At 47.0% G+C, this 284,278-nt stretch overlaps 9 protein-coding genes and 1 long non-coding RNA gene across 30 annotated transcripts; 3 read left to right on the top strand and 7 right to left on the bottom strand.

Annotated features, from left to right (window-relative positions):
* The first annotated feature begins 21,218 nt into the window (after positions 1–21,218).
* LOC133208002 (zinc finger protein 501-like) lies at positions 21,219–51,931 on the top strand. Of its 2 annotated transcripts, XM_061345557.1 has the most exons (5): positions 21,219–21,453; positions 23,189–24,454; positions 34,571–34,706; positions 36,167–36,291; positions 51,337–51,931. In XM_061345557.1, the coding sequence occupies exons 2-3, from the start codon at positions 23,335–23,337 to the stop codon at positions 34,636–34,638; spliced, it is 1,188 nt and encodes a 395-aa protein (XP_061201541.1). In that variant the 5' UTR covers positions 21,219–21,453; positions 23,189–23,334; the 3' UTR covers positions 34,639–34,706; positions 36,167–36,291; positions 51,337–51,931. The 2 variants fall into 2 exon arrangements, with proteins under 2 accessions (XP_061201541.1, XP_061201542.1); XM_061345558.1 differs by lacking the exons at positions 34,571–34,706; positions 36,167–36,291; positions 51,337–51,931 and having other exon boundaries at positions 23,225–25,323.
* Positions 51,932–96,082: 44,151 nt separating this feature from the next.
* Positions 96,083–102,197, bottom strand: GLUL (glutamate-ammonia ligase). Its single transcript, XM_061345555.1, has 7 exons — positions 102,081–102,197; positions 100,791–100,981; positions 99,372–99,533; positions 98,992–99,138; positions 98,394–98,521; positions 98,022–98,221; positions 96,083–97,079 (listed from the first exon to the last, which is right to left on the bottom strand). Exons 2-7 carry the CDS (start codon positions 100,954–100,956, stop codon positions 96,761–96,763), a joined length of 1,122 nt encoding a protein of 373 aa, XP_061201539.1. The 5' UTR covers positions 100,957–100,981; positions 102,081–102,197; the 3' UTR covers positions 96,083–96,760.
* Positions 102,198–130,280: 28,083 nt separating this feature from the next.
* RNASEL (ribonuclease L) lies at positions 130,281–136,447 on the bottom strand. The gene is given in 16 exon segments (XM_061345769.1): positions 130,281–130,620; positions 131,735–131,856; positions 132,617–132,734; positions 132,838–132,991; positions 132,994–133,027; positions 133,439–133,527; positions 133,739–133,743; positions 133,892–133,975; positions 133,977–134,026; positions 134,028–134,263; positions 134,266–134,640; positions 134,643–135,042; positions 135,044–135,260; positions 135,262–135,388; positions 135,783–135,907; positions 136,359–136,447. Coding segments are annotated over 16 exon segments (2,361 nt in total). The 3' UTR covers positions 130,281–130,484.
* Positions 136,448–142,382: 5,935 nt separating this feature from the next.
* Positions 142,383–150,891, bottom strand: LOC133207998 (regulator of G-protein signaling 16-like). 3 transcript variants are annotated; one of them, XM_061345552.1, is made up of 5 exons: positions 149,125–150,891; positions 147,755–147,856; positions 147,006–147,067; positions 145,503–145,669; positions 142,383–145,222 (listed from the first exon to the last, which is right to left on the bottom strand). In XM_061345552.1, the coding sequence occupies exons 1-5, from the start codon at positions 149,202–149,204 to the stop codon at positions 145,022–145,024; spliced, it is 612 nt and encodes a 203-aa protein (XP_061201536.1). In that variant the 5' UTR covers positions 149,205–150,891; the 3' UTR covers positions 142,383–145,021. The 3 variants fall into 3 exon arrangements, with proteins under 3 accessions (XP_061201536.1, XP_061201537.1, XP_061201538.1); XM_061345553.1 differs by lacking the exon at positions 149,125–150,891 and adding an exon at positions 148,429–148,612; XM_061345554.1 differs by lacking the exons at positions 147,755–147,856; positions 149,125–150,891 and adding an exon at positions 147,240–147,621.
* Positions 150,892–159,860: 8,969 nt separating this feature from the next.
* On the bottom strand, positions 159,861–188,715 carry LOC133207997 (regulator of G-protein signaling 8). 14 transcript variants are annotated; one of them, XM_061345538.1, is made up of 8 exons: positions 188,161–188,715; positions 185,862–185,973; positions 184,306–184,518; positions 177,558–177,616; positions 173,458–173,559; positions 172,458–172,522; positions 163,446–163,612; positions 159,861–161,173 (listed from the first exon to the last, which is right to left on the bottom strand). In XM_061345538.1, exons 3-8 carry the CDS (start codon positions 184,408–184,410, stop codon positions 160,991–160,993), a joined length of 681 nt encoding a protein of 226 aa, XP_061201522.1. In that variant the 5' UTR covers positions 184,411–184,518; positions 185,862–185,973; positions 188,161–188,715; the 3' UTR covers positions 159,861–160,990. The 14 variants fall into 14 exon arrangements, with proteins under 14 accessions (XP_061201522.1, XP_061201523.1, XP_061201531.1 ...); XM_061345539.1 differs by having other exon boundaries at positions 184,306–184,493; positions 188,161–188,714; XM_061345547.1 differs by lacking the exons at positions 184,306–184,518; positions 185,862–185,973; positions 188,161–188,715 and adding exons at positions 175,478–175,640; positions 175,884–176,013; positions 177,706–177,870.
* Positions 188,716–202,309: 13,594 nt separating this feature from the next.
* On the bottom strand, positions 202,310–218,560 carry DARS2 (aspartyl-tRNA synthetase 2, mitochondrial). Its single transcript, XM_061345556.1, has 17 exons — positions 218,297–218,560; positions 217,229–217,328; positions 214,332–214,398; positions 213,935–214,036; positions 212,689–212,784; positions 211,563–211,686; positions 210,879–210,925; positions 210,043–210,149; positions 209,159–209,228; positions 208,376–208,555; positions 207,485–207,592; positions 206,225–206,287; positions 205,897–206,049; positions 204,794–205,012; positions 204,248–204,358; positions 203,961–204,036; positions 202,310–202,800 (listed from the first exon to the last, which is right to left on the bottom strand). The coding sequence occupies exons 1-17, from the start codon at positions 218,412–218,414 to the stop codon at positions 202,613–202,615; spliced, it is 1,929 nt and encodes a 642-aa protein (XP_061201540.1). The 5' UTR covers positions 218,415–218,560; the 3' UTR covers positions 202,310–202,612.
* Positions 218,561–218,744: 184 nt separating this feature from the next.
* Positions 218,745–222,508, top strand: CENPL (centromere protein L). Its single transcript, XM_061345535.1, has 4 exons — positions 218,745–218,941; positions 219,261–219,512; positions 220,264–220,806; positions 222,168–222,508. Exons 1-4 carry the CDS (start codon positions 218,819–218,821, stop codon positions 222,237–222,239), a joined length of 990 nt encoding a protein of 329 aa, XP_061201519.1. The 5' UTR covers positions 218,745–218,818; the 3' UTR covers positions 222,240–222,508.
* A 495-nt stretch (positions 222,509–223,003) lies between these two features.
* On the bottom strand, positions 223,004–253,184 carry KLHL20 (kelch like family member 20). 5 transcript variants are annotated; one of them, XM_061345532.1, is made up of 13 exons: positions 253,116–253,184; positions 250,914–250,974; positions 242,213–242,786; positions 237,792–237,950; positions 233,908–234,002; positions 233,370–233,485; positions 232,812–232,995; positions 231,444–231,587; positions 231,116–231,249; positions 230,298–230,506; positions 228,328–228,434; positions 226,251–226,331; positions 223,004–224,307 (listed from the first exon to the last, which is right to left on the bottom strand). In XM_061345532.1, the coding sequence occupies exons 2-13, from the start codon at positions 250,934–250,936 to the stop codon at positions 224,292–224,294; spliced, it is 1,842 nt and encodes a 613-aa protein (XP_061201516.1). In that variant the 5' UTR covers positions 250,937–250,974; positions 253,116–253,184; the 3' UTR covers positions 223,004–224,291. The 5 variants fall into 5 exon arrangements, with proteins under 5 accessions (XP_061201516.1, XP_061201515.1, XP_061201517.1 ...); XM_061345531.1 differs by lacking the exon at positions 223,004–224,307 and adding an exon at positions 224,400–226,166; XM_061345533.1 differs by lacking the exon at positions 223,004–224,307 and having other exon boundaries at positions 224,400–226,331.
* Positions 226,313–230,812, top strand: LOC133207996 (uncharacterized). The gene is made up of 2 exons (XR_009724206.1): positions 226,313–226,498; positions 230,680–230,812. It is a non-coding gene; the product is annotated as an uncharacterized LOC133207996 (long non-coding RNA).
* A 6,005-nt stretch (positions 253,185–259,189) lies between the features above and the next one.
* On the bottom strand, positions 259,190–280,050 carry UCK2 (uridine-cytidine kinase 2). Its single transcript, XM_061345529.1, has 7 exons — positions 279,824–280,050; positions 269,487–269,646; positions 268,452–268,548; positions 267,447–267,589; positions 262,169–262,266; positions 260,123–260,171; positions 259,190–259,608 (listed from the first exon to the last, which is right to left on the bottom strand). Exons 1-7 carry the CDS (start codon positions 279,920–279,922, stop codon positions 259,469–259,471), a joined length of 786 nt encoding a protein of 261 aa, XP_061201513.1. The 5' UTR covers positions 279,923–280,050; the 3' UTR covers positions 259,190–259,468.
* Positions 280,051–284,278: the final 4,228 nt, after the last annotated feature.

Genomic DNA, 284,278 nt, shown 5'->3' with positions numbered 1-284,278 from the left:
GTCCTTTCTTAGCCTGAGGAAAGCAGGAATTCATGAGATGAGGTAAGTACGTGGTGTGATTCATTTCACATCCAAGCTAATCACATCACCTTGGATGTGATACAGTCAATCACGACTTTCATGGTAGGCATTGGAGCCTGTCAAACCCCACGGTGATACCAGCAAGGCAGGGTGGTTCAGCCTGCTGGGAAACAGGTTGAAAGGAGGTCCTGCAGCACTGACCACCTTTCTGAGTCTTCTTAAGTTTACTTATCTGGGGCTTTTGGTGTCAGGGAGTACAGGTAAGAGAGTTTGTGCTCAGGGAGAGGGGCCAGGCTTCACTCAGCCCCATTTCTACATGCTGCCTCTGTGCCACATCTAATTTCCTGCCCACAGGAACGTGCATGTCAGTGTTTCCCCATACAAGTGCCTGTTTGCACACACAACACATTTGTACATCTGGCTTGGCAGATTGGTGCACATGCAAAAATGGGCAAGAAAATGCTGAGGCCTGAATGGCAAACTGGATCTGATTTTTCTCTCATTTTTTGTGAAGGTGCTGCTCACTGTTACCTGGTTAAAGCTGCATTGAAGTGGGCCCTTCAGGAGAGCTTTGGCTTCCAGATATTGCACTGCGACAGTCTAAATTTTGTCCCCATGTTTGGTGCAGTAAGTCACCTAACCTATTAGCCTCTTACCCAGAGAGCTTTCTCATGACCCTTCCCTGAACCTTGTGTCTGAAGCTACATACCTCCTGCAAAGCCTTTAGTTCCTTCCCCGTGCTACCCCAAAGCAAGCTGGTCTGTCAGCATGAGATGTACAGTCTGAGGAAAGATACTGACTGAGGTTCTAGATCCAAACCCTGCATGTTCACATGATGATGCCCTAAGGGTTAGTGATTTAAAGCAAGCTGCTCAGCACACTGCAGGCTCAACCTGCCCATACAGATAGCTTAAAGCTGCTAATAACTTGTTTGTGTGTCTGGACCCGAAGATGTGTGTAAGAACAGGCAATAAGGAACCAGAGTATCTTCTGCAGCCTCACCAAGTGCCAGTGGCTTTTGTGGTGTCCGCGACAGAGGCCAGGCAGGGCCAGCACTGGCTGAAAGGTGAGTGTTTCTGGACATGGCTTTCTTCACTTACTCCATCTCTCATTTCCCTCTCTTTGAAGCAGAGGTCCATGGGTGACTGTCTGCAATAGCTGAGACAATATATGGATATCCAGTGCAGCTCTCCGTCCAATTTCTCATCTCAGCAAAGACATGCTTGAGAGATTACCCCAGCGCGGGTGATGTTTTTTAACGACAATGGCCATGAAAGTCTCTATTATTTATCTCCAAGCTGCTTAGTGATAAAGTGGGTGGAGAAGGAAGCCACATTTCCTTCTCAAAGAGTGTGTGGGAATATCTTTTCAAATGTTAATTTCTCATGTTTTTCAAAAAGCTGCCCAAAGGCAGTGGTCCGAGCAAACTGAGCATATTCAAACCAACTGGCTTTTTAAAAGTCTGAAAAGATATTTGGGGTGAGAAGGGGGAATCAGAAGGAGCTCCAGGAAAAAATCTGCCACCATTTCCCCCACTTCAAAGTTAAGATTTTACGTGCACATCTCCTTCTTCTCTGATGCACCTCCCTCCAGGGAAATAGGTGATGCATGCAGAAGCCTGGAGGGAGCAGGATCAGCCAAGGGTTCTCATCTAGCAATGCTAATGAATGTCCTTCTCAGGTCCTTCACCCCACAGGGACCCATCATCAAACCCCAACTGACTGCTAAACAGTAAAACCACCAGGCAGGGCTCATGTGGGCTGGTTTTGGAAAAGTGCCAGAGAAACACAAAAAGCCACACATCCTCACTTCTGTTTTGCATCCAGAGCAGTCTGGTTCCCCAATATCAAATTGTCCCACTGCAAAATTCATCAGCTTCCACGAATTCATTATTGATAAAACCCCTTTCTACAAGAGCCATCCAGGCAATATGCAGCTAATTGGCTGTTGTTAATACACATCCTAGGGTTTCCTCTTGTAGCTTTCACTTTAAAAACAAAAAAAAGTCATGTGTGATTTTAATGCAGATTTGAAAGAAAAAAACATCTCTTGGGTCTGTACCCACCACAAGTTTTAAAGTGCAGAATCTGTGTCTGTTATTGAATAAGAAATGTACGCTGACTGCCAAGTTTCATCTTGAAAGCAGCCAGAAGCTATCTGGGAAGAAAAAAAGTGTTTTGCAAATACCTTTTATAATTGTAAAAATAGAATAAAATAAAAAATAAAAAATTAATAAATAAACCAACTAGAAAGAATTTACCAGCTATTAAACATTGAAAAATATGGGATATTGTAAAATTCAGAGCCCAAAAAAGATAAGCTGAACAAACACTTGAAAACATGAATTTATAGCTGCATCTTATTCCTCATAGCCAAGCAGTTTTATAATCAAAATCTCTTCATCCCAAGTGCTCAAGCAAGAACAGAAAATGCCTCCATCCTGGCAGTAAGTGCAGTGAGGGTATATAGATCCTACTCTCCCTAGTACAAATTTCCTCATTTGTAAAGGTTTTCTTAACTTTCATTTTGCCCATACATGAAACAATAATGTCTTTTCTTGGTGAGCTATGCTGCAGGTGTGCTTGCAGCTAGGCGAGCATCCCTTTGGACCTTGGTGAGCAAGCATTTGTGTCAGGCAACATGGTTCAGGAACCACAGGGCCCTGTCATGGTCAATTGACCATGTGTATCTGCAATAGCTCCTGAATTCAGAGCCAATAAAGGTAAGAGTTCAACAGGTACATCTCTTCCCCATCAGAGCACTCTGAGTGGAGGCCACACAGCTGATGCTGATATGCTTCTTTTCATCCTTGCTGTCCTTGGGAGCCCCTTCTGACTTAGTCTGTGTTTGCAATCCACACCCTGCTATCAAGTCACTTCGTACACAAGAACATTAGTCTTCATGATACACAAAGCCAAGTAAATCATGGGGAAAAGCTCTTCAAAACACACATTTTTTTATAGATCAAGAATTTCACGACCTAGGGAAAATCACAAGTAATACTGGACCAGGAATTCATATCATTTGGTGCTTAGTTTGTATAGATACTGCAGCTACTATCACCAAATAAATACTTCCGTGACTAATCCCTTGGAAAGAAAAACACAAAGAAAGAAGCTGTCACATGAAACAAGATGCTTTTGATGTTTGTTTTGTATTTATAAACCCAAATTTTACCTCTTGGGCTGTGTAATATGCTTCATCTGAAAACCTTCTCAGTCTCTCACCAGGTAAATATGTGTTTGCTTTCTGTCCTCGTCCCATCCCTCTATCCTTCCCAAAAAGCCAGCCAAGAAGTCCTTATCCTCCTCTGTGGACTCAGGCAAACCTCCACATATTTTGCGGAGGATCTAGAGGTACAAAGTCTTAAATTCCAGAAATAATTGCAATTTCATTCAATGTGATTAAACTATGGAAATTTTCTCCTTGGGATTTTTTTTTGCATAACAGCAACAATAAAACCCCATGAAGAAGAAAACAAAACCTGTTGGCGTCATCAGAATCTAAAAATAACGGGAAGATGACTGCTGGTGCCAAAATGATATCAAACTAAATCTATTATTGAATTAGATTCTTTTCAATTGTTGTTCTTAGGAATATATTTTCCTTTTCCCCTCCGGGTTTGTTTGGAGCCAAGGTATTCTGCCTGCCAGTGTCATTCCACCACTCAAATTAACAAGAAGTGATGTCTTTTACAGTAAAACCCAATATCTATTAAAATATTGATGAAGGCAAATAAGCTAAGGACTTTGCAGTGTCTGGTTTCTAGCTGGCAGTCGGGGAATAACTTTGAAGGGAGGAGAGAGCTGCACAGCCTCACCCCACTGCCACGGCCAGGATGACCCTCCTGTTCTCGAAGGATAGACCTTATGTTCCCAGGAGCAAGCAGCAGGGGAGGCCTGACTCCAGGTACTGATGTAGCTCAGTGTGTCTGGAGCACCTGGCATTCTTTCCTCTGTTTTTCCTCCACTGCCAGAGCAGCAGCATCTGTTTTCTCTCTGGTGTAGGTTTAGAGGCCTTGCTTGCTGGGGTTTGCTGTCCATTCATTTAAAAGATTTCACCTTTTATTTATTTTCCTCATCCATCATTCTAATTAAGTGCCTATCAAACCTGTTTCATTGTAGCTGAACATCTTGGTAACCGTGGGACTTTCTTTTATGATGGAGAAGGGACTTGATCCAACAGGTCAGCTTTTATAGCTTAATCTACACCTCTTTCCTGCTCTAGTATCTTAGCATTATTTTAAGGGACTTATGAAATCATCTGTCACCACTTCTCAGAGTATTTCTTGCTTGCTGGCATTGCTGCTCCACTATCACCATTATCTTGACCAGCAAAAATGAGCTGATGGCTCACTGAGGCCCTCTTGAAATGAGGGCTGCGCTTTCATTAGCTTAGTGGAATGCATTTCATCTGCAGTACCACCATGAATTTATCTAACCATCTTCATCTTCATCTGTAAGGATTCCCTGACAATTATGTTAATGGTGCTGGCATCCTTTGCTCTGCCATGGCTTCTGATTTTCTCACGGCACATTTCAGGCCTTCCACCAGACTGGAGCTCACCCTTTGCGTCTCCACTGTTACCAGTGAACTTCACCCAGCAGACATGGTAATGCTGAACAGACCTACCACGAGGGCTGGAGGAGTCCTCGCTTCCACCCAGGATCAGAAAAAAGTCCCCCATCCATATTAGACGTATTACACAGCTTCCTGTCTTGGGCATTCCTGCACTGATGAGAGGCACATGAGGTGACAAAAAGCTGGTGCAGTCCAGCAGTGCAGCCAGGGTGACCCACTGTTAGCACTAACATCACTGACTTGCCTTACCCCAGATATTTTTTCGACAGCCAAGGACCATGTTGTATTTGATGCCTTCATCTCTGCCATCCAGACAAGCACTAAATGACACAATCCGGGCTGGAAGGAGCCATGTGTTTTCTTCTGTGTTCAGCTACTGCTGTGCTTCCAAACATGTCTCTCCTCTTCCCTTTTTTTGTACAGTAACTTTGCACACAGAAATGTCAAACAGCAGCTGTTTGGCCAGCATTTTGAAAAGCAACTAGTGATTTTAGCTGCCTTAATTTCGAAGCTAGGGTTTCCACTCTACACATTAAAAAGACTTCTTTTTCTTCTCCAGTAGCTGTAGATATTACCTGTTTCATCTGTAAATGTGAACCGTGGAAACAGTCAGACCTTACAAGGCATGAGAGTCTCTGAGGTTTCCCCTTGCAGAAAGAAAAGGTCAGGGTGCCTGTCAGAGCTAAGTTACAAAGGGCTTCTCCTACTTCAGTTGAGCATGAGCAAACCTATAATGTGTCAGAGCCTGCACTAGGTAAACAATGTGCTGGATAATTCTGGAGGTTGCTTCAGTGCTGGGTTTGAAAACTTGAGCAGGAAGCTGTGCTGAGAAGGCTTCCTTGGAAAGTCTTTCACTCCAGTCTGAGCCATCCAACCCCAGAGCCTTTGGCCCCTTTTGTGTTGGGCTGGAGCCTGCCTTAAAAAGGACATGTGCGGTTTTTGGAAAAGCAGAGTTAAGCCAGATCAAAGCTTTGAGTCCTCCAAAATGTCCAAAGGAAGCCTGAAAAATGCAGCTGAAGGAATTGGTTTTTAGGGTACAGTTTTCATCTGGTGTAGCTGAAAGGCCACTTGTTTGGATTTGGTTTGGATTTTTTGCTGTGGGCCCAGAACAGAGCTCTAAGCTTACCTTGCAGGGCTGCTGCTTTTCCAGTAAGTGGTTAAGAGCAGAAGGGAATCAAATTCAACAGGTGTGCCCTCAGGACTGAACCAGGAGCACTTGGTGAATGAACTGCTATTCAGTGGGGAAAAAGCTACGGGATAGTGATTTTCATTTATGTGTGTGTGTGTGTCTTTATTTGAAGACACAGGAATGAAACCCATTTTCTTCACCTGTGATGGGAAAGCATTAAAATACAAGTCCTACCTGCAGAGATGGAATTGCTGCACCAAGTTAGCTGTGGACAGCCATGCTGGAGTGCTCCCACAAAAAAGGCGTGGAAGAAGAGACAAGCCTGTGTGCTTCCCAAGGTCAGGATAAAGCCAAGTGTCCCACCTCAGAGCACCGTCAAGGGGTTTTGTTGATATTCCAAAGCATAAAGGAAAGCCTGGTAATGTTGTTAACCTTCTGACTAGAATTGGCACCAGAACTAAGCTCACCAGAGATCACTACTGTGTTAGTCAGCCTCCCATGGATGGTGGCCGGGCAGTGACTGTGCAGTGTGCAGGTTTGCCTGTAAATTCCATTTGTCACACAACACTTCTGTCTAATCATCTTTTTTTCCATGCATGGCTAAATGATTTCATTGCAAGGCAGTTGTTCCCGATAACATGATGGGAGGCAACTGCCTGACTGGCTTACATCAGACCTCAGAAAAATGCATTTTAAAGTGTTGATATTAATTTACCTACTTCTCATGAAATTCATCTTGCTAATCCTCACTTCTCAGATACCTTTTTTTGGTGGGATTGACTTCATCCCAAACCTAAGTTGCTCAGAGGGTGCATTGCCTGCCCTCTGCCACTTCTCTATGGCCCAGGTTAGCAGCCAAGGAAAGGAATAAATGGGGATATCTGATAACAGACTGCACGTTTATAAAAATCACACTCACCACACATGGGCTGGGTGGGAGAAAAAGTAGTAGGCCTAAACAACAGCAAAGCAGATGCAGTTTGAATACAACAGAGGAGAGAAAGAAAAGATGGACATGACAGGTACAGGGTAAATGCTAAAGCAGATTGTGGGGAAAGATTACAGAGACTGCATCTAAAATTTTGTGTGTGTAGCCTGTTAAAATTCTATCTTTGGATTGGATTTAGGTGATGACCATGATCTTGTGTTAGAGAGGTGAAATGACAGATCTCTGCAGTTCATTTCATCTCTATTTCTTATGATTTTTGTAGTACTCCTGCTGGAGATCAGGAAGAATAAAAAGGAAAGTCTGTCTCATCCTATAAAAGTAGAAGTAAATGCATAACACAGCTTAACTGCAATTACTGACTTCCCAAGAGAAGCTGAATGTAACTAGATCAACAGTGATCTGGTTAATACAGAAAAACAATTTGCCATACCTAGTGCTCACAGATTAGAGGTGGAGGCACAGATAGTGAATCTCCATGGGGAAAGAAGACCATGTAGATTTGCAGCTGACACAGCAAGGATAACTTGGCCAAAAGCAAAGTCCAGTAGTTCAATCCTAGAGTAGGAAAAGGAGAGGGTGAGGAATTGGCTTTAATAGCACCAACCCTAGGGTTTTGGTTCTTTGTTGAGTTTCTTGAGCAGTTCCCTGCTGTTCTGGCCCTCAGTTGAAGCTGTAGGCTCAGTATGATCTGTAAAGCTGTAGAAAAAATGAAGCTGTCTAACAACATAATTTGAAAATTCAACAAATCCACTGAACTGAACTGAGTGCTTTGTGCTTGAGATTAGCTGGAAAAACTTAACATTCGAGGGACACACTAGAGGAAAAGAGGACTATTTAAAGAGCATCTGGAGAGATGGGTTTTAGATGCCCTTTTCCCTATTTATGCTTATTAGAGATGCAATTGAAGTGCAGCATGATAACATTATGCATATAAAGAAGAGCTTCTACAAACAAGAAAACATAAGCAATGTGGGAAGGAACAGAACTGCAAAGAGAACGAGAGGAGCGAAACCAAACAGGATGCCAAACTGCAAAAGACATTTCAACAGCACTTAATTAAAACTGTTAGCATTTGCAACAGACAGAAGGTAAAGACATTTACTAGGAAACAGAAGGGGGGGAGGGGGGGAAGGAAAGCCCCAATCATTAAAAAGAGTCAACTACAGGGGATTCTGGAAAAATAGCAAGCTTCAGCAAAGGCCAGTTGCAGAATGGAACTGCACCTAGAGTCGGGGCCGGGAAGGAGGGAGGGAATATGTGTGTGTGTTATTTCTATCTGTGCTATAGCAGAACTGATTCCAGCTTGTAGTACTGGAAAACACAATGTGCAGCAGCCCCTGCCTGCATTGCCTGCAGCCTATGGAGAGCTGTCACTACCAATGTTTTGCACCTATCTCCATCCAATGATTTGAATAAGACCACACAGCAACCAGTCCAGGGCTGAGAAATCAACCCAGTTCTCCAAGGCCCTACTCCAATAACTTATCACAAGATTATCTGCCAGCTTCTTTTGTTAATTAAGGAGTCTTCATCTTTTGGCTTCAGAAACCATAGACACAGCAGTAACGGTGAGCCTGAAAATTCAGCATAATACCTTTGTTGGCAGGATGAACTAATAATGTTTTTTCTCCTGTGACACCTTTCAAAACCTGACATGCTCACCACTGGATTCATCTGATTTCAAATGCGTAGCAGAGCAGCAACAGTTTAAAAGTGGAATAATCGTTACAAATGAGTCCTTAACCATCTTTCAAAGTGACCAAATCAAATCCTCACTTGTGTGACAAAAGCATGAAAGATGAAAAAAACCCCAGAAAACTACATTGTACTTTGCCTGTCTCTGCCTAAGCAAAATAATTTAATAATTGGTGAACACGGAATGAAAAGGAGTCAATAACATTTGAAAGGCAGAAGACTGTCATGTATCATATCTGAGAATGAAAAGAGGAAGGTATTTTTCTTTCTTGTGGCAGAGTCTCTGCTTTCAGAGCTGGCTAGGTGAAAACAGCTTTCTTGCTAGAGAGACACTGATTTATGTGTACACAAGAAATCTCAGTATTCAGTGATAAGACACCTAAGTGGTTTGTTAATGATGGATGAAATGGCAGTCAGAGATGTAAGAAGGAGCTCTTTGTTAAGTAAATCAGGAGCTGTTAGAGACCCTTGGCAACCTACAAGTCTAGATGCTGCCTGAGATCCAGCCACTCTACTCATCCATCCATGATGCTACACAGAGATGTTATAAATCACTTGTACACTCCATGAACAATTGTCATCTGACCAAAGGTGCGTGTTAAACAATCCCATGCTGGGATGTTTGTGTTTTCCTTCTGCCTCTATAGGTCTCAAATAATTAGCCCTGTGTCAGTAGATGACAACCAGCAGGGATGTCTTGTCCCTCCTAACCCCCAGAGCAGGAGGGTGCCCAAGGGGCTGAATTCCTGCTCAGGCCAGTCCATTTACCCTCTTGCCTTTGCCATGCTTGTGATTTGGCTGTGAGAGCTAAGGCCAGGCAGCAATGCTCTTCCTAACCCTGCCACAGAGAAATGAGCAGTGTCACAGAGAGACAAGTGGCACTGGATTGTGGCTGTATTCATTGTTGCCTCAATAACGTCACTTTTATAGGGCAATAGGAGCAGGGAGAGGAGAATCCCCTCTGGTCCGCCTCCTTCTCAGGGAAATGACTGATGAGCCTGGCAGCCTCTGAACAAATATTTCTGATGCAGAGATTTCACTTGTCAACTTGGAGGAGCCCCGAGAGAAAACTTCCAAAGCATATCTGTCGGAGATAATGACACTGCACACGGAAGCCCTCCTTAGGAGGGATGTATTCAGAAGATATGGAGTATTTGAAAATACAATGATTCTGTGTGTTCCTGTCGATGCGTTAAAATTCTGGCAACCGTGGCTGATTTTTTTTATCTGTGAGCTGTAACAGGTGAAGCACAAGGAGGCAGTGATTCATTTTTTCACCGCCTCCGATGCTTCCTTGGTCAGTTAGACCTTTTCCAGACCAGAAATCTCTCTTTAGGCGCAATATAGCTCACTGTGTTCTGCATCATTCAGATTACAAACCAGGGAATTTTTGTGCATCTGGATGTTTGTGTAATTGCCTAACACTGTGAAAAACCCATCTAGCTGAAACCTCTTAGCTCCACTGCTAGATAAAAAGCAATTAACAGTAACCATAACCAGAAACACATTTAGTGGTAGGACAGGCAGCAAATGGCAAATAGATACAACAGCAAATCTGTTTTTCCCTTGTACTTTGCTGTTTGCAGCTAATGGGTCATTAATTTTTATCTGGGTATCACATACTTATAAGCAATTTGGGAATCTTGAAGTTATTACCTATGAGAGTGGCTTTGACTATGTTGGCTTGTCTGCATTGCCCATGATCATTTGGTTTAAAAGTCATTCAAAAGGATACAACAGCCAGAATCTCACCCCAAGGCAGTCCTGGGTACCCAAAGGCACCCAGGCTGTACCCTCATTATTCCTCATGCTTCTTGAATCTCTCAAATGTTTCCTCAAAATGGGCCTGGGTTTGTAAAGGTATTTCCCCTCTGAAAGCTTATCAGCATTCACACTTTGCAGGTGTTGTTCAGCTAACTTTTCTAAGTAGTGGTATTTCATCCTGTCAAATATGAACTTGGCTCAGGTCAGTAATTTTGTGCTGAGCTAGCCAATCTTTGTGGTTTTCCCTAATTAAATCTAAGACAGATAACCAATAGATTCCTCAGCTGAACAAAAATAATATTTATTTATCCCCTTTTTCCAGGAGGTTTCTGATCATTTTACATTTTTTGATTCATTACCTCAAGTTTCAGTTCTCTGAGGGAAAAGAAAAAAAAAATAGGACAATATATATTTTACTTAGCAAGTTGATAATTTTATACAAAATCAGGTATAGTTTCTATGCAAACTCACAGAGGCAGTTGTGGAGTATCTGTGTGCAAAATGGTGTGAATAATGCTAACTGGATTCATGCGAGTCATGTTTTTTAACCTGAATAACTCTTGAGTTTCTAAGAAAGCAAATACAGAGGTGTCAAGAACAAGATTGGCTGTTACCACATGCCACACTGGAGCTCTGCTTTGGATTATCGGCAATTTTTTAGCTCTCTCTCCTGGTTGGTTTGGTGTCAACCTGTGCTTCCAGATAATCTATCAGCAATTACCTGTTTAGTTTTAGTACGTTCTGTTCCTTTATGCACTCATTCAGGACTTCATTTGTTTCCATTTGCAGCGTGTTTTAAATGTTAAGCTTGTTTTCCTACCAGATGGAGAACTGACGCCTCTATTTCAGGTAAGGGCTTTGTGGTATCTCCCCAGTGTAAGAATATGATACTGTGCTTGTTATACTACATGTCAGGAAAGCTGCAACATGCAAATCAAACAAGACCTTTTGTGCCTCATGGGTTAGAGGGGTTTTGCTGGGTTATTTGTGTATTTAATGTAAGTTGGGTGTCCTTCTTGCATAGTCACGAGGGCAGTGCAAAGAGATTTTGCTGGAGCGATTCATCCTGGAAAGCTATGGTGCTGGCAAAAGGCTTGCCGCTATTGACATGGCCACCCATACACGTGGGGCAGTACAGATTCAGCTCCCTGTCAAAGAACAGCTCTTATGAAGTGTTTACAGTGCTGAAAACAAAGCTCTGCGGCCCCAAGTGTGCCTAGTCCCACATGATCATATTCACTCCAAGTTTCTCTTCATAGAATAGTTCATAGAATAGTTAGGGTTGGAAAAGACCTTGAGATCATCAAGTTCCAACCCCCTGCCATGGGCAGGGACACCTCACTCTAAACCATATTACCCAAGGCCTCGTCCAACCTGGCCTTGAACACTGCCAGGGATGGAGCATTCACAACCTCCCTGGGCAACACATTCCAGTGCCTCACCACTCTAACAGGAAAGAATTTCTTCCTTATATCCAATCTAAACTTACCCTGTTTAAGTTTTAACCCATTACCCTTTGTCCTATCACTACAGTCCCTAATGAAGAGTCCCTCTCCAACATCCCTACATGCCCCCTTCAGATACTGGAAGGCTGCTATGAGGTCTCCAAGCAGCCTTCTCTTCTCCAGCCCCAACTTTCTCAGCCTCATACAGGAGGTGCTCCAGTCCCCTGATCATCCTCATGGCCCTCCTCTGGACTTGTTCCAACAATTCCATGTCCTTGTTATGTTGATGACACCAGAACTGCACACAATACTCCAGGTGAGGTCTCACAAGAGCAGAGCAGAGGGGCAGGATCACCTCCTTCGACCTGCTGGTCACGCTCCTTTTGATGCAGCCCAGGATACGGTTGGCTTTCTGGGCTGCAAGCGCACACTGCAGCTGGCTCATGTTCATTTTCTCATTGACCAGCACCCCCAAGTCCTTCTCTGCAGGGCTGCTCTGAATGTCTTCTCTGCCCAGCCTGTAGCTGTGCTTGGGATTGCTCTGACCCAGGTGTAGGATCTTGCACTTGGCATGGTTAAACTTCATGAGGTTGGCATCAGCCCACCTCAAGGGAGACAACAGCCTGCAGCAGCTAAAAAATGGCCAGTCTGGGTTCAATAGCTGCCTACTGGCAAGGGATTTTTATGTCTTCACTTTTCCTGAGTATTATGACAAAAAAAAACAAACTAAAAACCAGAGAAATGAAAAGGAATTCATACAAATGTGCACAGATGGCCACCTTGGTCATCCCAGCAATGACCAAAATGTTCAGGGCAGAGCATTTCTCCCCCTTGAGCAATTTGACCTTCATGAATACAGTTCCCAACATAGTCTTGCAACTGGAAGACTGTGAGAGGGATCTCTTCTAGTGGCAAAGTACTGTTTCCACTGTGGTCCAGTAGTTCATCTAAAGAGAGTTTGCACACATAGGAGAGAATGGAAAGCAGGTGTTTCTATAGTTTTTCTTCACACCCCCCCCCCCCCTTCTCTTCTAAAGGGTAAGTGTGTGCTGTGCAAGTTTCCCAACAGCTGAATGCAATCAGATTGCTTGTCTTATCTCCATTTGCCCCCTTCTGTGCAAATGTTTCAGTCACTTCCATGCAATTTTAATGCTTTTTCAGCTACTGACACGCTCCTGTCTCCATTCTGCAATTATGAACTGATGTGCTGATATTTTAAGTAAAACGTTTTGTTTTAAAATGTGCAACATCCAAATTTACAAAAAACACCCAAACAAAAACAACAAACCCAGGCTAAAAGAGACAGCTCCCTCCGAAATTCTGTCTGATGCTAATTATAGAAATCTCAGCTCTCCAGCAGCAGCATCAGTCAACAGAGGGTTTGGCTCTTTTCAGAAGCTGAAGCTTTGGAAAAATATACTGAAAATGGTGCATACAACTGGGAGATGTGGCAGGTACGTACGGAAGGTGAATGCTGAGAGTCTGGAAATGCAGACTTCGGGGTTTGCCAGTCCCCTTCCTCCAGCAACACCTAGAATATTGCATTGTTGGTTGGTCTTCGGTTTTAAATTATCCAGGATTATTCTGTCAAGACACGTGCGTTCTTTTCATAGAGTTGGCACCAGAAGTTTTGTTTGGGTGTTTTTTCAGCTCAGTTCAGAGAAGGGTGACAAATATTCTGGGTTTGCTCTGGAATCATTACATGAGGAGTTCCTGTACTACACAGTGAGGTTGCACCTGCAATGAAAGTGTAGCTCTTCTGTCAGAGTTTCAGCTCGATGGTGCTTCTGGCTGTTAGGATAAAACCCCAGACTCTGTCCCCACCCCAAGAGAGGATTAGAAATACTCTTGCAGAGTCATTCCAGTGCTGATTTTTATTAGGGAACCTTATTTGCATACTGCATTCTCTTCTTGCAGAGGAAAGCTGGAGGCATTTTAGAGGTGATCTGACATTTTCTAATGGCTCTCAGGTATATATAATTCATCCCATTCCATGCCTGCATTTTCCAAAATAACACTGGAAAATTATTTGGGTTCCTGCTTTTTTTGCACAATCATTACTCTCTCTTTTTCCAGGTTGACCTATAAATGTCCATATGCTGCAGGATAATTGCAGTAGGTGTAGGTTCCTTTGGAGATGGTCTTGTGTGGGAGACAATATGACAGCTCATCTGCATAGCACAAGCATCATACCCCTGGCTTGATTTAGCAGTCCTGTATCTGGAGGCTTCTCCCATATAGCCAGTATATTTAGGGGATGTCTCATATATATTGTGCACTCACGCTCTCTCATGCCGTCATTTCACCGTTATCTGTGGGCATCTTAGCTGGTCTCAGAATAAATCACAGCACGCAACAGGCATGGCAAACCTTGGCTTGGGGGCATGGCTGCTGTTGTTGGATCTCCACACTGTATCCGGACGTTCTGTGTTGTTAAAAAATGTGTGTTAATGTACAGCCAGAAGACTTCGTGTGAAAAGCTTTGCACTGACAGTGTGTAAACAGCAGTGACAAAGGCTGTGCTGATAAACTGGCAGAACTGATGTTCTGTGATAGTATTCAATCTCCTAAATGCCATGACTTCTGATTAGGAATTACAGACAACTTGTCCTTACTTGTTGAACCCATAAAAGACTCTTGGGAGGGGGAAAAATCTTGAGCAGCTAGGATGCACACTGTCAGCAGGAAACTAGGATAAGGTGAAAGAAAAAGAGCAGTGTCACACCATGCCTCAGCATCCCTGACCCTGTTACAGTTGTATGTCAATGATTTTCACCTGGCAGCCTGGAATTTATGGGCATGTGTTTATTTTAAAGATCTCCAGAAGACAAATATCCTTCTTGCCCAGTGGGTGTGTTCTGAAGAAGGATTGAGCAGGCGGACTTGAACACATAATGGAGATAGAGCACTTTTATTCATTTTGGAGGCCTTTGTGCCCTGATGACGTGTTTCCATTGCTAAGCACCCTACAGAACAGTGTGCACGGTGGTGCCATCTCCTGTTGTGTTTTTTGATGTCTAGTGAGACTCCCTGTGAGCTGAGGCTGCTCTCCGGCTTTCTTGGCCCCATGGAGGGACGTGGCCTGGGCTCACCAGCTGTGTGAGAAGAGGGGACATGACAGCCATGAGGAGCTGCAACAGGTGACTAATCCCTGTCAGGCAATCTGGTGGAGTGGCAGACGCACTAGTGATGTTTGCTGCCAGGTTTTTGGGGCCTGCATACAGGGTGCTGATGGGGTGGTTGCTCTGGGTGTCAGTCAGGCTACAGCTGTGGGAAGGTCTGCCACCCAGCCATGCTGACGGGTGGTAGTGGGAGCTGGGCTTCTGGCTGGATCAGCCCTACTCGGGGAGGGGTGACAAAGGCTGGGTTTTGAGTAACAGTCTCACTGGGGGTGGTTATGTCAGCGTCATGGGACTGTGATGCATAAGGGGAGCGTGACAGTCACGTTGATGGTTGGAGCAGGAGTTGGTGTCTGGCTGTGTCGGTCACGTAGGTGTATCTGACAGCAGGACAGCCTCAGGGTCTCAGACACGCTGGGACAGTGACAAGATGGTCACTGATTGTGTCAGTCACACTGGTGGGGGTGACAGGGGTGGTCCCTGACAGTGTCAGTCACGCTGGGGGTGTGACAGAGGCAGTCTTGCCGGTGTCAGTCACATTTGGGGTGTAACAGGGGCAGTCCCTGCTGATGTCAGTCACATTTAGCGTGTGACAAGGGGTGGTCCCCAGCTATGTCAGTCACACTGGGGGTGTGACAGAGGTGGTCCCTGACACTGTCAGTCACGTTTGCAGTGTAACAGGGGCGGTCCCTGCCTGTGTCAGTCATACTGTGGGTGTAACAGGGGCGGTCCCTGTCAGTGTCAGTCACACTGGGGCGTGACAGATGCAGTCCCTGCCGGTGTCAGTCACATTTAGCGTGTAACAAGGGGCGGTCCCCAGCTACGTTGGTCACACTGGGGATGTGATGGGAGCTGTTTCTCGCTGTATTAGTCAAATTGGGAGAATAGCAGAGACTTGCGTCTGGGTGTCAGTCAGACTGGGGGAGTGACGGGGGCTGGTGTGTGGCTGTGTCAGGCCCGTTGGGGGATGAGATGGGCCGGTCCCTGGCGGCATCTGTCACATTGGAGGTGTGACAGGGGAGGCCCCTAGTGGTGTCAGTCACATTGGACGTGTGACATGGGAGGTCCCTGGCGGTATCAATCCCACTGGGGCTGTGACAGGAGCAGGTCACTCACACAAAGGGTTGTGAGAGGGCCTGGCCTCGGGCTGTGTCCGTCACACTGGAGTGTCCGAGTGTCAGTGCCACGGGGGTGTGACGGGGCAGTTCTCTGGCTGTGTCGGTCCCTGGCGGAGTCACGGGGCCAGTCTCCGGTTGCAGCGCCCACCGACAGCTTTGGAGGAGCGGCTCCGGCGCCGCGGTCCCCTGTGCGCGGCAGTGTGTTGCACCGGGCAGTCCTTCGCGTCGGTTGGTGGCGAGAGCTGTCCGTCAAGCCGGGCGGGGCCACAGCCCCATCATCCAGGGGACGGCTGGCGTGCTCGCTCCCTACTCAGGGAGCCGGCGTAACTGGCTTGCAGCCACCCACGCCGGATCGGGAGTGCCGCTGCCCTCGCAGTCGGTCGCCGTGGTCGCGCCGCTGCTGCAGGAAGGGCAGCTCCCGGCTGCGGGCACTGTGAGCTTCCAGCCTCCCCATCACCCTTCTGCCCTGGGAGGAGCGAGGGGAGAGGGCTGGGAAGTTCCCTTCGCGGGGTGCTGGGGTGGCCCGGGTGAAGTGCCGTGTTTCGGTGAGAGCTGCTCGTTCCGTGTCCTTAGTCAAAACAGATCTTGGAGAGAGTTTATGCTTTACTGGGGCACTACTAAAACCGTCCCGCTTAGGCTTAATCAGGTACTCTAGTAAAATGATTGAGTAAGTTATCAAATGCTTTTCTGAGTCAGCCTACTAATCCAAAAGTTACAGTAAGAACCACTGGTTACACATCAGGTGTACTGAGAGAACTGCTCAGTAGGTAGAGATTTCTCCTTTAACTCTTATGTACTCAATTTGAGGGTTTCCAAAGCTGTGTAAGGTGCATGTGCTGGTAACAGGCTTATCTGAAACTTCAGCCATTGCCGGCAGCCACAGAGTGTGGTTGGTTGTGCATATGCACCGTCTTGCACCAGAAGGGTCAGGTACTCCTTTGCAGATTCCTCTGCAGTGTTGCATGTCCAGCACTTGAACTGAGCTGTCAGAGTTGGGCTGGAGATGTTTGTAAAATCAGATGTTTGCAACAGTTTTGCACAGAAATTTTCTGACAGTCTAGATCAACGCGTATAAAGGAAAATTCAAGTTTGAGAAACTAAAGCATGCCAGAAAGTTGTTACTTGACTAGCCAGCTTTTTGCAGTCCTTGCTTAGTTTCTCTCCGTTAATTGTTCCATGTTCTTTACAGCTAGATTCTAGATTTTGTAAAGGTATTTGACTTTTACTGTAGTTAGGACTTGTTTTCTCAATGTGTTAGTTTTTTCCAGATGCCTTGCTCATGAGATGCCAGTTGAATGACAGATGACAGTTCCCAAAGACCTTGGCAAGATTCACAGAAGAATCATGTTATGATAGCAGGCTGGAGGCGGCTAGGGATAGCGTGACAGTTCCTTGTTTTGAGAGAGGACCCATCAGAGATCCTTAACCTTCTCTTAGTTGTGCTTTCAGCAGGGTACTGTTGGAGTGCTGACTGCTGCTCTCTCTCTGGCTTGTAGCAGGTTGCACGTGGTGTAATCAGCTTTGATAAGACAACAGTTGCTGTCAGGTGCTGTGATGATGTTCTTGCAAAAGCAAAGAACAACAGCTATTGTTACTCTTTCACCACAGTTCAGTGTGCTAAGGGGAGCCCACTTTCCCCATGGGCGTTAGAAGTTCAGTAAAATGTTAAGACCCTTTGAATTCAGCTCCTACTTAGAAAAAAACCCTGGGGGATTTGTTTATGTAGAAGAGTGTGAAGCTTTCAAATGTTTGAAGTTTCAGGGGAGAAAACTATATGACTAATAAAACATAAATGTTGATAGAATGTAATTTCAAGCCTTTAATAAAATATATTAAGCTCCCACTGTGACAGTGAGCGAGTTTGTGCATTTTAGCAAATTTAATGGAAACATGGGAGTGTGGCGTCTTTTTTTTTTTTAATAAAAAATTAAAGATGACTCCAAAGCAGATCAAACTGACAAATACAGGTGCTCATGTGGCCTGACAGACTCCTCATATTTTAAGGCCATAAAAGTAAGGTAGCATAAATAAAAACGATTTGGCATCCATATATGTGTGTTGGGAATATAAATGTAGGATGGGTACAAAGCACCAATAAAATAACTCATAATGGTCATTATTATAATCATCATAATTGCCATTATTATTATTATTATTCAGTAAGGAATCATATACTGTAAATAGATGCGTGTTTCACTTATTTTTCTGCCTCCTTCTCCCTGAGGGTTGCAGCTTGTTTTTTTGTGTGTGCTGGAATAATTCATCAAGGTTGATGGGAAAGGTTTAGAATGTAGTAAAATTGTATGCTTATAAATGCAACATATGAATCAGAAGGCAGAGCACATTTTAAATACCTTAGTATTAGGAGGAAAAAAAAATATGAAACTCGGTAGAACTAAGTATATCTGTCTAAAGACCAATGAACAGGAAATAAGAACTCCGAATTTCCTTTTTTTTTTATTTTAGGTTAAAAGGGAAACTTTAGTAGATTGGCCTGTTCTTCATTAGTGAAAGCAAGAGGCTGGTTTTGGGACTGTGCTCATGCATTTTATGAGTGTGTTGGCAGTTTTGTCAGTGTTAAGTGCTGGAGTGTGTACGTGCTGCTTTTATCACCTTGTCATAGAAGCCCTTTTCTGTCTCAGCTTGGATCAGTAACAGAGGACACAGTGCACCGAACAGAGTTGCTTTGGGTTCTTGATCTAACCCATGAGACACCAAATGGAGTCTTCCGTGTTATTTATTACCACTAAAGTATTTTCAGTTAGCCTGACAGCTTAAATGCTAGCTTTGTCTGGCAAATATTGAAATTCTTGTTTATTTTCCAAGGAAGCTGAGATGAAAGAAGCCAACCACTAGAGGTCACAGGAATTTGTACTGCCCATCTCCACAATTACTAACAAGTAAGCACTATATGATATTATAGGATGGAGATGAACTTGGTCTTTCTTTGTTAATGACAGTTGTCACACAGCTGAGGAATACTTATGTGATTTCCATAAGAGGAAACCTTTGAAACATTACCAGATGCATAATTCAACCAATGCCACAACCGTGCCTGCAGTGTGAAGGTGAACATTTAGAATGCCTTTCCTCTGAACACAGTGAGGAACCTCAAAAAAGGGTAAGGGAGGATGATGAAAGCATCATTCTTACTGATGCTTTCCAGGATGAGGAGGATCTAGAGCATCTGGAGATACTTTCATCATTCCTCCATTATCCTTATGAGGAAGACTATTGATTGCTGGTATTGCTTGGCAGCTGCAAGAGGAAATGTTGCTGTTGTATGGGATTGAAGTCAAGAAAGTTGTGTAGCCATTGGATACAATTAGGACTGTCTGGACTCTTCTGGACATGGGTGCTTTTGAGATGTATGTGTTACAATAGAGCTTTGGTGTGCAAGTGGTCTGTTAAGTTACAGTGTTACTGTCTAGATCATCACCACCCTCTGGGGCTGGGTTTCAGAAGAGTGGCTGTCAGGCTGCACAGCCCAGGTGGCCAGAACAATGAATCCATTTCTTCTCTCCGTACATCCTTTCATGTTGTTTGAATGAATAGGCCTGATAAAGCATGGTTTGTTCAGTTTCTTTTTAAATAGCCGTTCATCATCTGCATGCACACAGGCATGCTTGGCTGTGGAGATATCAGTGCTGTATGTGCTTATGTATCACTAGAGCTTTCCTTGTGAGAACTGAAGAGCGAGGGGAGGGTTGTATGCTTGTCTTCCATAAGCGAAGTGGGAGGGGTATGTGATTCCATGCATCTTAGGTCCAGGTGGAAGAAAGCATTTATCTTGTCCAGCTATTGCATTGCAGTAAGAAATGTTTAAGAATTTTAAAATTAAAAAAAATTATAATAAAAGTAAGGAAAATTATTTGAAGTCTTTTTCCTAGTTTCTGAGAGTTGGAGTGGTGGTTCTTTCTCTGCAAGGTTTGCCATACTAAGCAGCATGTGGGTTTCTCATGCATTCGAGGACTGTCATTAAAGGAACGTTGCTTATTTTTTTAACTGCCTAGTCTGAAGGAACTGAACTGCCACTTACTCTGCTCTCAGAAGTAGCTCACTTTTCTGTGTGAAGGGAGTAGGTACGTTTCTTTTCCTCACCCTTGATTCTCAGCAGAGTAGTTTCTTTTTTCCTGCCTATTTTTAGAAAGAGCTGCAAGATCAAAAAGATGTAGAACTTGAAGTATTCTTATATACCATATTTGCATCTAATAATATACACTCCTGTTCAATATTAATTTTAGTTCTGTATTTGCTGTTAATTGTAGAAGCCCATATCAAAAACTTGTAGGAGTTTTATTAAGACAGCAAGATAGGTGTCCAGTGTGCAGTGTTAGAAATGGAAGCAGTCTTTGCAAGATTACAAGGTGATGTTGGAGAACAGTTTCAACTGCAGGAAGCATAGAACTGGTCAGTACAATAATGGGGGAACAAATGCAGAGTGCTGAGGGGAGTGGGTCAAGGACCACTGGCTGTAATTGAACAGAAGCTGTTGGGAGCTTCCCAGTGGTGCTTCTCCCTGCTGACAAGGAGTGTGAATGGGGGGGGAGGGGGGGCTGCAGAACCACGGAAGAATGAGAAGTCTTCCAAAAACGGCAGTAGAGAAATGGGGACAATTTCTGCTCCATACTGGTGGGTTATCAGCTATAAGGGAAGGAGAGAAGTAGCCTGGGAAGGCCAAAGGAATGTGGCTGTACTGTGGCTTTGGAAAAGGCAAATGGGTTCCTATTTTGTCTCTGGCAAAGGACCTCCCCTAGGAAAAAGGAAATAATGCTGCTGTGAAAGACCCTGGTGAGATAGGAGATACGGAGTGCAGTTCTGGGCACTCGGGGTGAAGAAATAGTTATTCGAGTTGGAAATGAGAGGCAGCAGTTGGGGATATGGACAGAGCCTTATTTGTATGAGCAGAGCCTCTTTCGTCTGCCGAAGCAAAGCTTGAAAGTGAATCCAGTCCCCGCCAGACTTCTGCGGGAAGACGCTGTTACTGCCGTAGTGAAACGGGGAAGAGGGGGCACAACTGCCCTGTGACTTGCGGCCGGCTGGAGCTGGGGAGGGGGCTCCAGCCCGCGGAGTTCGAGCGCGCCTTTCTGCAGAGACAGGCGCGAAGGGCACCTGCTCGCGTGGAGCCAACGCTTGTCCCACCCGGACGTTTCTGCGGCCCCGCCGGCCGCTCCCGCTGCAGTCTGAGTCGGGCACCTTGGCTGGGAGGGGGTTCCCGGCCCTCCCGGGTCCCGCCCCGCTGCTGGCAGCGGCGGCCGCTGCGGGCTTCTCAGCGCTGCCATTGCGCCGCCGCCGCCGCCTTAGCCGGGGGCCTGCGCGCCGGCGCGAGGGGTTGCGCGGTAGCGGCGAGGCCGGGGAGCGGGGGAACCGGCGGCGTGAGCGGCCCCCGGCTGGGGTTCGTTCTGCCGGGACCCAAATCCACCTTTTCAGTTTTAAATTACTGCTGTTATTTTTAACCCTACATCATGATTTACATACCCCCCCGTGACAACCGGACTGGCCTTTGTCCGGGAGTTTTCATAAGCCAAGCAATGCCAGTCTGCCTTGAAAAGTTTTTCTTCGACAAAGAAAATAGCAGATCAGTTACCGAGCTGGCGGTGCGCTGCGGGAGATGCTCAGCACCTTGCAGGAGGTGAGGAACAGTTCCTGTTCTCATGCACTTGTTAGTAAATTAACGGGAATGGTTGAAGCTGGGGGGTGACTCGAACCATCCCGTCAGGCAGTGACTAGTGAAGAAGACTAATTCAGCATGTTTTCTGTATCAGAGCAGAAGAAAGCGCAGCTTGTGTCTCATGAAGCTGGCCTTTCTGAGCTGTGAACAAGACTTACCTCTTTATGCACACTGCTGTTACCCTTTATAACTATTTAAACCCACTGAACCTGAACAGACAAGCTTTATATTCATGTACACATAGAAAAACAGAAATGTACATTTTTACATATATGTGTTTATATATATATAGTTTTGTATTCAGAAATGTCTTACCTACACAAAAGCAGTTAAGAGGAAATGAAGAAAGTGGGAGTAAAGGGAATATGAAAAGTAGGTGTGAAGAAGATGGGGGCTGTCAAGGTATCCATCCATCAGGATGGGAAAAATGCAATTTCTAATCTTAGATTAGCAATTTAGTGTTTAAAAAAGGTGAGTGAAAGCTCCCTGTGGAGTTGCTGTCAACAGAGGCTGCTGGGACAAATCTAGAAAACCCCTTGTGAATCCATGCTTTAGTATGGCATAAACAATAGCATCTTCTTCACAAGGAAGTCTGAGTCAGCTATTTCTGACCAGTTACCATTGCTTATATTTTCTGCTAGCAAGGCTGGTCTGGAAAGGGAGTCTACCCAGAGAATCTGAAGCTGTAAGTTGTTCCAGTGGGCCAGCTCTGGAGGATTACTAGCTGTACTTTGAATCATAGAATACCCCTTGTGCTATCACTGCTGTCCCCAATGAAGAGTCCCTCTCCAGCATCCTTACAGGCCCCCTTCAGATACTGGAAGGCTGCTATGAGGTCTCCACGCAACCTTCTCTTCTCCAGGCTGAACAGCCCCAACTTTCTCAGCCTGTCTTCATATGGGAGGTGCTCCATTCCCCTGATCATCCTCGTGGCCCTCCTCTGGACTTGTTCCAGCAGTTCCATGTCCTTTTTATGTTGAGGACACCAGAACTGCACACAATACTCCAAGTGAGGTCTCACGAGAGCAAAGGGGCAGGATCACCTCCTTCGACCTGCTGGTCATGCTCCTTTTGGTGCAGCCCAGGATACGGTTGGCTTTCTGGACATTTCTTTCATGCCTTTCCTTGTATTATGTCTTTTTTGCATAATGCTAACTGGAAGTGCCACAGGGACCCCAAATATCTTCAAGACAATTATAATAATGCTAGTTAGGATGGGAGGCCGAAGGCACTCCTGAGCTCTCCAGACACCCCTTCCATACATTACTTCTAGTTTTGGCTTTTTGACACAGTTTCTGGGTCTCAACAAGTTTCTAAAAGAAAAACCTTGTGACTGGTGCTCCTAGTTAATATTTAGCAAGCTAAAAACAAGGATTAAGCGTGAATCCTCAGAAAAAATAGATGTGATGGAGGCAGCTATGGTGTAGGACTTTGTCAAAAGTCTTGAATCCCAGAGTTCTGAAGTTTTCTCATCTTTAGGTGAATTTTGAATGGAAATGATCAATTTACATTTGTAGTGAAGGCTGGATTATGATAGAGGATTTAAATGTGGTCTGTTTCTGTTTTGTATGCTGAATGTATATTTTCTAAATATATAATAGTAGATGATTCTGTGTCTCCTACTGTGTAACTAATAGTCTGCCCCATTCTTTTAATCAGGAGAAAATCTTCACTGTGATAACTTTATTTTAACCAGAAAAATCACTGATTAAATGTGTGTTTTATTTTGTAGACAGGACGGTAAAGAGAGCTGAGAATGAGATGAGTTTCCCGTGAAAGACTTGAAGCTCTTGGCATACATATCATTGATGAGCTGCAGATGAACAGTGTGTGCCTCAGAGGATGGATATGCATGTGGACTGGGACTCTGAGAATAACATTTGTGACACAGGTGCGAAGCATACGAATTATTCCCAGAAGACCTCTAAGCAGGTGGGCCACACATCTAACCTCCAGAAGGAGGCAGACATGAATTACTCGGAGACATGCACTCCTTGTTGCAACTCTGCTGGACCTCCAGGTAAGCAGGAGCTTCCCGCAGAGCTGCAGTATGAAGACAAAGAATCCTATGAGACCTACTACCAGAAACGAGGTGAGAGTACAGCTGGGATATTTGTTCCCTCCAGTACCAACTCTGACCTGCAGTATGAAGATAAAGATTTAGAGCACTGTTCCCCTGAGCAGTCTGAGAAGCCACGGAGAAGACTATGTGCTGATAACAAAAATACCATTCTTGTGGATGTGTTTGATGAAGACCTGGAGCCTGTCCCTGAGGAAGCTTTGCCATATGGTTGCAAGAAATGTGGTTCCACTTTCCAGGGTATGAGTGAGCTGCAGGAACATAAGCGAACTCACCTTGTGGAAACCTCGTACCAATGTCCTGTCTGTGCCAAAGAGTTCTTCCGTGCAGCAAACTTGCGAATGCACAAGCTCATTCATTCTAGTGACAGGCCACACAAATGTCCAGAGTGTGACAAGGGTTTCATTCGCACCGCTGATGTCTGGAGGCACCTGCACAATGTGCACAAGATAGAGCGCTCTATGGTGATCTTGGCAAATGGCATGGCTAGGAACCCGTGGTCAATAGCGCACCGTAACCAACACACTGTTGAATACACTGATCAGCCTTGTGCAGAGAACCACAAGCCTGAGGAGGATGACTATAAACCTTATTCCTGTCCAACATGCGGCAAAGGTTTTGATAAGCCCAACCTGCTTTCCAAACACAAGGTGATTCACCGACAAGACAAACCCTATAAGTGTCAGGAGTGTGGCATGGCATTTGTCCAGTTGCTAAGGCTGAAAAGACACCAGCAGACTCACTCTGGGGAGCGCCCCTTCTATTGTGAGGAGTGTGGAGGGACGTTCACACGGCTGGCATCGCTCCAGCGCCATCACCGCATCCATACTGGAGAGAAACCCTACTCTTGCAATTACTGTGGTCATTCCTTCACCGAGTCAGGTACCCTACGGAGGCATGAGCGCACACACAAATTGGAGAAATCATAATTCTTTGTTCATTTGTGATTGTGGTCTCCTTGGTTGCTTCTTCCCTAAATGAGGCTTGCTCAGTTGGGCTGGAGAAAGCACTCCACTGCATGCACTCTGGCCAGTACAGACCCACTTCCCAGCAGTGGCTGACAGGCAACACTGCATCATGGGGATCTCTGGAACTTGTACTTGGTAGAGATTGCACTTACTGGCTTTAAACTAGCTCTGTATGAAAAAAAAATAACCTAATTACCACTGAGTAATGAAATGTGAGACTTGAGAAGACTGAAATCATTCGCAAGTGCTAGTGCTATCTCAATTCACTGAACTGATGATGCATCAGCTTGTGCTTTTTGCAAGGGTGCATGAGCTATGAGACTTCTCTCTGCAGTCTTGGTCACTGGATAAATTTGCCCTACCTTCTTAAGTGTGATGGCTCTTTGGCACTGGGTTTAGAGATCTGTTGTTTCAGGTCTTTGTTAAGTTAGAACAGCCCAGAGTTGTCGTTCTATCCCTTCTCTCCTTGCAGTCTCGAGTTTTAATTTCTGTTACTTTTTTTTTTCTTTTAATTTGGAGGGGAAGTATTGTGTTGGTTATTAAACAAACCCACCAAATCCAAACAAACCAAAACCCACAAACAACCACAGAGCAGTTCCTTAATAAACTCAAGGTACCGACTGTATGTCACAGATGGTTCTACCTAAGGGAGTACTGATCCGTTATGCAGTTTTGTGTGATTAGTGAATGTCTGTTAAAAATGGAAAAAGCTCTATTTTTGCTATGACAGTGGATGTTCTTGTGGTGAGGGATCTGAATACATTTCTGTCTGGTGGAACTGTGCACTCTGAATCTGTCCAGCCGAGTATTACAGTAGGAAATGTTTGAGAACCCATTTAAAGAGCAGAAGAACAAGTTTAAGCCACTCATTTACTACTCATTGCATAGAAATCTTCTTCATTTAAGCATTTTCACACACATGGAAGGTTCTCATAACAAAAGCATGTTTTGTGTTCTGTGATGTGTCTGAGTACTACCCAAAGTGTCTGCTAGACTCTTCACTTTGGTTTAGATTCTACTGGTTAGTGAAGAAAAACTTCCATGGAAACTAGCTGAGCAGACTCAGCAGGTGCTGCCAAATATCCTAGGGCTCTAAATTCCAAAGGGGTATGTATTGCCTCAGTTATAGAAGTGGGTTTTTTAACTTTGAAACTTAATAGTGACACTTAATCTTCTGTTAATCACTGTGGTGGATGCATCCAGTTTGTCCTTAAGTTGCAAGCTTAATTTCCTTTCCATGTCAGAAAGCTTTTCTTCATTTCCTCTGCCAGCTGCCATAATTTCACTAATTTCTTTCTAATGCATTCTTCCTTTTCAGCAGGCAATTGTACAGCAGAGTGAAAGTAGAGCTTCAGGGTAATGTACCTTTGCATTTACTGTTAGGCTGTTTAGTGTAAAGTATTGATTGTGTCATTTGTTTGCATGTTTCATAGAGTAAAAAATGGCAGTGGCTGCTCAGCACCTTCCACCCATGCAACAGCTGAGCAGGGGATCTGCAGCTGTGAGTACTGTTGTGTTTGATGTGAGGTCCTTGGCTCAGACCAAGCTGAACCACCGTGCAGGAACACTTTAGCATGATAATGAATGGGAGACTATTTCTCCCAGCCTCACTAAGGGGTCAGTTTAATTCCTCAAAGAAGTCTCCAGATTATGGAACTGATCAGAACCCCAGTTCCTGGGGATGTGTTCTGTTGTCTCTGAAGTTATGTCCTTTTGTAATGCAGGTACTTCTGCTGGGAAGGCTGAACCCTGCATGCCATGTGCATTCACTACAGCTGTGAGTGAGACTTCTCCAAACTTCCTTCTACAGGTAGTTCCAGTACAGTTTTAGGTTTCTTGAAGGGCTTTTGATGGGGCTCCTTAGCAAAGGGTCAGTCTTATCTGAGGGCTGCTTAGCCTCTCTTAAGAGAAAATATCTTTGTGTGTAAAAAGTGGTTAAATAATCTGCAGAAAGAGGTCATCAGTGCCCTTTCTGTGGGGACCATGCTGTTCAACACAATCTGAAGTGACCTAGAGAGAGGGCAGGTATCAAGGTGACAAAGCCATTCCAGAGGCTATCATGCATTAAGTTTCCACCCTCACCTAAACCCATTTTGAAGTTGTTGGCTACAATCTCCCTTTTTCAGGATCTCGCTTTTTCCCTCGGGTATGCAGTGCTCTTTCTGTAGTGGGTTTTAATATCCAATTGAACTGCACCAATATATGTACTTCTATGTTGTGTGACTGTTCTGCTTACACAGTTGTAATTGGGAACATCTAGTTGTTCTGCTTTTTGGTGTAAGCAGCTGGTGAAATTTGTATCAGTAAGAGCATAATGGTGAAAGTGTTTTGAAGAAAGGTCTGTTTAATGGGAAGAGTAAATGGTTGGTGAAATGAAAACTACTATGCTTAACTAAAAGGTTGTTAAAAAGATACTTGCCTGGAAGGTTGACTTGCTTGGATGTGTGAAAGGAGTAATTAAAATGTGATGGTTTCTGGGAAAAGCGTGTTGCCTCTTCAAAGAAACTTCCACTAACTCCGTGTAAGATGCAGGAAATCCATTGGAGCTTAATTTAACCCAGAGACTGTCACTTCTGTCACTTAATATAAAGGTTTAGAAATGGCCCTGACACTCTTAACAGTGTCAGACTGAGATGCTGATAGTCTACATCAGACATAGCTAGTCACAGTATCTAGCTGAAACATGAAGAGAAATAGTGAGCAAATACACCTGCTCCACAGCATTGCTTCATTAGAGAGGTTTTGAAGTGTGTGGTTTCAGCAGAAGTAACTTTTCTTTGTTCAGAGTAGCCAGTGTAGCTGGTAGCTCATTTGTATCTGTAAAGGCCATGGAAGAAGTGGTTCCCTTTGATGCTGTGCTGTCCAAAGGACTCCTTCACAGGCCACCATTGCCAGAGCATTACGGCAAGCACTTGGACACAAGCGTAGGGATGGAGCTCTGAGCTAGGCAGGGGATCCTGATTGTGCAAGTACTTTTGATTGCTACATGGTGTTTATGAACAGTGGAATTGCTTTTTGCTAATTTTCCTGTCTCCTTACTACATTCCTTCTGCCCAACTTATTTCCATCACAGAGGGTCAGAAAGGCTGTAGAGCAGTAGCTTTTCCGTTGTGCTGTGTTCCACATGCGCAGGCATATTTGCCATGCAATACCTTTGTTAATAAGGTAAGAAAACAGTACTGTAGCTGCCAAGAACTAGCTGGTGATTCCAGATCAGTGAGGGCCAGGAGTCTGCAGCACTGGAACTATTTCTTCACTTGGGTGGAGGTACAGGAAGACGTCTGCGAGTAGTTGCAAGACCTCATGTCTTGCATTACTTCTGAACATGTGTGGATGTACAGTCCTTGCATGCAGTAGTAGACACTGAAACACACTATCCATCTATACAAATACCTGGATTTGCTTGAGACCACAGTAGCATACATGAGCTTAAAATCACAGGAGATTTTCTTGTTCGTGGCATACATGAGTAGGTAGCATTTATTTCCAGTGTATTCACTTTAGATACAAGAGCAGCTTTAGAATACCTTCAGGACAGGGAAGTTCATGTAAACAAAAAGAATATCCCCAATTTTAACTGCATTATTTCCTTCTCTGTTTGCATACTATGACACAGCATCAAGTTCGTAATGATCAGACAGTAATCACTGCAAGACTGAAAAATAAGGCTAGGCTCCCCCCCATGCTTGGCAGCTACAGTACTATTACAATACAAGCATATTTATTATAAGCACATTTATATATCATCAGTTAAAGATATATTTGCATGTCTTCAGTAGCACTGCATGGCCAAGTGATCTGGGACCAGGGCTCAGCTCTTCAGCAGGTTTTTATCTCTGTGAAGGGCAGAATAAGAAATCCAGAAGCAACATCCCAGCAATGCAGGATGGACATCCTTCTAAAGTGCAGAGTAGTGCTGCCAGCGATGTTGCTGTGAAGGTGAGACCCACTAAGGTATAAGGGTGAAGGACCTCTGCTCCTCTCCAAACGGGAAACAAGGACAGCTGTCTTTCTGAGTATGCTTCCTCAAATTGATGCGATTTCTTGTGATACAGAAGATAGCCAGCTCTGAGCAGGGAAGGGCCCAGCTTGATCTGTTTTGTTCATACTCGAAATGGGGAAGCAAATCTGGTGGGCTTTTAGCAATTTCCAGTCCAGAGCCTTGCTGAGTGTGTTGTGTACCTGTCTTGACCTGACTTCCTTTCTGTTTCACAGTTTGCTGTAACTGGTTTGGTTTTTTTTTGCTTCTTTCATCAGGAAATTTGAGGAAGAGTTTTAAATTACTTTTCTGACCTACTTTGTAAAGATTTTGCTGGCTGTGTACAGACCTATAAGACATGACCAGCGTTCCTGGTAGTGGAAATGATGGAGTCAGCATAGCATGCATCTTCCTTAGTCTTCCAGACTGGTCCCCAAACCCTTCCTGGAAGAGCTTGCATATGGCAGGTTGGACAGGCTGAATCAGAGTGATGTAGACTCTGGAGCAGCACACACCTGCTACATTTCTGGGCTTCATCCCTTACCTGCTTATCCTTGTGGGGAAAGGGGATGCTGGTCCTGAAACTACGCAGAACCCTGTTGTTGTCTCTTCCAGAAGGTCAGTGCTAAACACCAGCCCAGGGTAACACTAAGCCTTGTTCTGCATGAGAGAGACTAAAATTTGGGGATACTCTGACTTAGGAAACATCAGAAACTTTCTGATGCTACTGTTGCCTTCTGCAAATGAATCCAGCATCAGGCTGCCATAGCAGGAAGGGTGGAAGAAAGGGCCAGAAGAGGGGTGCCTGTGGGTGATGGGCTACAGTGTAAGCCAAGCATGGCTGCTGGAGGTAATGATAAAGGCAGGGATGACTTGGGGTTCTGTCAAGAAGTATGAGGTTCATGCGAAGAGCATTCTGGGACTTGGATCCTGACCATACTGGCATCTGGTCAGCAGGCACTTAATAAATATCACTCTTCTTTTAGCTGATGAAAAAGGTGGAAGGGGCTTTCTGTTTTCTTGCACATGTGAGGCCACTCACTGCAATAAAGAGGTTGGCAAAGCGTATCTGCTGTGTCCCCTGGCCATTCCTTGTCTTTCAGGTCTTACAGGACACTCAGATAGGGGGTGAATCTTCCTTCCTGACCACTGTGTTTCATGGAGTTGTGAAAAACAGCTGGGAAGTCCCTTTGCACGGGTGGCCAGCTCAGCTCTTGGGAGGAACTGGCAGTGTGATCCTATCTGCATGAGGATGATGCAAGGTGGGTCTTCCCATCCAGAGAATTCCCCCTGTATGAGAGCCTGAGATACAGTTGGTACATCAGTGTATTGGATGGGGAAGCAAATGATGCTGGACAGTAAGAGACAGCAAGGGATGGGAGTACATCTTCATCATGGAGCTGCCCCAGGCAGCTGATGGAAAGATCCTTCAGGCAAGTGCTATAGACCAAAAAATGAAGACTTGAGCCCTTCATGTGAATAATTTGAGCAGGAGGATCTGGCTGGTAAAATGTTGTTCATCACCAAGTGAGGCTGGACCATGTACCAATCACAAATATGTCTGCTAACATTTGGTAAACCGTTCACTTCTAGCATTTGGGGATGCAGCAATAGTAGCAATTATCAAGGAAGAAAGAAGAAAGAAAACAAAAAAAAAAAAGGCCAAAAATACATCTTACCCTTTTGTTCTTTGCAACAGATGGGTGAAAACAGTATGTTCCCAGCAGTAACTTTTAATTATTTCACCACTGCACATCTCTTACACTGCAAGTTAGAAATGTCAGTTTAATTTTCTTTTAATTGCCTCAGCTATCAGGTACCTGAGAGAAACCATTTTTACCAACTGTCTAGTCCCTGTTCTTGGTCTCAGAAAGCAGCTTATTGCTGTAGAAACACTCAGTGCTTCAGGAAGGGGCTCTCCCAAGAGGAGAGCAAGGGGTCCAAATATTTTGGCTGTAATTACCCTATCCAGCATACTCTGTGTGAAAGGGTTGTGTTCTGCAGTGTTCATCTCATTGACAGAAAAGGTGGGTTCAGGCTTCAGTTTGGTTTTCCTTGCCCATTTCCATAGGGAATTTAAACTCTGTGTGTATCTGCTTAACCGGTAAGGGTGATGGGTTTTCACCACCCCGTAAAATATATGTGGCACCTTTGCACAGGCAGGGCAGGGTGCTCAGCCTTGCCAGGGGGATAGATACCATGCTGGCCAAGCTGGGATCTTCTTTTCCTGGAGGGAGAGGGATCAGAAATAAATAATGCATGAGTGACTGAGCTCGCCCTCTTTCCCTTGTGCTTGATCAGCCTGCATTTTGCTGACCACCTCCTCTTTCTCTGCAAACTCTGTTGGAGGCTCCCTGGGGTACAGAGGAACTTGCAACCTGGTTTTCCTCTGGCTGTGCAGCTCTCCCTCAACTGCTCGTCCTTAGGATGAGTCAGGGTTCTTCCATGCCGTGCCAGGAGATACGTGGTCTTTACAGTGGGGAAGGTGAAATGGACACCTCTAAGGCTCTTATATCCCCAGGACCATTGCAGTAGGGGACCTGGATTTTGGAGCAGAAAGGAACAACAGGCAGGAGGAGGAGAAAGCACCCAGGCAGCCGTTTCTTAATGTAGCTGATTTTGTCTTTAGTCACATTGATTTATGCTTGTATCTGATGTCCTTTTCCTTTTTCCTCATGGCTACAATGCTTATTTGAAAGCGTGGATTTTTATATTCTGCACTTTTACCCTATTTTCCTGCTTTTCTAAATAGAGAACCATCAGGAAACAAAATTCAGACATTATTAATTACGGAGGCCTTGATGCTCTTCCAGGTTTCAGATCCAGTGACTGTTTCTCTTGACAGCTAATGAGCTCACATGTTACAATGCCAAGCGAGCAGTAGCTGCTTCTTCCATTCCTGGAGGGCCCAGCAGAGAGCTCCACATTAATGCAGAATCACGCAGTATTAAAAAACGTGGTTTTAATAAAGGTCACCTGGACGGACAGAGAATTTCTAGAGAAATAAAAATAGCAAGAGGGTGAGAGTGATGGTTTGGAGCTGTGATGGTGAAGCTGTCCAGCAGCCCACCCAACTAGCTCATCAGAGCAGATGTCCTGCTGGCAGGGATATGGGCAAGCCAAGCTCCTTCTTACCCCCAGGCATGGAAGCAGCAGTGCAACCACATTTCTACTCCCCTTTTTCATGTGGAACTTTTAAAGACAATTAGAATCAGACCCTGACAATGAGCCAGAGGCAGCCAGCAACCCGTGGGTTTGCTGTTTGTGGGACATGCAGTGCTCAGGCCCTCCAGTGCTCTTGCAAAGCAGGTCAGAGAGCTCTGCCCTGCTCTCACGGGCATGTGTAAAATGTTCCAAGGAGCAAATAGTGCATGAGGTGTCTGAAGAGCAAGATGTTCCTCGTGCTGTTGCAAGGCTGGGGAGGTGGGAGGATGAGGGCATACTTCTCAGGAAGACAAAGCCTGTTGCAAACCCCAGCAGAGAAAGGGAGAAGCCCCATTCCTCTCACTGGCAGGAGGTGCAGTGTAACACTCTTTGAATGCTGAATTCCCCTTTGGATGCAGCTTTAGTAGCATCCCCCAACACCCTTGTTCAGAGGCTGCTGAATAGTTTGGAGCCAGCTGGCTGAGCCTGAGCAAGCCTGCTGCTGACAGAAGACAGCACTTGTGAGCATTGGGAAATGCCAGTGCTGCTTTTATCTATTTCCTTGCTCCCCAGGAGGAAAGCTATGGGCAATGGTGTATGGCCTGTCCAGCCTGCTTCACTCCACTGCTGTGGAGAGGCAGGAGAGCACCTGCAGGAAAGCTGCTCATGCACACGTCAGAAGAGTTAACCTGTTTCCCGAAGCCACTTTCCAAAGACAGTCATCTACCCTCAGTCTGCACGGTGATGCCAGGGGCATCTGGAGGTCTCACTGCAGAAGGGGACAGTCACCAGTGGCCTCTTGCCTATTCCTTCTCTGGGTCCCCCCCCACCAACATTGCTCCCCATCACCCTCAAGCCTGCGTGCCTCCCGCAAACTCCACCTGGCGGAGCCTTACCTTGATGGGGCAGCCAGCCCAGCAGGAGCAGCCCACAGGGACCCTGCATAGGAGATGAGAGCATCCCATGCAAATCTACCAGTGTCTGGCTTGCCCTTTAGTGTGCAGTGGGAGCAGCTGGAGAGCTTCTGGAGGTGCAGCCTCTCTCCTCGCCCCAGCCTTGATGCCTGCATTGAGAAAGCAGCCTAGGAAATGCAGCAAGGCTGCCCTACCTGCCTGCCCTGCCTGCTCAAGTTATGCCTCCTGGTGCACCCACCTGGAGAGTTTTGCCTGCTCCTGGCTTTTAGATACTATTTCCACTTCTGCCAGGGAGAGCACCAGTAGAGCTCACTGGGTGCTTCTCCTCCCAGGACTTCATGCTGTGACCTTCAATTTGTCCCCAGTGCACTGTGCTTAACCCCTGTTTTTCTTCCTCTTCAAGATGTATTTCTCACGATCTAGTTGTTCTTGACCACTATGCAAGTGGTTTCTCCCTCCCTCCAAGTCCACTGTGTGTTTCTGTCTCTGGTGTGGGAGCCTTCCCACAGGGATATTTCTTCCCCTTTTCTCTTATTGCCTGTCTCACACACACTGCTTAGCTTTCACTTCCTCACACTGAGTATTTCTGTGTCCTCCCCGGCATCAAAATCAAACCTTTCACTTTGTTTTGAGCTGCTCACTTTGTGGGCAGTCTCAGCACTGAGGACTCTCTGCCTACAGTTGTTTTATTTGGAATTAGCAGAAATTAAATCCCCCAAAGTCCTGGCAATGTTTCAACAAAAATGCTACAGAGCAGCCTTCAGACTTGTACTGCTGATCAGGGCTTTGCACGTGCAAATACGGGAATATGATCCTGTTGTCAGGAACTGGGGGAGCATGTGGGAAGGGGTGCTTACCCCTAGGCTGCACTTGGAGCATCTTGAAAATAATTCCTGGCGCAGTACCACTAGCAAGGTGGATGCATGACAAAGCCATCGCCATCCCACTGTCTGCTCCCCGGGTGCTTATTTCCTCTGTTTTTCATCTTTTGGACTTCGTGTGTGCAGTAAATGAGAGCATGTGTCTTGGAGACAGCTCTAGATCCAGTAACTCAAAGGAATTAATGTTGTGGTGCCCACAGGAAACCAGAGACATAGAAACCCATTTCCTTCTGGAGTCATAGCCAACTGGGCCATGAGGTTGCTGCTGTGTGATTGTGTATGTGAGCACCCCTAAGCAGGCTGCCCCAGCAGGGCACCATTGCTTGTCTAGGGGCTGAAACTATTATTTATTGTGGGGATGTGATATAAATTAACTGGCTTCCCAAACAGTATTCTCTATATGCTAGCATCCCTGCACCCAGTAGTCTGAAATACTCCTCCCAACAGTTTGTTTTCCTATGGTACTTCCCATGTAGCCTCTTTTTGCACTGAAACAAACCACACCATACCAGCAAAAAGCATTTGCCATGTCTTGGCAGCATCTCTGTGAAGTAGAGAGGTTTAGCTTGGGTTGGGAAACAGAGGTAGGATTTGAACTTGCAGGGAAGCTGTCACTGCATGCAAATGAGGGATGGTTTAAAGACCACAGGGCAGGAGAAAGTCATGGAAAGAGATCTGCAGAGGTTGGAGGCAGGTTCAGCTCATAATGGTGAGAGGAGCATCATCAATGGGCTCATTCAAAAGCTACAAAGAGAGCAGGGACCAGGGCTGGAGCTCCCTCTCTAATCCAGGTTGCTGAAAGTAGTGCTGGGCTGGTATGGTCCTATGGTGACTCTGGCATTGCTGGTTTCCCTCCAGCTGTGGTGGAGTGAGGGGAGAGGGGGGTGGCCTTCCCCATGCACAGCACTTTCCCTGCCCAGGGCAGGCATGCTGCTGTGGCCAGCCTGAAAGAAAAATACATCCTGCAGAAGAAAAAGGTAATTTTGATGAATATCAGCCTCCCCTTCAGACTCTTGAACTAGGGCATAAATGTTGTCAGGGAAAAATACAAACTGTCGTCCCTGCTCAGGTCTGTGAGTAACATGTTCTTCTGGACTGGTTTTTCACCGCAGCAGAGCTCTGTGCTGAAGACGCAGCCAAGAAAAAGCCTTATGAGATGCCATATACTAAGAAAGTTTAGTGATATGACCTGGGTGAGAAAATGGTGATTTAAGAAGAAAAAGATGACACAAAATCTACAGCATGCAGGTAAGTGCATTTTTTTAAATTAATTTTTCTTTGTGAAGAGCTCCCTTTATCCTTGCAGTCCCTGGACTGATCTGATCCACCCAGTATTTTCCTTGGTTACCAGCATTAGGTTAAGGGATAAATACCATGTTGCCTGCCCACAGAGAAGCAATGGTGCCAGCAACTGGGGAGATTGGGTTCTGGGGGCAGCTACTGAGCAGGCTCTGTGTCTGATGCCACATGGGTGTAAAACGTAGGAAATAATACTGCAGGAAATAATACTGCAGCAACAGCATAGCAAATCTCAGTGCCATACCTGACAGGAGGGGAAAGTGATTCTGCTCTCAGACAAGCCTGACTTAATTCATTCACATTGTCCCTCATAAACAGCTGCATGGTGTGTGGTCAAGTGTCTTGTCCAGCAGACAGTGTGTGTCTGGTGGTCTGTCCAGGATAGGGTAAGGGACACTGGCTCCCAGCTTCCCTCAAGTCACCCAGGCCACAGTTAGGTTGGTGATCCTGTGCTGCTTTTGGCTGTGCATTTCTGCACCCGTTAGGAGCCAACAGCAATGTGACCTCAGGTACCTCAGTTAATCTCAGCATTCTGGAGCGTGAATGTTAACGATCTCTTGTGGTAACTCCCTGCAGCCTGAAGTGGAGGTGACAGATGCACTTGTTAGATTTGTGCTCACTGTTGATAATAAGAGACATATTTATCCCCATGGAGGAAAGCATTTTCTCTTGTCTGGAGATGGAGAACGCTTTAAAATTAGATTTTCTTTTTAATTCAGGACTATTTTAGTACTGACACGCCTGCTCTGTCCAAGGTTCTCTCTTGTTTCCAACTTCTGCCATGGCAGCCAGCCTACAAAGCAAGAACCCTCAGTCCAGCAGCTGGGTCCCACATCTTGGATAACTTTTCTTTTTTGAGTGTATTGTTCAGCACTTGATTGTCTTAGATCCAGCCAATGAATTTCAAAGCAGAGACATCAGCTTTCTGGACCTGCTGGACTTGGCTCGTCCTCAGGCACACTCTGTATTTTGGCAGGTGACACCTTAGTGGATCCAACTGCTGTTCAAATATAAAGGAGGAATCAATAACAAGGATCTCCTCTGTTCACACTTGAGCTCTCCTCAGCCCTTGCTGCTTTCGGAGTAAAGATTAATGACTCCTCACATGCAACCACTTTCCACCTCCTACAACATCAATTACACAGATCTCCTTCCCCCTCTTGCATCAATGCTGGTAGCTGTTCACCCCGAACATTCTCCACCAGTTAATGCAAGAAACTGGTGTATGCTGTTTCCTACAGAAGCACTGCTGTGTTTATAAGCTCCTGTAAGAAGTCATCTAGACCCCTACGGAGGTCTCATGGTGTGATGCTCTTATTAAATTTCAGCCAGGCTTTGGGGACAGTCCCCAACATCATGTAAGTAACTGGGAAGGGGAATCCACATTTCTCCTGGTTTTTTGCCTGCAGTGACTCCAGCACTGTGTTACTGTGCCATCTGCTGTGACCTTGTCCCTCTCAAAGATCACAGCAACCATCAACCCTAGTCTGTGTTGGTGACCTATAAGCCCAGGCCTGCTTGTGGCAAACCTCAGGTGGGTAATTTCAATTATAAACTGCATGGCCCCTTTGAAAAGATCATTTAAAAGCATTTAATAAGTATAGCTGGAAGCCCAATTCCTTCTCTAAAGATTAAAGTGCAGATAATTACTACTCTTCTCCCTTTGGTGGCATCTTCTGCTTTAGGCTGTAGAAACAATGTGTAGGTGCTTCAAAGTTTAAAATAAGCAAATGTGTCTCGGTGTGGCTGTGAATTAAAAAAATCTTCATGTTTCCAGATGAAGAACCCAAGACAGAAGAGGTGGAGGTGTGTGTTCCTGCTCCTCAGGTGAGTCACCAGTAGAGCTGAGGGCAGCACTCTGTGGCAGGACCTTGCTACACAGCAGCTGAATGATGAGGCTGGTACTTGCAAAGCTTGGCTGTCAGTAAGGGACGTGGCTCTAGTCTGGGACACTGCTCTGCCATCCCTGTGCTGCTGTGCAGTTGCATGTTCATTGGCTGTAAACCAGTGTACCAGCCACGTACACAGCCCCTGAGTAGGGTAGACCTGGAGATACTGAAGTGCAGCTGCCTTGCGCTCCTTGCTGCTGGGCTGGAGCTGTGAGCTCTGTGCTGCCCACAGGATTTGGTGCCAGTGGGGCATCTGAGCAAGGCAGCTCTCTGTGGGGATGGTGGCATGGGTGCTGCCCCAGTACCCCTGGCACTCAGTGCTGGAGGGTCCCCGCAGGGACAGTCGCCTGCAAGTGGAGATGGAGGAGGGCCAGGCCTGGGTGGCAGAGGCAGGCTGGCATGTCCTGCTGAGCAGCAGGCAGCAGATGGCAATGTCGCCTTGCAAGAGCCGCAGGCAGAGAAGCAGGCAGGCAGGGATGCAAGTAGATGCTGGCTGTGCTGACGGCTTGGAGACAGTGAACAAAGTGACTCCCTTTGGAGTGGGTCCAGCTTCGTTAGCAGAAGCTGGAGAGTTTCAAACAGCATTGGGTACCTGGTAGAGGTGCTCCTTGGCTCCAAGCTAGCTCAGCTGGCTGCTTTCTGTGACCACCCAGGTGGAAGAGGTTAGTAAGGGAGCAAGCAGGGGCATCCTTTCTGCCTGCTGCCCACCTATCCTGCCCGGCAGAGACCAAGTGGTCACAGTTGGAGTAGCCACAAAATGTGAAATAGCCCAGGCTGGCTCTTGCCAGGCCTTGAGGGGGGGGTATCCTTTTGACAGCTGGAGGAACTGAGGCACGGAGCGTGCTTGTGAACAGGTACTGGGGACACTGGAACTGGTCAGCAGTGGGGTGAAGCTGCTCCCACAGCTGAGCCTTGGTAAAACCTTGGCACGGCTGGGACATGAGCTTCAACAGAGTGTTGTGCCTCCTCTCCTCAACTCTTCTGGTGCCAGTGGTTATCTTCTGGGTGCAGCAGGGTGGGAGGTTTGGATGGCTGCATCTCCTCCCTGAACTCAAGGATTGGTCCTGTGCCCCACAGAACCCTGGCGGGTTGGACAGTTTGGGCTGTTTCCTGTAGCTGTTGCTGACTGGCTTGACTATGTCATGGGACCATGGGGCCATCCCAGACCTGTACCCTGGGGACTTTGTGCAGCTGTGTACTCTCTGTCTGATGGGAGGAGAGCCAGTGCTGAAAGTGTTTTCTTCTCCTTTTCTCTGGGCGGCTCCTTCTCATCCTTTATCAGGTAGGGCTGCTGAGCTCAGGGAAATGGGAGTTTGCCTGCTCAGGGCAGGCTCCTGAGGAGTGGCTGTGGGTTTTGCTGCCTTCCCAAGGCTAACAACATGCTGGTGGTACAAAACATCGGTGGTACAGAACATGGGGCTGGCATTAGGGTTGGAAGCTTAACCCTAATCAGGTGGGAGCTCCTGGTTGTTGCCGCTGCAAGTAACATCCGTGGCCAGGGTACCTCATTGCAGGCCTATGAATGAGAGGCCAGAAGGTACTAGGAAAGTCTGAGTTGTCAAAAGGTGTGCTGTGGGTCCCCTAGGCCTCTCCACTGCCTGGCTCCAGCACATATCATCTAGGTTTGGACCAAGCTATTCCCCAGGGAGCAAGGCACTGAACTGCACTTACTGGGTCCATTTTCCTCTCCCCAAGCAGGAATGCTTCAGATCCGCATGGGGCTGTGCTGGTGCTAAAATCCCAACCAATTTCTTCCAGCTGAGCACTCCTGATCCAGCATTTCTCCTGCCAGCACTTTACAGTGGGTGTGAGATAACAAGAAGATACTGTGCTCAGAGGGGTGGTGGTTGTCCCAGCCGGGTAATCAGGGTATATCCTGATTAGGTGCTGTCAGAGATACCAGCTGTGCTCTTTCAGCATGCCAGGGCCAGAGGTTGAATTTGGCAAAAGGGTATGTGGGTCATGGGATCAGGGGTAGGTCCTTGTGGTGCCTCTGCCACCGACCCTCAGCTGTATCCCTGGTTCCGTGCTAAATGATGTGAGCACCTTGCAAAAGGATGGTTTTGCAATGCTCCTTACGGAAATCAAGGCTTTATGCCAGAAGGCGTCAGGCATGTGTAGCCTGACCCTAATTTCTTCCTCTTAGGAGAATTTGTGTGGCTGTGTGTTCTCTTTTTTGCTTTACATAAAGCATGGCACTGTTGTGATCCGTTAGAGGCCAGGCTTTGTTGCAGTAGTGGCTGTGTTTTGGGGAAGGAGGAGTGTTCTGGTCTGATACATCCATGAAATACTGCCAGCAGTGCTCATAAGGGAAAGATCAGACTAAATGAGAGGTCTTGAGAGAGGCACTGAGGTTTTCAGGCTGGGCCCTCTGTCAGTGCTGTGTGTGGTTTCATGCGCTCCTCCCCTCTGAAATTATGCTTTGGTTTACAGGACAGACTTGACTTTTCTCTGTGACATTTTTCTCAGCTGGAAGATTAAGGAGACTGAGGCATAGTATGAAGGTGCAGAGGTATTTTCTGTCCAAGAAGATGGTATGCTATATGTGGGACTGATGGTGGAGAGGGGGCATGGATACCCAGAGAAGGGGACTGACAGCATTAGAAAAGCCATGGCTAGAAATGAGGAGGAAGTAAGGCCTGCCTTGGAATCAGGTGCACTACTAAGGCAGATTTGTCTCCACTTGCTTTGTGTCCTGATCACCTAGAAGTCCTGGAAAAATTAATGGAGAGGGAAAAGCAATTAAAACTTGAATGCATTGCATGTTGGTGGTGAGATAAGCAGAGATAAGGAATATGCAGTCTTTGCAGTCAGGGCAAGGAGCTGATTCCAGTCCGGGACTAGGAGATGACTATCTAGCTGGACATTGCTTGTGCCACGTAAACCTGCTGGGGGTCAGACTGCTGCCAACGTTATAAACGTCTATCATTCTCCATGTGCTAATAGGCTTTTATCTCTTAAAGTGAATTATATTAACTAGAGTAGACTTTGCTGCCTGTATTGTGGCCTATAAATCTCACTTGAGGTTCTTCACCTTCAAATGAATCAGAGAGGGTTTGACAGGGTGGAGGAAAATTAAAACAAAGTGGTTTCTTCCAGTGCGAGCTACCGTGAGCTGTGGGTGTCCTGCCAGCCCCATGCCTGGGCACGGCTTCAGGAACAACTCCAGGTTTGTTCCAGTGTGATGGTGAGGACCAGAGGGATCTGGGAGCTCTGCCAAGCTCTTGTCTTCTGGACTGGAGCAACCCAGGTGCATCATACCTGGAGGGCCTCAGTAGGGCTCAACCAACTCCAGCCAAACAAGTCCCCCATGCTGACTTTTTGTCCCTTAATGCTCTGCTGGTCTTGCAAGGCTGCCCCCCTCCCCACTGCATAGGAATTTACTGCTCAGGCCTAGAGGGACTGCAGAGGATAGTGAAGATGTCCCAGTTTCCTTGGGTAGCTATAATCTGCAGGTGTGGAGTTGGCTGATGGGACAACCTGGGCCTCTTCTACCAGCTTGGCTTTTCAAACAGCTGCTCCCAGAGCTGTCAATGGCAATTTCTCATCAGAGAGAAATGTACTGTCTCTGCCTTGCCAGCAAAATGCTAGCAGGGAGGCTGGAGGCTTGGCTGCTCATTCAGAAGTCTCCAAAGATATCGAGCCCTGCCTGCTGCTCCTTCCTGCATCTCCCTCGGTGGCCAGATCAGCAGAGGGCACTGCATGTCCATGCTTGATCCACCTGGGAAGGGAAGGAAGATTCTCTCCAGCTCCCGGGCCAGAGGAGGTATGGACCTGCGGCATTTGCTCTCTGACTACCAGGCCTCTCCTTTAACTCCCTACCAAAGAGCCCTGGGCTGCAGGGCCACTTCCCTCATGGAAAGATTGGGTTTGATGAAGGAAATCATTAAGCACTCAGTGAAACGACAGGCAAATTTAGATCAAACAGCAGGAAATTTGCTCTCCAGCAGCACAGAGGAGCCGTGCTGTGGAAAGCTCTGGTCTGGCAGGAGGTCATCCAAGACAAACAGGCAGCTGCCTTCTGGGGTGGACTGGCCAACTGGCAGGATGGGCGAGAGCTAGGGATCTGGGCAGGTGAAGCTGTACAAGCAGTTTGGCTTTGTGCTCCACTGAGTTCACCACAGGCGGTCAGGGAGGAGTTCCCACCCTGCCCACAGTCTGAAGGACACTAACCCCAGCCCACGCAGGGAGCAGAAGGAGCCTTTCCCACCATAGCCTGAGGCAGTCTGGTGGATTTTTTTTTCCTCAGCAGAAGAGGATATTTATCAGCCTGAGTGTCATCAGCATGGTCCCAGCCAGGTTTGGTGCAGATCATGTCCTCCTTGGTGAGGTGGCCTGGGGCCCAGTGTTCACAGACAGGCTTTGGGCTCTTTCATTAAGAGTATTTGTGTACAGACATAGAGATAAATGCTCCAAAGGTGATGTTCCTATGATACCCATGTGAGTGCCTTCTTGCTGGAGTGAACAGGGAGACAGATGCTGCCTTCTGCATTGCTATAGCACTGCAGGTTTTGATGCAGCAGTGACTTCTCAGTGGAGGTCTCTGGCTGAAGAGTCAGCAGTAAAGATTGAAGGCTCATAGACTTTTTCAGATGACATGTCCTGCTCTCTTTCGTGGGGCAGGAAGAGAGAGTGATTGAATTGTGGTGTGTTTCCTCTCCAGTTTCTTCACTGTTTGAAATCTGTGTTGTGTGAGAGCTCTTGCCCTTGGAGAGTGATTTGGCAGCACTTGGGTGACCACTCCATAAACCCCACCTGTCTGACTGGTTTCTGCAAAGCAGAAGTTACAGCTGAAACAGTGGTGAACCTTAATAGGAGAGAAGGTTTGTGCCTCTCCAAGCAATACCTGTGGTATGAGCAAGACAAAGGCTTCACTCAAGTGTAAGCTGATATATTTCTAGCAAGTACAGGTGATGGCTTCCTGAGAACCTGCCTGGGAGTTCCTTTGTTCACTGAAATCTTTATCAAGAGAGTGAAGGTGATTTTCCAGACTTGTTGATGTCCTCAAGAAACAGCCTGCATGGAGGCTTTCCAGGATGCTGCAATCTCAGCTACTGCCCTTTGACAGCAGCAAAGATAAAGATACACGAACCTTCTGCTCAAGGAAGCTCCTTCCTCCTCTTGCACCACTTCCTTGAGATTAGCACGCAGTCTGCTGTTTTATGGCCTGAGGCTCTATCAGAAGAAGCAACTGGGATTTCACATACAGCCCTAACCGCCTGTGAGAGTACTCTGACTTGTTTCTCCTCAACCACTTGGAGCAAGAGCTTGTGTGAAGGTGTTTGAGCTCCACATAAGTGTGAGAAAGCATGGGGGTGGAGCTGGCTGATCTGCTCTGACTCTGCAAGGAAGAGGGATGGATCTCGTTTAGGCAACCTAAGCAAGTAGCTGTTGCTTAGAGTTAAAGAAAGAAAGATGAGTTAAAACCATGTTCCCTGGCATGATAATGCCTGGAACAACAGCATGTTTATGTAAGACTAAAAACAGCCATGAAAGTCTGCCAGCCTAGCCATGAATGTCCTGGTGAACCTCCCAGAGCTCACAGCCATGGTGTCAGCTAGCTCCATTTGGCAAGATTGGACACAAAAGGGAGAGAGATCTGTAAGTGGGACCAGCTGGGGGGTTTGAGGTTGCACAGACCTGACATGAGAAGGGCCTATGGCAATGCTAATCAGCAAAAAGGGAAGGGGAGGTGAACTTCCTCCTATTTTTCCTAACTGAACCTAGGAGGTTCCTAATCTGAACCTCCCTGGTGCTATTTGAGGCCATTTCCTCTCATTCTATCACTTGTTACTTGGGAGGAGAGTCTAACTCTTCTCCGTAACAATATGTAACTCACCTTATTACAGCCTCCTTTCAGGTAGGTGTAGAGAGCAGTAAGTTCTTTCCTGAGCATCCTTTTTTTACAGACTAAACAACCCCACTTCTCTCAGCTGTTCCTCATCAGACTTGGGCTCTAAGCCCTTCACCAGCTTAGTTGCCCTTCCCTGAACACGCTCCAGCACTTCAGTATCTCTCTTGTAGGGAGGGGCCCAGAACTGAACATACGATTGAATGCGTGGCCTTACCAGTGCTCAGTACAGGGCGATCATCACTGCCCTGGCCCTGCTGGCCACACTATTGCTGATACAGGCCAGGATGCTGTTGGCCTTCTTGGTTGCCTCGGCACAAGCTGCTCATGTGCAGCCGGCTGTTGACCAACATCCCCTGGTCCTTTTCCTCCCAGCACCTTTCCAGCCACTCTTCTCCAAGCCTATAGCATTGCATGGGGTTGTTGTGGCCCAAAGTGCAGTATCCAGCCCTGAGCCTTGTTGAACTTCATACAATTAGCCTCAGCCTATAGATCTAGCCTGTCCAGATCCCTCTATAGAGCCTTCCTTACCCTCATGCTGACTGACACTCCCATCCAATTTAGTGTCATCTGCAGCCTTACTGAGGGTGCACTTGATCCCCTCATCCAGATCATTGATGAAGATACCAAACAGAACTGGAACTAGTACTGAGCCCTGGAGAGTACCACTTGAGACTGGTCACCAGCTGGGTTTAAATTCATTCACCACCACTCTTTGAGCTTGGCCATCCACAGCTCATTCCCCACAGTTCCTCCTGGGAGAGGAAGCTGGGCTCGCTAGCTTGCTGTCAGGATGCAGTTTCAGAGGCTTTCCTCAGATGAAGTGTTAGGAAGACCCTGGGCTGTTGGGCTTAAGAGTCCTCAGGCTGATGAATGCAGATGAAACCTCTGCTCATCACGGGCCATCCACTGGTACAAGTGCTTCCAGAAACCAGTCGTGCTTTGTCTTGGAAACAGGTTGAGTTTGGGCTGTTTTGTGTCCAATGGTCCTCTTAGGAGACTGCCTTGGGGACCTTCCCTCTCAACGTTTAGGATCTTCTATGGATTGCCAGCACAAATGTATTTGTGGCCAGCTTCTTCATCTGTTCTTGAGCCAGAGGACAGTGCTGGCACAAACAGCCCTTCTCCCTGCCTGTACTCTGGTTCAAAATAGTCTTTCTTTGGCCTTGGGCTTCAGAGGGATGCGTTTCAAAACCAGAAATAAATGGGCTTGAAATATTTCCTATAATTTGTAAAATCTTGACCCTCTGATAGCAAGATTAGAAGAAAAATAAAAAAAATTAATCATTCAGACTGGAGAAGCTGTTGTTGAATAGGCAGCACTGTAAAGCCAGTACCTCTTGCTTACAATCGAACTCATGGATTTTTAGATATTGATGTACGAGGGATTGAGTAAACAGCCATTGTGCCTCTAAGGAATGCGTCCCAGGCTGTCCTGAGCTGGAATACTTTGTACTTTCCTGATTGCCTTCCAAGAATTTCAAATTACTTTGTAACAGAAAAACAAGCCTGCTTCACGAGATGTTTGCGAGGTTCTTGGGACAGCCTTTATTCCTCCACACTGTGATGTGGCTGGTTTTGGGGCAGAGCTCTGCAACTTAGGAACTGTGGGATGCTGCGCGCATGCATGTTCATAAAGAGGTGGGAATTAACATGTGAAGAATAAACTGATCAGGAAAGTCAGCCTGGATGCATTAAAACCCTGCTGTAGCGCACAGGTATGCAAGCAGTGTGCAGCCTTGTCAGTCCCTGTTCCTAGTCTGCTGGCCATCTAAGTGCCATTTGGCTAGTTTTGACCTGAGACCAAAGGGCAGAAATGAAGACAACTTTCCACTGGGGCTGGGGGCTTGCAGTTAGAACATGCAACAAAGGCAGCTTTGAGGTGGTGTTCTCAGCCGGTGGGGGCAGTCCTGTTTTGGGCATCATGGCCGGAACTTTGGTAAAAGAGGCAGGAGGGTCCCTTGCTACCTGGGTTGTTCTTGGGTTTGGTTTCTAAGCCATCAGCCTGGAGGTATGGAAAGAGTCATGAATTTGGGTTACCAAACCATCTGCTGGCTTCATTTTATAAACCAATTAAAGCAAAATTGTTTCCAGCCCTTCTGTTTGCAAGATGTAGTCTAAAGAGAGAGAGCCAAGCCAGGATTTGCCTGATCCTGACACAGCTCCAAGTATGAATTAATTTGATCTAAACCCTCTGCTGTGCGTGCTAGAAAGTGAGGAGTTCCCTTCTGAGGGCTCAGGGAGCATGCAGGTAAATAGGGCTGCCATGCTGTTAGGTTTGAAAGGTGATGAAGCCCAGGAAAATGCATTTTGACACTTCTTATTACTGCTTTTAATCAGAAATTATTAAACAGAGTAAAAAAATAGTAGAAAGTAAGAACACTTTTGCATGGTAGCAGATAATAGTGTGTTGCTGAAGACTGATGGATGACAGGTCTAGGTGTGTTGGAAGGAGTTGCTGAAGCAATGGTCTGGGGAGCTCTTCCTACAGCACCCCACAGAGCTGGGGGGCTAATGTGACTGCATGGGTAGATGGGGGCATGGGACCCTTGAGCACTGGCTCCTTGTCACCTCTCAAAGCATGAAACTTTGATTTCTTCCTTCTTCCCCAGTGAAAGGCAGGCAAAGAGAGCAAGAAAAGGGGTAGAGATGAAAAGAGAAGGTAGGATGAGATTGTTCTTCCTTGTCCTCCTTTGGCAGCTGTCACCTTTCAAAACTGAAGAATAATCTTTTGTTGGAAGGGAAGGTGAGGCCATGACTGCTGGTGAGGGGTATATACATAGAGGATTCAGTATTCTTTCCTGCGTGTTTTTATGTCTGTAGGGTTTTCCTTCCTGTTCTGTAGAGATGTCATGCCCAGGAGAGATGGGAAAATGAGTCCTCGTAAGCCTGCAGGGCATGTTTTTGGGGATGCCCTTATGTCTAGGGACTGCTTGACAGCTAAAGATGATAGGCTCAGGATTCCCTTATGAAAGCAGGGACAGGTTGCCTTGGTGCTCCAGTATGTGCTTGCTGGAGAGGACACACATCCACACCACTGGTGCCAAACCTCTTGTGACTGCCTCTGAGATGCCCTGGGTGTGAAATGGAGAGAAATGACGTCTGATGTTACAGAGGTAGATTTGAGTTAAAGCATCTCCTTTCTCAAGTAGGAGAAGAAAACTTGCCCCAGTGCTGAGTGTTGAAGAGGATGGGATGGGACGAGATGATGAAATGAGATGATAAGATGGGGGTGGCTATGGTGTTGGGCTTGCAGGATGCTGTGGGGATAGCCCTGCCATGCCAACAACCAGCTGAATGTAGCATAGTTGTGTATGGAGGGGCTGCCCATGTCTCACACCTTACTTACAGGGAGGAGAAAAGAAAACAACAGGCTGGCAGGAAGGCAGGAGAAGGGTCTTCCCCAATAAGCAAAGGGGGTAGCACAGCTGCAGGGTTCTGGACTGGCTCTGCTGTGGCAGCTACTTGGTTTACCAGAAGAAAGCCCTGAGCACAGCACCGGGCCGAGCCGGCGGCTTATGTAAGAGCTGGCAGAGGGGCCGGTGGTGCGGAAACCCAACGGGGTGCAATCGCCTTTGATTTTCTCCTGTTTGCTCAGCAGCTTTCATGCGGCAGGGGAGCGAGGAGAGGGCACGAGATTCCTGCACACTGAACTCCTCTGTTTCTCTCGGCAGGATAAACAGGACATAAAACAAAGCCCTGAGCCAGCCCTCGCCTCCAAGGCAGCATGCTGCCAAACTCCCCACAGGGCAGCCTGTCCCACCATGTGCTCCCTGGGGAACAGCCATCCCATCCAGGGTGACACGGCCTGGGATGCAGGGAGGTTATGGGAGCCCACCCAGGGCGGTTTATGGGCACTGTAGCCGTTTTTGCATCAAGGTGATGGTTGCCCCATGCGTTGGTGAGGGGTGGGCAGGAAAAAGGTGTCAAAGGTCCCTGGCAGGGCTCAGACATCAAGTCCAATGCCCTTGGAGAACTGAGGATGGGTGCTCCAGAAGTGACACCAAGCTGGGCACAGTGTGGACATCAGCTGGACTGGATGTCCCCTGCAAGGGTTTTGCTGTGACCCAACTGCCCCACAAGGCACAGTCCCAGGCGGTGGGACCAAGCCCTGTCTGATGCACCATGGGATGTGGTGGGGTGAGTTCTCTCTCCAATAGGCTCTTTCTGTGGGTTTCAATGCTCCCTTAAAGCTGGGCTGCTTTATTTATAACTTCCCCTAAGGAGTAATTTCTTGGCTCTCTTACCCTCATGTCAGTGACAGGGGGTGATGGGGCTGACCTCAGCCCTTTCACAACACAGTATTAGCTAAGCTGGGTCCCCAGAGATGTGCCAGGCCAAGCCCATGCCAGCTCCCTTGAATTTCCACATGGCCATGACTTCACCACTGTCAGCCTGCTGCAGGGCAAGGTGAGAAGATAGGGAGCAAATGCTTGCTGCTGAGGTTAGAAACACGTCCAAGAATTTAAAGTGGGGTTTGCTCTGGAGCAAAGTGTTCTTGAAGTCACTTGCTTGGGGAAAAGCATTCGCAAAAGTGAGGGTGCAGCAAAACTCCTAGGAAATGAAATCACTGCTAAAGCAACACAAAGGCAGAATGCTTTGGGGCTGCACCTCTATCCTGGTTGTCTGTCCTTCGAGCAAGGTCCCTTCTCCTCCAAGCTACTGCTGGTGAGTTCACAGAATAGTTTGGGTTGGAAGAGACCTTCAAAGGTCATCTAGTTTCAACCCCCTGCCACAGGCAGAGACATCTTCAAGTAGAACAGGTTGCCCAGAATCACATCCAGCCTGGCTTTGTTGTCTCCAGGGATGGTGCATTCATTACCTCTCTGGGCAACCTGAGGGTTTACCACCACCCTCGTTATAAAATACTGTTTCCTCACATCCAGCCTGAATCTCCCCTCCTAGTTTTAAACCATTATCCCTCATCCTATTGCAACAGACCATGCTAGAAATTCTATCTCATCTTATACAGACCCCTTTCAAGAACTGAAAAGTCACAATAAGGTCTCCTGCCCCAGCTATGCCACACTCCATGTGCCATGTGCAATAGTGTTGCCAACTTCTGCTCTCAAAAGAAAGAGCTTTGGCAGGGAAAAAGCTGCCTGGGCAGAGAACTGTTTTCCTGGCTGGGATGTGGGAGCTCTGAGCTGCACATATTGGAAATGCAGAGGTAGGAAAGGCAGGTGCTGCCTGCTGCCGTGCTGAGCCAGAAAAGCCGGGCTGGGGTGGCCTTCAGGTTCCCTTTCTTGTGCCCAGATGGGAAGACCAAACTGGTGGCTGCAGCTGTATGAGGGCTGGGGTCATCAAAGGCTGTGGATGTACGTGGGGCTGCCTCCCCCTGTAGCCACACCAGCTTTGGTCATAGGAGGCTTGAGAAGCAGCATGCCTGGGTGCTGATCCAGTTGCCTGCTTGTGGATGCTGAGTACCTCTGCAAGTGCCAGTGGCCAGCAGAACCAAAGCTGTGCTCCTCCAAAGCCATCATGATCTTGGTGGTGGGATACACAACCCCTGGGACCACTTGCCCAAGCCTCTTGGCTTGGGGTTCTGCAAGAGCTGGCCTTCTCATAGGATTCCCACTTTGTGCTCAATGGGTTGGAAATACTGTAAGAGCAGCCCTTTTTCTGTTTTGCTTTAGTTTTTTTTCCCCTGATGTTTGTGTCTTTCCACTTCCGCCTCTGGCCAAGGCAAGCGGTGCCAAGGCACAAGGGCCAGGCACACCCAGAGGGAGAGGGAAGCAAAGCACCCACAACATGCAGGAAAACAGGGACAGAAAGCAAACACAGCGGCTCGGAGTGAGGAGGAGGATTTGCTTGCTGGATCCGGCCAAGGGATGGCTTTCCTCAGGGGCTCCATGGACTCAAAGTCGGTATCGTTGCTCCAATCCAGCACCCTGTCGTCCGCTCTTGCACTGATGCTGGTTTGTCACAGGAGAATCTGCACATGGGGTGCACACAGGGTTCAACACCCTCCCGCTTTCCAGCCATGTAGTCAGGTCTCCTTGGCCGCACTTTGAGCAGCAATATGGGCTCAAGCTGCACAACTTGAAAAGGCTCAAGCTCTCAAAAAGCAATGAGGGATCAAAGCTTTCTAAACACTCAGGGCATTTGGCCCAGGAGGTTTTGTTCCAACTATTTATAGCAGTTGGGGCCAAGCGAGTTCAGAGTTGGAGGCAAACTTTTCCAAAGCTGGGGGCCATTTGGATTAGGGAGGGGGAAAGGGAGTTCAGCCAGGCCTGTTTCCAGCAAACGTTGACTCCTTCCCTTAGGTATGTGTTGCTATCCATGACACACTAACAACAGCTCTGCACAGAAGTTCCTGGCTGGGGCTGTAAAGATTGAAACAAAAATGTGACTCGGCTGGAAAGGAGAACATGAAATAGAGGAAGTTGCCAAACAGCAAAGCTGTAGCATTTGAAAGTGAAAACTTTCCTTACCAGCTTGTTTTCATCTTCTGGTCAATGTCCTTCAATTGCAAACACATTCATATTGTTTTCAAGGGGAGAGATGGTGATGACTTTACAGCAGAAAGACCAAGATACGGCTTCCTGAAGCATATGCCGTGCTTAGAAATGGAGAGGAGGGGTCTGTTTATCTTCAAGGTGGGGATTAAAAGTGCTGTCACTAAAGAACATGTCCTTTTTCTGCACTACCCTCTGTAGGCAAAGCCAGGCTTAAAATCTGAGCAAACAAACCAACCATGACACCCTTGAAATCATGTCACATTTGAAGCTACAGCCATTGCAGAGCTTGACAGCAGAAGCTGGGGTTTTCCTGTCTGCCAAGAGAATTGTGCTAATGGTGGTGTTTAATCATGAGGAGCATGAGCAGCATGCTTTAGTTACACACATCTTTTTGCATGCCTAGATCTACTCTCTTGATTTCAGGCACCCAGTGTAGGTTAGAAAAGTATCCCTCTGATTACCAGTAGCTTCCCTGGCTCTGTAGGAATAGCATCTCTGAGCTTACTTCTCCCCAGAAGAAGTGGGTTTGGCAGCTTGGTGGTGTCCAGCCCAGGTAGGCTCTTACAGGGAGTGACGTTATGCTCTTTCCTAGCAAGGGCGGTTTGGGTTTTCTGCAAGCTGCTCCATGCTATTGGAGCTGGCTGCTGCATCAACAAACACAGCCCAAGTCTATCACATGTGTGCCTTGGGTTCTTTTCAGAGAGAGAGATGCCATAGCTGGAAGATTTCCTTTCATCGCCGATATTCCCACCAAAGCCAATCCTCTGATGCAGAGGCTGCCCATCCTTGCTGTGAACAATTGGACTGCACTAGAGAAGCCAAACTGTTCTACTTCAGGAAAAAGTACAAGATCTCAAATGGATTTTGAAGAACAAAATTGTCTGTATGTGGTTGGACAGTGGGATGCGAGTGGGCCTGGGCTGACTACACATCAGGGGGCCATGGCTGGTGTTGAAAGGGAATGACTTAGGCAGAAGGGAAGGCTTCCTCTGAAGCTACCCAGGTATCAGCCTCAGGGCTTGTCTTGTTTCGTATGTCCATGAATGACCCAAAAAAGTAGAAAAGCAACATTCAGATGTGTGAATGAGGCAGAGCTGAGGGGGTATCAACAGTATAAGAAGTTATCTCGTAGGGAGCTGTGGCTGCCCCATTCCCAGAAGTGTTCAAGGCCAGGCTGCATGGGGCTTTGTGCAGCCTAGTCTAGCGGAAAGTGTCCCTGCCTGTGGCAGGGGGATTGGAACGAGATGATCTCTAAGGTCCCTTCCAAGACAAACAGTTCTATGATTATAGGTGTCATAAAAATATAATTGGCTGACCTGGAAGACAAACAAAAACATCAATATGAAGCTCAGCAGTACAAAACACAAAGTCTTTGAGCTTGAGGAGCAACAACGTAAGATAGGACTTCACATTTTCCAGAGGTAACAGAGAAGGGCTTCCAACTATCCACTGGTATCATAGTGCCTGTGAGCCACCATGTTAATGCTCATGCAAACAGCAGATGCACCCTCAGTGGACTCTCATGACAAGGCCTCTCTATTGACTCACGGCAAGAGACACCAAGACATTCACTGGAACAGCAGGTACAAATCTGATCATCCTTTCCCTAGAAAAAGGTAGAATAGAGCAAGTGCAAAGAAAATCAGTTGTCTGGGTTGCTGCAAGGGTATAATAGGTGTGAGGGTCAGATGTGGTTGTTCTTCTCCCATCTTGTTTTTTCAACATGGGAGAGACAGGCTCTGAGCCCAGTTTCCACCCCTAGCCAGCAGAAGAAAATGTTCTTCTCATTTTTGCCTCCTAATGATAATGATGACCATTCACCTCTTGTTTTGTACATGTCCTTAATATGAAAATCCATTCTTGTGCTTGGTGCTAATGTTCTCAGTTCTTGGTTTGGAAAGGTTACGCTGGCCAACTGGACAGTCATGCGGTTCTCTGAGAGGCTGTCTGTTTTGCAATTAACAGACAAAATGCCTACCACTGTGGTTGGAAAGAAGCTTTAATTAAAATCCTTTGGTATTGGCCTTGGCCAGACTGCGGAGTGAATGGGAAGAGGCCAAAAGGCCTGGGCCAGTGTCTTGGGTCACCCTAGGAGGGTGCCCACTTAGCTGAGACTGAACACAAGGAAGAACTTGGTTTATAATTGCATGGGCTTTTTTTTCTTTTTCCCCTCAAGTGACCTGCCCAGTGGATGATGACAAGCTGACAGGAGCGCAGATACTGCCAGCCAAAAGTTGGGATAGGTTCACAGGTCGTTTGAATCCTAATGAGGAGCCATGAATAAAAGCTCACATCACACAAATATAAAACACCTCACTGTCTTCTCTAATGAGCATGGCTCTTCAAATGCTTTGTCATAGGCTTTGCGTGACTTTAAGAGCTGCCCAGGGCTGCATCTTTCAGGCTGGACTCCAAGTTGCTGTCATCTACCCCATCTTCTCTCAGATGGCCACCAGTAAGGTACCTCACTCTGCTGGGTGGCCAAGGCAGACCTGCAGCAGCCCTGCGTGTTTATGATGGTGGCACGGATAAGCAAAGTCCTTGGAGGGTGAGATACCCCCTTGTGGGGATGTGTTGGGCCCTGGTCATCCTCACCTGAGTGGACGTTGCCCTCCAGGTGCTTGTCTGTGATGTGCTGGGCTCTGGACAAATGGGCATGTTGTTTAGAGTGTAGTGTTCCCCGCCAATGCTGTAACTGCAGGTGCTACTCTAATGAGCAAGTGCCTGCTCCTCCCAATGTCAAAGTGAATTAACTAATGCAGAAGTCACTTACTAAGCACCAGGAAGCTGGAACCAGGGTAGGTTATGTTGTCCTTTACATGGAGAGAGTCCTGCTAGCTTTCATGGTAGCCAGCACTGTGGGCCTATTTATACTCCCTCTGCTCAGGACAAAGTGATGGACTTTCTTGTTTGCAAGCTAATGAGCAAGCAAAATTAAGAAATCTTAAAAGCTGAATGGTCACTAGCCCCAGAATTTGTTCAAGGCCAGCTTGGACGAAGCCGTGGGTGAGATGGTTTAGTGTGAGGAGTCCCTGCCCATGGCAGGGGGGTTGGAACTTCATGATCTTAAGGTCCTTTCCAACCCTAACTATTCTATGATTCTATGAGGGTGCTACCAGCCCATGTTTACCCTTAACAAGATACCAGGGCCCTGAAGCAATGGAGATGTTTTTCAAAGCATTATTCAAAAATCTCTTTTATTTTTTTCTAAGATTATTAAAGTCACTTTTGCTGGCCCTTGGTTCTATGCACCAAGCCTTGACGTAAATTGGCTTTCACATGGCTTAAGGTTAAAATAAATAAATAAATAAATCCTTTCCTGCTGCCATTTAAGGTGTTGTCTCCTGCTTTCAGGTTTAATTTTGTGCTGTCAAGCTGTGTGGGAGCACTGAGCAGCTTTGGTGTTTTTCAGCCCGTGCTGGTGATGGAGGATGCTTCGTCCGGGTGACCCCAGGCTCTTCAGCTCAGATACACTTGCATATAGCTAGGTAAGTGTAGGTGCCTACTGTCTGGCACCCATCCTGCAGGCAAGAAGGGAGAGGGGGAAGCTTGGGTGGCTGGTAGTGGGAAATGGGTGCCACAGTGATTAAGCACAGGGGCGGTTCCAGGGACTGGTCATCAGTGGGCTTTGGGGCTGGGTGAAACATCCTTCAGGAATCAGTTTAGCCCTTTGCTGGGCCAGCCACCTGTGCAAACCTAGCTTTTGGGATAAAATTAGTATTCTGAGGCAGTGGCAGGGGATTTTTTTTTACTGTTCCCCAAGAAAAATGCCATTTTTAATGCCCAAGTGTAGCAGACAAAAGGGTTGGTGGTGTTTTTCCCTTTCCTTTCAATTCCCTTTCTGCGTGGTGACATTTTCTACTTCCAAAACCAGTTCTTTTTTATTTCTTTTTCCCCTCTTCTTTTTCTCCCTCTTATTTCCCATCCCATCCCCCCCCCCAAGTAACCCTCTGGGGCCATGGCCCCATCCACTTTCCTGGGGTCCCCAATTCTGGCAGGGTGCCGAGGAAGTGCCAAAGCACAGAGGGGTAATGCCAGCACTTCCTGCTCCCTCGCTGGCAGCACAATGGGGACATTCAGGCGGGCACCATGCAGCCCAGCACCAACCCATAGCTAGAGACCTCCCCCCCCGCCCCGCCATCCCCATCCCCCTTATTGCTGTCTCCCAAATAGCAGTGTGAGACAGAAAGCAGCTGACGCCGTGTCCCAGCGCGCCGGCGGAGGCGAATTGGAATCCAGCATCACAAAACAAGCCCTGTGCATGTTCCCCTCCTGACGCAGGCGCGTGTGTGTGTCCTCCTCCCTCTATCCCCCCTAATTCTCCAAGTCTGCCCGGTAACACCAAACTGGGCTCCCTTTCCCACCCCCCCCCCCCAATCCGCGCACTGCCAACACCCAGGGCCTCTGCTGCTGAGCTGCGAGGAGCTGGTGGAGCTGCAGGGAACGGCATGTTTTCCTTCTCCCTTTCTTCCTGCGGAGTCGCTTGTTTTTTAATCAGGGCTGGCAGGGAGGCGTGGGTCAGGGCTTGGAGGCAGACCCCCTCCTCGCCCGGTAACAGCCTACCCGAAAAAAACACGAGGAGATTTCACTGGTGCTCAAGGGAGCCTTGTTTTCAATCACAGGCAGATCAGCGTGTTTTTGAGGGGTGGGATGAAGGAGGGGGGGCACAGCAAGGAAAGCGGGGCTTCCTTCTCACTGGGTCCACCCAGATCTTTTCAGGCTTTCCTGCCTGCTCCAGAGTGGGCTTTTCCCCCTCTCAACTGTGCTTTGCTGTTTTTTCGCTTCTCTGACTGCTTGCAGCAGTTGCTGGGTTTGCAGAAGGTGAGGCAGGGCTGGTGTAAATCCAGAGGTCCTGGACTGCTGGCTGCAGGTTGGGCTTCGGCCTGCTGCCCTCTGGAACTCCCTGGGAAGCAGGGTAGATGCAGGGATGAAAATGATGAAATATGCTGGGTTTCAGGGGGTTTAATTGATGGGTGTCAGCTGCCTGTGCCTCCTCCCTGTGCCTCCTCCCTGCATAAAGAGCTTTTGCAGGTCCCTTGGGCTGAACAGCCACAGGACATGAGCTGATGATTACTGGGTTCAAAATAATAAATCCATTTGGACTTTTCTGGCATGTTCACAACACCTCAGGATGAGTTTGCCAAGGTGTGAGCCATGCTTAGAGCACAGAGGTATCAGGGATATCCAGTGCGCATGCCTGATGTAAGGGATGGGTGTTTGGACCCACAGTTGTGCTGACATACAACAGGGCCTGATGAAAGGTGGAAGCAAGCACCTCCAGAGGAGTGTCATGCTCCCCTGGTCATTTTGGGTGCTGTGTCACAGCACTGGCTGAAGGGAGGATGGAATAAACATCTTCCTGGCTCCAGGGGCCCCAAATGGCTAGGGAGAAAATAGAGTGCCGTAAGCTGGTGCCCTGGGGTGCAAATGAAGAGCAGGCATGCCAGATCCTGCAGGCACTGTGTGCAGTCATTGAGTAAACTGCAGGAACAGAGATTGGGCAGACTGTAGACAGCCAGGGGTATGGCAGGATAATTGGCAGGGCCAATATTTGGGGGTGGCTGGGAGAGGCTGGGGAGGGCACCATGTCCGTGTGCGTGCTGGTGGGGCTCTACCCCAGGGAGAGGCTGAGCCCAGGGCTTCTTGCACAAACTGTTTGTGTAGGGTGAGGAATGCCAGGGCCTGGGGGCATGGAGCAGCTCAGGACGGTCCTGTGGCACCCGTCCTGCAACAGCTGCCTGAAGGAAACATGGATTATAGCTCCCAGGGGACGAGGGCATTGCTGGGCAAGCAGGGTCAGCTCCGCTCTGAAGGATCTTCCCTCCAAAGGGATGGGCAGGCAGCACAGGCATGGGCTGTGTCAATAAAGATTTTTTCTTCGTAAGACTTCAGGATCTTTTTCTCCTGTGCCCTGCTTCCCTCCTCTGTTCCTCAGCATCCGCCCTTCTCATTGACTCCATTAAATTATGTCAGGTCATAGAATCATAGAACAGTTAGGGTTGGAAAGGACCTTAAGATCATCAAGTTCCAACCCCCCTAGCATGGGCAGGGACACCTCGCACTAAACCAGCTCACCCGAGGCTTCCTCCAACCTGGCCTTGAACACTGCCAGGGATGGAGCATTCACAACCTCCCCAGGCAACCTATTCCAGTGCCTCACCACCCTAACAGGAAAGAATTTCTTCCTTATATCCAGTCTAAACTTCCCCTGTTTAAGTTTGAACCCATTACCCCTTGTCCTATCGCTACAGTCCCTAATGAAGAGTCCCTCCCCAGCATCCCTATAGGCCCCCTTCAGGTACTGGAAGGCTGCTATGAGGTCTCCACGCAGCCTTCTCTTCTCCAGGCTGAACAGCCCCAACTTTCTCAGCCTATCTTCATACAGGAGGTGCTCCAGTCCCCTGATCATCCTCGTGGCCCTCCTCTGGACTTGTTCCAACAGTTCCATGTCCTTTTTATGCTAAGAACACCAGAACTGCACACAATACTCCAGGTGAGGCCTCACAAGAGCAGAGTAGAGGGGCAGGATCACCTCCTTCGACCTGCTGGTCACGCTCCTTTTGATGCAGCCCAGGATACGGTTGGCTTTCTGGGCTGCAAGCGCACACTGCAGCCGGCTCATGTTCATTTTCTCATTGACCAACACCCCCAAGTCCTTCCCTGCAGGGCTGCTCTGAATCTCTTCTCTGCCCAGCCTGTAGCTGGTGCCTGGGATTGCTCCGAGCCAGGTGTAGGACCTTGCACTTGTCATGGTTAAACTTCATGAGGTTGGCATCAGCCCACCTCACAAGCGTGTCAAGGTCCCTCTGGATGGCATTCCTTCCCTCCAGCATATCAACCGAACCACACAGCTTGGTGTCATCAGCAAACACAGAATATCTAGCCTGAAAAGCACACATCTTGCAAGAATAACCAGCACCACCATCGCTTCCTGGCCTTGCATGCCTCCAGCACACAGCCAGGTGTGAAGAGGAGGAGCCCTGGAAGATCCAAAACCCCAAGCTTTAACCTTTATAGCCCTTCTGAATTATACCCTTGGAGATGAGCAGCCAGGGCCCCACCACTGAGGACACGTTGGAAAGTGAAGTCAGGTAAAGACAGATGCAGTCTTCAGGTAGACTTGACTGTAGGCAGGATAGAGGTTCATTCAGCAAACTCATTGCTCTGTTCACCCATGGGTGCAGAGCCAGGAAGAGGGCAGGTGCTGGTTTTCCCTGGGCTGGTCATGGTGTTCACTGGACAAACTGGTCCTCCTGGTCACCTGCTCATTGAGATTCTTACTGAGTGCGAAATAGGATGCAGGTACAATATATAGGATAGCCTGTATGGTATCATGGCATAGGATACAGACGTAGCCTACAGCTTGCTGTGGCAAACAAAGTAACAGCTCAAGACCTGGATTTCATATTGGATGTTGGAAGAGCTGCAGTGTTAGGAAATGGGCTGGGTTTGTCCAAGTCCAAAGAAAAGAGAGGGGAGGAGTTTCATTCCATCCCAAACCATAAGCCCAGTCATATCCCTCCCCATCTTAGGTTCAGGTTAGGGATGTAGTAGGGCTTAGTAGTAGGATGAGGGTCTCTCTCTACTGGGCAGCCCCACGTCCATGAGGCAATTGGGGTAGGGCTTGAGCTCAGCCTTTTGTTACAGGAGGACTGTCAGGGAGTGAGCAAGGGGGACGCACCCAGTTTCTCATCAAGGTTATGGGATGGAAAACATGTTTAGGAGGGTGTTAGCTATGTCATGGCCCTGGAGTTATGATAATCCTCCCCACTGCCAGTGATTTGAGCTGTACCTATTGCAGGGCAGTGGCCTTGTGGCAGGGCCTGCCACGCTGGGTTGAAGCATCAAGGGCAACCTTCCCATCGGTTTTCAAATCCCAAGAGATTTCCTTGGCAGAGCAATTCAGTTTTCTTTGGAGCAAAGAGAATCTTCCCCTCCTCCACCACTGCTGAATACTCTGGCATTGCACCAAATAGCAAAGTCAACAAAAAATATACCCTTGTTTCCTGGGCCTTCTCTCCCAGTCATCCTCCAGTAAAGAGGAGTGATATAGCATCTGCTCTTCTAGCCACAGCCTTCTTCCAGGGCCGAGTCTTTGCGTCTCTTCAGAAGTGGTGCCAAGAGCTTTGAAATCCATTCAAGGCATAAAACAGGGCAGCAGCAAGGAGCAAGCAGCAAAAGCAGAACTGCCTGCCCGCTGCCAGTAGTGCCTTGAAGGGTCTTTGGGTTGCTCAGGCTTTTAAAGGGCAGTGCTGAGGCCATCACCATCCTGCAGTGTTGCACAACCTGTTCAGTGCACATGGGGAAAGAGCCGCTCACACCTCTTCCCTTCCAAAGAAAGGTTGGAATAAGGCTGTCAGTTCTGCCCTATTGGCCAGGAAACCACTGTCCACAGCTATGACATTGAATCTTATTTATGGGCCAAGAACGATCAGGAGAAGCTGATCCACAGAGCACGATCCTGTCAGTGTCTGCTACAGTATTTGCTTCCAGGAACTGGAAGCGAGATGTGTTCAAAGATGCATTATGGTATCCATGATGCCTTCATTGGACCAGCTTCTCATCTCCATCCCAGTTCTCTTGCAATGCAACTCAGAAGCCAGACAAATGGCTCTTGCCATCTCCATCCCCTTGCCTTGCTTCAGTGACCTTCCTGGGACGTTGCTCCCATGTTCCTTCTTTGCTAATGGAGTGACAGACCCACCAGGACGACCATGGGACCAGCTCCCATCCATTTGCTGTGGATTGTGGAGGACACGTTGTAGGGACTCACTTTCCACACAGGAGTGTCTGGTTTGGGGGGATGGGGAAAGCAGGGGACTTACTAAATCCTTTGGAAGAATTTAGAATTTGGAAGAATTTGGAAGATTTAGAGACTGCAGGACATTCCTAGGCAAAGGAAAATTATTTAGTAGGTTGATATTTTTTCCTAGCTTCAATGTCTCATGCTGCCCATTCCTTTGCACTTATTAAGCTGCCCTTACAGTCAATATCTTCAGCTCAGAACCAGGGCAATGTGAGCTATAAACTACTGCTTTGAGTCCTGTGATTCCCATGGCCTCCTGATTGCTCTTGCCCTGGACACTCAGACAGGAAGCAGCCTGGGCAGGGCAGGAGGATCAGAGAAGGACATAAAATTAACTAGAGGGTGGACTTTGGGAATGACATGCTGGACAGGGATCATGTGGAGCCTCTGGTAATGGGGCAGAATCTATCCGATAGGTCAGACACCATGTCTGAGTGTCAAAGTGGAAAGAGGTGAGAAAGTTAGCTTGTGTGTGCTCATGCAAACATATTTATTGCCTCTTCAGGGTTGCCTTACATTCAAAATTCATGGCACAGCCTCTCTCCCAGCAGCGTTTCTGGAATCCAGTATTTGTTTCCAGGGTGCAAATGGCGTGTGGGGAGTACCTCCCCAGCTCTTGCACTGTTCTGCCTGAGGTGCGGTTTTCTTCTGCTCTGCCTATTCTTCCCTGCTGCTCCCATCCTTCCTGCTTGTTTTCCACATTCTGCAGCCAGGCAACGTGCTGTGATACTTTCTTCCAAATGAAATTTCCTACAGTAGTAAAAAAGGGAAAATGTGGTTTGTGCTGCAACTTAGAAATGCCCTATGACTCTACCTCACACACTCCTCCCTGAAAGGATGTGGTTGGTTACCTCTGCACGAAGGTCTGGCAAAGCCCAGGTGTCAACGTTACAGGGATGTGGAGTCTGAGGGTCTCTAATTCCTTCTCAGATGAAGAGTGACATTTCTTCACAGGCTGTCAAAGCCTTAGCACCAACTAATCCAACAGAAAGGGGCAAGCGGGGGTATTAAGAGGGAAATCAGTGACAGAGGGGTAATTCTAGCGGGGAAAGAGCCACTGATGGAGTTTTCTCTGCTGCTTCACTCTGCCTGTAGCTGCAAGCCTCCTGTTTCTTGCAGAAAAAAAGGAGGCTTTGAAACATCTGTTTGCAACCCCTTTGTCCTCCTCCTAGTATCATCTGATCCCTGCTATAGGAATCTGTGCTTAGGTGGGTTATATAAAGGGAAGAAGCAGCTTCCCAGTATAAAACCCACAGGATGGATGGATTGTGCCAGGGAAGCACCAGCTGAACAATTTGTGCAGCTCCTAGGCAGCTAACAAGCCTTTATCTGATAACGTGGCAGGGCACAATGGCTTCAGGGGGAGGTCAGAATGCCAGGCACAGATCATGCTCCTAACAGAGAGCAACCTCTGTGCCACAGTGGGAGCTGACTCCATTCCCAAAGGATGCATAGCAAATTCCTCATGAACCTCCCTAGGAACTGGACTGTTGTATGGCCATATGCGATCTTCACCACTGCAAAACTGTTAATTCTTGGTGTGTTTTCACACCAGCAAAGACCTGGCTGGCGTTCCTCCTTGCCCACTGTGCACTTGGCACTGGGCAGAGACTCCTGCTGTGGTCCTTATGACTCCCTATGTGTTCTTGGCTAAATTGATGCATTATAGTCATTATATTTAACTGGATTAGATGACTGTTACTGCAGTTACTGTTACTGTTTTCACTGGTCATATTTATAGGGCTACAGAATCAAGGTACAACTTTTAAGGTCTGCAGCCCTGGACCTTGTAGGTCAAAGTAATCCTGGATAAAGCAGAGCATCACTCATCGGTACCAGTGCTTCCAGGGGACCATACTGGTGTCTCCCTGCAGGGCAGCATTTGGCATGGCAAATAGAAACCCCACCTCCCTGCAACTCAAATTGTGTTTGGCAGCAGTGTAGTGTACCAAAAATAATCTGATTTAGGGGAACAGGGCCAGGGAGAAGATCCTAAACTCTTCTGCCTGAAGAGGGGGCAGTTCACACAGCTGTCAGTTCCTGCAAGCCTAGGAGCGGAGAAAAGAAATGTTTAAACCCTGTGTGTTCAGTGACTGGAGGATGTCATTTGTCACAGCCTGGGCTGCTGACCCTGCTAGATGCCTGCATCACTGGGCTTTCCACTCATCCAGCAAGGTGGGCACTCTGCACTTCTGGTGATGCCGGGGCACACACTGGTGCTATCCCAGTGCATGTAAGCCGTGTTCAAGAACTGAGACAAACTTTGCCACACATCCCAGCTTTGAAAAAGCAAGTGCAAAAGCCTGTCCATGCACACCCTAGCCCCACTGCAAGCACAGCTCCATGCCCCAGTGCCCTGAGGGCACCCTGCCAGCCTCCCCAAAGCTGCATCTCCACCTTCCCCATGGCAGCCTCTGCCCATGGGGGTCCCTGTTTCCCCAGCAGCCTGGCAGGCAGGGGGGGTGCTGGCTCTGAGGAAAGCTGCCAGCAGTTTAGCTGCTGTTATTATGGCATCAGTAAACACCTTCCCATAGCTGGCCAAAGTCCAGTGCTGGCATCAACTCCAGGGCTGTGACACAGCCTGCGCCCCAGGACTATCCTGTTCACGCCAGGTGCCACCCTCACTGCCCACAGAGGGAGCCAGGCAATCCCTCTGCTCATCCTGATCTAGCTTTGAGGTATTTGTGTGGACCCAGAGAGTAGTCCCCCTGTGATGCTGATTCAGCCACAGTGAGCAGCACAAGGCATAGGCCAACACTCTCCACTTTGCACAGGTCTTGCTTATCAAGACACTGCCTTCTCTGTGCCCCTCTTCTTTGAGTCCAGAGGATGTCTCTGAGGATGCACACACAAAGCACCTTGTTAGCCGGACTTAAGGAGGATGAATATTGAAAAATGTTAAGAAATTGAGCCCTTCCATCAGAATCTCTTCAACTGCAGCTGGTCTCAGATGTGCAGTCATGCTGTACGCTCAGATCAGCTAAAATTAACTGTGTTCCTATGCAAAGGCTGTGGTGGAGCTGTGCTTGGAGCAATGCAGCATTAACTGCTGCTGCGGGTTGTTAAGTGTTAGTGCATGGCCAAAGCTAACGCCTAACAGCCCTTGTCCCAAATGTGAACCTTTTCAAAAGAAACTTTTTTGGAGGCAAAAACAGGCAAAATCAATCTCCTGAAGACTCAGGCTGTGCAGTGGCTGAGGTAAAGACTATGCTTGCACAGTCATGTGTAACTTCTCCCTTTTTGTGCAGCCCCAGGATGTGTGGGAAGGCTCGCAAAGCCCCCACTGACTCAGCCCCCACCATACTGCCCCGAAAACACAATCCCAGCAAAGGAAAAATACAAGTCTTTGCTTGGTGTCTGGCTGCTTACAGATGCCAGATGGATGAACAAAGATATTTATATTGCTTGGAGACCCTGGGCATCCTCCAGCCCCTCTGCAAGGTGCACAGCAGGGACCAGCTTGCCCCGCAAGGCTATAAGCACGGGTACAGGGAGTTCCAAGTAAGCTCTTTGGAAGTAATGAGGAACTCCAGCACATGCACTAAAAATAAGGAAACAGCAGGTGAAAAATAAATCACTTGCAGGGGCCCCCAGCTGGGAGGCTGAGCCGGGAGGCTCCTGCACGCCCTGGTTTACTGAGCCCTGATTTGTGGTCTGTCCTCAGCCACACTCATTGAACTCCTCGGGCCCCAGCTTGCCTGGCTGGAAAACTGAGTAGGATGAAAAGCGGGATGTCAGGGCTGAGCTTAGGTTTTCCTTCTGCAGATAAATCACTGGGGATTGAGGAAATTGGCTGTGTTTGCAAACAGCTCGCTTTCAGCATGCCAAGCCTGCCTCAACAGGGCAACTCTGCCAGGCAGGTTGCATGGATGTAGTGGGAGCATGAGCAAATCCCCTACACTGGCCTTGGCCTGGGAGGAAGATGATAGCCCAAAGAGCCAGTCCACAGCAGTGAGGTGGCAGCAGGGAGAGGGAGCAGAGCATAAGCCAGTGATGTGCAAAGGTAAGAGTGGAGGGACCCTCCAGCTTCTGCTTCTGCAGTATTTGCCATGTCCTTGGCACCTGGGTTGCACCAATGCTCTCCATCAGGTACTAGGGGAACTATGTAAATCAACTAAAAAGAAAAAATACAAGTTTTTTCTTCAAGCATTTTCCAGTCACTGGTGCAAGAAGTGTTGGGTTTGGGGGGTTGGTTTTTTTTGTTTTTCTTTCCTTTCCATGTAAGAAATCTTTTGCTTTGTGCTTCTGCATGCTGTGCCATCCCAGTCTGTTTTGGGTGAGTGGGGTTGGTGTCCAACAGCCTCACCAATGCTCCCAGGATGTTTGGGAGTACAGTGCTCTGTGTAAAGGCAAATGCAGCTTATTTTCCCTTCTCCAGGTGCTGGGAAGTTGAGAGGGGTGATCTATTTTAGCTGGTAAAGTAAATGAGCCAGAGAAGCAAGCTGAGCTTGTGGATATTCAGATCATAGCAAATGTCTGTGTTTTCCATGGTAAAAGAGTTTATCTAGAAGCACCTTTGCTATTTGACATTCATTAGTCTTGACTTGGAGTATCTCGGTTACTAACTGCTTAACAGAAAAAGCTCAAGGGGACAGAGTAGTAACTGCACCCTCCTCATCTCCATTTTTCTTGCAGATCCCAGCAGCAGGAGCAGAGCTTACTGTAGTTTCTGTTCCCATCTATTCTGGAAGTGAAGCCGTAAAAACAAATGGAGGATGATTACACCACGCACTTGCAAGCACTGAGGAATGGTGTGGATGCGAGAAGCAGAAGTAAAATTGCTCATTTAGTGTTTTTCTGACTGCCTGCCAGAGCTGCATCTGCTCTTCAGCCAACGCAGTGTAAGACCGCTAACTGGCTATTATATGAGAAGAATTCAAGTAATTTTTGTCACGTGGAGGAAAAGGAAGCAGAGACCAACCCCAACAGCTTTTCTGAGCTGAAAACTCATTTTCAGGTCCATTGGCTGCTGTGTCAAAGATACTAATGCATGGATTTAAAAAAATACATGTATTTTTTTAGAGAAGTGCTTTCTAAAGCTTTTATAATTTGAGAAGTTAACCAGCATGGCCAAAGCGAGCAAGCAGCAAGACAGGCAGCTGTTGTCATGAGGTGAGCGCTTGTCCTCGATCTTACGCTTCTTCAGTGAACCTCTGCAAACATGACCAGTTTGCTTTCATGTGGACAAAACTTCCATGGACCAAATAGTCTATTGCCAAGTGTTCAGGCAGGCAGTACATGAAGCTGTGTAAGACCTGCTATTTAATCCCTACTCTAGGAACATACATGTAGGGGTTTTCACTGTGGTTTCCCGAGGGGTTCTTCACTGCGGAAAGCAAAGCTCAGAAGGACTTTGGAGCTGTGCACAAAACAACATAAAAAGCCTTTTAGAAGCCTGTAGTCCTGGATTGAACAGATCCTAAAATCCTGTTCCTGGTGCCCCACAGCACCATTGTCCACAGCATGAATGTAAATCAAATCCCCCCCTGCCTTCACTCTCACTTATGTACTCCAAATCCCCTTATCCTCTGTGTTTATAGAATAGTTAGGGTTGGAAAAGACCTTAAGATCATCAAGTTCCAACCCCCTGCTGTGGACAGGGACACCTCACACTAAACCATATCACCCAAGGCTCTGTCCAACCTGGCCTTGAACACTGCCAGGGATGGAGCATTCACAACCTCCCTGGGCAACCTATTCCAGTGCCTCACCACCCTAACAGGAAAGAATTTCCTCCTTATATCCAATCTAAACTTCCCCTGTTTAAGTTTTAACCCATTACCCCTTGTCCTGTCACTACAGTCCCTAATGAAGAGTCCATCCCCAGCATCCCTGTAGGCCCCCTTCAGATACTGGAAGGCTGCTATGAGGTCTCCAGGCAGCCTTCTCTTCTCCAGGCTGAACAGTCCCAACTTTCTTAGCCTATCTTCATACAGGAGGTGCTCCAGTCCCCTGATCATCCTTGTGGCCCTCCTCTGGACTTGTTCCAACAGTTCTATGTGCTTTTTATGCTAAGGATACCAGAACTGCACACAATACTCCAAGTGAGGTCTCATGGGAGCAGAGCAGAGGGGCAGGATCACCTCCTTCGACCTGCTGGTCACTCTCCTTTTGATGCAGCCCAGGATACAGTTGGCTTTCTGGGCTGCGAGCGCACACTGTCAGCTCATGTTAAGTTTCTCATTGACCAAATATATATTACCCAAATTATACTACCAGAATTATACTACCCAAATGAACTGAGTACTGGGCCACATAAAGGGCAAAAATATTCGTTAAAACCAGATCTGTTAAAATGAAATAAAGCAAGAAAGTGACGAGCAGAACAGCCACAGCACAGCTGCTGTTGCTGATGCCAAAAAGATGTTTGCAGAAGAGCACGAACAGCTGATGAGAAATTTTGTCCAGTCCCACCTCCCTGACTTCAGCAGATCTTCTTGCTGCTGGCCCATCATGGAGGTGGGAAGGACAGAAAAGCATGAGTGAACATGGTCCCTTGCAGCATCTTGGAGACACCTGGGTTCCTGGTGAAACTGCTCAGGAGGCCCTCAGGACCTTCCAAACACTGGCCTGGGGGAGCCTTCTACTGCCCTTTCCCCTCCTTTCTTCCCATCTCTCAGCATCACCTCTTCAGAGAGCTAGGACCAGTTTAAACCCGCTTATTTGAAGCCAGGAAGGGAGGAAGGAGTTGAAACACAATTACTGGGTCAGAGATTGATCTCCTGCAAGGTGCCTGGCATGCAGAGTGTCTGCTGAAACAAAAATCACCATTCATCTAGTCCAGATAATTTCATAAATGGCTCTGGATGCAGGGATGAAATATGGCCATTCCCAAGGAGGTGCCTGCATTTTGACGGATGCCACAGACAGCTGCTCTGTCTGGTATGAGCAGGGCTCTTCTCTGCCCAGAGCTGTAGGGCAGACCCCAACAGCTCCAGACACAGCCCAAAACGGGCACTTCCAATATACCCATCCCGGGTGGTGGTATGGGGGATGGATCCGTCATGAGCCTGGTGGCAGTTGTCCCCTTGGGCTTGTCACTTGGTGTCTAATCCCAAGGGACACACTGGGTGGTTTTGGAGGCTGGGAGAAACACAGATGTGGGTCTCTGAGCTGAGCTATGTTTCTGTGTCATGTGTTTTAAATTGCAATGTGAAAAAACACTAATACCGTTTAATTAGGAGGATCCCAAGGCCTGCTGTGCTCTGGTTTGGCCTGGACTAGGGAACTAAGCTAGAGGGACACACAAGCAGTAAAACATAATTTTGGGATTACAGGCGTCAATCAGCACTGTAGGTATGTTCATGTGCGCCCTGCCTGTGGGCTTGGGGGTACAATACAGGGACCAGACTGTGTCTCCTACCCAAACTCACCCCATGCTGCAGTCATGGGGTTTGGGCTAAGGCGCATGTCTTTGCACCATGCTGTAGTGCCTGCAACATGTTGGCATATCAGTTTCTTAGGGAAAGTAGCACCGGCAGAGCATGGAAGGCTCCAAGGAGTGCTGGCCTGGACCTGTGGGCAGGGGAGAGCTGTTGGAGGCAGCAGGAGGTGCGGAAGACATGCTCCAGGGCAGCAGGATGGAAGCAGGAGCTGAAGCCAAGGCTGCGCTGGGCAAGGATGAGCTCCCCAAGTACCAGCGTGTGCCAGGTGGCCTGTGCCCACCTGCACAGCTCAGCCTACACTGGGAGGGGGCAGACAGCACCAGGCACGTCCTGGGCTTCTTTCCAGACCTGTGACTTACAGTTGTGTAATCCTTCACAGAGCAAGTCACATCCACCCTGGCTTTCCAGGTAATCCTCCACAGCATGAATGAGGAGCTAGGGGCTGCAGCACTGGGTCTGCTGGCAGCAAGGCTTAAAACATAGCCTTGCTCTGCTTTGTACTGGCCATCCCCTCTGAGATGGAATGTGCAGCTGGAAGATATGACATGGCAGACTGTGGCCATTTCTTCCTGGTCTGGAAAATGGTCCCCATGAAAAACAAGGGAAATTCCGGGAGCCACCAGTGCTCACTTGCCAAGGAGGCATCAGGACATACCAAATGATGCATCCCGGCCATGCTTCTCCTTATGAACCCAGCCTGAATTTTCACAGCCGCCTCAGTAAACAGGCCCACTGCTTGCTTTATTTACAGATAACACCATCAGCCATCAAAATCCAAATGAAATGCCAGGCAAAACCAGCCTTAGTCCCAAAGCATGGTAGGACAGCAGTCACCTCGCCATGGCTCCCTGCAGCGCTGTGCCAGCACCACTCGCTCCTCTCTGCTGCCCAGAGAGGTAACCAGAGGGGTTACGCCAATTCAGCTGGTCCCATGCTCCCCCCGCGGCCGTGTCCCACTGCTGCAAGACCTCATCCCCACTGTGGTCCCCACTGTGCATCTTGCAGGCCTCCTCCACATGCTCCCTCTCTCTTGGGGCTTCCCTGTGCCTCAGTCTTGGTTGGCAGATGGCATTTTCACATTTCCTCCTTGTTTATCCAAGGAGCATGTCTCACATCTTAAACTCACTCCAAGACAGCACCACCTCCCTGGCCCAGCATGCCTGTGGGAGCTCACACAGATAAGGATGCATTTCTCAGGCGAATGTTCCCAAAAGGCTGCCAGTGAGCCAGTGTCCAGGAGAGGGCAGGGTTACCCGCCCCGCACTGCAGCACAGCACCGGCATTTCAGATCTCAGCGAGCCAGCCACTGCCATTATTTCCAGTTCAGAGAGAGCTTTGCCTTTTCCACAGCTCTTCCTTTTCTGTGAGCTTAAACCCCACTTACAGCTGTGTGGTTTGTGCAGGTTTTGGTTTGTGCGGTTTTTTGCCTTTCCAGTCCCAGGCTGTCCCTGCAGAGCCAGGGGCCGGCGGGCACCTTGCTCACCCTCTGTTCCTGCTGCTGAGCCATCACATCACTGAGGCTGTTCTTTCCAGAGGCAACGTGTGCCCCGGTGGGGCAGAGAAAATGCCTTATGTTAATTGAGGGATTGGTTGCAAATAGTGTTGCCCTTCCAGGAAATATGGTCAACTGTGGTTGCCTTCCAGCCAGTGAGCCCTGGGCGCTGTGGACAACAGGGTTTGCAATGAACATTGCAAGGATGTCGGAATGGTACCAGCGGGGCCAGCAGTGGAGCTGGCATCACCCCAAGAGGCGTAGCACACACCCCAGCAGCATCTCGTTGGCCAGGTCAGCCTTAGGTGTTGCGTGAAATGACTCTGCCTATGGAGTGATTGCTGGGCAGCTCAGCAAGCCCCTGCTTAACCAGACTGAGAGATGGCAAGAGAAGATTCGGAGACACGATGGTTGAGGAAGGCTTTCAGTGAACATGAATGGTGGAGCAGCCAGATGGGAGAGGGTCCCTGAGCAACACAGTGGAAGGCTCTTTCTTAGCACTCCTGATACTCATCTGGCCTTGCACTAGCCCCAGCCCATTAATGTTTAACTCACTGGACAGGGACAGCATGTCGGAGCCAGCACATGGGAGGCGGTGTCAGCATGCAGGAACGGCATCGGGTAGCTGAGCACACGTGAGGTCACCTCCCTGCACTGGTGGAGCCTGCGTCGCCCGGTGTCGTCAGCGCACCCAGTTCCCATGCTGTTTTCATAAGCACTAGGACATAGTGGGGGTGAAGTGGTTTTGTGGGGGTAATGCCAGTTCACTTGGTAAAGGGCCTGCTGGGGCTGTGCAACCCCAGGGGACCAGCTGAAAGGTAAAAGGGGGGTATGCTGTCTTCATACTCCTCCATAAAGCATAAAACCTGGAAGGCAGAGACATGGGGTGAGGTACAGCGTGAGCCTGGTGTGTTTGCACACATAAAGCCCCTTTTCCTCCAGAGACGTCGTCTCCAGGAGCTCAAGCAGGCCCAAGTCTTACAGGGGTGATTGGTGCCATGTTTTCAGGTGAGCTCTAGTTGTCTAATAAGGGGAAAAACTACAGTTTCTTTGTAAGCAAACAAAGCTTGACTTTATTGCCTTTAAAGTGCAACTAGCACAAACAGTGGCAAAAGTGCAAACACTGATAATGCTCAGAACATTTTGAGCTGTGCAAACAAGCCAGAGGTGGAGGTGTGTGTTGAAATGAAGGGTGAGGGGACCAGGGGGAGGAGATCTCTCTGCCTCAGCAGCCCCGCAAGCACTGCCAGAGCTGCCCAGGGCAGTGATGTTGAGTCTGGGTTGTGGGGTAGGGGCAGCCTCTGGATGAGCAGGGCTGAATGGGAGCCCTGCAGAGCACGAAATCCCCACAGAGGTGGAATCCAGATGTTATTACAGCATTTTCAGCTTCACCCTGAGGCTATGCCCTACCCCAGCAGTAGGAAGAGCTCCAGAGCCACACAGCAGAGCCACCAGGACAAAGCCGAGCATCCCTTGCCCTGTCACAGCCCACACGGAGCATTCCACCAATATCTCAGATGCTGTGTGGCAGACAGCACGCTACCCCTGCCTTGCTTTTTCCCCATCTTCCCCCCCCCACCTCCTTTTTCCTAGGCATACAGCTGCATTGCACATGCCTCATACTCCTTTTGTGCATTGTACAGCATTTTCTGTTGCATACAGCTCTCTGAAGTCTCCTCCATCTGACAATCCATAGATGGCTGCTTGTGTATCCCAGCCCTGCCCTGCTGACTTCCTGCCTGGAGACCTCAAAACCTCATTCCCCACCACCCCGAGCCTATTTTGGTCTGGGTAGGGGAAGGTAATGTACAGGAGACTCAGTTCTTGAGACAGTTTATAGAGAGCCAGAGCACCAGTGGTAGGTAGGGATTAAGGTCTAACTCCTCGAGAGGTTCAGGCACCTGCCTCGTATTAGGATTACCAACCAGGTTGGGAAAAGCAGGCCACTGAACACTGGGCCAGAAGAAAGTGAGAGTCTTTGGTTGGATCACTGGAGAATCAGGCAGGACCCCAGCCTTTATCTTGGCTCCATCCCTCTTAATGTACCAGATGCACCAGACAGTCTCTCCAGGCTGTTTCTGCTGCCAGGCTGGGAGGGAAAGCGATATGTGCAATCAGGGCAGCCCCTTCCTGCACACATCCCCTTGGTCTTTCAGTACAGCCTGCCTCACCCTGACATGAAGGGATTACCAGGTTTTGTGTCTTTTCTGATGAGCTCTTCCCTAATACAGTCCCAGGTGGGGACAAGGGGGAGCTTTTCTCATTAAATCCATTGCCTGCCCCAGTCCTGCATGGGGTATCCTGGATTGCTGCCCTTCCCATCCAGGATGCTGCCTGCCGATTTGGTCACTTCCCCAGCTGTCAGATGCTCCAGCTAATGGGGTCACTGCCAGCCATGAGTTTTCAGGAAAGTGGGGACCCCACAAGCCTTTCCCTCTCTTCAAGAGACCAGCCAGGCTTCTAGTACAGGCACCTATTTTCATACAGCCAGAAATACCTGAATACTGGGGAGGAATTAATGCCTTTGCCAGATCTGTGCAAAATCAGCCAGTTCAGCACGTTACTGAGGGAAGGGACAGGCAAACAGAATGACGATACACTCACTTCTGTAAAGCTTGAGAAAACAGGCTGGAGTACAGTACATAACATAACAGAAAATAGACATATTTGGGTAAGTTCAGTCACTTTAGGACAGTGATTTTTTTTCCCTTTTCAAGCCAAAGCATCCTCTACTTTTGCTTCTAATTCTGCCAAGTCGCTTCTGAGTTAAATTGTAGGGATTTTCCCAGCTGGACTCCATTTTCTGGTAGGAGAGGCAAGGGCAGAAGCGCCTGCAGAGCCCAGACTTGGAACAGAGAGGCAATGCACATTGGACGTGACATCTGGGGTAGTTTTACCGAGGCTGGGGGCCAAAGGCAATAAAGGATTAAATCAGGTCAGTCAAGTAAGCAAGGGGGCTTTCTCAGCAGTGTCTTTACTGGATGATGTGGGTGATGCTGCCATGAGAGCTGCATCACTGGAATGCACCTGGGTATGCAGATGTACAGCAACAGAGCCCAGGACTTACATCCATCACAGGCATGCTGTCCCATGGTGGTACCTTTGACATTCAAGGAAGAAGCCAGACAAAACGGGTGCTTGGTGCTGTCTGGATTTCGGAGCAAGCAGTAGTTTTCAAATGGGGTCTTTCATCACTGCTCACCCCAAACACTCACTTTTTCTCAGAAAAATCACATCACGTGAGCCAGTGAGCCCCATAAGCCCCATTTCCCCCCAGCCCTGCCCCACAAGGGGCTTCTCTGCCATGAGCAGCTGTACCTCACCTGCAGGGTGCTGGAAGCTGTCAAGCTTGAAAATTCACAGCTCCCTAGGGACCAGGAAAGCTATTTCAGTCTTCAGAATTGCAGCAGCCTAAATGATTTCCTGAAGCCTGCATTAAGTTATTCAGGAATCTGGCTGCACAGGTATAAAGAAGCTTGCTCATAATAATGGTCCTCCCTGATAATTTTCTTGAGTTTTCCCACAGTCATGTTTTTTCCCTGTACTACCGTTATGTGGGGAAATAACCTTGTTCAGGATGGAGCAGGAGGAGATGTTTGTGTACATACACACTCACATCTGTATGCATGCCCATCCTTGGCTTGATCCTGACACCACCTTGTCCATGGTGGCAGCTGCATTCACCTGACCTTGGGCAGAAAGGCAACCTGAGTCCTCTAAGAGGTAAAATTTACCCAGGCATGGCTAGCAGGGCAGATGGGAGTGGGGAGAGCCCTGGAAAGCAAAACTACCATGTCTCTGGAGCACTCAGCATATCACAAGAATGCTTGGGTTTCCTGTGCAGGGCCCCAGGGACAAGAAGCAGGTCAGTGCCCTCCCCACTGGGCAGCCTGTGTCCCAGCCTTACACCAGGGTCAGGCGCCCACATCATGCGCCAAAGCATCGCCACCAACTGGCACTTCACAGCTGCTTTGAGGTGCTGCCAGGGACTGTAGCTCTCCACTGCCAACAAATCAGAGCCATTGTGCTCCATCACTCCCCCCTCTTTCTCCCCATTAATAGCCCCTTTCTGTACCCAGGGAACATGATTCTGCATTATCCCATTCCTCTGTAAACCCCAGCTCTGCTCCAGCCTGCCTGTGCCCACCATAGACGATGTCCCAGCTGGGGTTCTCCATGCTGGCTCCACAGGAAGCATGCACACATCCAGCCCTGCAAGCTGCCCTCACACCCCTCCTCTCCTCCCCCAAGTGCTTTTATTTTGTATCAGTGTGTTGGTATTGGAATGGTGCACTCAGAAAATCATTGTCACTGCAGTATCCATAAGCCCTTCCACCAAAAATGGGTCTTATTCTCTTATTGTTGCAGAAATGTCTTCCCCATGCACACCACGGCTGGTACCTGGAGCAGCAATGTACAGCAGTGGGCACCCCAACACAAGGGCTCAAGCAGGTGGGTTGTTTGGATGGTCTCCAGGAACACGAGTCACCTAGCCAAGCTGTTGTTGTCATCTGTTATTCAGTGTTAAGGAAATCTGTACCATTCCCCCATCAGCCTCCCCACCCCGGAGGATAATTGATGCTAACGTCATTTAATATTGGTCCAGCTGCTGGGCTCACGAACAGATGTTTTATTGTTCAAAATGAACACACAAAACCAGAAAGAAAAAAAGAAAACACAACCAGAAAACAAAACAACCAAAACCCCAACCCAGAAAGCAACAAAACCCCCAAGTAATTCGTGTTTGTGATGAGGTTGGCCACAGCTTCCTTTCCCCAGAAATACAAGGAGACAGAGCAGCAGCCGCAGGGAAGACTGAAGCCTCAAAGAAAGGCAAGATGCATACATCCAACTTAGTGTCAACCTCCAACATAAGATGCAATGTGGCCTCCAAAAGCCTGCCATGTCCAACAGGCAGGCATTTCCAGCACAGAGCCATTTCCTTGACACTGACAGCCATTTCAGGAGGGATGTGCTGCATCCTTCACATCCTCCCAGGAGCAGAGATCCACACTGGTATTTGCAAGGAGGAGTGCAGCACTTGCTTAAGAGCAAGGATACGTATCTCCTCCAAAAAGCAAACAAAAATAGGTGCAAAAGTGTGCCAGCAACATTTGCACCTTCAGTGCACAGGCAATGAGCTCACCCCCTTTTTACAGCTCATGAAAGCAGCCTGTGCATTTGATGCTTCAGCACAAGAGTGCTGCAGCACCACACTTACACACACATTTCTTCAAGGGCATGGGATAGAGGGAGAAGGCCCATCACTTGCTCTGCAGCAGGAACAGGACAATACCTGGAAATCACAGGCTGGTACAGTCCCAGTCCAGCCAAGCACTCCACTGCATCCTTAAGTGTTTCAGTAAAGCTACCACCAGGCAAGCTATGGAGCAAGTGGAAAACACTTCCCTGGCTACCAGAGAGATATTTAAAATAAAAATAAAACCCCAAAAAAAACACACAAACCCACCAAAAAGATCACCTTGCTAAAAAGGCAAAAGAAAGAACCCCTAAAGCCACAAAGGTTAATAGATGTCAAATACTCATTTTCAATTTAGTCATAATAACCCTATACGTAAGAACAGAACTTCTCTCATGAAGAACTGAGAAACACTAGTATATCTTACACAAACTGGGGAGGAGCTACCAGAAGGACAAGCACAGCTGTGCTCCTTCACTCGCAGAGGCACTTGTGCTGTAGGTGAGACCTGGCCCCAGAATTAACAGCCTCTGAAACACCTACAGCAAATTGCTTGGGTAATTTTCCCTACGTGGCCAATGCAGAAGGGACAGGGCTGCTTGTGAGGCCAACATGAGCATTTTTTGACACCTCCTGGTGTGTGTGGTATGCTTGACATTATTTGCAGCATATTGTGTTTTCTCCCTGTTCCACAGGAGGGGGGTGATAGCGGTCCTATATACAACATTCCTAGCCAGTCCTATATACAACAGCATGAAATACCCCAGTCCCACCTGGGAGACCATTCTGGGCCTGGAAAGTAGTGCATGGTTTCAAAAGCCCCAGCAGGAGAGTGACCAGAGCATCTCCTCTTAGCAAACCAATGGTGGGGCTTTCTGTGTTTGCAAATAGACCTCAACCATGAAGAGTCCTGGCTTCTGCAGTATGTATCTGCATTGTAAATCCAGCTGCCAAGACGTGCTCAGGATCACTGCCAGATGTGACTGACCCCATGAGAAGAATGCTGTTGGGGGAAGGAATCTGCAAGGGAAAACCAAAATATGATCAGTGAGAACCTGGAGGTGGAAAATACCGTTGGATCATTCACCCCTTCTCATTCAGCTGGGCAAGCAGCAAGAATACAAAGTCAATATGCATCCGCCCTTTGCTTGGCAACAAGTTGCTCCTAGTTCAACACAACCTCCCTGCATCCCACCTCTGGCCCATGGATGCTTCGCCCCTGCTCTAAGGCTGCTGCCTGCAGCATCCCAGATGGCTTGACAGCAGCCCACAGCCACAGGCTTTTCATAGCTGCAAGCGGGCAAGGGGAGGTGTTGGAGAAACCATCACAACAAAGCCACCAGGGTTTGGTGTCTACAGGGAGCAGTGCTGGCCCACAGGCCACCTCATTTGCAAGCAGAGTCCCTGGAGGGGGATCCAAAGAGGGCACTGAAACCTTCAGGCAGTGATATTATATAGGGACATGCAGGGAGGCAAGGAGAGGGCAGAATCCAGCCCCATTCGCCACACAAGTGGAGCCAGGGCAGGCTAGCTGCAAACCCAGAGCTGGGTCAGCTATAGGTAGAGAGCCTGAAAGGAGATGTTGGAAGGAGATGTCATGGAAAATATTTACTCTGTGAGGTCAGTGTACCCTTGGCTTCTCTTTGGAGAGGACTTTGAACACAGGAGGGCAGACGTTTCCCGCATGCTTCTGCAGATGAGAGACTGTGGAAAGCAGGCGCTTCCCTTGGCTGGAAAGAGGAAAACCACAAGTGGAAAGTTCCGTGCATTAGGCAAAGCAACTGAGCCTTCAGCTGCTGGTTCATGGGTGCTTGCTATTAGTGGAACAGCCTGCTTTGGGAAAAAAAAGGAATGAATCTTTGACAACAAGGCCTAGAAAAACAGAGGATGCCTCAGAGCAGAGCCATGGACCAGCAGCAGTTTGACACCCTGGAGGTGCAGGCAGGCACTGGGTTCTGTACCAGAGGGAAAAACATCACCCCCAAACTGTAGAGTGTTGGAGGTGAGGTGTGAGCACAGGGTGAGGGGAGCCCTTGCTCTCAGCACAGACAGGCAGAAAGGACTCAGCATGCCAGTGGGGCATCCCCTGCCTGTTCTGCTGCCCTATGGAGGCAGCCATCCTCTCCCCATCACATCATCCTGTGCCACCACACCAGGGAAGGGTGGCTCAGAAAAGAGATCCCAGTCCCCAGGTCTGAGATGAAACAACAGGCCATGCATAACACGGTACCTATTCCCTCATGCTAGCCCACACAGCAGCCCTGGCAGCCACAGCTTGTGCCCTGTTTCTAGCAATACCAGCAGGGCTTTGCATCCCCTTCTCCTGGGGTTTGGCTCCCTGGCACAGAGATCCTCATCCCTACCTTTGAGGTTCAAGCTGTGGTTTGAATATTGATCCTATTGACTCTCATCAGTGTATGTATCTCTGAATGATAACAACTGGCTCCATGCAGATGTGATCACCACTGGATGCTCAGGCCACCTGAACCAGATGTGCCAAACATTTGAGTAGCTTAAGCAGGGAAAACCATCTCCTAAAGATCATAAGGAAAAGCAGAAGAAAACATTTCACACCTCCTGAGTAGCAGCTTCAAACAACAGCTCTCAGCACATCCTGCTTGTCCTAATTGCCGGGCAATCTGCTTGCCTTAAAGCAAGCAAAGCAATGATCTGACACTCTTCGCTCTTGCTATACTTTGCAGTTGAGTAAGCATCCAAGGGGACAATTTCTCTCTTTATTTCAGGTTGAACTTACAAAGTGGCGATTTTGCTGTGGGGAGCTGTGGCTCCATCACCCCTTGCAAGTGAAAGCAGCCAGTGGAAGCTCCCAGAGCTGAGGCCCAGTCCAGCAGCACTGCCAGCGATGATTCAAAAGGTGGGACTTCCACCCGCCTGACTCACTTGCTGTCATGTCCCAGTCCTAGTGAGATACTTCCTTTGCATCATTTGTTGCTGGAGATGATGAGGAGATCTGAGGTATGTTCTCCAGAAGATGTGCTGTACCATTTTAAGCCCCCACACATTCCTGTTTGCTAGATTTCTTCCCCCTCCTCAGCTTTGACTCACTACGTTGCTCATCACTCCATTCAGCAAGCATGGTACACCTCAGCCTCCTCTTAGATGTGTCTGAGCTCCTCACTCCTCCCCAGCTTGTCCCAGTCTCATCTCAGCATCCCCACAACGCAGCTCCCTTGGGGCGGGGGGGGGAGGGGAGGGGGAAGGGGAGCAGAGTGGAAAAGGGAGAGGACATTTTCCTACCAAAACAAAATTCGCCTCTGATATCATTTGCACCAAGAGCCCTTTGGCACCCTGTGCCAGCCTGGGACAGGGTCCTCAACAACCTGACTTCCAGGGTGCTCTTCTAGGAGCAGTAACAGCAGGAGGGCTGTCCTCTGCTCACCACCTTGCTGCTCCCCAGCTCTTCCACACAGAGCCATGGCACCCACCCACCCTGCTGCCCCTCACTTTAGCTGGGCACCACCATGGCTCAGATACTTGAGCTCTGGCTCAGCTGGTGACTCCAGCTTACCCCCGAGGAGAAGGATGGGGAGCAGGAGCTACTCCAGGCTCCAGGGTGGAATTTCACTCTCTTCAGGGACCTCGTGCCTGCAGCACACTCTAAAAATACAAATAAACCAATGGGCAGCAGGAAACCCACCCTGATTCCCACAGAGGGTGGCTCAGGCAGGCCCTCCCTGCCCTGCCTGCTTCCTCCTTTGGGAAGGAAACTGAAATGGGGGGGAATAAAAGGAAAAATGAAAGGCCAGATCCTGTCCTTCCCTGCTCTAAGCTGAGAAATATATTTAGAAATTGATTTGGGCCAATTTGCTGAATACCTGGACATGGGGTCAGGAGAAGGCAGGCTCCATGTCCTCCTCATACTCCTTGCTGTGCTAAGCCAGACTAGTCAAACTCTTCCTATCTCACTTGGGCCCTCCTGTCCCTCTGACTGCCCTGGTGTCCCTCTCATCCAAAGGTCTCTGCTGCAGATAGTCCAGGCCGGGTGCAGCAGCCCCCTATGCCATGGGAAAACCATCCCTACCCACCAAGAGCACCTCACCCTCATAGTGTCCTTGCCTTCAGACATCTCCTGCCACTTCAGCAAGACCTTTTCTTCCCCATCTTCACCTAAGCAGCTTCATGCTCTGTGTTAACTAATTTCATCCCCACTCCTACCTTCCCAGGTCTGCCCAGCTACCACACTTAGGCTCATCAATACTCAGTCCCCACTTGGAGGTTGTTACCAGAAACCATCCATAAGCCCCACACTGCTCTAATTAATATAACTTCTTGTGGCTGAGAAATCTTCTTCCCACCCTCCTCCTCTTGCATCCAGGAACACAGCAAAATCAGGAGGGAGGTGCTGTGCCCTGCCCTGCCTTTGCCCCTGCACAGCAGCACATGTCCCCTTGCATGTCCCCAGCCAGCATGCCACCACTCTCAAGGATAGGCAACTGAAGGGGACAGCAGGCAGCGGAGGTCATGGTTTCCCTTGAGCCCAGCAGTAAATAAGCCCTCCAGAGTAGCAGGGGAGGGAGGAGGGCAAAAAGCCCAAGCAAGATGTATTTTTGCAACCAGGCAGATTAGGAGCTGGCAGCAGGCACAGCAGAGCTGGTGTTATCTGTGAATGGGTGCAGGCTCTTACCCGCAGCTCCGGCTGCTGCCAGAACAGGGAGGTGGGAATGGGAGGTTGGGCGGCTCCTCTGCCAATGGCTATTTCTGACTTTGAGAGCCTTCAGCTGAGACCAGAGGGGGTTTACAATCAGCACCTGGATGCTTACAACTCCAGGAATATCCACCCACCCTGGGCTGAAGAAGCTGCCCTGTCTTCAGAACCTTGGTGCAAACTCCCCTCACCCTTCCCATCACTCCTGAACCCCTGCTGGCAATGCCCCGTGCCATGGGACATGCTGTTCCATGCACTGACACCCCAGGGAGCCACCAGCCTAGTGAGGTCCCCAGGCAGGCAGCAGCAAATGCAGGGAGCTGATTGAGTTACAGGCCAGCAGTTGTATCAAGTTTACCAGCTCCGTGCTGCGTATCCTGTACTGGGAGGATTCCTGGAAGCAGGAGCTGATTTCACACACCCTCCTCATGCTGCACAAACACACAGGCTATGCCAAAGGCTGATCTCTGCACGTGACCACTGCTGCTATTACCCAAGTGGCTGGCATGGAGCAGCCACCCCGTTCTTGCTCTCCTCGTCCTCCCCTGGCTCTACGCCTCCCATCTGCAGCACAGGGCTGGCCACATGCCTTTTTTTATCCTTCTTCCCCCCCTCTTAACACTGTTTAACTTTTCCCATCTCTCAACTTATAGCAGAGGTGGTGGCCCTGCCAAAGATGCTGGAGGTCTCCAAACCTTTGATGGGGTGGTTAAATCCCGGGTTTTCTCCACCCTGTTGTGCCATCAGACTGCTCAGGTGACAGCAGAGCATCAGCCAGCCACTCTGGGAATGAATAAAGTCCTGGAGTCCAGGCTCTCTAAGTCATGTATAAACACTTTACCTGTGCAGGGAAACAGGGTGTGAGTGTTGAGAAATGAGTGGTTTAGAGTCACTCAAAGAATCACCATCATAGGCATTAGCAAATCAGTTTTAAATTAATTAAAAGTATGACTTAAGTTTGATGGCAAGGTTCACTCTATTACTTAGTATGTGGGTGAAACATACAAAGGAAAACTGACAAGCTGAAAGAGTTGGGCTTCTTCAGCCTGGAGAAGAGAAGGCTCTGGGGAGACCCTATAGAAGCCTTCCAATACCTAAAGGGGGCCTAAGAGGAAAGCTGGAGATGAATTTTTTACAAGAGCATGTAGTGACAGTGACAGGACAAGGGGGAATGGCCTTTAACTGAAAGAGGAGGGATTTAGATTAAATACTAGGGAAAAGTTCTTTACTGTAAGGGTGTTGAGAGATGGGAACAGGTTGCCCAGAGAAGGTATGGCTGCCCCATCCCTGGAAGTGTTCAAGTTCAGGCTTTGAGCAACCTACTCTAGTGGAAGATGTCTCTGCCTGTGGTGGGGATTGGAACTAGATGATCTTTAATGTCCCTTCCAAGCCAACCATTCTATGATTCTATGAAAATCGAGTTAAAATTGAGCTAAAATGATTGATACAGAGACCAAATACACAAAAGGGTAAGGGAGACCATCCATTGAGTCATTAGGTTCAGAATAGACCTGGGTGAAGTTTAGGTGTGGCTAGGTATAATCTTAGTCTCAGACTTGGCCAACAGTTTATATCTAAAGGGTTACATATGTTATCAATTAGGATCGCATAAAGAATCATTGTATCAGTCCAACACAGAGACACACACACACCCACCCACACACACACAAACCCCTACCTGTTAAAAATTCCCCTTGAGTTCACTGAAATACCCACGTCAAATGCTTTTGCATTACTCAACAGGAGAAGGTTGAGCCTTTAGAAGAGGAGAGTCTTCAGCCCAGGTGCCATCAACAGCTTTTGGGAACAGTCCTCTCATTATTGCAGACTGGAGAGTCTGCAGGCTCCGAGAGGCATCCCACTCAGAGGGAGGTGCTGGCCGCAGCCCACTGCAGTCCAGAAGAGCTCGAAGGGTCTCACTTATGACCACTATTTATATGGTTGCAAGATGATTTGTTTTAGTTATTAGTAAATGTCCATCCTAGCCACAGCCTGAGTTGGTAATTACTGAAACTGTTTCAAAACTCCAATGAGAATGGTACCAGTCCTCTTGGACTACGATCAAGGGAAGGAATGCTCCAAGGCTGTCAGGGGATGACTGATTATCCCGTTCTCGTTTATCACCTTAACCAGGCAACTGGAGTCCTGGTGTGGTCCGTGCCACTTCCCACCTTAACCATGCAAGAGCTCCCAGTAGGCCACCAAACTCATTACACAAGGCAAAGGACTGACAGGAATTCCTGAGATCATAGAGCAGCCCAGAAGAAGCAGAGGGAAATGCACCACCACAGTGAGTCAGTTGCAAGAGTATTGCTTGCAAACCCAGGCACTAGGACAGCCGTTTCCAGCCCCAGGGCACTGGGGTCTAAGGTTGCTGCAACACCTTCCCTTCATCTGGCAGGTAGGGATGGAGACAGAGCAGGAAGATTTTCCTGGCTCCCCTGGGCTATGCATTGACACACTACACATCTCTGATGCTGCACTCTCCTACTCAGAAACTCACCCTGGAAATCTTCCATGCACAACCCCCAAAGGCATCCTCTCATATAGAGTTCAGGCTCTTTCTGCAGCCCTACCAACATGTCTTCTCCCTGCCAGCAGATTTTGGGGTGACAGTTGCTGGGTCAGTAGGGCTACCTCTGTCTTTCATATCTGGGCCAGCTGACTCAGTGAGATGGCAGGGTGCCCAATGACTACCACCCATTCTTGGTGATAACACTGCACAGGGGATCTTCTTCTGCCTAGTGTGACAGTGGGCAGAAGGGCTGGGAATGGGCAGACACATCACTGATGGGGAGCCTGGAAAAAGGCTTGGATTTCTCCTAGCCAGCCTCTCCTGCAACCCCATCAACATCCCAGGAACACCCCTAAGAAATGGAAAAGGTTGGCCCAGCCAGGAACTGTGCCCCTGCTCTGAGATCCAGCTTCTTTAGCCTCAGTGCTCATAGGCATGCAGAAGACACAGCTTGCCACAAGCTTGCTTGCATTGCCCCTTCCCTGATCCCCTCCATGCCTCCGATCCCAGCAGTGCAGGGCAGAGGGAGATGAATGCTTGCAGATGCCCTTGTACCCTGTTTGCACAAGTGAGCTGTTCTGGATGGGGATCACATAACTAGCATCAAGCAATATGCAAGTCCATGGCCAGGCACAATGCAGCCCTGGCTTTACAACCCAGTATAAAACGTTTATTCTTCTTCCTTTTTTGGAGCAGCATCATCTGCAGCTGGTCTTTGCTGGGTATCCCGCCTGAATTACCCTCATTTGTGTGATGTCTTCCGGCATGAGATTTCAGGTGTCCAGCATCCTCTTAGGGGTCCTGCTATTAGAATCATAGAATAGTTTGGGTTGGAAAGGACCGACAAAGGTCACCTAGAGCAACTCCACCTCCCACCTGCATTACTTGCTCTCTGATTTGCTTTAAATACATCACTTCTTAAGATATATTGTTTATATCTTTCAGAGGGGTTTGTGAGTCTAAATCTTTCTATTTTTATCCAAGATTTCTTTCTGAGATAGGAAAACTAGGAATCTATCCTGAGTTGCTACCAGGGCAAAGGTTTCCCTCGGATGTATTTACACATTCCGGAAGACAATAAGGAAGATTTACTCTTGCAAAGACTCATGCATGTATTTGACTTGAGACACCTACACCATTCCTTCATGGCAAGTGAAACAGCTTCAAGCTGAAAGTTTACCTACACCTAAGGTTTGGGTTTGGTTTTTTTTGTTAGTTTGTTTGGTTTGGGTTGGATGTTTTTTATTTGTGGTGTGTGTGTGTGCATTTTTCCCTTGTAAACAAAGAACTTTGGAAATAAATGGTTGGATTTGCAAAGAGTCAGCACAGCATTCAGCTCAACTGAGTGGGCTGTAGGAACACAGCTAGTGAGTACTGCTGCATAAAAACAAGGGAAAAAGAGAAAGGGAAGGATGTGAAAAAGAAGAGTAGGAAGCCTATGCAGCACTGCAGAGAAATTCCATGAGCACCCCACTTTTGAGGTGAAGTCTCCCAATGCTCAGCTCTGTTGCCACATGGGATGGATCAGTTCTACTACCATGTTGGGTCTGGATCCCTATCCCACATGCATGAACACCCTGTCCCCAGCACACCAATGACGTGGGAGGGAATCCACACTGAATGTCATGGATGAGTAATCTCAACGCTGACTTCTAGTGTAAGCATCCTTTCCTGTGACCTCTCCAGAGAGCCTCAGCTCCTCTGCAGGCTCTGTCTCTCCCATCATATCTGTGTGCTTTTTGCCCCCTTCCTCATCACACCCCCCCCTCCACCTTCTTTTAAGTACAAACATCACGTAAGCCCAGGCAAAACCCCAGTTAGCAGCCAGGTTCCTGTCAGCACCCATTATCTCCGTGTGTAGCTGCGTCCTTAGTGAACTGCTTAAAAATAAAGGCAGAAGGCCATTGCTCATGGACAGGAATTTTCCACCAGGTAGGTACAGCCAAGCTGGGTCACACGATGTGGTGCCCTGGCTTGCGCTGTGTGCCATCACCATGAGAGGCAGCTGTGCCCATGGGCAGCCCCTTCCTGCGCTGCCTAAATCCCACTGCCCAAAACAGGCACTTTTCATGGGCCAGTTGAACCTGAAACACCCATGACCTCGTCTGAGGGGGACAGTCACCAATCTCCAAACTCATCCTGCAGGGCCACTAGCTCACTTGAGACTCAGAATGACTTTGGCACAAGGCCTCATGCATGAAAGGGTTTAATGCTGACCTTTGTCCTTGCAACAATAGGACTAAGAAGAGGGATGGCTTTCTCAGTGATGGGTGTCTCTGTTCCGTCAAGTTGCCTACAAGAGCTTTACTAGAGTCCAGCCCAGTGGTGTTGCTCAGGAGGAGAAGATGGGGACTGTGGGCTCTTTGAGGCTAAAGACATATCTGGGCGGGAAAGCATCCTCAACTTTTCTGGAGGGGCACTTCCTCTGCAGCACAGAAGCAGCCCACTCAAGCTGTTGGAAACCAGCTGAATAGCTTCCAGGGCAGCCTAAACTGCTTCCCCTGACCATGAGTACTGAGATCAGAGGGTTTCCAGAGGAAAACTCCACTGCCTTCTCCCCAGCCCACTTTCCAACCAGCAGGACTGCTTCTGGCTCCCTGCCACTCCACATCTGGAAGGGAAGCACCAGAAACAGACATGCTGGGTACTTCCATCCTGCAAATCTGGGAACTGAGAACGCTGTTTCATTGCACTGGAGCAGGGAGGGTTTCGCTGGTATTATTATTCCAAGCTGGCTTCAAGTCCTAAGAAAACAAAAGCTTCTTCCTTGCCAAAGGGAGGGCTGGCTAGAGGCAGCCACTGGAGAGGAGGGCTGGGATTCTAAATGCTACATTTTGGTGCTTAAATTTAGCCCTAGATTGAAATTCTGCAGACAAGGTTTTTTTGGCTGTCTGGTCTGCGTTGAGACAAAGGCAGATGACCAGCTTGACCAAAGAGAACCTTCCAGAAGCAACAGAGATGTCAGATATTGATAGCTATGGCTGTGCCCTGTGCCACCTGCTTTTTTCCTGGGGTACAGAAAGTCATTAGGCTTTTGGCCTCTTGTATCCAGCCTTTAAGCTTTAGAATGCCAGTCTTTAAGCCTTAGGATGCTAGTCCTTGCCTGGGAAGGGAACCAAGCCCACACTTCTATTTTATCACTATTACTGCTGTTCATTTCTCCCACCTTACTCCAGAGCATGGTCAATGGCTTCAAGTTAAAAAAGCCTTGTTCACAGCAGGTCTCCCCTCTGCGTTTAGGCCCGCTAAAGATGTGTTAGATGCTCTTTTTTTTCTCTCCCAAGTACATAATTTAAAGGCTCCAACCAGAAGTTTTTTCATAGTGCTTGATCATACCACCTGGGAAGCTGGGAAGTCCAATACTTGCCAAATGCTGTCACCTACCCATGGCCAAGCTCTGTGGCCTCTGCTTGGGTTGGCCAATGCAGTAAAAGCCAGCAAATAAGGAATCAGGAGAAATTCTGTTTATTTGCTGGAGTTCTGCAGACAATTAATATGGCCTTGTCCTTTGGATGAACCTGGTTTGATAAGGATCCTATTCATACTCCAATGATGCCCTAAGAACAGAAAGTTGACCAGCTCTTGTCTGTTCTATGCCTGCAAGGGAAACGCACCTCCAGGCTTGTACCCCTGGGAAAAGAGAGATGCTCCAAGCTTTCAAGGCTTTGCTGCACAAATCCAGTGCTACATGAGATGTACCCTATAAATGAGGCAGAAGGAACAGGGAAAGGGGGGGAATCACTCCAATATAACATGACACAAGGTCACTTCATACAGCAGCTCTCCTGCAACTGCTTTCCCCAAAAAGCTATTCAGCCCCAAATCCAGACCTCTGGATTTGTTCAGAGCTGCTGTATGTGACCACTGGCTGGCTGATAAGCATGGGAAGTAGTGTGTGCCTGGAAAAACAACCTTACTTTAAAGGACACCTAAGAACAAAAATATCACGGTAGATCTTTAAGATGAATGGACTACAAATTGCAGATTCTTTTTATACACAGAGTACTAGAATAATGCAAGCAGCCAAACACCCAGTTTCATGGCTTATTAAAATCCAGGGGAAGCCGATCCTCTTTGCACACAGCTCCCTAGGGTTGACCTGTCTTGCTGTGGAAGGGATAAAATGCTACAGGGATGCACAGAAAGCTTTTGAGCACAGCAAGTCTTCAGCAAACAGAAAGGTAGCTTTGTCTGGAGTATATCTACTTTCTTTTTTCTTAAATACTAATTCTGGCTTAAAGGTAAATGTATAACATGCACAGAAATATGTGCTCTTGTCTAGGAAAAGAACTGCAGACACACACTGCCATGCACAATCTAGGAAGAGCAGAAACATAATCAGCTTCATGTTGAAAAACTTTTCCCTGCTGCCTGCATAAGGAGAATGAAGTGGATTCAGTGAGTTGCTTAAGCATATGCTTTGCTAAACCTGTGGCTCACTGAGAAAGAAGGATCAAGGAAAGGTGCTGCCCACTGCACGAGAACTGTAATACAGATGAAATCAACCTTAGCTGTTCTGCTAAAGCTTTGAGTGATCCTGAAGATATGGGGAATAAAGATTAGCTCTATTTAAATCAACTCAATTGCTCCTACAATCGCCATATTCTTCCTAGCAAGTGCTTTTTGGTTTTAACCGCTTTTATTGCTTCCTTTCCCTGAGCAGTCACTGCCATGCCAGGATCAGCACTGTCAGAAATGCTCACATCTTCAGATTAAAATCCGATTCTGCTCTGAGGGGCAGCTGTAGAAGTGTTGAAGGGGATTTGATTTCAATGACCTGCAGAAATTGGTCATACAGAGCATCAGCTTTGCAGCCCTACCAAGGAGTAGAAGGGGATGGTGCCACCAAAGCAAGAGGTTGCTGCTCAGAAGACTCATGGGCAGCACATCCAAATATCATCAGGTCTTTTCTCCATAGAGACTCTGTGATGTTTCTTCAGGATGGGCTCCACTTGTAAATAGTTGAACCATCCTAATGAATCCTAAAAGAGAATTAGAAAGCTGTAGGCATAACAAGAACATTTTGTAGTTTTTATTGCCCAAAGTCACACCTTTGCTTTTGGTTTGCATGAATCCCTGGTATTTTGCAAAGGCTTATTTGACCATGGTAAAAGGAACGTATCACTGGACTCAAGCTCCTTCAGACCAAATTTTTCCTTGCAATTTTTTTTGGCCAAATTTTTCCTTTGCCTGCAAGAGCCACCCCCTCTTGCTTCTACGTGGTTATACAAATATACATGAGAACTCTGAGTTTTTACCATCCTGTTAATTTCTAGCAGGTCTTCCTGAAAACAACCCTTCCTGGATGCCCTCTGAGTTCACAAGTACCAAGACCTTTTTAAACAACCCACAGAAACTAGGGAAAACAAACTTGAAACAAGCAAAGGCAATCAGCTGAAAAAAAGCACAACCACATGCCTCAAGCTCATCCCACGGAGTGGACCAGGGGAAGGGGAGGCAGAAAGCCAACAGTGGCCTCGATGCCGGCTGCATCCCACCCGCAACGATGCTGGGTGGGAGGGCAGCCGGGCACAGCCTGCTGCCTCCAATCACACCGCCAGCAGCTCCTGTTGCTATGGCCCTCAGGTCTGAAACTCTGGAAATTAGGTAAAAGGTCTAAACAAGAAGCTTTTTTTTCCGCCTCCCCCTATGAAATGCTGCCCCTTGCCTAGCACAATCCCTCTTCCTGCTGAGCTCTAGGAGGAAAGCAGCTGGGATGAAGAATTAACTCTCGTGGTCCCAGGGGCTTTCCAAAACAGGAGCAACAACATGGAGAAGGGGGAATGTACAAGCAGATCTTGCTTCCTACCTGCCATGCACTGATGAACAGGAGAAAAAAAAACACATGTGTGAGGATAGATGCATTCTCTCCTACCCCCAGAAAGGAGATGGATTTTAAATGGGTTTCATGCTGGTGGGACAAGCTGCCTGGAGATCCCAGGGAATGGGAATTTTCCATCCTCTGGGTACAATTTGGCATTTCTGAGGCTGCATCCTAGACCTGGAGGGACTTGTCTTCCATCCTAGAGCAAAAGATAGTCCTGACACCAGTGCATGTAGGTCCCCAAGCTCTCCCTTCAGCCCAGCAAGGGGATGGCTCTGCTTAGCAGAGGTCAGTTTGGTCCAGGCCAAACCAAGGGCATCTCTGGCTGAGGCTGGAGTGCTGGTGATTAGAGACAGTGCTAAACTGGCAATGCACCTGCCTGCCACAGACCCATGAACTGACCTGATGCATGTCCTGTCCCAGAGGCAGCCTGCAGGCACCCACACGTGCTCTGTGCTACATGGCATGCCTGCACCCCCGTGCCCACCAGGGCCACCCCAGGCATTGCAGAGATGTTCCTCGAGAGGCCAGCCATCCCACTATAAACATCTCTGTCACATCAAGGTGGGCTGGCAGGGAAGGTGCTGGCCCCATCAGCAGTTTTAGGGGTTACCCCATCCAAGCCCCATTACACTGCTGCTTTCTCCAGGTGAGAGAGCAATTGCCAGCAAATTTCAGCTGAGAAGCTGTTGGCTACTCAGCCAGCCTTTGCAAGACCTCTTGTCTCAATAGCGACCCAGGCACCCTCATGGCACAGGGCCAGGCAGGTCCACAGGGCACAGGAACTATGACAAAGGCATCTTTGTTTCCCTTGTCTGCTTGCTACTTCATTGCAGCACTGGGTGACACCTAGGAGGTGGAGCCATCTTTCCACGGAAAGCCTCCAGCAGTGTTTCCCGGATGCTGCATCAACACAGCAGGATAGGGTTCCTCATCCCCGCCTTCCCCTGACACCAACCCAGGAGCAATCAAGGCAGGATTTGTCCACTGTCTGCTTGACCACTTGTTTGTATTAATTCTTCCTGGAGCAGACTCCTCTCCCCATCTCTGCCTGTCTCCCTGAGAGCTAGGCTCATCTCCCACCCGGTACACATATTCCCCGGCACCGTGGGGTGGGGGGGCCATATGCATTTTACCTTCTCTCTTTCAGCCTTGTTATGTAGGGAAGTTAAGATGGATAAACTACAGGTGTCAAGTCCTTAAAGTCTGTAGGGAAAGCAATTATCTTCTAGCAAGAGAAAATCCCAGAGGGATGCTGGCGCAAAACTATCATAGGTCTGAGACGGAGCAAGAAGTCTTCAAAGCAAGGACAGACCAGGAGCAGAGCTAGTTCGCATACCTAGTTTGAAGCTGGCCATGTCTCTGCTTACACGTTTGTTTTCTTCCTCTTGTGCCAGCACGTAACCTGTTTTTCTTCCAGCAGTCAGGTCTGTCTAACAGAAGTATTACCTTTCCTGACAGTCACTGTCTTTGCCATCACCCGAAACCTGCCCAGCAGCCACAACAATGCTACTACTGCTTGGAAAGCATGGTCTGCTTTCTTGCAGACGATCTCACTGAGAAATAAATCTCCATTTGGCACAACAGCTAGGCTTAGCTACAGCAAAATACGATCACTTTCAGAACATCATCATGATCTTTGGTCACACTCTCACCTCCCTGCTTAGAAAAAGCCCACCTAGAAAAAAAAAATTGCCCTTGGATATTAAACATCTGCAGCTCTTACAAACCATCAGCTGGGGGGTACTCAAAAGGAAAGTAGATGCAAATCAGTGGAGAACTTTGCTGCCTGAATCTTGCTTGGCTGCTCTCAGCACTGTCAGGCAGTTTGGAAACGGTGAGCTAGGCTAGCGTGGAAGCTCATGCCTCTCCCACCAGAATAAGCTCCCAGGGCAGCCCAGATCCTGGCCATCCCCATCGCTGTCCCACACTCAGGAGAGCAGCAGGAGGCAAGCTGGGACCCAGCGAGGTTGTGTACAATGTGGCTGTTCAGATCCCAGGTTGCACTGGCGCTCTGGGGGGTAGCAATATCCATCATTTTCCTTGCAAACTGCTTTTGATCTCAGTATAATTGGGATGCTGAAAACATGCGTCCTATGCCGCACTTTTCCTTTTAAATACAGAGCTGCGCTGCAGAGCGGTGTCTGTCTGCTACACCATCTGAGAAACAGCACCAGACTCAAAAAGAAACCAAAAGCAAACAAAACCCAGAACTTCCCCCAAAACCCCAAACTAACCAAAACCCCCAAAGGAGATGGCCTTGCTAGGCACAGTTGATCCTGCAGATCCACAGCAGGGCTGTGCCTTGGGTCTCAGCCTGCCTCACACGCAGCTGGTTGCGGCTGACTTGGTGATGTGTGGGTAGGAGGAGCCAAAGCTGGGCTTGGACGGTGTGTGCCCTCCCGGGTTAAAAGCACAGCGTACAGCTGGTTGCTCACAAGCTCTAGCTCCAGCAGTTGGTGAGAGGCTTCTTTCAGGCAGTGCACTTCCCGTCCCGTCCCCCCCCCCCCCAAGTTAATCATTTCGTTGCTCCCGCTGACAACAGACTGCAGAAACAGAAATGAGCTCGTCCTTTGCCCGGCCTTGTTAACTCAGCAGTTCCTGGCCCTTCTCCTCTGGGAACTTCCCTGTACCCAGCTGCCACTGCAGGGGCCCACAGACTGGGCGAGTATCCTGCAAGCCACAGGAACCAAGGCAGGCAAGAGGTTAAAGTGGGAGCCTGCCCGGGAGGCAGGTTAGATCAGTCTGGTGGCCCTGGCCTAGTAAAGGCGGAAACAGGAGCTGTGTCCAACTCCAGGGACTCACGGCAGTAATCCAGGAAGCAAGGAAGAGCACACCTTGCCCAAATCCCAATCCGCTTCAATCAGAGCAGCAGCCTCGACACAGTCTGAACTGGAGTCCATGAAGCACCATCCTGCCTGAAGTGCCATGCAGTGACAGCCAAGTACAACATCCTTTAGCCCCTGTCTCCAGCAGCCATGTTATGTGGTGGTAGGCAATTAAATAGCATCTCATTTCCCCCTAGGGCAAGCAAAACAATATTCCTCTCTGTCTCTGCAAGAGGAAAGAGATGGGAAGGATACAGGGTGGAGTAAAAATGAATGAGGTGCCTTCCCCTTTTTAAATTCTCTCTTGCCACATAGGGTTTAATGGTTGGAAAGCAATCTGAAATGAGCAGATGTCAACAGCACTGTGCACCCATGCAAATGAGTCATGAGCCCAGCACACCCAACTGATCCTACAGAGAGAGCAGAAATGTGCAAGACAATAAACCCTGTGCGGCTCCTAGCAAAGGGAAACCAAGTCAGGCAGAAAAGGCCATCCATGTGCGTAGTTTATTCAGTGCCTTCCCCTCACCCCCACTGCTCCCATCACTGCTGTTTTCCACTTGCCACTGTGTTGAGAGGATATCCACGTTGTTCTGGAGCAGCCACCTTGGTCGCTGTGGACATGGCAAGCTGGAGCCAGCCAGCACAGGTACTGGGGACAGCACGACCAGGACAGAAGCATTTGTTTATTCAGCAAGGGGCAGAGGGATGTGCAAAGCAGAGGAAAATCTCCCAATAGTAGCAAGATGATGGACACAGTGCCTCTGACAGCAAAGTTCCATTCAGCTCCTCAGGACTAAGAACCAAATCCACAGGGTGAGGGGAACAAACAAAACACCTAAAACAAAATAAACAAAACCAACCAAACAAAAAATCAGTGTTTTCTTATGGAGGAAGATTGCATGTTTCCTCGTTATCAAAATACAACAATTGGACCAAAGAAAGAAAAAAAACAACACAAAAACCAACCAAACAAAAAAGAAAAAAAAACCCCAACAACAACAACAAAAACCACCCCAAAACCCCAAATGCAGAACTTAACCAGACAAAAATCCTCACATCTGAACATGTTCCTTCCACTTCAACTCCTCTCAGCTTTCTCCAATCTTCCATATCCTTCTCATCCCACACTGAGCTAACCATTAGTGCATTAGTGGACAGACAAAGCAGAGGGATGGGAAAGTTGAGCTGAGCATTGAGAGGAGTCACTGGTTTAACTAATTCATCACACAGAGCTGCTTTGCTCTGACCTGTCCTTTCTTCTGTGCAGAGGACAGGTCTGAATGAGAGTATGGGGTAGTGCTGATATGGGGGGGTCCAGCATGGCCTGGGGGTCCAGCAGCAGAGGGGCAGGTGTCTGCAGGCATCAGAGCCAGAGGGATGACTCCTGCTGTGCTGGGGAGATGGACCGGTGGTGCCCAGAGGGACATCTGCTCCTGCTTTCTACTTTCCATGACACTGATGTTCAAAACAAGCTGTTCCAGAGCCCAGAAGAAGGGCTGGTGCCTGCCTCCTGGTACCTGGCAGAGGGAGGCACAGTGCATCCTGTGGGACAAGCACATGGTGCTGTGGATACTTTCCAGAAGGGCTGGATGCTTTGGCAGGGCTGGTGCTCTGACCTTGCAGCATGCAATACACACATAACACAGCTCCAGCTGACGCAGAAGTGTCTCATACTTGTTTTTGCATGCTTCAGAAGAGGACTATCCAACAGCAAGTGCTTAGAGACCTCCCTACATAACCAAAATCCTGTCCAGCAGCAGCTGCTGCCTGACTGCACAGGGGAGCTCCTCACTTTCCTGCTCCAGCAGACACCACTAGCAGCGTGCACGACTGTTTCAGCTCTACAAAGGCCACTTCTTCTCCCCTCCAAATCCCCCTGAGCCTCAGTCTGGGAGCCTGGTTCAAACTTGGTATAAAGCAGATCAGCACTGAGGTCAACCAGAATCACACCAGTTTCCACCAGCCATAATCTGCCCCAACTTTGCTAAGAACACTTGATTTCCTCCCAGAGCACTGCCAGATGGTTGAAATACAGCTGCTGCTTCAATAGTGCATGCAGACAAAAAGGCCTGACATTATTCACAACAAAAAGACAAGTACTGCAGCATTTGCTCTAGATTTTATGTGAACAGTTTCCGCTGGCTGGATGGGAGGGGGAGATGAACAGGGTGAACCACTGGGTGTTAAGAGAGCAGTTTGGGCTAAGGTGTCACTGGCTCCCACCCAAGACATCCCATGACACCAGGGTCACACTCTGTTTGCACAGGCACCTTGGAGAGTGATGTGGCTCAGCCCATTAGAAACCCATTCACCCTGGTCTTGCAGGTGTTGTACAGAACCCATGTGGCACCACTGCCTTCCCCCCATCCCAATCTCTGCATGGAGATTTATGCTTTACTGAGACCGGATCTTGCAGATGAAGCTCCCATTTTATGAGCTTTATGACCTTCTCCAGCAGAAGCTCCCCAGCAAGCTCCAGCTGCCTCTTTGCAAGGCATGGAGAAGGGCTGGCTTTTATTTCAAGAGGAACCATGTAGACTTATGCCTACACATGCACAGGCTCAAACTGCATGGCTGACTCCTTCCCAGGTGCTTTGAAGCACAATGGGTGGCTCACAGGAGTGACTCAGAGCTCTTCTGCTCCTCGCATGCCAAAGCCCAGATGAAACACCTCACTCTGACCAGGACATTTCCATGGCACAGACTGCTAGCATGCCACAAACTTTAGGATGCTCTTTAGTGCCAAACCACCACCCCTGGAGTGTTCCTGGCTCCTGGTACACGGGACACACCTCCAAATCTGTGCACACCCACAAAACAGTGCAGAGGACAGCCCTGCTAGAGACTACCTCCTTTCCCAGCCAGCTTCACAAGCAGCTTTCTTCATCCTAGAGAGACTACAGATAAAAACCTTCCAGGCCAAAGCAGTTCCATCTCTTAATGAAATGCTTCCTCACAGGTCTACAGCTCACATTGACAGTGTCAACCACTGATCACTGCCAGAGTTGTTTGCCAGAAGGGAAGGCATCCATGTTACAGTGAAAACATTTTAAAGAGCGGATGGAGATCTTGCCAGGAGAGCCAGCCGCAAGGGGAGGTGATAAAAATGGAGCCAGTTAATCACCCTGCATGTGTTATCTGTCTGGGTGGAAAATAGTCTGAAAATATCTGGTATTACAGAGCAAGCGCATAGTTTTCAATGATTCAGCCAGCTGAAGCCATGGCCTCCAACTTTCAGAGACAGGCTAAGCCCATGTCTAAGCCCAGCTGTTCCCAGGCAGCTTTCTAAATGGAAACAGCATTCAGACAACATAGCCCTGAGCAGAGCTATGCCCACCTTGAACCTGGTGGCTTGCTTAAGATCCCCTTAAAACAGAGAAGACATTGAGTAGATTGATCTTGTGGTTGACGCAAATGCTGATCCTAGCATTTTACCAAATACCTGCTGGCCAGCGTGCTTTCCAGAATCCTATGGGTTCAGCTCCGTATGAGAGGAGGATCCTTTTCAGTTGCTTTCCCAGTATTTTAGGCATTTTGGCCAAGCTCTGTCTCAGGACTTCATTGCCCAGAAGTAGCCGGGCAATACAGCCAGCTGCCCAGCATCTCCATAAGCAATTCAGATGGGCTTGAGCCACCAGCTTTGTGATGAGAAAAAGCAGCCTAAACCTGGACCTTATTAATGATTTTCATTTTAACAGTGTGTTTGGCACTGGGGAAAGCTGCCAGCAAAAACTGTGGAGTCTAATATCCACCCACAGGACATAAGAACACACATCAAGGCATTGCTGCTATCAGCTTCATCTAAACCCCAAGTTTCCTTCTGAACCCACACAGCCCATGCCCAATCATATTGGGTCCTGAAGGTCATCAGTCCTGAGCTCAGGAGCTACAGGCAGTGGGCTCAGGTTCCTGGGGAGCCAACAAATACCCTGACAAGCAGCCACTGCTGTCCTGCACCCTGCACCCAAACAGGCTGGTGCCTCAGGGACCTGTGGGTGCAGGATCTCCAGGGCTCCCCCAGCTCCTGGGTGGAGAAGGGTCACATCCTGCAGCTGTGGCACTCTGGAGGGCAGTCAGTGGTGGGACAGATGGAGAAGCTGCTTGCACAAATGTGGTCTTCTCCAGGCTCTGCAACCTGCCTGCTTTCCACGCCAGCATGGCAACCCACCTTTGACACTGTTTTTCAAGCTAGAATAGTTGAAATCTCCACTTCCATTTTTCTCCCCAACAGCCTTTCTGAGAAAGTGCAATCAAACCACAGAGCACAGAGAATTCAACAAACAAGGGGAGGAGAGGAAGGTCTCTCAAGTCGTGGTGTGTATGTCTGGGCCAACCCTCGTAGCAGCCAAGGAAAGGGCTTGCTGAGAGGAGCCATGAGCATAACCTGTTCACAAAGGAAAGCAGGGCTGCCGTGGCAACTAGCTGGCTCCACCTGGGGCAAGGGATTAGAAACCTTGGCACAGCCCTTCTGTTCCTCCCAGCAAACAAACTGTGGCTGGAGGCAGGGATTAAACCCACCGGCAGAGGAATGCAGCTCCTTCCCCCTGCAGAGTCCAAGTTGGCACCACATTCCCACTTAAGACATGGCTTACATAACGCAGCTTATGAAAGCAAATAGCCCAGCCGTGCCAGCCTGTGGGCAGACTAGGATGGAGAGGAAAAAAGGGTAATATTTTGGCTGAGGTAAAGCCTCGCTACACCCCTGCACTGCTACCCATGCAGCAGTGTTGTGCCATCTCACCAGGGGGAGGAGGAGAGGAGCATTGAGGGAGAAGGCTTAAGAGAGGCAAAGGCCCTAGTCCTACAAGACTGTGAAGAGCTGCAGCCCTAGTGCTCATTCAGAATATGGATTTTCCTCCTGATTTCCCCCGCTGACCCTGGGTTTCTCCACAGTCAGGCAGGTTCCCATTGAGGTCAACCTATGTATGCTCTGCGTACAAGGCCACTTCAAGTTTCTGGGGCTAACCCACAAGAAGCACCCAGCCCCAGATCTCTTTTCTGTCAATCACAAGCCAGACACTTCCAGGAGCAGCTGGAAGAGGTCTTGATCCACATCACCTCCCACTGGGGCTGGAGGCCCTGGAAACGCTTCAGTGTGGAGAGCAGCAGGGTTGGGTCTGCTCAGAGCTCTTCTCTGTATGTTCTCATCAAAGATCATTGCACAAGAGAGGGGGACAGTCCCAAAACACCCCACAGCACTAGCTCATAGCAGAGTCACAAGGTCTGTGAAATGAGATCACCATTTCTTCATGAACTAGGCAATTAATAAGAAACACCTTTAAGATTCCAGATGGGTCATTACTCAGTGACTGATGTCCCCCACAATCTACATGACCTCAGGAAAAGCTATTTGTCTCCAATATTGCAAGTTCTACAGATGCACTTATCCCTTTATCAGAAAACAAAGAGAGTCAGGATTCAATTTAAAAGCCATGAGAGCTAGCATAGTGAAACCAGACACTGCACATAGATGGGCAGTCCCAGTAGCAGAGCCAGGAGAGCCACTTGTGCATGGAGGACCTACTCACGAGCCACCCTAGGTCTGTCTGGCTTTTCCAGTCAGCTGGGGATGCAGGGTCAGACCTGAGGAGATCTCTCCTTTCAAGAGCTGCCACTTGTTTCCTAAGCAGCTGTCCTCAGTTTAATCAGTAACTGTACAAGTGGCACGAAATCCCGGCCCAGCTGAAGCCAAATTACTGACATCCATGATGGCAGGATTCCCCTCCTGCTCTACCACCTTCCTCATCTGGGTCACAAACTTACCAACCCACCACACCTGACCTGTTCCCCATGGGCTGGGCTACAGCACCTTTACAGAGCATGCCCTGGCCTCCTTCGAAAGGCCAAAAGACCTCCAGCTCCTCTTCTATGGCTCCACACTAATGCCGATGAACAGTGAGCGTAGATCTCAGCCACGACTTTCCTGAACATTGTATTGGAGGGGCTGCCTCCAGGAGGCATTTCAAGAGAGCAAAGTAGGACTACTCTCATAACATGAAGTTCAAGCATAAACAGTCTCTTGCAGAGCTATGCAAATCACCCCTTCGGTAGCCTGTGTCTGGCTCCCTTCCTGGGGCCATCCCTTCCCATCCTCCACTGCAGAAGGAGATGCAGGACAGTCACATGGGCCAATAACAACATCCCAGGAAAAGAGAAAAACAGAGACTTAGAGAAATAAAAACTATTTTCTCTAGCAACAAGAAGTGCCTTTCTTCCCTTCCAGGTAACAGCATCCAAAAGACAGCTCAGCAAAATCTTACCCACCTACCACTAGCTGATTTCTCCTCTAGAAGCTGTGTTCAGGAAGAGAGGTGGTCAGACCCAGAGTTTGCATAAGATGAAAAGGCTGATCTACAACAAAGATGAAATAGTGCTAAAATTATTAAAAGGGGGGGAAAAAAGGAAAAAGAAAAAAGGGAAGCAGTATATGGATACTGGAGCAGCATCAGGGCACTCTGAGACTGTGTAAAGGTAGAAGAAACCCAACGAGACACACCCGATTCATCAGGCTTTTCAGAAAGAGAAAAGCCCTCATATCCTCATGGTAATTGGGCTGGCACAGTTCAGTGTTAAAAGATGCTGCAAGTAAGATCTTGATTAGCTCATTTGCTGCAGGCTATATTTGAAGGAAGCTGTGGCTAATCTTATTTTGATTGCCTTAAAATTCAGTTATGAGGAAAAGTCTGGTGTGTGAGCAGATATATTAATCGTCTTGGAGCAGCCTTGTCTCCTGAGCTGGTGTTTGGTTGAAAGGGAACAAAACCAACATGCACTTCAAAAAGCTGGTGCTTTTTGATTCCTTGATTCACAGCAGTTCCTCATGCTCCAATGTGCCTAGCAAACCCTTTGGGGCCAATATGTGCATTTTCTTGTATTCAGTGAACCTTTCTATACCATTGTTCACATTTTAAGGATGTGTGATTAAACAGGAAAAAGGGATTCTCTTCCTCATGAAAAACTAAGATTAAAAGTAAAACTGTTTAATATAAATACAAAAGCAACAAATTCAGTTTCTGAAAGTGTCAGGCTCAATTTAGCAAGAGTTCCACAGCCTTAAGAGGGAGCCTCTCTACCCTGTATAGCTGGGAAATGGTGTTTAGGTAACTGCAAAGCAGACTCAACAGGAGGCTTTAGGCAAAAAAAAAAAAAACAAAAGAAATCAGAAAACAATGTCTAGAAAAAAAATTATTTTTTCTCCTTCTAATTCATTATAACTTTTTTTACATATTTTTGTTTATTAACTAGAAAGTCTTTTTGCAGCACAATGTTGCTTATGGAGCAGTATTTTCTCCATAGGGAGAGCAGGAAAGGGTCCTCTTCCACAAACCCTTTTTTTTGTGGTTTGCTGGGATTTTGTTTTCTATAGGATTTCTAAATCCTGTAGAACTGTATGGAGGATGGAAAGATCCACAAACACCCATACTTATCCCGTAACCATCTCTATGGATGGTCACAAGCTCAGTCCCTTTCCCACACCAAGAAAAGCCCACTCCAGTTTCTCCAGCTGGAGAAACAACCATCACCTACAAACCCCCATTTTCTGGGGAACACACATGGATTGCAAGACCACTGCCCAGAAACCCACCCCACAAACGAAAGCCAAAGCCTACCCACTATCAGGGTCAAATTCCCTTCAAACAGTGAAGGCAACATGCGTACAAAGGCAGCTGCCAGGCTGAATCACAAGAATAATGCACAAGTCAGAATTAAGATTTTGTTCTTTTTTTATTGTAAAAAAAAAAAAAAACAACCAAAAAAACCAACAACTATTCAGCAGAAGTCCAAATGCAACAGAATATAACTGGCACCGTCTAAGATACCCGAATGTAAAATCCTGGGACGTTTGAGCTCACCAGCATGAGCTGGGAGGTGCCAGGGCTGGCCAGGAGGGACGGGTGGCCTCTCTCTTCTCCTAGCCCCCATCATAGCTGGAAAGCAGGCAGCCCAGCAGCCAGGACACAACAGTGACATTAATGGTCTTGGTAAAACCACCTAGTTTTAGAAACGAAGAACCTTGGGAAAGAAAAAAAAAGGAAAAAAAAAAAAAAGGGGGTATCTGAAACATTTTTTTCCTTTATCAAAAGCCCTGCTTTAGTGACATGCTAACCCTGCCGGAAAGGTAAAACATCCACAGCCCTGACCAGAATGCAGCCAAGCAGACTGGTCAGCTCTCAGTTTAAGACCCTTTCCTCCTGTTGATCTACACGCTAATGAGCACGCTGCAGCTGCTCTAGGTATGGGCTTCCAGAGTCTGGGAACTACCTCCTGCAAATTCCAGTCCATGCTGAAACAAACCTCATCCAAGTCTCATCCACTGAGCCCTCAAGCTCACCCTCAGTCCCACCAGGTGGCCCTCTGACCACATCCACAGCAGCTCTGCCTGCTCCAACTGGGTAAGCCATCTATTTTATTTTTTTTTAAGAAACACTTATATATAATTTTTTTGTCGTTTTTATATTTAAATATAAAAATACTACTTCACTCTGTGTTATGAGACAGAGATCAGGTGACTTGCAGTGACAGAACCACTCCTGTGCGTAGCTCAATGTGCCAAACAATTACCAGGAACCTCAGAGCAACTAGAGGGTGAAGATCTCCCCATCACACAATACAGCTAGGAGCACATGGGGCTACATCACAGCTCCTGTCTTCCCTTCTCTACAGAATGGAACCAACCTTAGAGAACCATTAGTCTGCAGAGAGCCAGCAATGGAGGCAACAAGCCAAATTTGATCCTTGGGGAAGTCAACTGTAGTTTTAAGCTTTCCACTCACCTACCAGCTTTTTGCCTGTGTAGTCTGTTCCTGGAAGCCACTGGATCTCATAAGATGTTCACATGAATTAGACAAAAAATAAAACAGTGGTTAAAAGTTCTCTAATATCCTCTCCTTTTCTTGTCTTCTGAAGAGTCAATGACAACCAGAAATTGACAGAACTAAATTTGCCCTCCTCCCTACCTCAAGACAACAAGAGTTACTGAGACACAAAATGTGTTATCCTGTACCCTTGGGATTACACCTAGAAGGGAAGTTTAGGGGTGTGGGAAGCGTGGGGGGGAGGTGATGCCTATGGGCGCAGTCTGCTTAGTTTTTGTACTCAAAAGGCTCATCTCCAGTTTCGTTGAGGAGACATGTGCGGATGAGGGCCTCTGTCACAGCGTAAGGATCACAGTTGGCAGAGGGTCGACGGTCCTCGAAGTAGCCCTTCTTCTCCTGGCCCACATTCCTGGGGATACGGATGCTGGCACCGCGATTGGCCACGCCAGCAGAGAACTCATGGATGTTGGATGTCTCGTGGAAACCAGTCAGGCGCCTAGCATTGTCGAGCCCCCCTTTGGGGTCGTAGGCACGGATGTGGTACTGGTGACGCTTGCTCAGCTTCTCAATGGCCTCTTCAATGTACCTGCAAAGGAAGCAAGGAAGAGGGGAAGACACAGTGAGTGTCTGATGGATGGTACACTGAGCCACTTGACTTGTGTCAAAGTGATAAGAGAGTCATTGCTGTCCCCAAGCCACTTTACGATGAAGCCTTAAGCTCTACAATCTCAACACAGGGCTTCTCTCCACTCCTCCCACTGACCCAGGCTGGTTCTCGGAAAAGAATCCCCATGGCCAAATTTCACAGGGTCCTTCAATAGTGCTGTGTGTGAGACAAGACCAGCTCAATCCCTTGCTAAATCCCACACGCACACTGCCACTGGAGAACTTGCTCTCAGAGCAGAGGCTGCTTAACAGGCAAGTTTCTATTCAGGAAGCTCATGAGCCAACCTGGTCATAGGCTGGCTCATTATCTCAAGACATCACTATGATTAACTCAAGAAAATAACTGCTAGAAGGAATCCCTTCATAGAACTCTACTGCAACCCAGTGCAGTAAGGTCCCTGCCTGCAGTCAGTACATCAGTCTCATACAGGAACTCGGGTTTTACATTTCCAGGATCATCATGTTTAAGAAAACTCGCATTTGCTTCCACAGCCTGGCCCAGGCAGAAACAAACGGTCCTTCTCTTTCATCATGGTTATTAAAAAGAGGAAAAGAAACCCAAAACAAAAAAAGCAAACAAACAAAAAAACCCAAACTATGCTGAGTTTGTTTGTCTGTTCCCAGCACTGGCAGATCAAGAGCTGGACAGCCGGTTGTGAATAGCTGCACCCTGTCCACCTGTGCTTCTGTCAGAAGCACACAAAACCCACAAAAAAACCCTGAAACAAACCACCAAAAAACAAGCATCCAGAAGGAAGTCTCAAACATGCCAAACTGACATCTTCCATGTCATCAAAAGCTCTGCAAAAAGCTCACTGCAGCCTAGTGAAAAGATGCTACCAGCCCAGCTCAAAACACTTACTTGAGACCTCCTTCTTCCCTCATGCTCTTGGTGCTGAAGTTGGTATGACAGCCAGCACCGTTCCAGTTCCCAGGGATGGGTTTGGGATCGAAAGACACAACAACACCGAAGTCTTCACACACCCGATGGAGGATGAAGCGTGCAATCCAGAGGTGATCCCCCATCTCAATCCCTTCACATGGTCCCACCTGGAACTCCCACTACAAGGAGGAGGAGTCACAGACTTAGTGGTGCAGTCACTTGCTGTGAGGCATTTCCCACCCCCTTATGCTCTGATCATTGATAAAACAAAACAAATCAGAGCACGCAGCAATCTGCTGCCTGGAATTTTTCTGTACTAGCTGATTATCTGAGGCATCTGAAACAATTTACCTGGGCTGGCATCACTTCTGCATTGGTTCCTCCGATTTTCACACCAGCATAAAGGCACGCTCGGTAGTGGGCCTCCACAATGTCTCTGCCATAGGCTTTATCTGCCCCTACACCACAGTAGTATGGACCTGCAACAGCACAGGTGAACAGCAAGGGGAATGTGAGTTTCTAGAAAGAAAAAAGCTTAAAGTCAGTGAAGACTGAGAACAGAGGGAAAAACTCTCCAAATGCTTCAGATGTGTAGAAAAGTCCCAAAATCTGTTTTTCATGGAAGTACTAATAAAGCAGAGCACTGATGACAGTGAGTCCCTCTGAGAGTCTTGGCTTGTGCTCTGTAGTGCTGGACATGAGTTTAAGTCACCTGCAGACTATCAAACCAAGCAGCAAATCTGGTTGTGGACAGTCACCATCTTAGCTTTTCCGTAACAACCTTAATGTCATGGTTTAGTTCTTGCTAATATCCTATTTGCTATTGTCCATCTTCAGCTCAGGAAACCCCCACAAATCTTTCAGTTTGCCTGAACCACTTAAGCCATGTTGTACTGATCAGAATTCAAGCACTCCTGAGTTGATCCACCGCAGACTTCATGAAGATTACCTTGGGGTCCAGGGAAGCCGTTGGAGGGCCAGCCAAATGGATGTCCATCTGTCCCCAGAAGAGTGTACTCTTGCTCCATCCCAAACCAGGGATGCTGGTTAGATACCATATCCATAATTCGTCTGCAGGTATGTCGGAGATTTGACTCTAGAATGAAAAAGCAACGTAAGCCTTATTAGTATCTTCACCTCCAATCCCCATTTCCACAATATTCACAGTTTGACTCCCAGCAACACCACTATCACTTCATTTGCCTTTTACCTTCAGGGCAGGGATTATTACTGTGTCATGCGTAACGCTAAGGACATGACCAACATTTAGACATGTCTCCCTCTCCCCTTCCCAGAAACACCACCTCCAGCAGGAAAAGGTGCATTCACCTGCAGACTGACGGTTGTACTTGAAGACCTCACAGAGAACTAGTTTATTTGGATCCTTGCGAAAAGGGTCCCGGAACATGGCAGCAGGCCGCAGGTACATGTCACTGTTGGAGCCTTCAGCCTGGAAGGTGCTGGAGCCATCAAAATTCCACTCAGGGAGATCTGGAGCAGAGAAGAAGAAGCCACAGTGACCTAAGGTCCCCAGGCACCAAGAAGATGGTCCCCCTGCTGCCCTTCAGTAGTACAAGGGTGAAGATGTTTATAGGGAGCAGGCCTATGATAGGTTTAATTCCAGCTCAGCTGTTTTAGTTCCAAAGGGGGGGAAGCAAAACAAACCAACAATCAACTCACAAAAACACAGAACACCAAAACAAGAGAAAAACAAGGGAGTGCAACTTCCCAGCCACCCAGGAAAACACGATGAGCTGGGCTGCTGGCCAAGCCCAAGCAAACCGAGCAGCACTGAGAATGTTTCCCATGTCGCAATAACCATGGGGATGAGCAGAACACCCAGTCTCCTCACAGAGGTAGCTGGGCAAGCTGGAAAAGGGCAGAGCATGAGACATGTTCAAGCTGTATAAAGGAGAGGAGCCATTAAATATCCCATATTCATGCTGCATGGTCTGAAGAAGGTGGGACAACAAATCACATGTAGGTGGAATCTCATATGGAGGAGAACTATGGCCAGCTTTGCCCCCTCAGCCATCCATCCAGGCTGGGCACTGCCCTCCAGGTCAAAGCACAGCAGGGGCAGTGAACTCCACTAGGCAATGTTATCTCCTTCATATCCTGGGGGGAAAGTGGGAGGATGGGAAACACAAAGATTTCAAAGGAGCTGTGCCAACGACTGCCTTAGAGGGAGAAGGTAAGGGAGAGAAGGGAAAAAAAGGAGGCAAAAAAAAAAGAAAAAAGAAAGATAGTTCTGCTCAGTCACACACAGCATTTTCATTTCATAACCGTCTCCTGCCAGCACCATGGCAACCTGGGGAAAATCCTAATGCTATTATTGTGTAAGCTGGGACTGTTTGTTCTGAGGGACACAAGCTCTTAATTACACCGGATAGCTCCATTCTTTCCCCTCCACTTTCTTCTGCCAAACTACTTCCGGCCAAAACGAGTACTCAAGAGTCAATGGGGCGCCGAGCCCCTGCCAACAGCCCCCTCCACAGCAGGACAGTGCCAGGGGCTGGCTCCCAGTCCCAGGCATCTCACTGAAATGCCACATCTGGAGAGCTGGGAACATTCCCCTGGGGGATCTGGGGGAAGAGGTAACTGGATGGGGGTGAGGAGCAGTGTTTTCCTCAAGTGCCATTCTTCCACCATGAAAAGAGAAAAATGGCAACCCTTCTCTGGAACAGCCAAGCACAGCTGCTTTCTCCATGCAGCAAGGGGCTGTGAATCCTACACCTGCCCTCTCACCTTCAAGGCTCTTGGGCTCATGGTCCAGTGTGCGGGTTTTGCAGCGGAGGTGCTCCCCTGTCCCATCAATCCAGATGTACATGGCTTGGACCTTCTCTCCCTGCGGCAGTTTCATGTACATATGCTTAATGGCTTTGCTGAGTTGGGAGCTTGCCGAGGTGGCCATGGTTGTGGTCTGGATGAGGGGGTTCCTGCAGGGATGATACAAAACACAACCCCAAAGGTGAGCCCTTCCCCATCCTCCCAGACTTTTGATCCTCCAGCCAGGGAGGATCATGAGACAGCCTGGCCACAGGGCTCACTGCCATCTCCAGCAGTTTCATGCCATTCTGCAGACAGAAAACAGCAGCCCAGACAGATGCAGGCAGCTAGAGCACTGTTCCAGAAGTGATGCCTTCAGAGTACCATTAATACTCAAAACTCCTGCTCACGTTTGCCAATAAACTAATATCACTTATCCACCAAGTGACAGCCTGCAAAAGTGCTCCTCAGCCCTGTATGAACTTTTCACCTCCACACTCACCAGGCTCCAAAGCCAGGCTACTGAACAGGAAAGCTTAGCTGGAGCTTTCTTAACATTCAGCGAGGAGGACCTGCCAGCCTCAGCTGCCTTCTCAGATCAGCTGCTCTGAAGTTAAACAAGCCTCGTCTAGAAAAAAGGAGGAAGTGCAAATACAAGCAACAGGCAGCGCAAGCAACCTCTGAACAACCCAGGCAGCAGCCTCCAGACAGCGATGGGAAGGAGACTGAAGGGGCTCTGCATCTCTGGAAGCCCGGCACAGCCTGGAGCGGGGATCCCGGGGACAGCCAGCTGGGACAGCCAGCTCATGCGTGTCAGGACCAAAGCAGCAGTGTCTGCAGGAACTTAGAAATGCCATCGACTTGTAAATGTGAAATGACTCGAAAAGTCGCTCCAATGCGCAGGCACATCTCTGCAGGGAGGCTCGGCTGCCCGGGCCAGCCCCCGCCACCCCCCCGCTACGGTGGCGCTCGCTGCCCGCCCGGGGTAGGTCCCCACTAGCCCTACTCCCCTGCGAGCAGCGTCACCCACACACGTTCGTTCCCCGGCAGGGAGGCAATTTACGCAAGCAGCCCAATAGCCTCGTGAAGACAGAAACCTGCGGAAAGCATCTGTTCTCAAGAGAAAACTGGGGCTGCCTCTTCCCACACACAACAAACAAGCGAAGCAGCAGTATCCCCCTTAAAGCTCTGCCCCCGGCAGCGCGGCACAAGGCGGCGCTACCAACCCCCCACCCCGAGGGGCCCTCTCCCACCCCGCGGAGCCGTTACCTGCGCTCGGCGGCAGCGGGCGCGAGTCTCCCACGCTCAACTCACAGGGCCGCACCCGCCGCCGCTTTATGGCGCCGCAGCGCCGGCCCCGCCGCACTGATTGGGCAGCGGCGGCGGCGGCCTGGCCGGGGGGACGAGGGGCCACCCCCCCGCCCCTCTCCTCCTCCTCCTGAGGCGGCTGGGCTGACCGTGCCCCCCGTCCCCGGGAGACGGGGCAGCCTCTCGCCTCGCCCCGCACGGGCAGAGGGGGAGGGGGGGGGGGGAGCGCTGGGTCGTCTTTGCAAACCTCTCGGCCCGAAAAAACAACCCCTCATCTCACATAGTTTAGAGAAAGCGGCGGCGGGAGCAGATCCAGGGCTTTCCGCGGGGTTTACATTAGCAGCTGCCTTTGCATAACTCTTAGGGATGGAAATCAGCCGCTGACGGTAAACAGGGCAGCGGGGAAGAAAGAGGGGGAGGAACCGGAGCCCCTTCTAAACCGTGGCCAGGCTTGGTGCATAATGTTTGGGGGTGGGGGAACAGGCAGTGCCCCCTCAATCCCCCCTTGCCCCTTGGAGCAAGTAACAGGCTCCGGCACCTGAATCCTCTGGATCCGAGCTAAGACCCTTGCTCCAGGAGACGGGATTGGTCCCTGTCACACGAGGGAGAAGAAATCTGCAAGCCCCACCGTGGGTGCAGGAGCACCCACTACAGAGGCACCCGGGTGGCAGGGGGCATCCTGCAAACTGCAGGCACTGCCCAGTATTTTTCCACCCCAGCAGCTTGCTCTTGCTGTCCCATCCCGCTCCTGTTCAGCTCTCTGCACCTCCCAACCCCGGCCCAAGCGGTGGGAGAAGAGCAATGCCAACACTGGCAGAATGAGCTGCCACCCATGGGCACATACCTGCATGCACACACAGGTATCAGGCCAAGTACACACCACCCACACACCTGCCTCGGGGTGACAGGATGCTGGGCTGCCCCATGCCAGCCTCGGGGGTTGGCACTCAAACTGCTATCCCTGGAGCTGGACCCTCCTGTCACAATCACCTTACTGAAGAGACAGCCTCTCAACAGCCAGGGTCTGGGAGAAAAGAGGACAGGTACGGCTAGATCCTCAGCCAGGAGGTGGAAGTGCTGGCTAAAGCTTCACCTTGATTTATTGCCCATCTCAAGAACCAGGTCCGCACCCTCCCTCTGGGGACAACCCTTCTTATTCTTTACCACCACCTTGGATCAGCCGCAGTGTGTGTTAAACCCCCGAGGCTGTCCAGAACCCAGATAAAGTGCTTTTCACCTCCTGGCATTGATTGTGCAAGGCAGAGCTACCAAGCATGACAGAAACTGCCTCCCCCAGTACCTCCTGTGTATAAAGATGTCAACACAGAAACAAATGCTGGGTTTTACCCATAGAAATTAGCTCGGGATCTTACATTCAGGCCAGGTTACCTGAATATGGTTACCTGAATTCAGCAGCTCAGCTGACGCAAAAGGGAGGCAGGAGCTGGTGCTGAGACCCAGTCGGGCCAGGAGAGATCCCAAATAGCTCCCATAAAAGGGGGCTGTCAAACCACAATGCAAAGCTGTGCCCAGCCCTTTTCCCTAGGTTTGCTGGGAGAGTTTGTTTAATCGGTACACTGGCAGCTCCAATAGCTCCAGATTCTTAGAAATGTACTTGATAGCTGCAAATTTCCCAGAAACTTTGGCACCAGTTAACAAGCCCAGGGTGTTCCCAGGTGGAAGTGTCTCCAGTGCAGGGTGACCCTCTGAACCTTGGGGCTGAGCAGCGCCTCTTTTCACTTGCTGAGCTCCGAATCACCCCGAGGAGCAGCAAAGAGGCAGAGACAGCTTTGCAATGTAAACATCTCGTCTCCATCCGATAAATACATCCCGGCCAGCAAGCCACTGCCTGGGAGGGCCCCGCAGCGTGGACAAAGTCTTTCCTGGTTGGGGTTGGGAGCATGTCTCTCCCTGCCCCGGGGGAGGTTTGGTGGCAGGCCCCTGCCCTCTCCTTGTACGTGTTTACGAGCCTGCGGAGAAAAGCCGGGCGCCGGCGCCGCGGGGCCAGCGCCCTCTCCCGGGAGGCCGGCGGGGAAGAAACGTACCCTTGCCACCCCGCTGGGCTCCCGGCAGCTTGTTTACCGCCTGCCGTCCCCTCCTCCCCCCCGGGCTGTCGGGGTTTTTTTGGGAAACACGGCTTAACCTGCGCCTTCTGCCAGCTGCGTGCTCCAGTGACCCTTATTGTCGGCAGCGTTCAACGAGACAAAAACCTCATCGGGGAGCTGTGGAAGGCACGGTGCCAACAGGTGACACCTCCCAGGACTGGACTTAAATCAGCCTTCAAAGGGCCCCGCTCTAAACACGCAGCGAGCCGGCCAAAGAAATGCGCCGCTCCAGGGGCGAGCCCAAACTGGCTCATGTTTTTCTTTCTTCCTCCTATTAATTCGTGGGAACACCTTTATTCGCCTGCCCCAGCACTTCCCTCCGGCACAGTTTATATCCTGCGACAATTGCCAGGGTTGGAAAGCACCTGGTGAGCTGCGTGTGTGGGTCAGGGCTGGACTGGCCAGGCTTCTGCCTCCAAGGCAGCAATGCAAACACGGAAGGGACAACACACAGCTGGGACAGAGGCCTCCGGTCTCTCCAGGAGAGGTCTGGGGACCAGGACTGGTGGGTCTCTCACAGTTGGTGTGAGATGTGCCTGCTCTTACGTGTGCTCATTCCATTACTACCCCAGCATCTCTTTTTCCAACCCCAGCTAGGAGCCAAGCAGCAAGGGATCATGTGCTCTGCCTTGCTGGGGCTGCTGTCCATGTCCGTCCCCATCCATGGGACCCCCCCCATCCCTGACCTCATATTCTCCCCCAGCTGCTCTGGGTAGCCCTGGCTGCCTGTCACCCTCCCCCCCTGCCCCTGCCGCCCCTCATAAATTTGGGAGTGCCTTAAAATGCAGAAATGTCACACCATGAGGAGGACAGGATGCAATTCAACGTCAAAAGGCAGGACAGTAAACTTCCCTGTGGCTCAGGCCTTGGGGCAGGTGGCTGCTGTCTTTGCTGCTTCCGTGCTAGGACTCTTTCCCAGTACCCTGGGGCCATCTCAAAGGGTGGCCAGACCCTGCAGCTGAGGAGCTTGTCAACTCTGGGATCAGATTGTGGATGTGTCCTGCAAAGCTCAGGTACCCATTTGCTTTTCGCCATCAGTAACAAACAAAAAAAAAAACCCAACCAAATCAAAGAAACAACAAAATCTCAAACAGAAATGAATGTTTTTCTTCTTTTTCTTTTTTTTTTTAAATAGAAATGTCACAAGAAGGAGGAATAGTCCATTTTTTGTGACTGGTTAGATTGCAGGAGGAAGTGTGATGCACTGAAAATGCCCCTGCTACCAGCAATGGCACAGCTGGGAGGAGGGATGAACACAGGATCATAGAATCATAGAATATTTGGGGTTGGAAAGGACCTTTAAAGGTCAGCAGGGACACCTTTAGCATCTCTCCTCTCCCCATGCCCAACAGCTAAGGCATTCCTGAATTCAGATACACCATTTTCAGGCCCATCTGGGAAAGCACTTTGGGCTTCAAGGTCCTGCATAAAGACATAGGCTGGATGTCCTGATGCTGCACCACCTCCATCTCTGCTTACTGCTGAGCACAGTTGCCTCTGCTTGGACCCATCCCAGTATGCCCACTGCTACTGAGACCTCAGCTCCAAAGTGGGCTCATGGGGCTGGAGATACTAAAGATGCAGCCCCATTTACCAGCAAGGTGTGGAAAAATAAACCTAATGCCTCATCAAGACAAGCAGGCGCTTCATTTACAAGTTGCCCAGGTAAGACTGGAGCAGCAGTCACTAACTGAGGACAGGGAGCTCACCATGGGCTGAGGAAACATCTGCACCAGGGAGGTGAGGGGGGACTGACCTTGTGCAAACAGCAGCAGCTGATGGGTGTCCCCTGGAGCGCTTCAGGAGGCTGACGAAACCCCCCAAGGCAGGGAGGCGGTAGCTGCTTGCCCGATAAGAGAACAAACATTGCACACTCCGTAGCAGGCTCATGCTCTCTTTGAAGATGCTGCTAGGGTCAAGGGTAGCTGAGGTCTGGTGACCCGGGGGGCTTTTGGAGGCAGAGCAGGTTACCTGGGCTGCACAGAAGGGCAATTGAAGAAATAAAATTAATAAATAAAACCATGCAGGAGCATATGCAAAGGAAACAAAAAAAATCTCCCTCCCCATACAGTTCAGGACCCATGACACATTTAGGGAACAGGGGCCCCGAAATGCAGCAACCAGGAAAGCCTTGCCCAACCTCCTCCTCTCCTATTGTTTGCACCTCCCTCTTCACCCCTTTCTTAGCCACCTTGGTGACGGTCGCTGTGCTAGATGCCCACCTTGCCACCCCTCACAGGAAACCATGGCATTGTTTCATCCTGCAGCAGTCCCCCTCCCTTGCCTCCCCCAGGAGGGCTCTTTACAGGAGGGGCATTGCAGCTGCCAGCTTCAAGCTGGTTTGGCAGCCACCCTAGCAGGCACTACTCACCTCTTGCTGGCTCTGCTCCGCACACATGCAGACCTTGCGCAGAGGCCGAGCGTCTTCAGTGAGCAGGGTCTGCCACCAGGAAGCACGTGCTTGCCTTCAAAAGCAACCAGGGGAAGCTGGAAGATGAGAACGTCAGGGCAGGCGGGATTTGAGACCTAGAAATTGCTTGGCTCGCTTTGCTCTGTACAAGGGTGGAGAATATCCCAGGGAGCACTCAGCACATGCCTTTCCCTGCAGTTGGAAGTCAGTCACAGTGTGCAGGGTTGTTTTTGTTGGGTTTTTTAGTCCTTTTTTATTAGTGCTGTTCACACTGCTGAATGCACTCCCAGCTAGGTGGTCAGGGCCGTGTTAGCTGGGGCTGGCAGATAATTTCAGCCTAATATCCTTCACATCTCTGTAAGTGAGAGTGCAGAAATCCTCACATTGCTGCCCAAGTGGATTAAGTGGTAGGATCCAGGCCCGACATTGTAAATTATAAAACAGAACTGCAAAGTGCTGTTGTCCATATCCCTTCCTTATGACTGAACTAGGTCCCCATCCTGCCTCAACACATATTTAACCTGGACCCGTAAAGTCAACACAGCCGGACACTGGTGTAAGGTTACACAAGTGATTTTTGCCTTGGCTGGAGAAGAGGGAGGCAAACACAGAGCATGCTGCAGGGGCTGTCAGGTGTAACAGGTCAGAGCCCAGACTTCATGGTCTGCCCCAAGCAAGGAAACTACAGACAGATGGAAATAGGCTCAAAAATACCTCTAATTAATATAAGGAAATACCAGAGATGCCCTTGCTAAGCAAACAAGTCTACACACCCAGGGGACTGAGCATGAAAATCATACATTAAAAATAATTCTAGTATGTTCAAGAAGGGAATTCATATTTAAAGTTGAACTGTGATTCCTGAAACCTCAGACAGTTCCTTAAAAACTTTAAACTTTAAGGTGCTATGGGCCAAAAAGTAATACACCCATTGCTAACAGTCTTTAAGGTGTCCTGAACTGTTTATATGAGAACAGGCTGAGGCTGTATGGAGAGAAACAAAAAAACCCAAACAATCTTCCCCCGAAGGATCACTTTGAGCATGTAATACCTATGCTAGACAGAGAGCAGGTTTGTGCAGCAAGGTGCTTGCACCACTCCCTTGTGGTGGGGCTTTTCAGGTTGCAAAGATTGTAGACCATCAGCTGAGACCAAAAGCAATGTCGAGGTATTCAGGATTGCCATGGGTCGATGGGTACCAACTGGAGCTGTGGGGGAAATAGCCCCACCATCTCTTCCACCCCAAAAGGTGCAGGTTGGCCTGCCTGGGGAGGCTGCAAGCAGCCAGTGACTGCAGGCAGTGAGCCTGACCCTGTGGTCAGGCAGCCTTGGACTTTGCCATACTGGTTTATGTTAGGCAAGGATAAGAAACCCAGCCCCATCCCCTCTGCCACCCCAGAAGTGTGATGCTCTGCCCTGGCAGAGGCAGCCTCAGGTCTGCCAAGGGTGGGCTGCTTTGCATGCTAAGGGATCATAGAATCATAGAATGGTTTGGGTTGGAAAGGACCTTAAGATCATCAAGTTCCAACCCCCCTGCCATGGGCAGGGACACCTCCCACTAAATCATGTCACCCAAGGCTCTGTCCAACCTGGCCTTGAACACCACCATGGATGGAGCATTCACAGCTTCCTTGGGCAACCCATTCCAGTGCCTCACCACCCTCACAGTAGATGCAGGATGCAGGTAATCTGGACTCGGACAGAGGGGGAGTGAGGCCCTTCTGACGTGTTTGGTGTTGCAACTCTACCCTTATCTATGCATAAATAGGATCCAACCACTCTGCACTCTTTTCTGAGATCTCTTCGCAGGAAGCAGCTCCCCTGGTCTGTACTCATGTGTCCACCTATTTTTAAAGCCCTTTTTCTTTTCCTGCAGGTTAGGCTGAGTGGAGCTCCATCCTGCCAGACCTCTTGGGGTCTCCTCTTGGGGAGAGACTGTGGGGGTTGGAATGTATCGAAACTGTCAGAGACCATGGGAAGGAAGAACCACAGCAGGAACCGCAAGGGAAACACAGATGTGCTTGGCTAATTGCTTGGAAGCATATAAATATCGTGTAATCTTTGCAATAAATGATCCAGCTTGCACTCTATCTCTGGGTCCATGCCTCCATCCTCACAAGAGACTCCATGGAAATTGCTCTGTATGCTCCCAGAGTAACTGTGTTGGCCTGTTTCTGCTCACAACCTTGGTCCTTTCCCAGCAGAAACCGTAACAGCCCCAGTGAGGTCAGTTCAGAGCTGAACAAGCATCAGCAGAGCTGCATCAGTCTCTGAGTGTCTCACTGGACATCTGTTCAGTTTCCAACTGGAAAATGTACTTTTTTGACAGTTACAACTTTTTCCTGCGGGCTTTTGAGTCTTTCGTGTGTGTGACAGCCACACCAGCTCATCCCTACTGCTATTCTCATCTCTCGGACTCTAGCATCGCAAATCGGTTTGAATTTGTGAACAGAGCAGCACCTCCCCAGGGTCTCACAGAACTCCTTCTGCCTAGCACCACTAGGTCAAGCAGATGTTTTAAGGCTCATGGCTGCTGCTTCCCCATGTTAGTTTAAGGTATGGCATAGTGACCAGCTCATATCCCCAGGCTGTGATGGAAGGAAGGTGAGTGATACATCCCCAAGGGGTTGTGCTCACCCCCATCCTAGAGCTGTTCCTGCTCAGCAGCTGATGCAGGGCAGGCATTGCCAAGCTATCCTGCAGCAGTGCACAAGTCAGTCATCGCCCTCACCTCCCAAACCCAAAACATCATCCAAAGGAGAACAGCCCTTCGTTGTCACCACCAGAACGTGCATCTCACGTGAACCCTGAGGACATGCACACCACTTACTGCTGCTAAACCAAACAGCTTTAACCATGTGGACTAATACAGTATAGCCAGTGCCTTGCAGTGTGGCAGAACATGACCTCCCCAAGTCACACGTGTGCACAGGCAGTTCAGGCATGATCTCTAACATGCTTTCACAAGTCCGTCATGTCCCTTCTGGCTTGGTATAGCACAGGTTATGCTCTTTGCACAGAACAGCACAGCGATGTGCAAAGGAATGAGCTGACTTACTCAGGGTTAGAGAGCAAGTGAGTGCCAGTAGCCCAAGACTGTCACCCTGGGGTCCCCAGCACCAGCCCCACAATTAATTATTGGCCCTGTACTGATGGCGGCTGCGGAGTCCCCAGTCTGAAACGCAGACTTCTCCTTGCCGAGGACAGCCTCACGTTCCTGGTTTGACAGCGCCACCTGGTGACGGGTCCTCGCTTCGGGGGACGCTGCGGGGTGCGCCAGGGAGTCTGCACACTGCTATGGGTGTTTTATGCCCATGCTGGGGACAGGCATAGGGACTGCAGGCACAGCGACAGAAGGGGACGTGATGCTCAACATAATGCAACTGCGTTTTGTTAATGGCTAGAGCAAGGAAGCTCAGGGCTGAAAGGTTGGCAGAATCTGTCCTGCAGCCAACCTCTTAGAGAAGCACAGATATGTCCAGTACAGGAAAGGCCACTAAACATCTGCTCCACACTCCAGGCCACAGACCCCTTCCCATTCCCACCAACAGCACAGGGCCACAGACAAGCACACCCACCTCTCTGCTGCAAGGCACATCAAAGACTCCAGGCACAATGGTGCCCAAAACCTGACAGCACAGCATTACAGATACCCACCTGGGGAGCAGATTCCTCCTCAGGCCATGGAAACAGGTCACTGCTGCTTCAAGAAAGACACAGCTTGTTCTTTCTTTCTCTTCTTCCCACTGGAAGGTCTTAAAGATTAGGTCTCCGGCCCAGCTCTGATGAAGCAGGATGACTAGTAAGAAATCCGCAGTTGCTCTGTCTGGGGCAGACACAGCGGGGTCTCGTGAAATTTCCGTCACTACCTGAGCAGATGCTCTGGCAGCAACCACACACAGTGCTGAGGTACTACCCAGAACCTGGTTTGAAGTCAGGAAGTGGAAATAGGGGAAGGGTTTCATTCCAGGACTGTCTAAGTGCATTTGCAGTGCTGGGGATTACAAAAGCAATATTTCCCTGAAGGGCAACAAAGAGGGAGGTGCAGAGAGCTCTATGGTTGTCGAGAGTCCTCTGAGAGTCCTCAATAATCCCACTGAGAACTCACTAGGTAAGCGTGGAATTCTAAAACACATCCCTGGGACACGGCATCATAATGGCCACTGGTGAGTTACCTCTGCTGAAGGCTTCAGCCTCTCTAAGCATGCCCCAAAGGGAACAGCAGGGAAAAAGCAGTGTTAGCCTTCCCTGTGCCACATCTGTGCCTTCACATAAGTGGACATTTTCAAGGACACCCACCCGTCAGTAGGCTGATGCCAGCTCACCCCTCCTTTGCACCCAGATCTTTCAGACATGAGTAAAACTTCACAGGATAGCAGGAGGTGTTGGGTGCTACTGACACACTGCCTTGGTGTCCTGGGTGGAGGGGGTGGGTGTCTGCAGTGGTTGTCACTCTACCCAGAGGCATAACCTGATCCCAGCCTCATGGTGCCTGCTAATTTGGGGTGATCTGCTACAAAAACCTGAACAGGAGTTCTCAGGGCACCAAGGCAGTGGGAATGAAACAGCAGCACCAGAGCACAGTTTCTCTGCATGATAGCAGTTATGCCTAGTGTCTGGATAAGGTGGAGGAGTAGAGTTTGTCACCTCCCACCACAGCAACCCCTTTCTCCTGTCCTACAGGTGCTATTGCATTTGTGCCCATCCATGAATCATGAACCTTTGCTATTCAAGAAGCTGCCATTTGAACTTTCCAGCTCCTGCATGCAGCTGAACCTGGTGTTTTCCAAAACCCTGTGTCACCCCCCCCCCCCCCCCCCCAGAGCAGATGGATGCACTAAGATCCAATCTTCAAGGACTGTCCCAGGTCCAAATCCTCTGTGTGCATACGACGAACCCATAGTGTACATTCCCTAGAGCTGTCCCTGTCAAAACTCATCCTTGGGTTCGTATTTATATCACACTTGGCAATACAAAGCCCAGGTAACTTTCTCTTCTCCCACTTGTAGCAACCATAGCATCCATGGACATGAGGCTTCTGCTGAGAGATGATGTTTTTGTCGACTTTTTCAACACATTTCTGAACCTTCCTGTAAGTCCACTCTGAAGCCCTTTTGAGCTCTTCTCATGGGGACTTCCAGCTTCTGTGGTGGTAAAGGCCCCAGGAAAATTGTGAATACACCACGTTCAGGCTGGAAAATGAGGGAAACCTAAGCACCTCAGCTTGGAGATAGAGGTCTGAAAGGGAAGGTCATGCCCTTCCCTGTAGTAAGGGCTAACTAGAACAGCTGGGCTATGGGCTCCCATGCCACCCTCCATCTCTTTCAGCTCTCCTCTTTCCTTTCGATGCAGGTTTTTGGCCAGACACCCATTTACATCAGCAGTACAGGCCAGTGGAACCTCTGGCCAGAGCTGCCAAGCCATCTGGTGAGAAAATGCCTCTTTGTGAGGAGGGAAGAAGGGTGAAGGGCAGAGAGCAAGGGAACGAAAGAGCTGTCTTCTCATTACAAAGGCCACTCACTGGCTCTCCTGTTCATGCAGTGGGGGATTATTTCAGCCGCAGGCATCAGTTTGCCTTTAAGCCTTGGGAGAAGCAAAAGCCATTTAAAATCCTGGTGCAGCTTATGGGGTCTGTAAAGCCCTCCATATACACTGATAGCTGGAGTTGAGAACATACGTGGTGGCAGAGGACAACACAAACATCATCCTTTGCACCCTATATCCCTCCTGAATTCATCAGGAGTGAAGTCCCATTGATTCTCAGACCTGCTCAGCCCTCTCCATGGACATCCCACTTCCCCACAGCCATAAGCACCATTTGTAGTACTCAGATCCTGTAGCAAAAGGGAACCTGCTCCTCTTGGTGCTGCTGGGAAGCTGCCGTGCCTTCTTGTCTGGGCTCTGGGAAGGTGCAGGCTGCACTCAGCCCCAAGTTTCCCTGGTCTGCAGGCAGAGCTCATGGAGATGAGGGCAGGGACTACAGCTTGAGTATCCCCATTCTTTCTCAGCAGGGGGGTGGCTTGCATCACTCACCATCTAACAACAGGGCACCTTCCCCTGCCTCCTGCCATAGCAGCAGCCCTTTACTTACCGTAATCCCCACGCAAGAGATGACTCCTTGCTCACAGCCTAATCCTCTCCTTGGGTGTGGGGATTGCAATGCAGGGTCCCAGCCCCCCGGCTTTCCTGGCCTGGCTGGAAAAGCACCGGCTGCCTCACTTCTGCAAATCCAGCCTTTGCCTTCACCTCGTCCTCTGCCAGAAGCTCCTGGGTTTCGTTCGGTCGGGGGAAGCAGGTGAGTCATCGCGGCACAGAGGAAATCGGATTGGCTTCACCACAGCTGGGCTTCCTCTCACTGGGGCTGTCACCATCTGGTGCCTGCCTAGCGGGTCCTGCCTCTGCTCTGGGTTAAAAAGCCATTGCAGGGCCCAGGGTTCCCACAAGACAAATGGGGCTTTACCCTGCAGCACTGTTAGTACTGGCTCTCTTCCTTTGTGAAGCTGAGCTGAGGTAGCTGCTTAGCAGGGTTCACCATGCAGTTCATGGGGGGAGGAGGGCTGGAGAGCATGGGCGTGGGAAACTGAGGTGCTGACATTTCAGGTTTGCTGCTATGGGGGTGCCCAGGGCTCTCACACTGTGCTGCAATACGCTTCTTGTCTGATGCATGCTGCACTGCGAAAACAGGCCTATGCCATGGTTTGTCTTACCAGTAGCAAGTCTGATTGTACTCAGTTTACCCCTAAAATGAGCCATCTCAGCCCAGTCAACTACTTTGCCAGCTTACATGTCAACACGGGGGAAGGCCACTGGAAAGCAAGTGTGCAGGTATGCAGATTTTCATTTGAAGAAAAGACACCCAAGTAAGGAATTGAAGCTTGCTCCTCTGCTGTTTCTGAGTGAATTGCTGCTCCTTCTCCAGTTGGGTAGAACATCAAGCTGAAGAAAGTTGAGAGCAAGCCCCAAACTCAAGCAAAAAAGATGGATGTTTGCAAGGGGGAGAGGCATGAGAGCTGGGCAGGCTATCACTGACATAAGCAGGTTGCCCTTGCAAACATCACACATGCGCCCCACAACCTGCCTGAAACTCACATTTCAGTGCGATTTGCTGGTATCCTCCCTCACAGCACTGCTGCCCTACAGCAGCCTCTGTCAGGGAGGCTCTCTGGGGGCTGCTGATGAGACCTGGAGGGCTTTCTTGAGCATTGCTTCTTTCTTTGCATGTAGCACTTGATGCTGTGCTCTGCACTCTCTCTGACAGCAAAGCTGCTGAACTGGCAAAGCGCTGACCAGTGGCTACTGGAAAAGTGCATCAGTGGGAGCCAGGCCATTGTGGCACTTTCGGGCCTTCATCCGAGGAATGGCAGGTGGGTACAGGATGCTCCACAGCCCCTCCTCACCCACTGTTGGCAAGCTGCTCAATGGGACACAGGCACAGAGCTGGGGGCAATGGGTAAGGACCAGTGGGACAGGGGACACTGCAAACCCAGGTAAAGCTGTTGAAGATGTGCCAGCAACAGAGCTCCAGCATGGGCTGTGTACACTAGGGAAATATAACCATGGTGCTTCTCTACACTGTTCCCTTGTGTCAGCCAGGCAATCTTTCCTTCTTTTTTTTTTTTTTTAAGACACAAGGTGCTTCACTCATCAGTGGAGCTTTCAGGGACTCCCTCCAAATCCTGTCCCTTATCTGATCCATAGGAGAAGAACTGACCAACTTCTGGCTCACCACTGAAAGGCTCCTGGGGCTTGATGAGTCAGATGTAAGGCAGAGGGATCTCTATCTGTCCTTGCTCCACAGGCTGAAAGCCACTCACCTGCGTGAAGGCTCCAGTGTCATCGCTCTCTGCAGGACCATCACTGGTATGAAGCATGGGAGCTGGGGATGAGCAGTGCTGCCCTTCCAGAGAGGTGACCTTTCCTGGATGCTCCCATGGAGATGGGATACCATCACCAGTTTTCTTTAGCTGGAGAGCGGTCTGAATGGAGCCATCTCCCCATCATAATCCCCTGTATCTATTTCAGGATCACCACCGAAAGCCAGGCACATTCAATCCATCAGCACCAGGAGAGAGATCCTAAGCAAGATGCAGGAACAGGCCCTTTTTATGATTCAGAGTTACTGGCTCCCTAAATTCTTCATCCACTGCAAGATGGGCATGAGGGAAGAGAAATTGTGCTGGCCTTTGCTGCAGGAATATCAGGAGCGTTTATTATGGGCCAAATCAGAGGAGCCCTCAGGCTTTTCAGAAAATCTCTTTATAATGCATATTAAAAGGAGTCAGGGTTTGTCGGGGCCCTACTGCAGCAAGAAGGCCAAAGTGGAGATATGGGCTCTAGTCAGGGAAGTAAGAGACATCCAAGAAATGAAGATGCCCAGTTTTCAGGTGCAAGCAGAAAGGCAACCAGGGCCAGCTGGGAGCACAAAGGAATCTCCTCTGGATAAGAATGCTTTGGAATCAATTCCACAGCAGTCAGAACATCCCGCAAACCCTGCCTTTGGAGGCAAAGGAGGAGTAACCTGTCACGAACGACCCAGACCTAACGCAGAGCAGATTCATCACCTGAAAGTCCTCTCTAACCTGTGTTCCTCTGCACCCGTTACCCAGCTGCTATCCCTGGAAAAGCCAGTCAAGACCTTGGGTCTTCTTCCTTGGGCCCTTAGCGCTGAGACCTGTGCAGGACAGCCCTTTAGGGATTTCTTGAAATGCCAGGACCAGCCCGTGGAGACTCTTCTCCTGGACCTGTGGCATGACCTGGAGGAATTTCTGTCTGCGGTGCTGGACCCCAGCAGACAAAATAGTTTCTTCCTGCGTCATTTGACTGGGGAGAAGATATGCAAGACCTACCTGGAGGAGGACACTGTTCAGCAGCTTCCCTTGGAAACCAGGACCCTCAGGAGGTTGCGGAACCATCTGATATCTGGAGAATTCTCCCCCTGGATATTCAGAGCCCAGGAGGAGATTTGCAAGGTACAGAGCAGTGCTGGTAGTGGTCAGGCTGGGAGGGAGATCTAGCATTGGCACCCCTGGGCTGGTGTGAGGGCTCTGGGCATTCATAAGAATAGAGGTATTTGAGGGGGAAAAAAAAGATTAGGAAAGGAAAAAACTTACAGACACAAGCCATCCTGCACTAGAACCAGTGAGCAGGATGCACAAGGTCAGTGGAAAGGAGCATCCTCACTGGCTTGCTGGACAGTAGAGCAGAGATGAGCAAGTCATTTAGCAGCTGGTGACCTTAGCTGTTAGATGCATACACTAAGGATGAGGGGGATGGCAGGGCAGAGGCTGTCCTTTAACATCTGAGCTAGGTTCCAGCACAACACAAGTAAAACACATTTAAAACCCAAGCCCTTCTGGGCAGCCTCTGAGCAGCCCAATGGACTCCTCTGGATGTACAGCTCCTGGCTGAGCTGTCCTGGGCACCTAAGTGAGGTGTAGCCTGCCCACAGCATCACCACTACAACTCAGTGTACAGTAGACAATTGCTGCTGCAGCACTGACTGAGGATAGCCCACCTTTGCTTCTCCACAGGTGCTCTACGGCTTCTATGAGGAATTTCTGGCTGATGATGACAGGACGTTCCTTCAGTTTATGGTAAAGGCGATGCACAGGGGACATGGGCACCCTCACGGGGCGAGCAGGCACCAGTGGGGAGATGAAAAGTGGGAGAGAGGGAAGGAGGAGAAACCAAGAATTAGCTGCAATGCTCTAGCACCCCACAGTGTCCCTAGCTGTTGCAGGGTAATACAGCAAAACCTGCCTTGCCCAGGCTGCCTGGAGCAGTGATTCTCAGCTCTTCCACCACAGCATCCTGTAAGTCAACAGCACTTTGGGAACACCCTGCAAAAGCTCCCCTGAGATAGACCATGACCTGGCCCAAAAGCAGGGAGAAACTTAAATGCAGTCTTTCAGGATAGGCAGGAGTGAGACCAGCAGCAGGCAATGCACTCAGATTCTCACTTCTGGGAATTAACTCTTCCCCTTTTTTCCTTGCCCACAGCAAATACTGCTATTAATGTGACTCATGCAAACACACCTGTGTATGCCCCTGTCCACACACCAGTGCCTGGCCAACAGGAAGAGGTCATGCAGCCTGTTAGCCTATGATTCAACTACATTCAAGTTTTCCACGTATTTTTTTCCACTGTGCAAAGGGATAATTTAAGAAAGCAGTCACACAAGCACCCATCTTCGTGGACTATAACCCCTCCTGGCAATGGAAATCCCACTAATACCTCAAGTTTATTAACAGCCCAAATACCAGCCTTACACCCATAAGCCTCCTTGCAGACAGAAACCCCCAAGCATCCCACCTGCTTGGGTCCCTGCATAACCCACACAGGCAATCTTGCTCACTGCAGATGGTGTTCTTCAAACTATTAGACCTTTCACCAAACTGCAACATAAAATCACCAGATGATCCTGGAAATGGTAAGGAGAGGCTGTCAGGGCTAGTGCCCCTAAAGACCTGGCTCTCAGCAATGCTAGTGTCCCAGTCAGCAAGAGCTGAGCATTTTAGAAGTCAGCTGGCAGCTGCTGACCCTGATTCATTAAATGCTCTGGGTTGTAAGTTAATCAGCTGCCCAGGTTTTTAAGCGGCTCTTGTCAAGGAAATCACTGCTCAGAGCACAGGGCTGGTCTGGGAGTGCAATTAGCACTTCAGCAGGTGTCAAGGCCATGCTCTCTGCAGGCACTATTCCCTAAGCCAAACTCCTCCTGGGTGTCACCACAGTGATGTCAGGGATACTGCTCAGGGGTTTAGCAAGGTTATTTTTGGTGCTTGCTCTCAGCTGCATGTATCTTGGTCAAAAAACAGCCACTCTGACCTTGCTGCTTGGTGAGTCATGCAAACTGCTTACCAGTGGGGAGGGCCAAAACCTGCAGGAGGGTCTCAGTGGTGGGCAATGGAGGCACTCCCATGGCACTGGCCAGAGCCAGACACAGCAGCCAAACAAAAAAGCAGATGAGGTTATCTGTCTGCCCAGGGTTGTTTTCAGCCCTCCTGGGTGGACACTGATCTCTTCAAGAAAGCTGCTACCTTAACTGTCAAGCTGTTGTCTGGATTACCTGGAGGACCTACTGCATGTCCACAGGCAGATGTGAGCCAGCTTTAAGCAGCTGCACAGATATGGTTAAGATCTGTGCTGAGCTTTAAAATCCTGAGAGTTTAAAGCTAGAACAGAGATCTAACTTGGGTAGCTTTGTACTCTAAAGCACAGTAAACCACGCAGCTAGCCCCTGAGGCACAGTGCAGGAGCAGCTCCTCAGGTGGGGTATGTCCTCTGTGCAATCAGCCTCTGCTCTTCTCCCTCTAGTCTCTGCAGAGCAATGTCCCGATGCCCGAGATGCAAGACCCCACTGTTGGGAAAGAAGAATGTTTCCTCCTGTCCCAGCGGATAAACCAGTCCTTGAAGCTGAGCCAGGCCTTGCACGGCACAAGGAATTTGGAAGGTCTCTCCTCCAAGCACTGGCAATTAATTGCCACTCGGGACCTCCGGAATGGGGGCTCCATCCAGGCAGAGGTGGAACCTCTCCTGTGCAATACCAGTAAGAGGGGGCTCTGAATTGCTGCTGTGGCTCATGTTGACTTGGGCTCATAAAGCATACTTTGTGCACCCGTGGTGACAAATGCCTGTATCACACAGATGCATTACTGTATTGCTGACAGGGCATGGACATCATGGAGCAGGTTGGGACAGAGTATATAGGAGCTGTCAGCTGTAATCCAAGCTTTGGCAGTGACCTATGGGCCAAATTCCCTCCTGCCAGTACCAGAGGTACCAAATACTACATCCCTGCTCTAGCCTGTGTCACCAGATCAAATGAAATCTGCAGCAAAGCAACTGAAATCCAAAGCCACTGACAGCCATTGTCACCCCATTTCTACATCTTTACGCTCTCCTGTGGTCATGCTGGTGGGACACCTCAGTTTTGTCTTCTCAAATTATCTTTTGAGAATGACATCAAGTTTCTACGCACCTATCAGTGCACTGAGAGTGATAGCAGTCACCTGTAGCAACCCTTAGTTAGCTTGTGGGGCCTCAATCATACCTGAGAAATGCAGTGTCACAGATAGATCATAGGAACAAGACACACAGGGGGAAAGAAAAGGTGGGTAATGATCACAATACATCACTAAAAACAAGTTCTGAAGGGCTGTTAAAGCCAGAAGGAATGAACACGGGATCTTTCCCCTCTTCTCTATCTGATGCAGACTCCCAGAAGATGATGTCAAATGAGCTGGCTGTTCAGAAACCTTCACTGACTTTGGATAGCCCAAGCAAGGAAAATGAGCTTTTAAGTCTCAAAAGCCCATCAGTTGTTCAGTCCAGCCTTGAGCAGGCTAGTAGCAGGGTGGGCTGCAACCATTATGCCCTTGCAGGTGCTCCAGCATACCCTTAGGGGACTGGACAAGCAGGGGTCTTCCCTGCTTGTATCCCATCATCTAGTAGAACATCTCCAGAAGGAGAGGCCTAGCCACCCTTGAAAGGTATCTGTTTTGGGGTGTTAATCCACCCAGAGAAAGTGTGAGGGCTTCTCTGAAGCAGATGATGAGGAGGTCAAACCGTGCGAGGTGAATAGTTCCCACAACACCCAGTGTCTCTGCACTGGGTTCACCATGCCAACAACAGCATGGTGGCTCTGGGGTCCTTTGCCCTGTGGCCAGTTGTGAGCAGGCTCTGGCTGTCATTTGAGGAAGGGGCTAACCCTGTTCTGTCCACACAGCTATTGAACACCAGATCAAAAAGAAGAGGACTCTTCCTGTGAGAAAAAACAAATCAAACATAATGAAGTCTGCTTCTGCTGTAGTAGATAACCTGTCTAGAAGATTCAGGTCTGGCACTCTGCAGCACAGGGCTTTACTGGTTTTTGCTACTTCCACCCTTTCAGGAAGCAGATTTTTCCCAGTGCTTTCTTGTAGTGTCACTGCTCCCTTGCCTCCTCATTGGGCCTTCTCAGATGTAGGCACAAGTGGCCCATGGGTCTGAACTGTAGTTACCAAGGAAAGAAGAAATCTATTTTAACACACCCCCCACACACTGTAGTTCAGATTTATTTCTCACATCTTCTGCCTGCCTCATGCAATTCATCCTCAATCACACCCTGGCATGCTACCTGTACTACAGCTGGGCAGCTCTCAGATTCCCAGAAAAATCATTTAGAATCATCCTGTGACCACACTTAAATCTCCATACTCACCACATGAATGTCCATATGGCTCATGTTTCACCTCCTGGGAATACTCCAGGCATGAGTCCTTGCAGTTCCACACTGGGATATAAGTGGTAACTAGGACACAAATCCCAAGTAAGAGCAGCTCTTATTGTTACTTGTGAAAGTCAGTCTCAGGAGCCATGCTTAAAGCAAATATTTGACCCAATCCAGTGAACTTCAAAGAAGGTCTTTCTAACCTCATAAATGACCTGAAATCCCAGTCCACTCTCAGCTCTGGTTTTCCAAAGCTCCGCTGAATCTTTTCAATGTTGCCATCCTCTGGCTTTGCATCTATCGATAATCTCCTGATACACCAGCTGCAAGAGGTGAAGGTTTTCCACTCCAGAACACCCCCTTCATGGCCAAATGCATGAAGCCCTCTGCCATTCAGAGGCAAACTGTTGTTTATTCTCAGTGAGAAGAGCACAGGCTCCTTCTCCCACTAGTCCTTCCAGATGCCCCCTCCTTACCTTCCTCCCTCCCCTGGTCTCTGTGGGGCTGCTCAGTTCATTTACAGATTCTGAGGTCTCCATCACAGTCCTGCCTTCTGCTTGACTGCCTGAAGCCTCATCCTCCTCTTCAAACTGAGACCAGTTCCTGTGGATATATGGCAAGCAAAGCTGTTCAACAGGTGCACCTATGGCAGAAAAGAATCAGCTTGTCAGAAGAATTCCCTCCCTGGATTCCCAGTGGCTCAGTGGATGATGACCTTTAAAGTCTTTTCAAACCTAAACAATTCTATGGGTAAGACAGACAAGGGAGGCTGTGCTCTACTGGTACCTTTGCTGGCCCATCTGTTTACAGATCCCACACACCACTTATCCACATATTTCTAGCTCTTCTTCAGATGTCTCTTCCTTGTTGGAAAAGCAAGCACAGAGGTCCTGGGTATTTTCCAGGTCACCGGTGGCACAGAGATCACATTTCCTGGTGTTTCCTCCTCTACAGGCACTTAATGAAAATACTGCACAACCCTGACCACCTGCAGTTCTTCAAGCAGTTCCTTGAGGAACACAACACAGATAAGCTACTGCATTTCTGGATGGCTGTGGAGAAGCTAGCCAGAGACCAACCCAGAGATAAAGAGCTTCATTATTAACAGCATTGTCAGAAATCACTTTCATGCTGAAACCCCAGCTGGTAGGCACCCTCCCATCCCATACTTTACCCCTTTCATCATAAAATCCTCCTTCCTGAGCTAGATGCTAGTTGCAGATTTTATATCCTCTTGCAGGGACTTACCAATTCCCCTTTCCCATCCAGTGGAGCATTTATTTGCTGAGGCCTTTCACTGCCACTTACAGTTGTAGAAAGGTGGCTTATTTGTTGGCAGGATCTACAGATCAACAACTGCGACATGCAATTCCTGTGGCGGCAGCATTAGCTCTTCCCTATCTTGTCTCCTTTGGATGCTCTTGGAGTCACAGCTTCACTCCCAAAGTATGCAATTAGCACAGTACAGAAAAGAAAAAGGATGACAACCAAAGTCAGCAAACAGCAGACAGGGCAGGTAATGGTGGGAGAGGGTGAGGGTAGAAAGAGATGTCATGGTGGCTCATGGGTGGCAGTCAGGGGCAGGCAGTGACCACACTTCTCTTCCAGAAGAGGAGCTGAACTGCCACACATCTACCACCAAAGAAATAAATGAGGCTGAAGCAGTCAGCCCCCTCATGTTGATGACAGCACAGATCTTTGTCCAGAAAACAATGGTAAAATGATTGTGAGCCCCCAGGTCAAGCTGGGTCCTTAAGCAATTGCTACAAACATATTTCCCAATGAACTGTCAGCTGGTCCATCAAGATCACAGCCAGGCCCTCACCCCAGCAAAACTGCTGCTGAAGCTGCTCATGCATTTACCTGAGCAAGGCCAGCAAGCCTTGTTCTATGGGGACAAAATCACTGTTTGGCTTGAAGGATGCTGGTCTGGAGGAGGAAACATGCTGCAGATAAGCAGGACAGGCACTCCCAAGCCTGCTATGTGCAAGAACAGAGCCCATGGAGGAGATTTACCCTTTCCCCCCACCATGTTCTATTCTCCAACCTTTTCCAAGCATAGGAGTCCAGTGGGACCCCAACCTCAGAGCTACCCCTGTCAGCTGCTCCCCCAGCTTAGCCACCATCCCATGAAAGTTCTGCCCTCATGCATCTGGCTGCCAGCAACATGCTGTCAGAAAAGGAAGTTCCTTTTCTCAAAAGGAAAGTCACCATCATCAGCAAACTCTTCTTGACCTCTGACATTCTACCCAAATTGTCGGTAAGATCCTGGGACCCACCCAGGAAAGCTGGAGGCTGCTGTCTGCTCATTGCTCAAGACCATTGCATCACAGCTGTGAGTGACTGGAGGGAAAGGGGAACCAGGCAGAGGTCTGGATCTGCTCCAGCAAAGTATGCTGTGAATCTTCAGAGCACGCTCTGAAGCGTGGGACCTCCACAGGATGGGAAGCAATCCATCACCAGACCCACACTAGCGCTTGACCCAGGTAGACTGAGAACAAGTGTGTGGACAAGGAGATGGTAAAATCCCCTACCTGCCAGAGAAATGCCAGAGCTGAAGCACCAGGATGGGTGCTGCATGCCACCTATTCAGTCCTCTCACTCTCCAGAGGAAAAGGTCACCATCATCCCCTCCCCACTGCAGCCACCTCTTCCCCTTGCCGTAGCCATGGCTGTATCTTTCCCTTTGAAAAGCACAGCACAGTGCTTTCCACAGAAATCCAGAGGGGATCCTGCCCTTTTATCTGGGACAGTCAGCTAGGATGTAACTAGTCTCTCTTCTGAGAGACTGCTGAAATGCAAAGTGGGGTCAGGGAGAGAAACATATTTCCAGGGCCCATCAGAGGTGCCACAAACTCCTTTGGTCAAGCAGGGTCTCTTCTGTGGCCAGGTAAACATCTCTGAACACGAGAGATTTTATCTGGAGTTTATCTTCCAAGGAGCTACCAAACTGTGCCGTCTACCTCTGAACCTAGAGAGTCCTGATACACTCCTGGAGAAGGTAGACACCATCCCCTCTCTCCCAGAGTGGGGTTGGTTCTGTGGATGCCAGCCTTTTTCTCCAGTCACCTGTTTCTCTGATATGGTGAAATGCAGATGAGACACTCCCCAGGAGCTCAGCTGCAGATGTCTGCTTGGATTTGCTGTTTTCATGGTTTCTCATACAGGCTCTACACATGGAAGGTGATGAGGAGCTTTCAAGTCTCCAAGAAGGACAGGGTGCAAATCTCTTTACTTAGGACAAAAACCTCCTCCAAATCATGGTATCTACAGTCCAAGTAACCTAAGCACCTGTCTCCCTGCTCCACACCTGTCCTTAGGCTTGTTATTCTAATGCAGAAATATCCAGACCTGGGTTTTTGGTGTCCCACAGGGTGCACTTTAAAAGAGCCGAAGTTTTTCCTTCACGCAGCCATGAGGATGCATGTGGTGCAAACCTATTGGAAAATGAAGCGTCTTCAAAATAATTCCTTTCCAGCAGGTTCAGTCAAAATTTCCCAGTGGGTTTTTAGAAATTTTTTCAGGAATAGGGAAGTGGGTGCAGAGACTTCGTGAGCAGAGAACTGTTGCATAACTCCTGTTTGCATTGATAACCCGTTAAAAAATATTCTCACCTCCTAAAATAGAAACAAAGCAACTAATCTTCTGGGTTGCAAGTCAAATGAAAGTAAGAAAAGGAGAACCATGCAGCCACACACCAGGCTCAGTGGCGTTACAGGGGGAATGCTCTGAGCATCCTAAATGGAAAATAAGCTTCAGCAGGATTTGAGGTGACACTCACTGGGAAAGATACTTTTCCTTCCTCATCCACTTGTTTAGTTTCAGTACACTGAGTAACTCTAAACTGAAAAGCACAAAGAAAGTGGTGCTAAGCGCTGTCAGTCTGCCTGACAACCCAGCTCCCTGACTGAATATTCATTTGGAAATTGTCTAATTGATTTTTGATTAAAGGGGAAACCAAAATAGGCACATACTAATTTTGCTTTGACGGTCGAGTGGGTGTCATCAAGCTGTCTTTCAGCTCCCTGTCATTTATTGCTGTCAAGTCCTGGTTAAAAATCAGGTTTATACAATTTTGATACCTCCAGTCAGGTGCTTGAGCTGCTGCTCCAGAGCCACGCTGGGGTAAAACCCCTGTGCTTGCATTCTCCAAGACTGCCAAGCCACATCAATTAACTTAACCCCAAAACCTTAGGTATTTCCACTGGATAATATGCAGTGTTCAGCTTGAGTGTCCACTTTACAGAGCCTCACTGCAATTCTAGGGCCTTCTCAAACACAGTTGTTTTAATTGCCCCCAGAAAAAGCAAACAAAACCCATCACAGATCTATTCTCAGCTAGCAGTAAACCAGGAGTATCATGTTACACAGGAGATGTGTTATCTGGTACAAAGACACGTTTGCCAAGGTTTTCAGGAAACCAGTGGGGAGAGAGACATGGTTTCCATCCCCACTGCTGCCTGAGCAATGCAGCCCATATTTAGCTCACAGAGCCCCACTAAGATACTGCTCTGGAGAGATGGCCATGGATGTGTAAAAAAAGACTGAATTTTCTCACATGGACATTAATCCTGCAGTGACTGTTCCTGGGATAATTTTCCCTGAGCCACAGCTTCTAGCAGCGCCTGTCAGGAGCAAATAACCAGAGCCAGGCAGATAAAAATCACTCAGCTCGAGTGGTGTGTCTTGGGAATAGATGTGTGACCTCTCAGACCCGTCTCATTTCCCCTGTCCTAGCCTGCGTGGCTGGCATATTCAGCCTGGTGGAGTAGGAAGGGTAGACACCATTGGGCAGCTCTGTACCTGCAAGGTGCAGCACGGGCTGCCTCCTGCTCTGCATCACCTGTCAGCCCACAGGCAGCCCTGACTGCAGCACCCTGTCAGAGGAGCAAACCAAATCAGCATGCAACCCCAAAATAGCTGCAGGTTCTGAATGCACTAATGCCCGTGGCACCTTTTGCTTGGCACACTTTTCTGCACCTTATCACAGTTTCACCAATGACCTTTATCTGTGAGTCTTGCTTTTCTGACCTTTAGATAAAAAGCTTGCTTTTCAGCTGAGAAATATGGTTGTCTGTTAAAGGCACCAAAATTGTTAGGGAAAATACCTGTAACTCCAGAGAAAACCTCTTATCGTCCACACCTTGCTTTTTGCTGATTTTGAGGGTTGCTGCTCTGTGCAGATGCGGTGTGTGCACACTGGGAATGTGGCAGACTTAAATCCATCTCTATCACCAGGCGTCACTGTGGTGCTGCCTGTGCCTTTACGCAGAGCGGAGGGGCCGGTCCTGCTGAGGTGGGCATACTACTTGCACCCCAGCAAGGAGCATGGAGCTCCTCGTGGGAGAAGCTGCCCACACCGGCACAAAGCTGGGAGCACGTCTGTGTGTGGGGGCAGCTGTGCAAATGTGTGTCCCCATTTTTCCAAGTGCCATTTCCTCGCAAGCCTCTCATCTGCCACCCAGGACCCCCCAACACTGCAACAGAGCCAGGGTGGGACATATCACCCCTGCCCTGCAGCCCCCAGACTGCTCCACAGTCAAGATTTGGGTAACGCCAGTGCTTGCTCGGCTACCCTTCTTTAACCTTTGTATAAGCTCCATAGGATTCAAAGAAGCATCCTGGTGTCCTCCCTGATTTGCTGTCAGAGCACTTGCCACACAGTACTGCCTCATCTCCCTCACCAGGCAATCATGCCATCATTGTCTTATCATTCACAAAAGGCATCCAGATCCTGCTGCCACAACCCCAGATGACAATGGAACAACAGAAGGAGCAAAAAGGTGCTGAAAGGACTGCTCCTGCTCTCAAGTAGAGCTCCAGCTGTCCAGGACCAGAGCTGGGGTTTAGGGCTTCCTGCACTGGTCCATGATAGGAAGTTTGTATGTGTTGTTTTCCCCAGATTCAGATTAAAGTCTTGAGAAAAGGCTCTACCTTCAGAGCAGGTAGGCGGTCACAGAAGCGGTCTACCTCCCCCGAGACCAAACCAGTATAAGCACCTGGAGCATCAGAGCCACAACACCCCTTAAAACCTAAAGGCCAACTGTGTGGGTCACTGCAGTATGCTGGTCACCCCCACCATGTCCAGTAACAATCACAGAAAATGCCCAGTTCCTGCATCTCTCCATACCCTGAGCACCTTCCCAGGAGCACACAGCCATGTTGCTTATCTCTTATCACCTGCACCCTGCCTCCATCAGCAGTTGCATCGTGGCCACTCATGCAACATCTCTCCCTTCCCTGGCAGACATCAGGGGAAGGACAGACCTCCAAGGAAGAACAGAACTCCCAACATAGTGTGCACACTGAGCAGGACAGGGGTGTGCTCCAAGAAAGCTCTGCACAGCCCAATCACACTGCATAGTTTGCACTTAATCAGCAGTAAGACCTAAAAATATTCACAGCATCCTCCAGCTTGCCTGGTAACAGCATAGCAGCTTGCACCTCTGGAACTACATCAGGAACATGCCACAGCATGTATTTCCACCTGAGCTGATACCCTTACCCACACAACAGTCTCCTTCCTTACATGTACCTGTAAAAGACTGCATTGCACATAGCTAGGACCCACCAACAGTGTAAACAAATTACACCGAGCCCAAGCACACCAGCACCTTTGAGGTCTTTCCCAGTCTGGAAGGTGCTTAAAGCCAGAAAGCAGTCACAATAAACACTTTGCCTAAGAAAGGGGCTCCTCAAAGATCACCCACCCCTAGAAGCTGCTCCAGCCCTGCTATGCAAGGAGCCACATTTCCCACAGGAGACTGGGGATGCTCTGCTCTGATATGCATGGCTCACAACCTCATCTCAGCTCTTCACTCTTAAATACCTCCTGTGGGTGGATATGCTAAGAGAGCCCACCTGGCTTACTACTCAGCTGTCCCTGAGTGGTGAGATGGTGCCTGCCTTGCCACAGCCTTTCTGATTTTCCAATCAAAATCAACTCATGCCTGACTCAAGGCCTCAGAATGTTATTTTTAACAGCTAGTATGTTTACGAAGCACTAACAGAATCATATCATATCCATTTTCCCAGGTGAAATTGAGTCAGAGTGGCTTTGCCTAGTCACCAGGAAGCTGCAGAAATCCCAAATGTTCTTTGGACCTCATGAAGAAAAGACCATGATTTTTATTGCACCTTGACTCTGACAGCTCCCTAGCAAGCTCCCAGCTTTGTAACTTTGAGCTATTTTTAGCCACTTTTTAACCCTTAGATCCTAGAAGACTGCATCCTGGGAATAACACAGGTGTATTTAAGGCAGATAATGACATGTTTCATATTTGTGAGTTATGATTATCAACACTTTGCTTCTGGAGGATCAGAAAACCTGAACAAATCTAAGCAGATTTCTATAAATGAAGGACTTAGGAAGCTGATGCCACTATTACAACCTAAACAGATCCTCAGAATTGCCCTTGTGGTGTAACTTGATTTTGCTCCAAAAACCTTCATCCCCAAAAGCTAGCTGCATTTTTATGTGCTTCTCACTAACACTTCAGGCTCTGCAGCCTAAGCCCAGCTGAGCCCACTCCCTAGAAGGCTTCATGGATGTGCCTGGAGCTCAACACAGCAAAACCACAGCCAAAATGATCTTCACTCCACTGCATCTGCAGACTGGATTTTTTTCCCAGTGTATCACATGAATCACATTGACCTGGGACCATGCCTCTGCACAAGCATATCCTCAGCACGAAAGTGACAGGATGGGGAGCACCTGATCCCATCACATGGGGTTAAGCCAGCTGCCTGCAGGAGCAGAGGAAAAAGGCAGAGGCACAGCAAATAGACAATGCACAGGCATGACAGCAGGGGAATGAAGCATGTAGGGCCAAATCAGCATGCCCTTAGGCACCAAGCATAGTCTGCAAGCCTGCCTGTAAAAGGCAAAGGCAGGCAGCACCTCCCAGGTGGGCACTGATGCTGGGAGCCATCAGCACATCAAGCAGCATTAACTGTGGCAGCTGGCTCTACCCCCAGCTCCCCAGGACACCTTTATCCCTAGGCTGCACCCTCAGACACTGCCTTACTACCCAGTTTCAATACTTTCCAGCTGACCTTGCCACTGGATTTCCATCCTGCCTGGCCTCTGACTGAGCACTCACCCATCCTCCCTGATCCTGCAAGGAGGAGAGGCAGCCTTCCATGGCTTGGTGCTCTCCCTGGCATTGGTCCAGTCCCACATGCCCCCCTTGTTCATGCGGGCTGACACCCTGTGAGCAAGCTTTGCAGATACTATGCATGGATCAAGTTTCCCCTCTGACAGCAGCCTCCCAGCACACCTCTGGCTTCTCGGAAAGCAAGACACAGCCCTGCAGACCACACAAGCCTTTCCTGGACATTCTTCCCAGCAGCCTGATTTCCCCAGAGAGACGGGTCACAGCCTCCACGGGTTTGATCATTGCTCTGGTTTGGACACCCTTGAGAGGTCTCCACTTTCAGGAAGGCTTTTCCACAGCCTTTTAAAGCTGCCAAGTCACAGCCCTTTAGCAAAACAGCAGGAGCAATGCAAGAACACGCAAAGGTCAAAGCAAGCCAGGAATGTGGTGCTTTACAGCAGGCTGAAGGAGCCCAGCCCATTGCCTCACCTCTCCTTATGCAAGAGCAGAAACATGCTGCTGTGGCATTGAGCCACATTTGCATGGTGACATGGTGCTCCATATGTTATCCCTGCTCCCAATGCTGCTGAGGCCTGGACATATACCTCCCTGTGTCCTCCTGCTTTCTGACCATGAGAAGAGACAATGAGCAAGAAAAAATGAGCAAGAAGGAATGGAAAAGAAAAAAATATTGACATAAGAGGAGTCAGTACTCCTGGTTGCATTTCCTCTATTAGCATCTCATCAGTGGCACAGTCAAGCTTTCTTGTTACATTCACATATTTTTGACAAGGTTCCCAAGACCCATCAGAAGGACCTTTTGCTCTGAGCCAGGACCACTGATGCAGGCTGGCACATGGACCTTACCAGCCATGAGCATATGTATGGCAGTCTGCAACCCAATTCATGCACAGCAATGCCTCCTAGTTTGCAGGTAAATATATCTATAATCATACACAGCTAAACCAGATGTGTAGGCTCGATACATTCTGGACACCCATTCATTTGTAGAGATGGATTAAACACATCCACTCCCAGACTTTTACATGTATGCAAACACATATATGCAAGCATTGATGCTAATCTTCACACCTCAACTCATCCATGAAATCCTCACCCTCACTCCACAAAAACAATGCAAAACCCCCCACCATTCAGCCTGTTATTTCACAAGAGACAGCTTGCTTCTGAGGACAGGAAGCCTTCAGTACTTCCCATCATCTTTTCCCATCAAATACCCATATAGGCCAGAAGGAATTCATCTGAACAGTGACAAAACCATCCACCACCTTACCTAAGCAACCAAAAGGCACCTCCACAGGGAGGCCAAAAATCCCAGCCTTTTGAGCATTTTACAGTGCTGCAGACTATCTCTTTCTGTGCAGAGAGGATGCAGGAACCTCATGCATAAATGAGTGTACGGTCAGTTTTCCAGGCAAGTTTATTCCAAGTTTGGGTCTCCACAGGCTAATTGAAAGAATAACAATCTCAGTTTGAAAAAAATTAAAAATCTTTTCAACAGCTGAGAAATATTTCCATACGCAACATGTAATCATTGTGCAAACCAGAGCATTAGTGGAGAAACAAGCAAGCCCTTGGACAATCAGACAAACATTGCATGCTGTAGGATTTCAGAAATGGGTTTGTGCTACAAGCCTCCACTCTGAGCTGGCTGCATGCTGCAGCTGTATGGGCACCAGTGCTGTGCAACTGAGCCACATCTGGCAGGACATTAATACCCCAACAGTGGCACTGGTTTGGAGACAGGAAGTGCTGAAGCCTTGCAGATGCAGCCTGCCACAACAGACCTTGTCATTTCCAGGAGGAGCCAGTTCCTGCAGTCCCTTTGATGTCAGTGACCTTCTTCAGCTGAGTCAGGAACAGTAGCAGTTTCGTGGAATTGTGCTCCTTGCACCCCTTCCTTGTGGAAACATCTCCTGTGCTCCTCAAAAGAAGTCCTTCAGGTCCCAGCAGGCTGGCCTGAGTGTGCCTTTAACGATCAGATGAATAATGAGTCATTGCCTAGGCATCTTATTTTCTGGCTGCTGTGTTTCAGAAAGACTGAAAAGAGGATTCTTGTCTTTCTAGGGTTAGATGAGCAGCTCATTAGTACAAGCTGTAGGGAGTATTTGCCCTAGCAAGGAGCTTGAACTCTTTTTCCTTTAGCAGAGTCCAATGTCATCTGGCAATGCCTGAGCTCTTCTCTTGCCTCCCAGACATATCAGGTTTATGGGGACTGTCCCACATCTCCCTGCTCTCCATAAGGATCAGAGCCTTGATCTGTACCTTACAGATGCAGATAAGGCCAGATAGAGTAGTCAAGGCAGACCTGAGTTCACTCAACTTGGTTCCTCTCCAAAACCTGTTACACCAAACACTTAAAAGCATCTTCAGTTTCTCAGCTTAAGTCCTCCACACTCTGTCCCTGCATCTACTCTCTCCCATCTCCTTACCCACTTTCTTCAACTCTTTTGCAGACGAAGAAATAGGGCATAAAATGAGGCAGTGATGGTGGGACTGGACATGGGACAGGAGGCAATGACATCCTACAGAAAAGAGTACTGAATGCCTGCAAAGTGACTATATTCAGGATTCTGGCACAAACTGTTGTACACATAAATGGTAAGTGCTGGAAAAAGCTTCAAGAAGTATTCAGCATGGTTTGCTATTTTGTTGCTGATCCTGAAAGAACAAGCCCAAACCAGGTTTTTAAGGCTTGCCTAAAGACTCAAATATCCAGGATACCCTGGTTCCTCCCTTGCAGAGAAAACAAAAACAGAAACAAAAACACCAACGATGTGTCCCCCCCCGTAAAAAAACCCACCAACCCAAAACCCCAAAACATTCCAGAGGCTTTCTGATAACACAGGAAGGTTTCCTATAAATACTTGAGCTGAAACTTTTCTATACCTTCCCTGAGCTATTAAATTAATTTTTTTCACTATTTCTCCATCACCTCTATCTGCCTAATCCTACCTGCATCTTCACTGAAGAGCAGTGCTGGCTACCAGCCTCAGTGAAACCATCACTAGGAGCAAACTCCACCTCTAACCTCACGCTTAAGCACCCATGACTATAGGGGGTTAGAGATTAGCAGCTTTTTAGGAGTCAAGACCTCCTAACAGGATCTTCTAACAGGACCTGTGCTGTTACATGATCCATATCTCAATGCACTTCAGCACAATAAACATCAGCACTTTGGAAATACTAGAAAGGTAGATAAGAAGGCTTTTCACAAGTATAAAGGAAAATACTAATATTTAAGAGGGATCTAAAAACCCTTCCGGAGTTATGGCAAGAAACACCATTCTGCAGCAAAAATAACAGCCGAGAAGACACATTCATGCTGTCCTCTGCTGCAGAGCCATGACCTGCCTTAGTTGTCATGGACACCTCTCCACCCCACAGCCTGCTCTGCAAGGGCTAAGATGCAGAGGGAATGCCATCAACTCTCTGAAGCTGCTGCCATCCTCTGGAACAGAAGGCTCTGGTTGAGGATGGTCATCTGTGGGAGATGATCTAAGTTCCTTTTCTTACCCTCTGGAAGGTGATACCTAGGACTGACTCCAGATGGCTTGCAGCCATGACACACGATCTTTCACACACTATTTTGCTGCCAGAAGAGATGACCCCTCTAATGATATGAGCTCTAATGGACTTTCTCCCACATCCCAGTTGTGTTCTCCCTTCTGGAAAACCATCTGAAGATATTTTTCCTCAAACTCCCTGACATTTCCAGATACCCAGATGCTCCCTGCAATGCAGCTGTGGCAGGGGCAAGGATGTGAACGTGTACCTGATATCTGGATGTTCATTCAGGTTTCTGATGAACCTCAGTAGGTCAGTGACGTTGTTGCTATATTTGAATGATCTTCCTTTCTTGGGATTTTCCATGATGTTCAGAACATCTTTGTTAACCTGAAAAAAAAAAAAAAAGCACATAGATGATTCTCTGCCTTTCACACACCACAAAAGCAGCACATCTACCTCCACTCACCACACCTACTGCCTTTCTGCAGAGACATCATCTTGCATGAGCAAATCTTGTGACTCTTAAAAGCATATTCCCCAGCATGAGCAGAAGAGTTCACTCTGCAAGGCAGGTACCACACAGACCCCCTGATTTTGCTGTTTCCTATCTAGGATGTCAACATAGAACAGGAGATTTTTCATGCATGCCTCTAGGGCAGGGGGAGACTTGGAAGTCTTGATCCAGTTGTGCCACTGGTGAAAGGACCACATGGGCTGCTGTATTGAGCCAAGACTGTCATCTCTCAAACACGTGCAGCATGTCTTTCCAAGATGCTCCCTGCAAAAAGAAGCCTGGTCTCACTGCTTTTGAGCCAATCTAACAAAACATATTTGCCAAGAATTTGCTGGCAGCAAGGGCCAGAGGTCACCAAAAAACACCCTTGAAGGTTGCCAGATAATTCTATCATGAGCATCCCCTACTAACACCCCAGTCAACAGAGCTCCCTTTACCACCAATGCTTTTAGTCTTGGGTACTCCTATTACATCGCTTAAATTCAGTTGTTTCCCTCAGTTATCTGTATTTGCTACTTTTGAAGCTACTTTTTTCCAGTTAAAGTTTTAAATGGTGCTTTTTCCTAAATAGGAAAAGCTTCTGCCTAAATGTTTCACTCAAACCTTGTACTGATTCAAAGAGAAGAGGATTACTTCCTTGGCCCACCATGGACAAGGAAAACTTTCAGTAACATTAGGAGCTTGAAAGGCAGGTTTCCGATTGTGGAGATCTTTGACTTTATTCCATATATTCTTCAGGAAATTGAACCTGCTGTGGAATTAGATGATTCATTAGCTTCAACAGGACATTGCTGTTCCCAGCACTACAGGCAAATTCCTACCAAAAACTTTCCCTTTGCACTCCCAGGACTTACATCTGTTTGCTCCAGAAATACAGATGTTTGCTAAAACCTTCCAAGCCTCATTCATCATGAGACACCAGGCTGCTTACAAGATCCAGAGCCTCTTTGTAATCTGGGGAATCAGCAACTAAATCTTTAGCATTGACTTGCTGAAGGGGCTTCCTAACCCCGTTAAAACATAGAGCACAAGACTGCTGAGGGCCTGCAAAGAAACACATCACTGTTCACATGCCAGATGCATGAAACTTCTTACCGAGTGGAAAAGGACTGTTATTCCTAAATAAGCTAACTGTGTATGTGAACACGCACATGCACCTATAGATGTGCATAAGTCTGAAAATACATGGAAACACAAACTTGGAAGCTGTATGCACAAAGACAGAGGAGACATGTGCCATAATCATGTTCACAGGGTTCTCTGGATATCCCATCACCAGCTATAGCCTTGCATGCTAGCCACTATCATCCTGAGGCAGTGCTTTGGGCTTTCCCAGAAATCAAAGTGGTTTCTAATTGAGGATGCAGAAAGGCTTCCCCCTAGGATTCCCAGCTACAGAAAATACTGGAGAATACCTGACACTTTAAACCATTCATTGATTTGCAGAGAAGTTACCTCTAAATCTGAGTTTACAAGAACTTGTTTACCTTCAATCAACTTCCTTTTATTATTGAAGTCCACAAGGTAAATTTTGCCATCTAAATCTGAGGAAATAATAAACAAAGTTTATGGGGGAAATGTTAATGGTGGAAAATGTAACAGTCTGTCACTGACTTCTGGGTGGCCCCTTCTTTAGAAAACAGTTCTCTGAAGAGATCTGATGTGGGTTAATCTGACTGCAAAGGTCTGGAAAGGAAGAGAGATCCATTGAGACTTGTAAAGTTCTGTTCATTCTTTGGCTATCCAGAAACGTACCTATACTCACTCGAAGAGGAGATCTAATGCCACAGACACCCAATTCTGCATAAAGACATCTGTTTCTTTACAGACAGCTATGAAACATCTTCTCTAAACTACAGACATCAAGAAAGCAAAATCAAAATGCTGAGAAAGCAAAGGATAACCTACCAAAAGTTGCTGGGATGCAGATCCTGACGAGCAAATCCAAGGGAGTGCAGCTCTCTCACTGCCAGGAAGACCATCCTCAGAGCACCTGCAATCCATTTGGCCTTCTGGTTCCTGCAGATGTTGTTCAAGATTTTTTCTCCCAGAGGGGGAAGCATAAGTACACATAGCCTTTTGCTTTCTCAAACTGGAAGACCTTCAGTAGATGTTCACAGTTATTACATTGTTCACTTAACCTTTTCTCTTTGTCACCCTCTGTACTGCAGCTTATTCTTACTGCCACCTCTGTCCCACTACGGATCCCAAGGTAGATGCCACCTTGAGAAGTGTTCTGAATTCTCTGCTGGATATATTGAAATGTCTTCAGTTTGCCATATATATTTTATATAGCTTTTTCAGCTGATCCCTCCAGCATTTGCTCTTTGGCTCCCAGTCTTTGAAGGCTTGTGGAACAAAGTTGGCATTATACTGGTGAAGAGAACGCGCCACGTTAGGAGCACAGCTTCTATTTGCAACAGCTGTAAGGTCCCAAGTATCAGTTCTTGCTCCTTTTTCACACAGCAACTCTGCTATATTGTAACCATTTTTCGCTACAGCCACCATCAGTGCTGTGTTGCCCTCCTCATCTGCATCATCCATATCTATTTCACCTTTCTTCAGTAAGGCTTTCACCAAATCTGGGTTCTGCATTTCAACAGCTAGGATGAGGGCAGTTTTCCCACATTCATCTTTGCTGTTCACATCAACACCATGGTGAGCAGGAAATGGCCAATGGAGATTCCTGACTCTTATCTTTCCTTGGCACAAACCTCCTTGAGGGCATGGATGAAGGCATTCCTATCTTTGTTGTCACAAATGTTCATGTCAGCCCCCATTTCTTGGACAAGAGTTTTTACAACTGAGAAGTGGCCGTTCCTACAAGCATGCGTCAGTGCTGTCACTCCTTTATGCACTTTCTCTTCACTAACTACCCTTCTCAAATTCACATTTGCTCCTTTGCTATACAGGAATTTCAAAGCTTCTTCCTTCCCATACCATACAGCCTCCATGAAAGCTGTAAAGCCATTGTCACCATCGTCATTAATATTTAACCCACGATCAAGGAGTAGCTCCAGTATATTCACATTTCCTACTATTGCTCCCTCAGTAAATGCAAGTGCTGCCATTGTCCTTCCTGGCATGTGGACAAGCACCCTTGCACAGCAGAAGCCAGACCAGGTCCTGTTCATTAGCTTGCACGGCACTCTGCAGTGGTGTCCAGCCACTTTGTACTTTGGAGTTCACATCTGCCCCTTTCTCCAGCAGCTCCAGCACATCTTTTTTATTACTGTCCCTCACAGCAGCATTTAACCTGAAGGCAAGGTCTTCTGCTGGAAGGGATCGATGCCTCCTGCTGGCTGTGAGCTGTAGGCTCTACGGTGGTCAGAGGGACGGCTCTGTACCTCTGACGTTCATCACCTGAGCCCAGGCATCCCACTGAAGGATGGGACTGGTTCAGTGCTCAGCACTTTCATCGTGGTGGATGCTCTGTGTCTGGCTGAAGCATACTGCATAGGATAGGCTGCTATTTCAAGGGCTTCGTGGACTCAAACTAATTAGTAAACAGAAAAGTTTATTAGACTGTGAAATCTCACATTTACGTTTGATGTCTTGAAGGTCTATGTGAGAAGCAACTAAGAACAGCAATGCTAAGTGCCAGCCAAGACAGCTATGTCTTGCTGAGAATCACCACTTTAGCACTAACCCAGACATAAGTAATCATCAAGTTTTCTTGCCTGGTCTCAGCATTAATTACACCCCAAGCAGACATCCCTCGGGATGCCTGGGTGAAGGGATGGGGGAGAACCCACTGTTTTGTTGTTATAAATGCTATTTCAGACTTATTACAGGTTACCTAAGAAGTCATCCCTCAGCGATGTTTTAAGGTGGAAAACGCAGCAGACAGGCAGAGACGGGCATTCCCCTTCAGTTTTGGATGGCAGACACACACAGAGTCCTGGAGAGTCCCCAGTCTGATACCTGGAATGAGACAGAAAGCCAGCATTAATCCCCCCTGCTTCCGTAGGCAATTAGGAGACCCTACCTGAGTAGAAGGCCTTCCTAAGCTTTTCATGACATTAAGAGGTTAGTCAGCTAGAACCTGATTTTTTTCTATCTATCTAGTACCTAGAAGAGCTGGAACTCCAATACCCATTCTCCTGACTGCAAAGGCTGGTCCAAGTGATCAGCACTTCCAGGAGTCACTGTTTGACAAGTTGAGCTGGAAATAAATTATCTAAGCTGATCAAAAAAGGGACAGAGAAGTCCAAAGTTTTAAAGCAATGTATAAATTCACAAGGATTAACCCTCAGGAAAGCCAAGGCCAGCGGGAAATAAATACCCTATTTAATTGATGTAGATGAATTTCATTTCCATGAAGTAACTTCTATGCCTTTTGCCACATACAAAAAACAGAAAAAATAAAGGTTACTTTCCTGGCTGGAAAAACAGCACAACATCCCCTGGGCACAGCGGGGTTCCAACTCCTTGCTTCTTTTGGGAAGTCAGGCGCCTGGGCATGCGGAAGGCAGGAGCTGCGCGCTTTCCCTCTCTGCCGAGCCGCAGAGCCACAGCACGCACTATGCTAGGAAGCGTTTAAACGTTTCTATCCCGCCCCACTGACTTTTGGCCAGGAGCTGTTTGCGTCTGTGCACCACGGGCACCAGCTGACATGCAGGGTCGCACAATGCTGCCTAGCATCACACGCCACCACCCACCACGGGAAGGTGAGAAAAGCATTCTGGCCAAACGGAACCCCAGACATTGCTTAAAATGCCTGCAAAGCTAAGGAGCAGATTTCCTCAGCAGCCGCTGTTCACTGCTGTTTCGTAGCAGTTATCTCCAGATAGTATTTGCTTCCCAGCAAAGTCTGTAAGTATATGCTGTCCCTTCCCCCAGCAGGGAGTATTTTATCCACTTACAAGGGGGTGCTGCAGTTTTGAAGGGTGTTTACCAACAATTTTCAACACACAGCAGAGTGGTCATGAGCAAATGCTCTCCAGGAACAGTCCCACACACATAGATCCTGTTGACAAATGTATGCTCGGCAGTGGTTCAGGAGCTGAAGGTTCAGACATTAAATGAGACAGTTCTGGGGGAGGGAAGGTGTCCTGGGTTCAGCTGTAACAGTCATTTTTCTCCTTCTCTGCAGCTGGTGCAGTGCTGTGTTTTCTGCTTTGCTCTGAGAACAGTGCTGACAGCACACCAGCATTTTAGTTGTTGCTAAGTAATGTTTACCCCTATTAAGGACTTTTGAGTCCTTAATGCTGTGAGAGTGAGGGGCACAAGGAGCTGGGAGGAAGAAGAGACAGGACACCTGACCCAAACTAGCCAAAGGGGTATTCCATACCACAGCATATCATGCCCAATACATAAACTGGAGGGAGTTACCCGGAAAGCCCAGATCACTGCTCAGGTTGGGCTGGGTATCAGTTGGCAGCAAGTGGTGAGCAGTTGTATTGTGCATCCCTCGTGTTTGTTTTCCCCTTTTATATTCTGTCCTCTTGTTAATTCCCTTATCGTTATTAGTGGTAGCAGTAGTAGTAGTTTTGTATTATACTTTAGTTATTGGGCTGTTCTTATCTCAACCAGTGGGATTTACATTCTTTTGATTCTCTGCCCTATCCCTCCTGGAGCAGGAGTTTTGGGGTTTTCTTTGGGGTGCAGGAAATTGGGTTGGGGTTTATATTTTAAGCATTTCCTCATCTTTTGGTAAATCCATCCACATGAGGGAACTTGCCATGCTGCTAAATTTCATCCAGGGAACCACTGAGCTCCAGGTCCATTTATAACTCAGCTGATGCGTTCCAACCGTACCCACACTGGCAAGTAGGCAGTTCCCTGCTGCCCAGGCACTGTCCTTCTTGTAGGCAGCTCTGCGTAAGCACAGTACTGCCTGAGGAAGTCCAGCCTTCCAGCCCTGCATGCAAAGCCTGTGCAGGAAACACATAACAGAGCCCAGGCTGTGACATGCCACCCACTTTCGCCCACTGACTTCTAATGTGAAATAAGTTCACCAGCATGCAGAGCTCATGCAGCCTCCTCCACCCAACTGTGCCAGCTGCAAGCTTCATACCACACTTGAAACAGGGCTGAAATCACACCAATGAATTCATGCCTGGCTTTTCATGATAACACTGATGATATTGGTTGTGTTTGAAGGAACAAAGGAGAACAATCAAAGCACTAAAGGATGAGTTATCTGGCAGCTTGGCAAAGTGACCATTTGGTTACCTAACTTGGCAAAAGAGCTAACTTCTAAGCTGTCCTAAAGTGAGCTACCTTCATTATAATACTTAAAATCACAACAAAGGTCAAAAAGACCCTGGGCCAGTTTAAGACCCCCTCCTCTGAGCATAGGTGGTGATTAGAAGGAATGACACAGCAGATATTATGATTATATGTAGATTACAACCAATCACTGTAACTGGGAGTGTACTACCTTGTAACATTTGTGTATAAATGTAACAAAGAGGGTCTGCATTCATGGACTTGATTTGTGTAACAGTCCACCAAGCACCCCAGCCTGAATCACCTCGGTATCACTTCCAAGAGTGTGGAATTGTTCTACTGCACACTGGGCGTGAATCTGCTTTTTGGACAATATTAGTGCATGCACAAACTGGTATCCACATATGTACACAGAGAGATGGATGGATACAAGCACAAGGGCATGAATGCGGAAACATACCCTAAAAGGGTACAGGGATGCAAGTTTTATAAGCATATCCTAATCTTCATGTACACCTACATTGCTTGCTCACATCTGCATGCCAGCTTTCACAAAAGCTCTACCTATGCATGAGTCACATAGTCTTTGTACCTAACCATCATATTGTATAACCTGCTTTCCACAGCATGCAGAGCATCAGCAAGGTCTAGGAATATCCCACAGCTTCTGGATGGAACTTCTTAAGGTTCGTATTACTACAGGAGACCTTGACACAGCCGCACAGGGACAAAGACCATGAAAACTCAGGGAACAATCTCAAATCACTCTCAAGGCTGTCAGGCTGCCATTTTAATTCACAGAAATTTGCTGAACTCAATAGCATCTCTCCCGGTTCAACCAGAGCTGGGGCTTAGGCTGCCAGTGTTTAATCATCCACCACTCTCCACAGGCTGTAAAAGAGATAAACCAGCAGAGCAGGGGCACATCACAGGTTCAGAGCCAACAATAAAGTTGTAAAAAAAACCCCAAACCCACAGCGTTATGATACACAACAATAAGATGTCACCCAGCCACAAAAGTACAAAAGCCTTCTTCAGCTTGCTGATTTAGTTTAAGTAGGTCATTATGGTGGGAAGATAAGAAACCCTAGGATGGTAGGAACCCAAACTCTAGGATTCTAGGAACAAGGTTTTTGCAACAGACAGAAGTGTCCTGTGCCTGTACCACAGCAAAGAAGGATTTGGTGGCAGCGCTTTCCCTCTCTCTCATGCCTGATCCAAATTGCTTTCCACAGAGTCATCAGTTTAAACTCTTTGTCCCTGTGACAGACAACTTACGGGGAACAGAAGGGCCTCAGAGGGTTTCCAGAGCACAGGAGTCACAGAGCTCCTCTCTACAATGGTTCCAGTAGTCTCTGGGCTGTGTAGATCCTGCTGTATTTGCCCTTCTGCAGAGTCCTTATTTACCACCCCATTCACAGGGAGCCAGAAGCGAAGCTGCTGAAACACAGTCATCAGCGACATCAGGAGTGCAATTAAGCATTTTTTTTCCTTCATCCTGATGGACCTACACCCATTTTGCAACCTTTTCCCAGAGATAATATCTCTGAGCATCAGTGCCCTGACCAACAGCTACAATTAAACATGAGGTAAAACACAGCCACAAAAACTGCCTGCCAAAGTCAAAATCATTTTTAAAGTATCTAGGAATAGTAGCATGGCTTTTTAATTCATGCTCCCTGTACTTGCTTTCTTACTTTATTTCCAAAAGGGAATGTCCCAGGGTTTATATGCTTGGCCACACTGATGTGACTTCCAGTGCTGGAACACAGCCCTGAAAAATAGTCCACAGAGAGATGCAATTTAAACACTGACAGGTGATGTGGTCCACACAGGAGCATCAAACACATTTCACTTTACCATGGAGTATTTTTACAGTTTTAATCTGCATTTGCTAGGTTTTTTAGACTGCTATTCAGTCCTCATCACCACAAATAAAAAAGACCAGGAGGAGTGGGCTGGGAAGAAGAGGTTAGGACCTTACCATGTAGGGCACTGTGTACCAGTACCTGAGCAAGAAGAGCAGACAGGGGTCCATCAGAAACATCCCAGATCAGCCAGAATAGGTCAAACAAGGAACCAGGCTGAGGACCTGAGCTTAAATGCATTTCCTAAACAGCAGAGGTGGCTCTACAGCAGCATTGCTCCCAGCTGTTGCTCATCCCCTGCTTCTCCCCACAGGCTGAGACCAGGTTGCAGCTGCACTGTATCAGAGCAGCCTCCAGCACAGGCAGCCCAGCCCTAGGGAGGCAGGAGGGCTGCAGAGCCCAGCACTGCCCTCAGCACCCCAGCACTGGCAGAAAGCATAAGTATTATCAATCTTTTCTCAGTTCCCAAAGCACTGTGTGGATAAGAATCCCTGCATACAGCTGAGCCTGATTGGTAACCTTGACATTTTGCTGCATGTGTACTGGGAGGGAGGGTGAGCCGTATGGAAACACATCACACATGATTTCTACACTTTATTCAGGCTAAGGCCTTGAAGCGAGAGCTGTGAAGTGGGAAGCAGTGTGATACAGCTGCTCCCTTCCTGCCAGCTGGCACAGAGGCCGCTGAGCACTGCAGACCACTGGATAAGGTGTTTGTGGTATTTGAAATAGCTCAGTGCATCCCATTTGCTGGCAAGCTTCCTTCAAAAATATATTTAAATGACATTTGAGAGCATTTATTTGAATATTGATTGTATTTAAAATTTGCCTGCATGTGTATTGTTATACATGTGTACCCATTGCTGTGCATGCACACCAAAAGTTCAGCATCCATACACCTGCTCAAATGCTTCTCTTCATGGGGCCACTCTTGCACTTATGCATATGCCCTAAGGCCACACCAAAGGCTGCTCAGTCCTGCCTGAGTAGTGACCCTGGCCATAGGAGGAGACAGGATGCCTGAGGGACAGTGTCACCTCACCAAGCTGCTACTGGGAACACACTGGGTCCCAGGGCAGAGGGAAACGTGTGGTTTTTTCCACCAAATAAATCCACCCCCCCGCCTAGCTCATGGAAACCTGGCCCTGGAGCAAGTATGTGTCATGCCTGGGGGAGGCAGCCCCAGCCCCCACATTTGCTCTCTGGAGCTCAGATCTCTGCTGCTTCCAAATTTGCAGCCTCCACCCTGGGAAACTTCAGCCGTGGTTTATTGGAAGCAACCGCAGCCAGCTGTGCCCAAAGGAAGTCATGGGAAGCTTCAGCTCCTCTTTTTCAATGAGATTTTGTGAGTTGGGGTTTTTTATCCCCCCAAAGCTTTAAAGGTTTTGTTGTATTACGAACGGGTTTTGCCAGCAATCACGGAGGATATGCCAGATGCAAGCATGGTTTTATTGGCTGAGTTTTCTCTTTGGGAAGCATCTCAGACTTGCAGACGTGAAACTGTGCTGCAAATGGAATACTCCAGTAGCACCTGTGAAGTCTGAGTGCTGCCGCCAAGGTTGAGACTTGGCCTGGGCCATCCATCTCTATGCATGGAGCATCAAGAATGGACATAACCCCAGATTTCCATCTAAAGAAAGCTCAAAATATTTTAATTCTGATTTTTTCTTTTTTTTTTTCTTTTTTTTTTTTTTGTTGGTCAACTTAAATATTTTTTCAGTTGAGAACTGGCTTTAAATGAGCTTCAAGATATGCAAGACAAAATATTCATTTTTTTCAGCTAGCAGCTGCATTTAGAAAAAAAACCAACCAAACCACTATTTTTTCTTTCTAGATGCTTCTAGATTGTTTTACTACTCTAAGTGTTTCTTGCCAGATAAATTAAATGCTTCCTGGACACCTTTCATCTTATTTCTTTCCTCTGACAGGCACTAAGATCAGGTATACATACAGACTGCTGCAATTACAAATCACCTGTCTTGTAAGACAGGGCCATGTCTAATGAATAGTGAATAAAGGGTAAGAGAAAGTTTATACTGCCTTCCTCCAGTTGGGTGGATGACAACTACAGGGAATGGGGATGGAGATGAGACACTGTATCTTACAGTGAATGATGAACCTTGGACTCTGCATGGCTGCATTAGAAGAGACATAAGGCTTCATTATAGATGCAGTTGCTTGTAAAATGGCTTTTTAATGGCAGAGGCTGGCTTGTGCTAGCAGTCATACCTTGTGACCTAAGTGCTCCTGAATTACAGACACCTGTGATGCTAGCTCTTCCCACTCTCCTCCTCCACTGACACAGGCTAGTTAATGCTGGCTTTCAAAACACACAATAAGAAGATAACATAAAAATATGTTCTGTTTTTATTCAGAGCATTAGCATCTCTGAGCCACACTTGAATGCTCCCCTCTCTGCAATGCTCTTGCCACAGGAAGCCCTGCAGTGATCCCGCAGTCCCTGGAGTTCCGCATACCATGCACCCCTCTCCCCTCCCTAAAGCTCCCATAGGGACACAGGGGACTGCTCAGACCTCAGGAGCAGCACTGCAATAGAGGTAAGATGTCTTCTAATAACCACTTCAATACCAGATACTTTGTCCCTTGTAAATGAATTCAGTCATCAGCTGAGTTATTGATAAAAATCAAATATTATTTATGACACTGACCCAAAAGCAGTTTTTGCAGATAGCAGCCCTCATTTGAATCCTCCTATGCTTTTCAGACAATGGTGTCTTACTGATACTAAATAGGTATTAGGATCTGCAGTCCTGTAAAGTGCTCAGAAAATGGTGAGCAAAACGAACAGTACTGAACACCCTAGCGATTAATATACTAAAAACTTAATCTCTGCTTCCATTCTTGCTGTGAGCTGTTCAGTTCTCTTAAGTAAGCCAAATACCTTGAAGCTTTACTCTTCACAAGTCTTCCCCTTTCTTTCCTGTTCCTGACACTGCAACTTCTAAAGCGACTGTGAATGCACCTTGAGCCATCCAACACAATCAGCTTTCCTTAGCATTCTTTGCAAGTCATCCAAAATTACAATGTAAAAATTAATTGAAAACCTACTACCAAATAAAATAAAGTGTGTTGTCACAGTATTTTCCTTTTTATATTTTATTTTATAATGACAATATTATGTCAGTAATGAAAATGGACCATTGTGCGTCTTTCATTTCAGTAACACAACAAAGCTGGTTCCAGTTGTAAAAATAAATAATAAATAAGAAAGCAGCTAAAAACTCCCTGTAAACCCAGTCAGGACCCACTGAAGCTCAGAGGTAGAACCAGAATGGGGAAAGTGGAAAAGGACTCAGAATAACATCCCAAACTGGTCCTCCGTCCCTTGCTCTGCTCAAACAGCTGTGAAAAGCCAGAGTTATCCTGTGCTCCAGCGAAAGTTTGAAGGGGTGGGTGAAAGATGGTTTCCTTGGCAAGTAGTGAGTACCAGCAAGATAAGGGCCTCCAGGTTTGGTCTTTAAAGATAAATGGAGGCACATGTGGCAGCCCCAGGCTGTCTCAGTTTGAAACTATGCTGGTAGCATGTTCCTCATGACCCAGCATGGGATACTGGTGAGCTCCCCATCACCCACCCAAGTCTCTTTCTGGCACCATTGCTGGCAAATGGGATCAACAGCTTTCCAGAGCAGCTGCAGAACCCAGAAATCCCTGCTTAGAAGGGCTTTCTGAAAAGCTCACCCCACAAGTCTGAGCTGCTAAAATATCCTGCAGTGCCCTGAGACACTAAATTCACAGCATGCATTGCTGTTTCACTTGGCTCCCTGGGTTTCTGGTAAAGTGCTGTGGCTGCAGAATGGTTTCACTGGCAAGGGAACACCAAGCTGAATTTTAAACCAGGGGAAAAATGTGTAAAAAAAAATAAAAATATAAGTTTTCAGTAGGATCACTCACCAAAGTGCCTGTTTTACATTGCTAATCTGTCCAGGACAAGCTGAGAGGAGAAAGGAAACAACACTGATTGCAAAGCATCCTTTTACTGCCATCAGTTGTCCTTCATACTCACAGGATACCTGCCACCTTAGACTCCTCTAGCAGCCTCGCTGGACTGCAACTCTTGCTGCTGCTGTTTGTGTCCCTAGTTCCACGGTCATGTTACATATCTGTCTGGTCATCAATCTTAAGTTATTATACAGAAGTAATGAGAGACATGCTAAGTACTACAATATCTAATATAATTTCATTTAGAAACTCCTCAGAGCAAGGGACATGTATGCTTTCAGCAGTGCTCTTCTAACAAATATATATATATAATAATAATGATAAAATAAATAACAATAATAGTAGTAAAAACTTCTGCATGTGACCTAAGATTTGTGCAACCTAAAGGTCACACAGCTTAAGCGAAGGATTAAAACATCACCGCTAGGGATATGCTGTATGGAAGAAGGTGTAAAGCTTTGATGCAGAGCATGCATAGGAAACGGCAGAAGGATCCCAGGATCAGGAGAAGGGCTCCCTCCAGCTGAAAATGCCATGTAGTCTTTGGATTTTTATTCTGGCCCTTCCCTCACAGGGTGAGCCCTGTGAGCAGGTCTGGGGTGGTTGTCCCGAGCACTGCAAGAGCTGCAGGCTTCTGTGCTGGCCCTGCAGCCAGCAGCTGGTGCTGCAGATCAGAATCAGGGTGCTGAGAAAAGGTGGGAGCTCGCTGGTTACAGATGCTACAGGGAATCCCATGTCCTTTTCCTGGGCTTGCAACTCAAATCTGATTTCTGTCTGATCCTGTGGTGGTGCCAGTCTCCAGCCATGCTGCAAGCAGGGACATGGGGTTCCCACCCACTCTGCTGCTTCAGGGAGGGAGGACCAGTTTTCCCAGGAGTTCAGTGGGAAGCAGAGAGCGCTTGAGGTCTTGGGGTTCCTGCTAAATTGACAGGACTTCAGCCAAAACACCACTGCACAGACCTCAGCCCTCACAAACTGTCTCTCAGTCTCTGCCTGGTCCCCCAGCTTGTCCCCCCACGGCAAATTTGGGCACGGGTCAGGTATGTGACCGCTTGCTGATGCCACGGCTGGTGGCCTGCTTGGTCATGTCCTGGTAAGAGGCGGACTTCAGGAATCGGGGGTAGGAGTCCTTCTCCATCAAAGTGCGGGTCTTAGCCTGGGCTTCGTTAAAGCAAGCGGAGGTGGCACCTGAGAGGTTCTTGCGGGTGATCTCTCTGGTTTCATGGTCAATATTGACCTGCAAAGAAGCAGTGTCCACAAATATTAACTCGGTGTTAATTTCCCTCCCATGGGGGGACAAAAACTGTTTTCTCCATCCTCAGATGAGGGTGAAGGTGCTCCCAAGCTTTTGTATCCTTTCACATTGGTAGACTACATGATATTAAAAACAAAAGCTCTCATGAATGTAAGCACATATTCCCACTGAAAAGAGAGCACTTTAACAAAACCCACCAGGATATTTCATTCCTTTCCCACTCTATTTGATGCCACAGAGCAAAGGCAGGAAATGCCCTCACCTCCCTGGGTGCCTCATTTTGAACAAACTCCTCAAAGATCCTGTTGGCCTTGGAAGCCAGTTTGGTTTTCGATCGGGTCTTTTTGAAGTCCTCGCATGCCAGCCAGAAGTCAAGGTTCTCCTCGCTGAACTCCGTCTTCAGGAAGGTGTGGAAGGCAGTCACTCCACCTGTGGAGGGACAGAAGAGCAGTTAATGGGGCAGCAGGGGGTAGGAAGAGGACAGCCAGACTCCACACTGCCTGTGAGCATCCCCCTGGGAGCTCAGACCTTGACATCCACAGATTTCTTCCTTTCCCTCCAGGCAAATTCCACCCTCTGAGATGCTGCTAATTGGCCTCTAGACTCCAATAAAATACTTTCCCACACACAAGTAATCCTCTGGTTTTATTTATCTGACCTTTCTGTAATGAGGCTTCAGAGTATTTTCTTTACAGCTTCGGAAAAGAGCTAATTCTACCTATGGAGAAATCCACTGACGTATCAGCATGCCTGCACAAACCAAGCAGCAATGGCTTTATTTTTGTTTCTCAGCTGAAATCTAGGGGGAACAAGATGCTGAGGAGTACGGCAGAGTGATTGCAGCAAGGATTTCAGAGCCAGGCTGGGGGGGAAGTGTTAAGTTACAAAGCTGGAGGTGCTGGTAAGCCATCACAGCACATGAGGAAAACTGGAAAAAACCCAACAGTGAAACCCCAAACTAGCACCGTGGAAGGTCTTTCTCTTGCCGTGAAATAGCTTTTAAGCTAGGCAACTTATTTGTATTAAAATTTGGCACTTCTACCATTGTGTAGCTGCTGTACAGCCCAGCGTAAGGAAAGGATTACGTGTGGGACTCAAAAAGAAGTCCCGTCTCTGGATCTGGAGATGCTGTCTGCATGGGGGAGAGAGAGACAGCACCTTACAGGAACCCTGTGTATCACCATGCTTATAGCAAATATTGGAGGGGAAAATGGCTACGTGTAACTCAGTAAAGCAGCTGAATTCCTTCTCCCTTTGGAAAAGCCATCCCCAGAGGCATAGGATGGACAGACAGACAGACAGAGGGCAGCAGTGTAGTTTTCTGAGGAACAAAAGCCTGTGGGGAGGTGGCTGCATTGCTGTGCAAAGGAGGACTCCGGAAAGCAGACACATTTCCTTCTCCTAAGTGTGGGGAAAGGAACTATCAGGCATGGTACAACATTTCCCCTGAAGGACTGCTGTACATGGTATGCCCACAATGATGCTCTTGTCCTGAGGCAGCAGCGAGGGGCTGTGAGACAGCGCTTGTGCCCTCCCAAAAGCACCCAGCCAGAAGAAAAGAGTACAGCTTCACAAGCCAGGCACTGACCCCTATACATCAGCTCTGTCAGGGCAAGAAAAGGGCTTCTTTCTAAACTACCTTCTCTGAGGAAGAGACAAGATTTCCTCACACACTGGCTCCAGGCGTAGAGCCACCCCACGGCTCACTAGGAACATATTTGTCCTATTGGCTCTCACCAAGAGAAGAACACAAGATCCTACTTACTTTTACTCTTCAGGAGTTGGTCGAAGGACTCCCTCCATTCAAGTACTTCTCGTGAAGAATCTCTGAAAAAGACAAAATGATGTAAGGCTCACTGTGCCGCCAACAACACATCTTCTGCCCCATGGTGAAGGATGAGAGGAGTTCAGTCAAGCAGCCCAGTTAATAGGAGACAGTGCAAGAAGGGAGGCAGCAGCACTCAGTAGGAAACCAAAGTGAGAATCCAGCATCCATTACCTGTGGGCTCTCTTTCCTTTCTCCCTTTCTTTTAACTTCCCTGATGGCTCACCAGACCTCAGCTCCATAGTGCAGCTGTGGCCAAATATCTTCTCTAAAGGATATGCAGAAGAGCTCTTTTCTGCTGGCACAGCAGAGCCTCCTCTGCAAGATGATACCCCGCCTTCAACAGCAATATTTAGTATTTTGTTTTTAATGCTGCCTTCATTCCTCAGGGGTCCCAGGCACTAGTATGAGATGCCAGAAAATGTGGGAGCCCTCCAGGTTTCTTGCCTATTGCTGAGGCCCTGCTCTCCTGTGCCTAATGCAGGAGCATCAGTTCCCCTGTCTGATTTTATAACTGGTGAAGCTCGGAAACGATCCGCCTTCCCTGCCTGCCAGGGTGGGACTGTGGGGAGGGCGAGCTGTGCTTTCTTCTCTCCATTGCGCAGATGGGCAGGAGCATCCCCCAGCACAGCCTGGTCCACAGAGACCTCTCGCAGGCTGAAGCTAGGACATGGCACTGCTTGGCTTACCTCTGCCTGGAGCCCAGCTGCAGCTTGCTGGAGGTGCCAGTCCTGTGTCCCAGGTCTGATTTATGAAGCAGGATCCCTAAGCGGGTCTTCAGGTCCTTGGCTCTGGAAGGAAGAGGAGAAGTAGGATTGTTGGACTACCCGACACTGCTGCCCAGCTCCTGCTTTGCAGGGGCTGAACACCACAAACCCAACACAGCTCAGACGGGCAGCCCTCACTCCTTAGTTTCAGCTGCTTTTTTGCCTTGTGATGTATGAAATAAAAGCTTCTCCCATTGCTTTTCTGCTCCCTGGCAACCACACTCAGCAGTGCATACAGCCCAGGGGACTGTTTCCTGCTGCTCTCTTCTCAGGTAGTGTCGCATGCATTTATAAAGCACATTGAGCTTTTTCCTCTGGGACAGGAGCAGCTGCTGAGTAACCAGCTGGACCCCCTCATCCTCCTGGAGCTAACCTGGCCCCTTTTCCCACCCCCCTCTCCGAGCAGTGCTATGCTGCTCTCAAAACACTGGGAAAACACGGTGATTGCTTTCTGCGTAGCAGAATAGGAGCATCTCCCTGCTGAAAGGCTGCTGCAGCAGGGCTGATGATCCCCTGCTTTTCTGGGGGGGTGCCCCTGCATCACTAGGAGCTTGCCATGGGGATGTCTGTGCTCCCCAGTGGTACCATCCACCTACCCCATGCCTTTGAGACCCAGCGAGGCCAGTAGCAGCACGATGCTCCTGTGCCAGAGCTCCTTTGTAAGAGGCTGGGATGCTACTGCCTGTTACTGCAGCTCTGTGGTAGTGGCACAGAAGCACCTCCCTACCGGGAGGTCTTTACAGCAATACAGTAGGAGCTGCTGCTAAATCGACTCCTCTCCCTTGGGTCCCTCCCCAGGCAGCACAGGGCCCTGCTGCTATTTGTGTGCCGCAGCTCATTCAGGCATCCCAAGGCGTTCATAAAGTCAAGCCGGCAGCATGGGGCTTCGTAGCCATGTTTGGCAGGAGGAGCAGCTTGTCACTTAACGTTTCGACTGTGTTCATGAAAATAGTCCTGCTGCTGTCACCTTGAAGCAAGTTCTGCAGGAATCCAGCCAGAGAAACAACCCTTGTGTGCTTGTACACCTGGACACAAACAGGGCAGCCCCATCCAGCCTCCTCTCCCTCTTCGTGTTTTACCTCTATATTCCCCTCCTGGGAAGCAGAACAGATACAGCCAAACCAAATCTGTCAGGCCTTCCTTCACTGCGTTTCCTTGCAGTCTGCACCCCAGTTTCTGCCAAAACGTCATGGCCACAGCAGCAGATGCTGGTCCAGCCACTTCTAAGTTAGGTGCATCTTTTCCAAGTAACCCTCTGCATCCCAGAATTGCAGCGTGGTGAAGGCCCTTACCTTTCCAGGCAAGTGATGGGGAGCGCAGCTAACCCCTGGCACATGCTGAAAGCTGGGCACCCAGGCATCCAGCAACTCATTGGGTCCTTATGGTGGTGGCAGTGGTGTGCAACAGGCAGCTGTGGCACCACCTGCGCCCAGTCATGTGCTGTCGGCTGGAAAAGCAGCAGTGAGCTGTGCTTTATATCAGGTTGGAGGTGGGAGAGCTGGGAGGGGGGCCCAGCATCGCTCCAGCCTCCAGCCAACCAAAACCTGCTATAGCAGAGCCCAGTGAAGATAACAGCTTAGGTAGGTTTCTTTTGTGCTGTTAAGGGAGGGGGAGTGGGAGGCCCAGGCTTGTCCTTGAGCATCACAGTCATAACTGCTTCCTCGATAACAGGAAAAAACAGGCTGGTTTCCACCGACATGTGGAGCCTGCTGAGTAACTGCCAGCGGGTGAGTACGCAGATGGGGAGAGTGAGAGGGACAGGACAGATGCTGTAATTCACACCAGTTCGTCAGCTCCGTTCTGTGGCACGAGGACTTCCGATCCTCCCAGCGCTGCAAGGGCTGGCGTTGGTGGCACTGCAGCAGCATGCTTTTCCCCAGCTGGTGTAAGCGGGGGATGCTGGTCCCCATCAGAGTCAGGCTGCTTTACAGCATCCCAAGGGCATGTGCAAAGCCTGGTGGAAGGGTTTGCACTCCCCAGGGTAATGCAGTACACCTGCCATTGAACTGCTGATAGAGCACAAGGGTGTAGTGTTTCCTGTCCCCCCAGATTACACTGCTGGTCCACAGCTGGAATACATAAGGACTGATGTCTGATCCCATGTACTGGCAGAAGTTGCAGTTCGTCACAAACTCTCTGCTTGGTCTGGGGTGGGAAGAAATAAAGGGAGGGGATGCACATCAAAGACAGTTAGAGCCAAGCATGGGAAAGCATCTGATAAAGGTGGATCCTAATGAGAACTAAGGATGGAAAAAAGAGGCTAAAAACAAGGGAGAGGAAAAAATTGGAAGGGAAAGACTGGAATGGCAGAACAGAAGGATGAAGAGAAAGAGTTAAGCCCGTGTGAGACAGTGCACACCAACAAACCACAAGGTGTGGTGCAACAAGCAGAGAGCTCCATGACAGCCAAGAAGTCCCCCATGCCAACATCAGGCTTGCACCATGGACATCACTTGGTCTAACATGGGTTTTGGAAGTGCTTGGCCACATAAGACTGGTGGTGTATCCCAGCTCACTGCCATGCTGGGAGCACTGGTGTCACAGCAGCAGCGCCATGCTGACATGGGTACAGGCTCCTGATATCCACAGGAAAGGTTCACACTCAGCTATTTTGGCACTGGCCATACACACATACCCTTTGCACTCATCTCCCAGCTGTGGCGTTTGGCTACCTGGGGTGGTAACATCCCTTCTCCTCCATCACTTGAATCTCCACCACCCACCCATTCTGCACAGATGCAGTGCTCAGTGATGCCCTCGTGTTGTTTTGTCTCATCATTTTGGGGCATGCCTGGTGTTAAGCAGGACTCCATGTGTGTCCTTTTTGCCTTTAAAATCGTGCTCACACGCTGAAGTCCATTCTCCCACTTATAGACAGCAAAGTCACAGGATGCTGTGGTGATTCTCCCCAATGTCTGAGGCATCCCCCAAGAAACTTATACTGAGAGGAAAACCTTCAGGAGGCTGGGCACATGTTACAGATACACAGGACAGACAACTTCTAGCAGCTGGGATGGCAGCAACAGCTGGAGCCAATGAAAGAGGAGCATGGGTGATGTGAGCCAGAGTGGAGAAACTCTGAACACTTCTGCCTTGGCATTAAAGTCTGCTGAAGCCTCTATTTCAGATCTTGTCTCCCCACTGCTTTATTCCATATCAATAAAGCATGTTGGGCAAGTGCATATATGATTTTACCTTGTCCCATCTGCAACAGCTTTTGAAGCACTTGGCTCAGGTGAAGCAATGCTGCTGGTAAGGCACAAGTGAGGAAAAGTCTGTGGTGCAAGCTTGGTCCCTGCAACCTCCCATTTTATAGACACCCCTGTAAAACCTCAGTGAGAGGGAGTCAAGGGCACTGCATCTACTCAGCCAGAGATACACAAAGCCATAGGAAAAGATGGAGTCCCACACTTAGATGTTCAAACTGGTGTGTGGCTCTGGGACATGACACAGTGCTAGTACCATGCGTACAGGTCTGAGCCTAGGTGCAGGAATGAGATCAGGCTGTTCAGCAATATCCTCTATGCCAAGGCCAGGACAGACCCTGTGACAGCTCTCCTACAGCCACCAGCTCCCTGTACAACCTCTGCTCTCTTGGGCAGGTTGTTTAACTTTCCCCTTTGGTAGGGTGGAAGATGCTGTTCAAGGATAAGCATCTTGCCAGCACGAGATGCAGTAGGTACAGCATTTTGTAACACAGAGCTCTTCAGTAGGGTTATGCAATAGCCTCTGAGCCCAACAGTGTATGTGTACTCAGATGTCTTTATGCCACTCTATATCTAATTTAATTACGTGCTTCCTGTCTCATTTAGCGTAGCAGCCTCCTGCAGCCCCAGCTCAGTTGCCTGTATTATCAGTCCTTGTTTTGGAACATGAAACCTCATCAGTGTCGCAACGCCTGGGACACGGCTCCTTTCCTGTAACCATGCTGCAGCTGTGCCAGCATGAAGCCCACCTCCCATCCATGGGGACCAGTCCTCTCAGAGTTTCATTTCCACCAGGGAAACTGGGCAGGTACACCAATGTTTGCAGAGGTACAGCTATGGCTTCCACATCAGAAGCAAAACACAAAACCTCTCAGCATCAGGTATTGTTGCTGTGAGTGGGCAACCTTGAAAAATGAGAAAATAAAATTTTCAGCCCCAAAAGCTAAACAAATGAGGCAGTAGCAGGGAAACAAGGAGGGACAGGTGTCAGGGTGAAAAGTGCCCTTGCAGATGTGCCCCAATGCACAGCCACGCATTGAGAGGAGTTTCTAGTACCAGGTATTTTTGTATGTTTACATAGTTTGAGTGGAATAGGAAGGGGAAGGTACAGCAATGGATGGGAAGAGAAGAGGGGCAGGGAGCTAGGCCAAACGATGGTGCTGTCATCTTGCTGCATCACAGATGTGGGCCAGGCAAGCTCACTGTGAAGCCTGACACCTGATTTATCCTAAACTGGTGGGGAACCTCATGGGTAAAACCTGAAGGCATCATTGTGTGCTCCCTGTATTGCTTCAGTGGAGAATGCCAGAAGCTGACAAGTCCCCTGGGGCTGTCTGCAGGAAATCAGTTTGCTGCTGAATGTGAAGTAGTAGAAAAGACAAATCTAAAGGCTCTGCTCATGCAGCAGCCTGTTGTTAAGCTCTACTTGTGTAAGGAGAGGTGTAGGCAAAAGAGATGGGGAAAGGGGTGTTGGCAAGGGATTACCTGTGATGAGAGGTTATTGCTGTGCAGGCAGGACTGCGGCATTGCTTGGAAGCTGGCAATAGTGCCTGAGAGTAGTGGGGAAACTGCTGAGACTGTGACAGCAGCAGAGTGTTTGCAAGGGTTCCCCAGGGAGCCACACTGCAGCTGGGTCTTGGCTACGGACACAGCTTGTGAGACAGGGACAGTCAGGGGCTGCTGTGGGATGCCAATGTCCATGTGGTTGCAGGCAAGCATTGCTCCATCTGCGTCTCCCCACCCTGGATAACACCCGTGCATTGCAGGACAGGCAGCAGCGCTTGTTGCTCGGCAGCTCCTGTGCAACAACAAGCCCTCACCCTACCCCATGGGGCTTTTAATTGATTCCCAGCAAAAGCACACGCTGTGTTCACATGAAGCATGAGAGGAAATAACTGCTCGGGAAATCTGTAGCAGTGCGGAAAGAGATTACTGAAATAAAAAAGAATTAGAATTACAAATGAGCTTTTCAAGGGGCAGCTGTTATCCACTCTGCTCACGTGCTCGCTTTGCACAGCACCAGAGCACATCTGCGTAGGGAGAGGTATCTGACAGCAGGTATTTTTAATCTTCTTTTTCTGTTCCCAGCACCTGCTCTTTAAAGGCACTGAACAGCAAAAAAAAAAACAACCCCAAACCAAAATCAAACAAGAAAGGCGATAGCTAAATATATCCTAACTAAGAGGAGAGACAGAGCAGCACTAATGGCAGATCCTTCCCTGGATGCATGCAAATTGCTTTGGCTCAGGGACAGGCTTAGAGAGAAGAAGCAGCAGATGAAAAGAAAAAGCAATAAAAGAAAGGAAGGGAATTAGGGCAAAAAGAAGGGGGGTAGAAAGAAGACAAAGGTACTGATAAATTCCACTGCACCAATTTCCAGAGAAAAGCAAGCACATTTGAATTTTGCTATTAAACACAACCCTGTGCAGATCATGCAGTGAACACTCACCTTTTGGCAAGGACAGTGGGCTGTGCACCAAATGAGGAGTACTGTTGTTGTACCCAGGGCCAGGCAAGATCCACGTTACTGCTTGCCTTCACTTACCAGACCTGCTCGGAAGATGTTCTGTGTGGCCCAACCCTCCCTCACTGATGCCCTCTCTCCAGGTGGGCAGCAGCCTCCATGGAGTTTTTGCAGCCTCACTCAACAGCAAATCTCCCTCTACACGATTTTCTAACACACAACCAACCTCCCCAGCTGTCCTCACTCCAATCTCTGCCCCTGCTAACGCCTCCCCTTCCTGCTCTAGCACCCAGGATTGCTCTCAGCTGCTGCCTACCCCTTCCCCTGCAAGCCCAGGCTCCTCCAGACTCCCTCAATTGGCCCTTGGGACTCACTGAGTTGCTCTGACTTCTGCAGCTCATGTGTGCTCTGGTCCCCATTTGCACTCTCACTGCTTGCTGAGCTGGCCCTTGCCTTTCCCATTCCTTGTTTGCCCCCATCCCACTGCCAGCCCTCACCCCGGTCTTTACTGCTGGCTGACTCACAGGCCTGAAGTCTGTTCAGATTTCTCTTCCTTGTAGTGGTCTATATCCTATTGACAATAGTTTGGACTTACCTCCCTAAACCATACATTTAGGGAGACGTAAATTGCTTCAACAGAGAACGCTGACTGCTTAGGGTTAACACATCCCTTCACTGCCCCATCCAGAATGTCTGCACGGGTGAAACCAGCACACAGAAAGATGAGGGCAGGGTCCAAGGAGACACAAAGTTCTCCCATCCTTTTCCTCCTCAACAATTCTCCTAGGAGACAGCTCTCCATCCCTAGGCTTGCAGTTCCCACTTTCCTCTTCAGACACGAAAATGTGCTCAGACACTGAGGCACAGAGCAAGTAGTCTCAGGCTGTTTTATTACGTCCTCGTGGTCTCTATACAGTACAGGTGAATAACACTTTACAATGTGGTGACAAGACTCAGTGGAAATGTCATGGCCAGTTGGACATCTGGTATGGCTGAGGAGCTTCTCCAGCCTTGTAGGGGAAGGTGAGCCTAGAAACAAGCAGCTAATGCAGAGGGAAGGTCAAACTGAACCCAAGCCAGTGCCTTTTCCCTGAATGGGAAGGAATCAGATTAAACAGCCCACATGTCCTGCTCAAACAGCTCCTGCTGTTATCTACCAGTACCAGCAGCACTCAGACACTTTGGAGGCAATTACAGCATCAGGACCTAATTAAAATTAAAATGTGGTTTAGAGGTCTTAAAAAAGCTGGTCTTTTTACTCAGGTACCTGGTGGTTCTCCTCTGAGTTTACTCTATGGAGTAATGCCCTCCTAAATCTCTTCTGAACCACCCACAAGCATGTTTCCTAAGAAAAAAGACATCTTTATTATCTTAGACACCCTTATTTGATGCTGTTGGGTTTGGAGTCTGGGCCTGAGGGCCCCTTCTGGCCGATGGGACACTGCCAGCCCACTAAAGATGGAGGTGCCTGAGAGCTTAAAGAAAAGTCTGAACTGTGCATGTCTGATTTGGGTTGCTTGTAGAAGAAGCGGGAGAGAGGGTATAGGAAGACAAGATACTTCAATCATGGTTTTTGAGGAAGGGGGATCTACCCAAGGGTGTACTTGTACCCTGATCTCTTCATTACAGAGGTCTGCGTAAATAAACATGACACAAGATGCCTCCTTCCCCTTGCTGTTTTTTAGCTGGTGACTGCAGGCACTGATAGAACAATGTGAAGACATTTATCTTAGGATGAACACCATTATCTATGCTGTAAATGCAAAGATGAGCAGCTCTCATCTGTCACGTTTTACACCCAGCCTGGGGCATGTAGCACAAGATGCAAACTAGGAGTTGGGGGGACAAATAGTTCATGCTGCACTTGGTCCCCATACCTTTCTGACATGCCAGGTCCCTCCAGGGGCAGGCACTGCCTTTTCTTCTTCTGTGCCTTTTTACCAGAAATGTTGATTTTATTTTTTTTCAATTATAAGCTCATCCCCTTTTGCTATGCCCTCAGTTCCCTGAACGCCAGTTGAGTTTACTGCAGTGTCAGATTAGAGATACAGCCCTCCAGTAAAACCAAGAGGAGGCACAGAGCAGAACGACTGACTTTACTAAGTAAATACAACACACACCCCTTTATTTACACTCTTTTTTACATCAGAAAGCCAAGAGGAAGCACAGCATTGACCTTGTTGAAGCAGCTGCTGTCTCAACTAGTCAGCCCCTGCCACAAGTGCAACACATGGAGCATAGCTGGAAGACACCATTCCAGGGACAAGACAAGCCTCTGCAAAGCCCAAGGGGTGTGTGGTAGAGAAAAGCATTCTGGTCTAGCAGCAAAACGTACTTTAATTCCAGTTCTGTGATATAATGCTTTGATGCCAGAGAAAACAGTATCAAGGAAGAAGACAGCAGCCCCAGGAATGAAAGATAATGTAGAAACTGTGTGAAGCAATTTCTTCTTATATAATGGGAAAGGAATAGTTATTAGGAGCTTCATAGTGACAGCAGGAGGTATGTAGGAGAGAGATGGCAAGATCAGAGACAAGTGTCTCGGGAAGTAAAAGGCAAAGGAGAGTGGAGGGATAGATGGGGATGGAGGGTATGCAAACAGGGAGGCATGGGAGGAGGTTATGTGAGATTCAAGCTCAGATGAATGGAGGCAAACAGTGCTGGCGGAGAGAAAGGTTTGCATGAACAGGAGTGCTTCAGGGAGTAAACTCTAAGAGGAAGGAAGAAGGAAGACCATGTAGACAGGACTGAAAGGGAGAGAAGAGTCTGGAGGGAGAAGCAAGAGGCCCCCAGGGAAGGGAAAGCTTGCACTAGCGGGTGAGAGGCACTCCAGGACTGGCATGAGGTATGGTTTGCTATTGCTCTGAATGCTGTAAACATTTTGGTTTTGTGTCTATCAGTGAACATTCAGTTCAGTTTGATACATGTGCTCTTATGGGTAACTGGAAGCCTAACAGAGTTTTACATCTCTTATTACTAGTCAAACATACACACAAGGCAAACACAACACTGGGCTAAAAATCTTCTTTTGTGTTATTTATGCCTAATTGTCCTATTTTAACATGCACATCTATGTCTTGGAAAAGCTTCTCTAGTAGGAGACACTAAATAACATACACTTGAAGTCACATGCACTCTCACCCACCCACACCTGCAGACACACACACTTATGTCCACCTCCTGCTTAGACTAGCAGAACTTTGCCCTTCACACCTTCCCAGCGTGGAAGGCAGGAACCCATTGGTACATTAACAAGTCCAGTAAAAGCGATGGAAATTGTCCCAAACCTGGCTGGTGGACCGAAGTAGGAGAAAGTCAAAGCAGACTGGGGTTCTGCATCTGCTTCTGGAATTAAGAACACCTGAAGCTTATAGACAATCTCTAAACACTTCTTCCCTTTTGCTGTCAAAGGACTTGGGAACTGACTGGATACATGCCAGCAAACACACAGAATAAAAAGAGCTGAGCAAAACAATTATTTTTCCTCTCTTCATGTGATGGCATACACTGACATGACTTGGAACAGGAAGAAAATGTTGGAGGTGTGTGCTTGTGGAGAGGGGAAATAGGGTTTGTAAGTCATGAATATCCCGTTCACATCAGTTAAGAGATGAATCAAAGATAGGATATTTGTCCTTGAAGGGAATTAGTCATCACTCAGTGCTTTCTGAAGCTTTGGCTCAGTCATTATTTCCTTAATTTCTCCTGGTTTAAGGGGAAGAGCTATAGCTGCCTATTTTAATTCACTTCAGACTGACATTTGGCATGAAAGAAGCAGCTGGTGCCAATTTCTTGGTTTAAAAAAAAAAACACCCAACCAAACCAACTTTAAATAACTAGTTTGCTTTCCTTCAAGAAATACAAACTGTAAGAGAAGCAACAAAAATAACGACGATAGACTCATGTGCATCAGACAATCCGTTTGGTCTACTCTATGCTTATAGGAAATTTGCCATGGAGGATATTATCTGGCACCAATTTAATGGGAAAAACACTTCTATCAGCCAGCATGATAGAGTTCCTGTCTCTCAGCAACTGCATCTCTGAATAAACCTGCTCAAAGCTATTCCTCTGGTGGATGGGGAGAGAGGGGAGCTTGGTTTTTATAGGATGTTGGTTACTTTAAAGTTTTTCCACAAGTTCAGTCATTAACTGAAAGGATGACAGCACCAACACTGGAGGAGCTTGCTGAGAAATGTTACCTCCTGGGCTTCTGAAGTCACACTCTGAACAGAACCAGCCTTTGTAGCCATCAGGGAAGCCTCACTTCTGAGTTTCTGTTCCTCATTCCTTGACACAAATATCTTATTTCTGCTGTTTCCTCATCACCTTCTTTTTCTGTGACCCTCACCATCATGGGTGGCTCAAGCCCACGTTGCTGAAAAACCTCTTCTGGGATGCATCAGCTGGCACTAGAGGTCAGCAACGTCAAAGCCCACCCAGAAGACGTATCAGTGGCTTTAAGAATGCCATAAAGCACTTAACATGATGTTTCTGCCTTCTCTTTAAAAGCAGTGACTTGCATAAGCCTGCTGCAGCTGTCCCCTACATCCAGGGCAGCACTGGAATGCTTTTTGCATTCTCTGCAATCAAGAGGAGGCTGAAATGGAGGAAAGCAGGGCCTTTCCTTCATCCCTTGCAACACAACTTGTTTGACACCACAGCATTGGGAAGCTGAGCTGCTGTGTTGCAGTGGTTGGATCACCAGTCACTGTGCCATTTCGTGGTCACACTGACACTGGTTACAACTGGCACCAGGAGGTATCTCAGGGGGAAATATTTCAGCCAAAGCAACCTGTACCCCTGAGAGATCCCAGTACAGCCTGTGTTATACAGGTGTAGCAGACATAGTGTTCCTTGGTGAGTTCTTCTAGTCCCTCCTCACATTCAGTGGCTTTGCATCCTCTCTTGCATGTCAAGCATTGTTTCACCTCAATGTGGGGTGGTTTGCCCACCTCTTTTCCTTTCACCTGTAACAGGAGGTTATATGTATAAATGATGTGACTCTGTTCCACCTCCTATAGTCCAGATATCATCAGGGACAGCCGCTGGATGCTTGCCTCTATATCCTTTGCTTCTGCCTTTGACTTCTTCCAAAGCATTGCACAGGTTTCCCCAGACACCTGTACCACTAGACCTGTTTGCAAGGTACCTTGTTTGCCATAAAGCTATGGGCCTGTGAACAGGTGGCCAGTTGAGCTGCTGCATGATGTAGACCCCTTGAATGAATCATGGCAAATCTGGGGCATTTTCCAGACCTTGCTCATTGCCTGCAAAGAAGTTTGCATGGAGCCGCCACAGTGAAATTTTCAAAGTAATGTCCAGATCTGGAGCTTTGTCTCTCTGAACACACGGCATTATGGACCTCACGTACCTCAACAGTTTCAGTTGTGCCATTGAGCATGGCTGCAGAATGCTACATCTCTCAACATGCTTCAGACCCTGCTTCTCAGGTTACCTTGCAGGGGCAGAGGACAGCCAGGAACACTGGCTCAGGATGCCAGAGCCTGCTGTTCTTTCTGGCCAGTCCTCAGAACAAGGTAACTGGAGATGGTATTTGCCTACCAAAGAACTGGAGAATTCTAGAGATGGCCAAGCAGGTACTGAAAAGCAGGTTTCCCTACTGACATAAATCTTGCACTTGCACTGAACTTAGACTTTAGTGTCATAGAAACCACAGGAATACACCTCCAAAATAAACAAGTATGTTTACCACCTCTATCTTGTTTCTAAACTTATTTGTCCTAATGTCCTGCACAGTATCATTACAAAAAGCCTCAAAACCTGTTTCCTACCTAAAGCAGGCTTTAATATCCTATCCAAGCAGGTTTTTGTATCTTCTTCCATACACATTATGCTTAACTTCAGAATTCATTCTACCTTGTTTACACCACATTACACTAAGTATCACCAGCTTTCTGATGTATCAAACCTACCCACCACCCTCAACTAGAGCAGGTCTACAGCCTCTGATCTGTGGATGCTTGAGAAGGAAAAGATCCAAGGGGTCACTCTCCAGGCCTTCATAAAACTAAGTAAATAAACCTCTGGTCTGTAGGCTCAAATGCACGGACAGGCTGTCTGCTTCTCCACTAGAAAATATTGCAAGAATCTGGCATCTGATAAGCTAGAACAGCAATGCCGTAGAAATGGGGCCTTCAGATGGTATTATTGCACAGCACAGAGGAGGTGCTACACAACTGGCATCTGCACATAGCCTTCTCCCACAGCTGTCTATCCAGGCTATGGGAGAAGGGCCAAAGAACACTTCACACATCACTTCACACACAGACACTCATCCTGCTCACTGCATGTTTCCCTGTGTCCTGTTTTTAAGCAAGCACCATGCAGAGAAGTCTCTGTTTCAGCAGATCTTTACATGGTATTGAACCCACAGTGGACAACTGGTAGGTAACAACTACAGTCAATGATCAGCAAATGACAAAAATGTAATTGTGATTTTTCATGTTATCTCTCCCTGCTATGCAGATGTAGTATCTCCCTACAGATACTACATGAACAATGCTATCTGCCATAGAAGACAGGTCTTGTGCTCTTTGTACATCTCAGCATGGGGCAGATGGGACAGTCCTTCTCTCAACTCTTTCCTAATGGCAGGTCATTCTTGAGAACCCACCAAGCCTGTTAATGTAATGGTGGCTAGGAACCTCTTTGTCTTAGGTTTTGGGGCAGTGCCTAGCACAATACAGTCTGAATGATGACAGGGGTCCTGAGGCTGAACTACAGCACAAATAAATGCTATTAATGAAAACCAGTCATTTTCCCTAGAAGACTTGCCTGACCAGGTCTAGTGAGAGCTTTTGGGATACATTCCTCATGAAAAAAAAAAAATAGCTCCTTGACAGTTGTATGGAAAATAACTCTTAATCTCCATCCCTGGGAGATAAGGGGCTGTGACAGGATAGCAGCTGGTGTTACAAGGTGTGCAATCAAAATGGGAAGGTGAGCTGAGTTCATTGATGGTTTCCACTCTGGGAAGCAGCATGAATCATGTGCCTTTGTCTTCTCTCCCCCTCCTCATGGTCCCTGGATTCAGACCCCAGCAGCCAGCGTGGGAGACAATGCTTCAGACTGGACTTGGCTTCACACATTTCGCAACTGCCCTTAGGGCCCTTCCAAACACAGGGGAGAGGTGAGAGCCAGGGAGAGGTCTGGAAGGATGGAAAGGTGCAATGGCATTATTTACACACAAACCAGCATAGTAATTTCAAAGGAAACTTCCCAACAGATGACCCCATGACTAGAAAGGTTTATGGGTTTGTGCTAGAGGGGCAACAACTGCAAGGTGCTACCACTAACCAAAAAAAAAGCACAGAAAGAGTCCTAATACCACATCTGGATCACACTCTGGAATCTCTTCTTCCCTTTCTCCCTCTTTTCTCATTCCCACACCAAAAAGTTTCACATTTAGACATGGTTTCTCGCTGTTGTGGGAAGCACATGGTTTCTCAGGGCCCCATCGCTGCTTTAACTGAGCCTCCTCTGGGTTTGAGACAGCAGGTCTGTGTAAATTTTGGACCTCAGGAACCTGGGGTAAGAGTCTTTCTCCATCAGGCTGTGCACCTTCCCCTGGGCTTGGTCAAAGCAAGAGAGGGAGGGCTCCTGCATATTTCTTCTTGTCAGCTCCCGTGTCTGGAAGTCTATGTTCACCTGGGAAAAGTAGCAGAAGAGAGTTTGGTACCGAGTGACCGGTTTGCCTCCTTCAAATGGCACATTTGTCTCATCTATGGCTGTAAAAGCAGTAACAGAACTAACGTCCTCTCTCATCCATGCCTAAACAGCCTGCTGAACTCTGAGGGGTTTAGCAGTCCAACATATAAATCCTGCCCCAAATTTGGAAAAGCTGAATGAGATTTACAGTGACCTGAGGACTTCTGAAATCAAATTACTTTTATTCAGGCTCTTAAGCAGGCCCCTTTATTCTGCTCTCGTGAGACCTCACCTGGAGTATTTTGTACAGTTCTGGTGTCCTCAACATAAAAAGGACATGGAACTGTTGGAACAAGTCCAGAGGAGGGCCACGAGGATGATCAGGGGACTGGAGCACCTCCCGTATGAAGATCAGCTGAGAAAGTTGGGGCTGTTCAGCCTGGAGAAGAGAAGGCTGCATGGAGACCTCACAGCAGCCTTCCAGTATCTGAAGGGGGCCTATAGGAATGCTGGGGAGGGACTCTTCATTAGGGACTGTAGTGATAGGACAAGGGGTAATGGGTTCAAACTTAAACAGGGGAAGTTTAGATTGGCTATAAGGAGGAAATTCTTTCCTGTTAGGGTGGTGAGGCACTGGAATGGGTTGCCCAAGGAGGTTGTGAATGCTCCATCCCTGGCAGTGTTCAAGACCAGGTTGGACGAGGCCTTGGGTGACATGATTTAGTGCGAGGTGTCCCTGCCCATGGCAGGGGGGTTGGAACTTGATGATCTTAAGGTCCTTTCCAACCCTAACTATTCTATGATTCTATGATTCTATTCTATGTAGCAGATCTTCTAAAAATGCTGACTCAGCCTAACCTCTCTCCTGTTGATCAAGATTTCTCTGGTCCCTTTATTCTTCAGTACAGCCCAATATAAGGGTGGCTGAACTTTTAGGTGGGTTTATACTATTACTACATTCTTACTAAATAATTTTAAACTTCATTGTTATGGATTGTTTGATTTTTCCTGTAACAGCTTCATGTTACAATATCTCAAGTGAGGACTTGGTAAAATAAACCGCCCTCATGTTATGACTGCTGTTTGTTTGCAAAGCCAACAATGTCAGTTTTCCTGTTTTCTTTCCCTGTTGAAGCAGTCAGCATTTGTTATGGTTATGGTATAAAACTTGGGTGAAAATATGTTATTTGTTGTTATTAACCCAGTGTCCAGTCTTCAAGGCGTCTAAAAAGTAAAGCTGTCTGTCTTAGCTCAGATCACATCTATATAGATTAACTCTCTGTATCACTTAAGGGTCATTTCACATTCCAGCATGCCAAAATAATGAAAACAGGACCAAATTTTAGGAAAGACCTCATCCAACCTGCACTCACATTTCTAATCCAGATTCAGCCCTGCAATCCTGAAAATCTCACCCAGCTTCAGGAGTAACAGCAGGAAGATGCTCACTGAGGGTGATGGGGATTGAAGCGTGTCCCTAGACACCCACATCCCCTTGCTGTGGGTGCTTCTCCATGGCCTTGCAATAGCCTTTCTAGTTCAAAGATGGAGTAAAGAGAGCCCTTATACAGGGATCCCCTCACAGGCATGTGTGCTGTGACAAGCACCCATGCAGTCTACCAGAGGACCACCGTGAGAGAGCAGGTGCAGTAATCACCCTCCTGGCTGTGTTATGAATACAGTAACACAGCCCAACATCACGATGCAGGATCTGACAGTCACATAGACTGACAGTACTTGAAAGAGGACTTAACTCCAACCTTCGGGCTGTTACTGCACTTTTTGTTCAGCTGAGTTACTGATCCATCTTTTAGGAGGTCTAGTTGAGTTGGGAGTTAGTCAGCAGGTAAGTACCCTTCCCCAGAGAGTCAACAAGTTAGTCATTTGTGGGATGCTTCTGTGCAAAATGTCCTGCAAGAAATGAGCCCAATAGCCTGCTCAGGGATTGATAGTAAATGAGAGGAGCAAGGTGAAATACTCCTAGGAAGCTCATAGAGGTTATGAAATGTAGGTTGCGGTTGCCAGTGAACTCACTGGCTGTGACTAATTTAGCATCATCAGAGTGGCTGCCCTCACCATGGGATGAGTCATGGTGAGCAGAGGCAGTTATAGCAGAAGGATGGCATTCCCATCCTTCTTATCCTTTCCTCACCATCACCTCTGGGAGGAGAGGGAGAGCTCCCCGGCACCCTGCAAGTCCCTGTTGGGGGAAGTGAACCTGCTTCTTGTGCCACAGGGATGCTGTGCCTGCCCAGGGTGCTGGCATACCCACCTCTCGAGGAGCCTGCACATCAATGAACTCCTCAAAGATCCGCTGAGCCTTTGAGGCCAGCTTGGCTGCTGAGCGGGTCTTCTTGAAGTCCTCACAGGCAAGCCAGAACTCCAAGTTTTCCTCACTGAACTCCGTCTTCAAGAAAGCACGGAAAGCAGCCAGCCCATCTGCAAGAGAGACGTGGGAATTACAGCAGGAGAAGAAAGAGGGTGGGGAGCAGTCTCTTTAATAGACATTGCTGTGGTTTAGCCCAGACAGTAACTCAAAACTGCACAGCCGTTCGCTCACCTTCCTCTTTCCCCCCCTGCTCCTGGCAGGATGGGGAGGAGAATTGAAAGAATGTAAATCCCACTAGTTGAGATAAGAACAGTCCAGTAACTAAGGTATAATACAAACCCACTACTACTAATAAGGGAAATAAAGAACTAAGAGAATATAAAACTAAGAAGGGAAAGGAAAAAAACAACAAACACAGGTGATGCACAATACAACTGCTCACCACCCGCTGCCTACTGATATCCAGCCCAACCTGAGCAGTGATCTGGGCCCTCCAGGTGACTCCCCCGCATTATATAGTGGGCATGACATGCTGTGGTATGGAATACCCCTTTGGCTAGTTTGGGTCAGGTGTTCTGTCTCTACTTCCTCCCAGCTTCTTGTGCCCCTCCTCACTGGCACAGCATGAGAGACGGAAAAGTCCTTGGTGAGGGTATGCATTACTTAGCAACAACCAAAAAAGTCAGTGTGTTGTCAGCATTGTTCTCAGACTAAAGCTGAAACACAGTACTGCACCAGCTACTAGGAAGGAGAAAAATAACTGTTAAGCTGAACTCAGGACAGACATCTTTCCATCCAACCCTGCCTAGTAAGGACCGTTTGATTTTTCTCCCCAGGTCTGTGATCCCAGAATGTGTTCATAACTTACACTGTCACATCAGCTGGACTCTTGTGAGCTGCCACAAAGACAAACATCCTTTGCTGTCACTCTGAAAAAGTGGTTTACTAGCTACCAGAGCAAAAGGCTATTTTTTAAGACTGGGGCATCTAACCTTTGTAAAGTTCTTCTTGAAAACATCAGGCTTCAATGATACAGTCTCTTTGCCACAGCATCTTGTGCATGTTAACGCAACACTCTGTGATGTCTTATCTGTCATTAAGAAAAACCTTTAATAAAACATCTGTAGACTTGTCTCCTATGTTTTCTGTCACTTTGCTTTATTGCCTTGTGACATATTTTTAGTTCAGATTTAAAAAGAGGAAGGATCTTGAAGAGTCTGTTACAGCTACAATAAAGGGAAGAGGGAAAAGGACATGGCATAATTACTACTTGTCTAGTAGGGGGTAAAAGTGTTCTTACCGGTTGCTAATGCTTAGCAATTGTGACATTGCAGTAATGTAATCTGAGTCAGCCAGGACAGATTAGAAATAAGGAAAGATTTATTAGGCAATCTGTGTCCTCTTAAACCCCTGCCTGGCTGTATTTATGGACACAGCTATTGTATTTTATTTCCTTTCCCTGAATGGCACCAGTAGAGTTGAAGTAGCTGAAGGATTCACACATTCCCTTTTCTTTCCTTTAGCCTTGGGATAAATTTGGCTCCTAAATTTTGGTTTGTTGTTTTGCTTTGGTGGTTTTGTTGTTTGTGGTTTTGTTTTTTTCTTTCCCAGTAATATATTTCTAACTTTTCCTGGTCTTTTTCTATAGGGTCTGAGTATTTGTACATCATGACTGGAAACCTCTTGAGTCAACACTGGTTATTTCCAAGCAAGTGTCTAAAAATACTGATGGAATTGGGAATGCACTTGGCAAGATCAGACTCCCCAGAAGGATGAGAGGAGCAAGCACATGTGTGCCTGGCAGGGATGGAGAAAGGCTAACAGGGGGTTGCAGGACCTGAACTGCTGCAATGCTGTGGGTTGGAGGCTCCATGTGTCTTCTTTGCTGTGAGAGATCTCGGCAGAGCTGCTGTCCTCCTGTCTCTCCTGGCAGGGGGCATGGGAGCTGAGACAGACCCCAAGGAGCAACAGTAGATGCTTGGTGCAGGTCATTTTCACACATTCACAGCAAGCTCAAGCCCAAACCCACTAGAGACAGGGGCTGACCATGTCACAGGACCCATCATAAACTCCCTAGAAGCTTTGTTCTTGCCTACACTAAATATGGGAGGAGAAGCAGTAATGTAACACTGCCCTTTTTCTCCCTTGTATGTCCTAATCTTGTTCCTGCTTCTCTTGTTTGTGGTAATAACTTGGAATATGGAGATATTTTTCAGCTGTATGTCCTGAGCCTCAAGCCCTAAGAAAAGGCCCTGGGTGTTGAACAGCAACTAACAATGCTATTTCTGGCTGCGCATAAGTCAGCGGAGATGTCCAACTGCCCAGATTCTCAAAGTGAAAGGCAGAGAAGATATTAGGTCAGACAGGACCAAACTGAAGGCTAAACCTCTCCATACTATGTTTCTCAAGGCTCCTTTGTTAATGGGGTCTGCACTGCTAACTAGTCCATGGGCAGTCCATGTTACAAAGAGCACAGCAATCGGTGACTAAAATAGGTGCATCCCATCTCAGCTATGCTTGCTGCTTCTGTCAGCTCCAGTAGGGCAAGAAATAGCTGTATCATACCAACTTGTCCTGCCACTTCTTAATTAATGCCCTTTTAGGAGATCAGGTTTTCAGACTGCTGCTGTGGACAAAACCAGGGCTCTTGTCCATGAGCACTGCAGAACAATTAACAGTGCAAATTGTGGGTTCAAGCCTGGGGCAATAAGTGACATTAGCCCTGGCAAAGCCGGCAGAGCAGAGTGCCAAAGGCATTGAGCATCTCAGTGCCAAAGGCTTTGAGCATCTCAGTGAGTAGACAAATGCAGTGAATGAGAGATATTTTAGGGCTGTTCCCCTTCCTGTATCCTAGAAGACAGAAAAATATTTCAAAACCTGTGTCCTCCTTAATACCTACATAATTCACGGGGTCTGTGGCGGGAGCAAGTGGAGGACTTGGGAGCAAGGAGCAGGAATTCTTTGCAGGAGGAAAAGGAGAAGACATAGCAGCAGACTGACACGTTTGAGAAAGAAGAAAGCACAAAAGTGAGAAAGCTGCAGTTCCCCGAGAGGTATGTCATTTTATCTATCACATCCTAGGGAGTTTGACAAATATTCCAGCACCCAAGCTCACTGCTGTGACTATACATGCTCTACTGTGTGTCCCTGTAGAGGTCTTGCTCCCCTTTTTCTGTCCTGGTCTTTTTTCTTCCCTCCCCTTTCCCTGACAACATCCCCTGAGCACCAGGACTGACAAAGGATCAGCAGGAACGGTAGCTTTGCATGGCAAATATAATATCTGCAAAACATACCACCTGTAAAATATGATACTGGCTAAAAGAAGGGGACATTACAATTGATGCAGTGAGGAAGGAGTTTGCTTCAGCCCTGCACTGGAGAGCAGCCGAAGCAGGTCTCCCCTGGGAACAGGAGGTTTCTGTATGCTCTGCCTCATGTCCTCATGTCAATCAGCTCCTTTTTATCTTAAAGTAAGTTTAAGCAGCGGATAGATTAATAGTGTCTGGCAGTTCTCCTCTTTATATAGTCCTGTTGTGCCCTTCTCACAGCCTTTGGGGAGACAGAAATTATAAGCCTGGACCTGGGAATTCCTTGCTGGAATTTGACCTTGCTGGATGTTGATTTTAATCTCCTCCTGCCCATGAAGGCTATCAAGGAAGCATTGCTCATGAATGATCAGTATTTTAAGGCTCATCTCACCCATCTGGGCAGTGTTTTTACTGAGGCAACCAGAACAGAATTGCAGTGTGGTATTGAGCATCACCTACTGAGGCAGCCTCTTGAAATATCCTGGAAGATGATCCAAGCACCCAAAAATATGACTCCACAGGGATGTTGTACAGAAAAAGCACAAAAATGAAAAGCAGGATTAGAGATCTTCAGATGCAGCAGCATAAGATATCCTTAACATGTGTAGCCTAAAGGTATGTCCATTTGAGAAGACAGAGATATACTAGTATATACTAATATAGATCCACAGCCCTTCAAGGCAACTATTGACCTATTATTCAGGAATTTGACTCAACACTGGTGAGCCTTGTGTGAAGCCAAAGAAGTATATCAGTACTGATGGAGTAGATAGGATGAATGCAAAGAAATGAGCTCTTCTGTTGAGTGTCTAAAGCCTGAAAGAGAAGTGAAAGACATTTGCTTTTTTACTTTTGCAGTGCAAATGTAAGCTTGAAGTGCCTACTCTCCATTCAGATAAACCAAGGGAATGCACAAGAGGACTGACAGGAAGGATTGAGCAAGTTCTTGTACATTACCCTATCCCACGATACTGCAGTGCACTGTACAGCTATAATCCTGCAGGTCACCTGTGAATTGAACAATGACAGGAATTCTTGGTTTATAGATGATGACTGCCAGGCAGATCAATGACTATGTCATTGGATAGGGACTCAACTCAGATGCTCCTGACATCCCATTCAAATGGTGTTCTTCGGGCCATGGAGAATGGGTCTTTCCAGCAAAAAGGGCTGTGGAGGAAGGGACTGAAGTGGCTAGTACAAAACACAACAGAGGTCTTAACTAACACAAGCTTCCCCAACATGACGAAGAGCTGAGATTAGTGGCTTAAATCATTCAGGCAGACAGTTTAATAACCAAATATTAGCCACTGTCAGAGTGAGAAAGGGATCGGCAGTAATTTATTTAATGCATGCATTTCACACCATCAGGGCAATCAACACTTCATGTAGGGAATAACAGTAGAGTCATTATGGCTGGTAGATGGAGTAGTTCTATGGAGCATATTTGGTCCAGGCCTGAAGAGGCAAGGCTGCAATGCTCTGTATAGCATATGTTCATACTCTCAATGATGCTTAGCATTGCTTCATTGAACGTTAGATGCCTGTCACCAGCACAATGCTAATGCTAATGCTGTTCTGGCTTAGAAAGAACTAAGAGTAGGCTGGGATATTCCTGTGCTGCGTAGGAAGAGGAGCAATGTGTAGACAACAGAAGGAGGAGGACAACAATAAAGTTTGGTCAGAAGAGTACAGAGATCACAAAAAATGGGGGAAGGGGGATTGAGATTAAAAAATGTAAATTCAGGGCAAAAGTTTTCTGTGTTGTATGCTTCATTGAAAAGTGACGAAGGGTTGAGGACGGACTGTCCTGCTGGATTCTGGACAAATGTCAAGCCATGTGTGTCCAGCCTGCAAGGGATGCAAAACGAGACATGCTATTGCTTGTATTTCCCTCCAGCAGCCTGTCAAAAGACATCTCCATCTGGCTGACCAGCCTGTACCTCCTGGGCATGGGTACAGAGAGGGGACTACTCTGCAGTTACTCACATGAACGCACACAGACTCTGCAGACCACACTGAGCTCCAAGTCCCTGGGAGCTTTCGCTAATCTGCACTGGCACAAAATGGGAAAAGATGCCAAAATCTAGCATTTAAAAAACACTGGTTTTGCTCCCTGGACACCCAAGGAAGCATGCTGCATACGATCTGTCTCTTACTCTCCCAATTTCCTGCTGTAAGTAAAATCAAACTCCTCTCTCCTGTTGCTCACCGCGCTCAGAAGCCTTGACCCCAGGGAACACTGCTACGCTGTGCTTGTGTCTCTTGCAGTGAACTCAGACAAGGCTCCTGCTGTAAAAAGGGGACTGACTGGCAGACCAGTCAGCCAGTTTCAAGTTGATTTGCTTCACCCATTAGCAAAAACAAGTAGGATATCATTGTATTGACCTATTCATCCAGAGGTATCAATGAAACGGAACTGAGCTGCATCCTACCATTCAACACTGGTTATTCTACAACAGCTAGGCTGTGATGTTTAAGTCCCAATGCCAGTGCAAAGAGAAGGTGGGGGTTTAACAGAGAGAGCCTTTCTGCCTTCCCTACTCACAATCTCTTGCTAATGTCAACACAAATTATTCCTTAAATGACCAGGGAATTAATTCAAATCAGATTACTCTATACAGAGGGACATTGCCCAGACTGAGAATCTCTGGAGACATGGAACTGCTTCAAAACCTGAGAGTTTTCAAACCTCTGCTCAAGATACTGCCAGGCAGCAGTATGTCAGGATCAAGCCTTACCTACACAGGTAATTTATTAAAACAACAATGTGGGGAGAGAGGAGGGGCAGGAGGGCTCCAGAGAGCCATCACACTTCAAAGGATATTTGACAAAAATTAGCATAATGACACTCTCCATAGAGTCTGTTAATGCATGGTACCTACTCTGGTACCTTCCATTGGGAAATCTTTTGGAGACTCATGAAAATAGGAAGTGGAAGAGTACAGTTTGCCTTTCCCATAAAGAGTACAGCAGCCCCATGAACCTCCTCCATATACAAGGGCAGCCTGCTCATCCTGGCACTTCAGAGAGTCTTTTAAGGGAGCTCTGACCCACTTTCTTGTTCCTTGGAATTCTTTTCTGCACTGTGCAACCCCTTGCAATATTACCCGTAACAATTGCTTCATTTTCAGCTGCTACATCCATCTCCTGTGTGCTACTTGCGCACTCTGGATTTTTTCCCCCAAAGAACAGGTTGGCTGGAGGGGACCCTAAACCGCTTTAACATCTGACCACAGCAGAAAGCACCACTCAAACCCCTGAAAGCAGCATCACAATCTCCCTTCCAAAATAGATGAATTGTCCATCTAGTAAAGAAAGATTTTATCACAAGTATGTCAATCAGAAGAGGTCTACCTGCTGATGCTGTGAGCCCCAGGCAAAATTCTCCCTGAGCCCAGCTGCTGCTTAGCCCATGCCCCCAAGCATGAATTCAGCTTTTCCCTGGCTAATATTGTTCACCTGGGCAGTCACAGGGAAATTGCACTGCGACAGTTCTGTCCTCCTCTCACCACTTAAAGTACAGTATTAGCCAGAAGCTTCACTAGAGGCAGATGCAGCCAGGCCAGGCACTGCTTTTCTTACTCTCACATTTTGGTCAGATAAAGCAAAAGACACCCTTACTTGTCTAACATCAGCACATCTCTAACAGCAAAAATGCTATTCTCTTGTTCTGCTTTCATAGCAGATCTCTGTCAATGCTCTTTGGTTTTGATACAAGTATACCTAAGTAAAACCACAATGACTTTACAATATAACTCAATGTATGGATACACGCTTTGCTTTCCTTTAAACCAGTGTAACTAAAACAACACTACTGTTTCAACAGAGCTTTCTGCATTTGCATCATTATAACCCTTGACTGCCAGGCTTGCAATTCCAGAAACTTCAGGTGCAGAACAGTTGTAATATATTCCTTTAGAAAGTAGTTTATTAAACAACATCTTTTTTCACCAATCACCAGGCAATGTCACTGTCACTGCTGATGGAAAAAAAGGAAGGAAGGGAGGGAGGGAGGGAGGAAGGGAAAAAGACTAATTTAAATTTTAAAGATCACCTTCTATTGTTATTGGGAACTGAATATTTTTCATTAGGTACCAGAGTTATCACAGATACTTTCCACTCTAGAGACAAGAAAAATTCTGATCATTCATCACTCTATAAGGCTAATCTATTAATAAACCCAGAAACTCTTGTGGAGGCTGCTGGACAAAATAATTGAAATAAGGTTTGATTTAGCATTTGCAGCAGTCAGCTGAAGAGGGAACAATCTGTATAGTGTCAGTACACAGATGTGCAAATTCACTGGCTTTTGTAACAAAAGAACTTTTGCTGCAGTCTCTATCTAAGAAGGAAAATTTCAGCTTTTACAATGGTGAAGGTGGAACAGGGGCTGGAGTACAGAACTGCAATGCTGATGTGAACATCCTGTCCTCCCCCCTCCTCATTCCCCAGGCACCCAATAGTCAAACTGGTACAATTTTCCCTTCTTGTTTTGAATTTCCATAGAATAAACATTCCCTCTTAGCCATACCCAGCAACACCATGTATTTTTTTTTCCCTATTGGATACAAGAGCAATAATCTCAACAAGATACTGCTGCTAAAATTATATATTGCTTTTTCTGCCTTGGTCAGCCAGCCTGTTTAAAGTTGTCACTTAACTGCCTGCCAAAAACGGTTGTCATATCAGTGGAAATCCAGCAAAATTACACTTTATATAAAAAAAAATAATATTACTCTACACTTATATTTTAAAAATTAAGTGCAGAAAAATCCGAATCTCTTTGAAAGCCAGACAGCTCCTTGTTGCAATAAAATAGTTCACCACCCACATTGACTTTTCTCCAACCCTGACTCTCTCGTTTTATTCTCCAATAGAAACACATCAGTGAACTTATACTGTGAGCTTTTCTGTCTTGTTTATAATTTCCCAGTGTGAAAATGTTGAAGTTGAGTAATGTTTTCTGAACAGAACTGATATGATCGATTGAATGGATTGGGGTGCACTGATTATTCATTTGCATAACTTTCTGGATGTGAAATTTTCAAGTTTGCACTGGCAACTGTAAATTGGATTCTGCTAAGGGCTACCACGCATGATTTCTCTTTTACAGAGCAAGTTGTTCAAGGTTACTGAACCACGTACACTGTTGTGTTGTAGAAAAGGCTGCACTTCAGCACAGCATAGCCACACAGCAGCTCAGAAGAGCAGCTGGAGGGAGAGAGAAACAAGATGGTGTCACAGATCTCAGGGGGCTTTAGAGAGCTGAGAACCTGCCATTTGCTTGTGTGGAAAGACTGGATCCAGGGGTACATTCCAAAGGATGGTACACATGGCTACAGCCTTGGGATCCTCCCTCTAGCACATCCCCATGAGCTGGAGAAGGCTAGACCTTGGGCTAATGACTTTATCAATTGTGATCACTCAGTGAAGAGCAAAGCCAGGAAGGAAACCCACATAAATCCATTCCTTTTAACCAGAGGACAAGTCCTGCCTATAAATGATTGCGAGCATTGCCTAGTGGGTAGTAAGGAGCTATCTGAAGGACCATTTCTGCTGTGTGCAATGCATATTTTGTTTGCTCTAGCTACAACCAGTATCAAGGGTACGAGGGTAAAAAAGGTAGAATTTGATCTCTACTCACATTTATGGGACAAAAGGACATCAAAAGAGTCTGCCCATCTTGATGCTTCTTCTGTTGACAGCCTTCTGTAAAGAAAGGAAGGGGTAAGTTACAGACAACCCATGGCCACTGGTTACCTCTACGGCTGTTTGACAAGGACATCAAGGAAGGCTGGAATTCTCACTTAACATTGGAGGTCTACAATGTCAAAGTCTCCAGGTGAGCAAGTCACCCTTGGCTCCCTTTAGAATCAGTGAGGAAACAGAGGGACGTGCAGGGACTTGGCTCTCTTCAGCTCACATCCACAGGTAAGTGGGTAAAACAGACCAGATGAACCACACCCAAAAAGGGACTAATTTTTCCTCACTGACTCTAAGCAGAGGCCCAGAGAACAAGTTCAGATGTAGATATTTACATTGTAAAAGCCAAAAGTCAAGCAAAATTAAACCCATCCCTGCAGGATTGTTTATCTCTCTTTCTTGACTTCCAGGGGAAAATTAAAGTCTTAGCTCAGGTGTAAGCAGTGACTTGTGATCACATGAATCCCACCCCACTCATCTCAAATCAGGACTCTGGATTGTCTGAAGCATCTACCTTAAGTGTTGTGCAAACTAACAGAGAACTTTCTGGGTAGTGCTTAATAGCAAGGCTTAGCTAAAGCAGACAGCGACCTGAAATTGCTGGTCACCTCTTACACCAAGTCAACTGTTCAGACTTTGATTTGTGATGACAGAAGGGTAAATTACATCCTCAAATATGTGCAGGCATGTTCCACGTAGAGCAGTGGGGACAGTGCGCATGTCCTGTCACACAGGAGAACTCATACCAACGATCAGGGTATTTTCTGAAAAAGCTGTTCCTACTGTATCAGCAGTTTTGTTTTCCTTCTTCCTTGTGGCTAAAAGAACCAGTCAAAGCTCATACGAAGTACAATAAAAGGAAGATAACACTGGAAGAGGTGGTGGGCAGGGAGGGGAAGGACAGAAATGGGGTTGGGGTGAGATGCTGCAGCTATACTCACTTCAAAGCCCGGTTGGGCTTGTCCGGAAGAATAGCTGTGAAATCATTATATGAGTCTGATTTGTGAGACAGGCAGCCCAGGCGAGTCCTCATCCCTCTGTTCCTATGGTCGATATGGGGGAGCAGGGGAGTAAGCAGGGGAAACCAAAAAAAGACACTGATTATAAGTCTAGCCAGAGCGGAAAAAAAAACAAAACCCAAACCAAACCAAAATAAAATAGAATAAAAGAAACACAGTGTCTCTGTGCCTCATCAGACCTGTGTCCTTGGTTCCCTCATCTGTGGGAGGGACCCTGAAACATCTTCAGTGAGATGCCAAACAGTCTCTTAAGGACAGACAGCACCAGAGCAGCTGAAGGCTCACCCACACCAGTCATTCCGCTGCTCTGACTGGCAAAAAGGCTTTCAAAGACTGCACTTTGGGATGGTTTCTTGGAAATCCTGCTCTGGTGAGGTGTGGAAGGAGAGCAAAGGGCAGCAATACCAGAAATAAGTTCCCATGATCCAGCAGCACCAGAAAAAGCCCAAATACCAGGGTTTGAGGGCAGGAGGGGGAGGGAAGAAAAATAGAGGGAGTAAGGCACCTGTAAGGTGAGCCTGTGCAGGAGAGCCATGAAACTGTGGCTAGGATCAATCCCAAGTAGCTTCTTTAGACTCAGGGTTACATAAGCAGGCTAAAACTGCCTCTTTCCTGACAGGTTTACCCAGGCAGAAAATGGCTTTATTGCTCTTTTCCCTCTGAATTACAAACCAGACTCAGAGCCTCTGTGCCTCCATCAGCCCTCATGTCCTTGCCAGCCCCTTCGCAGGATAGAAAATGTTTCCACAGCATCCTTCATTACATAATCCTGGGACATGGAAGAACACAAAAGGAGAGGAGGGGAAAACACACACATGCATTATACAGGGCTGGCATCATCTCCTCTCAGAAACATAGAGATGCCTGTTATGAATGGTCTGAGAAGGGCAGAGCGTATGTTTGCCTCTCCAGCCCAAGGTCATCTCTTATGCTAGATTCCCAAGACATCAAAAAAGGCCATCCTATCCTCTGGTCCACAGGAGGAAGATTTAGTGACCTACTCTCCACTTCTCAGCTGCTGGACACACTTAGCTGAAGAAAGCCCTTCCCTGAGCCCTGCTGCCTAAGAGATGCTAAATACTTTCTGTGACTGTAGAGGGAAGTACATTATTTTTCTCTTCCATATGTAATTCTTGCAGAACACTTCAGCACCAGCAGCTGAGCCAATCTGTAGCATGCCTGTTTCCCCCTTCTCCTCCCGCCCTTCAGAGAGTTTCTATTATTGCACATTTTAATGTAATCTTAAAGCAAATTAAATGTTAATTAAATGCAATGAGTGTCTCCCTGGCGCAGCACAGGCAGCTCGCAGCAGTTAACAAGCACAAAAACCTGGAGATCTTCAGTTGCAGGAATTGTTGCACAGCCTCAGACTACTTGCCCATGGTTAGTGGTTTTGGGATGCTACACTACATAAACCTCAAACATCAGTGCAACAATACTGTGTGTAAAGTGCTGTGTTCCTGGCTGAGCACGCTGGACCTGCTGTGCTCAAAGACATGGAGCCCACTATAGGATCTTTCTGGTACCTTTCCTGATACCTCCCACCTCCAACCTTTGTCTTGTCTGCACTATTTTTTCTAGCAAGCTCACGAATTTCGCAGTGAAAGGTGTGACACGCATTACCGCAGTGCTGCTCAGATGTCTCTCTGATGCCTGAGATCAAGGCACTGCAGCAGGGAATCAGAGAGTTTGAGGGACAGGGACAACTGCACCACCCACATGCAAGGAACTTGTCTCTTGCGGAACACTGATCTCTAGGTGAGGACTTCCAAGACAGGACACAGAAGAAAGAGGAAAAGAATCTGGGTCCGTGGGAGGTGCAGAGGGCAGGGAAGGGCAGGAGGGAAGAGGGGGCACCACAGCAAGCTGAAGGGCTTGCTGGACAAGGTAGGCAATGACAGGATGGGCAGGGATGAGAGATGCATCATGTCTTTTCAGTTACCTCCGTGGGATCAGTAAGGCAGCCATTCAGGCATCCAGCTATAGTTAATCCTTTAACTGGCTGGCTTGGACAGCAGTCGGGGCTGTTTGCAGGAGGCAGGAGTGCAGGAAGGAAGGATTTAATGTTTCATGTCCTAGCACTCAAAAATGTACCAAAGGATCCTCTGGAAAACAAAAGGAGGGCCAGTTATTCTCAACCCATTTGATCCTTGCCTCCTAGCGCGGAAGGTCAGTTTTTCAGTGGAAGACGTTCAGAGTTAAAGGATGATCACAGTGGAGAGACAGCATTTCCTTCTAAGACCAAGACCGCAGGTTAAGTCCAGCTTCAGGTCTAAAGTGATTTGAGTTTGGTGTCACAGCTCACCATGGAGCAGCAGGAGTTGGCATTATTGCACTCATCATTCAACACCTCTGAAGGTCTCTCCTCAACAGGCAGAGCTCCGGGTTGACCTCGCTAAGAAGACCAAACTACCTCTTGTCCCTGTCCTTCCAGGTCATGGCTGATGTTACTGACCAGGCATCATGGAAAAGCTGGCACTGCAAATAGAATAAAGGAGGACTTTCATGTGTCTGCAGATGCTGGTCCTTTCACCATCACAGGCTTAAGCACTCACACAAAAATAACTCAAAGAAAGCATCTCTTCTTTAGGGTGGTGGGAGCCTGTGGGGAGCCACCAAGATGTACAGTCTGCAAAGGGGAAGGAAGGGAAGGAAGGAAAGGAAGGAAAGGAAGGAAGGAAGGAAGGAAGGAAGGAGGTACAGGGGAAGTAAGGGATGGTAAAGTCCCTGTGAGCCTTGGCACATGGGCAGCTGACTGAACAAATCTCGCATCAGAGTGTGAAGGTGAGGTCCACCAGCCAGGAGACCGATGGAATAGAGCAGGACTGTATGGTGAGCTAAGGGCAAAGGTTTCTTATTTGCCAGGACAGGGCCAAGCTCCAGGTAACCTCCGTGTCCTCTTGTCACAAGAAATAAATGGCGGAGGAGACAAAAGAAGTGGTAAGAATAGAGGCTGTGTGCAAAGGAACCAGGACCCTGCACTGCTGGGGCCTGGGGAAATCCCAGAGCTTGGGCTGTCCAATGCAACATCCCTTTTAAAATCTGATTACATTAAAAATGCACAAAGCCTCTTCCCAACTAAATTAATGGAACTGGGATTGTGCTACATGCCAGTGAGTGTATTTCCTTAATCCTTCCCCCGACCGGCTGCTTCGATGCGCTTTAACTGAAATCAATCCTTGTAATTCCTTAAGCCCCTTCAAATTTTCTCATTAGCAGCCTCACCCGCATGGGGGGCCATAGCACATGATTTTCTAGAGTCCAGCAGCCCCTACTCCTCTTTCCTGTTGCTACTGCAGAGTGACAGCTGGAAGCAGAGCTAGGTGCCCTCTCCCTTGCAGCCTCCTCTAGCAGCCTGCTTTTTGGGATACTGTTATGAAATAGCCTTCTGCTTGCCCCTGCTCCCACCCACTTGCCAGTCCCCGCAACAACAACTTGCACAGCTAGGCAGCATCGAACTTCCCTGCGATCCCAAAGTCTGTATGACTTCACAGATGCCAAGACCTACATTTCCTGTGAAGGCAATCCCACTGCTAAGCTGACATACCCACAGATATTTCCTCTGATTGCAAATAAAGACAGTCAATTTTGACTTTAGAAATACAATCTGTGCTGCCTGGTAAAGGCATCCTGGTAGGTGTCCGTGGTGAGGTTTTTCGCGTCTCCCTCCATCCTTCATCCTACCTCCCCCTCTTACAAAAGGACCCCAGTCAAGGAGAATTGCCAGTCTCATCATGAATGTGTTTTGGGCTTTCTCCTTGGGAGACAGAAAGGGTACGATTGTGACATGCAGGTTATCAAACCACCCCAGGAGATCACCTGAGCAAAGATAAAGAAACCATCCCAATAGAAAAAACAATAGCAGCACAAAGGTTAAAAACCCCACAACAAACGCAACAACAACAACAACAAAACCTAAACAAACCAAACCATGAGCTCTCAGGGGCTTCAAGATATTAAGACCATTCATTCAAATGCAGCAAAAGCCAGAAAAAACTGCAGACAGAAAAAAAGATACTCACTGCCTTTGACCTGTCCTCTCTGCCAGTGGGTCTGTGCCGACAGCGTGGTCAGAGAGGCTCTGGGGAGAGAGCAGAATGGTCTTCTTCAGAGACAACCCCCTGCACAGGGTGAAAGTCTCACTTGGACACCCCTCCCCTCCCTCCCCACCTCTCTCCGGCCAGCAGCAGCGCAGCTCAGAGCAGCTCTCTCACATCCAGCAAACCCCTACAGCAGCCTCAAGCCAGCAGACTGATGCTCTGCTGTGCAGCTGGCTCCCACTGCTCGTCAGCGGCACTGCCGGGGAGCCCACCAGAGCAGCACATTTCGCGGCATCCCCTCCGCACCCACCTGGCAGCAAAAGCCCAGCTTCTCCCCCGTTGGAGATGGGGGACTGCTCTGCACGTGCGGTGGATGCCAAAGTCTGGCAGGGAGCATCTGGGGGTGGGGAGGGGGAGATGCCTGCAAAAGCACTCGCTGTTGTCACCCTCGGTATGTTAGAGAAAAGCATCCGCCTGCACCATTTTAATCGGCTCCTCTGAGGTTTAGGGAAGGTTGCTGCCCTCAGATCACAGATCATCAGGAGTTGTCACAGACATTAGGGGTGGGAGAGTTTAATTAAAGTGACCAGATGTCAGCAGGGCCAAATAAAATTTTGGCAACAGGAAAGGGAAGACCTTTCTGCAGGGCATGGGATGACAGAAGAAAAAAAAAAATCCCCTTGGCAAGTCACTAATGTGACTGACCCCTTGCATCCATCTCCCCCTTTCTTTTACCTGATGCATGCAGTCCTGCTCACTCCCTGCAACCTCTCTCAGTGTGCTCACCCCATGGTTATAGGTTCCAATTCCCTTTTCACTCCTACACCCACACCTTCATCCTCCACAGGATGCATATAGGATGTCCAGAGCCTCACCCCAGAGATCTAACAACAACCTAACCCAGGGCTCCAACACAGTGCAGCTGCAGCACAACCCCAACTCTCAGCTTAGCACAACATCTGGGTGTCACACAGGCTGCACAGCCACTGCTGTGTGTCACTGACTCACTGAGAGCTCAAGCCATGGGATCTCCGTTGCTTTATTGCTTTTTTGAACATAATGAAGTTGATCAACTACAAACAAACAAACAAGGCCCTCTGCAGTTAAACAAGTCATTGTCCTTTTCCTGGAAACGTGCAGCCTTTCCTCTGCTAAAAAAACTGCTGTGCCTAACATCCTGGTGCTACTAGCAGGAAGCATGTCTTGAGATAGCACATTATCACCAGGCAACATCCCTAGGCAGAAACAGAATCTTGCTAAACTTACTACAAAAACAAAGGGATTAGTAGCACTGCAGTAATGATCCCAGCTCTCCATCAACTTGGATCCCCTCTTTCACAGCTCAATGTAAAATGGAAATATTTGCCTTGTTCTCATCCTCCCATCACAAAGCCCAGGTCATCCTGACTCAGGTTAATCATGTCTCCAGTTATCAGAAGACAAGCATTGAGAAAACACCATGGCAGATACAACTCCTCTCAGCCAAGGTCAAAGGTTGAGGTTCATTTTATGCCTCTGCTATGACAGGCTGTTTTGCTCAAGTTAAATAATGCTCAGCTTCAGCACTTGCCCCAAACACAAGGCAAATTTAATACAACATCACCAAGGGTTTAACTTCAATCGTGTCGTTTTTGCTCTAATGCGTTTCCACATTTCCAGCTTCTCTCTGAGCAACCGCAGGATATCACAAGTGGAGTTTTCATAATACTTCCAGGGCAACTCTCAGACCTCATTTACACACACAGACACTGTGGGGTGAAGGAGGTCAACAAAATATTAATCAACAAAGCTCTAGATAATTCTGGTCCCTTATTCAGATACCTGACTTTGCTGCAGTCTCAAACAGATCAAAAACTCTGATCCACTAACTCTGGATGGGATAAATCAGAGGACCACGTGAGTGCTCCCACTTCTCCTGCTTTTACCCCAGTTTTCTATATTGCCATCTCACAGCCATCACCAACATAGACAGAGACCATATTTCTATATTCCTATTTCTCCAATATAGAAGTAAAACTTTTTGCGACCTCAGTGAGATCCTAACAACCCACAAACAGCTCTGAACATCAACAGTTTTTCCTTCTAGTTTCTGCAGCCAGGTGTGAGTTAATGCAGAGCAAAAAGAAGTGAACTATGCTGACACGGGCACTATGGGAAATGTAATTAAATTGCAGGTAAAGAGAATTACATTTTTTACAGGGTAATATTTTAGAAAGCTTCTGTGCAGCAGAAGAGTTTTATGGCAAATCCCTTCTAAAACAGCTCTCCTGCTTTTCACTACTCTGTAGCTTCTATTTAAAAGCTTTTAATGAAAAAACTCATTTTGATATTAGGCTTGAATTCCATCCAAAATTTTAAATCTCTCCAACAAATACATTGAAGCAATTTCCTCATGACCTGCTAACAGCAAAACACAAGTGGTGAACACGTGCAGCCTTGGGAGTGTTGGTCTGTCACCGGGCAGGGTGGAAAGGAATTTGCCAGCCTGTTCCCTGGATGTTAATCTTCTCTTCACCATCTCAGGGTTGTTTTCACCCTCCCTATTACTTTAAACACCTTCCTGCCTATTCCATGTGTTTTGTTCATTGATCATCATTCAAGTCTTTTCTACACAGAAACTTCTGGACCAAACACCTCCTACGGTTTCACTTGGTTGCAGTTTCTGCCACCCAACTGCTAGATAGAATTGCTTGGCCTGAAGATATCTCTTCCTTCCAGTATGTCTGTCCTTACACATCCAGCAGGATCACGAAGGCAGCTTTGGCTGGTAGTTGTGTGGCTTTTGCCTCTCCAGATACAAAGATGCTCCTCCCAGGGCTGGCAGCTAATCACCCTTCTCAAGTGGGAGCTGGAAGATCAGAGGATGCCTACACTGACTAGCTCATTTGCTTGGCTCACATCTCCAGTGGCTTTGCCTTAAACAAACTCCTTCACCTTGACATTTAAGCAGACTTCTCTGTGTCTTCTCACTCTTGCTCTGTTTCCACTGGGGTCTGCTGCTGCTCTAGGATTCCATTATTCTATGCTTAACGAGCTGTCACGCCAAGCCTGCCACTGTCACTTCCACTTCTCATTTCTGACTTTGTGCCCTTGTCATATTTACAGTGATCCATGCCACAGGGGCTTTGAACTTCTTTGGGGTTGCATTCTCTCTTCCTTTGTGACTTCTCCTGGGTCTGTGCCAGCATCTCTCTTTTCTAGTCCTGTGCTGCAAGGAGCTTGTTCAAGGGTGTGCTTCACAGCTTCCTAGCCCAAGAGAGTTTCCCTGGTGCCAAGAAAGTGCTTATTCAGACTGCTGTGATGTTTGGCAGATACATCCTCACAGGTGGAATCATTCCTTGGAATGTTTTCATGAGATCCTGTTGCCTCTATGATCTCTCTGAAGATGCTCAGTCATGTAGGTCCTGTGACTGCAAAATGCCAGTTACATGAGGCTGACTGCCTCCCACAGTAGTCACTGCTTTGGGAATTCAGGTGACCTGCATGCTGCAAAGCCTGCCTTTATCTCATCTACAAGCCTGCAGCACTTGGTCCACTTCTGGCTTGATTTGAGGGGGCTTGATGGAGGACTGGAAAGAACAACCACCCTTGACCTGGAGTGACAATCCTAGCAAATCTCTAATGACACTAAGCATCATTCAATGTCCTCTGACATACGGCAATTCAAAATTTATCCAGAATCCAGACTGCTACCTATATGGGCCTGACCTGAAGGTAATTCAGATTAATAGTTAGTTTACCTCCAGAGCTTGCTGTTCTCTAACACTATTTGCAAATAAAGCTGGAAGAAAATCTTCAGTAACAGACATTTGACATGCAATGTTCTGCTCACTATTGCAGGCTGCCTGCCTGCTTATTTGAGGATCCACTAGAAAACACACTTGGTCCAGCATAAGGTGACTGGGGAGGAAGAAATTACAACTGACATAGATACCTTCCTAAACTGCAAAACAAATTACAGACTTGTCTTACTCGTGAAGAAAGCCACAAGAACAGATTCCCCCTCCTAAAAAGGAGCTCCATGAAATATCCAGAGCTCAGAGTGTCTTTAAGGGATTATTTTTTCTATTCACCTTAAACCTCAAATCATTCTCCACATCAGGCCAGGCAAGCATGAGAGCCTCAAGGGTGAAACAAGGAGAGCTTGAGTTTCAGGGGTAGGTGAGGAAACCAAGCAGCGGATATAACAGATGGGGGATTGATAGAAGAAGCCACTTCACATGTGCTAACAAGTGCAGGAAAGGGGAGACACCCACTGAGTTGAACACCCCTTGAAAATAAAAGACTATGTTTAAAAATAAAAGCGAATTACATAAAGTGCGATCCACAGTTCTGTCTCTGGCTTAGCTTGAGAGCATGGCTATTTAAATTCTCTCCTGCGTCAATGATAAAAGTGACTCCTGGACATGTTTGTGGCTCTCAGGCACTGTGATTGCTGCAGCAGAACAGATGCCTCTGCTGCGAGATGGTTCCTGGCCCCAGCCTGTGTGCTCTCCGCTCTGTCCCCAGTTCCCCCAGGCAGGTAGCAAGCAAAACCAACAGCTAAGCAGTGTGGGAGGCTCCGGGCTGAGAAAGACAACATGCAAGACAGGAATCAAGGGAAGAATTTTCCCTTTAAAGCCCTTTATTACAATTTCATAATTGTTCTCTGAGGAAACATGCTCCCATGCCCAGGAGCAGTTACACGTAAAGAAGCTAGTCAGTGCCTCTGCATGCGCACTGGAGAGGATGCTGTTAGTGTGGAGCAGGGAGGCAGAAAGGATTGGGCTTGACACAGAACTGCTCTGTGCAGCCTTGGAGTCCTCTCAGTTTTCAGCATCACTGCTGCTGTCAGTATGGCAGCATCTGTAATGCCTTTGGTGTGTACGGTTGGGAAGCCAAGACAGATCCACCCAAACAGACAGAGCTCCACAAAGATCCCCTACTGCAGATGCTCTGTCCCTTGTATGTTTTGATTGAGATCTGATGCTTGACACAGGCCAGGGAGTGAGGCTTGCTGACAGATGGGGTTAATTTTCTGCTAAGAGATGATTCAAGGTGCTTGCAAGTAGCCTACATTTTGCAATCTGAACACTGCAAACTAGTCATTTATTGAATGTTAGAAATCAGCCCCAAGATCTCAGGGTTGCAGTCATAAATCCATTTATGATGGACAAGGTCTATGCTTCTTCACTCTTATCACTGTTATTTCAAAAACTCAGGCTCAACAAGGCATCCAGGTGCCACAGCAAGGATTTACTGCAGCTATTAACTAGTATACAGATACACAGTGTGGCTCCAGGTCATTTCCACTGAGCACGTGCTTAACTTTAAACATGTGAGGAGTTGAATGGATATTTATACGATAAAACACAGAGTTAACTGCATGGTTGAGTTGGCATTTCCCTTTCATCTCTGGAGGCTGCTGCTCTAGCCTTAATTAAAACATAAATGAATTGAGTTAGATGGGCTCATCCTCTTTCTCTGGCAAATGGAGATTCTTTCATAAGAATGCCTGCTGCATCCAGCACCAATCTCTCCTCAGGAGACTGTCCTGCAATCATTACCTGTGTCTTGCCAGTCTAGATAGAGATGCGCACACCGATCTCTGCCGGCACCTGCACCAGTCAAGCCCTAGGGACTGGGCAATGTTTCTAGAGCCACATGGAAGGACTGCAGGGCGAGGCCAGGCTTGTCCTGCTAGCACAGACTGTGCTGCTTCAGAGGAGCCTGGGACTGCAGGAACAAGTGAGCCTCAGAGAAGGGCAGCACAACAGGACAGTGAAAGGACAGCCCTTCATGCAATGTGTACACTCCCCAGATGGGGGAATGCAACTCTGCTCCTCTGGGACTGGGTGCAGCAATAATCAGAGAGAGAGAAGATGCTAGCACAGTGGGTGCCTTGTATTTCTTAGCTGTGCCAAATTGCCGGTCTGTTTCCCCCACCCATAAAATGATGGCAAAGAGATGACCCTTGCTGCTGCAGCAGTCTCCATAAATTACAGCATCCCTGCAGTCAGGGTTGAAGAATAAGTAGCCCCACAAGTTAATTATTCCCCATTCTTCCCCCAAAGAGTGCACATGCTCCTGCCATCTGCAAATTTTTGCTACACTCTTTGCTCAGTGCAGTTCCCTTGCCATCAGCATGTTGTCTTTTTGCTCCAAGTAGTCTTATTTTTAACTAGCTCAGTCGCAGCATTAACCCCAGTGTTAGTCACAGTGTCACAGATGATATTCAAATATCCAAAGGAAATACAATCCACCATTTAAAAATAACAACAATGGGGGGGGAGGGGGGAAGGGGGAATGGATGAAAAGATGGTGAAGATCGAAGAGCTGCAGGCACCAGCATAGGCTGATGTTTTTTCTCAGCATCAAAGGCCCACTGCTAATCCCATTGAAACGGAGATTACCCTAGAATAAGTCTTGTGCTCCTGTATCAGCCCAGACAGGTCTGGGCTGGGCTTTATGAAATACGCTGCTCTCTTTCCCCGCCTGCTAATTAAAAGCAGTGCCTGTGTCCCTTTGACCATTCATAAGACACCACAGGAGATTAATGTACTGGGAGAAGCACTGACATGACATCAATAGGGGTGACATCTGAGCAGCACCCTTCCTCTCCTGTTTTGCCTGTGGAGCCATCTTTCTCACTGAAAACCGGGGCAAGTAAGAACCCCTCCCCCAGGGACTCATAAGCAAGCAAAGGACCACAGGGCCTTTCATCACCCACAAGGGCCCTCCTAGCTCTTACCTGTCTTGCAGCTGGCAGTAGAGTGGTGGCTACGTGGCTTTTGGTGCTTGATGGACACAGCTGGTTGGAACCCTGAGGAACAGTGTCTGCAGACTCCCGATGCATTGGGGAGGGTGAAGGACCCAGCCCTGCCACAGTTATCTCTGGAGGAGCAGCAGCACTGTGCCACTTTTCCTGGCTCTCCAGCCCTGTATCTCATGAAAAGAATAAGAGCTGGTGGAAGGAGGGGGGTTACGAAAGAGAGGGAAGGGGGAGAAGGGAGAATGAGAGCGCGCACTCTCGCAAACGCACACACACAGAGCAGACAGAGGCTTGTATAGGATGGCACTGCCTGACTTGCTCTCATTATTGCTGCAGGCTGGCTGCTGCCCGTGGAGAACTTGCCAGCATCTGCTGCTGGCCAGGGGCATGGTGGAGAAAAGAGACAGGGAGAGATTAAGACCTCACAGACCATTGGAGCAAGGAAAACTACCACCTAGGCACCAGGGGTTTTGTTGTCTGCCTTTGCTTTTACCTGGGAGGGGAAATGCCATACCAGAGGGCTGGAGGGGATTGCAGTGATGGAGTTCAGGTTTTCCTTGATGACTCCTTTCTCCTTTGAACATAAAAAGAAGCCCCAGCCCCAGCTCTCTGCAGTTGCACCAAGGGATGTTGTAAGGCTAGTCTGATCCAGAGGTTTTGGAGACAGTATTTCACCAAGACAGACAGAAAGTGGGTTGCAAATATCCAAAACACCAGCATCACATAAAGCTCACCCTTCCCCTCTCATTCCCATTATCCAGGTCATGTCAGTACAGGTCCAAAGGCCTGTCAGGAGTGTGTGCAAAGGCACTCAAGCCATAATACCTCCCCCTTGCACGTTGCACAGAAAGCTGTATGTATGCGCATGCTGCACAGAGCTGACTGCAGTCCCTGACACTGCTGATCTGCTGCAATGACAGACCCAAAATGCCAGGGATTCAGAGACATGGTGTAATCCTCCCCGAAGGGGCACTAATTCCTCAATCCACAGATTTTTACAATGTGCTTTTCTAAAGCATCACATGCTTAAAGGCTGGTGCTCCTTTGAAAGGAAGTAAGAGATTTGGCCCTGATTCCTTTTTCAGCTTTGTGAAAGACCCACACCTCCTCTCCTCTTCCTTCCTCAGTGGCTTACCACTCAGAGGAGCTGGGTCTTGCCTGGGGTGCGCAGTTTGGTCAGAAGGATTAAAATGAAAGCAAATTCAGATACTTAAGGTACTACACGCTCCCCTGAAACACCCAAGTCACCTGTTCACTGGAGTTCCCTACTCTGGCATCTCCCATTGGTGATTCCAGAGACGTGTGTATATCTAGCCATAAGGCTGCTGTTAATAAAAATCAACATATGGCATGCATTTAATTACAGGCGCAAAAAGTCTCCTAGTCGATACTCTCTACAGCGATTAACCTAAGAGTACACCACGTTGCCAAGTCCATCTCTAACACACGTTAACAACTCACCTGAGATCACACTGCAACAGGGGAGGATAGGACACAGTCCTACTGAGCCAAAATCCAGCACACAAGCCACCTACCTGCTCAGCTGGCCTCAGGACATTGGTGCCCAGCTCCAGGAAACATCTCTCTCGTGAGTCACTTTGCCAGGAGCTGTCAGAGTATATTTTCAGTCACAGCATGCCATCAACCCTAGAATAGTAAAGGTCTCATTGTAGATCCATAGCTACAGATGGTTCCTCCGACTGTAGCAGCAGATACATTGTCTCAGGGGATAATGGTTTCAGGACCTAAAATCAGGAGTCCTTATTCCCACCACAAGAGGAGTAAGAGGCTGAGATGTAAAGCTATGCCAGGATCCTGACCATTTCCCCAGTATGCAGAAACTCCAGCAGCAGTGGGGAGCTGGATCCCTTGAGGCTGCTGAAGTAGAGAGTAGTATCACTGCAAGGGTGGGCATGGACATCTTTTTTCCATGTGTATTACATATATCACTAATAAAGCCTGCTGGAGTCTTAGTGGGTGCATGTCAGCTGTCTTACACCCCAAGGCTGAGAGATTTCCAAATGACACCTGCTCTCTATAGGCCTGTTTTAATGCAGATATGCTGCAGTGCAATCTCCTAGTTGAAGGCAGTGTAGGCATGAACCATCTTTGGGGAAAATAATACCCACATCTGTGGCTTCTGGAGAGTGAGAACATCTGTTCTGTGCCCCAAAGCATGCAGCCAACCTCTCAGTTTCCAGGACGCCATGCAGCCTGCCAGGAAGGCAGACCCTCCAGCATCCTTGCAGCTGGGGTCTGACTTTCCCTGGGGAAAAAAAGGACAAGGCATTTCAGATGATTTGCAGCACAGTGTCCAGGACTTCGCAGAGTCACGTCACTCACAAAGAGACATTGCCGTGCCACTGTCCATCACTGTAAAGACTTTATACCATCAGGGATGGCTTCTCCCTGGGTGATCCAGGATCCTGGTGATCCAGCTGCATGTGAAAAATCAGAGGGTTTGTTTTGTATGTGTGCAAAAGCCTAAACTTAGCAAGATTAATTTGTGAGGGGAAAATAGGCCATATTTATGTAACTGTGAAAAGCTGCAGTGAAGGCTACAGATCCAATGGGAGAGGAGTGTATGTTCAGAGCTAATGACAAATGCTGCTGTGCACTCGGCTTTGTTGAGAGCTTCAGTAACTGCATATTCATCACCCTACACCCCAGAGAAATGGCTTTGAGGCATTCCAGGCTAAGAATAGAGGTCTTGTTGTGTTTGCTGCTCCACAACCCTTTTTTTGTCCAGAATTAGAGGCAACAGGGTAAGGAAGCCCAGCTGAACCAGCGCTGCAAACGGCAGCATCCATGCATGCCTATGAGCAGTGCAGGGCCCTTGACTCAGCAGGGGTGGAGAGCACTGAATAAAGGGCAAATTCATTCACAGGCATACAGGATGGCATTAGTGCTGGCCCTCTGCTCACAGAGACATCCCCTGTGGTGGATGGGGTACTCACAAAACACAGCTCCCTTGTGCATAAACAAAACCCAAGCATCTTGCAAAGCAGGCAGCTGGGGCAGTGCCAGTACTGAAATTGGCAGCTCATCCTGGCTGTGAAATCTGATGGCTTGGATCCACCTCAGGAACCCTGGTACCTGCAAGGACAGATAGCTTCACCAGCATCTGCTTGCCAGTGACAGTTTTCTCCCCTTCCCCTCACACACACATATTCTGCCCTACATAAACCAGGTTGTGAATCCAGTAATACCCAGCCTGGAAATATAAACCTCAGAGCTAGTCACCCAGGTGTTTTTCAGACACCCCACACCTTTAAGAGATGTTTTAGCTCCAGAAACAATCATGTGGCAGTGCTGGCACTTGCGGGAAACAACATGATGCTGCTACTTCTCTGATTTTGCACGTGTGACCCTGGGAATCCGGGAAAGCGTTTTATTGGCTAAATGGGTCTTGAAAATGCTGGAAAAGGCAAGTTCATTCCTATGGGGAAATGAAGGGAAAAACCACAGAAGTGTGGATGCTTCTGTGGCTTCTGCTCCATTAGTCTCACATCCTGGGGCCATGTTCCTGAACACCACATCACAGGGAACCAACACCCCAAGGCATCAAAGAGTATTGTGTTGTTTTCAAAAAAATGGAAACAGAAATAAGTTTTCTGAAACATACAAGAAAAAGCTCTGCAAAATAGATTCATCTCCTTAGGAAAAGCACTGTCTCTGGAGAAAGTCTATCTTGCTAGAACATCGTGTAACAACTATTGAGATAACCTGTCTCTCTCCCCTAAAATAAATGGCCCTGAGAGCAATACTCTTGATAAAGTATTTCTGGGGAAAAAGTCTTTAAAAAAAAAAAAAAGGTGTTACTTCTGCATTTACCCTTGCTGCAGCAGCAGCACACAGAACTCAGAGGTGAGCCATCATCTTCCAATGCTCCTTCCTAATCACAGCTGAGAAGGATATAACAACGTTCCTGCTGCTCTCTCATTTCCTTCAGCTGTAGCTCACTGCTCACTCAAACTAACCTGCTGTGAGCAGCAACTCTGCAAAACGTGTTTTGGATTTGTATTCTAGCTTTGTGGTGCACAACAACAGGGGACTTCCCATCTGCTGCTGTTTGTTTAGCCCTTGCATTGCTAAACTAACATCTGGGAAAACTGGTGAGCCTCTATTTAAAGAGTGGTGCACTTGGAGAGGAGATGTCTGTCTAATTTGTCTTTCAGACTTCTATCACTGCAGCCCAGGAAAACATGGAGCCATGTTGTGAGGGAGCAGAAAGTCCCTTATAAGTAGTCATGAGCTGGGAAGATCTCTCCCCTATGGGACAAATCCAGCAGGCAAGGCAGCTCCCATAATCAATGCTAGTGGTGGGACAGGGCTGGCTCTGGTGCTTGAGGTTGACTCTTACCTTCCTCCCTCCTTGCCAGCCTAACCTGTCACTTGTCTGACATCAACAGTGCTACCTTCTTAGCTTTCACTGAAACTGCCTCCAAGACTGAGAACAATGTAATCCTCTCTCTCTTAATTTTCTGCCACTTCTCCAAGGGATTCAGCAGTGTCCAAGGGCCTAATGCCTAACTTCAGTGCAGCCCAGCTCTGGAAAATAGGGAGAAATTGCAAGAAGTGAAAAAAAATATATAAACCAGAGTTATGCCAGGTAAGACAAAGTTACAGAATTGTTGCAGCTGGGGAAGTCGGGAACTCAAAGATTCAAGGGGAAGACATCAATATTGAAAATTCTATAGGAAATACTTACAGAGGCAGAAGGCAGCAACTGAGCACCACTAAGGATCTGCTGCAGGGAGCATTGGAGACCAACCCTTCTGCTTCTGGCAATGCCTATGGGGCCAGCAAAGGCTCTTTGGGTGTCTTAGGAAAAGGAGGGTAGAAGCATACTAACACCTGACATAGCAGCTTGTAGTAATGCTTGGTTTACCAGCGTGTTAAAACCCATGTTCCTCACTTTGTGTTAAAGCCATAAAGATATATTTATTAGCCAAGTTGTGTATATCCTGCTTGCAGCCTTCTTATGCATGACGAAAATTGTCCAAATAAGGTGACCCACAGAAAGTAGGTTATATTTCAGGATTTTCCCATCATCTGCCTTTGCAAGTATGCTATTTGCCTGACAGCAGGCAGATGAAGTCCCCCCAGTTTCATGGGCAAGTGAAGTTGATCCAGACCCAGACGATCCTGAGCTCAGACTGCCACAAAGGCAGCATGGATGCAAATTCTAGGAATCCTGTGGACTTCAGGGAACACCCAGAATATGCAACAAAGGTGTAGAATCATAGAATAGTTAGGGTTGGAAAGGACCTTAAGATCATCAAGTTCCAACCCCCCTGCCATGGGCAGGGACACCTCGCACTAAACCATATCACCCAAGGCCTCGTCCAACCTGGCCTTGAACACTGCCAGCGATGGAGCATTCACAACCTCCCTGCGCAACCCATTCCAGTGCCTCACCACCCTAACAGGAAAGAATTTCCTCCTTATATCCAATCTAAACTTCCCCTGTTTAAGTTTTAACCTGTTACCCCTTGTCCTATCACTACAGTCCCTAATGAAGAGTCCATCCCCAGCATCCCTATAGGCCCCCTTCAGATACTGGAAGGCTGCTATGAGGTCTCCACGCAGCCTTCTCTTCTCCAGGCTGAACAGCCCCAACTTTCTCAGCCTGTCTTCATATGGGAGGTGCTCCAGTCCCCTGATCATCCTCGTGGCCCTCCTCTGGACTTGTTCCAACAGTTCCATGTCCTTTTTATGTTGAGGACACCAGAACTGCACACAATACTCCAAGTGAGGTCTCATGAGAGCAGAATAAAGGGGCAGGATCACCTCCTTTGACCTGCTGGTCACGCTCCTTTTGATGCAGCCCAGGATACGGTTGGCTTTCTGGGCTGCGAGCACACACTGCAGCTGGCTCATGTTCATTTTCTCATCGACCAGCACCCCCAAGTCCTTCTCCGCAGGGCTGCTCTGAATCTCTTCTCTGCCCAGCCTGTAGCTGTGCCTGATATTGCTCCGACCCAGGTGTAGGACCTTGCACTTGGCATGGTTAAACTTCATGAGGTTGGCATCAGCCCACCTCACAAGCATGTCAAGGTCCCTCTGGATGGCATTCCTTCCCTCCAGCGTATCAACCGAACCACACAGCTTGGTGTCATCGGCAAACTTGCTGAGGGTGCACTCAATCCCACTGTCTGTGTCAGTTATGAAGATGTTAAACAAGACCAGTCCCAACACCGATCCCTGAGGGACACCACTCGTTACTGGTTTCCAGCCGGACATTGAGCCATTGACCACAACTCTCTGTGTGTGGCCATCCAGCCAGTTCTTTATCCACCGAGTGGTCCATTCATCAATTTGATGTCTCTGCAATTTAGAGACAAGGATGTCATGTGGGATAACTTAGGGCTTGCCTCTTGAGCAATGGGAACGAGCTTTTGGTGACACTGACCTAAAGTGGCATGACTAAATTAATAACCACAGTTCTCCCTTTGTAACTGCGAGATTAGTTTATGTTTCAAAGTCTGCAGGACAAATGCTCCTTTGCTCTGTCATGACCCCTTAACATAAAAAACAGTTGTTATGACTGTGACAACCCTTCCTTTCAGTAGTCCTGCGAAGCACAACAAATGAGCAGGTCAGCACTTTCCTCGGTCCTCCTCATACTATTAATGTACATGTAGGATAATCATGGAAACAGAAAGACCTATTCAAAAATGTCAAGAAGGCTGAAATGCTTAGTGCTTTATTTCCTCATGCTAGTCATTGTTAGAAAGTTCAAAAGAAAGAAGTGCTGACTAGCACTACTGGTGATAATGACAAACAGTGACATCTCTGCTTAGAATAGAGGAAAAAACCAATATATTCAATATATTCAAGAAGGCTCTTGGGAAATCAGATGGTCTCAAGCTGTCTGGGTGTCAGGAATTTTGATAAAAAGTTAGCTGAAGTGATTTCAGAATAATTTGTGGATATTTTTGACAAATTATGGTGGGTAGGTGGAGAACCTGACTGCCGTAAACATTGTGCAGTGCCTGTATCTAGAAGGAAGACAAAGAAGACCAGGGTAGCTACAGATCAGTTTAATTTTCATTTACATTAAAAAAACCCACAAAAAAACAAAACAAACACAACAATCTGAAACATCCAGCATCTTCTAGGCTGATTTTAAGTTTGAGGGTTTTTTGAGGAAAGTCAGCTTATATCAAAGTATTATCATCCTATGACAAGATTAGAAGGTCTTAGTGCTAGGGGAGAGGCAGTACGTGACAAATACACAGTCTTTCTGGCATAGTCATACCTGATGTAACTCTAGATAAACTGGATACAGAATGGTTGATGATTCTACCTGGGGAGGGGGGAACATACATATGTATTTTGAGGTGCTTGTCCGAGGAACCTTTCTTTCAGTCTTGGGTGGTGAACAGAAAATGTAATTTTAATATATTTATTAACAAACTATTACAGATTTGAGGAATCTGTAGGGTATTGAAGAGAGGTATGGCTGGAATTCAAACCTTGACATATGCAAAAATGGTAATGGAAAAACTAGGATGCCATGCAGTGCAGATAAATGCAAGTTTCTGTATTTAGGAGAAAAAAAACCAGCTCTGTAGACAGCAGCAGATGCTGTCTGTTCTGACAGCAGAAACTGCTGGTGTTTATACTGGGTCACAAGCTAAACATGAGTCAACAAACTTGTCCTATTGTGAAAAAGCAAATAACATGCTGGGGTGTAAACAGTATTCAGAAAGCAAAACAGGCGTAACTGTCTCTTCTTTCTGCTCAGCATGGTGTGGTCTCAGCTATAATACCTGGTTTTTGTGTTTGCAGCTGTGCTCTAGAAGAGAACCTGCATGCTGCCATAATTCTCAGTCTGTGCTTCTGGACTGGCAAAAAGCACTGCTGTTTGCTTGTTGCTTTGTGACTTGGTGTCAAATGATTCTCTTTGATACAGAAAGGCTGTTTCCTCCTGCCTGCAAGCAGGGAAGGCAGAGACTGATATCAGAGAGCTGACTGGGTGAACAACTTGGGTTCTCTTTTTGGTGTCAAGTATGGTATAGCCCTAGCTCAGTTCTTAGCCCATGCAGAGTTGACCTGTTATGCCAGTGTGCTTTGACAGTTAATACTGGGTTTTTTTAAAGAGCAGACAGGCTGTTCGCATCATGCCTCCATCCATTTTCAAGAAGGGGAAAATGGATGACCCGGGGAATTACAGACCACTCAGTCTCACCTCTGTGCCTGGCAAAATCTTGGAGCAGATTCTCCTGGAAGGCATGCTAAGGCACATGAAAAACAACAAGGTGCTGGGTGACAGCCAGCATGGCTTCACTGAGGGGAAATCCTGCCTGACCAATTTGGTGGCCTTCTACGATGGGGCTACAGAACTGATGGACAGCAGTAGAGCAGTAGATGTCATCTACCTGGATTTGTGCAAAGTGTTCGACACTGTCCCACATGGCATCCTTGTCTCTAAACTGGAGAGACATCAATTTGATGAATGGACCACTTGGTGGATAAAGAACTGGCTGGATGGCCACACACAAAGAGTTGTGGTCAATGGCTCAATGTCCAGCTGGAGACCAGTAACGAGTGGAATCCCTCAGGGATCAGTGTTGGGACCGGTCTTGTTTAACATCTTCGTCGCTGACATGGACAGTGGGATTGAGTGCGCCCTCGGCAAGTTTGCCAATGACACCAAGCTGTGTGGTTCGGTTGATACCCTGGAGGGAAGGAATGCCATCCAGAGGGACCTTGACACGCTTGTGAGGTGGGCTGATGCCAGCCTCATGAAGTTTAACCATGACAAGCGCAAGGTCCTACACCTGGGTCGGAGCAATATCAGGCACAGCTACAGGCTGGGCAGAGAATAGATTCAGAGCAGTCCTGCAGAGAAGGACTTGGGGGTGCTGGTCAATGAGAAAATGAACATGAGCCGGCAGTGCGCGCTCACAGCCCAGAAAGCCAACCGTATCCTGGGCTGCATCAAAAGGAGTGTGACCAGCAGGTCGAAGGAGGTGATCCTGCCCCTTTATTCTGCTCTTGTGAGACCTCACTTGGAGTACTGTGTGCAGTTCTGGTGTCCTCAACATAAAAAGGACATGGAACTGTTGGAACAAGTCCAGAGGAGTGCAACGAGAATGATCAGGGGACTGGAGCACCTCCCGTATGAAGACAGTCTGAGAAAGTTGGGGCTCTTCAGCCTGGAGAAGAGAAGGCTGCGTGGAGACCTCATAGCAGCCTTCCAGTATCTGAAGGGGGCCTATAGGGATGCTGGGGATGGACTCTTCATTAGGGACTGTAGTGATAGGACAAGGGGTAACGCGTTAAAACTTAAACAGGGGAAGTTTAGATTGGATATAAGGAGGAAATTCTTTCCTGTTAGGGTGGTGAGGCACTGGAATGGGTTGCGCAGGGAGGTTGTGAATGCTCCATCCCTGGCAGTGTTCAAGGCCAGGTTGGACGAGGCCTTGGGTGATATGGTTTAGTGCGAGGTGTCCCTGCCCATGGCAGGGGGGTTGGAACTTGATGATCTTAAGGTCCTTTCCAACCCTAACTATTCTATGATTCTATTAAGTTAGAAAGCCTGCAAGAAACCAAGCTTGTAATACTGACAGAGAAACCAGGCTGGGGATAGGGAGAGGGAGGAATGAAGTGTCATTTGGCCATGCAAGCTATGCAGCACAGTCCAGCTCACCCTCTATCATACATTACATGAAATAAGTGGTAAATGGCAACTGTTAGGTACTATTTGTATAGTCTCAGAATGCCCTGAAAAAAAGATTTGGATAAGCACATAGAGCTGCCAGGAGGCATTGCCTCCTGAGGCCCCTGTGCCTGGAACAGGGACCACAGTGACTAAGGGAATCTGAGTCATCTACAAACAGAGAAGAAATCTGAGACACTAGCAAGAGCAATCCTAGATCCAGGGAGGGAAAAAAAAAGCCCAGAACAAACCTACAGCAGTTCAAAAGTAAGGTCAAGTGAAACAAGAGCTGGCAAAGAGGTCATAGAAGTATTAAGCTTAATTAGAAACATCCTACTGTTCATGTAGGAACGTAGAATCATGTTCAAGTCCTGACTGTTGAAAGCAAGGCAAGTTAAAGTAACTCAACCCTCATTGTTTCTTCTTTTATTGACACCAGGTTGGACACAGCTTTCAACAAACTGGTGAGACTTCTCGGCCTCAATTTTACTTATCCTCCAGGTATACTTAATAAATAACACTACCAAACAACTTCCACATTAAACTCTATTTTTGGTTTATGAATTTGTTAAATGCATAAATGCATTCAAGTTTCTATAACAGCATATTATGTGATGTCTGTTGTCCATAATAAGATGGATAGCATCACAGAAGATACATATATTACACCCTGTGCACCTCCAGGTTTTTAGTTCACACTATTGTGAAAGGCTGAGGAATAAGACAGCAACCTACTTTATGGTTTCAAAGGGAACAGTAACACCTAGAAAAACACACATAAAGCTTTTGTCTGTGTCACTGGCTATTTAAAGAACAGCTTCGGTGTTTCCTTCTGTTTTATGATAGATTCTGATTAACGCTTTTCAGTATTTTTAAATCTTTTTAAACAGGAGCCACAAGGTGGCAGCATAATTTAACCGCATGTTATTTTACTTCGGCATCAGCTCATTCCCGTTTTCTCCAAACCTCAGCCACCTGCTCCTTTTGCTCACCTGAGCTGCAGCAGCAGTTTAAGAGGCCATGCAGTGTGCTAGATCCAGAAACTGGTCCTAGCTGAAATAATGCTGGTTACCGGGTATTCCTCAAACGCTTAGACTGGTGCTGCCAAGGAAACAGTGAAGAAGAGAGGGATGGAAATGTCCTTGACATAAAAAATGCTCTGCAAGCTCACAGCTTGGATTTAAATAGAAGGTTTTTCAGATAGCATTAATAAAATTATAAACTTACTTTCTGAAAGTCAATTTCTGCATCATTCCATCTTAATGTGACACACTGGAATACGTTGCCCAGGGAGGTTGTGAACGCTCCATCCCTGGCAGTGTTCAAGGCCAGGTTGGACGAGGCCTTGGGTGATACGGTTTGAGCGAGGTGTCCCTGCCCATGGCAGGGGGGTTGGAACTTGATGATCTTAAGGTCCTTTCCAACCCTAACTATTCTATGATTCTATGATTGTAATGTCCTCATGACTGCAAATTACTTCATATTAATCAGTGTAGTTATTTAACTAGTGAACTTACATTTAATGGATGTTTATATTCATCAATATTTATCTCATCTTCCACAAATGCAATTACCAACAGCATGCCAGATATCTTCATGAGGCTCCTGCAAATGCATTAAAACCAGCAGTTTATCTCCAAAGGCAACTGTGGGCAGAGCTTGGTTTTTTGTATTTCTGTGGCAACTGTGCTAAAATTACACTCTTCCCATTAAAAGAATCTGTGGTTTTTTTCTGGATCTGGCTTTAGCTATACAATTTTAACAGTTAAAATATGTAATAAGAATTCACGCTTTCACTTCAAAATCTATGTAAATTGTTCTTGGGATTTTTACAAGATATCCTAAACATCCAAATTAAGCTCTTACCTTCCATAATTGGTTTTTTAAACTTTTATAGTAAATACGAAACAGTACTTCTTATTTAAACTCCAGCATTTTCCTTTGTGAAGAAGCATGGGAGGTTAAAGATGAGTTAGCTTTCTTTGAGTTAGCTTTCTTTGTGAACTGTTACAGTGCTCCTGGGATGTTCCATCTGGACAATACCCTGTGTGACCTTGAGCTAGTCAGCCTGTCATGCACCCACCTCTCCTACTGGTTCTACAATATGCTTGTGCAGAGCTGCGAAAAAATGTCATTCTACAGTTAGCAGGGACTATATCACCCAGAGGAAATATCACACCCGTTCTGATCTAGACACTGTTGTTTTGCCAAAGTGAAGTGATGCTGTTTGAAAGGATTAGTGTTGCTCTGTACCACCCTACTCACAGCCCTGGCACTGTAATTGTTGTCAAATTAGTTCTGTTCATGCTACAAGAAAAACATATTTAAGGCTCTTTTTTTACAGAACCATACTGGACATCTGTTTCTTTATACATAAAGAAAGATATAATGACAAGAAAAATTGAACTGATGACAAATGAGCCTACATTTCAAGGGACACCATCAAATTGCTGAAACCTTCAAGTACAGTTCTCTTCAAATTGCTAAGTAAACAAGTAAAATATTCAGGATTGGAAATGTGTTAAGTCTAGCATTCTCCAAATAAAGGCTAATATAAAAAAATCCAATAGTAACTGTGACTGTTGTTCGAGAGAAACCCGCCACTGTATCTGCCCCGTTGTACTAACTGTTCTCAGTTATATCATTTTATATGATTCACTTTGGTATACATCTGGTACTTGGGAAAGCACAGAGCATTGCCAAAACTTACTCCTTTCTTTTTCAGGTACATTGTTATCTTTCTGGTTTTTTTTTTTTTTTTTGAGTATTACGTGAAGTACATAGTTAATACTAGGTTTTGTACCAAAAAAGTTATTTAGTACCTCTACACAGTACAGACCAGAAAGTGAAGGTTGATAAATACAAACAGTAGCACATAAGGGGAAACACCCACCAAACAGCATAAAACAGCATCAGCTTTTGGCCACTTTAGCTGCTGATGTGTGTAGGGAAAGTCACTGCTGGTAGCACAGGAGGCATGCAGGCAGGTGAAATCACCCTAAAACTGTACAGCTTAAAATGGATGTGATTGAAAAACAGATTATATCATGAAGTAATGGGCAGAATTGAAAACATAAAAAATTTGAGTATTCACTCCTTCTAATAACCCACATGGGAAGGTACCTCATGAAAGGATGAGAGATTTAAATTAAGCAAGAGGAACTACTTTCTGGAATAACACATAATTTAACAGAACTCATGGCTGTAGAAATACAAATACATCTAAAATATGACTAAATTAATGGGAGAGCTGTCTATAATGCTTTTCTTGAACTCCAGCATTACAGGAGACATATAAAGGCTATCAAAGCAGAACAAGACAGCTGGAGCCTGATGGATTATTAAAGGCAAATGTGACCTTTAAATGTATCTGTCACAAAGTTCTGCCTGATGTAAAATTTTGGCTGGCACAGCTGGTGACTGCAGGTAATCAACATTTTTTAATTACATAAAACAATGCTTTGAAAAAAAAAGCAACAAACTAGAACACAAGCCTAAAATAAGAATCCAGACATTTAGAGAAGCTTACACAAGGAATTTCCATCTGCTACCATTAAGGTGGCTGTCAGTTATCTATGCCTTTTCTGCTGCTGTTAACACACGGGCCAAAGAGCGTACCAGGTATCCTCACAAGACAGGTGGTTACTGACACTGAAAATAGCCAGAATGGGTGGTCAAAACAAATCATTTTGCAAGCAACTGAAGGCCTAAAGTAAGCAGGGAAAAAGCAGAAACCCTTACATAAGCTCTTTTTATCCTTCTACTCTTACCGTTATGAACTTTTTTTCTGAGGCTGCCTGTATTCACCAGATGCTGGATACCAGTGCAACATCACCTGACAGTGTGCTTTCTCCATCCCTCTCAGTGGGACAGACCCCACTGAAACAGAGCAGTAGAGTCATGCCTTCCTGGGGAGAAGATTCACCATTCAAACCACCAACTCCTGCTCACATGAACAACACTGGTTCTAGCATTCAATCTAGCTCTAGGAGTAGCTTTGTACAGCCAAGTAATGCTCTCTGGCTTCCACCGCACTGAGTGTCCTTACATCAGGTCTGAGCTAAGGTCTCCATACTCTCCAAGACTGAGGAAAATTATACACGTGTCCTCCTATCATACTTGGGCTATAGAAGAGTGACAGTACAGAGCTGTAGTTCCCCCCTTTCCCCATAGGGTAAAATAGTGGGTAAAAACCCAGCTGAAAACAGCTGAAATCATTCTTTGAAAATTTATTCTGATTTGTAACAAATTATAACATTTTTACATAACAGTGGTCTGATTAAATCCCAGAACTGCAGGTTCTGCGGTTAACCTCCAGGTTATCTGCAGCCTGGGATCACACAAAGCTGCTGTGAAGTTGTATTATAATTTAGCTAACCTTAGAGAGCTACCAGCACAATACAGGATTAAACTTCAGCTTCAGTTCTGAAAACAGTTCCTGTCTTCGTGGCAGTTGTACAGAACCCTTGCAGCCAAATTCACCCAAGCCATCTGAAACGGCTGAAAATTCAGCACTGCAATCTCTCCCCAGCTTGGCCCAATTGGAAATATTCTGGGTAGGCTTGGAAACTTTTCAAAAAGAAAAGAAAAAGAACACACCTCAGCTGCTGAGAATCCCACCAGCATGCTGTATTTCTATTCTGGAAAGGCAAGGAAAAAAAAAACCTAAAACAAACCAGAAACATCTCTGATGTTACAAATGGGTGGTATAAACTTACTAGATGATTGTTCCAGTTAAATCTTTTGAAATATGCAGAGCCAGGTCCCCTACAGGTGGAGAATAAACTGTCTCTCCATTTTACCAGTGTTTATTTCAGTTCCAACAGAAAATCAGCAAGCTGGTACAGTTAAGAGTACAAAGGCCTCACATAGAACTCTGGCTCCTGCAAGAGCATTCCTTGTACAATTCTGTGTATGCTAGTTCTCTGGAGTTGAGTAGACTATGTCAGGGAACACACTCAACCATCACAAGCTGATCTGTACCTGCACAGACCCAAACCAAATCCTCAGGCAGCATCTCTATCCAGCTGGTGATTCTTACTTCCAACAAATCCAGCTGCTCCAGATAGAGTGCCTAGAGGCTTGGCAGTTATCTTGTCCATCATACACACACATGCTGAAAAGAGATTGAAGAAAGAGCAGAGGAGTCACAATGACACATGGAGATCAGTGCAGGAATCCAGAGATAGTAATGGTATGGGGTTTTGTTACCAATTTTACATGCATGCATATTGGAGCACAGTGGGATGCTCTGTCTGCCAGGGCAGGAGCAGCATTCCTGGCAACAGCCAACAGTCTTAGTACCTCCAACACAGGGAGAAGCCTGCACATATTAATTGCATAATTTATTGCTCTTTGGACAAAAAAGCATAGCATAAAGGCCCCCTCAAGGCTTTTGAGCTCTCATTAAGTTGATGAGCAGAGTTGCACCACGTTTGACGTGGGCCTGGAGACTTCTGCTGCATGAGGAAGGGAAAAAAAACAACCAACCAACCCAAACCATACAGCAATACAAACCCACCAACCTTTTCTTACACATCACACCTCTAATGAAAAGATCACTTAAAGATTAACTCTTAGCAAAAGAATCCAGAACTTTGCACCCTCTAGTATAGTGGACATAGCAACATTTCTCCATAGGCTTATCTCAAACAGGGAAAAGAAAGGAGAATAGAAGTAACAAGGGCTCTGTGAAAGACTGTGGTTTGCAGTTAACGCTGTAGCGTATTTTCAGTAGGACTTTCTGATGGATGTTGTGTTGTGCTGTGCTTTTAACATTCATTTTCAGAATCACAGGCCAGCAACTTTTCTCCAGCAAACACAAGATACTAGTTTGCAGTATGACCACCCCTTATTTCTACATATTTCATTGTAATACCTGTCTGCTGTGTCTTCTACCAAAATATGCAGCTAAGTATACCAAGTAGATTGCCCTAAATCAGGACACCTATAAAAAAATCCCAACCAATTAATGTCTTCTCTGTGGCAACATTCACACAACCACAAATTCACACACTAGTAAGCCACTTTCATTCACAAATCCAAGCACAGATGGTTTACAAATTTGGGATACATCTTTTCTACTGACCTACTTGTAGCAGGACTGAAGCAGCTCAGATGACATGATTTGCTGCATCTTTTTTTCACTCTGACTAATTTAAACTGTGTCACACACTTATAACTGCAGTGAGTCCTTAATATAGCAGTGGGTAAACAAAAATCACAAAGAACAACTTGCACAAGGCAGCAGATGCATATGCCTCAGAGACAGCTTACTCACATGTTTTCACAAGTGCTCTCAAGAACATTCCAAGCAGTCTTACATTTCTGCATAAGCCTCTTAGAGCATCAGTTACCCTTTGAACATTTGATAATCCTAATTTAAAGAACTGGGACTCTTCAGTGTAAACAACATTTGCGTTTTTCAAAGGGTTACTAACCAAGTAATACAGTACTCCTTATTTCACAATTAAATAAGAAGTTCAGCACATTATGCTTACAGTTACTATAAATAATAGGGGGGAATGAAGAGCTTCTCAGAATAGCTGTTATTTTCTGTGATGCTATGTCCCCAAGCAAGCCTCTGACACCCCTGCTTTAGGAACACAGATGATCCTCAAGCAAATTCCATGCAAGTTTTAATCTCATTACCAGTAAGAAAACTAAATAATGAAATCCAGCATCCTCTAAAAAAACAGCCTGTATACAATACAGAGCCTTTTAGTGGCTGTATTACGTATCTCCAAGTTAAGAGAACAAAAATATCAGGTATAACTCTCACAAGGGGACCCTCTTCCCCACCAAAAAAAAAAAAAAAAAATTAACATGCATCTGCTCAGCTTTTTTCTGAAAACTGATCCTCACTCCCTTACTGACAGCTTCTCCTTTGGGGGGTACGGGGGGATAAACCTAAGGTGAATTAATTTAAAGATAAGAATGAATAGCTCATACAAGGAAAAAAAAATTTTAAACTCAGTGTTGGGCAGGAATGATGTGAATACAAATCCAGGATTGTGCTGGTTTGCACTCTTTTTTTTTTCTTTTCTCTTTTTTACATAGTATTCAACCATATCCTGAAACTGACTAGATTGTTAACATAAGGATTCAAGTTTTCTTTTACAACTCCATCATCTTATAATCTGCAAAGCAGTAGCAAGTCAGCTCTCCTGTTACTTGACTATGGATAGTACTTTAAGCCTGTATAAAGTACTCAAAACCATCAAACCAACCAACCAAAAAAACTCCAGCCCAAAACAATGTTAAGAGCCACCTCCCTTACTGTTTCTTATCATCACAACAGCCCAGTGTTTAAAAAAAAAGAACAGTGTACACCACCATGCAATGTTACCCCACAATGGGGGACTGAATTAGCTGATAATGCTTACAGCAGCCCAGAATCCATTAGGATCTGTCAGGAGACCCTAACACTGGCATTCAGCATCAGCTCAGCCAAGAACTGCAGTCTTTCTTCTGTCCTTCCCAGCTGGGACACAGTAGCTCTGCATTTCTTCCTTTGCATCATCTTCCTAGCTTATTCAGGTAACCTCTTCTTTTTTCCTCAGCTTCTTCACCTCCCTCATTTCCTCCCACCAATTCTCTGCTTTCTCCAACCTAAACACAGAGTTAAGAACATCGACTGGAGTGCCTCTGCAGAGGGCTCACTATACACTACAGAGCAGAGTTGGTGTGGTAGGATGCTCCTAGAGCGCATATTCTGCACTGTGGCTGTTCTGGCATGGGACAGCAATGACGTTACTTGTGCAGAACTTGCTGCTGCAACCCTGCTCTGCTGTCACAGATTTCTTGTCATCTCCTGGAGTGATCAAGGGTCACAAAGAAAAACTGACACCTTGCTCTTGTAAAGGAAGCCCAAAGGCAAGCTCAGTCAAAACCACTTTTGCCAGATGAACTTTATTTACAAATATACAAACTTCAGAATTAATGTGCTGAAAAGCACAAGGACCACAGGCCCCAAACACAGATCATCACTTCTTAGACAAGTATTACAAGGACAATTATTGCCAATGTTATGAACACTTCCCCTTTTTAAAGGGGGAACACAGCAGCACATGAACTCCATGTGGCAAGTTCTGGAGGATCTTGTATTCCCCAACATCAGACAAGCTTCCGGCTATAATAAAGTTTTGCTGTGAAGTGTCCAGAGCTTTTGGCCCAGCACAGCACTGCTTTATTGTGACAGTCCTCAAATAACAGATTCAGTGATAATCAGGAATATAAACCATCCTTCCATGGAAGCTAACATTATCTCCTCCAGATGGGAGTAGAAATGCTTTGCAAGGAACATGTAAAAATTGGGGGCGGGGGGGGGGGGGTGGAGATAAAATATACAAATCTCATCAATGACACCACAAAGGCAACAGTCTCAATATCCTATGTTAGAATTATATTCTTCTCTTCTGCTTTTCTAGCTCTCCTTTCCATTACCAACTAAAGGTGAATTCCTATCAGGGAGCCCTCATATCTATCTCCCATTCAATCCTGAAACTGTCATAGTACAGTGAGTTGTACTGTCCCTCACCCTCCCATTCATGTCGTCTGAACTTAATTCAGAAGCACCTCTAGTTATATGGATCAGCTTACATCACTGTCTTTAAGTCAGTTTTTCTTTGCCTCTTTTTCCTCTAGAGGCCAGGAAACCTGGATGTGATACGGCTTTAGTTCTTCTGGAGTGACATAGTCTGGAGCATTGCCCATCAGGTCTCGTCCCCTGAAGGATTTAGGGAAAGCAATAACGTCTCGGATACTTGGAGCATCAACAATGAGAGAGATCAGTCTGTCAAGTCCTAGAAGCACAAAAAAAACTGGTGAACCGCTTGAGTTATGGCCCTGTGTTACTTCCTCCAATTCAGAAAGATCAGAAAGATGTAGTAGATAATACTACTACTGAGCCTGAAGTGAAGCAAGTAAGGGGGAAAAAAAGATATCTAAAAATAAATCCATATTAACCAGTAGCAGAGAAACAGATTTGCCTGAAGACCAGAAATGCCTAGCAAAATAAAGCTTTTCAATATTACACAAAGTTCTGCAACACATCAAGTCCTACAAAAAAAAAAAAAGGCCTACGGAAAAAAAATAGGCCTACAGAAAAAAACAGGCCTACAAAAAGGCAGCATAACAAAATGAGGGAAGCTAAATGGCAAGAAGACTGAGGGCTTTAGGGTTCTGTTTAACTGCTCAAAGATTTTGATCATCCAGTTCTGAAGGATTACAACAACTAGGAGGAATTAAAAAAGAACAAGAGCCTCTGGGTAATTAGACGGAAAGAAATCACACTGGAAGACTACAGGTTAAAATGCTGCCTTTGTTATTTGTAGGTTTTTGGGGAGGGCGTTGCTAGTTTTGACGGTTTCTTTTGTTTTGGTTGGTGTGCAGGTATTTTGTTTGTTTTTTTTCCTTTTATAAAACCACAAAAAAAATCTGACACCAAGTTAGTACACAAAACAGGTAAGGAAGAATGGAAGCAAGATTGATGGAGATGGCAAGACTGAGGCAATGAACCAGCTCATGGAAAACAAAGTACCATGGTGTCCCAGGCCTCTAGGCATGCAGTAGAGGAATGCTGCTCTGGCTGCACAGGAATGAGAATAAAGGTGACCTAATCTTAATGAATACACTGTAGAACAGCAGATAAGGATCACTCTTAGACACACCAACATATGATTTGGTCATTGCATAAGAACTGATGCTGGGAAGGAACACCAAAACATTCTGCACATGGTGACAAGACCCATTTCCTTCTACAGAACAGCTACAGGGATGGAAGCACTGTGTAAGCCTACACAGTGTTACCATACTGATGTACCAAACAGCAACACCAGGACAGCTCTCTCTGTCAGAAGGAGACAGAGATGGCTTTTGCTAACCAGCATGAAGCTTGTTCCTGAAATCTAATATGCCAAAAAGTCACAAGACACCTGCATCTAGTAAGCTACAGAGCACTTACCTAAAGCAATTCCTCCATGAGGTGGAGCTCCAAGCTCCAAAGCCTCAAGTAGATGGGAAAGCACCTCAGAATCCTCCTGTAAAATTATGTAAGTGTCACTGGACAAGCAATGATCTTCCTATCAGCAATGTAAGAGAAAGGTATGATGAAGTCATCCATCACTCAGGGCTAGGAGTTACATTTCTTTATCTGAGAAACACGTGTTTCTTTCAGAATTTAAAATGGATATTTAATTACCCCTTTAAAACTTCAGGAGAATGTTAGAGACATCTCTAGGTAGGTGTTACCTTCAACACTTTCTCCAGCACAAAACGCTGTTGTTCTGCACTATGAATTCTGATGGAGCCACCTCCAATTTCATTGCCATTTAGCACAAGGTCGTAGTGCTGGCTACGGACCTGCAGAAAGACAATAACAAGCACCTTAGCAAGGCTGGGGCACAGCTGGATGTAACAGCCACCTGCATCCAGACGGCAAAGACACTGGGAACAAAGCCGTGCCATACTACAACACTGCCCTCAAAAGTATCTTGCAGTTCAGCTACCAGCCCTATCCAAGGCATGGACTGCTGCTGACAGGTACGGGAACAGTACAAATCCTTTTGCAAAGTTTATCAAAACATGAAGCAAAATGAGATGGGTCAGAATACAAGACTCCGCCTTAAGCAACTGTTTCCCATAAGTCCCTTTTATCAGGGGCACACATGGATATTTGCCACTTGGAATAATCTCAGTCACCTCTTCCAGACAGACACATACAATATGCAGTCAGTTCCATGAAACATATCTTTTTCTTGCCTAGCTTTCCATAACACACAGCTATAATTTAGTTACCTTTGTGGGATCAGAATAGAGGAGGCTGGTATCTGAAGGATGAGGGGCAGTGAAAGGGTGATGAGCAGATTCCAGTTCAGTGGGATTGTCTTCTTTTGAGAGGAAAAGGGGAAAATCCACCACCCACAGAAAGTTAAAAGCTGCAGGATCACGGAGTACCAGCCCAGCTGCCTCAAGGAGGTCAGCACTCTCCAACCGGAGGCTTCCTAATGCAGAGCACTGCAAAACAGAATGGAGCAAATGACATGAGGCAATCTATTGTGGCTCAACCACTGACCAGGGAAAGAATGTCTCATAGAGAGATTCTATACCACAGACAGTACCAGCTTTAATGCACTATTGCCTTAAACACTTTTGCCTTGTATCCTGAAATATACCACCTTCCTGCTGAGGCAGCATCAACTCCAGGGTTTGACAAAGACCAAGTAAGGAGCTAGAAAGTCCATTTTCTTCCAACTGTTCCACCTTCATAGAACTTATCTAGACTAACCACAAGCTCCACACAACAAATGTGGATTAACTGAGGAAGCACTCATAAGATCTGCACTTTACAGACAGACAAATGAAGACATAGGAAGAATATGACAAAATTTTGACAATCACGTAAACCATAACACCTTGTCATAAACCAATTCCTGGAAAGCGGTATCTGCTGGCAAGAATACAGAGAAGAGTATGGAGAGAATCTCCTATCACTGCTGCTAATAAACAGCTGTGCTTCACTTTGTCACCTGCCTATGGGAGATGAAATTACTTACTTGACCTTCTTTTCCAATCTCTATTTGATGCTTTAAAAATTAAGTTAAGGTGAGAGAAAAGAAGGCACTAGTTTATTCCTGTTTTATAATCCAGCTTTCATTACAGGTACAAGTTCTACCCAGAATGTGACTAAGGAAAATAAAAGCAATAGGTACATTACATGCATTATTTGCTGTTGCTATAGCTCAGCTCCAAAGAAACCTAGAATTAGATTATTGTCTATTTTAACACCAAGAAAAATTAGACTAGATTTAGATAACATAATAGATTTATACTAGAATTAGATAACAAATTTATCATCAGCATCAGTCAACTCACATAGCCACCCAAGAAATGCTTCCTACCACTTGCTTTTTTTCACCAGCAGCCAGCAGTACTACATCATCCGCCTGCATGTTCAGTGCTTGGACAAGTTGTGACTGCTGCTTCTCACCGAGAAACCTTGTAAGCAGAGACTTCAAGCTTCCATCAGGCCTGCAGATAATTTCCATTATTTCCTAAAGAAAAATGAGCATGCTCAGTTCAGTGCTGCCCCCTCTGGTCTTGAAGCATCACACGATCAGGCACTGACTGCTATTAAAAACTGCTCTTCTACCTTCCTCTGCTTCCAATTCCCCTTATGCATACTCGTTATTTACCATTTCCAATGCCTCAACAGCGTTTTGGTCTCACCTGGTTAAACCGGGATTTTGCAGACTCCTTTAGTGACTCCAAATTTTTATTTTTAAGGTATCTCTGGGAAAAGAGCAAGACAAGACACATTAAACATCTGAAAAGCCTATGGAAAACCTGACCAGGACTCAAATCTACCGGCTGAGCTGTTTCCAAACTTCCTGAGCTCTTTTGTTTTTAATAGAAGTTCTTATGAGGGCTGTGGAACAGGACAGGTCCCACAGCACTAGGCAGCAGCTGGGAATCTTTTCCAAGGGCTCCTTTCAGGAAGAGGCCTCTCTAGGTTTTACATCTAGCTGCAGTTTTCTCTCCTGGCTCACAAATCAGCTGCTCACCAGAGTCAGATCATGACAACTATTTGCCTCCACCAAACAACCAAGGTTATAGCACTACATTGTTGAAGGAGAAAGGCATAGCTCAATTTGGAGTAACAACAGAGAACCTGGCTCATTCTCACACGTGAAGAAATATAGTGAGGACCTGTGTCAGGATCCTGAATTTTTCATTTACTTTAATGTTTAGAGAGGCTCAAGAGTCCAGTTTTGTTCAGCTCAAACACACACCCTAGTGCCCTCTCGTGGGAAGCCAGTAACTTGCACTTCGTACCAAAATAATCCCAAAAGAAATCATGGCTAGAAAGTCCTATTCCCCAAATAATAGTCAGGGTTTAGTGGATTATTTTTTTCCATACTGTCCAAGCTTAAAATATAAACACAACTAGAATTAAATCTGCTTCCCTTCCAAAATACATGGCTGTGTCAAATAATCATTTACATCTATTGTGAGCCTTGGATTTGGTCTGTGACATTCTCATTACACAAGATGAGTTGTGCCCACAAATGCAGCAAAAGCAAACATAAGGGCATGTAACTATCTGAACTTTCTCTCACTAGTCCAGAAAAGAGCTGTGCCATATCTGGCTCTATTTCAGTCTCTTGCCACAGGGCAAGATTTATTATTGAGATGCACATCAGAAGCAACCCTTGACAAAGGCAAGCTGAAGCCCTGGGAAGCTTCCCTATCCTCAAGGGATCTTGCAGCTCTATTATTTTCCTCCCCTTCCTAAAGATGGTATATTCTTCCTGTCAGCTGATCACCTCCATTCCAACATCTCTCAGCCCAACCTGACATCAATTACAACCAATCCCAAAGGACACCAACATCCCAGTAATAGCAAGGAACATTTCCATATCAGTAAAGGAATTCAAATTGACATTTATTTCATATAAAACATAAGCAGTATGTAAATGCATCGCTTACCACTCCCTGAGGGATACAAATGGCTTTGACAGTGCCATGTGGGTAACTGAGTGCATTCTGTACAAACTGAATGTCCGACCTTTGTAGAAAATCACCGATATCCACTATCTAAGAAAGGAGGGAGCACAGGAAAAAGCAGTTTGCTTCAGAAACATGAAACAAAAATCCAGCACCTATGTCAAAGCCTCCAACACCATTCCCTGGGATATTATTTCTTTTCTCAGAGAAATCAAATGGTTCACAGAAAGAAATTAACGGGGCCAAGCTAGAATAACCAATAGGAGGCTGAACACTGCAGAAACAGAAATGCAAGGCAGGCAGAAAAACCAAGGCTGAGATGGTGACATCTTACCACAGAGAAGGGAGCTGCAGACTGAGAAGGAAACCCCCCAAATTAATCCCTGGGGAAACATAAGATGCTCTCGTGCTTTTCAGCACTGTTCTCTCAACACATTTGTCAATATTCTAATTTTATACTTTCATACTCTTATTTCATATAGAAAGTGTATACACACAACCACAGCTGGTTATCTTGAAAATACTTTCAGGTCATTAAAAGGCTGGAGAAGCCTGTCTCATGAAGCATGCTCACCAGGAGTATGCCTTGGAGTAGAGCAGGTAAAAGTATTTATGGTTACCTGTGAACTCCTTATGTGCTTCAGTTCCTAACACTACATTTTCTTCAACACAAAATTTTCTTAAAACATACATTTTCCACAGCCAACTAATCAAACCCTCTCTTCTCCAAGCGATTACCTGTACAAAGCAGCAACAATGAGACAAACACCTTGGGAAAAGTACAGCATTAAGAACCCAAACCAATCATGTATATATGACCCAAACACAAAACTAACAGGAAAAGACGCAAGTTTCCAGTGGGCAAACCCTCACCTTCATCCCAAAACGAGTGTCTGGTTTATCAGTCCCATAGTCAGCCAGTGCCTCCTCATAAGTCATGGAAGGAAAAGGAGTGGAAATGGAGCCTCTTTCCTCAGGCCAGGAATATTGCAGGAGGCCTTCCACCAGTTTTTGGATCCCAGCTTTATCTACAAATGACATTTCTATATCTATCTTAAAACACAAAACAAGAGGGTGGATTCCACATTAGATAGATTTTGCCTTTCCACTGCTACTTGCAGAAGCTCTTAACTATGAAGCTAGCACAACAAGAACCAATATGCTACATGAAATTATAGCATGACTGCATTAGGCTGGGGACATGCTATGGTCTCCCTACAGCATGATGACTCAGGCAACATTCTCCTCGGACAACTGAATGAGGTAATGATGACAAGGACAGATGGAGAATCCTTGAATGAACCAGGCTAACTCTGCCTGGGATCTCAAGGCTGAGGAAGGAGATGTCTGACCCAGCAGGACAGAAGAGATTGCATCATCAAGCACAATCACTGCTGCAGTACAATTCCCACATCTGATCATCTAAGTACATGGGACCAGTGAGCCAAGAACAGTACCATTCTGTACACGGCCCTTTGAAGCTAGTATGGGATATGCCTGTGAAGCATGCAGCAAGCAACATTGTACACACCACCAGCACCATCACCCAAGAAGCACAAGAGTGAAGAGAAATTAAGCCTTCAGAAGGGAAAATAGCTACAAGCTATTTGCTATTGGGATCGAGAAGGAAGGTGAAAGGCAGTGTGAGTTGGTTACCTGAGTGAATTCAGGCTGCCTGTCAGGCCGTGAACCTTCATCTCGGTAGCAGCGAGCAACCTGAAAGTACCTGCAATAGTACTTTTACTCAGATAACAATTTAAGTACCCTGAAATTAATTGTGGCTATAGAATTGATCATAATGTAAAGAAGAAGGGAGTGGGGGCAGAAAGAGAGCTCTGTTCCTCTGTTTCCTTTGCAGCAGAGGATCATAGCCCTCACTGTTCCCATTCCTTCAAAGGCATGAAATTCTGTGTGGAAGCAACTGTGCTAGCAGCTGTATCCATTTCCAGGCATATCTTCCAGAGGCATGTGGAGGCTGCCTCCCAACAGGGACATACACAATCCCTTTTCCCAGGTTCCGCTCCAAACCTGGACTCCACTACCAACCATGCAAAATTCACCCATGTTCAGACCTGGCCTGCAGTTCACTGTGTGAACAATTGTCTCCCCTCTCCTTCAATTCTATTTGGAGAACAAGCCAAATTAAAAGCTTTGTACTTGTGCACCCTGAAAGTATACGTTCCTTGTCTCAGTCATGCTCAGCTGCCCGCTCATTTCAATTAGTTCTACAGGTTACTCGTGGAGAGGCTTTTATCACACACTAGTTTTTCTGCTCTTCAGGCAGATTGTGCTTCAGATCAGGTTTCCATTTAAAACAACCCAGAAGGTTTCAACCTTCAAACAGGATACATTTCCTCTTACTGGGAGATCCTATTGCTGGGTGGGGAGGCAAAGGGCATGGTCTGCATGGAAGATCTGATGTAATTAAGGATTCCTCTTCAAAACACAAAACCCTTGGCTGTACATATTTAAAACCTCAGACCACAGCAAGTACACCCTGGATGGGACAAGTGGACAACAGGAATCCAAGAAACAATTACCTGTCCAGGCCTCCAACCATGAGGAGCTGCTTGAACTGCTGAGGACTCTGTGGTAGAGAGTAGAACTTCCCCGCTTCCCTTGAGGGTACAAGGAATTCTTTTGCTCCCTAGCATCAGAAAGAAAAGCTTACACAGTTTGGCAAACAACTGGCCTAAATTCCTGACAGAGAGCACAGACCAAAAACGCAAGAGGAAAGGACCTATTTTCCCCAATAATAAAATCTCACTTATGAGGAAATGGCTGTCTGTACATTAGACTCAAATCTGTTAACCACCTTAGTCCAAAATATCCCAAAGGAGGATTTCTCCATCTTCTGCTCTGAGAGATTAATGCTTAACAATACACCATCCAAGGCAGGGGCTTAAATGCAAGAATTCCAAGTATTAGCTGCATCAACAATTCCTGGACTACAGTTCTCTGGGATTATTTTTTAAATGAAAGAACAGAATATAGACTCAGAAATTAAAATTGAGTAATGCCACTGCAGGAACCTACTCATTAAAAGAAAAATGATGGGGAAACAGTGCTTAGAGGAAGTTTTTTGGTTTTGCCAAATAATAATCTGCCTGTCCCAAGACATGACTTGCATTCAACATGCACTCTACAAGACAGATAATTTTGAACCTTCAAATGAATAAAGCAAGACCCATGATATCACCTCTTCCTTTTCACACCCTCTACTTCTAAAAGGATTCATGTATCATATCAGAAATTTGCACAAGCTGTTACTTTGTGAGGAAACAGCAATGAAGACTAAGGGGAAATTGACAATAATTCAACTGAACTGCCTATGGAATTGCAGGAGGATAAAAGGCTCTACTAACAGAATACATACCCCTGGAGTTCTTTTAAAGAGGGTTGGAGTTTCTACATCCACAAACCCTGAGGAATAAGCACATGGTTCAGACACAGAATATGCAGAAATCAGGGAGAACTAGCATGACACAGACTAGGATAGAGTAGGGTCAGTCAGCAAAACAGGTAATCTACCACACCACATATAGCCTCTCCAAAATGTACAGATTTCACTACTTCCAAGAATAACTTGTGTAATAAAAGATTTAAAGGCTGAGTTACCCTGCTGGCCTGCCAGAACTGTTAATGACAGGACTCCATACAGACTGAAAAATTACTAGTTCTCTATTTCAAACTGGGCTTTGAATTTCCACAAAGCACTTCCTGATTTTAAGACAAACAGAAGTCCTACAAGAAACTCATCCCTTTGATATGCCTCAGGTTGGCTGACCAAAAGGGGAAAACTATCTGCAAAAGGCCTTTTCTCACTGGATATAGCTCATTTGAAATAACTGGTCTGTAACACACCATAAGATTTCAACATACTTGTTCTCCAGGTCTGACAACATCTCTAAAGACTACACTACAAGTAGACATATCCTTCCTCCTTATTAAGTAGGACCAGCCGGAATAGCAAGCTGATTGGCAATCTCTCTCAGCAATAAGAAGCAGGGAGAGCCAAAATGTTGTTTGCTACACGTTGTTCTTCAAGCGCTTTCCTTACCATGGAGGTTACATAGATATTCCCGCATCTTCATCACGATGCGTGATCTCAGCCTCAGGTTATACTGTAACTGGAAGCTACGCAAGTCCAAGTAGCGATACTGCATCCGTAAGGCCTCTGATTTCTGAGGATGAGTTAATTAGGATTAAGAGACAAAATTCTAATTACACCTCAAATGAATCTGCTCCTGAAGCTACAGAACAAAAGGAGTAAGGAAGAAAACAATGCTGCTCCATTACCAGAGCCCACCAACCTACAAATATGAAACTAAGAGTGTTTCCATGCATGACAATTCGTAAAAAAGATATAATCTGAAAGAAATAATTAAAAAAGTAAAACAAATAAAGAAGAAAGACATTTACTGCGACAAAAGCTGCTTCAGTAAAGTTGAATACTCTTGAGAATTTCAGCCCTCCTTATTCTTAGTCCACTGCAACAGCATGTAGCACCTCCTTACAATTTTTAAGCAGAGAAGTGGTATCATGCACAGATCTAAAGGAACAACTAAATGGTGAAACATCCTTATTACAGACAGGAAATCTAAAGTAGTGCAGATGATGGGAATTGTCCAGGACCCGCAGCTGGACAGGAACAAGACCCTGTTCTCCCAATTCCAATACCTGTGCATCAGCTATGGTTTCAATGGCAAAGTTAACAGAGATGCCACTCCTTCACCATGGAGCCTGTACTAAACTAACCTCTTGTACTTACGAAGAAAGTCTGTCAGACTACCTACTTGTCCCCGCAAGACTAAGCACCCTTGCCTTAAAACACAGCAGTGCACTGGCAGGATCTGTTTCACACTCAAAAAAGCTAGCATAGTTTGATTTCTTTTACCCTCCCTTTATCATCCATTCTTACAGTGATACCTGAACAACCTATGCACTGGAATCATTCAAGCCTTGTTTTCTGCTTAACTTTAATTAGAAACACATCCTCACAGCTAACAAGAAGAACTTCTATTTTAAATACTATCCTTCACCCAAGGCAGAGCTGGGAGAATCAGATGCAGCTCAGTAGTTTTGTCATCATGCTGGGCAAATTCCCAATTTACTGAAAAGCCACTACTTTGGAGAAAAGCAAGCAAACAAACAAACAAAAACAACAAATAAATAAATATGGACACCTTGATGAAATCCTTGATTTCAAAAGGTAGCTTCTTGCAGGAGTTTAGGATCTCTGCAGTCTCCGCCTTCACTTCAATATCCCCTGTTGGCATTTTCTGGAGCAAAAAGACAAGCAAAAAAAAAATCGGATTCAAAACTTAAGGAAAACAATTGGACAAAGGTGTTTCACAGATGGGGTACGGGGGAGATGGCAGGGATACCAAAATACCCATGTGATGTGATTATCCTACCTGCCTTCTAACACAGTGTTAACTCAGAGAACTTCTCTCAAGGAGAGATTCCTCCTAGATTTCCCAACTGTTGAGAAAAACACAAGTCGCCTCACCAAAGATAGCATGCTCTTTCCCAGTAGCACGCTGCTCTCTACAAGAAATATATTTACTTCACCTTCTTCTTGAAGGACATTCTGCTTCAGTGAAACCACACAGTATATATTTTAGAATAGATTAGCAGCATCACCATCACACCTTAATACAAGTCCAAAAAGATAACTTGTAACTTCTGGTTCTGAATACCAGTTCTCAGAACTAGTCTTCTTTTTCTCAGATCACATGGGAGGACAGCTTCCCCCACTTAGCACTACGTTACATCAAAGTTCACCTGATCCTACAGAACTCTGTTTACCAGGGGAAAGTAGATACAACCTTCCAATAAAATGATAAACGATTAAAAGAAATAAAAGCACTTTTGAAGCCTGCATTCTTTATGCACAACTGTAAGTGGTCAGAGCAAAAAAAGAAGTTATGGTCATAAATCGAGGTTCTCTTTTTAAGCCTACCAGTGAAAGGATACATACAATCCTGACAGATCAATCTACAGCTGATTACAGTGAGAGCTGAGGAATGCATAACATTTTAAAAAGTATTTAACCTCTGTTTCCTGCACAATGAGAAAAGCAAAATCTATTCTGAGTGAAAAATAGGTCACTGCATGCTGCGGAATTTGTGATGACAACACTTATTTTCAAGAAAAAGAAATTCTCAACCACACTTTGAAAGCCTGAAGAATCTAGCCATTATTCTTCCAAAGGACTGGAACAGAATTTAATTTGTCGGTATCTGCAGTGTGCTTTGAGATTCTCCTAAGTTACATGTCATAGCAGTTCTCACCTCACATTATCTAGGGATAGGCTGTCACACACCCAGAAACTATGGCAAAGCTATGACACAAAACCCACCATAATTCTGTTGTCCAGTGCTCTTTTCCCAAAGGAATAAAACCCCTCAGTGTTCCCAGCATACTCACCGGATTCTCCTGCCCTGGGGGTCGAAGTGACACAATTCCAGTCACTCGAACAACAGATTCCACTGGGGCATTAGACAAAAGATTTTTCACATGGGAATGTGCCTGCAAGAAGATGACAGTGTCTCACAGAAATTCAAACAGGACAAATACACCATGTTCAGAAGCCTCTTTTCTAAACAGCTCATTTGATTCCAGGATCACTCCTCATAAGCCAGAGGAGAGCACTGATGTTTTCATTACTATCTCAGATCAGGGCTCTTATAACACTTAAACCTACCTGTGACCCAGAACACTCAGTCTGACAAAGTACTTCCTTCTGTACTCTGTGTCTGCTGGATCCATGCTATCAAAGGAAAAGTAAAAATAAGACAGACACTCATATTTTGGTAGCACTTACCTCATCTTGTGGAATGATGACCTGGATCAGTCCCTGGAAATCCCTCAAAACCAGAAACAGGCTTTGTCTGATCCATGGAAAACACAAAAGGAAAAACAGGTTTTTCCAAGAATGCAGCAGTCTTCTGCTTTTTAAGCCAAAGTACATAGCAACTAGCTACTTTCTGTAGCTCTTGACTAGTCTCAAAGCACTTCCAACCAGTGTACATACAGATACTTTTTCCACACCTGAATCTAAACTGAATAATTTACTTCAGATTTTGCCCAGCCACAAACATGTGCAAATAACCAGGAGAGGCAGGATTTTACCTTGAAAGTTAACCCATGTAGAGCAGGAATTCTGAATATGTGTGGTTTCCAGCTAGGAAACATCACATTTAGATGAGCAATAAAACTAAAGTTCACATGGATAGAAAACAAAAAAAAATCTCCAACTACCAAATAAGAACATTGGTCCCATTAGAAGTTTCACAAGAACAATCCACAGTCCTAGATCCAGAATCATACATCTTGACCTCTTCAGCTGCAGTAGAGACAACCACCACTGTACTTAATCCATCAAGAAGCTGTCAAATAGAACATGCTTTGCCCCTCTTTAAAAGCAAGAGTGCAACAACTGCAGTGCAATAATCCTAACTGCTTCCTGAAACTCCATGTTGTATGCAGACATGCCTTTCACCCAATATTTACAAAACGTTCAACTTCAGTGGGAGTGATTATATCATGCAACCTATAGCAAACTATTGGAACTAACATTTCACCAGCTGCTCTTCTTAAAAGCTTCATGACTTTAATATTTCCTTTTTAAGCAAAACTTGCATTCTTTAAATATGCATGATTAGATGCTGTAGTTGAAGAGACAAACATCACTTGCTTAAAATTTAAGGATGTTATATAAAAGATGTTATTTGCTCACAGCTGTTAGAATTGCTATAAATATGCTATTACTTGTTTTTTCTCCTATACAACAAGGGTAATAATATTTAACTGCTTCAAAGTGCTGCAATGAGGATCAATTAAGATTTGCATAAAGCTCTGAAATCTTAAATACTGATCTGGCACAGTTCTCAACTGGTTTACCCACTTCAGAAGCAACTACTGCAGGACATGAAAAGACAGGACTTCAGCCACTCCAGCCAATAAGCCAGCATCATCAGGGGCCCAATTTAAACACCTCTATGCCAACATACATTGCATGGGGAACAAGCAAGAGGAGTTAGAAGTGTGCATACACCTGAAGGGTTACTATCTCACTGGCATCATGGAGATGGAGTGTTGGAATGGAAGGACAAAGGCCCTTCAGGAAAAGCAGGCTGGGGAGTCGAAGAGGGAGAGTCACATCAGTGACTGCCAGTGACAGCCAATGCCCAGCTGGAGTGCGCAGAGCTCTGTCTGGTGATGGATGAGAAGCCAACTGAGAGCTTATCAGTCAGGATTAAAGGGAGGCCAGGGATGGGACAGTACAGTGTTTGCTAGAGGCCACCCAATCAGGAAGACAAAGTGGATGAGGCCCTTTATAGTCAGGGCACAATAAACCCAGGAGGTTTCTGGAACACCTTGACAATACCTTCCTTCTTCATGCGATGGAATGAACCAACAAGGAGAGTGACAATGCTGGACCTTATCCTCACCAAGAGGGAGGGGCTGATGGGGAACGTGAAGCTTGAGGGCAGCCTTGGCTGCACTGACTACGAAATGGTGGAGTTTGAAATCCTTAGGATGGCGAGGAGGGCACATAGCAAGCTCACTACCCTGGACTTCAGGGGAGCAGACTTCAGCCTCTTGAGGGATCTGCTTGGAGGAGTACCACAGGATAAAGCCCTGGAGGGAAAAGGGGTCCAGGAAAGCTGGTTAATATTCAGAGATCACCTCCTTCAAGCGCAGAAGCGATACAACCCAACAAAGAAGATGCCAGGCAAGACCACCAGGAGGCCTGTGTGGATGAAGTTGCTCCAGAACAAATCCAGGGAGAAAAAAAAAAAGGAGGGAATTAGCTTAGGAAAGCTAAAGCCAAGACACAACTGAATCTGGCCAAGGACACGACGGGCAACACGAAAAACTTCTACAGGTACACCTGGGGATAAAAGGAAGACAAGGGAAAACATGGGTCCTCTCCAGAAGGAAATGGGAGACCTTCCCAGGGGTGCTGGTTGACAAGCTCAACATGAGTCAGCAGTGTGTGCTCACAGCCAGGAAACCAACCATGTTTTCGGCTGTATCAAAAGGACTGTGACCAGCAGGTCGAGGGAGGGGATTCTGCCCCTACACTTTGCTCTCATAAGACCTCACCTGCAGTACTCCATCTAGCTCTGGAGTCCCCAGTGCAGGAAAGATATGGACCTGCTGGAGAGGGCCCAGAGGAGGGCCAAAAAACAATCAGAGGGATGGTACACTGGCTATGAAGACAGGCTGAAAGTTGGTCTTGTTCAGGCTGGAAAACAGAAGGCTCAGGGAAGACTTTGTAACAGCCTTTCAGTACCTAAAGGGGGCATACAGAAAACTGGAGAAGGGCTTTTTACAAGCCCATGTAGTGACACGACAAGGGGGAATGACTTTAAGATGAAAAAGGAGGTATTTAGATGAGACATTAAGAAGAATTTATTCACTATGGGAGCAGCGAGACACTGGAACATGTTGCCCAGAGAAGCTGTTGATGCTCCATTCCTGGCACTGTTCAAGGCCAAGCTGGACTGGGCTTTGAGCAATATGGTCTAGTGGAAGGTGTCCTTGTCCATGACAGGGGTGTTTGAACTAGATGATCTTTAAGGTTATTTCCAACCCAAACCATTACATGATTCTACAGCCTGAAGCATAAAAAGAAGTGTTTGAATCCAGGCCTACAGCAGATACTGAATCTGGAAAACAAGCATCTCCATTTTCACCTTTGTTTGCATTTACCTTTGATACTGAATCCATCCATACAGTGTGACCTCTTGTCCCACATGAGCAGAACGTAGCTCTCCACAAGTATTTGTCCGAGTGACAAAACTATTGAAGTCTTGAATAAAAATAATAAAACCTTTTGTGGCTTTTGAAGACAAGCTAGACAAAGCAGTGATAGTTTTGCTCCCCAATCCAAATACACTTTAGATGTACACAATTATTTCATATATCCCCAACAAAACTACTATAAGGCATCAGGACATATGATATGAAATTATCCTAATCAAGTTTTTTAAAGGAATTATTTATATGTCTCAATCAAACTTTCACAAAGAAATCTGAACACTGTCTTTCTGCAAACTGTTACCCTAAATATTTCAGGGGCAAGGAAAAGGAAAGCTGCAGATCAGTCCTGAGGCATAATGACAATTCCATAGTCAAATCTAGAAAATAAAACAGACAAGCCAGGACAGAAACATACATACACCAACCATGTGGGTACAAGCTGAAGTTTCCTGCCTGCAGCTACTGGTAAAAGGCCTGAACCATTACTACAGAAGCCCTTCCACAGACCTGTGTGCCTGGCATCACAACTTACAAAACCAAGCACACCATTTACAAAATATTCAAGAAATTCAGCTCACAAGGAAAAAATTGAAAGAAACTATTACCTAAACATATATGTAACTATGTGAACTGATCTTCCTTGCTACATCACAGGCTTTACAGTTAAAAGATTAAAGTAAAGGGCACAAAGGTTTGGTTTCAAACTATTTCATTAGGGCCTTCCACTACCCCTGTTTACAGATAGTGTGCTACGTAAGAAAGAGGGTCAAAAAATAAAGTAAAAGCTCAAAGAAAAAAAAAAAAAAGGTCTTGGTATACTTTAAGTCATAATTCATCAAGAGAAAACAAAGGCTAAATAAAAACATGATTTTAAAATTACACTTAAAAAGTGAGCCAAGGAGGACAATTTGTCGTAAGTGTGCCCTTAACTGTGCGTGCAGACTACCCTGACCTGGATCCTAGGGACAAAGCGATAACCAAAGAGGAAGGGACGGAAATAAAGCGCTTCTGTCTCACCTGGAGTCACCGACGCTGAGGCAGAGGCCGCCCTGCGCAGAGCCCGCCCGCAGCCCGGCCGGGTAAGCCCTCGGGCCAGCTCCGGCAGCACCCTGGGCAGCACCCACAACAGCGCCATCCTACAGCTGCACCTGAACCACAGACAAAAGGGGACAGTCACAAACCTTGAGTCGTTACAAATACAGACACAGGAGGAAAAGCTCCGGCCCACCAGCTTCAATCTCTCCCTTCCAGGGGAGCCCTGCGCCGGGGCGCCATCTCCCGGGAAGGAGGCTGGGGCACCAGCGGGAGCAAAGCCCCTCCAGCCAGGGCCAGGCGGGGCCCAGCTGCAGCAGACAAGTCACCTCACGATAAGGCCTACTACCCCCAGCTCACCAGGAAACACCTTCTCGCTCTTAGGCCCAGCAGCGTAGCTGCATCGGAGAAGACTGGGTCCTTCCCCACTTCCGGCTCCGCGGGGCTGACGGGAAGAGAGTTCAAACAGTGACTGGCGGGGAGTGGTGCTGCGGGTCGTTGCTAGTCATGGAGTCGCTGGATGGGGCGGCGCGGACGCTGCCCAGCATGGGGCAGCTGTCGTGGGGGCTGCCATTTGGGCGAGCTCACGGGCGGTGCGGCCTCAGCCCCAGCGGTCGGCTGCTGCTGCAGGTAGGACTGGGTGGTGGATGCGGTGAGTCCTACTTATCCTTTCGGCCCTCGGCCGAGCTCGCTCCTCCGCTGTTCCCGCGTTATGTGGGACTCGTCTCAGTGCTGCCGTCTCCCGCTAGGCACCGCTCCCGTGGTGCTGCCAGGCGGGAAATCTCTGCGTGTTCGGGCAGAGACTGCGAGCGGCGGTGGAGCCGGGCCGGCTGGGGGTCCTCCTGCAAGCCCAGACTGGGGAAGCTGTTCCTCACCGCTGGGGAAAGGGAGGGTGTGTGTTCTTATTTCAATTTATGTATGTATGTATTTGTTTGTTTATTTTCTTTAGGGAAACTTAGATTCCCAGGCAACAGCGTTTCTACTGCGCAAGCAGTGGGCCTTATACAGTGTGACTCCTCTGTATAAATTCTCTAGCGCTCATCTGAAGGCTTACACTAAACTCCTGAGTGCGTATATCGCCGGCGAGAAGCAGAAGGGGCTGGCGGTGGAAGTAGGGGTTGAGCTGGACATCAAAGTGGCTATCTCCAGCCTTCCAGACCTGAAAGGTAGTGACGAAGACGAGGCTGCAGTTCTCGTGCAGGTAAGGATCCTTCCCGGCCGTATTGATAACTGTAATTGAGATTTGCAAGTTGCTTTTGGTGTCATAAAACGCTCTACCTCTAAAAAAAAAAAAAAACAACAAAAAACACCCACACACCACCACTCCTAAAAAAAAAAAAAACAACCCACAATTAAACCCTAGCTCTGTGTGGTAACTACTGTAGTGTCTCTTGAAATTTAATATAAGTGAACCTGGTCTATTTTTAACTGGAACACAAGTAACGCAATTTTGAGTTTAAACTTTTTTATAAGATCAGAGTAAGACTACAAGGAGCAATCCTCATCTATTTTTTTTAGTGAGCAGTCAATTAACAGCAAGAACTTCCTGGGTGAAGTTGGCATAATCCTACCTTGTGGCCATAGCTCAAGTCTAATCAGCATTTCCAAAATGCCTTGACAAGATGCTGTTGAAATGCCAAGTTCAATATGGCAATGATCAGTGTGTACCATGGCTTGGCTCTTCTGAATTAAGCAACATAAGTTTAATTCTCAGTACCATTCCTAATTAAGTGCTTTTCCTGCTGTTTTCAACAGAATTGCACATGTCTTTTAGGGATGTAACAGACTGAATAACTGTATGACCTTTGCAGAAAATAATGTTGTATGTGAGGTTCCTGAGAAAAAAATGTACCAAATGCTTGAGATTATAAAACGAACAAAAAAAAAAAAAAAGGCTAAAAAAAGTCCTACCTTGTTCTGTAGCATTCAAATGCTTCTCTTCCCTATCCCAGCTTTCTTTGCGATCAAAAGCTTCCCAAAAGAAGTCAGAAGAGAAACTGGTATGGTCGGGCTGGTTCTGTTGTGTGTGTGGAGATGATCTTTCCAAGAACATGCCAGCAGACTTCACTTGTTTACCTGTGTTTCTTGCTAATGGGGCAGAGAGTTACACATCCATTGTTGGAAGTTGGTTTCAAAAGACTTTTGACTGCTGCTTCCACCGTTTAACCATTAGCCCTCTCAATCTCAGTTGGATGGCAGCTATGTGGACTGGACGCAAGTTGGAAGAAAATGCATCTGCTATGGAACTTCTTTTCTCTGTACCCAATCTTCCCCAGTCTCTGAATATTTCATATGCCATTCATCCAGAGGATGCAAAAGCTCTGTGGGACACAGTCCAAAAAACTCCAGGAGAGGTAACACAAGAAGAGGTGGATGTCTTTATGGATTGCCTTTACTATCACTTCCACAGACACTTCAAGATCCACTTGTCAGCTACAAAACTGGTGAAAGTTTCTACAACAGTTGCCTCAGCACACTGTGATGGGATTATAAAGGTGATGTTTAAAGTAGCACACTGTCCTAACTAATGTGCGACCAAAAAAAATAGTTGTACCTCTCTAGAAATGCCTTACTCTTAAAAATGAAGGTTTCATGTTTCTTATGCATTATTTCCTTTAAGAAATTGTTAAGCCCTTGGGTTTTATTAGTCATAACTGGTTCTGGAGTTCAGGCTATCAATACAGTATTTTACCGCTGTACTGCAACAGAAGCTACTAACCCTAGTCTTGGGCCAGAAATAGGTGTATTAGCTGTGGTATGAACAGGAAAATTTCTTTGCCCATTGCCCAGTACTGAAGCTTAAAAAGATCCCAGACTTAATAAAAAAAAACCTTAAAAGAATAATACTAGCTTTCCAGTACTGCAGTTATTAAAACAGGCAGAAGACAAATATAATTAACCTGCTATATAAAAGTAATTTGTGTGTGAAACAAAAGACGATTTTAAGAGTCAAAATGTTTTGCTTAAAACTACTTCACTTATAACTCTTTTCATAAAGGTGCACTGGTCTTCCTATAGAGGTATCTACAATGTCTTTTAAAATCACGGAGGTTTAATCCTTTCTGAAGTTTCTTAAGTCTGAGTTAAAGAACAGTTTGTGTAAAAGCAATTGCTTAAATTCCATCTACGACACACTGCCCTTATTATTCTGGGTACAGAGCGAACGTTAGAGGCTGTAACTAGGACCCCCCTCATGCACCTCTTTCCTGGAGCATGTGCTCATCAAATGAGAGATAATAAACTTTGCTGATAAGCATCTCTTAACAATTCTGGCCTTCAGCAGAATTGCAAATGCTAAATGTTAGTGTTGCATTGCTTCTTTTTATCTGCAGGAGTTTAAAAGTGGCTGAAACACTTTTTGCACTTAAATAAACACAAATGGTATTCAACCGAATAGGCTTTCTGAAGAAAAGAAAATTCTCTTCTGGAATGTCTGTTGTGTAAACTCAGTTATGGCTCTTCCATAATAGGAATATATGTGGTATAGGAAAATAGGGGTGTTCAAGGAAATTGGCAATGTCCTTCCTGGCCTTCCGAAAGAAGGGAGGTAGCTGAAGGAGCAGGAGTGCTAGGATTCTCAGCTTCCAAAAAAGTTGGAGTAGGAGCAGGACAGTTCTTAAGATACCCTGCTTCACGTGGGACAGGAGCAGAAGACTGAGGGCTCTGAAAGGAGAGCATGTAGGCATGTGTATCTTCCCATATCCAGGGTCAAAACAGTAACAAAGGTACTGTGCAAACAACAGAGAAGCTGACTAGACACATGGAACATGTAGCTGGTTTTCAGCCATTTAAAGGTGTGGAAATCTGGCAACTGTAATATTTTTACATGCCTTTTTTTTTTTTTTCTTTCTTGCAGTTTCTACAAAGCCAATATGTAATTGAAGTGCTGATGCTACTGACAGAACTAGCAATCTCTCAGATACAGTGAGAGTCATTTCAGGAAATCATGCTGAAGAGGCTACTGCTGGAAGATATATGCTGAGAAATCAAGTAGAAAGTCATTCCTGCAGCATCTTCTTTGCTTTCATGCTGAGTGGCCAAAACTGGACTCTTTAACTCCTGCACTCGACTCTAGCTGTAATTCAGTGTCATGCACAGTAAAGACAAGCAGACATTTGTGCCCTAAAGAAGGGCTACATTACAAACTATACTAGTAGCTTCTTAGGCACCTTTATCATAGTGATTCTGTTCATTTATGTGTATTACATCAGAGATACAGGTATCAGCCAGGGGCTAGGAGATAAACTTTGCAAATTCTTGGATGCAGCTTGCTGTCAGGTATTTCTGTTCTTTCAAATAGCAAGTTGGTTTTCACTTAAGTAGATAGCTTAAGCTATACCAACCTTAATCTTGGCTCAACTGCGACTACTCTTGGGCCAATCTAAACACAGAGTCAAACACCCCTGAGAAAGGGTGCATGCTGTGCAACCCAGGACAGAAAAATCCAGGTTTCTAAATTCCTTTGTATCTTGCTAAGGCCAGTTGGTAATAGTTCATCTGTGTCCTGTTGGGCTAAGTTGAACAGCATGAGCCTGACAACTGCCTTTTGTATCCAGCCTGTTGGCTGTCTTAGATGAGTTAGTTAATACATCAGAAATTAAGGGCTGTGGATAAGATAGGTATTTACTGTGCTTTGCCTGATGGTTTTTATCTTTGATGTAATCTTGTAGGCTCCAGAGTTCTTGGGGTTGGAGCTATAGGTGCTAAAATTTTAACCTAGATCTCTACTACAGTAGGCAGGATTTCAGACAGCTGGTGGACAGTGCCCTAATCATAGCCTAAACAAGCAGAAAGTGAGTAAACACATGTCAAGTGTTATAATTTTGTGTTACAGTACTAAATATTATTTGCCATTTTTTACCAACACATTGGTCTTGAGCTAAGTAAAGACCAAGAATGCCTGCTTAAATATATACTTGTATGGTGTTTACCTGATTTAACTACTCGTTGTTACCTATTAAGTAATTCTGTGAGCAGCAAAATTTAAAGTCTAGTTTCTTATACAACTCACTTGTAATAACTTCACACTTCTGCACCATCTGTGAGGTCTGAGGAGTTTGTGCTGTGATGCTCCCCTAAACAGGGACAAGTTTCCCTTCTTTGGCCAACCATGTAATTTTAGGATTTGTCAGCTGTCACTAAAAACATTCTTCCTTCTCCCCACACAGGGAGATGAACCAGCCATGCAAATATTTAACCACCTAATGTGATGTAACTGCACACCTAGTTCCTAATCTACTTTAGCTAATTCTGTAAATAGATTATTAAAAAAAACATGCACTTGGTTTTAGTTTTTGTTTACTAGTTGAAGATGGATTATTTTTGTTTGTAGAGGTTGCAGTCTGTAAAGTGCTCTTATCCTACAGAAGCAGCTAAGCAATTTCCTGAAGGTTTTGACAGCACATTTAAACTATCACTTCTGGTGCTTTAGTTTCCTTTTATTAAACGTCTTAGACAAAGTTTGCTATCTTTATTCAGAGGAACACTGGGTAAAGCAGTAGGTCTGATATAACTGGCACCTGTACTTGATTTGAAAACACCACCGTTACACCCATGGCTTAGTTTTAAATCTAATGCTCAGCTCTTTCCAACAAATTTGAATAAATCTCTAAAAACCTAAATTCCATATAGCCTCTTTTAACTAGTTCTTTGCCTTAAGAACACAGTCTAATAGCATGTGAAACTCCAGTGGAGTGCATATATCAACTATGGCCATACTCTGCTTTCAAAACTGATGCTTTGCTATGTATACATACATCTACTACAGCCTAGCTTTAAGGTACTGCTAAAATAAAAACTTACTTTCTCCAATTTAACATCTACAAATTGGAGTATAGCCCTCAATGATAACTGCAGTAAAATGACCAGAGCTAGATTCATCCAGGTAGTATGGCTGCTTTCTTAGAGAAAAAGCTGTTTCTGAATGATGTGCTTCTAAGCAATTGAGGGTGGCAATAAACAGCAGAGTTTTAAGCCTGTTTTACTTGGACTGGTACCTGGAAAAAAACAAAAACCAAAACCAAACCAGCATCTGTGTTCACACAAACTATACAATGTCCACTGCTTTCACCCAAGGGAACAAACCAAGAACAGCATAGAAGAAATTTATTAAGATAGCACTATTTATACAAGTTACTCATGCTAGAAAAAAGCATAAATGATACATGTAAACATTTGTTTACAGAATACTTGTTTTCCTTGTAAAGGTGCAAATGATCTTCATATGTAAACACAAGAATACCGACCGTTAAGGGAAGAGGGACTTTTAAAAAAGTTTTAACTGGCCCATTTATTACTGTAGTGTATTTTTTACTATATTCAAGCACATTAAAATTTGAGTTACATGAATCAAACTATGTAAGTTAAAAAACTTAAGATGTCAGCACTGCCTTTTCCATCTCAAAAATTTGCAGTCCTCTTACTCTTTCAAAATCAGATTTAGTAAGGTCCAAATTTTTATCAGGTGCAGAAAGTTGTTCTTTCATACTAGACAGAAATTACAGTACAAACGTATCAGAACCTTTGAGTTGATAGTTTCTCCTTCCTCTCCTCCCAGATGCCTTCACAGTCACTGAAACATGAGTTACTCATAGTGCCAGCAAACAGTCCATCCCCTCCAAACTCTTTAATGAGTTTCCTACATTTTCCTGTTCTAAACACACACAGGCAAAGTGCATAAAAATAATAAAAATCACTAATAGGGAGGGTACCATCTCATCATGGCCAGTGTTTTACAACAGGAATTCTAAAGACACAGATAACAGGCTGGAGGGCAGCTAAGATGCTGGTCTAAATTTTTTTTTAGCAGGAGCTGACTGTGTGTCTGGCATTCTAGCAAGAACCTGAGAGGTGAGCATTGACCTAAGCTAGTCAGAATTATCAGATGACACCTGCATCCCAGCTTTAGACAAGAACTGATACCTAGCAGCCAATGTGAGAAAATGTTTTTTATAAGTAAGCAACAACTAGTTGTTTCTAGGTTTACACAGGGGAGGGGAGAGACAAAAGCTGAACTTTTGTACCATACACTGTACAGTAAAAAGGCATTAATTTGAAATCCTTTTCACTCTCACCCTTTTTGGGCACTTCACTGATTCAGTTGATAAATGAGAGTTCCAGTTCTACTCCTTGCCTTCAGCAAGACTGAAAAGATACTCAGGGCACCCATCCTCACAGCTCCTGTACTCTCTTAAGAGACCCTAAATCATACCATAAGGGCTGGAACCACAGTAGCTGGCAGGACATAGCCCTGCCCTACTGCCAGTTTATCAGAACTCAAATTGCACATGTACATATACATATATATAAAATACATATATATATGCACATACAGGTATATAAAAAGCTGGAATTATCACTGTAAGCAGTACAAAGAAAACATGTGATACAAATTAAATGAAAAAATAAATATACTCTGTGCACAGAAAAGCTTCCGTGCAAAGGTGGCACCTTGCAGGTCAAGTACTTTTTTGAAGCTCTCTGTAAATAAGGCAAAAGCAAAGTTTTCTTTATCACTTTCCTCTTTCGCCCACCACACAGCTGCCACATCCACTGCTCACACAACAGGAGGGAAGTCAGGAAACCCTCCTCCTTGCCAGACTCCCAGTGTAGCATATAGTTTCTACATCGGCACTGTTTACATTACAGTAACTTTTACAGTTTGGTTTATTCAAAAATGTAGACTATTTAGAAAAAATACGGACATAAGCAACACCTCTACTTTTGTCCAGTGGTTCCCTGGGGTCTGACAACATGGTCTCCCAGCAGGCACGCTCTCACAGAAGTCATTTTTACGATTCCATAGAAAGAGTCGCTGGCAAAGAGTTATATTGGATCTAGACTGTGCATACTAGAACTGCAAAGAGGTCCAGTGTCAACAAGTCTCTTCAGTTTTTCTTGGAATGAGAAGCATGGGGTCTCCCTCCCTCTTGATGCTTACCATATATGGGATTCACAGTGTGTCATTTTGATAACACCTACTCCTCCTCCCAGCCGCCGATAATTCATACCACCATACAACCTGCAAAGACAAGGTTTCAGTGGTCACTGGTTTATGTCCTTCATGCAGCTAACATGGGAAAGACTGAACCATCCTTTGTGAGCACAATTACACCATTGTTAACCTCTGGTTAAAGCGGACCATGACAAGTAAGAAGCTGGGTAGCAGTCAACTTACATACTTCCAAGGTAAACAGCAGTATTTGCTCATTCCTTTCTCAAAGCAGAAACTGCTTCTCATTTTGACACTGCAGTTTTCTCAATCACTTGCTTTCCCCATCTGGTAATGTACAAGATAGAAGAGAACTCTGTAGACTATAGTTAACCTTGGGCTACATTTTGGATAACACAGGAGCAAGAATAGGTTTAGCTATTCACAATTCAACTATTTTTTTTTATATTTCTAATACCAAAAATTCAGCTGATCCAACCAAGGTACAACTCATCTGAAGCACCATCTGTTTCTCTGAAATACGTTACCGGAATGGTGCCTACATTTCATATGGAAATCTGATCCCTACTCAATTCAGCTGCATATTCCCCTCTGTGCCACTGAAGTCTGCTGGCAGAAGTGGGAGAAGCAAGTTTTTAAACAACTCTTACCAATGCAATTTGCTAAATCCAGACTGCATCAGAAGCATTTCTCAGTTGGGTGATGCAAAAAATAACCTTCACAGAGCAAGAAGTTCAGCAAACGAAAGAAAAGACTGCAGATGTTATCAGCTATACTGAATTTAGTGGGAGAAAACCACAAGCAAATACACTGAGCAACCTCCTAACTTTCTGTGAATGCTAGCCCAAGCAGTAACTCCTGACATGTTATTACTGTCACTGGGAAGAGCTGAAGCCATTCAAGCTAAGGAATATAAAGTACATATTACTCTCTACTCAACTGGTTTTCTCAGCAGTTCAAAAAGCACTGTCCAAAGCTCCACAAACAAGGGGAAATTTCTCCACTGCTTCTTATGACAGCTTATCTCAACAGGAAAGAGTTAATCTACTAGTATTACTAGGCTGGAAGGAATAAAGACATTAACTTCTATTCCCCACTCCTGTCAGATTACTAATGCAGCAAGAATACCCATAGGAGCTTTAAATTTTGTACTAATTAGATTTGGGAATAAATACACAAGCAACTGATTTCAAGGTAGTTATTACTAAAAAGGCTATATTTCCTGTTTCTTTTCTGCTCAGTATACATTTTTTGATCAGCAACTTCATATTATTTCTCTCAGCTTATAAATCTGATGACATTCTTCTAATTGCTGTCTTGCAGATTTAAAGGGGAAGAACATCATATGCTTGAAGTGTTCTGTTTCAGCTCCTCCAAAAGGATTTGGAAATCAGAGCCTCAGCTTGAGAGAAAAAAATGAGTAGGCTTAATTTTGCCTCATGACTGTGAGCTCTTTTTGTTAAGGGCAAGCTGTTTTATTGAGAAGCGGAAGAGATTCAGCCCAAACTAAACAGAAGGGGCATCTCTCAGTGTGGTCCATTTGTGTTACATTCAGAAGCAGTATTAAAAACATACTAGGTTTTAGTATGACCTTTTGCTTGCTACCCAACAAGCCTGCCAAATCATTTATTTCCTCTGAGTCTCAATAACCTGTACATGTTCCCACCTGCAAAAGATGCAATGCAACTTTATTCATCAGGTGTTGGTTAAATCTGTTGGATACTTAGATGGGAAAACTGTCACAATCTCACTCTAGTTTTACTTAAAATGCTGTCAATGACTGGAATTCAAGCAGAAATCTACAAGAAAATGTTTCTCAACTGCCACAGTCATAGACATGGGGATGCTGTAGGTAAATGACATTCTGTGACATTTTTCAAAGTGTAGTTCTTACACTTCCATGCAAGCCAACAAGACACAATGTCAATGTTATGCTGGCTACCACACATGAGCTCTTCACTACAGTGTACATCACACTTCTGATTTGTCTGGGACACCTCCAGCTGGGTGGCAGCAGGTACAGCTGGAGATTGCTTTTTGATTGTTTCAAAAACTTAACAGTTACCTCCATGTGTTAGCATCTGGATCAAACACCTCAATGGTCTTCAAGTATGTTGTGCCATCAAAACCCCCTACTGCCATCAGCTGTCCATTCACCACGGCAAGGCCAACCTGAAAAACAAGCACCACAGGTAGCAGCTACTTAGCTGGGATGTCCTGCAAAGACAGGTCCTGAAAAGCAGGGTTAGAATTAAAAGGATTTAATAACCATGTTTGGTGAAAGGCAGTCTGCAGTAGAGGCTTTTGGGTTGGGGGAAGGGCAAATAAAATAGCCTAAAAATAATGAGACATGAAAAGTTATCTCAAAACAGAGAGTCTCTTAGAGAAGAAGCAGAAGGTTCCCCTTATTACCAGCTAAAAGAACTAGAACTGCCAGAATTATAATAGATACATGAGAATCTAAGCCTTTGTCAGACAAAACTTACTATGTCCTGGACTGAAATTCTTCAAGTGTGACATGCATGCACCAGAATATCTACCAGCCTACAGCCTGGAACACTTGCTTGAACTAGGGACCCATATGTAAGCCCCTGGCTTGCTCCTCTCAGGCTGGGGGCTTGGACCATCTGTAAGCATCCTGGATTCCAGCATTTCTCTTTTTTCTGCCGAAGCACAAAAAAAAGTCACTGAAATCTCCAATAGTTCTGTGGTTTAGGAAGATCGTTTCAGTGAAAACATCTTGTGACATAACAGAGAAAATACAAGAACACAATATAAAGTGCTTGTTTTGGCTCTGAGAAAGTTGGAAAACTCAGGAGGGCTGCAGATACAGATGCATCTGTTTAGCAGCTTACAGAAAGCAAATAGAGAAGCAGCTCATGAAAAGTCAATGCCTGATCATTAACTAAAAAGGACAGCACTGGACAGCAAACTATGTCTTGATGGAAATAAATATGTGTTCTCTGCCTCCAAAACCAGTAGTTGCTCAAATTATGATTCATACTTGCCTCACTAGACAAAGAAATGCTAATTTACAGAAAGAATTAGTCCACTCTTTACTACAGAATTCAGTACTCTTCATGAGGGACCGTAGTGATACAACCAGGGTCAATGGGTTCAAATTTAAACAGGGGAGATCTAGCTTAGATATAAGGAAGAAATTGTTTACTGTGAAGGTGGTGAGGCACTGGAACCAGCTGCCCACGTTTTGGATGCTCCCTCCCTGGCAGTGTTCAAGGCCTTGAGTGACCTGGTCTAATGGAATGTGTCCCTGCCCATGGCAGAGGGTGTGGAAATAAGATGATCTCGAGGTCCTTTGCAACCCAAACCATCCTATGATTCTATCCAATGAGAAATATTCATGGCATTTGCATGTGCCTAAGCACAATGACTACTTAAACCGCTTTTTTCAAGTAAGTATACCGAAAGCTCTAAGATTAGCAGTTGATGACATGCTGCAACTTCCAGCATTCACAGGATTCAGTGAAGAAAGGCAACATACTAACCAAAAGCCCAGAAACTTTCCCACACACATCTCAACGCAAGTAAAAGACTTTGATGAAGTCTATATCTGAACACCTGCTTGCCCAATTTCCTAGCTTGCTCTTCTATGCAAGTATGTTTATCTCCTAATTCACCCAAAGAGTCGGTTACCAGTTTTGATACTGTTCTCTAAGAGTATCTCATACCAAGTAAGGCTACATCACCAAGTAAAAAACTGAAGAACTCTTCTGTTTCAGACCTAAGTAGCTGACTCCATACAAGGGACCAAAACTACTAAAAAGATCCTCAAATGACTCCATTTCCCCATCCTCAGGCATGTTACACATGTTTATGGAATGATATGACTACCACTTCATTCTCCAGTCTTGCTAAAGATCTTTGACTTTTTGCAAAACTTTTCCCCCTTTCCTCTCACAGAAGAGAGGTGAAGGTACAGAGGAAGCAAGAGAAAAACCTCACAAGATGACACTATACTATGTTTTCACTACATGATTATGTATAGTATAAACAAGAAAACCAAGCCAAACTCACTCCACTCCGGCGGGATGTCATGGCCACAACAGGAGACCACTGGTTGGTTCGAGGGTTGTATCTTTCAGCACTACTGAGCTCTGTTGTATCATCTCTGCCTCCCACAGCATATATCATGTCTTGGTATACTGCACAGCCCAGGTGCTTCCTCCTTGTCCCCATAGGTGCAATTGTGTGCCAGCGGTTCTCCTGGGGATTGTAGCGTTCCACTGCAGAGGAAATGACACACTGGGGGTTAGCACTTTTGAACCTCCATTCAAAGCATTGTTCAATCTTTGAAGACGTTACAATTTCCACACACCAAAAATATGACGAACCAGTTTGTTATCTCTCACTCTAATGCTTTTGTCCTACAGAACTCTATTATCTCTCCTGTCTCCAGCCCTACAGTCAATCACATTCAGCATCTTCACTCAAGAGGGAGCTGGCAATGCTGCAAACTGACCTGCATAACCATCTTGCAGTAGTTTTACCTTTAGCAGTTTCCTTCCTAGAGCAGAAAAGGGTTACTGCAGGGGAAAGAAAAAAAAAAAAAGAAGAAAAAGACATGCTTGCAACTATTATGCAAATGATCAAAGTATTGTATTCAGGACACTGCCAAATGCAGCAACAAGAAAAAAAAAAAAAGCAAGACATAAGCAGGCCATAGGTGCTCCCAAGCCTGGAGACTGAATTACTATATGGCAAGAATTGTATTTTAAGAAGAAAAAAACACTACAAACTGATCACTAAAACAATCAAAAGCCATCTGGGGACATAAAGGACAAACAGGACCACGACAAGTGCTGACTGCAGTTAAGGGACAGCAATAGCCATACCAGTATTGAGAGGAGAAGTTCCATCAGAGCCTCCCACAGCATAAAGGAAGCCCCCCAGCACAGCCACTGCAACTCCCAGGCGCCTGGTGCTCATAGAAGCCACTCGAGTCCACTTGTTTTCTTTGGGATCATACCTGGCAGAAGAATAAACAACAAAGCTTAGTGAAGTGTCTAAACTTCATAAAGGGGCAGAAACCTTACTCTGTTCAAACAAAAATCCCTGTGAGATCTGTGCAGCAATCGCTCTTTCTCCAGCTCATCTGCATCAATTGCACCTTCTAAGAGGCCTTCTTCTCCCTGAGCCCCACTTTTTTTAATCAGAAAGTACCTTTCTACAATGTTTAGACAAGAGACACCATCCTGGCCACCCACAGCATAGAGGTAGCCTCCAAGAACTGCTACTCCAACGCTGGTCCTGCAGGTACTGGTGGGGGCCACATCACTGCTCCACTGATTGGTCTTTGGATCATACCTAGAGAAAACATACCAAATAGTGTAAATTGCTTGTCTAGGTATGTTTCAGACTCTCTCATGCTTGGGAGCTACTAAGGCAATGAAACCTGCCTGTCTTGAGTTTAGACTGCAATGCAGCTATTTGTAAGTTAGACAAAACCTCTGAGTCATATAATGCATCCAATACATGTTATTCCAGGGATGTTCAAACTGCTGCGTGAGATGACTCAAACTGAAGATCAAAGGTTCAGGTCCATAAGGGAGCAGGTTACCAGAGACTGGCTGACATGTGGTAACTTGCTTCTATGCAAAGAGCAGCAGCCCGAGTTATTACTCTGCTGCATGTTTTCTGAGGTTCACACAAGAACTCAGCCTGCACTAGGACCTGCATTTCAAGATAAAAGGATGAAAGAGCAAGATGGACTTGGGAATCCAGAGACAAGAAAATATGGTGCATAGAAGAAAAGTGCAGGACACAGGACATGTAAGGCTAGGGTTATGATTTGGGAACCTGGGAGTATGCAAGGAGGTATGTGGAAAGGAAAGGCTCAAGGAGAAAACAGATTCATATGTGTATATTATTCATATATATGTGTATATAGTTCTCTGTATTTGTTACAGGACCAAGATTTAGAGTACTAGGAGTGCTTGAGTCTTACGGCTTTTAGGTATGGGGATTGCCATATGAAGCCTGGTAAAGCTTTTCTGACTTAAGTCTTTCACAGGTGTAAAACCGACCTATTTTCCTTCTTCTGTGTAAGTGCCAAAGTTCCTTAAATCTTTAGTTTCCACTCCACAATAAAATTCCAGGATCTTTCCCTCAACATCTAAGAAATGCTTACTGTAACCTCACTTTCCTCAATAATGCCAAAAACAAGGCCACAATTGCAAAGAAGGTTAACCAGGATCAGCACTCCTCCCACCAATTATACCCAGACCCACCTCTTATATATACCTTCCTTATACCAAAGGCTGTGTGTTGTCTCATTAAGCTGGGGATAACATGCCACAAGCTGTTATACATTAAGTCCCAGTTCAGCAGTAAACCAACACAATATTGAAAGGGTACATAAGGGAGGAGGAAATGTATATAACATAGTATAAATTTCAGGTTTTCAACAGAACAACAACAGAGCTGGCAAAATGAATTCATTTTTAAGAGGCTTTACCCAGATTTAGGCATTCAGAGTTAACATAGCATCATAGATCATACATCTTGTACACTGGCCTTCTGGAGACCTACCTTTCTACACTGTTAAGATAAGAGGAACCATCATGGCCTCCCACAGCATAAAGAAGATCATCCAAAACACTGACTCCAACACCACAGCGTCTTTTGCTCATAGAAGCCACCATCCGCCACTCATTGGTTTGAGGGTCATAGCGCTCGACACTGGAAATTGCATCCCCGCTACACCAGCCCCCCACTGTAAGAACCAAGCACAAAAAACAGTGTCATAACAATGCACTGAGCTCATGTACTCTGTGTGTGCCTGGTACAAATTATCCCTCTGGACTTTGTGAGTCTTAATCCACTTACCATCCTCGAGTTACTCACTCTTAAGAACTACAATTAGAAGACAGAATGTGATTTTCAAGACTATTAATGTAACTTTGGAAGTACTGTGGTGGTCATAGCATCAAAGAAACGAGCAAGAATGTGAAAATTAACTCAAACCTCCAAATATTAATGCACGGGTCACTTCAGAAATATGTTGTGAGGACTGGCCTTCCAAGAACACTACCACCAGAAAACCCAGAACAGATTCTTCTGACCTAAGACAGCAGGAGCTATACGTACCTGCAAAGAGCACTTCTCCACAGCGTATCGGTTTGCGTGGCCTAGTTCTTGGTCCTTGCATCAGTGGCCGCTCTTGGGGCAACAGGAGATAGTTCTTAGCTTCATCCACTAGATCCCTGTGGAAGATAGGAAAATATTAATCCCCAAAGTTCACCTGATAGCAGTCTCAGGAGAAGATACAAATCAAAACTATTGCTGGCTTCTACTGTCATCAGTCACACACTTCACGTATTCACAAGTTATGTAAGTGCATGAATAGGTCAAGTCAAAACGTAAACTCATCACTTTACTGCCATTGTGGGAAATACACTTAAAGTTTACTATTTCACTGCAAACTTGAGAGAACAAAAACATTTCTAGGGCACACCACTAACTATTATGCAAACAGAAAACACTTTTTCTTGCCTCTCTTCTTCTCCCAGTTGCAAGAGAGGAAATTGTGAGATATTACCCATTTACCACTGACAAATCAGCACAGTTTTAGAGAACAGATGCAATGCAATGAAATCCCATTGTGTAAACCAATGAGGAGATTTACCGGCATTCCTCATCACTCTTAATAAGTGGATCAGAACCCACTGTACCCACAAGAAACTTGGGACTCAGCAGTGGTAGACGGACATGCTGCAGGACCTAAAACACAAAACAAAACATATACGGTAAACCACATACACCCACAGAGATGCAAGAAGCAAAATAGAAAATAGTGGCCAACAGATTTTGATAAAGAATTAGTAATTCCTCTGGCAAACATGCACAGTCATTTACACATCCTAATCCCAGCATTTTAGCTCCTCTTACAGCGCCTTTACCTTTTCAATGCACGCATTTATATACCCAGCAAAATATCAGTCTTTGAAAGGGAACAACCCACTCAATCTATTAACAGATGAAAACAAGGTCACAATTAAAAACCTTTACAAATTTACAGATGTCAATACATTGCCTGAAGCACTAGTTTACTTATGTCATGGTTTCAGCTCAGCCATAAATCAGCCACAAATCAGCCACGCAGTCTCTCTCTCACTCCCCCACATCCCGTTCTTCCCTCCCCCCGCTCCCAGAGGGATGGGGAGGAAAATCGAAAGAATGTAACTCCCACAGGTTGAGAAAAGAACAGTTTAGTAACTAAGGTATAACACAAACCATTGCTATTACCACCGATAATAATAATGATAAGGGAAATAACAAGGGAAGAGAATACAGTATCACCCACCAACCCATACCCAGCCCGGTCGAGCAGTGAACTAGCCCTTCTGTGTAACTCCCAGTTTACATCCTCGGCATGACGTGCTGTGGGTGGAATACCTCTTTGGCTAGTTTGGGTCAAGTCTCTGCTTCCTCCCGGCTTCCCCTCCACCCTGGCAGACCATGAGACTCGAAGTCCTAGGTCAGACTAAACATTTGAGCCATAACTAAAAACATCGGTGTTATCAGCACTGTTCCCAGGTCGAAGGTCAAAATCACAGTGCTGAACCAGCTAATAATGATGGGAAAAAATGACTGCTACTGCTGAATGCAGGACAGTATCCACCCCTTATTCCATACCATTCACATCATGCTCAGATTCCACATTTTCAATATACCATCACTCTTATATATACATCCACAGAGAGAGAGAGAGAGATTATTCCTTAGTACATGGATCAATCCCTATAAAGCTGCTGAGTCCATCCGGTCCATGATGTCAGCCTCCGTTTCTTGTAACAGTCTTTCAAAGCAGGAGGGGCTGTGTGCAGTGTTCACACTTGCAAATAACCTGGGCAATAGTGTCCATTGTTAAGTCCACCCTTCGATCATGAGTCCATCTGCATGTTGCATCTCTGCCCTGATGGCCTGAAGTGTCTTGGGCCCACCAGGCTCAAAATAATTCACCCTCCCCTTGCAACTTGTCGCTGGGGACTCCATACTGCTGCCTTCCATCTCCAACACTTCCAATGTACTGGACGGGCCCAGTGCACTAGATACTCGCCCATACTGTCCCACACACCCTGCCACTCATGACTGTCCAGCCTTGGGGAAACCTCTTGGTCCTCCTACATTGTCATCTAACCCTAGACAAGACCCAAACCCGACTGCTTAACTTTTGATATCAGGCAAAATGGTCGTGGGTAAAACACACTCTGTATGTGTACCAACATGCTGATCCCCATCACAATCAGCAGGCAGGTCCCAAGGGTACCCAAAGGCCATTCAAAACCTTCCGAACTCTCAAGCAATGCTGCTGTACTTGTCAGTGGGGCTGGTGTAGCTGCTGTGCTCACCGGGTGTCTCACCACCAGCTTCTCTTTTTCTAAGTTGAAATCTTCCTCCTCTGCCTTGCTGGAAAGTGCTGCATGGTCTTCTGCATCCTCCACTTGTCTCAGGTGCCTGAGGCTGGACCCAGCTAAGGCTCCCAAAGGTGGTATCTTGCTCTCCACATCCTCCTGGGGCTCAGGCTCGTGAGGCTCAGCAGGTGGCTGCCAGGGGATGCTTTCGGCTGTTACAGGGTTGGGTTTGGCTCCTCCACCACCTCCTCCCGCTGCTCGGCAGCCGCCTCCTTCCCCTCCTCAACTGCCCAGACCTCCTGCACCAGCAGCCACCCCCTCCCAGCCTCCTGGTCCCCGGGACCACTCTTCCAGGCCAGTTCAGCCACAGCAGCTCCCGAGGCCTTTTCCCCTTGGCTCTCCACAGCTTCACGAAGACGGAGGCTATGACAAGGGCCAGGATGGTGAAGAGCAGCGGGATGGCCAGGTACAAGACCACAGCCACGTCCATCCTGCCCTGCTGCTGATGATCCCCCATTACCATAAAGAACAGTGAAACAAGGACCTTAGCCCAAGCCCCCCCCATCTGATAAACACTAACAAGGCAAATACCAGCTGTTAGTAAAGTACAACATGCTGAAACTGTGAGATCAAGAGCAATAACTTTGAGAGCCAATAAATCAGCATTGTGTGGAGTGACTATTAATCTGACACAATGAACGCTTATCACAAATACGATTTGACACACTCTGGTCAGATCTGTTGTTATCTTAACTATTTGTGCCCCACATTGGGCGCCAAAAAGAACTGTAGTGGTTTCAGCTCAGCCATAAATCAGCCACGCAGTCTCTCTCTCACTCCCCCTCCACTTCTTCCCTCCCCCCACTCCCAAAGGATGGGGAGGAGAATTGAAAGAATGTAACTTCCATGGGTTGAGATAGGAACAATTTAGTAACTAAGGTATAACACAAACCACTACTGTTACCACCAATAATAATAATGATAAGGGAAATAACAAGGGAAGAGAATACAATACCACCCACCGACCCATACCCAGCCTGGTCGAGCAGTGAACTAGCCCTTCTGTGTAACTCCCAGTTTACATTCTTGGCATGACGTGCTGTGGTATGGAATACCTCTTTGGCTAGTTTGGGTCAAGTGTCCTGTCTCTGCTTCCTCCCGGCTTCCCCTCCACCCTGGCAGACCATGAGACTCGAAGTCCTAGGTCAGACTAAACATTTGAGCCGTAACTAAAAACATCGGTGTTATCAGTGCTGTTCCCAGGCTGAAAGTCAAAAACACCAGCTACTAAGAATAGACTGCTACTGCTGAACCCAGGACAACTTAGAAGTTTTATCAACCATTTAGCTCTCTTAAATGTGAGTGGTATTGTGTAGTAAAGGAACAATAACAAGCAACATGCCTTTCACATTCATTTAGAATTTAGAAGTGAAAGCAGGTATAGACAGAGAGGCCTAAAAAGGCAAACATTTATATGAGTATTAAGAGATACCAAGAAAACAGCAGGTTTTTCTGGCTTGGTTTAGTTAATATTTTATACTTGAAAATTGTTTTCCAAAGCTTTCAACTAAATAAAGTTGCACTTAATATCTATCTTCAAAGCAGAAACACCGAGGCAGGCAGACTCTCACTTCTTTTGATCAGAAAGCCTGAGACTTCAGAGGCTTTCTGGCTGACAAGCTTTGTCAGAATGGCTAATTCTTTGTGAAATGGCTTGGTTTAGATGAAGCATCATATTTCAACAAAACCATTCTGACAAGCTCCAGTATAGGATCATGAGGGCCAAGGCATCAAGCAGCAGAGCTTAAAGATACATCATAAATGAAGACAAGCGCTTTTTTCTTTTATCCACTATGTTTTTTATACAACACTCAAAGCAATGCAGACAGGTTTGTCTAGAGAGACCACTGGAGTGATCTAGTTTAGCAAGTCCTACTGGGAAACCATTCAACAAAGCCCCTGTTGATGGCTCCAGACAATACACCTTCCAACCTAGATGAACAGAGAGTGCAAGACACCTAACGTAGGTGGAAGTCAGAAAGATTTACTAGAGCTTTGCGTACATTCAGAACTGACACTGCTGTGGCACCACCATTTCAGCCCTCATTACTCTTCTGGGTAAACCAGCCTCGAATGCTACCGTGCTCAAGATTACCTGTGGCAGCTGGGGTCTTCTTTCTTGAATGCTGTATTTCACCCAGGCCATCACTGCATTGAACACCTGCTCTTCACTGCGAACATTTAACTCATCACTGGATATAATGTCTATGAGCTGATTGGCAGGAAGTAGCATGAACTCCTCACTTTCCATTACCTGGTTAAACAGAAAAGGAAGGGGAGGGGGAAAAAAAAAGTAAGGACAACGGCCAAAGCACCAGAGCAGTCACCACACCAGCACTTCAGTGCAACTCTAAAGAGGACACAGTCCACCTGAATTACAGTCTAATGGACAGATCCAGTAAAGTGCCAAATACCCATCAGTTCTGACATCAACACATGACAGGTTTCCTACACAGAGCAGAATGCAGCCCCTTGCAACACAACAAAGACACTTTTAGATGAGAATGCAAGTGAAAGGGACCTAACACAATTTTTATTTTTTTTTTTGTAGGACAGTTTTAAACCTCAGAACGCACTGATTGGATTTCAAAATATAGGAAAAAAAACAAACCCCTTCTTTAAAATCAGTCTCCTTGTTTGGCATGTCTAACACAAAGCAGAAATAAAAGTGTTGCATAGGTGGTAAATATGTGACTGAAAAGCACTATCAGAATAGGGAGGCTCTATTCACAAGAAATTCAAATCAGAGAACAAAATAAAAGTCTCAGAAAAAAGTTACCAGAGGCATTGTAGAGAACATGGAAAGTCTTCCTGAATGCCGATTTGTGGCAGAACAAGAGTATTTCAGGAAAAGGAGATGAACTCATTTGATCCTCCCTCTTTCATTCGTTCTTAATATATAAATATGCATAAGTCCAGATGCACTAAAGAGGGAATCTGAGCCTCCTAAGGCTCTAAAGACTGATCTCTTTTGAAAGTCAAGCCACTGACAATCTCCAAACACATAATTCCTTCAGCACTCAAAATAGCAACCAAGTTTCTCAGGATGCTTTATCTGTCACTGAGGACTGTTCACACAACACACTGCAGAGCACATGTGAGTCAGTCTGTGACTGCCTTGAGAAGTTACAGAGCTTATGCACAGCCATGTCTTCCACACAGGTAGCACGGGAAAGATGCAAGAGAACTGCAGAAATAGTTTGATCGACAATTGCCAGCCTGGCTTCCCTACAAGCATTCCCAGTCTGTAAAGAGGCTTAGTGACAAAAAGTAACTAATACTGGCTTGTTCTTATCATTTGTGAGCACATTAGAATTCCATGACTTATTTTATTATTTGAAGCACAAATTAAAGAAAAATATCTTGACACAACCATCTCAACAGGAGTCAGCTGTGCAATCCTTCTAACTACCTAAAGAAATTACTTAAAAGCACTCAACAGATACATAAAAATTGGCAAGTTACTGACAACAGAAAATACAGTTAAAAAAGACCACAACAATGAGATCAGTTACCAGACTGTTCTTGGATTCCATGGGCTTTCAGGGACAGGTTAACCCAGACTTTTTCAACCTTAGAGTAAGAACTGGGTTGGTCATTAAAGATTCTTTATCAGCATTTTTCCATAGTCTCCCTCCTTTCTACATTGACTAGCTTATGTCTAAACTTTACTCTGACAGTTTGAAAATGCAGCCTCGGAGTCTGAAAACAGGCTCTGGAAATTTATGAGTTAAGGATGGTCATTCAGACTCTCCCATCCACCCTCAGAAAACTCAGTTCCATTGATAACCTCACAAAACTCAAAGTACTGGAAGCACTTCTGCAAACCAAATCATTACTACTATGCAACTTGCTAGTTTATACAGTAAATTACTTTAAATGTTTTGGCTTATTTTGGCTTAATTATCAGGCCACTAATAATCAGCTGATTAATACTAGTGGCCTACTAGACTGACTTCTTATGAAACAAGAATAGGATGGGCTTCATTTCCTCTACAGTATTCATGTGCACTGCTGCTTTTACAAACAGAACAAATGTCAAAGTATACAATATAGAGTGCATTTTTTGTTTGTTGATACAAAGTGCACATTGTTCATTCCCAAGTGTATTTTTCCCTTCACAAAGGTGTCAGAGACCAAACAAAAAAATACAAAAGTTGTTCATACACAGCAGAGTTGTTAACAGAACCATTTCACATTATGTCTACAAGATTAACTAGGGGGTTTAGGCAACAAATTAAATTAAGGGGAATGGAAAACTTGGAAAAATATTTTACCAAGAAGTTAATGATGTAATGCAGATACATACACATAAAAATTAACAGAACTAGAGGTCAGTGCAGCAGAGGACACTAAGCAACACAAACTGCATTCAAGGTAACTGCATGGATTGGCCTGATGCCTAGTGCTTAATATTTTACATTGTCATTCAGGAAATTCCCATCTTGCATTTCTGCCCAGCTCAGAGGAATGATGAGCGTACAGCCTCTGTGGAGGAAGGCACATTTTTATCAGTTCTCAGCCTCCACAGTAGAGGAGATTAAGTAGCTAGACCACTGGCTTCCATCAGAGATTACCAATCCACTCCTCAGAAGGAAAATAATGGCAGAATATAACACAATCCCAACAAGCAGCATCACTAAGATTGTCTGAAGAGAAACAGTGGGAGCAAAGAAATGATCATTAAGGATGAAGAGCTGCAAAATCCCCAGGGCACTGAAAGGGGCATCAAAACCTGTCCAGGCCAAAAAGAAAAAAACAGTGCTCTAATCTAAGCAATTATTTTCCAGAGGCTGTGATTCAGTTATGCCAATTTTAATTTGAATCATCTTTGAGGAGGAGTGTTTTGAGTCCAGAACTTTTGCTTTGTGTGTTTTAACAGGGATAAGAAAGACAGAAAGCTGTTTCTGAGGAAATGCAAAAGAAAAGAACCCCATAGCAAGCAGCCCTTAATAGCCAGCTACATGTATTAATGCTAAAACATTTTAAACAAAAATTGTTATGCCGTTATAAAGTTATTTAGAGACTTGTACGCATGCCCTACTCATGTAATAACAAAAGCAGCACAGATCTAACCACTAAAACAACCAAGCACTGAAAAAAAATAGCTATACCATCCTGTTCCTCCCCCCGAAAAAATGTGTAAGAAATGAAATGCAGAGTTAGCACTGAGCACATGAAATGGAGCTAACATGTAGGGCTTTTGGGAAATCACCAAGTTCTGCAAAACACAAGCTCTCATCTTAAACAGCAAATTCTATTTTCTAGTCTTGACAGACAGAAAAGATGTATTTAACTGCAACTTTCAGAGTAAACTGATGCCATGTGTCTACAGTTAGATACCAAGTATTTTCTTCAATGTGTCAGTCAAGTTCAATTGTGTTTGCTTCTGCTCATATTTTTCGTAAGTACTGACTGAAATTAATACAATTCCAATCTGTTTCCTGCAGGGGAAGAAAAGTCAGCAAGCTGCAATCAATTACAGCATTTACATACTGCAGCTTCTTTGGGGACACTAAATGAGCATCAGGAGTTGATACCGGAGTTAGCCCCTTCAGAAAAGATCTACCTGTGAAGAAGGCAGAAAGAGATTTCTTCACAGCAGGCTACACATTACAAGGGGTGGAAGAGTGCAGTTTCTAGAAGAGGCAAGAGGCTAATCTCTTTTAGCAGAGGAACAGACATCCATGCTAAGTGCACTCCTAGCGAGCAGCTCATTCCCAAACACACACAAATTTTTACCCTTCCCAATCAGGGGTCAGGAAAGACACCGGCTTAAAAGCACTAGGCTCCTTTCTGCATCTGGGTGTAATAGTAAGGTAAAGACCCACTCTTTCAGACTACTGCTCACAAAATTCTTAATTACTATGCTGATCATTCCCTGAACCGGTTGCTGGCAATTCCCCAGCCCAAAAGAAAAAAAAAAAAAAAAAAGAAAAAAAATCTAGGCAGAATTAACATAGGAAGACAGACTTAGAAAGGCAAGCTAAAAATTAAACAGTTTCTGCTGAATAATAAATGCAAATCCCCAGTTCTGGTACAGCAAGGGAGTTGAAGACTCCACTGAAGCAGGTGTATGCTCTCCCATACACCCACCTTTCCAATCCCTAAACTCAACATCAAACTTTTTTGGTTCTATTGATGTATTCTTTTAATTCCTGGTTCCCCTCCAATCACGTAGAATCCAGACCATTCCTGAAAGCTGAATGAAATGTCATACCATTATTCAGTCCTGCCAGATTCACTGCCAAACTCCAGCCTTGCCTTCCGCATAGCACTTGCCACCCAACTTTAAGAAATGCTATGGATCTTATACAAACCATCAGTACAACACAGTCCTACAAGTACTTCTTTCCTCTTTCTTCCCTACCTAATGACTGGTACTCACCACTATTAGGGCACACAGCAAATGTAAAGGCAGAATTTAGAAAGAAGCACAAAATGGGAGATGCTCAAAGCTGTCACAGGACACATTCACACATTTTACACCTTAACTCCAACACACTAGATTCTTACCTCCTGGAAGTTATGCTGTGTGAACTTGTCAGCAATCCTCAATAGTTCACGGCACGAGTGGGTGTCAGCAAAAGCTCGGATGCCCAGGCAATTGGAAGGGTCCAACTGTCTCTTAAGGAATTCACAGCAGGCCTCCTGGATCTCAGCCAACTGGAGAAGGCAAGCAGCTGGCAACAAGGTCTGGACATTTCCCTCTTCTACAGTGATCTGAGAGGTGTATGCAAAGTCAATCAGCAGTTCCATGGCCCTTTCGTCGATGTCTCTAATTACTACCTCTGTCTGCCGAGACTCTGCCAGCTCCCCAGTGAACATGGCTCGGAAGTAAGGGCTGCAGGCTGATAAAATCACCCTGTGGGCGTAGATCTTCTTTGCACCAACTACTAGCACCACATCACACAACTCCCGGTGCTTCCTCAGAAGATTGATGACTTCCAAGGTTTGTCGAGGGTGCTTGTCAGAGATGTAGGGCATACGAGCGGGCTGCGGCACCCCTTCTGGCAGTTTGTTAGGATCTCCAAGTGTGCAACGGCTAGTCACATCCATTCCGGTCTCTCCTGGTCGAGTACTGCTACACCTGCAGCAGAGGAAGTCATAAGACAGGACCATCATCAACTAATCCACCACCAACTGTAAGCCAAAGCTCTACAGCTCGCACTGATTACAAGCACAAAACCAGCAGTGCCTGTAGCTCCATGTCATAACACGGAAACAAGCACATGATCACGTGAAAGAGGAATCTGTCTCTAACCAAAGCATACCTAGAAGTAAACAAATGCCAACTTGCAACAGGCTTATATACCTATTTTTATATGCTTTCTATGACACATGGCTGTAATACCCAACTACACATACATATTCATTAACTGAACCTCATAATAGCCTTGTGTGGTAGAGAAGCAATATCCCCATTTCACAGAGAGTGACTCAAAGCAGAAAAGATTAGCCCACTTGCCCATTGTCACTTGAATTTTCTCTAACAGAGTTGGAGATGGATTTCCAGTGTGAAGAATTCCAGCTGCATGATTTAACCAAACTTTTCTGTTCTTCTACCTACAGTTTTTTAGAGGCTCACTCGTCAATGATATCTAACATATTAAACTGTCACACAAACTTCAGCAACTTACATACCCTGCAGCCTACAAGGAGTGTTTTGGGTTCACAGAATACAAATTTAATCATCACCTCTTCAGTTATTTTTTAATTATGGAGGCTTCTGACTCAACCCACCTTCCCTGACACATTTCAAAAGAAGGTTAATCTTTCCAAGAATGGTATACTAAGAACTGCAGAAAGCAATCGGGATTATCAGACTGATAGGAAAGTCAAAACAATCAAAGTATCTACAACTATCGACCTAGTGAAAAAGGAAGAAAATAAAGTCAAGATGATAACTTTAGAAATGAGGAATGACCTGAGAATAGATAAACCAAGTTTCTGGCAAAGAGTAGGAACAACATACTATCTTACAGGTTCCACATGCAATGTGTTAACTAGTTGATGTTCTTCATTATGAAAGTTCAAGTACCTTTCCTTTATTGCTCACATCCCTGAGCAGACGTCAGCTCTGCCACAGCCCAGGTGCAGTACCCCTCTGCACAGCAGCATGACAATGCTGTTCAGCCTCTGCACCAACAGATCACACTTCACACCACATACACTACTAATCCAAGCGAATGGGAATGCAGTATTGTCCCAAACCCATCTGCGGTTCTGCAGGGATGAACCAAGATGACACACCTCAAACCTCACTTTGCAGAGACATCTGCCTACACCCCAGGCTTCACAACACATTATGACTGAAATCAGAGCTAAATAAGAATTAAACCCAACTCTTATTTTCAGCAATCAGACTAAATAAGCAGATCAGTACACACAAAACTGAGGTGGCATTCTGCATGTTCCAAGCATACCATATGTGAATTTCTGCCACATATCATATGCACAATTATTAAAAAAGATGCATCAGCACCAGTAACATATCAATTACTATGAAAATAAGGAAAATAAAGGAAACTATTTCCTCTTCCCACTTTAAAGGAAAACCACCAATTAGATCAATTAAAGCATACTCCATAAAATCTCAGAATACTGATAGTTATGAATTATACAGTTAGTACACTAGCTTTGAAGATATACTGAAAGACCCAATAAATGCTATCCATTACCACCTCCTCTGTGAGCTGTCACTACCTCACTCGGTTCATATTAAGAGTTAAAAAGAAATCTAACTTTGCATTGCAATTGCTCAATGTATTTTACAGCATGCTTGAAGGATAGAATTAAAAATAAGTAACTCACATCTTTTCCTCTCATTATTATGTCAAATGCACTTTCTAACCACAGGGAAACCAGTCTCTTTGCAGCAGTTCAAATTATTCACTTGCATCTTAGCCTGTTTTCTCATTCCCCTCATACACTCTGTCATCATATTCAAATGTTTCAGACCACTACCAGCTGGATATCCCCTCCCGGTTTTGTTGCTTGTTCTTGTTCAGCCTCTGCACCTTAAATGCCTTGGGTTTTACCCCTATTCCATCTTTTTTATATTCATCACTATTTTCCTTTTCTGACACCTCTAACAAAGCCTTCTGCTGTTACACTGCCTCTCACTCTCCTCCACCCACTCTTGTCCCTCACAACCCAAATTCATGTAGTAGGGTTTGACAATCATTTTCAAAGCTCTGCCAATTTCCTCATGAAAAATGCGCGAAGCTCTCCTCACAGCAACATAGACAAAATAAGTTTAATGGTAACCCTCCACCCCTAAGACCTTGAATAAAGATCCATTTACCTAATTAGCTTACTTTCATGGTCCTCAGGAGCTAAGGCCAGAGGGCAAGTAATTTAATCCCTCTACCAAGAGACAAAGTTAGTGACAAACATCCACCTGCAGAATCTAGCTCTTGCCAAGCAAGCCAAACAGATTTTTACTGTGCATTAGGGCCTTCAAGCTATGTCAAACCAACCCCTGGGATAAAAAAAAGAAAAATACGAGCCCTATTAAGACACACACTTACTATAATAATTTTTGGTCAGTCAAATCACAGTAGTACAGAACAAGTGTTCTTCAAATAAAAAAACATTCCACATAACTAACATACCACAAGAGATGACCTATGTCCAAGACAATACCTGCTTCTAGAAAGCAGAATCCCTCTACTACACCTGTAGGCTTTCCTCAAAGACAACTCCCACTAAAAACAGCCCTAAAGTATATCTCAGAACTTTCTAGACTAGCACAGATTCTAAGTACGGAAAGATTAGATTAAGGCTATGCTGCCACAAGGAATACAGTGTACCTTGTCAATCCCACTGCGTAACTCTTTGTTGACACAAAGCAATGGGGTGAACCATCTTATGCCACGTGACTGGCCAGATTTAGGCAGTAGTCCTTCCTAGCCAAGACTGGACAGAACAGGATTCTTCTGCCCAAATGAGACTGCTTAGCAAGTCTTTAAATAAACTGACTGAAAGGGAGTCTGGTTAGTAAGATCTGGAGGTGTTCCTGCATTGTTCCCATCAGCATTCATCCGAGTGCCTGCATTGCATCCAGCCTCCTTCCTTCAGGAAAGTCCTGGTTAATGACTAAAGAAAACTGAAAGGATGGAAAATAAGACTAACAAACAAATCAGCACATTCATCCATAACTTATCTCTGGGTAATGCAACAGCTTGGGAATTTTCATACTGGATCAAACCAGATACCTGATGTTAAGCACTGTGGGTTGCTGCTTACACACGCATGGAAACATAAATTAGAAGGACACTGATAGCAAGCACGTCCACAGGTATAATAATTTAACTGCATTATGCATGCATTATGCATATATATGCATAGAGAATGAAATGATGAGTCAGTAGCTTAGAAGTATGAAAGACAGAAGGCAACACTTGATTCTCACATGGCAGGCTAGCTGTCTCGCACACACAAAGCTAAGAGCTGCTCCTGAACACTCAGGGTGATTAAGAAGGGTTGAGGATCAGAGAGGAAATGTGTATGCAAGGATAAAAGATTCACACCCAGCTATGCAGATATTCTGGGATTAGCTTCCATCAAAATGCAGGGCTCAGGAAATCAGCAAATACAATGGGATTAAGAAAGGGCTGACAAAGGATCAGTTTTTGTAGGGCAGTGCTGCAAAGTACAAATGGGAACACAGGCAGTCTGCAGCACTAAGTGAGCTAGATAAATACGCTGCTCTGCCTCCATTTTACTAGCCTACACCACTTGCCAAAACTTTATTTACTAACATAGACATCTATAAAACATCTGTCCTAGCAGCTTACAGCAGATCCATCCAAAGTTCAGAAAAATATCTAATAACATATCTAAAAAAAATTCTCTCTAATACTACCCTAGAGCTCCTTAACTGCCAAGTCAGTGGACTGCCTTTTGTTTGTTTGTTGTGGGGTTCTTTTTTTTTGTTTAGGTTAACATATGTTTTTTGTTTAGCATAAGATTATAAGAAAGTTTTAACACTCTTCAGAAAAAAAAAAATAGGCTGACCTATGCAACAGAACAAGTCTCAGGCTGAAAACATCAACTGAAATCCAAAATCATACATCACTACTGGATTTCAGTAGCAACAGGTTTTAGTAGCAAATGAAAATTCAAACCAAACCAGTAGCAATTTCTATCAATGCTTTGATTTGAATTTAACACATACACAAAGAATATAGTATTTCCTATACTGGTTGCAAAACTGCCAAAACAAAGACCTTTGATTTGGCCTGGCCAAATGCAATACCTTTGGTGACAAAAGTGACAACACCACTGGGAACTAGGTAAATGGAAGTGCTTTACTGTGACAATCGACGCTCTAAGAATTAGTTAGCTAAAAGTCTGATTATCATTAAAAATACCACCAATTCCTCTTCTTACCTAACCAGCAAGTTCTAGATACACATTATCAACGAGACCGAGTCACGCAAACAAGCAGATAAACCTGACTGCAACAGTATTTTACATTACTCAACAGGAGAGCAGCAAAGATCTGCTGCATATTTACTATGAGGGTGGTGAAGCACTGGAACAGGTTGCCCAGAAAAGTTGTGGATGTCCCATACCTAAAGTGTCCAGGGCAACGTTGGATGGGGCTTTGAGAAACCTGGTCTACTGGAAGGTGTCCCTGCCCAAGGCAGGGGGGATTGGAACCACATGAACTTTAAGGTCCCTTCCAACCCAAATCACACCATTCTATGCTTCTATGATATGTCCCTATTCCATTGTTTAGTTTGATTTCCACTTACCAAACCTAGAACACTCAAGTTTCACCAAGAGTGAGGATGTCTATACTCTGAAAGATGAAGTTATTACTGGAGTCTTTCCAAACCTTCCTAAGACTTTTGTATTTTATCTTGGGGAAGAGCTATGTCCAAGCTACTAGTTAACTTCAAGTGCACACGAGGCCCCAAACGCACTGCTGGGGTCTGAAGACTCATCCTCAGCATGGTCTGTCTGTCTGTGCTCAAGGCCCCTCCAGTACAGCACTGCTGTAACCTGGAATCAGGCTGCAGGGATGAGGAAAGAGGTAGGAGGACCTCCCCACTTTGCCTGGGAACTGCTCAAGCCCTCATGCTTGGCCTGAGCACATCTGCACCTGACCTTGTACTCCACTGACACCTGCTGAGTTGGCTTCCTGGCTTGACCTCAAGCCCTTCTTCACCACTGCAGGCTTGCCTGATGAGCACCAGACTCCTGACTGACCCTGATCATCAGATTTGCCCTGCCCTCCTTACTCAGGTACTGTGGGACTACACCCTTCACTGAGAGGTCCCCTCTGCCTTGCTTTTTCCTTCAGCAGAACAATGTTCTCTTGCAGCTCCCTGACAGTGAGCAAGTATAGCCCGCCTCAACTGTCACTGCATTCTTAATGCAAGTGTCATTGTTCAGACCAGCTGGAAACGCAGCACCAGGTATTACTTGCTCACACCCTCCACTTCTCCCTCCCCAGGCGGGATGGGGAAGAGAATCAAAAGAATGCAAAACCTGCAGGTTAAGATAAGAACAGTTTAATAAATAAAATAAAGTACAATCTCATAATAATAAGGGAAATAACAAGGAGAGAGTTATAAAACTAAAAGGGGGACCCTACCCCCAAACCAGCAAACACAAGCAATTCACTATAAAATTGCTCACCACTCACTGATCAATACCCAGCCCATCCTCAAGCAGCAATCAGATCCTTCTAGCCAACTCCCCCATATTATATACTGAGCATCATAAGCTGTGGTATGGAATACCCCTTTGGCTAGTTTGGGTCAGGTGTTCTATCTCTGCTCTCTCCTGCCTTCTTGTGCTCCTCCGCACTGGCAGGGCAAGGGAAACTGAAAAGTCCTTGATCAGGGTAAGCACTACTTCAGCAACAGCTAGAACATCAGTGTGTTATCAGCATTATTCTCACACTAAAGCCGAAACACTGCACTGCACCAGCTATTAGGAAGAAAATTAACTGTGTCCCAGCTGAAACCAAGACAGCAAGATAAATCCTGTTTCAACATCAATGTGTTTTCTCCACTATACCCTTGACAGAAGTATCTGCAACTCCTTTTCTGTTCAAATTGTACTTCTCACCCTCTGAATGCTGTACATATTTGATACCAAGCCACCATGCTTACTAATAGAGTACAGACCAAGTCTCACTTCCCTTTTCTTGCAGTACCTAACAGGACTCTTGCATGTGATATTAAATGGCTGAAAAGCTCTGAATAAAACGATAAAAGGAAGTGCTCCACCATTTGCTTAGCTGGACTTTATAGGAACATTTGGGAGCTTAAAATTCAATCAGGAATCTTATCATTTTCTGCTAAGACACGTGGGAGAATAACAAATTTTAACAATCAACACAGAGGCCCTTAAAACATGCAAGCACATTCAAGAACTGAAGTCTACAGCTTATGACAGAGCCCTGCTTGACAAGCCTAGACTGCAGCAGTACAATGTCAAGGCACAGTAATAAGCTAGTTAGGTCAAAAGTAAAAGCATGTAAATATGTCAAACTTGTTATCTATGCTTTACCCTGTTTTGCCAGAGAGGGAGGGAAAACAAAAAGCACTCAAAGGTCTTTTCTGTGCTCATTATCCAAATAAAATTTAAAAAATCCCCCAAAGCCTGACTTGCCAGGATCAGCATCACAATAGAAAACATCTACTACTTTAGCACCCAGCTGCTGCTGCTCACCACTAAAACTACCTAGCCTGAGTAGCAAACACAACTTCCATGCTATCAAGTCCAAGGCCACAAAGCCACAAAAGACATGAACTTCAGCACTTCAATTCTCTGCCTCAATGCAACATGCAGAAAACAGCATACAAAATAAATAAATAAATTGAGAACCCCCATTTTTCCATTAGGAACGTGAAAAAATAGAGAGAAAACAATAAAACAAGTCAAGCTAGTCACCCATTTTATGTAATCTTGCAAACAGATTTTGATAAATGGAGTACAACACAAGAACCTGAAAAGTTGTGGTTTTACACTGGTTAATGTTTAAACAATCTACATTGTAGAAGACTAAGATGGAAGAAAGTTCACCTGCTACTTAATCTGTCTTAAAGAAGGAACTCACTGTAAAAGTCAATACAGCTCATTTTCTAAACCACATTCAGCAAAAATACTGAATAATACACAACCTCACAGCAGTGATGTCCCAAGGTTTACTCATTAGCTTAACTGCAGCAGCACAGCCTTTTTTTGTTGCGCTTGACAGGTTCATTTAATTAAACAATACAGTGTCACTCTTTAAGGGTTTAAATGACTTATTAATTTATTGCCTTCTTACATAGAACCTGGGCTAATGGTTTCCACAAATGCTGTAGATACAAATACTCTACGTATTCATCTATGATTAAAATTCCTTTTCTACTTTTACATGACTGTTTACAGAATTATTGTTAATAAGTTTCCTTGCTTTCAACATCCTGAAGAGTGCTGACAGACTGAGCAATTTGTGTGAATTGTCTTTACTTCATTTAGAGGTATAGAACTTCAGGAAACTTAGCTTCCATACAGCTTGTATCACACACAAATACAGAAATATATCTGCTGTTAAGTTTCTCCATGGGATTGCCACTGAATAGTGAAATACAATTAGAATTAGCAGACAAACCTGTTTGCCAACCTGTCATCATGCTGATTTACCGTGGTAATTGTTTCTCTATATAACAGATATGTTTTTAACATAATTACTGCAAAAACTCCCCTGAATTAAACTTCAGCTTCATCTTGAACTCATTCAAACTGAGGCAGCTGGCATTCATAATTTGAAAACAAAATCGCCTTTTCATCCAAGACCTTACACCAGCAAAGCAACTAAACTTCTTTAGTTAAGGGGAAAAACAATGCCCCTTAAAGTTTAAATTTATTCCCAGGCAGATTATTTCACACACTTAAATTACTAGTTAAATACAGAATTTTAAATACGATAGTAAACAGGGGATGGAGAATCATGATAACTTGTGTGCTGTATTCTTTCTAACAGCACATTCATTTAGAGACTTCTGGTGTTGTAAATATAGAAAGCTAAATATATTTAAGTAAGGACTAAGAGTGAACACTTTATATTATAATTCTCTTAGCCAGGGCTTAACAACAACAACAAAATAAAAATAAAAATAGAAATTGTCTAGTCACATAAGAAACCAACTTGTGTGATTTTTCATATCTGCATAAGAGAAAGGACAATTGTTCTTCATAGTCTTACCTGCGCATTGGCTTTCCGTCCATGCACCGTGCAGAGAAACCTTCACCCTATTCTTCAAGACCTGATCCAAAAGAAAAAAAAAGAACAAAAAAGGGTTGTATTCTGAAGGAAGAGAACCTTCTTTCCTCTCTTCATCCTGGCTCTAGGACAACAGAACTGACCACATCCACAGACTAATACACCTTCAAGCTCTCAGCCAGCTATAATTCACAGCCTAGATTAACGATATCTTGGACTGCAGAGAATAAAACAGGAGAAAATAACATCAACATTAAATTTCATCACAGCTGCATAATGATTCTTTAGGCAAATGGAACACACACATCATAAAGTCAATAAACTGTCTGCCTCCCTGAATCCTTAAACTGTTCTACCAAAGGAAAAAATACCTCATGTAACAGGGTGTTTACTCTCACTCCTTCCCCAGAGCCAGGAGGTATCTCTCCTTCATACATTTACCAGATTTAAGGCAGGCTGGCACCTAATAAACAGCACTGTGCTGCTCAACAGCTACACTGAGGAAACAGTATTTGACGCAAGATAGAACTTGTGTCTGGAAACTGAAGACAACTATGTTCCCCAGAGGTAAAAGGGATGCTAATAATGGTACTACATCTGCAAAGACCAATGATGCTGCCTAATGCTCAGTACATATCCACTCTAAATATCCATTTTCTGAGCGGAATAACAGTTGCAAACTCCACAGGTCTTCCACTTTCAACCACTAACTTCAATTCTAATGTAGATTAACCCTTTCTACAAACGTATCAATCATCTAAATTTTCTTTTAATTTTGACTCCATTAGGAACACATTTAATTCAATCATTATTTAAAGCAATAAGGCTAACTTAAGTCGTATACTAAAAAAAAGCAGAAGGGTGTTCTGCTTCCATAATGACTTCTTCACATTCATGAGAAGAATGAGGTGAGAAATCAGAACCTAGTGAAACTATAGGAAAAGCAATGACAGATTGAGACTGAATAACTCTGATAATAAACAGAAGTAACAATTCAAATAGAAAAACTTAAATTCTGGAAGAATAAAATAATTTTTGGAAGACTGAAATTGACTCATTGGAGTCCTGCATCCAACAGTAACAAAAAAAAATTTGTCACAATTTAACTACAAAATAAATACTTGGCTACGTGAAAAAGCACATTATTTTATATGCCGCATTCTGTAAGTACATTATCACAGAAACACAAACACAGCAGCTTGCCAGTTAATGACGAATAAGCGCAGACTTGCTGTCTTCCACAGTTGCAAATTACTCAGGTTCATCGTTTCCTGCAAACAAAGCCAGCCGATTCCTCATGGTTAGGGCACTGCATACCCATTTAAATCCAAACTATGACTGCTCGACCTCACTCCGATCAGACTCTGCTATCCCTCCTCTCGCCAACATCGAGGGGTTTCCCGGAAAAGCGAGCCTCACTGCATGCACCCACAGGGAACTCCAGCTCCCCACTGCAAAGTAGCATCTCCACAACTGCCCGCGTGCTGTAACACATTCTAAGGCTGTTCAGAGCATTCTGCACACGTTAGGAAGTACAGACGATGCTATTCTTAGACGCCTGATTGCACCAGATTTAAACCCCTTAAAATACTCATTAAAAGTCATGAGAGGGAAAAGAACAACCACCAAAACAAAAAAACAACCACATTTTAGTTCGGGATTCTCGATTTGGTGCTCTCCGCGGAGCAGCAACCGGACGAAATGACAACCTCCTCAGCAATGCGTAGCCCTGGCTTTCAATCACCCGCAGGCGCAAGTAGGTTTCCCGGGACGTGCGGCTGCTCCTCCCTCACGAACAAGGCTCCATCCTGCCCCTTCCCCCGGAGACCTCACGTCAACAGCCCGCGGCGACAAGGCAAGCCGTCAAATGACAGTAAGCGGCGCGCAGGGGCGCGGACCCGGGCCCGAAGGAGAAGCCGACCCGAGCCGAGGCAGGCGCGCTCCTCCAGGCCGCCGCTTCCCCACCGGCCCGGGAGCGAGTGGCCCAGGCCGCGCTGCAACGGCGGCCTGCCGAAACAGCGCGACACGCACGGCTGCTAGCCTTGCCCCGCCAACAGCACCGGCAGAAGGCAGCGCGCCCGGCCCCGCACCGCGGCGGCAAAGGGGCCCTCAGCAGCCGCGGGCTCCAGCGAGAAGCAGCCCCCAGCCCAACACCGCCGGACGGCACGAGCGGCGCTCACTCACCCTGGGCGCAGGATCCGCCGCCGAACTACGGTCCCGCAACAGCCGCGCCGAACACAGCGCACCCACCGGCAGGAAATGATCCGACCCCGCGCGACGGCCCCGCCAACCGCTGCTGCTGCGCGACGGCCCGCGCCCGCCCCTTCCGTCCCCACCCGCGGCAGCAAGCGCTGCCGCGGTCCCGGCCTCGGCCCCGTAAAGGTGGGGTCTGGCGCAGCCCGCCACTGGCTGCGACTTCCCCCAGAGCTGGTCCTGTGTAGGCAGGGTCTGTGCCAGCCGGTGTGTCCGTGGCGGCCGGCGTCATGAGGCACAGACTGTGCTGAGGGCCCCGGTGCCTACCCCTATCCCGCCGGGTAATCGATGCCCCAGAGATGCACCCACCCTGGAGGTTCTAAATAGAAGCCCATGCACCTGTGAGGTAGCAGCAAACTATACATACCAGGCTACCTCGTTTCCCTCCAGGAGTAGTTACGGACTAATCGACCTCCAGAGGTAGTGCCACGGGAAACATCACACGAGGACAAGAGCAGGTGTTAGAGGATGTCACCTCCAGATGCAGTATATTCATCCACGCACAGACACTTCGCTTCGCCACTTACTACTCCCTCAGCTCCTCCACGGGCAGGCACCGCGCCGCCTGCTGGGGAGGGACAGTTCCGCGATGTGCCTGCCGGTGGCAGCCGGTTTGGAGCTCCCTGTGGTTCACGCTACCTCGAAGCACGACTTCTCATACCCCTGCTCCCCACCCTTTTGACGCCACGTTGAACACTTCAAAGTAAGCCTAAGGTGAAAATTCAGGGGCAGGTGTACACGAAGTCCCCGTGAGGACACAGCAGGGCGGCCCCAGCCACCGCTCCCCAGGGGACAGCCAGACAATGCCCATGCAGCAGAGACACCTGGGAAACTCAGCAAAACTCTTGCTAGACCCACTCTCTGGGCCAGCAGGGGAAGATGACCTGGCTGCTTTCTTGTCTCTGGATAACCATGCGGCTGCTCTCTGTAGCTGGGACTGTACTCTGGAGAAATGTGAGGAGACACCTGGGACAGGTAAGCAGTCGAGATCAGTCACATCAAAGGGGACAGGTTGTGGGGAGCAAACAAAACGCAACAGCCTTGGCCAGGAAGGCTTGCAATGAACAAACAAAATCCATATTGGGCAAGAAAGCTTCAGTAGGCCCCGAGAGGTCCTTTGCTTCTTCACAAAGGACATGCCAAAGCGCAGGGACAAAACCCTCCAAGACACCCCAGCAGAACACAGGTCCCATGGAGGTTTCCTCAGCTCAACGTACTACCCTGGGCAGTCCTGCAAGGCTGAACTTCTTCCAGAGGAAGCCAAGACCAGCAGGGCACTTTTTAGCTCCACCAGGCCTCACCTGCTTCTTTGTGCCCCAGCCCTGTTGTTTCCAGGGAAGGAGACAGACGGCCTCATCTCTCAGGAGGACAGGCTGCTGGAGAAAGAGAAGCCAGAGAAACTACGGGTTCCTCTGCTGGCTGAAGATTGCCCATGCAGTGATGATCACGTACCTGCAGCGTATCTCCCACCTGTCCCAGAAAGTGATTGACTGGAACTGGTATCTGGGAATAAAGGGTTAACATTGTGCTTGCTTAACATTTATCACATTGCTTGCTTAAGCAGTCAGTGTGCTTGGCAAAGCAGAATCGTAGGAGTTAAAGTTGCTAGAATTGCAAAGCAGAATTGTAGAAGTTACAGCTGCTAGACAAAATTGTAGTAGATAAGATTCATAACTTGTGTGATGTACACTTAAAAGACATTAGAAAGTTGGGGCTGTTCAGCCTGGAGAAGAGGCGGCTGCCTGGAGACCTCATAGCAGCCTTCCGGTATCTGAAGGGGGCCTACAGGGATGCTGGGGAGGGACTCTTCATTAGGGACTGTAGTGACAGGACAAGGGCTAACGGGTTAAAACTTAAACAGGGGAAGTTTAGATTGGATATAAGGAAGAAATTCTTTCCTCTTAGGGTGGTGAGGCACTGGAATAGGTTGCCCAGAGAGGTTGTGAATGCTCCATCCCTGGCAGTGTTCAAGGCCAGGTTGGACGAGGCCTTGGGTGACATGGTTTAGTGCGAGGTGTCCCTGCCCATGGCAGGGGGGTTGGAACTTGATGATCTTAAGGTCCTTTCCAACCCTAACCGTTCTATGATTCTATGAAGAGGAGCAACAGGCCTTCATCCTCATGACCCCCTAACGACCACCACCAGGAGGCACTGCACAAGCACATCAATGGGACGAGTGCCAGAAAACTAATAATAATACTAGACGGGAATAGGTTTTGCACATGTCTTAGGCCTGAAGCAATCTCATGTTTATGTAATCATGATATGCAATAAAAACACGCTGAGCGGCAGAGGAAAGGTGCGCATGCCTTTGGAGGAGCGTTCCCCCGTGCACCTCAGAGCTGAATAAAGCATACCTACTTTACAACTTTAACGAGTTGTGGAGTCTATCCACGTATCACAACCACTTGAAGAAGGCACAAGGAAATGGTAAGAAGTGGAGCACCTTATCTCCAGCTCCCCATGCAACTTCAGCCAGCATGTGTACCGGGCAGGACACAAAGCAGCAGGACTTTACAGGGTGCAGTTTAAGTTGGGTCAGTCGTGAAAGAGACGTAGTGAAATGCCTGTTGCAAAGGAAGGCTTTTGGCGCATCGAGTTCCCTCTCTGGAGCAGAAGTGACTGTGGCTGCAGATCTATGTGAATCTCTAATGTAGTAGCTGGATGGCAGCCAGGGGAGAAAGCCAGCCTACTAAGGACCCCTGTGGATGCTGGCCTCGGCTTTTATCCCCTGCAGTGGTCAGATCTGAGGAGCATTTCATTATTCCTCCTCAGAGATGAACAACAGAAAATACCTGTTCCAGAACTGCAGCACAGTCAGGAGAAGAGGGACCCACCAAGGCCTGATGGCCTCTCTTCTGTAGCCGTGAAGGAAAATGCAGATTTTGGACACACCAAAGCTCAGGGCCAAAACCCTCCAAGAGACCCCAGCACAACATGGGGCATGAAGGTGCTGGTCTTCCTTTTAAGACTCCTGCCTGGTGGTGCAAACGACTCTTTGTGTCTCCATACCCAGCAGTAATGCAAGGGAGAAAGCAGCAGGCCTCTACAGGGTGAAACTTAATTTGGGTCAATCATTGGAGAGCATTTTTCCCAGAGGGTGCCCTTGTCCCTTGTGAGTGCACTGACTCCTGGCTACACCACTAGTTTCTTGTCCTCACTAATCAACACGCTCTTTGTGTCAGCCATTCAGCCAGTTTTCAGTCTATCTGTCTGCTCAGCCAGCCCATACATCAAGAGCTTCACCTGAGGATCTTATGGGAGTCTTTGTCAGTAGTCTGAGAAAAATCAACATAGACAATATGCTCTGATCTTCCCTCATCTGCTAAGCCAGTCATTTTTTTATAGAAAGTTACCACTTTGTTTAAGCATGCCTTCCCCTTTGTGATCCATGATGACATAAAGTGATTTGCCACACAGTGATCTACCCCTGTGCTAAAAGCAGTCTCTCCCTTGCCTAGTGCCCACCCTACTATTGCTAATGCCACCCTGCCTGTAAGCTCTTTTGTTGAAATTCATTTGGCTGTCACCTCTTCAAAAGATTTAATGGCAAAAGCTCAGCTTCTCTCTCTGCTATCCTGAGATCACAGAGGGGGTTCAGAAAAACACCCAAAGCCGTAAGTGCCCTGGTCTTGCTGAGAGCTAGCCTGGCCAGACAAAAGACAGAGCCACTGCCTTCAGCACCTCCCTCTTCACCCAAGCAGTCTGTGCCAGGAACTCTACTCCAGGTCTGGCTTTGACTTGCAGAACTAAGACAACATTGCCCAAGTCTGCTTCCACACTGGGAACACAGCTGGCAACACGCAGTACCAAACAGGAAACAAGAAACACCAGCAACCATTTGTTCTGTCTTTATTTACAGGGAAGAAGGAGGCTAGCATTTTATCTTGAGAGCTGTCTTGGCTGCTTAAGCCCCATGATGCCTCACCAGTTCTGCAGGGCTTTGGTCTCTCTTACCTATATGTGGCAGGTATACCCACCCTGACAAAAGCCCAGGAAAGCTTCCCACCATAGACAAGAGCCCGATAGAGCTTCCCGCATGCACAGCTCTTGTCCCACCCACATGGTGGTGGTCCGTGGGTGTAGGAGTGAAGAAGTTGGGTCCTGAGCCCATAGGGGCCTATATGACCATGTCTAACCACAGCTCAGACTCGACCACGGTATAAAAGGAGCCGCACCAGAGGGCATGTAGTTTTGGTCCTCCTCAGAGCAGCAGGTCTGCAGTCAGGGACTCTCCCCTTGGGTCAGGACACCATTCACAGGGGAACTCCTCGATGTTGAGAGCCCTCCCATTTCATGTGAGTGATTGCGCATTTTGGATCATTGACCATGAAGTTTAAGATTTAGCAGCATAGTGATGAATTCATGTGACATTCCAAATTTTTAGTTTGTGTTGGTGGAGTTTTAATTGAGTTTGAATAAATTTTGTTCAGCTTCAATTTATCAGTTCTGTGACATTATGGCTGTACCTAGAATTACCCAGTGCAGCCTCTATGGCAAAGCTAGCATGCCTTGAGAAGTGTCTGGGATAAGTGGATAAAGGGGATAAAGACAAGAAAGGGGATAAAAGGCTGCCATGTGCAAGAGGGAATGAGATTGTTTCAGCAGAGGTCATGGCAGGGAGTGTGTGGAGTGTGTGTTTCCTTTCTTGTTCTCACTAAAAATCAAATTTTATCTCACATGAGGCTGGGGAGCAATGGAGCATTGAGCATCTAAGGTCTTAAGCTTTTAACCATGCAGAGCAAAAACAATGTTCTGGAAAAGCTGGGAAGCACTGGAGAGAGCAAGGCTAATGGCCCCTGCTCCGGGCTTCACGGGATGCCTATGAAAGCTTGTTTTCAATGCGGCAAGTCAGACATAGCAGCATGGGCCAAAGGCTGCCATCCTATGTCCCCTTCCCTGGCTGTCACCAAGCCTCTGGCCCAGCCCTACTGCCCCTTGCTCTCCAGGCATCCCTTGACATGCAGTCCAATCCTGCCAGCCTCTACTGAGACATGGGTGCTGCAGCACTACCAGGTTAAGGGAGATTCACCCTGTGCAAGGGAAGGCACTTCCTTGGCAACCCTGGGGATGACTGCAGGGGCACTGTCCTCCACTGGGATGCAATGAAAGGGACACAGACTAGGTGACAGCATGCTTTGAAAAAGGGGAACAGAAAATCTTAGGGCATCCAGGTTCATGCCACCCAGCTGGGACCTGTGGATGTCCCATATGGGGATATTAGGCAGCCCAGGGACACGCTGCTGCCCCTGCTGAGACAGCCTGCTCAGCAGCCACCTTTCATCATCTATTCCTCCTTCCGTTCAGTAGAAGTTGGTTCTCCCTTAACCATATCTTACAGACACCAAATCCCCGATCTAGAGCAAAACCATTCCCAGTGAGGAATGACAGACACACTTCTGACCTTCTGCAAACCATTCTCCAGGCTTAGGGTCGACCCTAGAGCTGTGCTAGGAGTCCCACCACACACCTGGCCACCAAGCATCAGAGCGTGCCGTCCCCACCCAAGCCAAGCACTGAGACTGCTAAAGACATGAGCTACTGTGTTCATATGATCACATACACAGCATCCCCTACCAGACCCTTGCTGAAAGTGTGACAGCTGACCCACACTGTGGTGTGAAGGGGTGTCAGACACAGAAAGGGATGCTGCTGAGAGACTGAGACCCGGTAGTGCAGAGCCAGTCGGGGGGGGTATTACACATCATTCTCCCAGCAGTATTGTGCAGTGCCTGCCAGCCAAACCCAGGCTGCTCAGGCATGAACAGCAACAGCAGGCCTGAACAGCCCAGTTGAGAAATCCATGCCACACTCAAGTCACCACAGGTCTGTCCCTTCCCTGGGGTAGAGACCACTGCGATACTAAAGCACCTGTTGCTCTTCCTTCATGCCTTTGAGGTGAAGATCCTGACTGCAACATCTCCTATGACCCTCTTCCCTGTGCCCTCCCAGCAACACTCAGCCTAGTGAATACCTTATGGCAAGTAATTTTACATTATTCTACATTTACACAAAAATAGAGCAATTCTATATTTATAGATACTTATAGCCGGTTCCGTGCTAGAGGAGTTGTTGAGCAAGGCCAGGAGCTGTGGACAGTCCAGGCTCCCAAGTAGCTGGCTGACTCTCAGTCAGCATTTCAAACATAAAAAATTAAAGGCATTCATCTCCATCTGGTTTCTTAAATAGATAAGGGGGGAATGAATAAACAGTATGTACAGAGGGGCAGTGTTGTCAGGGCCTGAGTGCCCGCCCTCTGCCCCAGCCTCAAGCTGCCCCTCGGGTCAGTGAGGCCGGCTGCTGGACTCTGAGGGCTGCCGCTGGCGGGGAGGAGTGTAGCCATTCAGGTAGCCGTTGCTCTGGCGTTTGCTGAGTCCTCCATTAAGAATGTCCTGGATATGCTGCACAATGAGGTTTATGGCCACTGTGAACAAAAAGGAGGCAAAGACATGAGGGAGAGATTGCATTAGGATCATTGCAATTAAACTAGAGCCAGTCCAGAGATTATGACCCTGATGTCTCCCTTGCTCCCATCCCCTGCTATTCCATGGTAAGGAGCTGCAACCCTGCCAGGAGGAGCTGCCTGCTGGGACTTCATCCCTCTGCCCCAGCTAAGCCCAACACGCAAGCCAGCAACTGGCTGTCCCAGTTGCACATCTTGCCTTGGGAGAAGCACATTTATTTCCCTTTGTGTGGGATAAACCAGGAGTTTGCCTAGAGGCACTGCATGTAGATGGGCACCCATGCTTTATCAGAGGAGCACAAACTTCCAGCCAGGAAGCAGCAAAAGGGAGAGGCTCATCTTGGGGAGTGCATGTGTGGTAACAGCACCCTCTTGGGTGACAGTAATTTAAGTCACCTCTGTGGAAGGCTTCACTGCAACAGCACAGCCCAAAGCTGGCAGCCAGGACATAACAGCAGGCTCTGGGTCCACTCACCTTCATTATCTGCTCCTCTGGGAATGATCACATCAGCATACTTCTTGGTCTGGGAGGAAAGAGAGCACTGTGTTACGGCAAAAGCGGAGACCCGCCAGGCTGCGGCATTGTCCCTGCTTCCTGGGGCAGGTACTTCCCCTCCCCTTGCCAAACCCAAACCCCCTGGGAGGTATGTCATTGCTGATAACACATTTTGGATGCTTTTTTCTGTTTGTTTTTCGCTCTGTGTTTCAAGGGCCACACTTTGTGCCTTGGCTCCATTTTCATGAGCTCATACAGACTGCAGTAAGAGGCAGCAAGAGTCGGCTTAACAAACCTGAAATAAAAAATCCTCACAATCACAAGACTCCAGCAGTTGATGCTTTTGGGAATAACCTCTCTGCTGAATCCAGCCGACTTCATGCAAGAGTTGGCATGCCTGGGCACAGCCATGTGGTCTCCTTGGGATGGGGGAAGAATGTTCTACCAGCATCGCTTGCAAAAAAGGTCTGATTCGGGACACCAGTTCTGACCTATCTTCACCTGTAGGTGCCAGTCTCAGTTTCCTCCCTTATTTGTGTCAGCTTTTACAGCTGACCAGTTCCTGACAGCCAAGCTCTACCACCAGTAAAGAAGACAGCTCCATGGATGAAGGGTTCCATCTGACACCTTCATATAAAAAATCATCAGCAGATGCTGGACCATTTCAGTGCTGGACCACCTGGCCCAGGGCTGGGTTAGGAGCTGTAAGAGAGCAACAGTGGAGGCTGAGCCTGCTTAACATCCGCATGCAATTGTTTTGCAGCTGAGTGCACCACCAGGTTAGAAGCAGGAACAGGCCACTGCAGCTGTTTTCTACCCTGCTTGTTTCACATCCCATCCTCCTACAGGCTCTTCAACAGAAGAGACTGATGCAGCATCTGCTGCTTTGCAAAGCTGCAGATTTACCTGGCTGGGGACTTGCAAGGAAGGGAGCCACTAACTGGACCTGCCTTTCAGGAAAAGCTTTTCTGGGATTACCAGGATTTGGATGTTAGTCCCCAGAGCCACAGTCGAGCAAGGCAGAGAAAAGAGTGCTGAAGGGCCAGGAAAAGATCTTGTAACAAGCACAGAGCAAATCAGCCCCTCTTACAGGAAAGGGCAGAGCTGGCCACCTAGACAGGCACAGAGATGCTCCTGAGGCTGACAACCCAGGTTCCATTCTTGCCTGTAGTGCTGGCCGGCAGTTCTCAGGCTGCAGGACTGTTCCTTCTTATTCTGCCTCCAGAATAAGAAGAAAATCCTCATATAACTACCACATCTGCTTCAAAAGCCTTGAGAACCAAGGCACAGGCTCCTCTGCATGGCAGCCAAGAGAGGTGTGCAATGGCTAGTCCTGCAGACGTGCTATTTCACCTGCAAGTTCTGCACAACTGCAGTGGTGTCCCTCACGCAAAGTCCCTGTCTGCTAGGGAGCCTTGCCGCATTTTTCATTCTCAAAGTAGCTTCCTTTCTCCAGGCAGACCTTGCAACGCTAGCCCAGAGCAAGGTCTGTGTGTTCTATACCTTGGCCTCTCAACAGCCAGGAAATGCAACCTGCTAGGCCACATCCTGCAGCACACAGCACAGGAAGAAGCTCCCTTGCTCTCCCAAGCATCCAGCCAGCAAGAAGCCAGAAATACTCCAGGGTGAAAAGTGCACGCAAGACAGTCCAAAACAGGAGGCAGACACAGCAGACACTGCCTGTGTCAGGAATCTGCCCTGGCTAGATGCAGCCAAGGATCTTCCCTCCTGGCTGGCATCTGCTGGGCTGCCTGGTGTTGGTTTATCGGACCCTGTGCAGGGAGGGGTTTATTCTGCCATACAGGCATCCCCACAGGGAAGTGTGAGCTTACTGGGAAGGCAGTATAAATAGTCCCCATCTCGCCTTGTCTCAGCCAGCACTAGCACCCCCACTGCCTGCAGGGAGGGATGAAGGTGAGACAGGCTGACCTGAGCTCTGGGACACAAAATGCTCCTGTCTGAAGGGCTGGCCATGGTATAAGGCATTTCTGGCAGACTCCTGTGGCTGTCACTCCCTTTACTTACTGGCAAACAGAACTCTTCAAAGGCAGGCTTGACGAAGGTGATGTACTGAGATAAGATCTGCTCCAGGTCCCTGCCTCGCTCACTGATATCTCGTAGCACTGCAGGGAAGATGTAAGCCACAGTCAGGAGCTAAGACATTAATTACTCCATCCCCCTTCTCTTTGGCCAGCCACCCATGTATTTTGCAAGAGGTCTTTGTTCCTGGAAGCTGCTGCCCACATGTTCAAGCACACCTCACTCCTGCTACATGCTTGCAGGCTTTCCTGGGAGCCAAGAGCTGGCTGACCTAAGGGTTTTCCTTGTCCTCCCTCTCCTCTTATCTCTGCAAGCACATTTCAGCTGTAACCAGTGCTACCCCAGTCTTGACTATTCCCAGCCTCACAGTCCCTGCAACCCTCCCATCACTCCTTTGGCCAAAAGGCATTTACGGCCATTTCCCTGTCGATCTGGTACAGAGGTGCCCAAAGAATAAAAAAGCAGTGGAGCTCACCTGTACACATATTAAGGCACAGTTTAACTCAGGTGTGCATAGTAAAACTCGCCCACCTACCCAGCTCTGCCAGGCTCCCTGTGCTGCTCCCAGCTGAGTAGGATGGGAAGGCAAAGCAGGCTCCCACAGCAAGAGGCTGGGGGTGGTGCTTGGAGGAAGCAAGGAGAGTAAGCTGGCCTCCTGCTTGTTCTGCCATTTGGGCCTTACACCCTGCTTGCATAAGGTATTTGGGCCATTGCCATCCCCAGTCTGAAGCCACTTCAACATGAACAAGCACCCCAGTTCAGTGGGAATTCAGCCCATGGGTAAGAGCCAAAACTGCTGTGCTGTGGCAAAGCAGATGGCTCTTGGCTCCCCCCAGGGGGCTGGCTTCCACCCAGCACGCCTGGCACTGGGTTTGGAGTGAACCTTTTCCACAGGACAAGGCAGAGCCAAGCCACAGCACTACTAGCCTGTGTGACTTGCTCGGCAGCCACTGCCCATGTACTTGCAGAGCCAGGACAGCGCTGGTTTGGCACCGTTCCTGTGGATCTCTTTGTCCTCAGCCACTGTGCTCTTTTGCAGCCCCTAGCGGGGGAGGTGACGAAGGAAAGAAAGGACTGGGAGCAGGATGTATGCCAGCTCCAGGAATGGCTCAGCTCAGCCCAGGTTGCTCTAGACAGCTCCTTCCAGAGTGAGAACAAGCCCCAGCTCAAACAATACAGAAAAACAGGAACATAAACCAGAAAGATTTTTGTTTCCCAGGTCCCACACCCTGTTTGTTGGCTGCTCTGAGGCAGGGAAGGAGCACAGTTAGGGCATATTTACAGCACACCCAGCCTGGCATGGCATGCTTGAGGTCTGTGAGCTGCATAAGGGCGAGTGTCCACCTTGCAGGGACTGGTCCTGACAGGCAAAGCTCTCCTGCCTGCTCCCAGGCAGACCACAGCAGGGCAAATCACCCTCACACACAAACACAAGTCAAGCACCTATTGTCTTGTACCTGACCCAAAGCAAAAGGTCCCAGCAACTCAGGCTAAGACCACCCACCCTATCTGGAAGTATCACCCTCTACTTGCAGGGCAGGCAAATGTCCCAAGGACAGATTGGCACCATGTAGAACCAGCAGGCAGACATCTCTCAAATCAGGTCCAAAACATGTACAATGACTTGTCTTTTGTTTTACAGCAGCTGATTGAGGACAGAGCAGTGAAGTGACCTCTGCCAGAATCAGCTTTGCATGGCTCAGCCTGTTTGAGGCACTCAACAGACCTAGCCCCTTGTCCTATGGCAGCAGTGTTTTGCCTGGGAGAGGTGCAGAGATGGGGACAGTGCAAGTTACAGGTACAGAATCACAGCACTACTGATTAACCAAGCTGTCAGCTACATTTGCAGGAACCTCATCTGCTGCTCCCTAGTTGAAAAGCCCATGGCTGCAACTCTTCAGGAATTCCAAGAGAGCAAGATGAGACTCAAGTCCATGTCACAACACAAGATCCTGACTTTTGCTACGAACTGCCTCCAGCTACATTCCAGGGATGCAATTATAGCTTCAGCACCTCACATGCAGGTTCTCCTTTCTCTGAAATGTTAGGGAGATAAACAGATTTACTGCTGCAAGGGTCCTACCAACTGCTAACAGCAAGCCAGGTCAATTCCCTACCCAGGAAGCCAATGAGTCGCCCTAACTGGGACATACCAGCACCTCAACCAGGCCAGCTGCCCCTTTGCAAGGCTTTAGCACTTGGTGGTGGGTGAAATACCTAATAGCCTGGGCCCAGGTAGACCCTCTCCAACAGCTGCAGCACAACTGGGTTTACCTCTGTGTTGTGGTCAACAGCTGGATAGTCTCAGTTCTCAGATCCTGGATGTGATCTCAACCAGTTTTCACACCCTGAGCTCACCCTTCTGTGCCAAGCCGAAAGTGACTGAACCATCCACTCCAGAGTGTAGCTGGGATGCACACGGTCATGCTGCACTGCAAATGCACATGCAACACCTTCCCTTCAGACAGCTGATCCGGGGCACTGCCAAAATTGTTGTAACCTGAGACTTGAGTTGTATGTTACAGGAATTGCTATAGCAGTGTGGTCTTGTTGCTAGCCAGGCTGGGATCAAGGGAAAGAGTTCATTGCAATATTAAACCCTATAACCTGGCCCAAAGGGGGAAGAGGTGAAGATTGTAATGAATAACCTTTAAATCATTGTAACACATAATTTAAGTTGCATGTTATAGGAATTACTGTAACAGGAGGCACCTGAATCAATGGAGGTCAAGCCTTACAAGAAGCAGTGCAAGTGCAGCAGTGACCCAACCTGAGCTGACTTTGGTGCCCAGTAACTCCACGCAACACACTACCTCTCTTGTCCCATGTGATCACTGTAACAGATGGAGCCCAAAGTCATGGACTAAATGAATTCAATGGACATTTGCAGCTATTTTATAAGGGTGGTCCATAAACAAAGGGAATTATATCTGTGCATTATATTGAAGGATGGGAAGAGGTGTGGTGGACAATCAGAATGCATTGGATAATGTAGGACCTGAGCATGACATAAATGGTATGAAATAAGGAGTGGAGAATGTGCTGGCTTTGGCTGGGATAGAGTTAAGTTTCTTCAGAGTAGCTAGTATGAGGCTATATTTTGGATTTGTGCTGAAAGCAGAGCTGATAACACGGATATTTTTGTTATTGCTGAGCAGTGCTTACAGAGAGCCAAGGCCTTTTCTGCTTCTCACACCACGCCATCAGTGAGTAGGCCAGGGGTGCACAAGAAGTTGGGAGGAGGCACAGCCGAGACATCTGATCGCAACTGACCCAAGGGATACTCCATACCATATGACATTATATTCACTCGGCATATAAAGCTAGGGAAAAAGGAAGAAACCAGGGAGGACAGGGGAGGAAAGGATGACAGATGACAGGACACAGCATTCAGAATTATGGCATTTGTCTTCCCAAGTACTCCTTTCCTGAGGATGGTGAACACCTGCCTGCCGATGGGAAGGAGTGAATTCCCTGGTTTGCTTTGCTCGCACATGCAGCTTTTCACTTATTAAATTGTCTTTATCTCAGCCCAAGAATTTTCTCACTGTTACTCTTACAGTTTTCTTCCCTATCCTGCTGGGAGGGCAGAGACAGCAAGTGGCTGTGTGATGCTTAGTTGCCGGCTGGAGTTAAACCAGAGCAGTGTGCTACCCTGTGGCTGCGTGTGAACCCAAGTTCTTGTTCTTCTACAGCACAGTCTGGTTAACGGATAAGGCTCACACTGCAGGATCTTGCAAATGTCTATCTCCTAACACATCTCCCTGCAATGACTGTGCTGTCACCTCCCTGGATGAGTCATGCAAAAACACTGGGCAGGGTCAAGAAGGATGTGTAAAAAGGACTGATCAGCACTGATTACAACCAGCAGCAGGCTGTGTATCTGTCCCACAGACAAGGGCAGGCAGGCAGGCAGGAGGAAGCAGAAGGAGCAAGGAGATGGCTGGTCTCTTCTCTCAAGTAGCAAGTGACAGGACAAGGAGAAACAAACAGCCTCAAACTGTGCCAGGGGAGGTTTAGACTGGATATTAGGAAAAAAGTTCTTCGCTGAAAGGGTAGTCAGCCATTGGAACAATCTGTCCAGGGGGCAATGGTGGAATCACCATCCCTGGAAGTGTTCAAAACGTGTACCTGAGGCCATTAGTGACATGGTTTAGTGGTGGTCTTGCCAGTCCTGGGGTAACAGTTGGACTTTATGATCTTAAAAGTCTTTTACAAGCTAGTTGATTTTGTAATTCTAAGACTAGTTCTGTAGCAGAGTGGAACAGTCCCAAACACACAAGCAGTTCCAGGCTAACACACTGAGACATGCTCCTCTCATCACAGCATAGAAGTCTGGACCGGACTTCTCCTAAGTCATCTTCTGCATCCCCAGACATCCTACGGAGGTTGTCGGAGCCAGGAAGGAGCACGGATAGTTCAGAGAAAACCAAGTTCTGCCCCAAGAATCCCCAAATGCTTTCTCAGTCATCTAGGGAGACTCAGATGGCTACATCAGTGAGCCCACACATAAAGGCTGCTTTGAAATGACCAGCATCTCGAGGCACACAGATCCTGAAGAGCTGGAGTCCCTCCTATGTCAACTGCAATCCATAGCCAAGCCGGACATGGAGTGTCCTAGAGAGGGATATTCTGGTATCTAGAGCTCTTCGCTCACAAAGCCATCATCACAGTGCCTCCCACAGAGAGGCTCCATGCTGCGCTGGTTGTGCTTGCACAGATGAAAAAACCGAACCACCAGACTCCCTATTTGCATCATCATCTACAATGGACAACCTCACACCCAAATCCATCTTTGGAACACATCCATATCCCAGGTTCTGAGCAGATCTATCAGGCACTGTGTTCCGACTGAGCTGCTGAGATGCTCTGCCTTGCCCATTGCACTCCTCCCTGCTAGTATGTGATGAATGTAGCTGCTATTCAGCTGATGACACAGAGCTGGTGCCACAGGGCCATACAAGGACACAGCATGCTCAGTAGTCACACTGCTACATGCATCAAAGGAGGAATCCCAGGCAAGGCAGCAAAAACCCCACTGAATCCTAAGAGACATGGAGCAAGGTGTTCTCCACTGCCATAAGCTGCCCTGTGATATTCTGCACTGGGAAGGAAAAGCTCCCTGGCTCTTTGCTAGCAGCAGCACAGCTTTGTACCAATTCCAGATCTGCTCTGGTCAATGTAATATGTCTCTGTGACCAGCTGCCCAGATCAGTTAAGTGACATTTCTGTCCCTGCTCCACAAGGCATGTTTGGGCCTCACCTCTGCGGGACAGCCGGGTGTCTGCATCCGTGTCCACAAAAAGCTTCATGCGGAACAGATCCCGCACCTCCTGGCTGTAGAAGGCGAGGATGCCTTCGAAGAGCACCACATCGGCAGGGTAGACAGTCACCGTCTCCTCTTTCCTAACAGGAGGAGGGAGAGTCAAAATATGCTGGTAGGGGGAAACAAGCCAAGAGAGGCAGGAGAAACAGCGGCACTCCTTGGCACTGCTCCAACCGTGGGACATCACTGCTGCACCAGGGGGGTGACCAAGAAGAGGGCAGACCTATCCCACTGCAGTGAAGGGAGCCCAAGGCATACGTACACTTCCTAGAAGGATAAACAGCAGAGCAGGAAGCAGACCAGGACTTCTCCCCCTGCCTTGGCCACCTGCTGCTTGCAAGCACTATGTGCCAAACCATAAAGCCCAGAAAGCCTACACATTGGGCTTGACTCATGGGAACCTGCAAGAGCCAGCTCTGCTCCTGTGGCAGCCAGGCAGCACTCCCCTGACACCACAGTGCTTCTGTGTGAAATGGAACAGAGTCACACTGTCCACAACCAATATAGGCATGCAAAAACAAGCTGAACACATGCAAGGGAAGAGTTACAGGAGCAAGTACTGTTGCTCTCCTCCTTTCCTGGCAGTGCCAGGCTGTTTGAGCATGGAATACTTGTTAAAGCTGCAAACACAGTTTGTGGGGAGAGAAACTGTTGGTGGGAGAAGAAAAGAGGGACTATACCGCCCAACTCTGTTGACACCTATATGTTGCTGGATGCCACTGCTTGGCTGCACAGCTTTCCAGACCCTCAGACTGCACCTGTATCTGCCCTGGATCCTCTAACCAAGAGGTCTAGAGAAGTTAGGTTTGAAACTTTGAGTTGGCACATTAGGTGCCTAACAGTGGGCACAAGCAGAGGGGCAGGTGGTTTGGGCTTGCAGGACTGCGTGCTGTGCCACAGGGTGTTAGCAGCAGCACAGCAAGGCAGGAGCAGCTGTTGGACCTGGAGTGGGAGACAAAGTCATAGACAGGAATCTGGACCGTCTTCCCTTCCGTGATCTCTTTGAGTGTTTTCACGATCAGCTCGTTGTCAAAGGCATCTGAGGAGAGAGGAAACGTTACCTGAGGCAGCTTTGAAACCCTTCCCACCCACCAGACACTGAGCTTAGCCTAGCCAGAGCCACCAGGACAGACAAACATGCAGACAAGGAAGAAAACCCCTGCACATCCCTGTGGACATAGCAAGGCCGAGGTCTCCCAGAGACCCTGGGTATTCACTGTCACTGCTTTGCACTAGCCTGGGATCTGGCCTGCAGAGATCAATACCGCCCTTGTACGGTGGTGCGGCTACCCAGGCTCAGGAAGGCATCTCCTCCAGGGCTCCAGCCCTCAGAGAGACTGGAGCAGTGTTTCAGCCTTGAGTCACTGGACAGACAGAGCTCTGTTTGCTCAGTGTTTGCTGTCTCTGGCCATTGTCCTATGGTAATGCAGGGACAGCAGCTCTGGAATTCCCCCACCAAGCCCAGAGATGGTTCAAAGAGCCCCTGTTGTAGTAACAGGGCACAGCCCTCTCAGTGGAGGGGTTTGCAGAGCAGCTGCACAACACTGTTCCTCCCTGAAGGAGGGACACAGAGCTGCTGGCTCCAGGGGGCTACGCCAGACCCGATCTCCCTGGTCCCAACCCAGCTGCACCAGAAGGGTTTTCAAACTGACAGATGATTTTGCAGGGAGAAGAGGAGCATCTCAAGGAGTTTTGAGGGTTCACAACCTGTTCTTTCTCATCCCAAACCCTCCACCCCACAGGCAGTTTTCTTCCTAGGAGAGACAGAGGTTGTACTGTAGGGAACACAGGTAGTCCCCAGCCACCCTGCCAGGGGTGAACCCTCCACAACAGCTCAACTAAGTCTCCCACTCATGCCCCATGTGGAGACAGGGTCCCAGTGTCCACGCAAGACTCTTTGCTGGTGAACCAAGGGATCCCGCTCCAGCCCTTGCCCCCACACTGCATGTCAGAGCCACAGTGCTGTTCTCCATTCACCTGGGTGGTCAAAATTGAACTGGCCTTTGAGTGCTTTGGATTTCTGCTCTGAGGTGAGGACCCGGTAGAAGCTGTCTTGGCTCACGATCACCACCTGCTTCTGGCGGTAGTCCACCTCATTCTGGCCCAGCAGCTGGACAATCTTGGAGCATACCGAGGACTGGAAAAAGAACAAAAAAGGAAGCAAATCAGTGGCAAGTGGTGTCTGAGCCATGCAGGGAGGATGGCCCCAGGTAACAGCCATTTCTGGGTGCATGAGACACTGCTTGCTGGACCTCCAGCTGAGTCTGTGGTCTCCTCAAAAGCACAGCCCAAAGCCACTGATGGAAAGTGCTCCAGAGGCATCAACATGGGGTCCTTCAGTGTCAAAGCAGCACTAAGTTTGCTCCCTGCATGCCCCTCCTCCATCCCTATGGCCTGCCCACATCTCTTACTCTGGGCTGCACCACTAACTGGCAGCTGGAAACCAGTCAGCTACTGCTTGGGTTCTGCCACACCCCCAGGGGCCCCATGGCCAGCTTCAGACTGGCCAGCAGCTCCCCAGAGAGCAGAGATGCATGTGGTACCAGGGCTGAGCCTCCTCCCTGGGAGGCAGCCTCAGTGCCTTGATTCCTCCTGTGCTGGTCCAGGCCAGAAACCCCCCCACAGCATGGGCAGGGAGGGAAAGAGTCCTCAGAGAGGGAAAGCCAGATTGTTTCCAGATGCTAAACAAAGCTCAGGGTGAAGACACCAGAAAGACAGCCATGGAACTACATCAGGGATCTCTGCCACAGCTGCCAGGGCTGGGAGGGGCAGTCTCGAGCGTATCCTGGTGCCTCTTGGCACAAGACTAAGGGCACTGCAGAGCCATGTGGCTCTGGCTGCCGGTGCAAGATCCCCAGGAGCACTGCTGGCACAGGGACTGGCACCTCTCATATCACATGGAGGAGGCTGGGTGCCGGTGGGGTGGCTTCAACACTCTGCTGGCACTTGCAGCAGGCACAAGCTGAAGGTCACGCTGGACCCCACCACCACAACAAGAATAAAAGCAGAGCCTGTGTGACAAATCCCAAAGCCTGCTTCAGTCCCTTCTCCTTAGTCATAAGAGTCCTTGGCCACCGTGCAACACAGGGGTGTTGACTGCATCACTAACTGGCAGCCAGCACGCCTGCCCTGGACAGCGAGACTTGCCTGCATGAGCCCTGTGCGTCCGTCCCACTCCTGCCCCACAGCATCCACTGTTTGGGGAGAAGCGTGTGCTCCTGGTGCCAACCTGATCTGCTTCACCTCGTGGAATTTTACTTGCTGCAGATGCCCAGTTGAGAAGCTCCTGGTCTCGATCACCACAAATACTCTCTGCTGAGCCCTCTGATTTGCAAAGAGAAGTTTGCTTGACCCAGCCTGTTAGTGGCTCCTTCCATGCTCCCACTTCCCTGCTGGCTTAACCATCTGCTTTGTTCCTGGCTGACAGCCTCCAGATTGACAACCTTCAGCAGAGCTGAAGACAGCAGTGGTAAGAGGGAGCAGGGAGAAGAATGCATGCCTGGCAGAGGAGGTCACCCCAGCAAGCAGAGGGCAAGGCTGTTTGCCTGAGAAGCTGGAAGATTTAACAGCATTCCTCTCTCTAGAGACTGTCTCTTCCCCTCCAGGCCAGGCTGACCTGACTTGGCTGTGACCACTGTGCTGTGAGTCAGCCCCAGGCTGGCTGGAGAGCCTCCACACACAGCACTGCTGCAGAGTGAACTGGCTCAGGCTGCCCGGCAGCAGCCCTTGTGGAGCTGGCCACAAATCTGGTCAGGGACGGGGTCTCCCTGAGCATCCCACCTTCTTTTCCTGCCTCTTGCGGCTGGCAAGTTATGCTTCCTAAGCCACGTCAGGAAGCCCTGCCCTGCAGCAAGCTGCTACCACCCAGAACAAAGCACTGCAAGTCAGTGCCAATCACTCGCCCTTCAGCATGCACAGACACAAAGCCAGAGCCCATTCTCCATTTCCTCTGTTTTCTCACTCTCCACATCGTTCTCCAGCCTTCGTTAGCCCTATTGCTTATCCAGCTGTATCCCATAGGTTTTGCAAAAACAGGGAACAGGGAACGCACAGTGCCTCTCCTCCACTTTTCCTTCCTGCTCTGTCCTACATGTGCTGCTGCCTTCAGATGCTGCCTGTGCAGCACGGAGATGCAGTGCAGCAGGGTTCAGCCTTGGCCACAGTCACTGATACCAGATTTCCCATAGCCATTGTAATAAATCACCTCCCAGCACAAGCACCCAGACAGATCCCCAGCTTGTATATCAGCAGGCTCCATACGTATCTGTAGCAGAAATCACCTTCCCCAGCCCAGAAGCAGCAAGGCCCTTTTACTTTGGATCAGTGAAAGCAATATACCAGTTGCACACTCTCCCCTTGGACTTCAGCATAAAGATGGAAAATAAAATCATTTGAGGGCACCAGACAGTTCCTGACAGCCTTTCTTCTGCCTTATGCACACTTGTCTCTGGTCTACTGATCTTGGAAAGAGGTGGCGGAGGGAGGGGAAGGAGGGAAGTCCCCATCAGCTCTGAAGAATCACCCTCCTGTTTCATACCCTTAACACACCTAGTGGTGAGAAAAACGCAAGGAGAAAGTAGTCCCCGGCTTCTGGAGACAGAAGTACATCCTCCCAGTGGGACCCATGACAAGGACTGGAGCATGTCCTGGCTGCATTTACCATTCAGTGTTCTGTGATGGCAAGCAACTCCTGCAAAAGCATCCAGGCCGATGCTATGGCCCCTTCCCTTTTCTCTGGCGGTTTTTGGCGACCTATCAGAAGCAGTGGAGAAAGATGATCATAAGGACAACCTGCTCTCAGGTTCATCGTACTGTGTTTCCCAGCTAGGCAGGGTTGTCACCTCTGGGCTCTGGGAAGAAGCATGTCACCCTGGTCCCACAGAAGGTGTGGGCCAGGGCACTAAGTGCAGCAGGACATAGGAACAGCAGGGGACACGGCATGTTCCTCCAACCCAAGGGCTGCGTTCAGCTTGCCTTAATGGGGCAGCAAACCTCAGCAAGATCTATATGAAGAAGGTAATTTTTCCTTTCTTCACAATCATTTGTGATGGAAACAATGGCTCATGGGGGGCATTCCTTGATGCAAGCCTGGATACCTCCCACACCTGGACAGGCATTTTTTCCCCTTGGTTGATAAATACCCTATGTTAAGGAGGAAATAAAACCAGAAACACAGAGGTTACAAATTCCCCTACACAGTGGGAACAAAATTCTCCAGTCTTACGAAGTGTCCCCTCCAAATGTGTGTCCCCTGCTTAAACCTTCTCCCAAACCAGTAACGCATACATACATGTGATTGATGTTAATCAGAAGTGTGAAAAATCCACTAATAACTGGAAATGACAGCAGTTATGCTCTGGGGAGGCCTTACAATGTCCTGAAAGACCAAGACATGACTGTGAAATAACATGCCAGGGTGCAACCAGCCTCGCTCAGCCCCCTCCCCAGATCTACACTGTGAACACCTCACCATGACCCAAAGTGAACGCCAATGGCGATTCAGCTGCAGCACACTCCCAGCAACAGGATGCTTTCTTAGGCAAAAGCCTTCCCCTCCTCCAGGGCTTGTTTAAAACTAAATATAGACAGAATGCAAGAACCCCCAAGTCTCCATGGCTGCCAAGTGGACCTTCCCTGCGTTAGCCACATAAAACCAATGCAGGACTTTCCAAGCATGCAGGCAGGCAGGCCTGGCCTCTCTGCCATCATTCGTTACTTTCCACACACTGCACTGAGGGGAAACACGGCTCCAGGTTTAAGCCAACTTGCTGCAACCCACTGAGCTGCACTTCCCCAGGCTGCACTTGAGCTCTCCCTGGGAAAACTGCAAACCAACCCACACCACACACAGACGGTTGACAGGGAGGTATCTACACAGCACAAGAAGCAACTTCAGAGATGTTGTTCCTGAGCAGAAGCAGCTCCAGCTCCTCTTGCAAGACTCCTTCTCTGAACCAAGCACACAAGTAACTAGTGTTGAAGAAAGAAGTACAGCTTTATTCTGCTTGGAAGACACAGAGGGCACCTGGGGAAGAACTCCAGCATATTTTCCCAGAAGGAGAGAAGTGGTGCGCAGGGGAAGAAACTCTACAGATGGTTATTTGGAGCCCTACCCCTGACATTTACTTCAAAGATATTAATTACATCACATATTTAATTCACATTTACTCACAGCCTATAGCTAGCTGCTTAGATATTCTTCAGGAGCTGACTAATTTCCCATGCAGATTATCCTACAATCCCTCTTCAGTAGCTGTTATCAACCAGAGAATTAGGACTTCAGGTGGGTATTAGAGAGAAAGCTGATGGATATAGGTAACCACCACAGGAAGGTTCCAGGCAGGACACAGCTGATGCTTGCAGCCCCAGGTTTGCTGCAGCAGATAGGGCAGTATCAGTATTTCTGCCCTGGCTGGTAAGGCCTGTCCTGGGCTAGGAGGGATCTGTATGCCTCATGCATGTGAATACACTAAAACCTACTTGTTCAAAGCAGTCCATCCATCCCCAGGGAGCCTGGCACTGCAGAAGGATGCCTATACCTAGTTGCTTGCTAGGGTCCCAATACCGCAGCAGGGAGGACCCCTCATCCTCCCTATGACAGATAAATCACTCCAGCCCTAAAGGAATACTGAAGCTACCAATATCCCCAGATGCAGGTAAAGGGAGAAGAGCTGTGTCAGAAGAAAGACCTACCAGGAGAGGCATGTGCTGTGCTCCAGTGTGGAAGGAAGAGAGGCACTGCTGCAAGCTGCTCACCTTGAGCCAAGATGCTGCTCACCACAAGGACAGTCCTCTCCAATAGGGCAATGCCCTTGGCCTACAATAAACGCTACAGCCAAGAGCAAGGATAGACTGCAGCAGTTACATCCCGCCTGTCATCAGGGAGAGAAGCTCAGAGGTTGTCTCAAGGGATGCCACTGCCATAACCCCCTTTCCTTTAGGATCTGTGTGTCAGCAGGCTTGGCAGGGGCTGTCATCGTCTTTGTACTCATGTAGAATCATAGAATAGTTAGGGTTGGAAAGGACCTTAAGATCATCAAGTTCCAACCCCCCTGCCAGAGGCAGAGACACCTCACACTAAACCATGTCACACAAGGCTCTGTCCAACCTGGCCTTGAACACTGCCAGGGATGGAGCATTCACAACTTCCCTGTGCAACCCATTCCAGTGCCTCACCACCCTCACAGTAAGGAACTTACTCCTTATATCCAATCTAAATTTCCCGTTTAAGTTTTAACCCATTACCCCTTGTCTTATCACTACAGTCCCTAACAAAGAGTCCCTCCACAGCATACTCACAGGCCTCCTTTAGACACCGGGAGGCTGCTATGAGGTCTCCACACAGCCTTCTCTTCTCCCAGGTGAGATGTCCTCATCACATGCTTGTGGATAAGCCTCCAATTTGGTGATCTGACAGGATTTTCCCTAAGATCACATGAGGGGCCACTGGGATTACTCACTGCATTTCTCTGAGATCCCCTACAGTACAGTTCCCTTCCCAGGCATCACAAGAGACTTTCACTCAATTGGGTCCCTGAAATCAGTAGCCATGGTAATGCTGCCCTTCTCTCCAGTTTATCTGCTGCAGCACAGAAGTTATGGATTTTGGTCTCTTCTTGTAAGGTTATGTTAATTGTAGAGTATTAGGAGATGCTTGGTGGACTGGGGTGATACACAGAGTAGATACCAAATTGGGAAGGGTCACAGAGCATCTATTAAATGTCTGCTTGCAACTGTAGAGAGCTGGTTCATGACCCACACAATCCTTTCCAGTCCTAACGGAGCACATCCGCATGGTAGCACTGGGACTGGAAACTTGCTATTCTTGTACCAAAAGCCTCGGCCTTCACCCAGACCTTTCCCAGGCAGGTTCACTGTTCTTGCCTTTCCCTTTGTGAGCCACAGGCCAGCCAGCCTAGGCCAGATTTCTGTTCACTCACCCTGGGACACTGTGCATGTGATCAGCACTCCTGGGCTGGAGCATAAACAGGCATACAAACACTGAGGATCTGAACACAGATTATGCACAGGGAAATAAAAAAAAGCCCTAACACAATCTCTCCCAATCCACTGGATTTAGAGATACAGGTATTTTTCCAGAGCCTCTGCTGCGAACTCCAAAGCCTTCAGAAGGCCAAGTCCACAGGACTATGGTAAACAGTTGCTCCATAACAACCTTACACATATTCATTCGGTAACAAGAAAGGGCTGACCCATCAAATGTCCTGTGTATAAATCTGACCAAGGGCTGGCACAAAATAATGTTCTACTAGAAAGTTTGACAAGTCTCTAGCACACATTGACACCAGTGTTTAACGAGTCAGACCTTGTGATGCAGGGCTCCTGCCAGCCACAAAACAAACGTCACCAGGAAATGGTGCTGAACTGACATAGGACTGCTGCAATCCCTGCTAGTCCCTCTCCCATGGGTCCCCCTGGGTCACTGCAGGGTCTCCTTTAGGCTTCTTTGCCTGGCATCCAGGTGGTGACAATGCAGCAGGGGACCCCAGGCTTCTGTGGGGGACTTCAGCCCTTCCCTAGTATAAGGGAGCAAGCTGTCATGCAAGAAGCCCCATGTGGAGAGGGAACTGCCTCATGCTGTATTCTGGAGCTACTGCTTCCCTTGGGACCAGCACCTGGCTGGGTGATACCAGCCTTCTAACTCACTCATCTAGGCAGCCAGCTCAGCCTCAGACAGCATTCAAGGTGTTTCAAGCAAAAGTGCCTAACAGATTAACAGTTGGCTGAACACGTACTGCAATTCTGATGCTCTGCAGTCTAAAAACTCTCATGCTGCATGTTCCAACAGGCACTTCCAACTTTATGTTCTAACGCAAGATCCAAATGATGCAGCCACTGGGCCGCAGTGGCACCAATATTCAGCCCTCACTAGTTTGAGGGCTGGGTAGCCAACAAAAGCATTTGCAAATCTGTCTTTTCTTACAAACTCCTATTGGAAAGTACCAATTGGCACCCTGCTTTGCAGCACGTGGGGGCAAGCCATCAATGTGTTAGTCCGAGTTTGAAGAGCTCTCCCCACCTCTGCTATATCTATCATCTAGCTAACATCACTATATGTTTCCACGGCCACTCCAGCACTGCCAGCGGAGCTGCAAGGTCCCAGGAGCCAACCTGAAGTGAGGACACATGAAGAACCTAAGAAGGTATCCCAACTCTTTACAACACGTCTCAGTTTGCTGTCTTTTCCTCCAGCCCGCAGCCTGGCTGCCTGCCTTGCATGCTGCAGTCTTTGGTAGCCAGGAATCTCTTGTGGGAGGAAGGGAAGAAGGTGTTAGCACAAAGACCAAGGGTATAAAAAGGAAACAAGAACTTTAGCAGAGTGCTTGAAAGCACGCAGGATGAAAGAAAATGCTACAATCAACCTTGGGAATCCCTCTAAGGAAATGAGGCAGTTGCAGTTCTCTCCAGCTTTGGCACAGGAGGGGGTCTTAATGCTATGTCATCTCCTCCACATCAGGAGACTGCATTAAGCTTTGCCTGAGCTGTACAGTGCTTGTATTTCAGGGGACAGTGGGAGAAATGCTGCCTCCCAGCAGGTCTTGTGAAGAGCCTGTTCCAGCTGAGCAGACACAAAACAGCCACCATGCAGCTGAGACTGCCCTCATAGAGGCTGCAGCACCACAGCCTTCCCAGGACCTCTGTGGCTCCCCAGTTTTGCTCCCAATACAGTCCAGCTTCCTTCTAAGAGTCAAAAAAATAGGACAGCACTTAGGCTACCTCCTGTTTGAGTACCAAAAGTTGCTCAAGCCTCTTTTGCTCAACTGGGAACAGCAGTTAGCGTTTGGATTTGAGTTGTCACCAATTTGCCTTTAAGAAATACCAGCCAAACACTTCCCGCAGCTTTTCAGTGAACGCTGGCCACTTTGGATGCCAGCTTCCCCAGAGCACCACACAACACAAGTTGTGGCAAGATAGATACAAACAGGATCCCTTCCTTCCACAGCCTGACTGTGCTGGTGCATTGAGAGGGATGTGGGAGGACTATGGAGCCTCTTTCCCACCTCAGACTCAAAAGCAGCAGTGGGGAGGTGCTGGGGGGACCATGGAAGGCAAATGCCCTCTGTTATGCTCTGTCTGGTGTGCCTCCAAAGAGGTGTGTTATAACAACCCTCAACTGGCGTGAAGATGAGTCGGATGGATTTGCCACTTTTCTAGTGGAAAGGTGCCTGCTTTCTTTCCCTCTAGGAGCATTTTGTTCTCACCCAGAGCTAGCATACTGGCATGGCAGCCCTGGGCTGGATTTTAGCTGCAGAGAAGCCCTTAGCTGAGCAAACCACACCAGTCCCACCACTGCTTTCCAAGAGTGTGCTGCGCACCCAGCATCACTCAGCACATGGCACTGTCACTAGCCAGTGGTGGGACAACCTCAGTGCACCCTTGCCTTGCAGCTGCATCAAGTGTGAATTTGAGGGTCTCTGTGCACAAGCCGCAGGTTCTTTTTTCCTGTTGTTTCTCCTCAAGCAATTTTTTTTTTCCCCAGCATATTTATTTCTGTTCTTTCCCACAGATTTTGTACTGATCTGCTGGATCCCCTTCAAGTGGCAGCACTGCACAGAGTTTTTAGCAGGCATCAGTCACTGGAGGGGGGGAGAAGCAAAACTAGGCTGAGAGACAGGAAAAGCCAGTTACTGTATCACCCTTGCTAGAAAGAACCGTTTGCCTATTTTTATTTATTATTTTTTTTACTAAGGCAGCCTGCTGCTACTAAGTATTTGCACTTTGAAGTTGAAAATAACTGGCATATTGTACCCGTAATCACTGCTTTTACCTTGTGGGCCAGGGACACAGCGCTCAGAGACATAACAGTTCAGCAGCGCCAGACACAATGTTATTGGGACAGCTACAGAGAGGCAGAACCGCGCATCAGACAACAGACAAACCCAGCATGTTTGAAATCACCAGGAGCTGTAGTGCAGAAACAATCCAGCTTTGGTTCCCAGTGGAGGAGATTGCATCCTCTCACCATCCCTCCCCTGTTATATCTGGATTTTTCTCCCTTGAAGTAGAGCAACAGCAGTCCAAGAATAAACTGGGTACTGAGAGATGGATTCCTAAAACACTGTTATTACGGACTGAGGTACAGTTGTTATGCCATTCTTCAACAGAAAAAGCCCCCCCCCAAATACAACTCAACACACAGATACAAGGCTGTCTTCCTCCTGTGACAGCTCACATTCAGTTTCCTTAGCAAGAAATATTGCAAAGGTATTGCTACTTCCAAATTTATTCATGCTCTCTGAAATACCTCTTGAAAACGCAGGTAGAATGTCTGTGCTGCCCTGCACAGGGGCTGATTAGCTGTGGGTCTGGTTTTACTGCTCCCTAAATAAGGCGAGGGAAATCATACCAGGACAGCGGGTTAAACAAATAAAGAAAAACCCACTGTGTGAAACAACAGAAAAAAAAAAGAAAAAAGAAGAAGAAATAAAACCGTGACGCTGCCGGCGGTGCCCAACGCTGCAGTTCGGGTGCAGCAGCCCTCCAGAGAAAGTCCGCATCAGCTCGGCCAAAGCGGCTCGCCCCGGCCCCACCGCCCCGCTCCCACCTGCCACGGCCAAGGACCATCCCCTCCTGGGCGCAGGCAGGAGGTCGCTCTGCCGCTGTGAGTCAGCATTTACTGCGGATTTTCCACTCCCGCTACCCCGAAATTACCTGGAAAAGGGCACCCCCATGCCCGACCGACACCACTGAAAAAATAAATTAATTGACTGCATGGCACCCAACGGGCCCTGCGGATCAGCCGCGGGGCGAGTGGCCCTCGGGGACACTCCGAGTGAAGGGGTGACGGAGAGGGGCGCTGGTTAAAGCCACAGACGGGGGGATTCTGCGGGGTGGGGGGGCACCTCCACCGCGGCCGGGCCGGGGCCGCGCACTTCCCGCGCAGCCCCCAGCCCTGCCCGCCGAACTCCGGCAGCCCGCGGGAGCGGGGTCCCCGGCCGGGTGGGGTCAACGTTTGCACCAGCACCACCACCCCCGACCTCCCCTCCACGTGCACCCGGGACTACGGCACTGCCACCCGGCCAGAGGCCTCGGCGGCCCTGTTCCCTCCGCCTGCTCCTTCTTGCCCAGGCCGCACCGTGCCCCGCCGGAGCACCGAGCCCTCCCAGTCCTGCCACCTCCCCCGGCACGGCACGGCCCGGCCCGGCAGGTCCCGAGCCAGCGCACGTGGCGGAGCGGCCGCCGGACCCGCCGCGCTGCCATGTGGCCGCCGCGCCCGGCGGAGGGAGGCTGCGCCGCGGGGATCCCTCTCCTTCCCCCCGGGGCTCCCCGGAGCTCGCCGCGAAGTCCCGCACCTTGCCGCTGGCTGTGCCACCGCTGACCCCAATGAGAAAGGGCTCGCCGCCGCTGGGCTGCCCGTGTTCCTCCAGCCTCTGCTCGCTGTCCCCCGCCATCCTCCCCTGCCAGTAGCAGCAGCGCCACCACCTCCTCCACCTTCACTCCCCGTGCGGGGCTGGATTTATCTGATGAGTCAAGGGCCTTCCTCCCCGCCTGGTTCACATCCCTGCGCTGCGGCGCCCAGCCAGGTGCCTGCCGCAGCTGCACATGCTCCGGCCCAGCCTGCTGGCGGTCGGTACGACACGACACGACACGACACAATACAGTACAGTACAGTTCGGTGGCCACATGGCTCCACACCTCGCCGCCGCCCTCCTCCGCTCGGGACAAAGGCGGTGAGGCCGCCTGATGCACTGGCCCTCGTTCCCTCTCCCTGCCGGCTTGGTTTGCCCCTCCACCCTATGAGTCCTGCTGCCCACTCACCATCTGCCTCCAGTGAGCACTGGGACCACACCAAGTGGTCCTTAGCAGCATGCCCATTATATGTCCCCCCTCTGGCTCCCCCCCCCCATGGGCCCTGGTCCCGTGAACGCTTAGGAATGCTTATTAACGATTCAAACCAAGAATAAAAATTATGCTTATGTTTTGACAAATGGGAACCATCTGGGAGGAGCTGCCAGTGCTCTGGAGGCCATGATTCAAAGTCAGATGCTCTTGGTGAAATGGAAAAAGGCTCAGCAAAATGAAGGGTGCAAGTCCATACGGGCAAGTGTGGTGTACTGAGGTAGGAGTAATCATCTTGAAAATACAAGATGGGAACATGCTGGCTAGCCAGCCCTTTTACAGATAAAGATCTGGGAGTACAGCAGCTCAAAGAGTCAATGCTGTGCTGTTGTGAAAATGGCAGACATCCCACGGGAACTTACAAATGTAGGCAGGGACTACGTTTTGAGAAAGGTGAGGCCTTATGGACAGGCTCCGGCAGGGTTTTGGAAACAGCTTGGGGTCTGGCTTGGCAGAAGGACCACAGGAACTTTGCATGTCCAGTCTGGCAAAGAGATGGCTGCAGGTATAGGGCATCTGTTTCCAAGTACATGAAAGGCTGTCACATACAGGAAGGGAATACATTTCTGTTACTCATGGAGATTTGAACAAAATGTTGCCAGCTCAAATTGCAACAAGGGCAATTCGGGATAGACATTCAGGGTCATTTTCTAAGTGTAAGAATGGTTGAGTCCTAGAATATGCTTTTGAGGAACAGTGAGGACTCCACTGAGAGGCACCAGGAAAACTTTCTGATTAGAAAGTTTTTAGCAGAGTTGATCCTGCATTGGGGCAGGAGATGGTCTAAGCAATACCCTAAGGTTCCTCCCTCCATAGGATCATCAGTTTCAGTGAGGTTTTTAAAATTCCACTTTAATACAGTGAAACGGGTGTGGAAATGTTTGTCAGAGTGCCACATCCTAGCCCTCATCATGCAGGATGTGAGAGAGCATCTCTGGGGAAGGCGTGACCCCTCTCTGACCACTGCTCCCAATTCCCCTCCAACTGCAGCTTGTGGCATAGGAGCATGGCACTGCATGCGGCTGGTTCCAGGAGATGAAGTGCCTTATGTGGACAAGAACTTCCTGTAGGGATGATTTCCAGTGGATTCCCACAGTTTCCAAGCACTGACAGTGGCCACAGCTCCTGTGCACACCACTGCATACAGAAGCTATTCACAGCTCTTCTTTCTTACCCCCACAGTAACAAACCCATGTCTGAATGGCAAAACCCCCTCAGTGCATGGTGACCTCCAGGTTACTTGGTTCTCCTCATGCCTATGCTCGCTGGTGCCAACCCCTCTGTGCCCTGCTTGGAGACAAGATCAAAACCTCTGCTGTGCTGAAGCTGTTTCAGACTGTGCTGTCCATCCAGTCTCAGAGCTGAGCATCTTTGTAGGATGGCCATTGTGGCATTTTATTTTCGGTTCCCCTTCTAAACCAGACACTTGACACCTGGCAAGAGCGGACACACTCGTATAGGGAAGGATATATATGCCTCTTGGCAGACCCTGAAGGGGTATAGTCAAGGCTTATTTATATAGAACACAAGGAGAACTTGCAAAGATCACATCAGTGGCTCTTTCAAAACCAGGCCAGGGCTGTAAACTGGAAGGGAAACAAATCCAAGTCCCAACTAGTTTTAGATGGCATCTTTCCTCAAAACTTATCTGAGAATTTTACACTCTCCTTCCTAGTTGCCGGTCACTAATATACTGTGAAAAGCAACTTAATCTGTTGTTAATTATAGGCTGGAGACGTCAGTATATGAAATCTGTTTGGACATGACTCTTTCTAGTCTGGTTTTGAGGTTACCTCAATAAATTCTACCTCTTCTGTATCTAGAATGTTTGTAGACTGCCCTGGCCCATAACTCATACCTCGAGAGCTATGTGTTGTGCTCATGCTTTCCTTTTTCTCATATCCCAGGCTTGTTAAATCGAACCAAACTGCACCCAACTCTTCATCTGTCTGTCACACATTGATCAAAGCACAGAATGCTGTTTTAACAGGAAATGCCATTCAGAGCACTATGCCTTCTGTTGTCAAAAAAAAAAAAAAGAAAAACGAAAGCTGAAAAGGAAGCTGGTGTGATTCAAAATGACAGGATGAAGTCACAAAGAGCCCATGTCACCTCTACCTCCAGTTCAAAGCATAGACACTAGAGAGGAAAGAGGTACATGTCACTGACTGTCTCCTCCTAGCCTGGTTTCTGCCACACAAGCGTTCTGTGAAAGACCATGTTCAGTGTCGATAACTATTGTGTGAATCATTTGCCATAGGGGTATAAGAGAAAATATTTCCAGTGTTTTCTTGGGGGACATAGTCTGGTATTCTATGAAATATTGCGTTCCTTTATATGGATACATCTCACAGACAGGAAAGCCAGCAAGCTCTAAAGAAAGGGAGAGGGGACAGAAAATGGCATACAGCACAGCCAAGTGCATGAGGTGGTGCACCGCAAGATACATAACATTATCATGGGTCCTGCCACATCATTAATTGTTAATATCTTCCTGCTGCATGCACTAAACTGAAATAGAAACTGAAAAGGGGGAATGTCTTTAAGCTGAAAGAGGATAGACTAGACACTAGGATGAAATTCTTGACTACGAGGGTGGTGAGACACTGGTACAGGTTTGCCAGAGAAGCTGTGGATGCCCCGTTCCTGGCACTGTTCATGGCCAGGTTGGACAGAGACTAGAGCAACCTGGTCTAGTGAAAGATGTCCCTGCCCATGGCAGGGGGGTTGGAACTAGATGATCTTAAGGTCCCTTCCAACCCAAACCATTCTATGATGATTCTGTGATAACAATCCTTAATTTCGTCCCTGTCTCCCTGATGTCTCCACTCTCACTGGACTCCTGTTGCGTATGACCAGGTTCTGCTCTCCGTTCTCCCCCAATGCTGCAGGAAACCACCAGGGTCTAGAGGCAGTGCCAGGATTTTCTTGTGGCACAGAGGGTTCTTAGCTGCCACTTTCAGTGATGGCCTGACTCATTGCACAACCACCTGCACGTATGGCTTTTGTGTTTCCTTATATGCAAATCCCACCAGGGTTTGTTTGCCGTCTCATCTCACATCCTCACTTATTACTTGCTGCTGCCTTCTCTGAACTATGTTTTGTCACCCTCTTTCTGAATGGAGTGTTTAATTTAAAGGCAATGGCAGGGCTTTTTACCTTATTTTCCACCCAGCTTTGCATATCTGCATCACTCTTCATTGACAGCAAATTTCTGTTACACAAGGACAGGCACAAACCCGCCTTTTCCCTGTCTGCACTGTTTCCTTTTCTGTATTTTTGCTTTCTAGGTCTCCTTGCCCCATTACAACTTGTGGATTTGGTCTAGTTCTGCTGCTCCAGGTGCAACCGCCAGAACCTTGACAAAAGTCAATTAGTCTCTTTGCTAAATCCGTGCCATTATTTCATTGTCCTTGCTACTGTTCTTCTTAGTCTCATCCCATATGTGAGTATTTTACACATGCACAGAAAGATAAGATTTACTTTCCTAATTCCAGCCCTTTGAATCATTAACACAGTACTCTGCTGCTGACTGTTGGAGCACAGGAGCCAGCACTGAATCCTGGAAAAGGGCAGCAACCCTATTTGTAAATATCTGATCCCAGAAAATACCTCCTGCTGCTGTGTGCTAACGGGATATTCATGCCATTCCCAAATTAAGCCTGGGTGCAACTTCAGAAACCAGGAAAGGCTGCTCTAAGCCAACCCCTTTGTGACTGTGAGGAGTGTGCTCATGAAAAACAGGTGCCTCACACATCTTACACTGGAAACAACCTTGGAGCAGCTCAGGAGGACCTGTACGGAGCATCACTGCCCGGCAAGACACGGGGAGGGCTGTGCTGGCAGAAGGAACCCCACTGCAGACCCAGCGCTAGGCCCGGGCACCTAGACTCAGAGGGTGCTGGGAC

The sequence above is a fragment of the Neopsephotus bourkii genome, unplaced genomic scaffold, assembly GCF_033783945.1.
Source record: "Neopsephotus bourkii isolate Nb327-2 ecotype Australia unplaced genomic scaffold, CSIRO-AGI_Nbou_v1 NB_234, whole genome shotgun sequence".
NCBI classification, from domain to species: Eukaryota; Metazoa; Chordata; class Aves; order Psittaciformes; family Psittacidae; genus Neopsephotus; species Neopsephotus bourkii.
This window is presented reverse-complemented; position numbering and strand designations above follow the sequence as displayed.

Excerpts from the sequence above, each read along its gene's own strand:
- UCK2 (XM_061345529.1), bottom strand. The coding sequence starts at position 279,922 with ATGGCGGGGGACAGCGAGCAGAGGCTGGAGGAACACGGGCAGCCCAGC. Across the intron at positions 267,590-268,451 it reads GACTTTGTCTCCCACTCCAG|GAAAGAGGAGACGGTGACTG; the intron begins GTCCAACAGCTG and ends TCCTCCTGTTAG. Across the intron at positions 260,172-262,168 it reads TTGAAGAGTTCTGTTTGCCA|ACCAAGAAGTATGCTGATGT; the intron begins GTAAGTAAAGGG and ends CTTTCCTCCCAG.
- LOC133207997 (XM_061345538.1), bottom strand. The coding sequence starts at position 184,410 with ATGCATCGGGAGTCTGCAGACACTGTTCCTCAGGGTTCCAACCAGCTG. Across the intron at positions 177,617-184,305 it reads TACTGCCAGCTGCAAGACAG|AGCCTCTCTGACCACGCTGT; the intron begins GTAAGAGCTAGG and ends CTCTCTCCCCAG. Across the intron at positions 163,613-172,457 it reads TGTCCTTTTGTCCCATAAAT|ATGGGCTGGCTGCTTTCCGT; the intron begins GTGAGTAGAGAT and ends TCTCTCTTGCAG.
- KLHL20 (XM_061345530.1), bottom strand. The coding sequence starts at position 242,821 with ATGATGGTCCTGTCTTATGACTTCCTCTGCTGCAGGTGTAGCAGTACT. Across the intron at positions 234,003-237,791 it reads GAAGACCCCAGCTGCCACAG|GTCCTGCAGCATGTCCGTCT; the intron begins GTAATCTTGAGC and ends TTTGTGTTTTAG. Across the intron at positions 233,486-233,907 it reads AAGAGTGATGAGGAATGCCG|GGATCTAGTGGATGAAGCTA; the intron begins GTAAATCTCCTC and ends TATCTTCCACAG.
- CENPL (XM_061345535.1), top strand. The coding sequence starts at position 218,819 with ATGGAGTCGCTGGATGGGGCGGCGCGGACGCTGCCCAGCATGGGGCAG. Across the intron at positions 219,513-220,263 it reads AGGCTGCAGTTCTCGTGCAG|CTTTCTTTGCGATCAAAAGC; the intron begins GTAAGGATCCTT and ends TCCCTATCCCAG. Across the intron at positions 220,807-222,167 it reads ACTGTGATGGGATTATAAAG|TTTCTACAAAGCCAATATGT; the intron begins GTGATGTTTAAA and ends TCTTTCTTGCAG.
- LOC133207998 (XM_061345552.1), bottom strand. The coding sequence starts at position 149,204 with ATGAGTTGCTGGATGCCTGGGTGCCCAGCTTTCAGCATGTGCCAGGGG. Across the intron at positions 147,068-147,754 it reads CAGCTGGGCTCCAGGCAGAG|AGATTCTTCACGAGAAGTAC; the intron begins GTAAGCCAAGCA and ends TGTCTTTTTCAG. Across the intron at positions 145,670-147,005 it reads CCAACTCCTGAAGAGTAAAA|GTGGAGTGACTGCCTTCCAC; the intron begins GTAAGTAGGATC and ends GTCCCTCCACAG.
- LOC133208002 (XM_061345557.1), top strand. The coding sequence starts at position 23,335 with ATGGATATGCATGTGGACTGGGACTCTGAGAATAACATTTGTGACACA. Across the intron at positions 24,455-34,570 it reads TCATTCCTTCACCGAGTCAG|CAGAGCTCTGTGCTGAAGAC; the intron begins GTACCCTACGGA and ends TTTTCACCGCAG.
- DARS2 (XM_061345556.1), bottom strand. The coding sequence starts at position 218,414 with ATGGCGCTGTTGTGGGTGCTGCCCAGGGTGCTGCCGGAGCTGGCCCGA. Across the intron at positions 214,399-217,228 it reads GGATGGATTCAGTATCAAAG|ACAAAGCCTGTTTCTGGTTT; the intron begins GTAAATGCAAAC and ends TCCATGGATCAG. Across the intron at positions 210,926-211,562 it reads ATATCTATGTAACCTCCATG|GGTTTGTGGATGTAGAAACT; the intron begins GTAAGGAAAGCG and ends CTTATTCCTCAG.
- GLUL (XM_061345555.1), bottom strand. The coding sequence starts at position 100,956 with ATGGCCACCTCGGCAAGCTCCCAACTCAGCAAAGCCATTAAGCATATG. Across the intron at positions 98,522-98,991 it reads CGGCTTCCCTGGACCCCAAG|GTCCATACTACTGTGGTGTA; the intron begins GTAATCTTCATG and ends GTGCTGTTGCAG. Across the intron at positions 98,222-98,393 it reads CAGAAGTGATGCCAGCCCAG|TGGGAGTTCCAGGTGGGACC; the intron begins GTAAATTGTTTC and ends TCCTCCTTGTAG.